The following is a 287,430-nucleotide window of genomic DNA, read 5'->3' on the forward strand; positions in this document are numbered from 1 at the left end:
TTTCATCTATTCGCTCTTTTGTATTCCTGTGGTGTGGCTCAGGAGAAGGCCTTGATCTCGGCCGAATGGTACAAATCTTACAATCTCTCACACAACATGGCATATCTCTGTTTGTTGCACTGCACATATCACCTGCTTTCAAGCCTAGTCAACTTTATTTACATAGCGCTTTTACAATGGCTTGTTGTTTTTTTTTGTTTTGTTTTTTTCAAAGCAGCTTCACGTTGTTAAACAGGAAATATTGCAACAAAATTTGATTTGGCTGTACAGTCGCTCTGGAGAAAACGGTGATGTCATCTAGGATTGGGGCGGTTACCGTTTTACCGCAATACCGCGGTCACGTGATGACTACCGCGGGTCTGAGATCGTCACCGCCATCACAGCAAAAAAAAAAAAGTTTTACATGTTCACTTTATCGTGATTTATTTTTTTATTTGTATAAAAAGATATAAGTTACTATAGGCTACTCTGTATTTTATCTCTTTACATAAATATATTTTCTACCTAAAAACTACATTTTGTTATTTTACTAACCCCGAATAAGGACTCATCCGGTCCGCTAGTTTGCACGTGAGGGGAAAAATGTGCTTGCTTTCACTTAGGAGGAGTTGTGCATTTTTCATTTTAATATCTCCTTTCATAGGCTACTATTTTCTGCTTAACTATAATTTCGAACTATAATATTGACCTAGTGTTTTTTGTATGCGAACGCGGTTTTACGTGATTTTTGCCACAGGGGTGAAGCACAAAGCTTTTAAGGGAAATAGATTTGCAGATGTAACATAGCAGCCATGAAAACAGGCTCTAGACTCGCCGAATGAGAGAGGGAGGCTTAGCCCAATTTAAGATTTGGCAGCTTTTTAATTCTGTTTTGCAATCTGGTCATCCGATGTTTCGATTTCCGTGAATTTTAACAATAGGCCTAACGTTAGTCCATTTTATCCCATGGGATATCTCGTTTCTTTTCCCAAATCTTCACTCGCGGTGCATTTATTTTTGCAGGGAATTGAACCTTTCTTCCTTTCGTTTGCTTTCGTTTTTTGTCTATTACACCCGTTCACATCTTTTACTGTGGTAAAGTAGAAAAACACTGTAGGACGAAATATTATTTAACACAGTTTGTGCTTGTTATTAGACTTGAGGCGCGTCAAGTTTATTTGTATAGCGCAGTTCACACGCAGCGGTTTTACTTTCGTTTTCTCTAGCAGTGCATAATCAAACCTAAATGTCTTGAACCTGTGGAAGATAAAATTCTCTCTTCAGACGTTTTACAACAAGTGTTGCTTTGCAGCATCAGGAAAAAACATGAAGACGAAGATATTCGAGCAGGAGTCTATCCAGCTCGTGTCCTACATTCAGACACATTCATGCAGACCGGCATGACGCATCTTTGCGGGGCAATAGGCTATAAAACAAATATTTTTTAAACAAAAATTTATTTTCTTATATTCTTAAGATTACCATTATTTACTTATAATCATTTAAATGTTTTACAGGCTGTAGCCTAAGTGTTGTTTCACTGACGGAAAATAAACTCACATGCTTATGAAATGGATGTTTGAGCGTTTATTATTGTAAAATATAGGCTATATATATATGTGTGCGTATATATATATACTTATGTGGAATACAGTACAGTATTTAAAATAGCATATATGCATTAGTTATACTCTCAATTTAATTTACAGAGCAAACTATACAAAAAGATTAATGTGTGTGGCACTCACAACAAGCGCAAGAGGGGCCGCGGCGCCACACCTGTTTCACGTCTTTTTTTCCCTTTTTTTTTATATCATGGGTTTAAAAGCGGTTTATCGCCCAACCGCGGGAATTTCGTGCTTTTTAACCACGCTAAAAAAAAATCCATACCGTCCCAGCCCTAATGTCATCAGCTCTTTTCAATTTATCATACAGCGACAATGTTGGCAGATCAGTGATATAGTTGATACAGTTAATTTAGTAATTCATTTTATTTGTATATTTAGTTAAATAACTTGGATCATAATTTTAGTGTCCCCAACTGAGCAAGCCAAGCCAAAGGTGACGGTAGCAAGGAACCAAAACTCCGTCAGGGCATGATGGAGAAAAATAAAGCTTGGGAGAAACCAGACTCAGTCGGGGTCCAGTTCTCCTCTTGCCTATTATCAAACAGTGTCTGATTATTATTCTGGCAACCTTACAGGTCAGAAATCATATTAGATCGGAATATTCGAAAGTTCGAGGTATCACGCAAAAGACAAGTTTATTGAGGATGACGTGTCAATTAAACAAATATGTAAATATTTGAAAACAATTCAGGTTTATTGAGGATGATGTGTTGGTGAGGCAAATTCAGAGGAGACACAAATTGACACATCTCTGCAGACACTTCAGGGATGCGTTGGTCATGTCTGGGCGCAGGTCCACCATCTGATCTGGATACGGCCCGGATACGGCATTCATCATAATCTTAAACTTAACTCAATGTGACATATCTGTGATCTCAAGAAAATGTTTAAAGTGAGTTCTTTTTTAATGTGAAGTAATTCTCAGCCAATTTTACTGGTTTAAATGATGGTGTGAATGACACGTATTACTACATGACCTGCTCACAAACAAATGTGCTCCATGACAGTCAGTGTCTATGAGTCTTACAAACTATATCTTTCTCTCCTCTCTCTCAGTGTCTAAGGAAATGGGGCTTCAGGCGATGTGAAGACATTTGTTGGATCAAGACCAACAAAAACAATCCTGGCAAGACCAAAACGCTGGACCCTAAAGCAGTGTTCCAGAGAACTAAGGTAAGAGACACTATCCTGATTGGTTAAAGCTGTGGCAAGCCACAACATTGTTGGCACAAATAATTGTTTCCAATTAGGAATGCCTTTTTTCTTTCTTGATGTCACACAGGAACACTGTCTGATGGGTATCAAAGGCACAGTTAGACGCAGCACAGATGGCGATTTCATTCATGCTAATGTGGATATAGACCTGATCATTACAGAAGAGCCAGAGATGGGCAATATTGAGAAGCCAGTGGAGATTTTCCACATCATTGAACATTTCTGCTTGGGCCGTCGACGGCTGCACCTGTTTGGCAGGGACAGCACCATCAGGCCAGGTTAGATATTAGCCTATAGTTCACCCAAAATCCTTTTTTCCTCACCCTCATATTGTTGTTATATGGGTACATTGGTGCAGGAACACAAAAGCAGAATGTAAGTACATTTATGTTAAAAAGTGATTAAAATTATTTTTGGTTGTCTTTGTTTTTCTTATGTTACCTGCCTAGGGACTGCAGATGAAAAGTGGTTATTTTTACTAATTCTGGCATATTTACATGGTGTATTTTTATACAACAATGTTTATGAATATGCATGGTCCCTATCAAATCAAATAAACTAATAAAAAAAGTAAAGTGACAATACAGAATGTCTGGATGGGCATTTCTTATTATATTATCATAAACTACTGTTAAAAAGTTTGAGGTTGGTAAGATTTTTAAGATGTTTTTGATAGAGGTCAATTTGTCTAGTCTATGCTCACCAATACTCCATTTATTTGATAAAAAAGGTAATAAAATGAAATACTACAATTTAAAAGAACTGTTTTCTATTTGAATATATTTTAAAAATGTAATATTAAAGTGTCACTGGATCCTTCAGAAATCATTCTAATATGCTGATTTGTTGCTCACCTAAGAGACATTTCCTTTTATTGTTTATTGCATTTGAGTTTTCCTAATTAATGTTTGAGTTTTTTAGGAAAAGAACAGTATTTCTTTGAAATAGAAACCACTTTTGATCAATTGAATGTAACCTTGTTTAATAAAAGTATTGTTTGTAGTTTGTACAAAAAATATCTTACTTACCCCAAACTTTTTTATCTAATGTTCTTAATTTTTTTCAGGTTGGCTGACTGTGGGCCCGACCCTGACCAATAGCAACTTCAATGTAGAAGCCTACTCCACCCACTTCAGTGAGCCCAACTCTTACTTGTCTGGTTGTACTGAAGAAATTGAGAGACTCCGCCCCAAATCCCCACCTCCTAAATCTATGGCAGAGAGAGGTGGGGGAGCACCACGAGGAGGACGGGGTGGTCCTTCTGCGGGACGAGGGGATCGAGGTCGAGAGAGAAACCGCCCAAACTTCCGTGGAGATAGAGGGGGATTTAGAGGCCGCGGTGGCCCACATCGGGGATTCCCTCCCCGATAGTGCATGACATGCCAACTTTGAGACTGAAAACAGAACATGTGATGTATGATATTTTTGTACCGGAAATTTGATGTTCCCCTTTGTATTGTTTTGTTAGTGTATTATGTAAGGGGTTAAGAGAAGGAATGAATTTTAATGACATACAAAATCAATTCTGAATGACTTCTGTCACACATTTGTAAGAATTTTATTCAGCCTTTGAATTAAACACATTACTTGAATCATCTTATGTGTGTTTTGTGCATCTCTCATCTGAAAAGACGTCTCCTTCTGCCATCTGCACACTTCCTGTGTGTCCTGTGGAGGGCAGCAAGGCTAAGTTTTATGAAGCTTATTGATTGTCAGTAGTGACATGTAGAATTACAGAAATTTGTCTTGAAATTTAAAGGTGTTTTTTAAAAGTTTTTTTTCTATTGAGACACCAATTGGGCATGACAGGTGAATTGAATAACACTGATTTTCTCTTCATCACAGCATCTGTTAGTGGGTGGGATATATTAGGCAGCAAGTGAACTTTTTCCTTAAAGTTGATGTGTTAGAAGCAGGAAAAATGGGCAAACGTATGGATTTGAGCGAGTTTGAAAAGGGCCAAATTGTGATGGCGAGACTGGGTAAGAGCATCTCAAAAACTGCAGCACTTATGAGGTGTTTCCGGTCTGCAGTGTTCAGTCTCTTTTAAAAGTGGTCCAAGGAAGGAACGGTGCACTGTAAAAAAAAAAAATGTTGGTTTAACCTAAAAAAGTAAGTAACCTGGTTGCCTTAAAGCTACACTGTGATATTTTCCCCCATCTAGTGGTGTAAAGGTATATGACCATCCAGTGAATATTAGTTTCTGTTCCTCTCAATTCTGATTTTGTTTTAACTCTTACGGTGGCCGATTTAGTCCAAGATTAACATGGCAATCCCCCTCTTCACATTCGACACGGTGCCATTGAGTGTTAAAACGCGAAAGGCGAAGCTTGAATTTATGGGTATGTCCCTCTTTGGCTAATGTACTTTCAAGATGGAGGGGCAACATGGTGACCGGCATTCGAACCCCTCACCCGTATGTATTTTCAATGACATATTATAAACTTACGAGAATACTTTATAACTTGAAAGAAGTAAATATACATTAATGAGCAGATATATTTTTGAAAGAACTAAGTGATTTTAGCTAAGAATAAACTAAAAAAGTTACACAGTGTAGCTTTAAAAGTTTGAGTTTATTGAAATTAAAAATGAGTTGATACAATGAAGGAAATTTGTTTAATACGTAAATAGAAACTCAAAATATTATTGTATCTGAACCACATAAAAAAATGGATAAATCATGAAAATAGCACTATTTAGCATGTTTCACTGCGTCATCAGAAATAAAACACAATATGCTTACAAAATTTTAATAAAGGTTGTCAAATCTCAAAAATGTTCATTGTATTAACTCAAAATTTAAATTTCAATGAACTAAAAATTTTAAGGCAACCAGGTAACTTTTTTTCTAAATAATTTTTTACATTGTGAAGAACCGGTGACAGGGTCATGGGCGGCCAAGGCTCATTGATGCACGTGGGGAGTGAAGGCTGGCTCGTTTGGCCCGATCAAACAGACAAGCTGATGTAGCTCAAATTGCTCAAGAAGTTAATGCTGGTTCTGATCCAAAGGTGTCAATAAACAGTGTATCACAAATTGTTGCGTATGGGGCTGCATAGCCACAGACCAGTCAGGGTGCCCATGCTGACTCCTGTCCACCCCCAGGGAATGATCGGATCTTTGTTGTTTGCTTTTGGTGCAATCTCATGTGAGCAACAGGTCCGCTCTCCTTCCCAAAAATGTAATTAGAAGAGAAGAGATGTCACTGCAAGTTGAAGGGGAAGTCATTTTTATTAAAGATTATGAGGGCAGATGAATAAATAAATAAAAAGAAAGAAATTATGTGCATTAGTCATTTATAAGAACTATGGCAATATTTCTTTTCTTTTTCTTTTTTATACATTTTTGATTTCATTGTGACTTTAAAAAATTTGAAGATTCAAAATGTAAGGCAATATTCTTCTTAATGAACAAAATAAATCTAATTAGTTAGAATAGTGGTTCTCAACCAGGGGTGCCAGACCCAATAGGGGATGATTTAATATAAGACAAATCAAGCATTACTTCAAGGGAAAACTGCTAAAAGTTAAGGTATATCATATTTTAATTCACCCCCTCAACAATTTCGTTTTTTCTTTGAAGAACCAGGGTCCCTAGATAGATTTAAATTTATATTTAATACATTTTTTTTATAAATGTGTGGTGTGTAACCTTTTAACTAAAACTAAAGGATCACCTAAAGGATTATTAGGAGCACCATACTATTACTGTTTGACCCCCTTTCACCTTCAGAACTGTCTTAATTCTACGTGGCATTGATTCAACAAGGTGCTGAAAGCATTCTTTAGAAATGTTGGCCCATATTGATAGGATAGCATCTTGCAGTTGATGGAGATTTGTGGGATCCACATCCAGGGCACGAAGCTCCTGTTCCTCTATTGGGTTGAGATCTGGTGACTGTGGGGGCCATTTTAGTACAGTGAACTCATTGTCATGTCCAAGAAACCAATTTGAAATGATTCGAGCTTTGTGTCATGGTGCATTATCCTGCTGGAAGTAGCCATCAGAGGATGGGTACATGGTGGTCATAAAGGGATAGATATGGTTTATAAAAGTGTGCCAAGAAAACATCCCCACACCATTACACCACCACCACGACAAGCCTGCACATTGGTAACAAGGCATGATGGATCCATGTTCTCATTCTGTTTACTGCAAATTCTGACTTTACCATCTGAATGTCTCAACAAAATTTGAGACTCATCAGAGCAGGTAACATTTTTCCAGTCTTCCACTGTCCAATTTTGGTGAGCTTGTGCAAATTGTAGCTTCTTTTTCCTATTTGTAGTGGAGATGAGTGGTTCCCGGTGGGGACTTCTGATGTTGTCCATCCACTTCAAAGTTGTGCGTGTTGTGGCTTCACAAATGCTTTGCTGCATACCTCGGTTGTAACGAGTGGTTATTTCAGTCAAAGTTGCTCTTCTATCAGCTTGAATCAGTCGGCTCATTCTCCTCTGACCTCTAGCATCAACAAGGCATTTTCACCCACAGGACTGCCATATACTGGATGTTTTTCCCTTTTCTCACCATCCTTTGTAAACCCTAGAAATGGTGGTGCGTGAAAATCCCAGTAACTGAGCAGATTGTGAATTACTCAGACCGACCCGTCTGGCACCAACAACCATGCCACGCTCAAAATTGCTTAAATCCCCTTTCTTTTTCATTCTGACATTCAGTTTGGAGTTCAGGAGATTGTCTTGACCAGGACTACACCCCTAAATGCATTGAAGCAACTGCCATGTGATTGGTTGATTAGATAATTGCATTAATGGGAAATTGAACAGGTGTTTTAATAATTCTTTAGGTGAGTGTACATTTTTCTTGTTGTGCCTAAAATATTTTATTGGGTAGAAATGGTAAATTTACCATTTAAAAAAAATCCTTATCCAGTAAATCATAAACAATTAAAAAATGATGGATTCTTTGAATATTGTTGTGTACAATGTCTTGTCCCTTGGCATGGTTTAAATCAGTTTGGCAATGAGTTTGAATTTTGAAGAGCTCTGAGTATTTAAAACTACTGTGATGTCTTCATTTAGTAACACCATATGTTCACAAACAGTGGCAGATATACAATCGATCAAATAATAACCAGTAATCTTAGATATCTGGCCTGATTTAGTAGCAATGATTTACATGCATGAATGTAACAGCATCTTCTAGGTCAGCATAAATGTGGGTCAGGTGCATGTTCTTATGTAATTAGCACGTGAAGAATATTCAGCATACATTTGTCATAACTGTGTGCATGAAAGGTAGATTATATGGTATTCCACAATCATGCATGTGTCTCTCTTCTTTGAACAAACCCGTAATTGTACGTATTTAATTTTGCAGGTAACTTTCCCGTGCATTTGTTCTATGGTAACGAGTGATGCATTAATTTGTGCAACTACAACCACATATAGCCATGAATTGGCAACCACCCATAACATCCCAATATCGCTGGCTTCAAAGCTAAAAACAAAATGTTACAATTATTCCTGTTCTCCCCTTCTGTTTAGTCACTAAAACCTAATGTAATCTGCAGAAAAAACGCCAATTATCTTATTTCTGCATTAATTGCAATTTATTAAACTCAGTTTGTTTCACACTAGAAAATATATTGCCATCACACAACCTACATTCACACTGATCAGATTAGCTATGAGAGACAAATCCTGTTGAAGAAATCTTGACAATGACAGAACACGGTTGGAACTGAAAAAGCAGTGAAGCTGACGACCTGTAGTGTCACTGGACACTGATCTGACCCAAAGGCATTGAGATGTGGGTTAATGAGGAAAAAGAACCTTTGTATTTCTTTGCATTACTAATTCAACACGCAGACACCCATGGAAGTGTACACACCCTGCACACAGCATTATTAATTAAGCAGTCGTACTCCGTTTGTTCCACTAATCTGAAGTTAAAGCAACAAAGGATTATTTTCAATGAGTTTGATTGACAGATCTCATCACTAATTAAAATTAAACTCACCAATCAGCTGCTGCATGGGTGGGGCTTAATTAAACTCAGCAGCTGATTGGCTGTCGACGTTTGGACTAAAACCAGCAGATCGTCAAAAAGGGACCGGAAAACTTCTGACTAAGAGCTAGAAGACAGAGGTCGTTTGTTTCGGTGCGGTTCTAATATGGGTGTAACTAAGGGAGACTGGGTTTAAAACGTATTTGAGACCAAAGCAATGAATCATTCAGCATGATGAATGCAAACGTCAGGCTAATTGTGCCTCACTGGAGCCGACGTGCGTCAGGCATGAGGGGGTTTCAAATGAGCTGAAATTAAGCGCTACTCTGGAGTCTGTTTACCCTTAAAGCCAGCAGTTCTTTAACTAAACTCCAGTCAATAACAGCATCCCACATCTCGTGTAAAGATGTGGCTACAACAAACACTATTCCAAATGAACAAATGATATGCTATCTATCTTACAGACCTTTTTCTTATCTCAAACTTATTCTACTATTCAGGTGTTTTTGTGTGTGTGTGTGTGTGTGTGTGTGTGAGAGAGAGAGAGAGAGAGAGAGAGAGAGAGAGAGAGAGAGAGAGAGAGAGAGAGAGAGAGAGAGAGAGAGAGAGAGAGAGAGAGAGAGACAGAGAGAGAGAGAGAGAGAGAAGACAGACAGACAGACAGACAGACAGACAGACAGACAGACAGACAGACAGAGACTGTATGTGAGACCAGAGAGAGAGAGAGAGAGAGAGAGAGAGAGAGAGAGAGAAGACAGACAGACAGACAGACAGACAGAGACTGTATGTGAGACCAGGGAGACAGACAGAGAGGGCTCGCATACTCATACCTGTTGCCAAGCTGACTGTCCATTATGAGAGGTAGGCTACGTATTCAAATTTAATTTTGAATAATTAGATTTTGAGTGTGTATTCAGTAGGGTTCAAAAGTCCACGTTGAAAGGGATTTCATTTGTAATTTAAAACTGTTAATAAGCAGAAAGTAACAGGATTTTAAAAAGTAAATCAAAGGAAATGTGTGTCAAATAAATACGAAATATTTAAGATTCTGCACTATTTCTAGGTCACAGGTACTAGTGGTCCCAGGCTTTTGGAGGCAACTTACTATTCACACTTCTTCAGGGTTAGTAAGATTTCTGAATGTTGTTTTGTGTGTGTGTGTGGGGGGGGGGGGGGGGGAATTAGTCATATTCTCACTAAGGTTGCATTTATTTGATCAAAAATACATTAAACACGGTGTTACTATTAAATACATTTATAATTTAAAATAACTGTTTTCTGTTTTATTCTATTTTAAAATGTAATTTATTTCCTTGCTGAATAAAATCTTTCAGAAGAAAAAAAAAAGTCTCATTGACCACACTGAAAATTGAAAATCTGTTTAAATTCTCTTGAAATTCCACCAAAATTCTGATTATAATCTAGGCAATAAAAAGAAAAAAGATTATGACTTAAAATTAATAAGAAATATTGAAGATGTTCTTTGAAGATTTACGAGTGAAAACACTACAAAAGGGCGTCAAATATATGATTATCCCTATTGTATCATGTATGTAAAGACCGCATTATACTGTGTGAAATTAGCATGGGATGTTGGTTACAAAGTTAAATAACTGGCTTTTCTATTGTCATTGTACTGACCCTGTCTGAATACCCCAGGATTAAATAATGTTTGTGAAATAATAATGATGATACTCAATAATTCAGTATTTATTCACAGAACTTGGCTCTATCGGAATGGTTACACTGGACTCAGATCTGCCTGATGTCACATCACTGAAATTACTGGATCAAGAATCAACTCCCAAGAACAAAGCACTCACTCCGGTGTCTCCAAAGGACCCTATGAGAAAAGTATGTGTTCAGTCCCTTAAAAAGAGGGTCACTGCAGTTTCTGCTGAAAGGATCAGAGTCCGGATGGAGAGAGAGGACACACCTCTGGGATTCCCAGACTCTGTGTACTTTCATGCTGCAGCTATTTTCCAGAAAACCCATGTGGAGAAAGACCTCGCACACAGACTCATTCGCTACAGGCACATCAGTCCCAGTGGTGATGATGATGATGATGATGATTCTGAGATTGTCAATGACGGTGATGCCAACACCAAGCAGAATGAGCACTGGGCATATGAGCTGGCGTTTAACACCCTAAAATGTAAGTGAAAAATAAAACCTGGCCTAAAAAACAGAATTACTTTTCCTTTAAAATATCATATTTTCAATATTATTATCAAGCTTAAAACTGGGCTTTACCTGCCTGATCTTATGAGAAACACCACAAAGAAGGCAAATAATTATTTGGTAATGTAAATATCATAAAGTGGTGAGATTTTTAGCACAAGAATCAAATGTGTCCATCTTGATTGTTTTTGCAGTGTGCAGTTAATGTCCCCGTGGTCACTGATGTCATACTATTTGTGGCCCACAAATCTTTAACATCAATTATTCAGTTCCTCAGATACAGGACTCAAAGGTGCAGTTGGAAACAGATGAAGAGTCATAAACATATAATAATAGTACCCAGATTCCCCCAGATTTTTTTATTTCCTGTCCAACAGTACTACAGTGGAGAGTTTTTAGTTTTTCTAATGTTGTAGAAGAAATGAGGTTGGTTGTCACACTTTATATTCTTTGGTTTCCATATGAAACTTTAAGTTATTTGTTAGTGCTAAATTTGTTCAAAATATTGTGCATTTTCTTAATTTATATTGACCTTAAATGTATTACTTTTAACCAGAGCGTTGGGTGTAAGTAGTTAATATGTAATTCGTTACTGTTATTTTATTATTTTCTCCTTGAAAAAGTAAGATAAGGGATTACTCTTTATTATTTCTGTAATCTAATTACAGTTATTTCTAGTGTAATTGAACTAAATGCTGTCTGTAGACCATTTATGTATAATACAATAGTGGAATTATAAACATAAAATATGGACATTGTTATTCTAGAAAAGTAACTGTATTATTTTGTTATATTATTATTATTATTATTATTATTAATAATAATTTGTTTAATAGACTGACGTTCAGGGTGTGGTTCAGTGCCTAAAAAAGAATTTATCTTCTCCTCTAACCTCTTCTTTCCATTAATTTTTTTTTTTTTTTTTTTTTTTGTAGGTTTATGGACAAGAACATTTTATTTTTACAAATGGGTAAATGTATATATATACCCAACATATATATGTGTTTATATATACAACCCCAAATCAGAAAAAGTTGGGACAGTTTGGAAAACGCAAATAAAAAAAGAAAGTAGTGATTTCTAAATTTGCTTTGACTTGTATTTCATTGCAGACAATATGAACACGAAATATTTCATGTTTTGTCTGGTCAACTTCATGTCATTTGAAAATATGCATCCTTTCCTGTCATTCAGACCTGCAACACATTTCAAAAAAAGTTGGGACAGGAGCAATTTATGGCTAGTAATTAGGTAAAAGGGTTAAATAATGATGTGATTTGAAACAGGTGATGTCAACAGGTTATTGAAATTATGATTTGGTACAAAAGCAGCATCCAAGAAAGATCTAATCCTTTAGGAGCAAAGATGGGACGAGGATCGCCAGTTTGCCAACAAATACGTGAGAAAATTATTGAAATGTTTAAAAACAATGTTCCTCAAAGAAAGATAGGAAGAGATTTGGATATGTCACATTCAACAGTGCATAACATAATTACAAGATTCAAGGAATCTGGAGGAATTTCAGTGCGTAAAGGATAAGGCCGCAAGCCTAAGCTGAACAACCGTGATCTCCGATCACTCAGGCGGCACTGCATCAAGAATCGTCATTCATCTATAAGCGATATCACCACATGGGCCCAGGACTACTTTGGCAAACCTTTGTCAAGTATCACAATACGTAGTTACATCCACAAATGCCAGTTAAAACTGTACTGTGCCAAAAGGAAGCCTTATGTTAACAGTGTCCAGAAGCGCCGTCGACTTCTCTGGGCTCGGAGGCATCTGGGATGGACCATCACACAGTGGAAATGTGTACTGTGGTCAGATGAATCAGTATTTCAGGTATTTTTTGGGAGGAATGGACGCCGTGTGCTCCGGACCAAAGAAGAAAAGGATCATCCAGACTGTTACCAGCAACAAGTCCAAAAGCCAGGGTCTGTCATGGTATGGGGTTGTGTCAGTGCCCTTGGCAAAGGTAACTTGCACTTCTGTGAAGGCACCATTAATGCTGAAAAGTACATAGGGATTTTGGAGCATAATATTCTGCCTTCAAGAAGATATCTTTTCCAGGGACGTCCATGCATATTTCAACAAGACAATGCAAAACCACATTTTGCACACATTACAAAGTCCTGGCTGCGGAGGAAGAGGGTACGGGTACTTGACTGGCCTGCCTGCAGTCCCGACCTGTCTCCAATAGAGAATGTGTGGCGCATTTTGAAGCGCAAAATGCGACAACGAAGACCCCGTACTGTTGCCCACCTTAAGACTTGTTTGCAGGAAGAATGGGACAAAATTACACCTGAAACACTTAATCACTTGGTGTCTTCAGTCCCTAAACGTCTTTTAAGTGTTGTGAAAAGGAATGGCAACATTACATTCCAAGTGGTAAATGCTTTACTGTCCCAACTTTTTTTGAAATGTGTTGCAGGTCTGAATGACAGGAAAGGATGCATATTTACAAATGACATGAAGTTGACCAGACAAAACATGAAATATTTTGTGTTCACATTGTCTGTACATACAAGTCAAAGTAATTTTAGAAATCACATCTTTTTTATTTTATTTGCACATTCCATACTGTCCCAACTTTCAATTTGAAAGTTTCAAAAGTTTCAAAGCCCCGTTTCAATTTGAATATAATAGACTGACTTTCAGGGTGTGGTTCAGTGCCTAAAAAAAGTAAAGTAATTTATCTTCTCCTCTGACCTCATCTTTCCATGCCTTCCCTCTCTTCTTTCCATTACTGACATCCTGAATCAATAATTTGGGAATGTCTGATCACATTCTGGTTGAGTCTCTCCTTGCAGCTTATCTTCCCTACACACGTCTCTGACTCATTCCTCTCTCTCTCTCTCTCTCTCTCTCTCTCTCTCTCTCTCTCTCTCTCTCTCTCTCTCTCTCTCTCTCTCTCTCTCTCTCTCTCTCTCTCTCTCTCTCTCTCTCTCTCTCTCTCTCTCTCTCTCTCTCTCTCTCTCTCTCTCTCTCTCTCTCTCTCTCTCTCTCTCTATGCTTTGCCTTCACTTTCACTTTCTCAAACTTTTTGCTTAGGGGAAGCTTTTTTTTTAAGGACATCTTTTTGCTTTTAGTGTAGTCAGGTCAGACACGAGTCCACTGACTGCTGTAACACTTTAATGGCCGTGCTGAGCTGTGAGCATGAGGTCAGTTCATATGCACAGTCAGTTCTATCATCCAGAAACACAAATACAACAAATGATTTAGATTTATACACAATTCAAATTATTAGACATAAGCGTATCAGTCTAGTTTATTATTTAATATGTTAAAAGGAGCAAAAGGTACATTTTTATTAAAAAAAAAATTATATATTTTTTGCTCTGATCTATTTTTTCTTTAGATATGCTTAAAATGAGAAAAAAATAATTATAATTTTCCTTCATTTTATTTAAAAAAAGAAAAGACAGATTTTTTTATTTTAAAATCAGTTCACATTAATATAAAGATAAAAATCAGTAAGCCATTCTGTTGGAATACAGCTATTTTTAAATTCATTTTTCAGCTAAACTGATGCAACTCACACAACAGTTTTGCTGTTGGGTATTTTAGGATCTCTGGAGTATATTGCTGAGTTTTTTGTTCCCCAGTACAACTGCAACTTCATATTTTGCTGTTGAATTACAACTACTGTAGTATAGCAGCAATATCATTGCATAATGTTGCTCTATCTCTTATTTTACAGCTAAATATCACAAACTCTCTCCACAGACCTAGATCTACTAGAGGATATCCTAACTGACAGCCACTTTTACCGTTCTCAGCGAATGGTGGGTCTGTTATGACTGACATCTGCCATTTTGTGTTGATATCAGGATTGACTTTGATGTATTTGATGTGTGAGTTTGTGTTTCTGTATAGCCAGATGACCTTATGGCTCTTGTGGTGGTTGTACTCTATGACCTCCTGGACAGGAAGTTTCAGCCCAGAGAGCCAATGAACAGAGTAGAGGAAGGACTTATAAAGGAAGTGAGACAGGTGGAGGACAGCCTTTATAGGTCAGTATGAGCAAATCTGCCCTGTGAAAATACATACATCCTTTATTAAGTTAGACTAATTGATGTTCTGTGAATCCAATTGAATGAAACATCTAAAGGGTCTCCTCAGTCTCTTCCTCTGGCCACAAGTCTTTAAAGACAATGGACCTTAGAAATTATGTTTGTATAATTGTGTGTATCAGGTTCAAGACCAAACTGGAAGCCTCACTGGCTCAGTGCAGAATAAAGCAGAATTTGCTGACAATTGACAGTTACCTGCCACCAACTGTGAGGGCTAAACAACAAAGGTCACAAACTGTACCACTCTATGCCTGGGTCAACACCCTCAAAGCCAGGTAGTGTGTGTCTGTGTGTATGTACACAAATGTATTCTTCTCCTTTAATATATACACACCTATTGTATTGTGTTTGTATACCAATTCATCTAGTGTTGAAAACGTGTGTGAGACTCTGAGGACATCGGGCTTCACTCAGGTCGATTCACACATACACCTGGTGGGAAATGTGTTCTGTAAGGACAAACACTGTTCTAATGTCCTAATGTTTCCCAGAAGGCTCATAAAACAACTGGAGAAATTCCAACTAGTGACAGAACACACGCTCATAATACAGGTAATAAATACACACAAGCATCATTCTATGGAAGAATCATTCTATATCATCGTTCTATAAAAAAAAAAAAAAATAAATAAAAAAAACATAATTACAACTTTTTATTACCTCACAATTCCGACTTTATAACCAGCGAGTTTATATCTCACAACTTTATTTCTCGTAATTACAAGTTTATAACTCTGTCTTCTTTTTCCTCAGAATTGTGATATACAGGTGCTAGTCATATAATTAGAATCAAACTTTGATTTATTTCACTCATTCTATTCAAAAAGTGACTAATATTTTCTTTAAATTCTATTTTGATGATTCTAACTGACAACTAAAGAAAATCCCAAATTCAGTATCTCAGAAAATGAGAATGTTGTGAAAAGAAAAAAAGAAAGAAAAAAAAAAAGTAAATTTTGCATTTCCTTTGAAAATCAGGGTCCCAGATTCTGGAGGAAGAGAGGAGATGCACACAATTCAAAACTCAATCTCACCTAGGGCAACCAAAGAGCTAGAACCGGCCCTACCATGGTCCTTAAACCAGGTACTGGTTGCTTTGGCGCTGTGTGCAGGTGCCAAGTACTGTTGGAAAATGAAATCTGCATCTCCATAAAGTTGGTCATCAGCAGGAAGCATGAAGTGTTCTAAAACTTCCTGGTAAACTGCTGCGTTGACCTTGGACCTCAGAAAACACAGCGGATCAACACCAGATTACATGGCAACCCAAACCATCACTGACTGTGGAAACTTTACACTGGACATCAAACAACGTGGATTGTGTGCCTCTCCACTCTTCCTCTCTGTCTGTGTGTAATGAATAAATATAATATAAATGTTTCACTTTTTGAATGGAATTAGTGAAATAAATCAACTTTTTGATGATATTCTAATTTTATGACCAGCACCTGTAAACTCACAGTTGAAGTTAAAATCCGAACTAGCCTTTGGCTATAAACACTATAATACATGGGATTGCTTCGAGAAGATAATCTAGGTTCACTGTATCTGTCCCTACCAAATTAGCCCAAGGAATGGTGGAAACAAGCTTCCATATCATTCTGATGGTGCAATCACATACAGGATTAATGTGTGTGTATGAATTCAGGATAAATCTCGCAGTCTGGCTGCATGTGTGGTTCGCCCGCTGTTGGTGGAGGGTGGTGACGTTCTGATGGTGGGGTCTTTCTCTGCTTTGACTGTGGCTCATGTGGCTCTCCAGGCCACTGCCTGTTCTGGCTGTGTACATGTATGTGGGATCCATAATGTCTCCAAGTTCAACAAGGAATTACAAACTATCCTCACCTCTACTGCCTGCAAAAGTAAGTGTTGCTCTGCCTAACCTGATGTCTACATATCATAGTAAAGTGCTGTCCTGTGTTTAGTTTCTATTGCAGTATTGATACTCAGGTGTTTGCTGTCTTTTTGCATAGATGTAAAACTGATGTCTGAGAACTTTAAGGAGCTTAATGAATGGGATTTGCGTATTCAGAAGGTTCGGGTGATTGTGTTACTCCCACAGTGTTCTGCCTCAGCACTCTGTAACCCTGTGGAGTTTATCCTCAATGAGAATGGAGGTACAGCAACAAATATGCAGGGTCTTACATTTGAAATATTCTCTTTTTCATTGTGGCCAGTTTAGAGGTCAAAATATAACAAAGTGAAACAACATATCAACATGTACTGCTCTTCATCAGACAGAGGGCTGTTGCATGGCCTATCTAAAGGAACCATCTCTGACAGTAAACTCGAGGCACTAGTTACTGAGCAGAAACAATACCTCAGCCATGCACTAACCTGTGAGTCAAACACACACACATTGGGTTTTCATGTTTTATGCAGACTTTCCATAGACATAATGATTTTTATACTGTAAAACCTGTATATTCTATCCCCCTAACCATATCCCTAAACACAACCACTACAATGCAACTTTTTACATTCTTAGTGTGAATAAAAAGCCATTTTTCTCATGGGACCAAAAATGTCAAAATTTGTGGAATTGCCATCTTTGTTGTGACATTTTGTCTGCAGTATTACTGTTTTTTTTCTTCAATTTTTGATCAAATAAATATGACTCCTGAATTTTTTGTCGTGTTTGTATTAATCATACATTGACTAAATCACATCATCTGAGTTAACTTGACTTTTAAACTGCAGTTCCTAAAGTGAAAGGCGTGGTGTACTGCACATGCTCAGTATATCCAGAGGAGAATGAACAACTTGTCAAGAGAGCACTTGAAAACGCAGACAGCAAAGCAAAAGCTCTGCCCTTCAGGTAACACACACACACACACACACACACACACACACACACACACACAGTCCGGGCATTAAGTCCTTCCTGTCACACGCCACTAACTGTAACGGATTTAAAGTTGCTGTATCCATGGAAACAGCAGTTAATCCATGGAAAAGCTAGTGGGGAAGGATTATGTGAATGTTTGCGTTATGAGAAAATGGATATAAGTTGGATTGAATTTACTGAATTTACAACACAAAACATCTCTCTTTCTTTCTTCATGTCTCTCTTAGGCTGGTCAGTGCAGGATGGGATGATGAGGAAGAGAAGTTTTTCAGAACTGAAGCATCTGACGTCACAAATGGCTGTTTCCTCTGTGTGATGAAAAGAGAGGTGAGAAAGAAGGAAAGAGAGAGAACTAGACAACTAACAGATGTTTTAACATATATAAAGGGATTTTACAGCCGTAACGATGCGCTTTGATTCATTCCATGTGTTGAAATGTGTGTGTGTGAGTAGAGATGGTGAGAGAGCTCACAGACACACACACCACTTTCATCCAGAGCTTGATGCATTGCTGTCCTAAATACTGGCAGTGAAGCTCTGGTTTGCACTAAATAATGAACACTTGTGTCTGATCACATTAGCATCCATACAAGACCACACACAGCAAGAGAAACAAGCCTGTAGGTGTGTGTATGTGTGAAAGCTTGAATTTGCCCTACAGTATATAGACTGGGGCTAGTTGTCATTTTTGTACTGCAATGAATATTTTTCGGGGTAGGTTTTATTTTTTTTAATTGAACATTGCCCCAAAAGTTGCAGTTATGGGAATCTGCCATTAATCATAGCAAAACATTGTGAAACAAAACAATATGAAAATATTGAAACTATATTATTGGATGGATGGATGGATGGATGGATGGATGGATGGATGGATGGATGGATGGCTCAGAAAAAAGGTAAAAAAGCTGTCACTAGGGCGGTACCTTTACAAAAGTTTTTTTTTAACTAAAAGGAACATATTAGTACATAAAATGTGAATAATAATACCTAAAATTAACAAAACTGTACCTTTTGAAAAGGTACTACACCAGTGACAGTGTGTACCTTTTTTTCTGAGAGGGATGGATGGATGAAATGTAAAATTCAAAAGTTTGGGGTTAATAATTATTCCTCAAGGATGCATTACATTTATGAAAAGTGACAGTAAAGAGATTTATAATATATGTAAGATTTCAATTATTTATGTTTAAAGAAATTGTGTATTCAGCAAATTAATCAAAGTGATGTTTAAGACTTCAAAGATGTTTAAGACTTCTATTTCAAATAACTACTGTTCTTTTTTTAAATATATATTCTTTCCATATTAAGCAGCACTGTTTTAACATTGATAAATAATAATCATATTATTATAATTATTATATTAATTATTATAATAAAAAATGTTTCTTGAGTACAAAATCCAAATTTTTTTCTGAAGGATCATGTGATTCTGAAAACTAGAGTAATGGCTGCTGAAAATGTAGCTTTTCCATCACAATAGCCTTCATTACCTTAACTAAAATATATTTAGATAGAAAATTGTTATTTTAAATTGTAATAATATGTAACAATATATATATATATATATATATATATATATATATATATATATATATATATATATATATATATGTGTGTGTGTGTGTGTGTGTGTGTGTGTGTGTAAAATCTTACCAATCCCAAACTTTTGAACAATAGTGTATGTAGAATAAATGTTATTAAATTTGATTAAAACGCATGACAACTTCCCCCAACCTAACATAAACCCTTGTCCCAAGAATGTGGTTCAACAACCTTTTGGTTCAAATCCACCTTCATTTTAAAGTAGACTGAAGTTGTTTAAAGTCAGTCAGATGAGAGTTTCTCTGTACTTTCCAGGTTTGTGAGCACAATGCATCAGACAGGCGGTGAATGAACTGTCCACAGACCTTGGATACCGTCTGTGGCTGAGAGACTGCGATTACGCCCTTATGACATGCAGGTCTCCCTATAATAATATGTTGCACTGTGTGTGTGTGTTTTTTCTTTCTAACAGCAGGACCCAGCAGAGGCAGAAACCGTGCAGGACATTTTGGCACGAGCTGCTGCTAAAGGTTTGTTGGGGGGGCTGATGCCTCCTGACACCTTGAATAGAGAAAAACCAAAAAAGAGCAAAAAACAAAAGCGCTTGACGTCAATTCTTCCGCCTTCCTCTCTGATTGAGCCTCCTGCATCAGTGATGATGATCAGTCTGAGTCCTCCAGCTGACCGTGTGCTCGCCGCTACCGCCAGTCAGACAGCAGCCGCTTCAAAACACACTTATGGAGCCCTGAGTGACAGTTCCACAATCCTAGATCATACTCCGGTCACTAAAAGTCAAACTTCCACATTTATGGATGCCACATTTAGCACTACACACCATTTTAGTGTTCTAGACCCATCAGACAACGATAAAGACAAGTCTTCTGTTGCGCGAAAGAAGCGAACGAAAGGTCATAAGCCTCAAGCTAAAGTTGCTAAGCAGTCCAGGAGAAAAAAGAGGTCTAAATCCCACACTCGTAAAGAACGTCAGAGCAGGTCTCGCCCTCCACGCAAGAGACTCCCCCACCTTCAGCCATCTCAACACGCTACCGTTAACTCCTTTAAACCATCTCCACCTCAGACAAAACCTGCCGCCATCAGAACCCCAGTGACACCGTATAGATCCAAACATCTGCACAGCAGAGCCGCGTCTCAACGAGAATCTGTTAAACCAAAAAAAGAAATGGCCTCAAGAGAGCTCAGTCTCCCCCCCGTTTATCCGATCAGTCCTTCACATCTCTCTTCACCCCCGTATCGACTGTACTCTTCTAGCTTTTCTGATTTGTCCAGCAGTCTTTCCTCTTCCAGCAGCATTGCCAAAGGCAGAGACTCCATCCTTTTACGTTCCCAGACATGGCGCTGAGTTACAACCTTTTGTACATGCATATCCTGTGTGCTTCCATTGTGATAAAAAATGTGTGCAGAAAAATATATTACCAGTGAAGGCAAGGTACTGATATTCTGACTAAAACAGTCTAGCTGACCTATTGTTGATAATGCTGTTCGGTGGCATTACTGTAAGTGTTTGAATCATGTCAAAAAATATTTTCTTTGTGATTTGTAACCTAAAGAGGAAGGTCCTAATTGTACTGTGTGTTCGACTACAAATACACTCACCTAAAGGATTATTAGAACACCTGTTCAATTTCTCATTAATGCAATTATCTAATCAACCAATCACATGGCAGTTGCTTCAATGCATTTAGGGGTGTAGTCCTGGTCAAGACAATCTCCTGAACTCAAAACTGAATGTCAGAATGGGAAAGAAAGGTAATTTAAGCAATTTTGAGCGCGGCATGGTTGTTGGTGCCAGACGGGCCGGTCTGGGTAATTCACAATCTGCTCAGTTACTGGGATTTTCACGCACAACCATTTCTAGGGTTTACAAAGAATGGTGAGAAAAGGGAAAAACATCCAGTATGCAGCAGTCCTATGGGTAAAAATGCTGATATAAGAGCAACTTTGACGGAAATAACCATTTGATACAACAGAGGTATGCAGCAAAGCATTTGTGAAATCAGCAGAAGACCCCACCGGGTACCACTCATCTCCACTACAAATAGGAACAAGAGGCTACAATTTGCACAAGCTCACCAAAATTGGACAGTTGAAGACTGTGAAATGTTGTCTGGTCTGACAAGTCTCGATTTCTGTTGAGATATTCAGATGGTAGTTAGAATTTGGCGTAAACAGAATGAGAACATTGATCCATTACCACTGTGCATACTGGTGGTGGTGGTGTAATGGTGTGGGGGATGTTTTCTTGGCACACTTTAGACCTCTTAGTGCCAACTGGGCATTGTTTAAATGCCACGGTCTACCTGAGCATTGTTTCTGACCATGTCTCTCCCTTTATGACCACCATGTACCCATCCTCTGATGGCTACTTCCAGCAGGATAATGCACCATGTCACAAAAGCTCCAATCATTTCAAATTGGTTTCTTGAACATGACAATGAGTTCACTGTACTAAAATGGCCCCCACAGTCACCAGATCTCAACCCAATAGAGCATCTTTGGGATGTGGTGGAACGGGAGCTTCGTGCCCTGGATGTGCATCCCACAAATCTCCATCAACTGCAAGATGCTATCCTATCAATATGGGCCAACATTTCTAAAGAATGCTTTCAGCACCTTGTTGAATCAATGCCACGTAGAATTAAAGCAGTTCTGAAGGCGAAAGGGGGTCAAACCCTGTATTAGTATGGTGTTCCTAACAATCCTTTAGGTGAGTGTAAATGGGAATAAGAGAAAACCATGAGATGGTTTGGTATCAAAAATCTATGGTGGTCATATATTACTTTTAAATTAAACCACATTTTATATCTTATTTAATTTAAACAGTACTTTGTGTCTCATTTAATTATGCATTCAAATTAATTTAAACACTTGTATCTCATTTAATTATTAATTTCATTTAAACCAGATTTATAATATCACTATAAAATGTTTGCATTATCATATTTATTTTGCCCACTATTATTTTATTCACCATATTTTCTGTACTGTTTTAGTAGTGCAAGTAAATGCTAAAGGCAGCATGTTTTATTTTAAAACATGTTTTGACCTCAAAATGTCATAATTTAATAACTGATGAAGACCCAAGCACCCCACCCTATATTTTTTTACTTTTCTGATAATCTCCGTTGTTTAGTTTCACCGGATGTACATCACAATAACTATAAAAGAAAATCTGTTTCACTGTGATTTTATAATTATGCCACTAAAGCTTTATTAAACCTTATTTTATAAAATATGAAAATAAATATCCGGTTACCCTTTATTTTGATAGTCCACTTTAGACACTCTACTATCTATAAGTAACTTTGCAACTACGTGTCAATTAATTAATAAATAAATACTTTAGGGTTAAGGTTAGTAGAATAAGTTGACATGTAGTACTTACAGTATAGTCAGTAGAATGTCTGTTAGAGGAACAAAACCAAAAAGAGTTAGTATTAAACAGACAGTCCACTAATACTCTGAGTGTATACTCTGAGAGTGTTAGTTGACATGTAATTGCTAAGTTATTTGTAGTTAGTAAAATTTCTAAAGTGTCACCGAATATCAAACCCAATCTCATAAGACAACAACTATTTTACGAGAGGGAAATTTCATATGAATGCGTACAATTTAGGGGGCGTTTACATAAAACCCTTTTCAACTAAAAATGGGAAACTTTTTGGATGTTGGTTTACACAGCAACAGTTTTAGGGGCCTGAAAATGTAAACTTTTGAAAACTATACTATTATTGACTGTATAAACTACAAAAATACAAATTTGTGAAAACTTTGAGGTCATTTCAATTGTGAGGACATTGTTTTGTACAGTGTTTACAGTTTTCATTGTTTTGTACAGTTTTGTACAATGTACAGTTTTTTGTACATTGTTGTTTAAACTTATCCTTAAAGGGATAGTTTACCCAAAAATGAAAATGTGATGTGTATCTGCACACCCCCAGGGCTTTCAAGATGTAGGTGTGTTTGATTCTTCAGTAGAACACAAATGAAGATTTTGAAATCCAAACGTTGCAGTCTGTCAGTCGTATAATGCATGTGAATGGTAACAAATGGGAGTAAAAAAACTCTAAAAAGACAAATTAATATTAAACCCTGCGGCTTGTGACGACATTGATGTCTTAAGACACAAACCGATCGGTTTGTATGAGAAGCCGAACAATATTTATATAATTTTTTACCTCAAATACAACACTATGCCCAACAGCCTTCAGTGTGCGATCACTTCGGGTGAGTGAGGTAAATGGAGACGGTCTGCACAAGAGATCACTTCCGCCGCTTACACCAGATCTTTTACATTGTACACTGACCTCACTCACCGGAAGTGATCACAATTGGAAGGCTGTTGGACATAGTGTTGTAATTGAGGTTAAAAATGATATAAATACTGTTCAAAATTTTCTTTGTGTTCTACAGAAGAAACGGTCACCTATAACTTGGATGCCCTGGGGGTAAGCAGATAAACATCACATTTTCATTTTTGGGTGAACTATTCCTTTAATTGGTACGAAAACGTATGATTTTTAAAGTCCTCCTGTATTCAATAATTGTATCCCTTAAAACCTTGAAATGTAACTTTACCCTTGCTTAATTTATTATACGCGGAACTATAAATATGTAAATTAGCTGCGCCTCCAGCTCAGAGGCCCACTTGGTCAACTTTTACACAAGTATAGTAAACACTGCATAAAGGTATTGCTTTTTTGACACATCTGACACATAACTGTATCACATTAATATGATTAGCCTTTTCTAAAGCCCGCCAACACAATGACACGATTGGTTACAAGTTTGTGACGTCAGAAACACAGGCTAATTCAAAATGCGTTTTTTGAGACTGTCTTTGTTTCACTGCAGATTTAAGCAGAAAATACTCTGCAATGATGTTGACGAATTTGCGCATGGTTTGTATGAATGCATATTACATGACATAAACACAACATAGACATAAACAACATTAAAAAATAGAGACATGCTAAGCATGAAGCTCCACCCATAAACTTAAGGTGGACCATAAGCGGAGACTGTGAAAACATGAACATTTACCAAAACCTACAACATTTACAATATCTACGAGTGTGTTAAAATATCATTAGGACAATTCTTTCTACAAAAAATAGACAATATGTATGAGATCAATTAACAGCCAGAAACATTTTGATGTATTTTGTGATATGCCATTTATTTTCACAACAGTTTACATTTATATGGTGTACAAATTAGTGTAGCGCAGAGAAAGCCAATGTTTCCACAATAGCGTGTTTGAGTTTACGTCACCAGTAGTGTTCATTCTTAGCATGTTAATTCTTGTGATGGGATTTCCCCTGATAGTTGTCAATCAGAGTGTTTCACCATGCAAGAACACTAGAGTCAATCAAACACACTACTCTTGGCTAACATGAGAATGATGATTCTATGCTGAATTATTGTACTGGACTACATTACCCATAATCCCCCTACCTCTCACTCGTAACAGCCGACTGGTTGCCAACGAATTCATTTCTAAACAAAGTGTGATTGATTCTTATCCAAAAGAAAACATTGCATTGTATGAGACCCAACATCACAGAGAGAAATTCACGTGAAAGAAAAGAACAAAAACCAAAATGCACATCTTCAAAACTGCATAAGAAGGGGATACTGAAGGGGTGCAGTACACAGGCAGATTGACACGTCTATACAGACAACGCTTACTTCATCTCATACTCTGATTATCTGCAGGGTGAAAGCAGAATACGATGGGCCTTGTGTGGTCAAGATACGAGAGTTATAGTGGAGCTAGCTGAACATCTACATACTGCCCGTACAAATGCGTTCTAATTTTGGTCATTGTGAAAAATTGGATTGTGACAATCTTTACAAATGTGTCTGTTGACGAAATAGTTTGAATTAACATTTTAGAACATACACTAAATGACCAAAATGATTATCCTCATTATTAGGGCGCTAGACCTAACAGCTATCACTGCTTCCTATTGTGTCAATTGCCTTCCATTGCTCCCCTTTTTAATAGTTTTTCTGTTTGAATAGCAAAATGCATTATTAGAAGGACCTCTTTTACCATTTTCAGTGTCTTGCACATGGGCGCCACATTTTTAAAGCTCACCATTAAAACTTACATAAAAAGTGACCATGAAATCAAAACTGACCGTTCATATTGTTTTAAGGAATATTGCAGTGTTTATTATCATTTAAAAAAAATGTTATGTGCCCTCGTAATCTCTGATGACATGAGAGCGGGACAACCTCTCCTTCACATCTGAGAAGCTGTTTCGGACACAGCGTTTGTTGCCAGTTTCCTGCTCTGCTTCTCAAATTGTCACAGAAAGCGTTTTGTTGGAATGGCCCAAAATGTGACTGTTTGGCTGTATGATTGATTTTGTGCCTGTTATTATCTGTTGCAGCTAAAATAGCCACTTGTTAGGTTAAATGTACTTTTGGTCATATAGGGCCAGATTTACTAACAGTTTGACCCAGCTTTTGGTGTTAAAGGGGTGGTAAAACACATTCTTTCGAAGGCCTGATTGTGTTTGAAGGGTGCACTGTAAAAACGGTCTGATTGTTTCCGGGTTCTATGAAGCTGGTCCTTCAAAAATACGCAATGTATTCTGATTTGCTAACCGCCTAGCACAGTCCAGTCTACTCCTCTCCACAGCAATAAAAATGGCCTTGCCTCCCTTATATTCTCGGAGGAGGGGTTTATGTAAATATTGGAGCTGCTGATGTCAGCTACCCTGGAGGAAAAGGCTGTAGTTCCCTACTGGCCGTTTACTGTAGTCCTTAGAAATTGATTTCTTGAAAAGCAAATATCTCCCTTTGCTTTAAACTTTGAGCGTTGTAACTTTGCAGATGTTGTTTATGCTCAAACAGAAACATTACACACTAGCTAAAGTTAGAAAAGTGAAATTGTGTTTTACCACCCCTTTAAAAACCTACTGTCATATAGACTGAGTGAAAAATGTGCTGCAAAGGCGCGGACGGGGTTATTTTTGAAGCAGACGCTGACTGTGTTGCATATGCATTTGTAGGAGTTTCTCTTTCAGGAACCACATTTATGGGAGGAGCATATATAAATGAATCATGGAAATTGATTTACTAAGGTTTGCGCTGGTATTTGCGCCATTATTTACCGCCCAAGAAACCTATGTCTAAAACCAGATGCTAATTGGTAGATTGCATTGGTCATAATGTACATGATCCGGCTGCGTAAGTTTTCTTTAATTTGCGCGTCATCAGCAGATCACACACAGAACTTTCCACTCCCATCGTTGCTCTTTCTGATGCTAATTTGCTGTTTAATAAATCTGGCCCTTAGTGTATTCCTATTTCGGACATATGGGTGTAGAGCGCAAAGGTCCTACAAGGCCTTTCAAATGGTATGTTACCATGGCAGGCAGCATCTGAGCCGTTTTGGATTGACATTTCTTGTGTGATTTGTAGTCCGAGACAGGGTAAAGAATGTCTAAGCATATGATACATCACAATAAAACCAGTATATACCGATATAAAATAGAATAAATAAAATAAAAAATATCATTTCTGTTCAGTACGGTTTTTCTTCTTAAATTGTCCCAGGACATGCAAAGCAATGTGTCTTTTTCTCTCTCTCAAATCTTCCTCAGAGCTAAAAGAATGCATAGATAGACACTTACAGTTTACATCTCCTCCCCTAGAGCTAGCTCTCCTAAAAAGGACCATAAAATAAATTCATATTCACAATCTCTACCATCATTTAATCTTCCTTCTTTTCTTTGTTTTGTCGGTTGGTTTATCTACAACACATAGATGACTTTTTGTTTAAATGATGGCCAGAACGAAAGAGATCACAAGACATGCCAAGGCAAGTACGACAAAAAAAACAAAAAAACATGACAAAATAAAAGTATCTGAAATTTGAAAAATAAAGCATTATGATATGATGTTTGCTATATATAGATACTGTATGTACACACATAAGTGACTCGTCAAAACCCTTGTGAAAGAAAGGGTAAGTTTAGGAATACAGGTGGCACGCCAGAGCACAGCAAGACCACGTGGGTGCGTGCGGGTCAAAAAAACATTTGTGAAGCGTAACCAGGACATGTAAAGCCACTGACGGCATGTGCTGCAGGTAGTTCCAATTATTTTTGACTTTCAGTCACTGGAGAGCCTCTCGAGGAAGTAAGCACTATGCTGGGGTTCAAAGCAGAAGTGACACCAATTGAACTGTTTGGCTCTAAGCAAAGTTCTTCCCGCCTCCTGTATTTCACTCCACGAGTAATTCAGTTCTCTTCTGCAACATTCTCTCTTTCAAAAGAAAAAAGAAAAAGGCAATTTCACTTTGGAAATATAAAAAGCACATTCATACTTTACATCTACACACTGAACGGAACAGGTCATGTCCTTCCACCTGTATTAATGCAGGGAAAGTCTATGGGATGTTTGATTCATCAACGTTCGTTATATATATTCGCATCTTTTACAAGCCTCCTCATCAACTTCCGGTGAAGACAAGTGTGTCAGCAGAGCTTCTTGAAAAAAAAAATAATCATTTGGTGAAAGCGTTGGTGTGTTTTGACATTAATGTTGTGTTTTGCTCAATTTCCAACTTCCTACTTGGAAAAGTGCAAAGGAACTTCACTTGAAGTCCAACTTCCAACTTGAGTAGAGTCGTTTATACTCTGCAGTTTGGTTGGTATAAGTTTTCATTGTTGACACTGAACAAAAGTAATGCTGAGTTAGCACTGTTTTCTTGTCTTAAGGTGCAGTCACATTCACTGTTTTAAGCCATTTCAATAGGAATCCGTGTGACTCGTATTTCTCCACTCAGATTTCGGGCTCATGCAAGTTAGTCATGCAAATCGTTGCATTGACCAACAGAAATCTGCTTGGTTTGAAAGTGACTTTTGTGTGAAATGTGCTTCATACATCACAACACTTTTGACAATGGACATTTTTGCCAGCAAAATTTCACTAAAGATTTACACATTGGAGCACCTTGGTCAGAAGATATCAAGTAGGAATATTCAACATCCGACTTTAAATGGAACAGAGTGCAGTCCTTCACAATCTTCTGAGTTTTATGACATTACTTCCTCTCATCTATCCATCCTTCTTCTGTGTTCGTCAGGATAACAAAAAAATGCGACAAAAATAGCTTGTTTTTATGACACTTGTGAACATCCTTTAGCAAAAGAAACAGCATCAAGCTCTTCTACACACCTGCACACACATATGGACATGCAACAGCTATGAACTGTGACGATATGAAGAAGCTCTGGTGTGTGAAAGAGCCATATTTGTACAAACGTTCTTCGGATTAAGTTCTCTCTTTCAGCAGGCTTTGTCCAGATGGAGCGGTGTTTACAAGATGGGAAGAGCCTGTTGGTTGTCATCATGCTGGAGAGGCGTGGCTTCCCATGCAGATATACTCATGACTGACATATGGGTGTCGGAAGAGAGAGGCTTGATCAGGTGTATGTGTGTTTGTGAGTGTATTTTCTTGGCATCAGCTCATTTCATAATGACAGTTTTCGTCCTCGAGTTCCTCTTCATCTCTATCATGTGACTGGACAGGTATGTACAGGACATTCTGATAGTTATAAGCATGCAGAGAGTGACGGTGAGTATGCGTGCTTGTTTGTCAGATCACTGGGGTAGCTCAGTGACTGGTCTCTTCTGTTTGAGCGTGTCGATGAGGGACAGAACTCCACGTTTGACGCTGGTGGAGACGCGGCGTGTGACTGAATCAGCAGGGGGCGCCTGTGAGCAGGCTTTCTGAGATGGAGGGCGTGCCACCAGACACTTCTGATACCTCAACTGCAGAGACAAAGAAAACAAGAAAGAGTAAGTGGATGCATTAATGTGCTGAATGCAATGCAACAGGCTGGGCTGGGAAAAATCTTTTAACTTTAATCTTGTTAAATTATGAAAAGTTTGGGTGGTAGTCTGGACACTACACCTGCATTTGATAGAGTCTATGGTGTTCACTAAGCATAGGCAATTTATCACATTTCTATTTTAACCATTTGTTATTAGAAGGAACCATTAGGAAGCTACAATTTCGCTTATCTTAGCCTAATTTGAACGATCTAAGTGCATGGTCTGGAGCGCATGCCACAGGTGAACTTCGTGTCCGAATCCACTTTTGCTAGTTTAAAAAAAAAAAAGGTTGGTGCACCAGACGCATGGTCTAAAAAGGTTGTACCTAGCCTCTTAAAGAGTGATGGGTGTTTTGGGTGTAACGTTTAATAAACCAATCTCCCATTCATTTTAAAAGGCAGTTGCGCTTACCCCATGGCAAATTTCTTAATTACATGGCAGAATTTGCAAGCGGAAATACTGAACGCTTCTCCAGGGAGGAATCCTTTTATTTTTAATATTTAAAAATGTCTGTGTGCTGCTGCGCGTCCCTGTGTGTGTAATAAGCATGCTTTACCCACCTATATGCACATCGCAGAGTGGTGTGTGAAATACAGACTGAACGGAACGTCAAAACATCTCAAACCGCTGTATGGCCAGATTATACGCAAACTACATTTCTCGACTGGATAAAGCATACCAGCCAGTAAAGTTCTGATGGATGAGGATTGCAATTAAGGTAAAGACGATTGAGGTGACATGCAAAGTAAGCATGCACGAATCCGTTATATTGATGCGCAAACAAACCGTGAATGTGCGTTCTCGATTCACTTTACTCACATATCACACATTTCATTTACAGAAACAACGCCTGACATTTGAGACTCATGTGGATGCTGTGTGTAAGAAAGCCCACCACCGTATGTATTTTTTATGGAAGCTTCGTGGTTTTAATGTGGACAGTACTTTTATGAAAATGTTTTATTCTTGTTTAATTGAATCTGTTATAACTTTTTAATTTGTGTGCTTGTTTGGGTCACTTAATCTTAAAAAACAGAAATAGATAACAGGGGATTGTTGTAGTGTGTGGTAAGTTTGTTGGCACAACTTTGAATGGTTTGAATAATTTGTATAAAGCTAAGACTCTGAGGAAGGCTGAGTTAATTATGAGAGATTTCAGCCACCCCTTACAGAATGTTTTTAAGTTGCTTCCTTACACTCGTAGATATTATCTGCCATTTTGTCAGGCTAATAGATTTAAAAATGATTTTGTAGCAGCTACCAATAGTTTTTTAATGATTCTAGGTAAATTATTCATGGAAATCTTTTTTTTCTGTTGTGTGGTATTTGTTGATTGTATGGTTTACTGTTGGCTGTGAAACAAATTGCCCCTTGGGGACAATAAAGTTAACCTTAACCAGCTCTGGTCTTGACATTGATTTAGTTATACGTAAAGCTTTGCTTTAGTGCCCATAGTTGTAAGTTTGCTGCAGTTTTTAACGCATTTGACAAGGTGTATAACCGTTATTATGGTGTTATTACTTACCATGCACGCTGCTTGAACAGCCTCTGACACACTGCCAGCATTGGGATCACACCAAAAAACATGGCACTCAAAGTGCTGGTTCCCAGAGTCCATGATGAATGCGAATGAATGCACATTTTTTCCTACTCCCATGAAGGACAGGAAACGCACACGACACTCCACTAGGACCTCCTCTTCCTCCTAATATTGGTTATGACACCAAGAATCATACAAGAGTCAACATTTCCAAGATAATAAGCACACCTGTGTTAGTTGTTCTTTAGCAAAACACACAACTATTTTAGCAATGATGTTATTGGGTTTAACAAATGAAAAGGTCTGCAATTGCCTTCTCTTTGATGACTGTGACTGTTGCATCAGCTACATTCAACATCACTGGGATCCAGTCTTCTCGGACGGACGATGTCATCAAACTGTCTATTGCACCATTGAGAATGTCCATGCCTAGAAAACAGGAACATATTGTAATAGCATGTACAGTTCCAGGAACAAAAATATGAGAGGCTTTATCTGAATTTCCATGTAAATCCGTCGCAGCAATAGACAAATGCAGTCTGCCTTAATAACAAACAATGATGCGTTCCTCATGTCTTTATTAAACACACTAAGCAGGGTGAAAACTTTTTCTTCAAAAGCTAACTGGAGTCAGGAGTCATCTAACCTGGAGTCTAATCAATAAGATGAGAGATTGGAGGTCAGAGTCACCCTGAACTATAAAACAACACTCACTAAGTTTGATATTCACAAGGCACATTGTCTGAAGTGAACCATCGAACAAAAAGAGATCTCAGAACACCCAAGGTGAAGAATTGTTGACTTGCATAAAGATGGAAAGAGTTACAAAAGCATGACCTCAAAAAGTGATGCACACCAGACATCTCAAAAGTGAACTGAAAAAGTTTTGTTAGTAAGAAAAGTGCCAGATAGGTGTGCATGGCTGATTGGTAGGAAGATCAACAACCTATTAAATAAGGATTTACATACTTTTTCCACACTGCACTGCTGCACTGTAAATATTTACATTTACATTATTTACAATATTGTTTTCAATGAGCACATGAAAAAAAGTGATCTGCTGTAAAGGATTAGTTTCACCAATTAATTTACATTTCTGCATCTAAAGCGACTTACCTACATTGAAAGTATAAATTTGATCAGTTCAGAGCTACAGCAATTTATCCAAAAAATATATTATGTATTAGGGAAAAAAGCAGAAAGTGTATGTGATAAAAATAGAGAGCATGAGAGCCATGAGTGCAAGACTACGAGTGAGAGTGATTCCTCACCTATAGGTCTGGCAACCGGCATCATGCCAACGTATAACACCTGGAATTTCTGCACCAGTTCAGTCTTTGGTGTGGGGAACTCTGCTGAGGTTAACACACAAATTACACATTAACATTAACCTATTCAACATGCACATACACTACCATTCAAAAGCTTGGAATAATTGCCTTGGTGTGCAATGCATAAGAGACTTCTTTCAAAAACATCAGTAGTGTATAACCACGTTGTGTTACCTTGTAGTGGGACATCAAGCCCAGCATGTGTTCTATCCTGTAGGGATCCTCCAGCCATAGCTTTGGCATTTTTGCGCTCTGCCATGATCTATTACACAGAAATCGAACTCATTAGACTCGCTGCCCTAAATCAGAAGCCTAAACAGAACGTGAAGCCGGTTTCTTCCTTCTCAGCTGTGTTCTATCCTTTCGAAGAGACTTGAGACTGTCGGGTTGTTTTCTCTGCAGTTTTTGTGTTTAACTCTTTTGAATGGGCCATTGAGGATAAGCTGGTGTTGGATGATGTTTGTGTAGTGTGTAGTTCTCACCCTGGAGCAGATTTCGTGCAGACTGGTGGCGATGGCTTTGGCAGGGGTGTCACAGCGGAACACATGACATTTTAATATCCTGGTGTCCTTATCTCGTGCTACATATGCAAAATCCCTGTTTGTATAAAGATTACACATATGTAAACAGCTGTTTAAAGTCAACATAAAACACATTTACACATTTCACCACCAATTTAAATCACATACTCTGTCGTCCAAACAGGGGTCACTTTATTTTACCCATAGGAAAATGATTGGGTCAGAAAGATTTAAAATAATATATATTTTTACAAAATAATTACAAAGAAAAATATTTTATTTGGAGTAAAGTGCACATCAAGACCAAGTCCATGTCCACCTCATGTTAAAAAACAACCATTTTGATCAACAAACATGAATCAATAACTAATGCAGAAGAACAGACACTTGGTTTTTAACAACAAGAGTTGTGAATTTGAGTTTGTGTGTATGTGTGTGTGTTTGTGCATATGCTAAGAACTGCCTTTAAAGACTGATGGATGATGTGCCCTTTAGATGTAGACAATCAATTTAAAAACAGTTACTTAAAAGAAACATACACCCCCATTTCAAGCAGACATAAAATATGGTGTAAAATATAACCGTGGAGAAAAAACACACACCTCATCTACTATATGCAGGTGCACGTGGATGTCTAAGATGAATGAGTGTCTCTATACTTACACCTCCAGCTGTATCACACACAGTATCATTCTTTAACATTTCAGCTAAAAATAAACTATTATGAACAAAATGACCAGCCGGGCAATGGGAAGAATACAAATACCAAAAGAGTAAATCAATTTACCTCTCTCTGAATCCCGGAAAGCAGTCGAATAAAAGATTTTAAAAAAAGATGATGAGAAAATACACAAATAAGAAAGATTTCTGCATAAAACATTCCCAAACCTTTCTAACAATGGTCACATTCAATTCAATGCAACAACATGTGAATTATGAAGGATTTACACGGAAACACTTCTTTAGTTTCACAAATGAGTTCCAATGTGGTCAGGTATTTCAATGCATTCATTACAAATAGACCATAAAAAATTGCTTAGACAGGATGCATATCTTAACAACTGCTAAAACTTGCTGTGGGAATAATATATACTAAATTTTAAGAAAATATCAATTTCTAGCAATTTTTCAAGAGAAAGAGAGACACCAGCAGGTGTGACAAGAAAATGTAGACATTCATCAAGATGTATGTGACACCTCAAAACATGAGGATCTCTGTGTGCAGCCAGTAGAAGACATGAATATGTAACAGTGTGGTAATTAGAGATTTAACAGACAGAGAGAGAGAGAATAAAACCAGATGAACTGAATGCACTCAATAATGTCCAGAATGAACCTTAGGCTGGTAAGCCTGTTCAAACTGTTATGTTACAGCACCTCAGCAGGATTTGACAGAAAAATGTGCTGGAGGGTCAAGGAGAATCTACAAGGAGGGAACAACGCAAATGGACCGAGAAGAGAACCCTGAGGTTTCCCTGAGGAATTTGAAACAAAGGCATGTGTTCCAGTTTGCGTGGATGTGTGGGATGGTATCAGCGGGAAGGCCTGATCTGAGGGAACGCACAAGGAAGTTGCAGTCTCTTTCAAATGTGAACATCTTGCCGTGACCTAATTTAATAACAGCACACACAGTACTCCACAATACTATGCTCACCACAGTAAATGACAACAACGCGTAGAGTACATCCATAATTCTCTACTGAAATCTACACCTCCTCAATCACACCATCTGAAGCAATTCCACCCACTCCACCTTCTAACTGCCCTACTATTCCTCCATTCTCACTCCAGTACATACTTCCACTGAAAACAACTTGCAGAAAAAAAGCATTACATCTATTCATGCTATTGTCTCAAGTTTTAAAATTAAGTGATAGAAAGAAAGAAAAATACTCACATCTTGCTACAGCCTTGTCATAGCCCCTTTCTACAGATTTTCACCTCCTCGTCTCATCCCGCTCTATTAAAAACATGCAGCTCACCTCTCTATGCTCGATCTCTCTCTTCTTTTACCCCCTTCTCATTTTCGCTCTCTCTCCTTCCATCCAATCCCAGCGTTCCTTCTACCCTCCCCCTCCTGTTTCGCTTGTCGCTACGGTAACCTCCTCCGAGGTCTTGAGAGGAAAATGTTACTGATGGGCTTAGTGGAGTATTAGCATAGGAGGACACAATGATCACACACAAGCACATACTTACACACGCAGACTACACAATAAATCTGAAAAAGCCCAGCCTAAAGCATGATTCCTGTTGAGTGAACATATGAAGAGCGCCATCTGCTGGTCAGAGTATGCTACTGCTAACACTCAGTGAGGCAAAACTGTGATTCAGCATCCCTGATGAAGTATGCTGCATTCCACCCCTGCATCATTCACACACACACACACACACACACACACACTCTCACACACACACACACACACACACACACACACACACACACACACACACACACACACACACACACACACACACACACACACACACACACACACACACACACACACACACACACACACACACACACACACACACACATCAATCAGCTCTTCTGGGACTAAAGCAGGAAAAGTAACAATTCTTCAGACTGAGTATGTAAGAGATTCATTTAGAACATTTAAATGAACTCTCAGACACTCACAGCTACACATACGGGCAGCCCCTATAACACTGGATTAAACTTTCATTAGTCTCTCAATCATCAATCTTTTATTTCTGTCCTCCTTTCACTGGGGTGACTTCTTCAATCCAAAATCACTATAATGACCTTTAAGACTGTGAAGGGGCTGGAGGAGTGTCTCGATATCAGAATACATTAACACAGACACATTAAGTGAATCTCTTGCAGAGTGTTATAGATAATGAACACATGTGGAAAGTCACAGGTGCAGAGATGCTGACGTTTGCGGATCTAAAATCACTAATTAAAGTGAAATGTGAAGAATTTACAGCACATGCACCATCCACTAGAACTAGGCATTAGCCTATATTGAATAGTCACAATATGTTTATTATAATTTTGATAGATATCAAATTAACAATATTCTGTGAATGAGACAAACTGTCAGTTTCAAGTCTTTGTGCCGTCATTACAATATTTCATAAAAGAACATTAAAAAAAGTATATATATCTATATCTATATCTATATCTATATCTATATATATATATATATATAAATTATTTTAATTATTTTTCATCATATAGTATTTCCTTTTAATAGTGAAATGTACATTTACTTCACCTCCATTCAATAGCTTTTGTAGGTCACTTTATAGCGATTTAAATAGGCAGAAACTCGAAAAGACTGAGCCAACATTCAGTGGGTTACAGAGATTAAACATTATCGGTGTTGGTAGATGACCAGTCAGCCGAACAAGTGCAGCAAACTAGAAAATTAGCTCCTCGTAAATAAGACCCTGATGTCTGTGGCAGCTGTAACGTTTAATCTGATATCAAATCCCTTTTTGCCCCATCTGTGCCATTTCAAAAACTCTGAGATTTATGAACTAAGAGAATTTTAGAAACAGCATCTCCCATATTTTCATTAAGAGTTATTAAACATTCAGTTTCGTTCAGTTTAGCTCTGTCATTTATTAAACATTTCATAAACACTTCATCATTTAACATGTTCTCCTTAACTAAACCATAAAACCATGGCAACCGGCGTTTACCTTCCATTATCTCGGCCGACGCCCCACACACGGATGCTTGCGATTGGCTGAGAGTGTAGAACGCTACGATCCATCGGGTCAACCAGATTCAGCATGTTATTCTCCAGAATGAGGTACATATCTTTCCCCTGGATACACACGCACAATGCAAGAGAACAAGATGAGAGTTCAGTTTTAAAACCTAGTGAGCTTTCTTGCTGTCTAAGGCAGCTGCCTTCTAAGGCGTCGTACAAGTAGCACTCCTCTTATAAAATGTACACTAGGCTCTGCTTTGGTGTTAGCACATTTCTAAGTAAAAAACATGATGCTATAATGTTAAGCATAAAATGTATAACATACGCAAGTAATGGGTACAAAAAGTCGATTTTTAAATCTGAACCATTTTTTTTTTAACTATGCATTTGGTATTGAAATGTAAGCATATTGTAATCCATGTAATTTCAGACAGAACACACAGTAGCTCCATGTAGCTAAGATTAACTTAATTAATATTTTTTTTTTATTAATTTTAAATTAAATTGAAAAATTATTTAACTGATTTTTTTATACTTTGCTTTTTGGTATTGAATGAAATGTAAGTATATTATAATCCATTTCATTTCATACAAATAGCACAGGTTGAGTTGTTGCTAAATTAAAACTTGATACTCTTTAATGCATAACAGAAACAATAGGTACAATTTTCAGCTTATTTGTCAAACTGTTTAAATGTAATTTTCAAATTATAAAAGCTTTTTTTAGTATTAAATATTTATCAACCAATGTTTCTCCCGCTTCACTTTTTCACCCAATTTTACCGCAAAGAATACAATACCAAAACAAAGGTGTCTGAAACCGTCTACATTCTGGAACACCCTTTGAGTCTGAAGTGCACCTATGACGCCTTGAAATACTGGCCACGTAGGTATGGCCAGTATTTCAGACTAGATTTTAGAATCGATGTCACAAGCTACTATAAGGTCTAAGGATGCAAGTGCTTGTATGCACGTTGGAAGTAATGAATAAATGATCAGACCAGAAAATAAAAGGCAGAAGGAGAACAGAGGCTCTCTTCCTGTGTCCTGTCACAACACATTAAACTCTCTTTCTTACTCTTTCTTTTCTATGCGCTTGCTTTTTTTCCTGCATGACATTTTCAGCTTTCCCTCTTTTCATAACTTCTATTCTTTCTTGCATTGTCTCATTTTGTCCCTCTCTTTTTTAAATGTTACAAACAAGACACATATTTAGAAAAATTGTGTGTATTTTTGAATGAATATGTGTGTGCCCAGCTAAAAAAAAGACCATATAAATCTTAGGGTGCTTTCACACCTGAGCGTATATATCAGAACCTGGTGTATTTTTTCCCTTGGATCAGTTCGTTTAGGCAAATGTGAACACGGCAATTGCTCTCGGATCCGCACCAAAACAATCGCTCCAAGAATGAGGTGGTCTTGGCCCGAATGCAAACAAACTCTGGGGCGATTCGGTTGAGGTGTGAAAGCAATCCGACCCAAAGGACCAACGAACCAAATGTTATTATAATTCATAATGGGAAATATGCTATTTAAAAAGCAAAAGTGTCTGATTCTGTGTGTGAGCACAGTTAAAACAATTGCGCTTCTCTGTGCAAGAATGCTGTCCCGATGAAGCCTTGATTCCTGCTTTAGCTGCATTATAATATTTGTATAGTATTTATGTGTCTTGACCTAAGAGCTGACCTCTAGACAGCGCTGGAAAATCCAGAGAGAGCGCGTTTGAATTTGCTGCAGTATTAATATGAATGTAGTAGCCTATATATAGCCTATATATAGCCCATGGATGTTGTTTCCCGCTATAATTTAACAGCAGGAATGACAGCAACATTCATATAGTGTTTGTGTGTGTCTCAACAGTTACAAATAAAGTTACGATAAGCCCATAGAAAAAACCAGTCAATCATCTTCATAGATGATGCAGAGAAAACTCAATATGACCAATAAGAGGACAGTTACTCACATATGACTTGGTATGCTTTGAAACGTTGCCTTGTGAAAGTGAACCGAAACAAGAAAAAAAATGCAACATTGTAACAAATTGAGTGCTGTTTCGGAACAAAACAATTCTTGTTAGTTATGCATTTGTGAGTGTGTGTGTGTGTGTGAGAGAGAGAGAGAGAGAGAGAGAGAGAGAGTGTGTGTGTGTGTGTGTGTGTGTGTGTGTGTGTGTGTGTGTGTGTGTGTGTGTGTGTGTGTGTTTTTTGTGAAATATGAGGACACAAATGTGTATAATGACATGGGTATGACATAGGTATTACAAAGAGAAGGTGAAATATGAGACATTGGCTTTGTCCCCACTTTTCAAAATGCAGGATGACTTTTTTTTAGAGAGTAAAAATGCAGAATGTTTCCTATGATGGGTAGGTTTTGGGGTAGGGGGATAGAAAATACGGTTTGTACAGTATAAAAACCATTATGCCTATGGCATGTCCCCACATTTCACAAAAACAAACGTGTGTGTGTGTGTGTATCTCACCTCTCCCCAGATGCCCACAGTGTCTCGTATGTCATTCTTGCAGTAGGAGAGTTGACGGATGCAGTTATTCACAGCGACACTGCTTTTACCTGGAGCCAAGTCCTCTTCTGCCATCTCTACCCAGCCGAGAGAACGCACAGCAAAACACTGTAATAAACACAAAACCACTGATTAAGCACAAACACTGTAATATACAACTACAGTGCTACAACGACACACTTTATACAAATGAAAAGTAAAGCAAATATATGACTTAAGATTTAACAACCAAATTATTCACATGAACAAGTCCAGTTATATAGTATATTGTTATATACCTTTTGACCTTTTGCCACATTTCAGGCTTCAAACATAGAGATATAAAACTGTAATGTTTTGTGAAGAATCAACAAGTGGGGCATAATCATGAAGTGGAATGAAATTTATTGGATATTTCCAACTTTTTTAACAAATCAAAAACTGAAAAATTGGGCGTTCAAAATTATTCGGCCCCTTTACTTTCAGTGCAGCAAACTCTCTCCAGAAGTTCAGTGAGGATCTCTGAATGATCCAATGTTGACCTAAATGACTAATGATGATAAATAGAATCCACCTGTGTGTAATCACGTCTCCGTATAAATGCACCTGCACTGTGATAGTCTCAGAGGTCCGTTTAAAGCGCAGAGAGCATCATGAAGAACGAGGAACACACCAGGCAGGTCCGAGATACTGTTGTGGAGACGTTTAAAGCCGGATTTGGATACAAACAGATTTCCCAAGCTTTAAACATCCCAAGGAGCACTGTGCAAGTGATAATATTGAAATGGACCAAGACCTGGCTGTCTCTCTAAACTTTCAGCTCATACAAGGAGAAGACTGATCAGAAATGAAGGCAAGAGGCCCATGATCACTCTGGATGAACTGCAGAGATCTACAGCTGAGGTGGGAGACTCTGTCCAAAGGACAACAATCAGTCGTATACTGCACAAATCTGACCTTTATGGAAGAGTGGCAAGAAGAAAGCCAAGTCACCTGGGAGACACACCAAACATGTGGAAGAAGGTGCTCTGGTCAGATGAAACCACAATTGAACTTTTTGGCAACAATGCAAAACGTTATGTTTGGCGTAAATGCAACACAGCTCATCACCCTGAACACACCATCCCCACTGTCAAACATGGTGGTCGCAGCCTCATGGTTTGGGCCTGCTTTTCTTCAGCAGGGACAGGGAAGATGGTTAAAATTGATGGGAAGATGGATGGAGCCAAATACAGGACCATTCTGGAAGAAAACCTGATGGAGTCTGCAAAAGACCTGAGACTGGGACGGAGTTTTGTCTTCCAACAAGATAATGATCCAAAACATAAAGCAAAATCTACAATGGAATGGTTCAAAAATGTCAAAGTCCAGACCTGAATCCAATCGAGAATCTGTGGAAAGAACTCAAAACTGCTGTTCACAAACGCTCACCATCCAACCTCCATCCAAGGAGGAATGGGCAAAAAGTTCAGTCTCTCGATGTGCCAAACTGATAGAGACACACCCCAAGCGACTTACAGCTGTAATCGCAGCAAAAGGTGGTGCTACAAAGTATTAACTTAAGGGGGCTGAATAATTTTGTACGCCCAATTTTTCAGTTATTGATTTGTTAAAAAAGTTTGAAATATCCAATAAATTTCGTTCCACTTCATGATTGTGTCCCACTTTTTGGGACATCACATCATTATGTTTGAAACCTGAAATGTGGCAAAAGGTCGCAAAGTTCAAGGGGGGCGAATACTTTCGCAAGGCATACATATATAAACACATTTCGCTTCATATCCAAAATTCTCTGTAGTGAGAGAGATTAAACTGAGGAAATGCCTCTTTAAATTTTCACATGGTATCTTCTAAGAATAGCTGCTGTTAAAACATGTGCGAAAGAGAGAGAGTATGCGTACACATACACGATCATTTACACACACACACACACACACACACACACACACACACACACACACACACACACACACACACACACACACACACACACACACACACACACACACACACACACACACACACACACACACAGAGAGATCAAACAAGACCCTTTTTACTGGAAGATCTTTTCTTTCATCTTCCTCATGTTCCCCTCCTCCTTTCTCACCCGTATCTCATTCCCAACACCCCAAGAGCAGAATCATCTATCATTCAGTCTCTCCTCTTTTCTGACACTTTGTGATGAGGCTCCTCCATTAAGAAAGTGTTTGTGTGTGAGCGAGATTAATAATAGGCAGAATGTTGTCGTGCTCTTTAAATTTGATTTTAACTGCTGCTGAAAGAACAGATCCTCAAGAGCAAGATTGTGAGACACACAGATAGTGAGAAAGAAAGGGAGCAGGAGAGAGAGAGAGAGAGTGAGAGAGAGAGAGTGAGAGAGAGAGAGAGAGAAAGAGAGAGAGAGAGGGGGGGGGTATCCAACTTAGGGGGTGGATAACAGCATGAATGGCAGATGAACTCTCATCTTCTAACTCAAAACTGATCCAGTAACAGTTAAAAATTAAGATACAGTTAGATGCTGTATAGTTGCAATGCATAGAGCTGTATTCTTCATCTGTCTGTACAAGTATACACTACCATTGGAATAATTTAATATTCTGCAAGGGCACATTACATTGATCAAAAGTGACAATAAGACATGTATAATGTTGCAAACGATTTCTATTTCAAATAAATCATAAAAATTCTTATATTAAACATATATTAAGCAGCACAACTGTTTTTGAAGAAGAAGAAGAAGAAGAAGAAGAAGAAGAAGAAGAAGAAGAAGAAATTACTTTATTATGAAATCAGCATATTGGATATTAATTACTGAATGATTATGACACTAACACATGAGTAGGTCTATCACAATCATAAATCTTGTGCTGATGAATAAATTATGATACAAATAATTGATTAATGATTTAATTCTGTTTTTTTTCATGTCACTTACAGTGTAAGCCTAATAATAAGTTTTACTTGGAATTACTTGAAATTGTATATAATATAATAATAACTATGCTAATAAAATATGCCATATGATAAACTGTAATGCCTACATGAGCATATTAGAATGATTTCTGAAGGATCATGTGACACTCATGGACACTTTCATTGCAAAGTAAAAAGCAATGTGGACATCACATTATATATGTTACACAAATGTATTTGTATTTAACGTTTATAAACGCATGTGTATTTAAAGCTACACTGTGTAGCTTTTTTAGTTTATTCTTAGCTAAAATCACTTAGTTCTTTCAAAAATACATGTGCTCATTAATGTATATTTACTTCTTTCAAGTAATAAAGTATTCTCGTAAGTTTATAATATGCCATTGACAATACATACGGGTGAGGGGTTGGAATGCTGGTCGCCATGATGCCCCTCCTTGAAAGTACATTAGCCAAAGAGGGACATACCCGTAAATTCAAGCTTCGCTTTTCGCGTTTTAACACTCGATGGCAGTCATGAACGAGGCCGAACTGGAAGCCATGTTAATCTTGGACTAAATCGGCCACCGTAGGAGTTAAAACGAAATCGGAATTGAGAGGAACAGAAACTAATATTCACTGGATGATCATATACCTTTTCACCGCTAGATGGGGAAAATATCACACAGTGTAGCTTTAAAGCAAAGAAGTAAGCATCTGAGAATAAACTATTTTTTTTAAGAATAAACTAAAAAAGTTACAGTGTAGCTTTAAGGCATAATTTGATAAAGAAGTGATATTTGTGCTTTATATTAACAGCAAGGCTCATAATTGCTCCACTGATGATTTAACTTACTCTTATATAAAAAAATATTACAGTTACAAATTAGTCCTTGTACTCAATAATCCAGGCACCCATGCATGTGCATTTCTTTGAGCGGCCAGCAGATGGCACTCTATATCTAGAATTGCATAGGAGGTTAAACTCTCCTGACAGCAATACCAATTTCCCCTTATGTACTTTATGAAAGACATCATTAAATAATGTACCTGAAATCATTTGTTCCAAAAAAACATACATTTATCATGCAAACAAGCTCACTAATACCAATTACACAGTCATGTTACAGTAAAAGAGAACTCTACAGCATTCTTTAACAGGGCCAACAATTATATTTTTATTTTTAGGTATATTTGTTTTACATATAAAAATGCATATATTGTTGTTCCTTCAACATCTTTATTTATGTCCCTATTAACTAGCAGTTTTGTCATTGCATTTCTATCAAGACAATTCTCAGAAGAGATTACCAAGGTAATGGATACAAATATATGAATGCATTTGTGCTTTGCAGAATAGATCTTGTACAGAGACTTGCTACTGCCAATACATACACAAGTATACTGCTGCTGTACAAAATAGCATACATGAAACGTATCCGTATCAGATCTATACAGATGTCGCTAGGGAAGGTGGAGAGTTTCAGATGAACTCTGAAAGCACACTGCGAACTGCTACAGCAAACAATGACCAAAATAATTAAATGTTGAGCAGCAAGCTCATTGGCTGCAGATGCAACAGGAACCAATCAGCTTGTGCCTTGTAGTTAATGTAATTGTCAGCAGGTTGCGTTAAGGACCAATTAGCCTGTGCCATCTAGAGTTTCATGATAGAACTTAGTATATGTGTTAGCCTGAATGCCAGCCGAACTCACAACATTTGAGCTTGGGCAGTTCGGTCTGGACTTGATCCATAGAGGAGTAATTACACCTAAACAGAAACTGTTCGGACCAATCAAATTGTCAAGATGGACGATGACGGACAGATGATCAACAGTATAGTAATAATCCACGTCAACAAAGGCGCTTGGGTTGAATTTGTTCTAATCCTAAACAGAGAACTTGTACGTATATGCATTCACCTTCACTATTCTCCTTAAATTATTTAAGGACTTTTTTTTTTTTTTACAACACCGGCAACGATCGTTTACATTCATCTTTTTTTTCTAACGTTACTTATTCCAGCGTGCATGCAGACAGGGTTGCTACGTTTTTACATAACTTAGGGGGTAAAATGTCTGTCATTTTGGCACGGTTGTCTGCTAAAATTCGCATTCCTGGGTCTATATATCACATAATTGAGGTCGCTTAGACCCACTGACATGGAAAACTCCGGGAAAACCACAGACTTGGCGAGTTCTGTTGACATTTGACAACTATGCGTCGCTCCGTTGTTCTGATTGGTTGTAGGTCTATCTAATTGAGGTCTTTCCTGGTTCGGTTAAAACACGCCCCATAATCACAGCCCAATGGAGCAGTTTCAGACTCATATTCTGACTAGAATTGAGTGTGACAACGTCAGGCTTGATATTTCATATCACTCAAATAATCCTACTTGAAATATTGCATCGGTCAAAATATAAAATGTACATTTTGGTGGCTTAATGCAAAGAACATAACACATTTGAGTCTAATAATTACATTTCCGTTTAAGAGAAAAGGTCTTATTTGATATGACAGTAGCACAAGAGGTTTTCTTTAGTAAATGTTCATGTCTTGATTCATGTTTGTCTCCTACAATAGCAAGTCTGACTCTCATTCTTACAGTATGGCTTAAACCATATAATGTTGCAGTTCATAAAACAAACACCAGGCAATTGGTAACACCAGCTTCATTATACAGGATATTATACACATTTACTTCAAAGCTTGGTGAGTGTTCATTTGGATCCTGTTCTCAAGGCTAAAATAAGTTCTCTCTTTGAATAGCTGCAGTATGTGCAGAACAAACTCATGTGCTCTCACCTTGGCTTCAGGGTCACTGTTAATGCTGCTGGAATCTTCATCTTCCACAGGAGCTGGGTTTCTAAACACAGACACACAGTCAGAAGAGGAGTATGCATTTTAAATCTCACTTTACCCTCATTTTATTCTCAATCGTATTAATTTATTTTCTTTTCCACACCGTAGCTTGAGGGAGGCGTAGCGGAGAGTTGCGCCTTCAAACTCTTTCAGACTGGGGTCAGGGTTTATAGTGGCCGCCTGTAGATCCTGAAGCAGAGATAAAGCGGAGGTGCTTAAACACATGAACACAAACATACAGCCAAGCCACAAATATACAGCTTTTAGCCAGTGGGTTGAGTGTCGAGATCTGTGTTGATGTGGAGATCACGCAAAATAAAATAAGGCCTGTGCCATATAGTTCCTGTGATGAGTGATTAAACAAACTCAACTGAAAATGATTAACCAGTTTTAAAACAGACAGGTTGAACTCTGCACATTTAAAAAAATAAATATATATTATAAGGGTGAGGAGAAATTAGTGATTGAGAGCAAAAAGCATTTAAACTTAACAATTGAAATATCTAAATGAATAAATAAATAGTGTAAAATAATTCGATTTATCTAAATATATTTTTTCTTATTTGAATAAACCTCATTAAAGTTTGCTGTATATATCCACATATACTTAAAACAAGATACATTTCCTTGCGAAGCTAAACAAAACTGCATAATATTTTCTAAAAATGTATATATATATTAGGGCCGGGACTCGATTAAAAAAAATTATCTAATTAATTAGAGGCTTTATAATTAATCAAAATGAATCGCATTTTAATTGCATATAAATATTTGACCTGAGAACAGTGAGAAGTAATTTTTCACATGGTGAATTGTAGTATACCATTGAATAATGACTGAATACATAAGCCTAATCAACAAAATATTGTATTTATTTCAGTCCAGCAGACAGTGCCATGTTTGCCATTAAGTGTAGTAAAAGCATATTTGTGATATTTAAGGGCTCGATGTGCTGTGGTGATACGCAAATTACTTGTTGTATAGCTTGCACACAACCATGCTCTTGTCGACGCTTCCATCCTTTCGTTTTTTTAAACAAAATATCCCATCCACGGGGCCAAGCAAAGCAGTCTCATCAGCTTCTTCGTTCATGTTCACTATGGTTTGTTGTTGTCGTGACCAGGTCGTGACTCGTGACTCGTGAACTATGCTCGTGAACGCTAGTTGGTGTTCCAGTATAATAGGTCCGTCGAAACTCATTCATTGAAAAACGTTCCACGGCGCAAAAATAATTGTGCTTAAAATTATGTTATTTATTTTTTGCGTAATTAATCTTAATTATATATATATATTATATATATATATTAGGGCCGGGACTTTAACGCGTTAATTAAGATTAATTAATTACGGGACTTTAACGCGCTAAAGTCCCGGCCCTAATATATATATATATATATATATATATATATATATATATATATATATATATAATTTTAAGGAAATATATCTGTAATTGAGTTTTTTCTTACCCCATCTGGCAATTTTTGTTTGTTTTAAGCATAATAACATAATTTAGTGAGGTTCACCTTAAATCAAGAAAAAAACTATTTTATTTTGCGATTAAACGATTTTTGCAGTGCAGGCAGACAAAAGACCAAAGCCATGCTCAGAAGAAAGGTTCAAGGTCAAACGTTCGGGTATAAAGGAAGGTATAAAGCAGTACAGGATCTCAGAGCACAACTACACCAGTAGAACATATCTACAGGTAGACACACTTGTTTTTGTTTTGTTTTAAAAAAATCTTTTGTTCAATTTCAAAATATGGGCTCAATTCACCTGCCATTGGCCAAAAGTGAAAAGCAGATTGACAGTAGTTCCCTGAGAATTCTGCTGTGTATTTGGCTCTGCAGTTCAATAAAAAAAAACTGCCTGGGGTACTAACCTTCCAGATCTCACTATCAATCTTTCCCACTGCAAAATCACTCCATGGCTGTTTCTGCACCATTATTCACACACAAATGTACAAACAAGGAGGACAAGGTTGAGGGATCAAGGGTGGGAGGGTGGAGAGAGACAAGACAGGGTTGTTAGATCACTCAACAAGCATGTGTGTGTGTGTGTGTGTGTGTGTGTGTGGGGGCATGTTTTGTGAAATATGAGGACACAAATGTGTATAATGACATAGGTATGACATAGGTATTACAAGGGGAGGGTGTAATATGAGGACATTGGCCTTGTCCCCACTTTTTAAAATGCTTATATATCATACAGGATGAGTTTTTTTTAGAAAGTAAAAATGCAGAATGTTTCCTGTGATGGTTAGGTTTATGGGTAGGGGCAGTGTAAGGGGATAGAAAATATGGTTTGTACAGTATAAAAACCATTATGCCTATAGAATGTCCCCATATGTCACAAAAACAAACGTGTGTGTGTGTACAGTATCTGGCTGTTGGGTGTTTGGTTGTGATTTGATTAGATGCAGTTGATATTGCACTCTCCGTTGGCAAGAATCAGATGAGATCAAAAAATTTATTTCCACTGCATTCTGAGAGTAAACGAGTAAACATTACCTTATCCTCTTCCCGATGGCGTGTCTCAGAGTGCCTGTCCTTTCCTGGCATTATCTGTAGGGATGAGGACCGAGGCTACACACACACAAACATACAATACACATAGTTTTAGCTTCATCAATGTACATTCATCAAGTATGACCAATATCCATATATTTCACAATATATTTATTTTTATCAATACAATATAGACTACAGGTCAAAAGTTTGGTCAATCAGATTTATAATGTTCTAATGTTTTTTTTATTATTATAATTTCGTATAAATGCTGTTTTGATACATTAAATACATTACGGTCATAACAACTTGAACTATATTAAGCATTTAACCAGCTCCATTTATCCATAGCAACTGAAGTACTGTCACATCTGTAATGGCATTGGAATTCTAATTATTTTCTGAACTATAATTTGTGTTAAGTTTAGGTCTCATCTATTTATTTTCCACAACCAAATCATACTCATTGTGAAAGCTAAACACCCAAAGAATGGCAGGATATTGTCCATACTGTATGGGACATTGATAAAAAGACTTACAAAGTAGCAGCTGTTGACGAATCCACAGGAAGGAACATTGCCGTCAGAGGATGAGGAAGAGTTTGAGGACAGGACAGGGGTAGGTTCCAGGCATGAAAAAGACGGGATAGGGGCTGGGTCAGATGAGCTGTCGGAAGTGGTGCTGCCTGAGCGACTTGACGCTCCGAAAAACACGTCGGCATGAGACATCGACTAGAAGAAACCAAAGAGATACATTGGTCAATGTGTATTTATCAACAGTTGGTTTGCTTTAACCAAGTAACACGTCCAGTTTGTGTACCTCACGTGATTTTAAAGTTTTACCTCGTGGTCTGGAGTGGGCGAAGGCGACAGGGAGCCCAGGGAGTGTTTGCGGCTGTCATGGCTGGGTCCAGTTGGCACCGGGTGGCATGGGGCGGGTCTCTCCCACTGTGTGGTGCCCGTTGGAATGTGCCAGTAATAAATACCAGCCATGTCTGTCATCATCTTCCATCCTGGAGGCAAATCAGGGTCTGTCTGAAATGACTGCTCCCCCCAGATATCTGTAAATGCAAATACACATGGTCAGGTGAGGTCCAAGACTCCTGCGACTGGGTGGTGCGACCAAAACCTTGTATTCAGGCACGAGTAATTTCATAACACGATATTTATCGCTATACAACTTGAAAAATGAGGAGGGGGGAGATGACAATGCACTTTTTAGCTACTACTGCTGCACAAAATCATGTCACTGAAGATGTACTACATTTTTTATATATTTTTTTTTCTAAATATTTGGAATTTGAAAAACAAAAGATAAGATTATTCATCATAAATTAATAATCTATAAATCTAATATTATTAACAATAGACTCTAAATTCAACTACACATTGTGCCTAACGAAACACATTCATTTATTTTCCGTACTATGCCTTGATTAGTTTGAGATATATAAATCTCGCATTGCTCCATGTTTCTTTTGTCGTTGTTATGTGTAAATAAATATTAGTGTGAAGTAGTCCTGACTTGCACAGATAAATACTTATGAAAATATCTACAATGATATAAACGGTACAGCAAAATCTTTATTGGTTTACACTTTTCTATTGTAGCATGGTATTATCATACTGCCCAGTCAGTCTCCCAAAATATGGGCGACATTTCAAGTGTCAACCAAAAAATTAAAAAAACAAAAGAATGAGTCTGTTCATTTCTGTATGTTTCTGTGGGAAATGAGTGCCCTGCAATACATTATTAATACGATTGTGTTTTAATTGTTAATTGTTAATGGCACAAAAAATTAAGAAATCTTAAACACTACAGTCTTCATGACAGAAACTTAATGAAGTTGTTGCAATCTCATGTGAGTAACAAGCTGTTGGTGGGGAGAGGATTTTTTTTTTTTTTTTTGATTAAAGAATATATATAACAATATTAAAGAATATGAGGACACGAGAATTAAAAATAAAATAATCAAGTGCAAAAATAAATCTTTATAATTAAAGGCATAGTATGTAAGTTTCGCCGCTAGAGGTCGCTTATTCAAAACAAAGGCATAGCTTGATGGCGCAGTGAATGAGTGTGGAATCATGGGAGTTGTAGTCTTAAATCTTCACCTCCACAGCTGATGGAAAGGAAAACAAAGAACTTGGGCAAAAATCATGTTCATGGATGAGCAAATGTCTTATAGTTTTATTAACGTTACGGTGGTATAAAGCAGGACGTGCCGAGAGCCATTGGGAGCGAATGCCAATGAGAAAAACCTGTGCAAAAGTCTTTTATTATGCTTATGCTGCAGTCAGCTGCTTCCACTCTTTTCGTTGAGTATGTGGAGTAATGCAGTGCTGTTTTACATGGTAAAAACAATCATACTAAATAGATTTGAGCTTGGGGGTTGAAAGTTATGTTATAACATTACTTTGTGCGTTCGCTAGGTGGCTGCTCTGAGATACTTGCACTTTTCAGTAATCTAGATCGATATTAGAATATCATATTAATAAAAACAGGATGTCTAAATGACTGATGCTACATGACATGCAATTCATTTTAATAAATAATGTATGGAGGAGAAAGCTCTCTCTGATTAGTCTTTGTTAGCCATTTGACAAAATAGTGTTGTCTCTGAGGCATGGTAAAACGTTACTTTTGGTGACTCAAGAAAACAAGCGATTCAAAGAATAAGACTAACCATGTTGTGCTGCATAATAATGATTCGTTAACTGTTGATAAATGTGTATCAGTCTAATAAAACACATACTATATAAAAGCGTCTTTGGTGTTTCCATGGTTTCTATGGAAATGAAAAGTACAGCAGATATGACGTCATTGACAGGCGATCCAAAGACATTGGTTACGTAACACTGGTTAAAATAGATTTCGCTGGTTTTAAATATTTTTGGAAACATTTGGCATAAAGTAGGTAAACAAGCCAACAAAATATATAACAGGGTCTAGAGGTTTTTGGATATTTAAATCTAAAAATCTTACATGTTGTGCTTTTAATATTGCAATATTCCATTCCAACACTGAAGACACTTACCCAAATCTAAAATAATTTTGTGTAATAATAGCGTGTTGCTACCAAGAATAAGCAACTGGGAGACTATCATACTGTAAAATCTTTCTCTCTCAAACATGAACTTGCTACTGTTCTGTTTGTCTTCGGTCAGCAGCTGGGAATGTTTGTTTCGCGTTTCAGATGTTAGTAAGAGCATTATTCACACAATGCAATCTTGGTGAGGAAAACCACACATACACACAGTAAACCACTGCAGTCTGCTACACATATGCTGAACAGATTCAAGCCAGGAAACACGTCCTCACCGAAACCATGAAGCTGTGACATTCAGTGTGTGTGTTTAAAACAACTTTAAGGAGATTCTCAAAGGGCATTTTGATCATTTCCTATGCAGTCCTGCCACAAGTATGCAAAAAGCAGTATGATGTCTGAATACTCAGAATGATACTAGACTGTAGGCTGGGCGATTTTTATTTCATATGATATCGATATATAACATTTACCACTAATGGGGAAGGAAATGCTTTCCACATATTTGTTATTCCTTAAGAATGTATGTAAACTTGTTTGTTCACAATTAAACTCCACAGACAAGCTACCTTTTAATTTAGGGCCCCATGAAATACATACAATTTTCCCCTAAATTCTATGTTTTCCATTTTATTTTTAGGGGATTCTGTGTTTTATGAATTAATACAAAGTTATATACACTTTAACAATGTAATCAATCTCTTAAAATGTAATCAGATGAAAATATAACAATTAATTTACAAAAAAAAATGTTGCACAACATAAGTGTATAAATGTAATGCATGGATGAGAAAAATATTTTGGTTGTATGATATACCTTAGAAATAATAATAGTATTATTATTACATTGAGAGGTACATTTTAGTATACAGTAGTGATGTATTTAAAACTATATATTGTCATAACTTCTTGAATTTAAACCAAACTTTTCGTTTTAGTTTCAGTTTTAGTTTCAGGGTGTATTTGATGGTACAGTCTTTCTTAAATTAAATTTTCCTCATTGGGCCAAACTGTTCTCATTGCTTAACCGTTCCATTCAGTGCCGGCCCAGCTGGTATGGATATGGTTTCATTCTCCAATGTGGGGATTATAACAGAGCTCTTTGGAATCTAATACAAATGCATTAGGAGGATGATCAAGTATTTCTTTTAATTTTATTATTAACTTGCGTTAACTTCAAAGTAGCACACTTATCCAGCCAGGCAACAGGTCATATTTAGCTAATGTGACCTTAAAAACGTGGGTAAAAATATTATGTAAAATATTATTAAATATTGTGATCTAGAACAGACCAATTCACCTCACAGGCTTCTTTAGACATCTTCATTTACAAGTTATATGACACAACTTATATAATAATATTAAGGTTTTTATTAGTATTTAAAATAGATTTTATTTAATGTTTTATATTTTCATTTTAGTTTAAGAGTTAGTATTTTTGTGTCATTTTAGGCTATTTGTTTTGTATGTTTATTTTTATTTCAGTTTTATTTTAGTCACTTTAGTAGCCTAAATTAAGTTAAATGAAATTAACCTTGATAGCTAAAATAAAATAAGTTTTTTTAATATTGTATTTCATTTTAGTTAACACTTTTTTTTCTCCCAAGTAACGAAAATGTTTTTATTTTATTTTATGGTTTTAGTTTGAATTAACTATAATAATAACCGTGTGAGTAATGTGAGAAGCATTTGAACAACAGGACGAGTTGAGTAGCCTCACTGTTGCTCTCAGGCATGTCTCACCTTATTGAGACTTAATAATTAACTAAGAGAACTGACTAACTGAGTGAAACAGCTATTAGCCAGCATGTATAGCTAATCTAATCTTCAAGCATGCTAAGTGAACATGAGTGCTTATCAGAAACGTCTCCTCTACCCAAGTTCCCTTTTAGTAGGACGATGAGGCACTGCAGTACAGTAGCTGTAGTGTTCTTTTAATACTGAGTATTATGCCACGGTGCATTACGGGACTTGTAGTCCCTGATATATAAGTGGGTCACTACAGCCGCCTAAAAACCTCATCGCAGTTCTCTGAGACAACAATACCTTCATGCAGATTCAAATACACAGAAATAGAGACAATAATCAGGTTGACATTTAATAATATTGTGTATTTTTCTGCAAAAAACCCCAGCTAATTCATTTTAAACACACACAAACAGTGTGCTAGCTTATACTGTAGTTATTTTCTTTAGCCTAGTTTTCTCTGTTAGATCTAAAATTCGACCCACTTTCGATAGTCTCTCTCTTCTGCATTCATGTGGCGGGCAGAGGGGGAGGGGAGGACAGCTGTAAAATCCGTGCACACACGCACACACGAACCGAAGTGCCATGAACATATGCACAAACTTTAGTATTCCTGACCACACAGCTTGTGACACCCTTCACTGCATCTTCCCTCCTTCCTTATCTCTCTTCTCAGCCTGCATTTATGAGCATGCAACGGAGACGCGTAGCTACATGCGCAGCACTGACTCACAACCAGACACACCGACACACAGTACCTACCCTCGTAATTCACTATAACAATGGCCAACATGTAGTCTTTACCCAGCATCATGACTGAGCAGCCGCAAGAAGAGAGGATGACATGAGAAGAGAGAGGAAAGCAGAGGTAGAGCCAGAGAGAGACAGAGGGGGCGAGCGACTGATGGAGAAAGGGAGAGGGAGAGACGGGGTGGGTGAGAATGCGAGAGCAACAGACTCTGTTTATTTGCCGTTTATTTTTTATCTAAATCTGGCAGGAAGAGAGATATCAGCTTCCTGTCGATCCCGGACACGCAATTGGTCACCCAGCCAATCGAACCCACCTCCTTCGGCAAACGTTCTGTCACCCCGGCAACCCCGAGATCATTTTTCCTGCAGTGTCACCCAACGCGTGTTCATGTGACCTTGGTATGACAAGACACAGAAACGGTGGGAGAGCAATGGATGTGCAAGAATTATGCATAACAGTCTGCTCCGGTGATGCCAGCTAACATCTGGGTGTAAAACCAGTTTGCAGCTGTCCATTACTCAGCATGCTGGCTAAACAGACCTGCCACACACCTGTGAGGTTTTCCTGTCTACTGAGAGAGATATTGACAGACCCTGTGTCAATGGGAGACTGGTTTGAGTGACAGTCAGGGGGCAGAGAGGAGACTCATTACCACAGGAACTGCCATTTTGACTCGCCACAGTAATACTACAAAAAATCCAAAGTCAAACTACATGGGTTGCATGTATAGTTCACCCAAAAATGATAGTTGTATAGTTCACACCAAAAACTCCACTTTTACATTACACAACATTTACCGCTCACACTCACTGGTAAAATGACGTTCGCTCAAATTTGCTCCGAGATGAAATTTCTACGTCTTTCTGTTTCTGTTTGTGTACTTACTCTCAATTACAGTTAGTAATTCTAAGTAATTACAGTAAGTAAATTACAGTAACTAATTTAGAAAACAGGATATTTGTGAAAATTCATTAAAAGCAATTTTATATGAAGTGGTATAAATTAACATGATGCGACTTCACTGGATGCAGAGCTACTGCAAACATATACACATAACTATGATCAGATGATTTCTTTACTGCTTTTTTCTCCCCACTGTAATTTTTGTTGTATGTTTATTTTGTCATTGAAAGGAAAGCGTGCAGCACATATTTACATAATGATATAAGCTACACTCTCATCAGCGTGGGCGGTGTTGGGTTGGATGTTGACAGTATAGCACTGCAAATGTATTTCAAACTTCTTTTTACCCCTAAGGAAAGAACAGGGGAAAAAAAGAAAAAAAAAACTTTGCTATATCACAACATTAATCTTTGCTAACTCAGGTTCTCCACACTCCCTTTCAATTTCTTCTTCTTAGTTCTTAACTTTTTTTAACTGTTTACTGTGCATTTATGTAGGTTCACAACTTCATTAAAACAATATTTGAACTTCATAACCAGTGTTGCCACAGTTACTTTAAAAAAGTAATCTAATTACTGATTGCTCCTTTAAAAAGTAACAGTTACTTTACAGATTACTTGATTTTAAAAGTAACTAAGTAAGATTACAAATTACTTTATTAGTTACATTCAGCAGTTGCCGACAACACCCCTGCCGCCTCAACATAGAAATGACAACCATTTTTGGCAACACACTTAATTGGAGGTGCATTTTTAACAGTAACGTCAACAATGTATCTCCTTTTAAATTGAAATTAAAAAATATTTCCTGAAAAAATACTCTCCCAGAGACACGAGAAAAATGCAAAAATACATTTTTAAATATTTTACTAAGAAAAATGACTCAAATAGTAACTCACAGTGACTTTGATACGTTACTTTAATCTGATTACTGGTTTGGAAATAGTAATGCGTTAGATTACCCGTTACTGGAAAAAAGTAGTCCGATTAGAGTGAGGTGTTACTAAGTAACGTTTTACTGGCATCACTGTTTTTAACCGTAGACCTATTGCTTATTTCACATATTCTAAAACAAACATATCACAAAGGGCATTCTGGGTTGAGCGAGCGGCCCTAAGCAGAATGAGTGAGCGGAACAGAATCTTCAGAAAAGCATTTTCCACTCCGGAGGAAATATCACCGCTCTGTTCACATGCTCAGTTCCAAACCTATGTGATTTTTCAAACCTGTGTAACACAATAGTGACTACTTTCATTAACGGAAAAAGCAGCATCAACATTCTTCAAAATAGAACATTTACATACAAAGTTATAATTCACGAGTTTGTGTGCCCATATAATCTTCTCAAATCTTCAAATCTGGTAAACAGATTTGGCTTGCTGTCTGCTATAGAGGGGCTGGGAGAGGATATTCTACCTGAGCTCTGATTGCCCCCCATAACAGGCAAAATTGAATGAGTGAAAGAATGAATGAATGAGCCATTTATATAGCGCGCTTTACACTCGTGTCATGGATCTCTCCTAAACCTGTACAAAAATTTTACAAAAGGAGGAGCAGGGGAGGAGGAGGGATGCTGCAGGTAAGACGCTGGTTTTATACCTTGGTATTAATTGAAAGATTAGATGGACGTACTCCTCCCGAAATTATGTTTAATAACTTCACTTTATAATAGCTGCACAGTCAAACTAACATCTGCCTATACAAGCACATGTGACAATATTCAACTGAATATTTTTTAAATTAAATACACGTCGCCTCGGCCACCTGTAGTGTGATTAACTTGTATACACGTTGAACAACGCCAAGTTACGATTGCATTATCTAAGTCTGTTAGTCCACTGCACAAAATAAAGTCTTTACATGACATTGTAAGATTAATTATTGTTTTGATCCAACTAAAATCAGCCACTTAACACTAACATGTGCTTGTCAAACTTCAAAAAGCATTTAAAATCCCTCACTGCAAATTTCAGATCTCACTTGTGAGTTTTTTTTTTTATTCTTTTACTTTTTTAAACTTGATAGTTAATGGTAACTGTCCACATGGAAAAGAGCAGCATAAAGATTCTGTTTCACTTATTTTGTGGTTCACATCTTACACGTGAGAGAGTAAATGAAAACACAATTTTAAGAAATGTACACAAAATAGTAAACATGCTTTTAACGAGCTTTCCTTCACAGCCTCAAACCAGACACACACTGTGCTGCGTTTACCTAGCTCACACTCTAGTGAAGTGAAAAGTACAAACACACAAAAACCTCTCTGCCAACACACTTCAATTAAACTGAAAACCACACATACCACATGAGTGCACCATATCCACTACACTAGTCCAAAACACACACATCAAACCACACAGAGGAGACCAGCAAGCTACACACATAACGCTTTGAATGTGTACTACTGACCGCTCTCTTCTGGTGAGCCCAGTGATGCACTGTCCTGTGACAATGTGGTCCAGCTGGACTCCTCGTCACTGTGTGGAAGGTTCTGGATGCGGTTTAGTGCCCGGTCTGTCTTGGCGCCCGTCCGTGGTCTGTCTTTTTTCGTCTCTGGTGAGGAGGAGGAAGATGAAGAGCCGACAGACAGGAGGGGCGTGTCCTCAGGGCTGTGTGGTTTCCGTGGCGACGAGGGGCAGGGATTCTTCTCTTTCTCCAGCAAAGGCTTGGTGACATCCTCATCCTGCACATCAGGCAGTTCATTTGACAGGTCATCCAGGCATGACTCCAGGTAACTCTTGGTCTTAAGGTGCTCGGAGGACTTCCTGTCTGAAACAATCTCAGTTTTCTCGGACAGAATGAGCCGGTCGTCACAATACTCCACACGATCCTCCTCATTAGCGTCATCATCGACCAACTCATTTACATCCTCGTCAATAAGCTCGTTGTTGGGATCAAAGTCATTGTGAACGTCATCAACAATAGACTCACTGTCGAGGCTTAATTCCTCAACGTTCCTCAACTCATCATTGATGCTGAGCTCTGATTCGCCATCCGTGTTTCCATCTTCATCTTCTTCTGTGGTGTTCTTGTTGTGATCCTGTCGTTCCGCAGCTTTACGTAACTGATTTGCACCATTTTTGGCCAGTTTAGGGTTGGCAGTAGTTACTGAAGATGACGACGGTGGCGTCACACCTTCGCCGAGTCCCATCGCACTCTGAATGCTTGTGAGCGCGTACTTCTTCCGGCACTTCGGGGGGGTGGCCTGGCCTTGTTTGATGACATCACCAGTTAGCAGTTGATTGTGTGAGGAACGAAGGCTGAGAGAAGTGGGTGGAGTTGCAGAGGGCCCGTTGCGGTTGGCTACGTCCACAGAGGGGGAGGAGTTGCGTGGTGAGGGCACGCAGACTGACATCATCGCTGAAGGGAGAATGATTGAAAAAGCAGTCAAAATCACACTTAAAACACTGCATTCAACAATAGAAAAAGTAAAAAAGAATACTAATATCCAAAATTCTGATTTTCTCAATCTGAGTAGATTTCGTCTAGCCTGGATGCCAGCACGAACTCAGCCCCGCCCACAACATTTGAGGACGGGCGGTTTGGTCTGGACTCGATCCATAGAGAAGTGATTATGCCCGAACAGAAATTTTTCGGACAGATGAAATCATCAGGGTGGGCTTTAGACGATGACGGACAGATGATATACAGTAACGTAATCATGCACGTCATCAAAGGGGCTTGGATTATATTTGTTCAAATCCTAAACGGAGAGCTTGTTTTAATGCATTCACCTTCACTATTTCTCTCTGAAATCATGATCTTGTTAGTAAGTACTCTGTGTATCTTTAAATTCTTTTCTTTTTTTACAACACCGGCAAAGGTCGTTTATTCCAGCGCGCGTGCAGACAGGGTTGCCAATTTTTACAACAAAACCCGCCAAGTACTAGCCCTAAACAATAGCTTCTCGGAGGGTTCTCCGGGAAAAAAATGGCGTTTTGGGGGGTAAAATGTGTTTTATTCTGGCAAGGCTGCCTGCTAAAATTTGCATTCATATGTCTATATATCACATAATAGTCGCTTCAACCGGCGGACATGGAAAACAACCCGCGGAGTAAAACGTGGACTTGTTGGCAACACAGTGCAGTTGAGCTCTGTTGACATTTGACAACTAACGTAATGCGTCACTTCGTTGCTCTGATTGGTTGTAGGTCTATCCAATTGAGGTCTTTCCTGGTTCAGTTGAAACACGCCCCATAATCACAGCCCAATAGCCTGAAGTGGTCATACTCAATTCTAGTCAGAATATGAGTCTGAAACCGCTCCATTGGGCTGTGATTATGAGGCGTGTTTCAACCGAACCAGGAAAGACATCAATTGGATAGACCTTTGTAGGTCAGCAACCTTGCCAAAATAACACACATTTTACCCCCCAAACACCATTTTTCCCTCGGAGAACCCCCCGAGAAGCTATTGTTTATGGCTAGTAGTTGGCGGGTTTTGTTGTAAAAACTTGGCAACCCTGTCTGCACAAGCGCTGGAATAAACAATCTTTGCCGGTGTTGTAAAAAAATAAAATAATTTAATGATACACAGAGTACTTACCCAACATGATCATCATCTTTGAAAGAAATTATGAAGGTGATGCAGATACAAAAAAGCTCTCCGTTTAGGATTCGAGTAAATATAATCCAAGCCCCTTTGATGACGTGATGATTACGTTACTTTTGATCATCTGTCCATCATCGTCTAAAGCCCTCCCTGATGATTTCATTGGTCCGAACAGTTTCTGTTTGGAGATAATTACTCCTCTATGGAGCAATGCCAGACCGAACTGCCCGACCTTAAAATGTTGTGGGCGGGGCTAAATTCGGCAGGCATCCAGGCTAACAGCCCAATGGAGCAGTTTCTGACTCATATTCTGACTAGAATTGACTATGACCACGTCAGGCTAGATATCGCCATACTTTTTAGGTATTTTTCAACTAAAGCTGCATTTTGGCAAAGTTTACAAGTCTTGTTTTTGTCCAATGGTTGAATGACAGATCAATAGGTGGCCCTTCGCTGTTGGTCAGAACGTGTAAAGACAGATTAGGTGTAATCAATGTCAAAGAAAATCACCCACAATTTTCTTTATTAAATATGAAGAAAAATATGAAGATTATAGTACTGCAGATGATTCTGCACTACAGTGACACCATGACTGAATCTGCAATGACGTTCATGAAAAGCTTATTTCGTCTTTGCTCAAGCAGCTCTGCAGACTGTGCTGCTTCTGTGCTACCAAACTGAATTACCACATTTAAAATCAACTTAATCTGGCGGGAATTGAATGTGATTATAGCTGATTTACAACTCAGTGCTTCAATACTATGATGTGATTGGGTGGAAAATTAAATCAGGTTCATGCCAAAAGATGAGCTGATTTTTACTAATGCTCAAAGAGCAGATTCAGAGGCAGTACATTTACTAGGAAAGAGGATGTAACCAATCACATGGTAATCTGACATATTGAAACACAGATGAACACAAACAGGGCTCCAGACTGTGACTAAAATTTTTGGTTTAATTTAAATTTAAAATATAGTCACCACTGGAAACAATAAGGAACTCTTTATATGCCTCCATTTTGATTTAATCAGATAACATCTTGTGATGAGTCAGGAATCATCCTCATTCAGTGAATCATTTAGAGCCGTTACAGAATTCAAAACTGATTTCCTCACTGAACTGCAAGTCATTTTAGGTTGTGACCAATATTAAATGAACTGAGAACTTGGTAGAGGACGTATAGGGATAGTTCACCCCAAAATGAAAATTACCCCATGAGTTACAAGCCCTCAAGCCATCCTAAGTGTATAATATTCTTCTTTCAAATTAATTTGAGTAATATAAAAAGACGTCCTGGCTCTTACAAGCATTATAATGGCAGCCTTAAATTTGAAGCCCAAAAAGTGCATCCATGCATTATAAAAGTAATCCATACAGCTCTGGTTGGTTAAAAAAAGCCTTCTAAAGCTAATTGGGTTTGTGTAAATATCCATATTTAACATGTTATAAAGTAAAATATCTAGCTTCCACCAGACCAACTTCCATATTCAACTTATGAAGAAAGTGTAACTGCCGCGACGATGACACCGGTAGTAGCAAGAGTTTTGAACAGCAAGAGGCATTACACTTTCTTCGTAAGTTGAATACGGAACGTGGTTTGGTGGAAGCTAGATATTTTACTTTATAAAGTTTTAAATATGGATATTTTTCTTACACTTTCTTAAATTGTATTCATCTGAAAGAAGAATGTCATATACACCTAGGATGGCTTGAGGTTGAGTAAATTATGGGAAAATTTTCATTTTTGGTTGACCTATCCCTTTTTTCTGACATGTTAATCTAACAACATGCTAAATTAAAAACTGCAACAGAAGATTTTTAGTTGTTTTCTAGCATAGTGAGTCCCAATTGTAAGGCTGAATTGATGTTGTTTTGGAATAACACTGATAGACGATGTTGGATCTATGCAACATTAGATTTTTAAACAGGCAAAAATATTCAACCATCTAGCGGTTCTGTAAAATGGCAGTTAACAAAAGCAATTAGTCTCCTAAAAGATACATTTTAATAGCAATTGGCTGCACAAATCATGACCTGACACAGAGGGGTGTCTGACCTTGTATAGGTTTTCTTGTTGAGCCAGAGAAGCTGCCAATGTAAATCTGCAACAACAACAAGAAAAAACGACCAATTAACTTCTTTTATCATCCACAGACCGTCCGTAAACACGCATGCATGCTACTGCAAAGGTAGCACAATATGAATTCAATATATCCTGTGACCTTTATGTATTTATTAACAATTGCAAATGTGCAGCTTCAACTTTTGCTTTGTAAAGCACAACGCTTATCTGTATAACATCAAAGGTTAATACAAACATTTAATGAGCAGGCAATCATACTCACCAGGGAGCTGAGGATTGTGGGTATTTCCACAGAGCCTCCTGGGCCATGGTGTAGAATCAGCGCATCATCAAGGTTTTGACCAATCAGCACCAGCTGAGAATATCACCATAGAAGCACTCAAGAAATGTGTTCTGAACGCAATAAAAACAAAATATGATGAGAAAATAGATAGCATATGGAAATTTTTACTTATTGCATTTTCACTACGCCCATCCCTTGGCTAAGGTTAGTGATGTGTGATTGAGTGAGTGTTTGTGTCTTCTGGGACATCTCCTACTGTGCGTATAAACAGCAAGGGGTGGAAATATGCATCTGGAGCACAATGACAAAAATAGCTGTCAGGGTGGAGACACAAACAGAAACACACACTCAGTCTCAAGGGGAATCAACTAACCGGTTGGTGAATATGTATGAAATTATTTTTCACTGCACAGATCAAAGGGCATACATGTCTAAACATTATAACCAAAAATAACCAGGACTGGGCGCTACATTAAGTATTTGTGATGATTTTGGTAAAATTACAGAGATTTTAAACAGATTTTGAAACAGATCTAGGCATGGGCAGGCCACCCAATCAGAATTTAGGCACAGATAGTGTTAATCTGTTTTTTACGATCTGAGCATTGATTAAAACAATCTGAGGTGGGCTGTATGTTGAGAAGTTTGATGAAGGGCTGTAGAATGCCCAAACCAATCAAAAAATAAAACCAGAAAATTACTGTATTTTTCTTTTATTAGCTAAAAGTCTGTAGCTACGGTGGCCGAGACAGCTCAACACGCAGCAAATGAATAAAGCACCAGCAAATAAAGAAAACATCTTCATCAGTTTGACAACACGCGTGCTGCAAAAGTTCACAGCGCATGCAAATACAAAAACGCGCTGCAAATCCTCACAACACATGCAAATTCAAAAACGCGCTGCAAAAGTTCACAACACATACAAATACAAAAACGTGCTGCAAATCCTCACAACACATACACAAACAAAAACGCGCTGCAAATAACACAGACCACAACGGAAATGTTTTAAGGGGACTCCTTTGAGTGACGAACCCCTACTGAGACCTGCTTATTGTTTACTCGCCTGTCACCACTGTGAGTTTTTTTGTTTTGTTTATTTAAACATCCTGAACGTATGATTGCATGGTCTTTTTTATACAGTGTAACAATATATTTAGGCCAACAATATCCAAACGACTAAGCAATTATACCATCATGATATAAAAGTAAACAAAAAAAACCCTCACCTTTCAGGTCAGTTTTTGAATTTGCATGTGTTGTAAACTTTTGCAGCGCGTTTTTAAATTTGCATGTGTTGTGAGGATTTGCTGCACGTTTTTAAATTTGCATGTGTTGTGAGGATTTGCTGCGCGTTTTTGTATTTGTATGTGTTGTGAGGATTTGCAGCGCGTTTTTGTATTTGTATGTGTTGTGAACTTTTGCAGTGCGTGTGTTGTCGTGTGTTTGCAGCGTGTTGAGCCGTCTCGGCCACCGTATGTAGCGGAAAAGCAGAGACTGACAATCATGTTTACATTGAAAAACAATGAAAGAGTAGCGAAGTGGAATGAAAGTGTTTTCTGTGAGAATAAGTTACGCTCATTCATTACGCATTATAGTAACAGTAGGCTTCTTAGGTGTTTTCATTCTGAAATGTCACTGGACAGTAGGGATAGGCCATACCACTTATTTTGTTTTCGGTATGATACTGATACTTTCAAGGCCAGTATCACAGATATCGATACTGATACGGTACTTTTAAACGGAACTTTTACATTATTAAATGTATTCAATTATTAAAATTACTATGAGTAAAATGGGTAAAGATACGAACATAACATTATATTTGAAAGGCATTTTATCATTCAATATGTTTTTACACATGGTTAAAATGTTTAGTTGTAGTGGTAACCAAGGACAAATACTATCAATCAATCAACTTTACTTATTTAGCGCTTTTATAATGACGATTGTTTTTAAAGCAGCTTCACAGTGTTAAACAGGACAATATTACAACAAAATTTGATTTGGTTGTACAGTCTTTCTGGAGAAAACAAACATAATTTTTTATTTTATTTATCATATAGCGACAATGAAGAATCCACTCAGATCCAATAGTAAGTTTGAGGCATTACTCAAATGTAGTCTCCGCATGCCATTTGGATTCAAATGTTTTAGCAAAAACGTGTAAAGAAATATTGCTATTTATTACGACATGTTTTAATGCTGCATTTACATTATTAAATATCATTCCTCTTTAATTCTTTAATGAAAAAAATATTGTATTAACTTTGTTGATATGGTTTCTCTGACAGAAAAAAACATGACATTTTAAGTAATTAACATGATTATTCAGATATACTGCTACTGAATATCATAAATCTGAAAACTATAAAGATATTTTTATATCATCCAGCTGTAAAATTTACAAGAGTGTTTGTTAATAAGGATTGGGAGAGGGTAAAACAGATACAGAAAGATAGATTTTGCTGAGATTTTGGTTTGCTTTGCCATTTTGCATTCATGCATAACCAATACCAGAACACAAACAGAAGTAGAGCAGTTCAGTGTGTGTGAGAGTGTGGTGAGCTTTAATTAGAGATGTCCAAGTGGTGGCTAACCTCGCTGAGATCCCGCTTTCATAATCATGAATCTCTCTCTCTCTCATTCAGGAGTCTGCCGCACTTATGACCTTAGTAGGGATGGGACGATACACTTAAACTCACGATACGATTCACCTCGATATGCCAGGGTTACGATACGATACGTCACGGTACGATATAAAAAAAAAAAGTCTTTCCAAATCTGTGATTTTTTTTTTTTTTTACCACCAAAGTAATGTACTAAAACGAAAGGTTCTTTCCGAAAATTCTTTCCGAAAACGAAAATTCTCTAGTCAACATAGGTATGGACAAATATGCATGCTTTATGCAAATGTACATTTATTATTAGTGAAACCATACTTATTCATTCAATAATAATCAATATAGCATGAAGACTAGACATATCAAAGGTCATAGATATGTTTATCTAAGAAATTGTTCATGTCTCTTAAGCCTAAACTTAAAAATAATGAGTAAGTACCGTATTTTCCCGACTATAAGTCGCTCCGGAGTATTAGTCGCATCAGTCAAAAAATGCGTCATGACGCGGAAAAAAACATATATAAGTCGCACTGGACTATAAGTCGCATTAGGGCAGAGCTGGAGCCGCGCGCATGCGAGCACGCGAGCACCCGCGCGCGCATGCGAGCACCTGCTCGCGTGCACTCGCTCGTGCCCGCTTCACTGCATAACCCGAGCAGAAGAAAGAAAGTTTGAAGTGAGTGAGAAACTTGTAAGGGACTGGCGAAAAGCAGAGGTTACTTTAATTGTGATGAAGAAGAAAAAGAAATCTACTTGCGGACTGTAAGCAAGATGGCCAGAGCTGAAGGAACGAGTCCACAGAGGCTTGAACTCTCTGCCGGGAGAGGCTCTGCCGCGCGAGACGAACGCTGTGAGAATTGTTCTCCGATGCATGTTTTACTACATGCTGTTTGTATTTTGCAGAATAAGATTTTCTTTATGGGAGCATTTTGTTTGTGTTCAGTCTTTCTAAGTTGTTGTCTATAAGTAAATATTAGGCTACAGGAGCAGCATAGAGCGCATTCTCGCGGCTATATGTTTATTCTTGTCAGTCAGTATGAATTAAATTTGATATATAAGTCGCACCTGACTATAAGTCGCAGGACCAGCCAAACTATGAAAAAAAGTGTGACTTATAGTCCGGAAAATACGGTAGTGATTTCTCTCATTTTAACAATATAAAGGGAGTTTTTACACTGGCAGTTTAATTCAGAACAGGGAAAAGTTTGTATGAAAAATTGTTAATGTGTACCAGTGAGCAAACCAGAACCACACCATACCTGGAGGAGGTCCATATTACACGAGGAGGAATATAGTGTGGCCCCTTTAAGAGATCCGCATTCCCTATTGAACTGCCGGTATTTTGCGTGTGCGCGCCGAACTGAGCCGTGATTCACGTGGACAGTGTGAAGAACACGGACGACTCGGGAGCGCGCTTGTTCAGGAAAGTAACCTGTGCATTAGTTTTAGCCGATTGTAATGTATTTAGCTCAATAAAACACGTGTTCTGTAAGGGGTTATGGTGTTAATGATTTACCTCAGACATGAGCGAGAGTGAGCTGCAGTGCATCGCGCTCAGACTGCAGAGAATGTGCTCAGTGAAAAAACACACTTTTCTTTCTGGAGTCTTATAAAAGTTAAACAGAAAATATGGTAGCTTATGTAGGCAATAACTGCATTTTTGGTTTAGAATATTAATGCTAATGTCAACCCTTTTCTTTCCCTATTAATGTTTGCTGTTGCATCGCGTCTGACTGCTCTCACTTTTTCCAACTATGCCTCAGATCAAACAGAAAATGCGCGCTGCGTTTTATGTCTGCCCCACACACACACACACACACATGTTTGTTTTTGTGAATTGTGGGGACATTCCATAGGCGTAATGGGTTTTATACTGTACAAACCGTATTGTCTATCCCCTTACACTGCCCCTATCCCTAAACCTACCCATCACAGGAAACATTCTGCATTTTTACTTTTTCAAAAAAACTCATCCTGTGTGATTTATAAGCATTTTGAAAAGTGGGGACATGGGGTAATGTCCTGATATGTCACCATTTTCTGTAATACCTGTGTCATACACATGTTATTATACACATTTTTGTCCTGATATGTCACAAAAACAAGCACACACACACACACACACACACACACACACACACACACACACACACACACACACAATACATTTGAATTATTTATATACTACGCAAATCATGCAGCAGTGCCATCTATCTTTATTTCGCGATCCATTTTTTTCGACCTCGATGCGTTTCGTCACGTTTTGTATCGCGAAATTTTGTCAAACGATATTTCGTCCCATCCCTAGACCTTAGAGGGATACTTCACCGCTTTTTCATATTAAACTATGTTATTCCCTTAACTAAAACGAGTTGATACATACCTCTCTCGTCTGAGTGCGTGCATTATAGTTCTCCTTTTTAATCTGCTTAGAAAAGCTCTAAGCTCTAAAAAATGTTTTTTTTATGTCATCATACTTCATCGTTCAAGTATTCATGTAACTGTCTTTAAATAAGGAAAACATGGAGGTGTTACTAGAGGTCGCTTCTAACTTGATCTCTGTTTGGTACCATAGTGAATGAACTGGGCTTAGTGGGCTAAGCTAAATGCTATCAGATCGTCACCGCGCGTCAGAGAGATTAAGTGCACGCACTCAGACGAGAGAGAGGTATGTATCAACTCATTTTAGTTAAGGGAATAACATAGTTTAATATGAAAAAGCAGTGAAGTATCCCTTTAAAAAAAGTGTGTGTTTGTGTGTGTGTGTGTGTGTGTGTGTGTGTGTGTGTGTGTGTGTGTGTGTGTGTGTGTGTGTGTGTGTGTGTGTGTGTGTGTGTGTGTGTGTGTGTGTGTGTGTGTGGCCTGGTAATCCCTACGTTATGGGGACAAAATGTCCCCACAAAGATGGCAATATCCGAAATCCTTGTCCTTGTGGGGACATTTTTAGGTCCCCATGAGGAAAACATCTTATAAATCACACACAAGGAGTTTTTTTTGAGAAAGTAAAAATGCAGAATGTTTCCTGTGATGGTAGGTTTAGGGGCAGGGGCAGTGTAGGGGGATAGGATGTACAGTTTGTACAGTATGAAATCCATTACGCCTATGGAAAGTCCCCATAAACATGGAAACACGACATGTGTGTGTGTGTGTGTGTGTGTGTGTGCGTGTATGTTTGAGTACAAAAATTGAACCCGACCACAGTAATTGACCCTTCGCTAAGCTCTGCGCTCCTTGGGTACTGTTGTTCGCTGCAGGCAAGCTTTAAAGAACTACCCATAAGAATGAAGTGAAGCCTTCTGTAAACACTGACTCTCAGAAAAATACACTCATAAATCATTTGGGCTGGAATGAAGTGTGGCACATTGCAGAGCGATTTTTATCTGCTTATATGTTTACATCTGTAACACTTTTGAATATCCTCCCATCACTTTTGTCCCTCAAATGAAAGTCCACGTGACTAAAAATGTCACATATCAAAGAGATGTGAATTGAGCAGTTGAATCAAAATCTGCATGCTAAAGACACTTTATTCAGGCTATGAGTCAGATAAAAGCATTGATCGATGCACATACATAGAGCTTATGCAATACTTTTTTGTACTTTTTGTGTGAAAGCTTAGGTTGCATTAACTTTCTATGGATTGAATATTCAAAACATCTGTTTCTCACACAAAGCAATTGAATGGCTTTAGAAGACTGGGAACACAGCAAATGAGTCATGTTGATTACATTTTATGATAGGCCTACTTTCAGAGAGCTTTTTTGTCTTTTTAGAAGTTAGCATAAATAAATCACCACACTTTTTTCCTATGGAAAAGATCGGCTCTGGCATTTTGCTTATTTTGCTGGTACTTTGCTTGACGTGTGGATTATGACAATTTAAATTCACCCTAACCCTATCACAACAATAATGCAATTCACAATCTATAAAATAAAACCTTTCAAAGCTCTATTGTTTGGAAAATTGTTCCGCTATTGTTGCCTGGAATGTGCGATACGAAATATTATTGCTGCAACTGACACTTCAGAGAGGACTTCATCTACACAGAGCTGCAGCCAGATTACACACACACAAAACAACAGAATGAAATACACTTTATAGCTCAGCTCTTTTCCACTTCTAACTTCACTTAAAGAAATGAATTCTGCAGCACTTAGAACAGACAGAGTTTGGCGTCTGGACACAACAGCTATAATCATAACACACACACACACACACACACACACACACACCCTCAAATCCACTGGAGTTTTATACGAGGAGTTAAAAAAAAGTAGGAATGTGAGGGAAAATTGAAGAATTCTTGGCATGTCATTTTCAGAAGTCTTTAATTAACCATTTGAGAAAAACACATCACACCCCTTCTCTCTTACACACACACACACACACACACACACACACACACACACACACACACACACACACACACACACACACACACGTCTGGTTTACTATCTTTGTGGGGACTCTCCATAGGCGTAATGGTTTTTATACTGTACAAACCGTATTTTCTATCCCCCTACACTGCCCCTGCCCCTACAGGAAACGTTCTGCATTTTTACTTTCTCTAGAAAACTCATCCTGTATGATTTATAAGCCTTTTGAAAAGTGGGGACTGCTGGCTGGTTCCCACAATGTAGGTGATCTCAGGTTTTACTATCCTTATGGGGACATTTGGTCCCCACAATGTAATATAAACAAGGGCACGCAGGCACGCACGCACACACACACACACACACACACACACACACACAAGCACATACCTGTATCTATGCAGGTAGAGAAGCTTTTCACATTCAGATGAGGTTCCTACCTGCAAAACAGAAAAAAAGAGGGCCAGATTTACTAATAGCTTGTGCCAGTGCAAACCCTCTTTTGGCGTTAAAAGCCAACTGTCAGGATTTAATAAAGTCACACAGAAAAATTTGCGCTGAAAAGGTGTGGACTGTTATTTTTTGCAGCTCGTCTTAAATCAGACGCTAATTTGCACTGTTCTTGGTAGATTGTGTTGGTCTTTATGGAAATTATCCGGCTGTTGTGAGCAGCGTCAGTAGATCACAGGAATTTATGGGATTGCTCTCTCATGCTAATGGGTTTGTGAATTAACGGTCTGTGCGACTCACATTAAGCCTATAGAAATAATATTAGACAGAAATACCAAACAAAACATCAAGAATCATTTCAACATCCTAAATGCATAACACAAAACACTGACTGACAGTTTTAGCAGCTGAAAATAAAATGTTAAACAAACCACATAAAGCAGAAGTAAATATGACCTGCTAAATAATCCAACTGTGCAAATCAAAAACAGAAAGCACAGTTCTGTGAAGCACATCCCGCTGAGGGCGAGAGAAAGCGCGAGAGACGCTTGTGCTCACATACAGGCAGACGGGTTAGATTAAAGGACGTTTATTTAGCTGCAGAAACAGGGAGGAACACGTATAGTCGGAGTTAACTGCTGCTCATAACTGCACATCTCTCTGCCCTGCCATAAAAGTGCATCCAATCAGTGTTATGGAAAAAACAAGCAAACATAAAACACCATTAAAACGCACAAAAACATATACACACAAACACAAAGATGAATGCTGGGAAAGAGGCAAGTCGAGATCACATTTCAGAGAGGAGAAATCACACACACACACACACACACACACACACACACACACACACACACACACACACACACACACACACACACACACACACACACACACACACACACACACACACACACACACACACACACACACACACACACACACACACACACACACACACACACACACACACACACACACACACACACACGCACAGGCTTCATATCAAAGACTTGCTTTCCAGTACATTGCACTGTAAAAACAGATGCCAAATGACAGAGATGAAAAGAGGGAGGAAAAGAGAGGAAGATAGTGAAAACGAGTGCAAAAGGCACAGAGAGGAAAAGAAGAAAGAGAAAATTTCCATCAACATCTGTATAAACAATCTGTGTGCACACTAGAAGCTTTGAGACGCACTTATTAGTTGCAGTTTGTACTTCCTGTCACACATCACGTACATGTTTACGTGTGTTTTGTTTTTTCTCCCATGTACCCTGAAGTTCACTGAGGGTTTTTTGGAAATGAGGTGCTGCATCAATGTAAAATATGTGAAAAATTATGTATATAGCAAGCATGATAACCTATTCTAGCAGGCCCTAAAAACAAGACTTTGTAAAAGGGCATAATCGGTCATCTTGAAGATGACTACAAGATATGTTGTAGAAGGAAAGTTTCAGAAATTTGTCTACAATAGTTGTTAGGTCATAAACGCACACACAGCACTTTAGCTAATAGTCTATCTTTTGTGCTGCCGCTGATCAGAGAAGAAAGTGCTGACATACATCAAACCCAGCTGAGATGAAGGCTGTTTCTTCTGATGCAGTCTGCTCTGATACTGCTTGTATGAAGAGTGACAAGTACAGAGATTAAATCATTTCCTAATAACCACCATAAGATTAAACATGATGAAACACCATAAATCAATGCTGTCACGCCAGACAAACAGAGCTACAGCTTACAGGTTATGTGAGAATAAGATAAGGAATATTCCTGACTGACTTTATGGTAAATTCAGAGTAAATGTTTACAAAACATATTAGCAAATTTGTTTAAAGGAAAAGTTTACCTAAAATAATAGTAATACTGATAATAACAATAATAATAATAATAACAATTCATAATTTACTCGCCCACAAGGCCACAACAAAATGTTGTAAGGTTTTTTTTTTAAAGAACATTTACCTATGGTTATACAAAGTCATACAAAAGTAATGCAAAGGTTATACAAAGGTATATAAAGGTTATATGAGTCATGATTATTTCTATGATACTTTTTGTACAGCTTTTACTTAGAACTAAATAAAAAATAGCAACCAGCATTCTTTACAACAATAATTTAAACAATAAGACAATCCTTTAAATAATAATCAATTTTCATTTTTGGGTGAACTATCCTTTTAAGGTGTATGAGAAATGATTTAGGGCAAAAAAGCAATGCAGAAGATATAAGGCAAGTGGACTGGCTCAGAAACACACGGAGAAGCATTCTTGTCCCTCTCACAGACAAACACACAACCACAGTGTGTTGTGTGAGAGCCAGAGGCACAGCACAGGATCTGAAAAGAGCCCAAAACCCATTTCCTGTTCCCGCAGCAGACGAGAATTGGGGGATGGAGATGGTGGGCGTCACAAAAACCAGTCCATCCTCCAGTCCATGATCACTAATGCCAAACATCTGGAGTGGGCTTTCTCTTTCTCTCTATCTCTATCTCTCTCTCTCTCACACACACACACACACACACACACACACACACACACACACACACACACACACACACACACACACACACACACACACACACACACACACAAACAAAGAGCATGAAGATATGCAACTAGTACAGCCCCGCACCACATTGGATAATGTTTCAGTGATGTCATCATGGTGGTGACATTCCACAGCTCTCGTTCAGTGATGCCAAAATCTTTGTAAGTCACATTCAAAGCCACCTCACATTCAATAGACACTCAATATCTCAAAGTGTCACTTCTACCTCTGTATCCTCTATGTGTGGGAATCGGTGGGAACTCACTCACTGGCTCAAGCTAAAGCAGGGAATTTTTCATTCGCCACCATAAGAACATTTTACATTTTTAGTAACAATATACATGTATATAAAAATAAATAATATATTTTATTTTAGTGATATTTAAAGCAGTGGAATCCACGACAATGTTTCATAAATCTCCTAAAACCAGCTTTTGAAATTCTGCTATCAATTTGGGTGGGTGAGGATTGAACTCATCTGGCAGCAGACGTAAACTGAAGGCTTGGCTGAGTATTGACTTGGCCACCATACTCTTTTAATTATACTCAGGCAGAGACTGAGGTGTCCAAAAGGACTTTACTCCAACAAAGGACAGTAGCTTTGTAATATTTTGCTTCATCTTACAAGGAGTTTTCACTAAAACCATATGGCATAGCTGAGTGTTTGACATATGGACATATGGCGTGACAGATCAAACCTGGTTGCTATAGGTTCAATATACCATTTCAAAGATTTTTTTAAATAAGTCTCTTATGATCAAAAACAGTAAAAATAGTAATATTGTGAAAAAATATTACGGTTCAAAATGTACATTATCCTGTGATGCCAAAGCTATATTTTCAGCATCCTCATTCCAGTCTTCAGTCACATGAACCTTCATAAATCATTCTAATATGCTTATTTGGTGATCAAGAAACACAATTATCAATTTTTAAAACAGTTGTACTGCTTGATATTTATGTGGAAACTGTGATAATTTTTTTCAAGATTCTTTGATGAATAGAAATAAAGTTAAATAAAAAAAGTTACAAAAAGTTTCTATTTCTATGTATTTCACTGTCACTTTTGACCAATTTAATTGTTTCTTGGTTAATAAAACACATTTCTTTCATAAAAAAGACTGAACCCCAACTGTTAAAAGTTTGTAAGTATGTATATATAAAATAACATATATTTCTCTCACTATGCATAATAACAAAGTAAAATGTACTGCATTTAAAGATTGAAACAATGTATTTTAAAACCTAGTGCACTTTCAAAAATATAAGTCCAGAATTCCTGTGACCTCAACATAGACCCCAGAACAATGAATAGAGCGGATGGGCCACAATAAACATGATTTAGAAGCCAGGACAGCTCAACACACACACACACACACACACAACAAGGAAGTTGAAAGGAACTTCAGCTAGACACAACAAAGGTTGGCCTGAAACATTGGCTGTTATGTATAGAAATAAGCATTCTATAAAAGCCAGCAGGATGAGTCCATTGTTCCCAGTATTGCCTCTAAAAAACAGATCAACTAAATGGAAAATGTGTGTATTGACCTGTGGACATACATTTTAAACTAAGCATTAACAAATTGCAGCAAAGTTTCAATATTACATAAAACAGCTTATACAGGGCTTATCTCTCCCTCTCTCTCTATTTCATTTCTGTGAAACTCTGTAACTCCTGATCAGATTGTGCAGCAATATATTTGCACTAATACCTATTAACACCAGCAATGTGCAATTTAACAGGCCTTTGACGAACAAACTAGTTATTCAAAGAAGTGTTGTACAATACATGATTCAACTACGCAGAGGCATGTTTCCCAAAAGCATTGTTAGCCAACTATATGGTCGCAAGTTCTGTCGATAGCTAGCTACATAGTTTAACGATTCAGTATTTCCCGATACCATAGTTCCAATGAGCGTTTGTAAACAACCCTTTTGTGTTGTTTACAAACAAAACAAAGTGCAAACCCTCAAACTAAAACAAATTTGTTTAGTTTAACCTGTAGTTAGAAGCAGAGAAAAATTAGGAAAAACATGCAAGCTAACATGCAGTAAAATCTATTGTTTTCTATCTTTTACTTTTATGCAGTACAATCTATCTTTTATTTCATTAAATCATCATATCTTTCATTCACACACTGTAAATAATTATTTAGAAAAAAAGTTACCTGGTTGCCTTAAAAATTTTAGTTCATTGAAATTAAAATTTTGAGTTAATACAATGAACATTTTTTTGAGATTCGACAACCTTTATTAAAATATTATTAAAAGATTTTGTAAGCATATAAGGTAATTGTGTGTGTTTTATTTGTGATGACGCAGTGAAACATATCATATAGTGCTATTTTCATGATTTATCAAATTTTTTGTGGTTCAAATACAATAATATTTTGAGTTTCTATTTATTAAACAAATTTCCTTCATTACATCAACTCAAATTTTTAATTTCAATAAACAAAATTTTAAGGCAACCAGGTTACTTACTTTAAAGATCAAAATTAGCCTTATAGGCCAAAACCATAATTTGTACCAAGCTGTAAACATGTTTTTTTCTGCTGTAAAGTTGAGAATTTTAACATGGGGCTCAATGAGATTCTGCTCCCTTCTGGAGCCAGTCCCTAGTGGCCAGTTGATGAATTGCAGTTTACATTACTTTCATATTGGCCCAAGAGAGATCGCGGGTGTTTGCGGCTCGGTTCTGACACGTTTAACTCTGAGTTCTTGTCATATTTTATTAGTATTTTCTAAACTATAGCAAATAAACTGTGATAATGTGAGAAAATGTTGAAGGTGTCTGAATAAATTTAGGTTTGACTGTATATACACATACATTTCAAGTTATCCAAAACAGAGAACAAAAATAGCGAAGCAGTTCTTCACTTGTCATGTTTGTTATTTACAGCAATAATCTGACATTCATTCAATCCTGAGCTATATTTGCAGAAGTTATTATACTGTGAACAATATTTTCCAAAGTTGTAAATAAAAAAAAGATTACTGGACTACATTTGACAAGAAAATACTATTTCAGTCTTTTTACTTTAAAATCTTACTTTTAAATCAATGTTTCTTTGTTACTTGTCAATTTCTGAGTGAAAACTATATCAAAGTAAATTGTACAACGCATTTTTGTTCCGTGAACTCTACCACCTTCACATAATTAACAACACTAATGAAACAATACGGTTCCAACTAGAGCCCGACTTTATCGTTCAGCTGATTTATCAGCTGATATGAAACCGTCGCCACAGATATGCCACCAGCGCTCCCACTTGTCTCACAGCCCGATCAAGTGCATCTTGTCAAGTATCATTGTCAATCAATCAATCAACTTTATTTATATAGCGCTTTTACAATCACGATTGTGTCAAAGCAGCTTCACAGTGTCAAACAGGATAATAATCATATTTTACAAATGATTAATATTTCTGTACCTGAAAAACATGAAATAACTTGTATTAAGGCTAATGTATGAATATGCATTACAGAACTAGTCAAAAGTTCGGACACACCAGTGGGAAAGTGTGTCCAAACTTTTGACTGGTACTATAATATGCACAAAGAGTAACGGCCAATATATCAATATCTGACTTTTTTACTCTCTAACCGGTATCGGTCAGGCTCTGGTTCAAACGTTGGATGTGTAACATAGTTATTGATTTGAGAAACATTCGTGACTTGCTAGTTAATTTCTGCACTATGGTAGTTACTGCACGTCACATTGCATAGTCATTAATCCAATGTTAAATCAACATTGAATGTTAAACTGAAACTAATTATATATTTCTCAATACTACTGGTTAGGGAATTGAACAATCCCTGTTTTAACCTTTCAATGTAGGATATTTTGACTGAAGTTACCACCTACAGAACAAACTTGATAGTATAGCGTCACCCAGACAACCACCCAGAACACTCTGGCATTAATAAAACATCTTGATAATTCAGTGATCCTCTTGCTTTGGGCTTGTGATGGGTGAATATGAATTTACAACAGCAGACATGACCAATGAGAAACACACAGGCACATTCACTCATACCTTTGGACCTGTCAGGTTTGAGAGTGCATTGCTTTGAGGCATGAAAATTAGCATAAAAATTACCATCTGTTTCTGACAGCCTTGACAAAACATACACAGACACACGCACTCACATGCAGCTAAAAAATATTGGAAATGCAGATTTGCTTTCATGTGCCTATGTAACCTGCATCTCACCTCATCACTGTCAAAAAAAAGAAACAAGATGGACGGTAGAAGATTGACTAAGCAGAGGAACTTTCTAGAAGGTTGATGTAAAGCGCCTGCGTTTGTGCTAGACATGCCTGACACAATTTCATTTCAGTGCAGCACAGAAAGAAGGTTGAGCAAGGAGAGGCAGACAGAATAATATACAAATTCATTCCAAAAACAGAATAAATATGTTTGCATTTCTCAGAAAAGCATGAAGAAACATAAGCATGGCCGGCTCTCCACAGACATGCCAATACACAATCACTCTGAACAAACACAAAGAGGAATGTGAGTGTGTGTACTCAGGCTCTGTGAAAACATCCACAGGAAATAGGAAGTGATGTCAGGCTTGTCAATAATTGTGACCTTTCATTTCAAGGATGCAGTGAATTGAATTATTAGGTAAATCAGGGTTTTTCGGTTTAATGTCAAGCAAATAATGCAACCCAACCCAAATGAACATACAATCTTAGTGCAAATGGTGAAGAAGATCCTTATATTTTCACCCACGTGAATCAGTCATCATCTTTCTTTATGAAAACAGGCCACATGGCTGTCTGCTTTCAACAGCAACAGAGAGGAAGAAAAAAAGGGAGAGAGAGAGATGGAGAGAACGGGGAGTGAGAAATAACAATACAAGCCTCCTATTGTTAGACCGGGATAGAAAAGAGGCATCAGGATACACATGCACACACAGCGCGAATGAAACAGCACTTTCATAATTCTGAGTCAAGCCCAAGGCAACTGTTGGTCAGATGAGAGGAGTGTGATAATATTACACACACACATACACGACATTGGGATTGCAGCATTATTTTTCACCCCTTTCTGTGGAACGCAGGACTGATTAGGATGAATGATGAGTCTGGCCGCTCCCTCCTCCGTTCTCTAAAGTTAGTCTAAGGCCAATGTCCCACTAGACAGTTTTAAGCCGATTTTCCGTCGTAAGCTTTATTTACAAAGTCATTTGAGAATCAGAGCGATTCGTTGGACGCAGCCGCATCTCTCGGATGCAATCCAAACTTTTATTCAGCAAATGCAAAGCCACATATGGCAAACATTTTGATTGCCTAGAAGGGACAAATACACAACCACACACATTATTAAAAGGGTAATTGTAGGCAAGGCAAGTTTATTTTGTACACCATGTACACCATGTATGCATTATAATTCGGTCAATACTCTTTTTATTTCCCTGACCTTCACGTTGATTTGACGCTAAATTAGGCAACTGAAATATCTGACAACCTGCAGGCCTGGAATGGGTGTAAAATTATTTTAAAAAATATATAAATGTGTGACAGTAATTACAGTAACAGTAATTTTAGACAGATGGAACAGAAGGAAAACAGTTGTGCACATTAGTGATGATGGAACGGTATGCACATTTCATATCACGATTATAGTGACCCAACTTATCACGATTATCAATATTATCACAGTTAGGGTTGGGCATCGAGAACCGGTTCTCACTTGGAACCGTTTAAAAACTAACGATTCCATTGGAATCGTTTAGAAATTTTATTTTCGGTTCCGATCTTCGGTTCCAAGCGCGCAAATTTTGGTTTCCATGGCCACCTGATTTCCGGTGCTTGCGCGCCCGCTTGTTCTTTTAGTCATGGAAGCCCGGTAAGCGGCTCTGAAGTGTGGATTTATTTCACTTTTAAAAGCCTGGGTCGGCACAGTGCAACTAGTGTTGTCAAAAATATCGATACTGAAATATCTGAAAAGATACGATAGCCTGCTCAGCCTACACAATCGATCCCAGCTGCTCTGCTCTCCTCTCCTCTCCTCTCCTCTCCTCTCCTCTCCTCTCCTCTCCTCTCCTCTCCTCTCCTCTCTGACCGTCAGCGAGTTGACACGCAGCCGCATATTCTCATTCAGCCAGTTAACCTCTGAACACGACGGACGCGCGTTCTGCTGGACTTTTCCTTACGACAGCGTGTTAGTGTTAGTGTGTGTGATCGGTCTGAATTTTGCGCGGGATTGCACATAATTCTACGAATCCCCGCAGATTTCAAGCTCACATCTGAAGCGCACACACACACACATAGCCTACCGTAATAAAGCCGCCCCTGACATACAAGTGTAGGCCTACATACATTTGTTATTCAAAGTCAAACTACAAAAAGACAAACGATCACACTGCTCTTGACTGATCAACTTGTCTAACTTTAATGGTTTTATATGAAACTATTTAATTTTTTGCAAAAACATTATCCAATGTTATTTTAAATTTATTTAGCCACTTTGCGTTTTTTATTCAGTTTCTTACCTGAATGTTAGACCTACCTGAAAAAATAAAGCAGTCTATTTCATTTATATCTTTTATTCTATTGTATTTATTTGTGCTATTTTTTGTAATATGTATCTTTGTTTATTCAATTTACCATTCAAAATTAAGCTTACTTGTGCTGTGTGTAAGCTATTGCAACACAATTACCCCGTTGTAAAAAATACATTGAGTTAACAAATATTTGTGAGATCATTTTAATAGTAATTGATCAATGTTTATATATGAGAAAAAGCTTAAAAGCTTTATCATATAAAGTGATCTCTTCAGAAGAAATGTTTGATTGCCTAGACTTTCAAAAAAAAAAAATTATATAAAAAATATCTAATTGACAGTATATGCAGCGTTTTTCCCCCGTTGTATTGAAAATAGCATTGAATATCGATGTGACATGTTTTGACTCCACCCCTCAAAGAATCGGAATCGAGAATCGTAAAGAACCGGAATCGAAAGTAAGAATCGGAATCGGAATCAGAATCGTTCAAATCAAAACGATGCCCAACCCTAATCACAGTTTTGTTTTGTTTGACATGAAAGTGTTCAAAACGAACATGGGCGGTGGGATCGCACTCACAGCTCAGCTTGCAGCTGCGGGCATTCATGTAAACGAAGCTATGCTGAGCAATGTAAGTGTTTTAACTTCTCAAACTAATGAAAGTTAAGCTTCCAAAGGCATGAACTGAAAATGCGCCAGACTGAATGTGTTGTGAATGTATGCCGCGAGTACAGTCGCAATTACCCCCAGCTCTCATCACGAGAGCTCATCAACTCGTTCATCACGGTGAATGTAATCTGACTCCTGCAGTTAGTGCTCAGTGCTGTGACACTCGCGCGGTGACTCACTCATTATATTGAACAGACACGTTCAGTAATTGTAGTGTCTTCTCCAACTCAGTCAAAGTAATCCAGTAGCAGTGGCTTTGGAATGGCCTCATAGGGCAGCAAAGCATTCTGGGAATTGTTGTCTTTCATCCCCATGAAACAAAAATAAATTTTCTGTCTTTTCTCAGTCTAGAAGGCACCAAATTCAAAAATAATTTCACATTTCTACTACTACCCAGTTTAAATACAGATTCACCTCCCCAGCGCTGAAGTACCCCTTTAAATGTCACCCTTAATAGTCTTGTCTGAACTTGTTCGTTTGTCTTTGGCACAAAGCCACTTGCTGCAAACCTTTCTTTCACGGAACCTTAACGTTAATTTCAAGTGTGTGAGATTAAATATTTCAACTCAAAACCTTATGTCTCTATCTACCATAGAGAGATTCGAAAATTCTGATTCGAATGTGTAAATCCTTAGTCAGGGACACCCCTAGTAAACTGTAAACTTTTCTCAGACAGTAATTTTAATTTTGGGTGAACTATACACAATATATATTGTCACTCACCACAATATTGTTGCATTTTTGTATTGCAATATATTGTTACACGAGAACCTCCAAAATAGGCTGACATAATCTAAATAAACAGACAGTTTATAAAAACCACAAATAAAAAAACTAAACAGAAAACAGTATCACTACAATAATGGCATCAAATGAGACATAGACCTCTTCTGAAGTCTGAACAACATATTTATCAAACTATTATGTACCTATGTAGCTAAAAAAATTAGTTGGCTGTTAAATGTTTCATTTGGGCAAAATTAAGTTGTTTTGATGTATCCTGTGGCTACTTTAGCTTCACAAAAACAATGTACCCTGCAAACTTATTTAAAGGGGTACTTCAGCACTGGGTAGATGAATCTGTATTTAAACTGGGTCCTCAATGTAGTAGAAATGTGAAATTATTTTTGAATTTGGTGCCTTATAGACTGAGAAAAGACAGAAAATGTATTTTTGTCTCATGGGGATGAAAGATTACAATTCCCAGAATGCTTCGTTGCCCTATGAGGCCATTCCCAAAGCCACCAACTTGATAACTGTGTGACTGAGTTGGAGAAGACACTACAATTAAAAACTGAACATGTCTGTTCAATATAATGAGTGAGTCACCGCACGAGTATCACAACACTGAGCACTAACTGCAGGAGTCAGATAAATGAGCTGAATGACCTCTCATGATGAGAGCGAGTTCAGTCTGGCACATTTCAGTTCATGCCTTTGCAAGCTTAACTTTCATAGAAACTAATTTGAGAAGTTAAAAGACTTACATTGCTCACCATAGCTCCGTTTAAATGAGTGCCTGCAGCTGAGGTGAGCTGTGAGTGTGATCTCCCATCCCCCATGTGCGGGTTCAAAACATGCGGAAATGGTTCCCTCTGCTGGCTGTAGTCTTTAGCCAAACATTCCTCCTATGATGCAAACTGACGATATTTGCATCATAGGAGGAATGTTTCCAGAAATAAAATGCATAAATCTCTTGTCTCAGGGGGATATGAGGGGGGGAAAGCACAATCATTTGAATATACTGTAGGGCTTCTACTGATACAAAGCCATATGCTAATCGCTGAAGTAACCCTTTAAGTTTACAACCTTCATTCATGCCAGGCTGCAGCTCAATGCCTACAGTAAAAGTACTATCCTGTAAAACAATATAACAGAGCAATACCCAAAAGTGTAGATGTACCCCTGTACTACATTCACCCCCCTCTCTCAGCCATCAGCTGCAGTCCCTCCACAGCACCTCCCTCTTGGCCCCCTTCTCTCACTCTCTCTCTTTCCCTATCCCCCTCTGACTCACATTTTCCTCAGTCAGCAAGTCCAGACCCTTAAAGAGGGAGACAGAGACATAGTGCAGCAGCCTGCTGGAATATAAACCAACACATACACACACACACACAGAGTATGCCCAGAGGACGCTGCTATTAGCAGTGACATCACATCGCTTACCTAAAAAACCCACACAGGCTGCAACAAGGATACCAGATCCTGTAGTTACCACACTGACAAACTCCAGTCTGATGCTAAAGATGTGTGTGTCTGTGTGTAAAAAAGAAAGACAGAGAAAGAAAGAGAGCAATGGAATAAGAGAGGATGTGGATAAATATAAAAGGGTGAAAAGTAGGATATTTGTCATATACGTTATCGACATAGAACGCAAATAAAATGGTGCTGCCCATTGTCCAAATATATAATGGATATATTATAATTATTTTTTTAAATGACGTATATCTTTCATGGGTTTTCTACTCCATATTTCAGTAAGAGACATCATTTATGTTATATTAAGAAAAATTATTTTTGAAATCAGGCTCATGTACATGTCAGGAAACACGATTCCTGGCTGCATGTCAATATTCATGGATTACTGGATGTTGGGTAAGTTGTAAGGAACATTATATGGAGTCCAAACTTTAGTCTAAACAGATAAATCTTTTTTTCTTTTACTTTTTCTTTTTTTTTTCGTTTTCTGTTTCCCAAATTAAATCCAGTCATACAGCAGGCTCTTTTGACACTTAGTCCGGCTGACGGTGGCGTGTGAAAATCACATTTACAATCATGCTGATATTCAGGGAAACAGCAGCACTCTGTATATCATGTTATAAATTAAAACAAGAACTCATACACTGACATTTTTGCCCCGAATATCTTGCAGATTTTTAGAGCACAAGTAAGAGGGGTAAAACATAGCAAAGACCACTACTACAGCTGAACATTGACACTAGTAACACAGACTACCGCAGCTAGCCTAAAGTACAGTAAACAGTCAAACTATTGGCACTACAAACCAGTGTTCATGATTATGATAAATTAAAATAATATGATATGTACCCGTTTGCAATAATAACTCGGAATGGATGATACTGGCAGCCTTACACATTTAGTTTACATCTGAACATTTTCTGTAGACATAGCAATTTTCTGTAATAAACTGAATGTTGTTGAGATTACAAGGATTTAAACATAGGTAGGCGACTCACAAAACATGCCAGTCAAAACTGAATTGTAAGAAAGTCTTGAAAGCATTAGTTAAAAAGCATAAACAAATTAAACAACTATTACACATTTAAAGTTTAGTTATAATGGAGTTAATGGCATTGTAATTTCCAGCTATTAAGTCATTAAAACAAGCCAATTAAAACCCTTTCCCTGGCACATATAACAAATATTTCTAAAAATAAATTATGGTGGGGCAAGTGAAAATATTGGCAGGGTAAATAAAATAAAAAATGTTGCAATCAAAAAATTTAAAGATGGATGCATTTTCATGTTGCAATATGTCTGCAAAATTGCAGACAGAGCAGTATGAAAATGAAAGCAGCAGCTGCATCATATGAAGCAATATTCCAGGTTTAACACAAGTTAAGCTCCATCTGTGCCAACATTAAAAAACATTTGCCCCTCAGTTTGCAAAATGGTCAAAAATCATAATTACAGTAATGCACTTACAATGGGAGCTGCAAAAGCTTTGAAACTGGAACAGACTAATCTGTTGTTACAAAATCAGCAGGCCTTATTTCTGAAAGTCTGGGAAAGAGTAATAATGGTCAAATATCATGATTTGGTAATAGTCAGCACTACTATAGTCTACTCAGTTAAGTGAGACATGCAGTGATTTGTAGCATTTATCTAGCACTAAATATATTTCACTTTACACACATTATACATTTTAAATGTATGTAAAAAATCTTGGGTAATTAGAAATTGTGCACCAAGAGATGAATGAAAAGTTAATCACTACATCCAAAATGTTATTAGTACACAATTACCATTGCACAACTGTTGGTAATAGACAAGTGCATGGGAGGAAGGTTAACCATATCCAAAAATACAATAACATAAATTATTGTACATAAATTACACACACTATATCAATCCTTGCAAAAAAATCTAAAACTTTTTTAGCAACATCCAAAATGTAAAATGGGTCATACTGCCATGACAAACCTTGGGGGTTTCAAATACAAAAATTGTATTTGACAATTTTAGGCAATATCATTAGCCTAGAAATCTAGACGCACCCTAGTGGCAGCAAATCTACCGCAAATCTGCCGCGAGTGTCATTGAGCAACTCTCAATACAGTTCTGAGCTGTAAAAACCAAACTCTGGTCAGGCCAATCACATCGTGTATAGAGTCGATGGGCGGGGCTTAAGATAATGATGGCAGAGTTGCGCTTGCGTGCTACTAGTAAACACAGAAGCTGGCAAACGGCGGTCTTTCGAATCGGCTTTGATCGCAACTCTGGAAGACTTGAAGTTAAGCTTTTCTCTGAGAAAAGAACAAAGAACGGCACTGAAGTCATTCTTAAAAAGGGAAGATGTGCTCTGAGTTTTGCCGAACGGATACGGCGCTATCCTATTGCATGCAGAGGGAGTTTGAAAGACAACCTTTTATCCCGCCCCTCGAATTGAGCCCTGTCAATGGTGAGTTTCCAGACAAAACATCTTGATGTGGGTCTGGCTTGCCAGGCTACAATATCATATTACCACAAAATGTTAGTTAATGCATGTCCAATGACGTAGTCACAAAATACCCCTAACATATCACTACCTAGAAAAATGACCTACCACCATTCTAAAATATCCTGTGATACCAAGCACATTTACAAAAACAAAACAAAATTCATGTTGTATATGGTGGCATAGCATTGTGCCAGCATCTCACCAAAATATAACCCATGATGAGTGTTATAACAAACATTGCATCATTCAAAAATTCTTGAGGAGCACAAGCTCTGGAAATAAGACTTTATGACCACAACAGCCCTCAGCAAAACATTCCAGAAGACTCTCATTCCTCAAGCAGCGACCTTACCCCAACCAGAGCACATGGAAATTTGAATCCTTAACAAGGATACTATTTTCACTATAGCCGACTGAACTGAGCTGCCGTTGCACAACAAACAGACAAGGGGTGAAGGGATAAGAGTCAAGTTTAGCAGATCAAGAAGAAGAGAAAGAGGCTTTAAAAAAGACAGAGCCACTGAAAAAGACTGGTTTACACTGAAATTTCCTGCATTATGTATACTGAATGTGTGCTTACAGTTTTTAATCAGTATCTGCTTTCTTAGATCTAAAATAGTCTGTATATTATTATTTTATAGGGGAAAAAAACAAAGATTCTACACTATATTATAAGTCACTAATTAATATAAAATTTTAAATCATGTGAATTCCTTGGTACAAAATGTAACATTTTCTTGCTTCAATTTAAATTTAAAAGATGCTCTTTAGTGTTAGCTCTAGTTATTAAGCATGGTATCAATTTCACTAAACATCTTTATAAACAGTACTATCATCCCTTTGAATCAATAAAGGTTTATTGAAACTTGTCGACATGCAGCTAGACTAAAAACGCATCTCTTTACTATGGCATACACATAGAATATTATCAATTTCTAGTATTCAAATTGGTTAAATGATTGTTAGGTGGCATAAACTAGGTCAGCCAGAACCGGGCACACTTCCCATAACACCTGATGTACTCGTTACATCATAAGAAGAATGGCATCTAATATTAGTCTCTCTGTTTATCCCGAGGTTTACTGTAGTCATACGGACCCAGGCCTTTCCAGATCAGATGGTGGAGAGAAACAACCACAACGCATCCCTGAAGTGTCAACAGAGATTGTATCATCTCTCTCCCTTGTGAAGGCCTCATCGACACGACGGCCAGTGGCACAGATCCTAAACAAATTCGTCTCTTCAACCAGATGGAACAGGATAAATATTCTGAATGTTTCAATCTGACTCCTGACATGTAATGTTGCCTTAATCATAATGACACACTGAAACCTGGTTTCTCCCTGAGCCTTTTTTCTCCATTCTGTCACCTGATGGAGTTTGGGTTCTTTGCCACTGTCGCATTTGGCTTTAACTGAACTGAACAGTTCAGAACTGATCAGATCAGAAAGCTAAGATCACTCAATATGATCGCCATTCAAAAATGCATGTAGTACCTGAGCTGAGAAGGGTCTGACTGCAGAGCCACAGAGGCACAGTTTTACCCCAACCACAGTTTTATTACAGGAGTTCTGACCGTGCATGAGCATTGCATCATTATGTCTTCGAGATGCATGTTACGGCACCGGACAGGAATAAAACTACAATTTTATTTATTTATTTAGGCTATTGTTATTAGTTAGTGATCAACTGTAATGGTAAAAAAATGAAATGTTTAAAATGTAAATGTAATAAATAAATGTAAATTACATTTGTTTCTTGGTTATGTCATGTCTCCAACAAATTAATAATATGCTCACACTTTAAGCCTGTTTAAAAGTATGTTTTATTTGTGTTCAAGTCTATGCATTTACCCCAGGCAGAATTAATCAACTTGAGAAATTAGTTATCTTGACTTTAGACTAATAATTGTATAATTATAGAAACCTTTGAAATATCTATATTCGAAAGATCGTTTTTTTATACCAGGCATTGAAAATACATGGTGTCTATTATACCAGGCTGTTTGTTTATGAAAAGAAAAAAAAGAAAGAAAAAAAACACCTAATTGAAATTTTTAATTATATATGTGTTAAATAAATATGTGTTTATGACAGCATTGTTTTATATCAGTAAAGGAGCCTGAATGACTCTGGGCAACAGCAGATGCAAAAAAATAACAGCAGGAGCAACAATAATCAATAGATAGTTTAAAGACAGAATTAAGATTTCAAAATCAAATGTATCAGTGTGCCGTGAAACCGCTGTAGTGAAACTGCGCATGCGCCGGCAAAACCGCAGCTGGGCTCTGCAGACAGATATTATTGCCTGAGCTTGCAATTGACTCCTCCCATTAAAACATTATTAAACCTTATTTTATTTTTAGGCTTTTAATTACGTTTTTATTGTCAATTGAAGTGACTCTGTGAGTTAAAAAAAACATCCAACCAGTAACTTACCAAATAATTGAGTTTATCATATAGGCAAAATCAGAAATTATCACATTAATTCTCGATGCCAAGAAGCTTGAAATATGATGATCCCCTTGCAAGGGACCACCTTTCTAAAATTCAATTGCAACTAGCTATATATTTTTATTTATAGACTATTGTGGAAAAAAAAATAAAGTGTGACTGAGAAAACATGCTGTTTCCAAATTGAAACAACTGGCTTTAATGTTGTCATCATAGTACTAAAGCCAAAAATATGAATAAAAACAAGTTTGAAAACCCCTCAACATTCATAAAATCTACATTTGAATAACTTTTTCAATAATTCACCCAAAACTGGAAGTTCTGTCATCACAATCACACTGATCCAAACACTTTTGTTTATTTTAGAAACACAAACGAAGATATTTTTATTATTCTCTCATCATTTTTGGTTATCCATTAAAAACCTAGAATCAACATTGTTAAGTTTTAAAAAGCAAAGTTTTTATTCTTAGATGGACTATCCCTTTATATTAAAATACATTTTCACTGGTGGTCTCAGACTTTTGGGCCTTATTAAACTCATAGCATAATTGCCCAGATCATACTGGCCAAAAAATGACTTCGGCAATTATGCTATGAGGCTAACGATACACTATATACACTCACCTAAAGGATTATAGGAACACCATACTATTACTGTGTTTGAATCCCTTTCACCTTCAGAACTTCCTTAATTCTACGTGGCATTGATTCAACAAGTTGCTGAAAGCATTCTTTAGAAATGTTGGCCCATATTGATAGGATAGCATCTTGCAGTTGATGGAGATTTGTGGGATGCACATCCAGGGCACGAAGCTCCTGTTCCACCACATCCCAAAGATGCTCTATTGGGTTGAGATCTGGTGACTGTGGGGGCCATTTTAGTACAGTGAACTCTTTGTCATGTTCAAGAAACCAATTTGAAATTATTTGAGCTTTGTGACATGGTGCATTATCCTGCTGGAAGTAGCCATCAGAGGATGGGTACATGTTGGTCATAAAGGGAAGGACATGGTCAGAAACAATGCTCAGGTAGGCCGCTTATATGTGGCATTTAAGCGATGCCCAGTTGGCACTAAGGGGTCTAAAGTGTGCCAAGAAAACATCCCCACACCATTACACCACCACCAGAAGCCTGCACAGTGGTAACAAGGCATGATGGATCCATATTCTCATTCTGTTTACACCAAATTCTGACTCTACCATCTGAATGTCTCAACAGAAAACAAGACTCGTCAGACCAGGCAAAATTTGTCCAGTCTTCGACTGTCCAATTTTTGTGAACTTGTGCAAATTGTAGTCTCTTTTTCCTATTTGTAGTGGAGATGAGTGGTACCCAGTGGGGACTTCTGCTGTAGTAGCCCATCTGCCTCAAGGCTGTGCGTGTTGTGGCTTCACAAATGCTTTGCTGCATAGCTCGGTTGTAACGAGTGGTTATTTCAGTCAAAGTTGCTCTTCTATCAGCTTGAATCAGTCGGTCCATTCTCCTCTGACCTCTAGCATCAACAAGGCATTTTCGCCCACAGGACTGCTGCATACTGGATGTTTTTCACTTTTCACACCATTTTTTGTAAACCCTAGAAATGGCTGTGCGTGAAAATCCAAGTAACTGAGCAGATTAGGAAATACTCAGACCGGCCCGTCTGGCACCATCAACCATGCCACGCTCAAAATTGCTTAAATCACCTTTCTTTCCCATTCTGACATTCAGTTTGGAGTTCAGGAGATTGTCTTGACCAGGACCACACCCCTAATGCATTGAAGCACCTGCCATGTGATTGGTTAATAAGATAATTGCATTAATGAGAAATTGAACAGGTGTTCCTAATAATCCTTTAGGTAAATGTTTATTTATATGTTGTTTTGACTTTCATTTATTCTCAGGCTATGAATTCTTGATATCGACAATTTAATTTTCACTAGTTAAAATGCTAATTCTCGATATTAGTAATTATATTTTCACAAGTTAAATGTCACCATAGGCTGCCATTTAAATTAAATTGTTGATATCATTAATTCAATTCCTGAAATCAATAATTTCAGATATCTTTAATGGCTTTCTTACTAGTAACATTGTCACTATTAGCAATTAAATTGCTAATATCAAGAACTGAATTTAAATGGCAGGCTAAGGTGACATTTCACTAGTGAAAATATAATTACTGATATCCAGAATTAGAGTTTTTACTAGTGAAAATTGAATTGTTGATATCAAGAATTCATATCCTGTGAATGAATAAAAGTCCAAACTGCTTGCCATAATTAGGCCTGTCGCAATAATCAATATATCGATATATAGCACAATATATGTACATGTATATGTACATGACCTAACTAATTTTTTTGTGATGCAATTTATTGCCCATAATTGTTTACATGATAATGAATGTCACCAACATTTTACTCGATTGTGTGGTCATGTTGTTTTCCGTGACGGAGGTGTAAGTGGTTCTCAGTTCCTTTATACACAGAGCTATTATCAGCAGGAGAAAAACAGGCACCATTTGAGACGTTAAAGTGTTTTCTTGACAAGTACTGACAGTTCAGAAGAATAAGCCAAAATGGACTCGATTTCAAACCCGAAATCCCCTGTTCCGGTGCACATATAAATGTCAATGCAGAATGACAGGTGTTAAAGCCGTTTCAAAAGGGAAAATGTTTATTTACTATTTATTTAAAAATATATATATTTTATTTAGGATAATATATTTTTTACACTTAATTTCCATGATCTGAAGAATTAAAAGGTTGTCATTTTGAAAGTGTGTAGGTCTACTTTCATTATTATGCTGTTATATTAGGATTATATATTCAGTGGCATATAATTGTCTTAAAATTACAATAATATAGTTTATCGCAATTATTTTGGGGACGATATATCATGAAACAAAAAGTAGTTATTGTGACAGGCCTAGCCATAATCACACCACACATCTCTGATGGATAAGACGGCCCAGAGATGCAACAGACCTCTTGTAATTTACAAACACATCTGCAAGATCACAAACAAACAGGCAGAATATTGACAACCACCATTACCATTTCAACTGGCAAAACACTGCTTTCCAGAAATATAGCAACAATTCCCAGAGCTGCTCTCAATGTTACCTTGGCTAGCAACCCAATTTATACGACAGCTCGCAAAGGCCTTACTGTGGGAGATGCTATGTTGCTGACTGGTGTATATAATTGGCTATTGTACTTCTATAAAAGGACCTGAGAATGTGAAATGGTCTTCAGAGAACATGTCTGCTCTTGGAGCTGCCTGTGCCTGCCGCAGAACGGGCGTCATGAAACAGGACCAGAGTCTCGCCACTGCGACGCGCACCTACAGCAGAGTACGCACACACGGGCCTACGGGCGCGCTCTTGTGCATGCGCTCGCCTCATACTAATGATTCTTTCAAACACACATGTTGGTGCTTTAACTTAAACAAAAAAGCGTGTTTGCCTCAGTCCCGCGTGATACGCTATGGATTCCCGCTGCTTTGACTTTTCCATTGGCCTGGCCTTGAACATGGGGCTGCTGGAGCCTGCCATGGACCTGAGAGGGGAGAGGCGAGGCACGTAAAAATAACCGTCGCGAAATAAACAGACCAAATGGCACTTATTTAAAAATATAACGTTACAGCCTAATGTTTAAGTGATATATCTTGTAAAAGTGAAGGATCAAAAGGGAAACACAAAGTGACCCGTTAAGTCAAGCGAAATTCAGCAGGGCTGTGACCACACTACTGACCCCGTTTACACATTTCATCGCAACTAAAACGTACAGGATATAACAACATCAAAGACGCGTCACACCCGTTACAATATATCAAGCGACAACTTGCTTGTTATTGTAGCAACGATAATATTTGAAACCGTTGGTCAGGCGCCTGTCTTCTGCTATCGCAGTTTGGGCGAAGCACGTCCACAAAAATATGTCCAGCCTTTCACACTTATAACCAACAAAATTGGAAAACGGAAAGAATGAAATGTTCTCAAATCATAAATCCAGTTGCTCGAATGTCCAGGTTAAGTATTTAGGAATAGTACATCACTCACCTCAGATGTCAGCACCCTCTCCCGTTCTCCTCCTTTTTTTCTGGTTTACCTCTCGTCTATTCTCCTCCTCTCCTCTAAGCAATGTCCGATTCGGGATTCGATAGTCGTTCGTTTGAGTCGGATCTTTTTCATGTATTGGTGGAACCGATTCCCAAAACCATTCTGAACGACTCGTTCTGAAAATCAGTCCGTGCGGTTCTCGAGTCAACAAACGACAAATTTACATTTTACATTTATGCCTTTAGCAGACGCTTTTATACAAAGCGGCTTACAACTGAGGTGTACATGAAGCGATCTCTCATGAAGAGACAAAGAAACGCGAAAAAGTGCCCCAAATATATGGAAGCAGAAACCAGAAAAGGGAGGGAAAAGAGAAAACGGGGAGTTGAAAACCAATGAGTGAATATTTTATTGAATAAATTGCTGTTTTTAATGTACATTTTATGAAGATTCAAACTTATACTTTATTAACAAAACAAAAAACTGCAATTAACAAAACTGGGTCAGATGATAACAACTTAAATATATTCCTTTTTGTTACAACAAAGATTACAACATTTACAAGCAAAACATATAGATTAGGCTATACGAGGCTATAATCATGACATCTGAAATGAGCTAAAATAGCCTATTTTATATTATATAATTTTTTTTACATCATAGAATATTAAAATATAATGAATCGATTTTGTAGGGTTTCTATATATATATATATATTAATTAAATTTGTATTTACATTCATGATTGTAAAGTTGTGAAAGGAAGAATAATACAATAATTGCAAACTTCATATGTTATTTAAACAGCCACCAGAACATTTTAATAGGCTACAGATTTTTGGGGATAAATTCCTTTAATTAAATTAGAAAAATCGAAAGTCATTGCAATAAAAATAATTCCAAAATATGTGGGTTCTAAGCAATGGCAAAATAAGCAATTATGAAATACTGTCATTACACTTTATATTACTGGAAGCAATATATGTGGCATTGCTCATTTGTAGTCCATATGTCCTGGGATGGCTGTACTAAATGTCGTAACAGAACCTCGAATCGTTTGTGCACCTTTTGAAAGAACCGATTCGCATAAATGAGTCGAACTTCCCATCACCACTCTCCTCCCTTCCAGATGTCGAGCGCAATCCAATCCGCGTCTCCCCGGAAGGCAACGGACCAATCAGCCAGCGGACCACAGGAAACACATTCCCGGAGAGAAGAGAGAGCGTGACGGAAAGTTTGGAAAATGGGAGAGAGAACCTCACAATATTTAAACTGGAGCAAATGTACCGCTGAGAACAGAAACTGTCAGATAATCCAGTAATAATCCAGTTCTCTGATAATAAATATCGTGTCAACATGCAAGAACGACTTTTCTTTTAGTTTTATAGTGCATTTTAGAGCTCGAACAGCGGGTCTACATATAGGCTCTACATATATGTAAATTAAGCTGCAACAAAATAATGATCATATAACGTTGAAACTGTTGAAATTAATTTATAGAGCTACTTTGTCGTTGGTCTAACTAATTAATGAATGATTTTCTGCAAAGATCCATTTGAATGCGTTTGCATGACATGAGCTTTAAAGCAGCTGTCCAGTGTCTAGACTGCTATATTAGCTATTCTGTTACATCATCTTCTTCGGGAGAAGAAGGCACAGGAGGAGATCGAGAAACTTGTAGCTATGCATGTTAAACAAGATAGCCATTAACCATCTGTGCTCTTAAATGTCTTTGGCTCTGTGTGTGTGTGGTGGGATAGGGGGAGGGTGCAGACTTTTTAGTGTGAACTTTGACCTGACAGACTGTGGCAGGCAGTTCATTTGACACTGCAGGGTAAATTGAATTCCTGAGGCCTCCTCTGTCTGAACTAGTGTGTGTGTGTGTTGTTTTTTTACACGCAAAGAAAATTATTGTTTTCTGATGTTATGAAACATTTAAACGAGCATAGCTTTGTTGTGTTGTAGTGAACAGGTAGGCAAAGGAATTTTTATTGATTCAACCCATGCAATGTAAGATAATTATTTGAAGTAGAAGCTGCAGAAACAACAAAAGGCATGTGTCCTGAAAGCACACGCTCAGACATGCTGTCCCAAGTGACCCAGAGGTCAAACTCCACTCCTCAAAGTAGCACTCATGCCAAGAACAGAGGCAGAGCAGAGTTGTTTGTGATCTAAAGAGTAGTCATTTCAGTCAATCGTAAACCTCTATGCGTGCAGATTCACTTTTATGCTTCATTTCACAAAGTACCTATGACTTGTGCACAATATGAAACTTAGTAGGCTATTATTATTATCTTAAACATACACAACCATTCAAAAATCTACTGCCTATTAAGATTGTTTTAGGTTTTTGAAAGAAGTATCTTTAGCTCACTATAGCTGCATTTATTTGATCAAAAATACAGAATAATATTGTGAAAATGTATTGCAATTTAAAATAGGTTTTCAATTTTAATATACATTTAGCTAAATGATTATTAGGAACACCATACTAATACTGTGGTTGTGCGTTAAAATCCCAGTAACTGAGCAGATTGTGAAATACTCAGACCGGCCCGTCTGGCACCATCAACCATGCCACGCTCAAAATGGCTTAAATCCCCTTTCTTTCCCATTCTGACATTCAGTTTGGAGTTCAGGAGATTGTCTTAACCAGAACCACACCCCTAATGCATTGAAGCAACTGCCATGTGATTGGTTGATTAGATAATTGCAATAATGAGAAATTGAACAGGTGCTCCTAATAATCCTTTAGGTGAGTGTACTTTAAAGTGTAATTTATTACTGTGGTAGCCAAGCTGAATTTAGCCAGTTAATTCAGTTCTTTAGAAATCAATATGCTGATTTGGTGCTTAAGAAACAATTGTTGAAAACAGTAGTGCAGCTTAATATTTTTGGGGGAAACGGTGAAACTTTTGTTCAGGATTCTTCAAAGAATAGAAAGTTCAAAATAACAGCATTTATATAAATCTTATACATTATAAATATATGTCCACTTTTGATTATAAAATGCATCATTGCTGAATAAAAGAAGTCTTCCTGACCCTAAACATTTAAACAGTATATTTTATTTTATTACAGTATATTATCATCATATAATAATCCTATTATTCATTTTTTTAATAATATTTTGTCATGTGTAGGCTTACAATAAATATACTCAGCACCAGTGTTGGGAAGGTTACTTTGGAAATGTAACAGGTTACAGAATACAAGTTACCCTTTTTAAAATGTAATAAGTTGTGTAAATATTTCAATTCCTTCATTAAAGTAATGTAACTGTTTACTTCTGATTACTTACATTTCTAATTTCCATTGATGTAATTGGCAGACGTGATGCCCTACAAATTTAATCAAGAACCAATCAAAAGCATCAGAATAGCATCGCTTCAACTAAATTATGTTTTTATTAAACAAGGTTCGGGAGGAGCATGTTCAGATAATTGACACAGGTGGAGAGTACTCGGATAATCAACAAAAAGCTGATTAGTTTGCTCTTTTTTAGTTCTAAACCACTTGCATACATACTCTGGGTTCGGGCCAGCGTCCGAGCTCGAAGCCCACCCCCCGGACAGCACGCCAAATACGCATTTAAACGTACTCTCTATAAATGATATGTAAGTGTGATCTCATGAAACTGCCTTTAGATGGCAGAAGGCATCATGCACATCAAAGACAGGCAAAGCAACAATTAATTATAATTCAACATCCTAGCTTTTTACAGAAAATATTCTGATGCACCCCTTAGTAATCATTCATATTTTCATAAGTAACTAATTTAACTACACATTTCTTTCTCTGTAACTGACTACATTTATTTTGTAATTAAATTACGTAGCGCCATAACATGTAACTAGTTACTTCCCAACACTGCTCTGCACAGTGCAAACCTCCAGAGTGGTGTATCAGATAAAATTATAGATCAATGAAGATCCATGCTATTTTTCTGGATCTTTTCCACACACTGCCACAAGTTAAAGTGTTAGAAGAGTTGGGAAAACACATAAAATAGGAGAAAAAAGGAAACGCATTTTGACTTGATTAGAATTTTTGATTTATTGAATTTTCTGTTGAATACTGTAGTCACAATGACATCATATTTTTCAATGACTGGTTTAGCTCCTTTAGGTATCATCAGATCATTTTCTTATAAACTGTAAATGCTGGACATCATGACAGGGATTTCTGTGCGACTGAAGGTTTATTTTAAAGGGATCAAACTAGAAACATTGTCTGTTTTTTCCTGTTCTTTGTGCATTCTGACATATCCACTGTAAGCTCAAAGCGGCATGTTGGGTCAGGTGTGTCGATGTGAGTGTGTGATTTCTGATCACTACTGCCAATCACTTGAGTGCTAAGCGACAGCCAACTCTCTAAAGGACGCTTTAGGATTCCCTTTAGGAGTCAATGACATCAACAAGACTGTAAATGCAGCGAGGAACTTGTGAATAGCCTTTTTTAGATGTCAACCTGCAGGATGAACTTAAAGTGATATGAATAAACCATCACATATAGGTTAAGTCTCATCCTTTAAGCCTTGTCACACATCTTGGCACGTTAAGCGTTTGCTGGTAGCAGATGGGTACAAGGATACAATTAACTATAGCGACCCCTAGTGGCGCTACAGAGAACGCATTTTGAACTGACACTGTAGGTGTAAAATTAGAGGCAATTTTCTTTACCTCTTATGTTTTTGCAGAAAGCAGAAAAGATCACAAAGAACCTGACAGCCACACTCACAGGAAACTAGTTGTGAAGCATCGCTGTATGTCGACAATGAATATTTTAAACCAGAGGTGAAATCTTTGGTGTTTATGTTGCTTACAGTGACTGACAAATTCTTAAACTCCAATATCCTCATAAAACATGTGCAAATAAATTACCGCTGATTCATGATGAACGTTCATCTCTTATAAGCCCTCGATTGATTTTTTTTTTACAGAGTTCTCTCCTAAGTCTAAGAGACTAACATATAATAAGCCCTGGGGAAGTTGTGTAAACACTTTCTTTTTGTTTTACTCTTAAGAGCATTAATATTATAATCATTATTGTTGTCACATTGAAGCACAATATAATTATCTTTAAGGCATCTGCACAGACAATAATGTGCAATAAAATAATAAACCAGTAGAAAACAAAAAAATCACTATGTACATTGAGTCAGATCAAGTGCTACTCCATTTGTGGTCCACAGAGCAAGAGGGAGTGTGTGTGTGTGTGTGTGTGTGTGTGTGTGTGTGTGTGTGTGTGTGTGTGTGTGTGTGTGTGTGTGTGTGTGTGTGTGTGTGTGTGTGTGTGTGTGTGTGTGTGTGTGTGTGTGTGTGTGTGTGTGTGTGTGTGTGTGTGTGTGTGTGTGAGAGAGAGAGAGAGAGTGTGTGTGTGTGCATCTGTGTGTGCTAGGCCGTCTCGCCTATCTCGCTTTCTCGACTGAAGTAATAGCGCACTGGGGGACCAGGAAGATCTTCGTCACCATCCACCTCAGGGGCAAATGATACGGTAAGGTCAACATACTTCCTGCCTGCTGACGGTTTGATCAGTTTATGCATTCTGTAAGGAGGAAAGAAATAGGGATATTGTTATGAAAATGCACAAGAGAACCACAAATAATTTTATCTTGAGCTGAAGCATTCATCATTTTTGCAATTGATGAGTCGTTGCACAGAAATTAAACACATAAGCTAAAACACAGAACATTTTACAGGATAAGATTCACTTTATAATCAAAGTAAAATAGGCTTTTTTACAGTTGGGCCTTACGTCAGTTTGAGTCTTTTGTTATGGCCCGGCATAACTGGCACATACAGCATCTTTACTCCGTGAACAACCATAGTGGGCTCAATTCCGTACTTCTCCTGAAACAAAGCATAAAGTCTGTTCCTATGCACTAAGCAATAATTCATTAATTCTTAATTAAAAAAGAAATACAGCCTATTAACCCACATTGACATCAGTAATTCTTACATATTTAAAATATGGATTGTAAGGAAATCACTGGTTTAAAAAAATATTTTATGTATATGTTTTATATTCAGTGAGGCTGCATTTATTTGATCAAAACAATACTAATATATATATATATATATAACTTATCTTTAGTCCCAGCTGAAAAATCCTCCGTCACATCGCCCCCTCCCTCTTTTTTTCAGGCGGGACTTTTTACTGCGCCGAGTCGAAGTACTCTCAGAAGGGCTATTCCACCCTACATTATAGTTATCCTTTTTAATCAGCACCACGTTTTATTTTGTGTCACCATACTTGATCGTTCAACTATTTGTTTAACTGTATTTAAATAGGGGAAACGTGGAGGTGTTACTAGAGGTCGCTTTTAACTTGATCTGTTTGGTACCATAGTGAATGAACTGGGCTTAGTGGGCTAAGTTAAATGCTATCAGATCATCACCGTGAGTCAGAGAAATTAAGTGCATGCACTGAGACGAGAGAGGTATGTATCAACTCGTTTTAGTTAAGGGAGTAACATAGTTTAATATGAAAAAGCAGTGAAGTATCCCTTTAAAGGTGAAGTAGCCTACCTAATTCTACTTACATATTTTTCGGTTATTTAACGGGAGCTACCGGGACAGTGAAAAAGATCTACCAGTCAATCGAGATCGACAGGTTGGTGACCACTGGATTAGAGTATTATCTACTTTCAAAAAGTAATTTTTGGTACATTTGGTCTCTGAAGATTAAAGCTACACTGTGTGATATTTTCCCCCATCTAGCGGTGTAAAGGTGTATGACCATGCAGTGAATATTAGTTTCTGTTCCTATCAATTCTGATTTCGTTAACTCCTACAGTGGCCGATTTAGTCCAAGATTAGCATGGCAATTCTCCTCTTCACATTTGACACGGTGCCATCGAGTGTTAAAACGCGAAAGTCGAAGCTTGAATTTACGGGTATGTCCCTCTTTGGCTAATGTACTTTCAAGATGGAGGGGCAACATGGCGACCAGCATTCAAACCCCTCGCCCGTATGTTTTTTCAATGGCATATTATAAACTTACGAGAATACTTTTATTACTTGAAAGTAAATATACATTAATGAGCAGATATATTTTTGAAAGAACTAAGTGTTTTTAGCTAAGAATAAACTAAAAAAGTTACACAGCGAAGCTTTAAAGCACCCTTGACATTATTGATCTTTAGGCTCAAATGATACTCACCCTTACTGCGCTGATGAAATCAGACAAGGTAAAGTCCCTGTGACCGAAAATAGCCCAACGGTCCCAGATAGAGAAGGAGATATCATCTCTGGTCAAAACAATAAGATCAAATTATATGAAGATAACACACACATCAGTACAATTATTTTAGTTTTTTTTACCAATGTGCCAATCTGCGCATGAGTGTTGCTGTTACCTGATCTGGGTTCTCTTGACAGGAGCGGTTTCTGTGAGCACCATAACTGGAATTGCCAGGTTGAAGAAACAGTTTTTAAACAACTCAAATCCATAACCACCAGCAACTTTTACCAACTCCACTGACACCTACAAAGAATGAATAATAGCACAATCATAAATACACAAAGCAAAGGACTTAACTATTTCCCTTCAAAATAGTTTTTTTCTCACCAGTCCCGCGACGGCAGCTGTAGATGTGGCGATAGCAGGGATGATTTTCCCGGCAATTCGTTTGGTTTGTAATCTGTCAGCGGCCTCAATGGCGTACATATGAGCTCGCAGAGCCGACGCAGATGCTACAAAATCCATGTGTCCGTTTGAGTCATCATCCTTTTCAAAGAACTGTGGAGTCATGTGTAGCCTCTCTAAAGACAAAAGAAGAAAGGAGACAAAGTAAGAGGGAAAAGTGCATGGACAAGTTGGGTATCATGGTTTAGCTCATACAGCTGTTGTTTACGAGTGTATGTGGATGAGTATCAACAAACCAGGTGTTATAAAGTTGGAGTTGATGGCCTCCTGTAGCTGTGAGATCGCTTCTCTCTCCTCTTCACTGCTCACTGTCATTTTCAAATGATCAGGTTTCTTAACACTCTCATCTGTCTCTATATGCTGATACAAATACAGATGCTTAGTTATTTTTTGTTTAAGGAGAAAGGCCATTTCTACACCACTTGTGGTGTTTCTGTCTAGCCATGTGTTTAGTTGTTTGTCTATTAATATATGCATTCAATTAATGTCTTTGTCGGTTGCATTTTTGCACCATAAGTGATGCTTATTTTATGATGCCATGTCAAGTGTAAGAGGAAAAAATCAGCAGAGACCTGATATGATTTAAAAATAATAGTTAGGTCACATGCAGAGACTTCCAAATATTTTTTATTTGACCTAAAATATATTTACTTGAAGTACCTCCTGACATTTTTATTTAATTTTGACAACACATTTGCATTTGCACAGATCTCAAATGACAGTTAATGGTCACATAGCATGAAGATAAACAAATAATTATTTATTTTGAATGTTTTATTTTCATTGTATTCACTTAAAATGACTTATTTTAATTTTCTTTTTTATTATCTAATTTTTAGCTTTTTCATCAACCCCACTTACGGAAATGCATTTAGTACATAACTATTCACAAAACTGTGGGGTCTGTAGGATTTTAATTTTTTATTATTTTCATTTATGTTTATAAAAAAAGTATCATATGCTTACAAAGGCTCCATTTATTTAATCAAAATGTCAATAAAAACAGACATTACATTTTAAAATAACAGTTTTCAATGGTGGTTGAATTGTAAAATTACATAAATAATTAGTGAAAGATCATACCTTTTCAGCTGGTTTGTATTCAGGAACCTCCACTGCAGCTAAAACACTTTGAACAGCCTCATAGGAAAGTTTCTATGAATTATTCAACAACACATAAGAAAAAATCACCTTCAAAACATTAAAGAAATGAATTCAAGAATTCTATTCAGGTACCACACAAGAAAAAAAAAGATGAAAAGAAAGACCCAGATTGAGATGTTGAAAATGTAAAAAAAAGTGTTACCTCTTCTGAATATGGAATTTTATAAATTCCAGCAAAAAGGCGAGCTGCGCTGACAACAAAACCAAAATGCCTGATGTAGGAGAAAGACATTTTTTCATGAACTTACACACATCAGATCTTTTAATTTTATTTAATCTCATTTCTTTCTATCACCGCAAGTAACAGTCTACACACAGAATATTTACTCAGATACTCACAGCGGGTCACTGAGGTCAAACTCTATAGGAGAAGGCGGACGTTTGGGAGACTGCCAGAACAGACCTGAAAAGAAGAGGAAAAACACTTTTCGTGACTCTGTTCGTGGCTTTTAATACAGCTTTTCTGCATGGGTGAGCAAAGCATGTGACTTACTGCCGTCTTTTAGCCGTGTGTCTAGTGGAAATGAGTGCAGTAGTTGTAATGCCTGAAATATTAAAGTAAAAATTGGATGTTGTAAACACATTCCACGTACACGCTTTGAGATAAGAAATGTAAGCATTTAAAATCATTATAACTATTAAATAAATAGCTTTACATGCTGAAAATATTAGTGAGCAATACAAGATAAATGCTATTAAAAAATAATTTCTGCAGGACAGTTGAGGTACCTTTCTTTTGAAGTACTTGTCGAATTTGAGCCGAGCAAGAGTTAGACAGTGATCCCATTGAGTGGGTCTCCGACTCAACAACTTGATAACCTGAAATGATCCTTCCATACTTTCCCCAGCCATCATTCTCTGCACACACACGCAAAGAAATTAAACTACACCAACAAGGCTAAATGAATGTGTTTAGGTAAGCATGTAGTATATATCCTCACCTGCAACACATCCTGAGGTGATGAATGACTCTGCCAGAACATGTTGTAAATGGAGGGTTTGTGGGAGAAAGAACTCTCAAACTATAGAAAACGAAAACAAGACCACAACTCAGAACACTCACAGCATTTCCAAGTACTATTCAGAGTTCAAAGGAAATCCGGTCAAACTTTTTGTTTTGTTACTTTGACCTTTTTAAATGTAATCTGAAAAAACAAAATATGGATTTAATGAGTCAAAAGCCCTATTTGCACGGGACTAGTATTATCTAGGGACCTCTGGTGATTTGTAATAATTGCAGAGAATTCTGAGAAATTTCTGTGATCTTAATCCCGTGCGAATTGGCCATGTCTGTAAGTTGTAAAGTAAAAATTACCCCGCAAATTGCCTACCATATTTCGACGAACACCGAGGTCCTGTGATGATAGTAGTCCCGTGTGAATCGGCATCTCTGTGATTTGGCCAGGATTAGGGGATCGTATATAAATTTTGCAAGGTTTTTTTTTTCCTGTGAGCATTTCTATCTTTATCTTTCACGAAGAATGAAGGCTGCCTTTATAATGCGATATAATATGAATTCTCGTGCACCTGTACGGATTATACTTTCACTTTAGAATGAGTATCAATTTGGGAATAAACTGATTGAATGGTGTGTTTAATATTAACCTCAATACAGTTCTTAATGAAAAACAGAACAGAACAGTACAGTAAATGACAAGCTCGTTTCAATAGGCGCTTTTACATTTAGCTTTGAAACTGAATCTTCCGCCGTGTGTCAGCTTCTCACTCAATAAATTAAATCTGACTCCTGCGGCTGGTCTGTGCTCAGTTCATGGCGTCTGTTCTCTAACTGAACGAAATTATGTTTATTTATTACTATAAAATAATCAAAACGAAATTGATGCCCGTTTATGATTTTTCATACTATATCTATAACGAAGTCTTGACATCATATCCGGGAGAAGTCAGTAAATTCGAGTTAAATCACAGGCTTTGCTTATCTCGTGCGAATGCGCCATGCAAAACTTAGATGTGGGGGAGTCATTTCTAAATCACAGAGGTCCCGAGATAATACTAATCCCGTGCGAATAGTGCTAGTTATCAGAAGCGCTTTGGATGGCCATAGGGTCTGTTGAAAGCGCTATATAAATGCAGTCCATTTACCATTTACCATCATAAAAGTCGCACCTTGGCTGTTTGTGGCGAAAACTGACCAACCATTTGAAATGAATGAAAAATACGCCAAAACAGAGCAATTGTTTTTAATGTGTTGATAAAATCACACAGAAATGAAGGAGTGAGCAATCAAGAATTCAAATGATTCACAGAATACAGTAAATGAGGGTTTCTTTAATTAGGGGTCCTTTTGACGTCTTGAAAATGAAACTTCTTTAAACATTAAAACATTTATAGTATGTCCTAGAAAAAAAATCTGATTATGTCCCTGATCAGCCTTCAAGTGTATTTTGGTATTGGTGATTATAATGACATTTTTCACTTTTTGTAGAAAAAGTTGGATAAGCCTTGGCATACTCAAACAACAAGTCATCTAACAGTCAATTAACAATACAACAGCTGCAAACCTATGAAGAAATCAATGGTTTCTGAATGAATTCTTAAATATTAACCGGTTGGTGAAAACAAAAAGTTACTCGCAAATCATTTAAACAAATTAAAATACCGTTATACACTCACCTAAAGGATTATTAGGAACACCATACTAATACTGTGTTTGACCCCCTTTCGCTTTGATTCAACAAGGTGCTGAAAGCATTCTTTAGAAATGTTGGCCCATATTGATAGGATAGCATCTTGCAGTTGATGGAGATTTGTGGGATGCACATCCAGGGCACGAAGCTCCCGTTCCACCACATCCCAAAGATGCTCTATTGGGTTGAGATCTGGTGACTGTGGGGGCCATTTTATGTTACACTGAACATATTGTCATGTTCAAGAAACCAATTTGAAATGATTTGAGCTTTGTGACATGGTGCATTATCCTGCTGGAAGTAGCCATCAGAGGATGGGTACATGTTGGTCATAAAGGGATGGACATGGTCAGAAACAATGCTCAGGTAGGCCGTGGCATTTAAACAATGCCCAATTGGCACTAAGGGGCCTAAAGTGCATAAGGCTGAAAAAACTAGCAGATGCCGAAATGTCTAATCAAGGAACAAGGACTCTGAGAAAATAGAGGAAATTAGCATCTGAACTCATTTATACAGTTAGTGTCTCCGTCGTTGACGACATCCCACTGAGCGAACCATCTACGAATGAAACTAATTTACATGCCTTTTCTTTCACATGAAGCTTCCCCCAAACTCCTTGGTGTATAGTGGGTGTGGCTTTCAGCCAATTGGCTTCTCGTCCGTATAAGTCTATAGGACTTGATTAATGCAAATTCCCATTGTGAACTCGTGTTTACATTTGAAAGAGTTTGTGCACGTGCCCTGGGTATTTAAAGAAATCTTGCAAAGAGCTCAGGGCTCGATTCTGTAGTCAGATCAGCTATTTCAAGATAGCCAGCATTATGTAATTTTCAGAGGTCAGGTATATTTTTCATTCTTTACTTCAGAGTATTTGATATTATATGGATTAGGCTAACTTTGAATTGATTATGTAATTGGCATCATACATTTACCTGATTGTTAATAAATTGTTACACTTTAATTGATTCTGACTTGCTCTGGAATTATTCAGGTTACGAACAGGCATTATTTCAACAAATGGTTAAACAGAATAATTAAATGTGTAGTTAAACTATTAAATATATGACCAAATAGCATTCTAATCTAAATTCTAAATTATGATTAAATGGAGTCAGATAATGAGTAATTGGAATAAAATCCCTATTCCCAGCTGAAAAGATCAAGCGCGCCGCAACCTTCACCCACCAATTGTTAGCCTCCATTGGGACAATTTGGGCAATTTTGTTCCAAGAAAACATCCCCTACACCATTACACCACCACCATCGTGCACAGTGGTAACAAGGCATGATGGATCCATGTTCTCATTCTGTTCACGCCAAATGCTGACAGAAATGGTAACAAATGGTTATTTCAGTCAAAGTTGCTCTTCTATCAGCTTGAATCAGTCGGTCCATTCTCCTCTGACCTCTAGCATCAACAAAGCATTTTTGCCCACAGGACTGCCGCATAGTGCATGTTTTTCCCTTTTCGCACCATTCTTTGTAAACCCTGGATGGAAATGGTTGTGCGTGAAAATCCCAGTAACTGAGCAGATTGTGAAATACTCAGACCGGCCCGCCTGGCACCAACAACCATGCCACGCCCAAAATGGCTTAAATCACCTTTCTTTCCCATTCTGACATTCGGTTTGGCGTTCAGGAGATTGTCTTGACCAGAACCACACCCCTAAATGCATTGAAGCAACTGACATGTGATTGGTTGATTAGATAATTGCATTCATGAGAAATTGAACAGGTGAGTGTATATCTTTTCTTCAAAATCTAACACTGCAATTACTTGGACTCTTGGCCTCACTTCTAATGTCAATGATAATCAAATATACAGGACACTTAAAAGAAAAATCGAACTGTTCAACAAAATGCATGCCACGATGATAATTATTGTAGTAATGGGAACAGTGATTCTTTGTTGTACAAAAAAAAAAACAATTTAAATAAATAAACATTAAAGTACACACACCAAATTTATTTACATTTATTTTAGGAAAATAGGTAAAATAGAGATTCCTATATGAAAATTTATTAGAGGAAGCTTAAAATAAAATAAAAAAAACAAATAAAGAATATTTAGAATATTTGCTTTTAGAATATTTTAAAGTGCCCTTTATTATGCTATTTTTTAAATATTCCTACTTTGTTTTGAAAGGCCTCCTACAATATGTTTTACATGTATCCAAGCAGGGCTTGGCATTAAAACCCACCCAAATTAATGCAGGTGGATTTCAGCAGTGTTGTGTAACACAGTCACTCCTACTAGCCAATTTGGCAGCTTGAAATAATAAACTAGAATTAAAGGTCTCATGTCATGGATTCTTTTGTTATTTTATAATGTGTCTTGGGGTGTACTTATATTGTTAGTTTGGTTTTTACATCAAAAAATGTCATAATTTAAAAATAAAAGGCATTTTTTCTATACTGATATTAGCCCTCTATCTGGAATGCTCTGTTACAAGGGGCGTGTCTGCTGTAAGTCTTCAGTGAAAACACCCACTGTTGTGATTGGCTGACATCTTTGCATTTGAAATAAGATTACGTGCAGAGGGGGCGTGGTTTAGTCAGGCGCGAGCATCAGCACTCACTGCCTGCCAGTCGAGAGAGAGAGAGATGGAGCTGGGGAAAGATTGCTAAGAAAGTGTTATTGTACCGAGTTTTTGAGAGCGCACGTTTATTTTGTTTGTATCTGAGAGCTCTGAATAAACACAATTGAACTTTGCAACGTTATTTCTCTCACAAAATGCTTTCACCACAGCTAACAGCAAACACGACATCCATCTGAATACAGTAAGAGCTTCTGTTAACAGCATCATTCAAATGGCAGTTTGGACAAGTGTGCACTGCAGATAAACGTGTGATTGACAGATCCGAACATTATAAAGAGTGTTCTTTGATTGCTCTTTGTAGTTTAATAATTAAAATTATTAACAGATTTGTTTCATACTGCTAACAGAAAAAACGGCAAGTTGATCGTTTTAGTCGCTGGCTTAATTCACTGATGCATCAAGACGTCCAGCAGCAGGACTGAAATATTAAATGATTTAAAAAGAAAGTCTGTGTGAACTTGAATGATGGGCTACAGATCAGAACTCACTGATCCCAGATCAGGCATTAATGAACACTGTTACTCACTGTTTGTGGCGGTGCTGTCGAATCCATATAGTAAAGCCTGTACTAACATCGCGACTGATAAACTGAATCTATTCTCTACTAATTCTCTGGCCGGGCAAAGAAGAGGAAGGGGAGGAAACATTTCCTGGTATGACGTCATAACAGCAGAATTCAAGATCAGCTCATGTGGGCTCTCATTTTCTCAAAGGCAGAGAAAGACAGCAAGAACTCGGTTTATACTCGGTTAAATGCAATGCAGTGGTCAAAATACTGATTTGTCGATACATATTGATACTGAAACGCTTCCAATACTAATTTTCCGCAGAACATGCACACGATACCTAGTCTCACGCATCCAGACCTTCAGACCGACCAATCACAGTTAGTTTTGTTCCAGGTCATGTTTAGAGGCGTCAAAATGTAAAGTTGATGTCCCTACAATAACAGACCAGCGTGCATCTACAAATTATTCATTCATGAGCGTTTTTTACGTTTACTGCTCAATTGAGCCGCGAACTTCACATACTTTTGAAAATCCAGCGTTTAGTTGATCCTGGTAAGCGCTCATTGTCAGTTGTAAACACAATGACTTTCTTGTTCCACAAGGGAGTTTAGAGTCACAGCATTTGTTTTCAGGTGGACCGTTAAATACCGTCTTGCGGACATCCTGTCTAATTCAAACCAATCAGATGACAACTTCAATTTGTGTAAGAGTTGTGTGTGTTACTGACCTTGTCTCTTGCCCATTGTATGGTGTGTTCAATGACAGCAGGAAAAGACTTTAGAGTGCAAAACGGAATCTCCTCCTCTGGAGGGTCTCTCTAAAAAATGCAATCACAATTGAGAAAAAAACATGGGCAATGGATACATAAACTGGATCACAGCCTATATAAACACATATGCAAACTCACATGGCTGTTGTACGACTCTGTGAGGTTTGGGATGATGATTTCAGTGTGCCCTTTCGTTCCCATGGTACCCGAGTCTAACAGAGCTTTCTGATTAGATACACTCCGACTGCAAGTTCACAAAATAACCATTAAAGAATGTGCAATGTAGCACACATTATAAACAGGAAAAAATATTTCTGCTGTTAATCATGGATTACCTATCCACATATCTCCGAGCCTCCACATTGTCCAGTGCGGTGACCACCACGTTGAGGTGGGAGAAGAAAGCATCACTATAAATGTCTTCTGTAGCAGGATACACTTTATTCAGATGAGCATCTATTTGCAGCTCTGGGTTTATTTCTAATGTAGCTGATGCTGCTGTAGTGCTCTTTGGCTTCTACATCGAGAGAGGGATAGGGACAAAAAAATTAGACAAGTAATTCATGAATAAAGAGTGAAACTATCAAAATAACAAGATACCTGTATATGTTGTGGTCTGAAGAGAAACTGTCGGTTGAGGTTGGATTTCTCAATCAAATCTGGATCAGTAACGCAAATCTAGGAATGAAAAAAACATTCTAAGAATTGTACCAACTTTGTATTACTCATGAAAAATGAGTTCTGTCAGATGTACATCCCCACCTCTCCTGAGCATCTGTTCAATCCCACACCCAAAAGTGCAAAATTCTTCAGCATCTCACAGCCAATCGCACCACAGCCCACCATAAAGACTCGAAAATGGTGCAGTTTCAAACACAGTGACTCGCCGATACACGCCCTCAACGCATCGTACCGATCACCCCTACAAGAACATGTCAAAAACAACTTTTAGTGATCCTCAAACATTTCGACTCCAAGGTCCTCATTAGCCAAGCTTCCACTGTCAGGCCAAAAGCAGGCATGTTAGTACGTGCCAGTCGTGTTTCCACTGTCACTTCGGGGCTTAATCGGCCCCGTCGGGGTTTCCTTGGGATTAAAGGAAGTGTATGTAAGATTGTGGCCAAAACTGGTACTGCAATCACTTTCAAATTACTGTAGAGCGGTGCATCCCCTCTCCCCCTCCCCCTGACTCGAGGTTGCCAGATAGGCTGCAGGGTCCAGCAGGAGCGTTTGTAGCTGCAGCTGTGGTAACTAGAGCAGAGCTGGCAACCCGGATGCCAAAAGGGTGGAGGGCGGAGCTTCAGGGCCAAAACATGTCAACATCAACATCGGTTGAGGGCTGCAACAACAACTTTTAAATGACAATATCCTGGCCCGACTACTGTTGGTTGTCAGTGATATAAGTATTTGAAAATAACATGATTTCTTAAAGGAATAGTTCACTTTAAAATGAAAATTCTGTCATCCTTTATTCACAATGTCAGTAACCAAACAGTTAACTGGAGCCATTGACATCCATAGTAGGAAAAAAAAATACTATGAAAGTCAACGGCTCCAGTTAACTGTTATGTTACTGACATTCTTCAAAATATCTTCCCTTGTGTTCAGCTGAAGAAAGAAATTCATACAGGTTTGAAACAGCTTGAGGGTGAGTAAAGGATGACAGAATTTACATTTTAAAGTGAACTATCCCTTTAATGTCTAGTGACATATCAGGGCCATTTTATGATTCATTGAAATACATTTCTTACATACAGGTCCTTTAAAGTCTTTAAAATAATTTCAGCTTAAAACTCACTTTCAGACAGCAGCGAGTGTCAGAAATAACTTCTGTTTATAATCGACGTGGATTCTGATCACTGTATAAGGCAGAAATAATGATACAAAAGACTAAATTTGCGCTAACCATTACCATAGTAAACATGGTAAATACAACTGCTTGAAGTAATCAGACAAGTCATATAGGCTATCTAATTCATGAATTTATTTCATCTGTCAGTAGGTCTCGTCTCTTTATACCAGACTTGCATGCAAACCCTACTATGTCATAAAATAAAGTAAGTCCAGTTTTCGGGAGCTTCCTCTCTTTTTCTGACTGAAAATATAACTATTGGGACTGTCTCTGGAGAGTGATAAAGCTCCTCAGGTTGTATTTTTGCTGGTAAATGCGTATAAATGATTGTTCATTCTAAATGTGATGTAATTAGGCACTGTCCTGGGACTACAAATAGCTAAACAGAAACGGACGTGTCATCTTTCTTTAGTGAAATAACGGTAAATACCACTTTATTTCTGTGTGACTCAGCACAAATTAATTCATTCATGATCAATATATCACTTATTGTTGTAAAACTGTGGTAAAACCTTGATGCTTGGGTTTTGAATCTTTAAGTAAACAACAAAAATGCCAACAAACGGCCGTTTTTATTATGTTGGTTTGGCAATCTCCGTAGTTTCCAGGGATTTCTCTATGATTAGTTTTCTGATCAAATTTCCATTTGTCGGTGAAATGATGAGTATGTGTTCCACAGAAGCGTGTTACGGGCGGGTTTTACCAGTGTGGGTTTTGGGCTACAGGTCCGAGGATATTAGCCCAGCACGGCCTGTTGAAAGCCCTGGCTCGCACTGGCCTGACAGTGGATATGCGGGTATTGTCCACAACAATATTTAAAGGCCTCATGATTTTTCAGCTTTTCGAGATTTACTTGACAAAGGTTAAGGATACGTTATTTAAAAATATTGTTTACTCTATTTCTACCTGAAAAATATATAAATACAAAAAATTTTTTTGCATATTGTGATAAAGTTCATTATTAAAAAATGTAACTTTCATATATTTTAGATTCATTGCACTCCCAACTGAAATATTTCAGGTCTTTTATTGTTTTAATACTGATGATTTTGGCATACAGATCATGAAAACCCAAAATTCCTATCTCAAAAAATTTGCCTATCATTAAAAGGTTCTCTAAACAAGCTATTAACCTAATCAGCTGAATCAACTAATTAACTCTAAACACCTGCAAAAGATTCCTGAGGCTTTTAAAAACTCCCAGCCTGGTTCATTACTCAAAACCGCAATCATGGGTAAGACTGCTGACCCGACCCTGTCCAGAAGGCCATCATTGACACCCTTAAGCGAGAGGGTAAGTAACAGAAAGAAATTTCTGAACGAACAGGCTTTTCCCAGAGTGCTGTATCAAAGCACCTCAGTGGGAAGTCTGTGGGAAGGAAAAAGTGTGGCAAAAAACGCTGCACAACGAGAAGAGGTGACCGGACCCTGAGGAAGATTGTAGAGAAGGATCGATTCCAGACCTTGGGGGACCTGCGGAAGCAGTGGACTGAGTCTGGAGTAGAAACATCCAGAGCCACCGTGCACAGGCGTGTGCAGGAAATAGGCTACAGGTGCCGCATTCCCCAGGTCAAGCCACTTTTGGGCTACAGAGAAGCAGCGCTGGACTGTTGCTCAGTGGTCCAAAGCACTTTTTTCAGATGAAAGCAAATTTTGCATGTCATTTGGAAATCAAGGTGCCAGAGTCTGGAGGAAGACTGGGGAGAAGGAAATGCCAAAATGCCTGAAGTCCAGTGTCAAGTACCCACAGTCAGTGATGGTCTGGGGTGCCATGTCAGCTGCTGGTGTTGGTCCACTGTGTTTTCTCAAGGGCAGGGTCAATGCAGCTAGCTATCAGGAGATTTTGGAGCACTTCATGCTTCCATCTGCTGAAAAGCTTTATGGAGATGAAGATTTGGTTTTTCAGCACGACCTGGCACCTGCTCACAGTGCCAAAACCACTGGTAAATGGTTTACTGACCATGGTATTACTGTGCTCAATTGGCCTGCCAACTCTCCTGACCTGAACCCCATAGAGAATCTGTGGGATATTGTGAAGAGAACGTTGAGAGACACAAGACCCAACACTCTGGATGAGCTTAAGGCCGCTATCGAAGCATCCTGGGCCTCCATAACACCTCAGCAGTGCCACAGGCTGATCGCCTCCATGCCACGCCGCATTGAAGCAGTCATTTCTGCAAAAGGATTCCCGACCAAGTATTAAGTGCATAACTGAACATAATTATTTGAAGGTTGACTTTTTTTGTATTAAAAACACTTTTCTTTTATTGGTGGGAGGAAATATGCTAATTTTTTGAGAATTTGGGGTATTCATGAGCTGTATGCCAAAATCATCAGTATTAAAACAATAAAAGACCTGAAATATTTCAGTTGGTGTGCAATGAATATAAAATATATGAAAGTTTAATTTTTATCATTACATTATGGGAAATAATAAACTTTATCACAATATGCTAATTGTTTGAGAATGACCTGTAAATATAAAAATGCCCATGGATGTAAAAGATTTTATTAATTAAAAATGTAGGTCTAGACATAACATAAAATAAAGCTACCTCATATTTCCTATGAGAGCCATGGATGTTCAATGACAAAAAAATAAAAGTTTCTGTCTTTTTGAGGCCTCTTGTAAGTTTGCTGAGGCCGCCTGGTTGAGAACCACATTTAAAAGAATGACCACAATGAGTAAATGATGACAGAATTAGCATTTTTGGGTGAACTATTCTTTTAAAGCAATTTATAAATTAAAATGAAATGTTTGTAGGTCAAAAAGAACAAAAGCATGTTAAGAAACATTCGTATTCTCAAAATGCTGTAGAAAAAAATGAACTAACAAAACAAGATAGTGGAGCTCAATATTTGGCGTCACGCTTACCTTGGGGCAAATTCCTCAGCAGGAAGAGATTGGAGGGGCTGAACCACCTCAAATGCATCGAGATAAAACTGTATACACATATAAAAAAAAGAATAAATACCATCTCTTCATATCAATGCGAATGTACACTACCATTCAAAAATTTTGAAAGAAAGGAATAATTCATCAAGGATGTATTAAACTGATCAAAATTGAAAGTAAAGAATTTATTTCAAATAAATTATTTTGACCTTTCTATTCATCAAAAATCTTAAGAAAATGTATTATCACTGTTTCCACTAAAATATTAAGCAGCATGATGGTTTTCAATATTGATAATAATAAATACCTTTCTTGAGAAACAAATCAGCATACTAGAGTTACTTTGTAGTTTTATATTGTAGTGTAGTTTATATTAGTTTTAAAAAATTAAAAAAATTAAAAAAAAAAAATTATAGTTTTTTCTGTATTTTTGTTCAAATAAATGCAGCCTTGGTGAGAAGAACTCAAACTTTTGAAAGACAAAAGAACATCTGATCTTTGACTTACCCATTGTTGAAGAGGGGAAAACTTTCCAGTGAGAGCCTTTAAAACCTCCTGACTAGCGATACCACCCACCGCTGCCGCTAGAGGAGAGAGACATCCCCTAGCGCAGCGCGACACACACCTCACCAGATCCTGGTTTATGCATATCTGACAACACACAATTTAAATTAAAAGACGAAAGTGTGAAGATGTGCAAAACAGGATGTGACTGAGTGCTTGTAAATAACTGACTTTGTTTTTAAGCGTTTTGCTGATCTCCTCTGTGAACTTCAGGAGCAGTTCAGCATCCTCCAAACAACTACACACAGAAGAGAAAAATAATCCATTACAACATTAATTATCCAAGTCAATCACAATAGAAAGACAAAAAGAGAGAAATTAAACAAGCAATTTCTCTTTCCACATTGAAGGAGAAACGACACAAAAGATTTGATGTTTAATGAGGGGGATGAGACTTACGCCTGTTTCACACCACAAGCGTGAGCAGCGCGTGAGCAGCACTTCAGCGTAACTAAACCTTTACTGCAGCTGCAGACGCGCGAGAGTATTCACACTGGAAGCGTTGGTGCAGCGTCACAGCAGCGGCTCCCACAATGATAGAGCCTATAGCTGTCTGAGTATTAAATACTAAACTAAAATAAATTATTATATTTTCTGGCTAGTTTACTTTACTTTTTATAATACTTTCACCCAAACTGAATAATTAAAACAAGTTTAAATGGGTAAATCTTAAACAGATGATTTTTATTCTTCGTTTTCTTTAATTACATACTCCAGTTATTGTTAAAACACACCACATGTGCTTTGTGTGTGCATTTTGAGCGCTTTTGTGATATTATATTTATTTTGTCCATCAAAAGTGTGCTTTCGCTTTACACCGTGACTGCAGCTGCAGACCGAGAGCCTTTACCTGTCTGAGTATTAAATACTAAACTAAACGAAAGTTTGTTATATTTTCTGGCTAGTTTACTTTATTTTTTATAATCATAACCATACTTTCACCCAAACTGAATAATCAAAACAAGTTTAAATTGCTAAAATCTTCCACAGATATTTTTTATTCTTCGTTTTCTTTTCTGACATACTCCAGTTATTGTTCAAATACACTACACGTGCTTCCTGTGTGCATTTTAGGCACTTTTTGTGTAAAATCATATTTATTTTGTCCTTTACAAGTGTGCTTTCACTTTAGTTGAGCGTCATTAGCGTCAGCAGCGCAGCAAAAATAGGCTCGCAGCCGAAACCCCCGCTTCACTGCTGCTCACGCGCCGCTCACACTTGCTGTGTGAAACAGCCGTTATTCAGCATAACGTTGAATAAATAGAAACTAGTGACGCAGCCATGACCCGTCGAGGTGTGGACTCCACTTGAAGGTGTGCTGTGGTATCTGGCAGATGTTAGCAGCAGATCCTTTAAGTCCTGTAAGCTGCAAGGTGGGACCTCCATGGATTGGACTAGTTTGTTCAGCACATCCTACAGATGCTCGATTAGATTGAGATCTGGGAAATTTGGAAGCCAAGTCAACACCTCAAACTCGTGCTCCTCAAACCATTACTGAACCATTTTCGCTTTGTGGCAGGGTGCTAATTCCTGCTGAAAGAGTCCACAGCTACCAGGGAAGGCCGTTTCCAAATATCTGCAACAATGCTTAGGAAAGGTGGTACGTGTCAAAGTAACCACATGGATGGCAGGACCCAAGGTTTCCCAGCAGAACATTGCCCAAAGCATCACACTGGCTCCGCAAGCTTGCACACGTGATACACGCACCCGGCCATCCACGTGATGTAAAAGAAAATATGATTCATCTCGTTTGATTCATTCTTCTTCCATTGCTCCGTGGTGCAGTTTTAATGCTCATGTGCCCACTATAGGTGCTATCGGTGATGGACAGGGGTATGTCAGAGTATGGGCACACTGACTGGTCTGCAGCTATGCAGCCCCATACATATTCTTGAGCAATTTGAGCCACAGTAGCTTGTCTGTTTGATCGGACCACACAGGCCAGCCTTCACTCCCCATCTGCATCAATGAGCCTTGGCCGCCCATGACCCTGTCACCTATTAACCACTGTTCCTTCCCTGGGCCACTTTTGATAGATACTGACCACTGCAGACCGGGAACACTCCACAAGAGTTTTGGAGATGCTCTATTCCAGTCGTCTAGCGATTTCGATTTGGCCCTCGTCAAACTCGCTCAAATCTTTACACTTGCCCATTTTTCTCATTTCAAGATCAAAGACCACAATAGAAGCAAGAACAAACTAAACACTAGTGAAATCATTTAGTCTCAGTTTTATTGAAGATGATAGTGTTTTTGAGCATCTAAGACTTATTTTTAGTTCCACTACGGCCGTTTGTGCGTTAGCTTGCTTTACTAATTTGTGGCAAGGCGTGTTGCAGTAGTGCCGTCATATCTGGCTACAACATGTCATATAGCCTAAATTTTTAAAACACGCTCTCACATGTTTATGTTTTAACAACCAGATGCATTTACACTTGTCCGGTTTTGTCTGAAATGCTTTCAGACCACCTTCTGAATTGGTTTGTTTGAGTGATCGGATTTAAATCCATCTCGATAGAATTTCAGAAGTTCATCCTGACTGGTCTGCAGTCTCATACGCATTCATGAGCAATTCGAGCTATGGTAGCTTGTCCGTTTGATGGGACCACAATATATGGAACAAAAATAAAATAGATTTCATTGGGCCCAGTATATTCAAAGTCAAAATGGATTTTCGGAAAAATGTTTTGTTCAGCAATTTTGGCCCTTCCAAAACAATTTTGCTTGTTGAAATTTTGTGCATCACTAATATAAATCAAACATTCTCGCTCAGAACACAGCATGAAAGAGGAAAACATTTATTTACCCAATGCTGGGGAGTCTAGCATGGTGTTCCAGGAAAGCATCCAAAGCTATCATGATAGTATGCAGCTGCAGAGGGACCTGATTGGATAGGGCACATTTATTAAAGCAAAAAGTGACTGATTCTCATGTCAATAAAAAAATGAACTCCATTCTCTCATTGTTTCCCTTTGCTTCTGACCTCAGGTTTACTGAAGTCTGGAGTAAGGAGCCGAGGATCAGATAACTGCTGCTCCATCGTCTCCTAAACAGACCATAAATAGACAAAACAGTTATTCATTATACTTTACCACTATTAAACAGACCAGAAGAGAACAGAAATTGGTCTAAACATACAAAGCTGAAGGTTTTGGGAATCTTGACTAGGCGGAAGATTCCTCCATGAGCATATGGCTGGAATGATGAGGTATCTCCAATTGCAAAACTGTAGGGAGACAGAACTAAACACACATAGACAAGCATGTTAAGTATATCAGTAGAGTACATCATTGAGCATGATGAAGGTAGAGTTTGGCTTCATACCTGTAACTTGGTGTGTGGAACCATTGAGTTCACACATGCCATTGATCTCTTTAAAACACACACTCTGCCCTGTCTGGAGGCCGTGTGTTCGGCTGTCCATACACGTCACAACACCAGGGCTCCCCTATCATTGGATGTCAAGCAGGACATTAATAAGCGACCCATATCACAGAACTGAGCATTTCGGTTTAAGTTCAGCATTCAGGCTAAGCATGTGTTCACACTTGGTAGACTTGATTAGATTACAATAATCTCTAGTGCAATGGACTACTTGCACAACTACTTCCATGTTTTTATAGGGTTTATTTCTATGGGGTTATCTCCATCCATTTATATAGCGCTGCATTTATATAGCGCTTTTAACAGACCCTATGGCCATCCAAACCGCTTTACATTTTTGCCTCACATTCACCCATTCACACAGACGGTGATGTCAGCCATGTAAGGCGCCATCCAGCTCGTCGGGAGCAGCTGGGGGTTAGGTGTCTTGCTCATGGACACCTCGACATTTGGTCAGGTGGAAACGGCGATCGAACCACCAACCTTTTGGTTTGTAGACAACCTACATGAACCACTGAGCCACTGCCGCCCACTAGAATTGATGATACCATGTATCTGAACAAGATGTCCAAGACCTCCAGCAAAAAAATAGGCCCACAACATTAAAGATCCAGTATATTTAACCGTGGGCATGGGGTACATATTCCTGTGTGCACCAAACAACCTGGGTGCTCTGTTTTAGTGCGTTTCATTTGAATAAACGTGAACACTGCCATCCAAACCAGTGTTCGATGAAAGACAACAATTCCCAGAATGTTTCGCTGTCCTACGAGACCACTCCCAAAGCCACCGCTACTAGATTACTGGATCATTTGCCCACTGCGTTTATTTTCATAAAATTAGTTCAGTTAGAGAACAGACACTTCAATTAAAAACTGAACATGTCTGTTCAATTTAATGAATGAGTTGCCGAGCGAGTGTCACAGCACATTTTGCATTTCTGTTGTAATTTCCGTTGATTTTGTTTGTTTTACACTGCAGATCGATCAAACCTGTCTTCATGTAGGCTATTAATTGTAATAGTGTTGTCAAAAATATCGATATTTCGATATGTAGCGATACTGGAATATCTGAAACGATACGATTCTCAGTTTTTACAGTATCGATACCAGCTGCGCTCTCCTCTCCCACCGAAAGCGAGTTGACACACACCGGCATATTCTCACTCAGCCCAGTTAACCTCTGAGCACGGCGAACGCGCGTTCTACTGGACTTTTTCCTCATGACAGTGTGTTAGTGTTAGTGTGTGATCGGTCTGAATTTCGCGCGGGATTGCACATAAATTAATTCTACACATCCCTGCAGATTTCGTGCTCACATCTGAAGCACACACACACATAGCCTACCGTAATAAAGCCGCCTCTGACATGATACAAGTGCAAACATTTGCTTCTTTTTTCCAGCTTATTATTGGTCAAATACACTCAAAGAATTAATTCAGTTTCTTATCTATATGTTAGACCGACCTGAAAAAATAAAGCAGTCTATTTAATTTGTATCTTCTATTCTATTGCATTTATTTGTGCTATTGTTTGTAATCTGTTTATTTGTTCTTATTTTATTACTGTTTACTCATCTTTTTAAATTCAATTTACCATTCGAAATCAAGCTTTCTTGTGCTGTATGTAAGCTATTGCAACACAATTACCCCATTGTAAAAAATACATTGAGATAGCAAAAATGTGTGAGATCATTTTAATAGTAATTGATCAATAATTTCTCAAATCAAAATGATGCCCAACCCTAAGGAACATGCTGGCCACATGAATTTTTTAGTAAAAAATAACAATGTATAATAACAAGTTCTGTTGTCATATTAAGCATCTTATCTTTTTTTTTTTACTGTGGTATCGATTTAGTATCGATATATCGATATTTTAGTCTGGTATCGTATCGAAGTCATAATTTTGGTATCGTGACAACACTAAATTGTAAGACTTGCTTTGTGAAGTCTTCAAGTTATTTATGAGAGGCAGTTCACCTGTTTTTGTGCGTATGCCTGGGTCAGAGCTTGCACGAAGGACCGCACATTTTCCCGTCAATTTAGATTTTTTTATAAATACCAATTATTGCGTAGAGAGCGGCATACGCCCTATTTTGTGCATACGCAACGTTTATAAATGAGGCCCCAGGACTAAATGTATCTTTTTTTTTTGTGGTCTGGACCAAAAGAACCAAGAGAAACGAACTACAAGTATGAACACACCCTAAATGTGCCAAAAGAAAGGAGGTGAGAAGGTGAAACAGTGAGGTGCTTTCATTACCTGGCTGATGTTTTGAATGAAGACTTCTTTTGGTTCTTCTCCGGTAGGATCAGACACCTCAAACATCTCCCCAAAATCACAGAACACTCGTGTGCAGATCCCAAAAATATCACAGGCAATGAACTGGACCACAAAAAAAAAGCATTTTAAACCATCCGAACAGACAGATAGCTATGTGCAAGTATGACTGAGAATATCTGTACCTTAATAGGAGGCTGCTGAGAGTGGCAGAAATGGTTAATTCGTTTCTGTAAGCTCAGCTTTGTTTCTGTTAGTACTACACACTAAAGAAACAAATACAAGAATAGACACATTAAGTGTGATACGAACATGAAGAACAATCTAAATAATAATCTAATTAAAATAATGGCAAATAATGTCAAATGTTTGTTGCACTTTGAGCTGTTTTCGTGGAGACCGACCTGGTATCTCTTCAGGAAGTTGAGGTCAGTGCTTTCATCCAGGACATCAGTGGAAACACTGACCTGAACATATGGGTTTAACTCGGCAACTCGTGAATGAACTGCCTCCACCCTTAGAGAGAGAGAAAGAAATTCATTGTGGTCACTACACAGCAGGGGGGATTGGATCACTTTTACTCAGGACATGCTAGCTGGCAACATATGATTCCATTCATTATGCTAAGCTAGCGGCGACCCTGCCAAACTAAAACAATGTCTCATGCACAGAGACAAAAAAGCATTTGCCCATATATCTTAGGAAAGAAGTTGAATAAACCCTATTTCTAAAAACAGTGGCGTGTTACTTTAAGGTTTATTGCATGGTGTAACTGATATTAATGGGGTGATGAATTGAAAAATCAACTTTCTCTTGAGCTTTTGATATATAAAAGGTCATGGTAACATAAGATTATCCTCAGAGCTGAAAACGTCCTTGTTAGTCAAAGACAAGCTTTTATACAAGATAGCTTTTTTTTTTAGACACCAGGCCCGGAAAACTATCGAAATAGTGTAGAAAAGTGTAGAAGTGTAGAAAATAGCCTATTACTTATATATTACTAAGTATGATGTTTTTGAATGTAAAAAACACACAAACGTCATTAGTTGACCTCATACAACAGTATAAAAAAATGTAAAAGCCAGTTCATTACACGGCGATGATCAGTTCACGTGCGCCCCTCGCTGCCGCTTCGTTTAAGCTGAACTGCACACTACTGTGTTCTATCGTACCACGTCAAACAGCGTGGGAAAAATTTTTATTGTTTAAAATTTCGTAATAAAATGGATGTATTTTGAGATTTGTTTTTGTTTTTGTATTTTGAAACATTATTGTGATTTATTTGGATAAGCTCTACAAAGTTACGTTCATTCATCAACTGAAACCAGGATAAACAAATTGATTCTTGGATTTTAGAATCAATACCGGTTCATAAAAATGAGAAACGGTTAAAATCAAGAAATCCAGCCCTAATATAATTTTTTAATTTATTCAACAATTTAGTAATTTTTTTCAGGAAATTCAAAAAAAGAGATTGAATTAGGTCTGCTTGTAACAAAAAACTATAGTGCACCTTTGTTTCTGGTTATGCACATCCTCCTCTCTGATGAAGAAGTTGGTGCCCAGATCCCAAACTTCACATCGCTTACTGTCATGAAGGGTGACTGCCTACAAACACATGAGCAAATCTCATAACAGTCATAACACGAATGAAATGCAACCACTCAGCACATAGACCAAGTATCCTATAACAGTAAAAAGTGAGTACACAATTTACTATCGATATAGGTGTTCAAAATTAATACTGATCACTATACACTACTGTTCAAAAGTTTGGGGTTATTTTTCTGAAATGATTACTTTTATTCAGCAACGATACATTCATTTAAAAAAATATATATACATCAAAGTTTACATAGTAATATTAAGCAGAACAGAGAACAAAATCAGCCTATTAGAATAATTTCTGAAAGATCATTCGACATTGAACAATGGAGCAATGAGCATAAAATAAAAGCAGCATTAGTAAGCATAAGAGACTTTTTCAAAAACAATTAAATTGAACAGTAGTGTATTACAATAAAAAAAACTATTTAACCATGATGTTTGTAAGCCAAGAAATCTCAAACATTATTTCCATAAAAGTGTATATAGGAAAGAAAATTAAATCTAGACATTTATCTTACCTTCACTCCTGCCAGAACAATGTTTTTTGCTGTATAAGATAAGAGATGTTTGATTAGGATTTAAAGGATGTGAATTACAGCACTAGACACAACAAATTATGAAAAAAGACTGTAGATGATGTACATGGTATGGAATTTACAACTCATAGGATAAGGAAGCGAGGAGCTTATTGGAGGAAAGACTGAAGAAAATACATATTCAAGAATCCTTGGCATCTCAGATCATGATATACTAGAAACTAGACAATTTCAACACCCTTGTACTAATTATAGCCATTTACAATTTCTAGAGATTTTAAAGTCACACCGTTTGTACTAGACTGCACCAAATGTCTTTTTGGTCTTGTCATATTTACATTTAAAGCTTCTATTGAGGTGTTAGAATGAGGCTTTATATGTCTGACGTAATATTTTATGACGACATCACCCTAAAAAAAATCTAACTATATGGATTAAATGAAGCACCGAGTGCGAAGTGAACGCAGATAGGTCTACATATTACAATTTTTTTTTGTAATATATAAATCTGTAAGTGGCACTAGACCAAACCCTGTGTGTGGCTCGCTTTGTGTGTGGCAAGCGGGAGAGTTACAATGTTGATTTTGAAAGTCTAAATGCCAACAAATGGATTGAAGAAGAATATTTTGTTAGATAAAAACCTTGTGAATTTTGGAAATTATTCGATATTTTTTTTTTCCAATACATTGTGACTTTTGGACTTTACAACATACTGGAATCATTGGAAATGTTTGGACAATCCTATGCAGCCACCAGCATCACAAGGCTCTGAAGCAAGGCTAAAACATCTGCGGCAGTCAATCTCTTTCTTGCTGAGATTTCAAAGGTAAATAGGTTTAGCTTAGCAATAGCATATAAAAACAACTAGAACGTTTCTAGGCAACAGAATCTTCACTGGCGGGGGGAACTACCAAACACTGAAAGCATTACATTGCAAAATTTAAAAACGGTCAAAATGACCACCTTGGTTCCAGTTCTAGTGTTAAAAGCATGCAAAAATGAAAAAAATGAACTACAAATAGGGAAAAAAAGTACTGGATTGGTGTGGATGGACATTGGCATCACTCACCTATTTCCACTCCAAGAGCTCCCATTCCACTGACAAGCACAGCAGACTGGGCCATCTGCTGCATCGCACTGTCCCCCAGCACATAGCGCTGCCGACTGCACACACACACACGATTAGGAACAGCAAACTCAGATTGAATCTGATTCTTAACTAATCAGATTTTCTACATGACAGAAAGCAAAGCCTGTCTCAGCTAATCGATCGGATCTCATGTATACAGTGGAGACACGTTCCCGTTTACACCTGGTGTTTTAATCAGTCTCCTTTGTCCGTTTTCAACCAGTGGCGTAGGCAGAAAGTGGATGATGGGTGGGCCAGCCACCAGAATAATTTGCATTACCCCTTAATTAGGAAGAAAATCCGAACATAGCAACACAACTAAAAGTATTCCTCATATGTTGGACCTATTATTGTCTATTGTCTTTTAATATAGTCTACTTTTACATGTTGATGCCTACAGGTTCCTTTATTGTTTAAATTCTGCTAGACGCTACTAGTGTCCCGGAAGCGAAATACTGTAAGCACTAAGCTCAGCGCGATCAATTGCGAGCGGATGCCATGTGAATTTTTTTTTAAACAAAAACAAAGCAGCAGAGAGATACAACCCGAGTCCTGATAACTATATCATGAAGAGAAATCACAATGTCTGAATCCTGTAACAACAACCTGTCATAGCTAATACAGTAATGTAACTTATGTACATTTCAGAAAACCACCTGCTCAAAAATATTACATGCAAATACTGCATAGCCATGCCACTGCGGGCCAGACAAAAAACCTCCCATAGCTTACCTCGTATGGGTTATGTCTCTTCTAAACAAGTCGGAGTTAGCTGGGTTTTGAATTGAAGATGTGGATAATATCATCATATTCAGTTATTTCACTTTCAAATGACAAATGTTTTGTTTCATTGATTTATTTATATTTCCCTGGATCTGACAGGATTGGCAAGCTTCTGTCCTGATTTCTTCAAGGGGAGGGTCTATGGGTGGGCATTCGATTTTCAGATCTTTTGATCTAATGGACAAAATAAGCTTGCATAATTTGGCACAATACCATGCTGAACACTGTGAGAAAACATGTGCTTGGTAGGTTTCTCATCTTCAAACCAGACTTTGGTCCTCAGCCTACAAAGTTTAAATCTCGTCTAGCTAGCGTGCTTCTTAAAATGTTTATGCAATAGGTCAGTAGATGGAAAATAGGCTCTCTTTTCTGATTTGAAGCACATTCGGTAACATGATAATTTACTATACAAAAGCAATCCAGGTGAATGCGTTTCAACTACCTCTGAAAGTGGTTGTAAGTGGACAAGCTCAAAAAGTTTTAGACCCCATTTAGACGTGTATTTAGTGTTGTCCACTAGTGAGCCGATGGGCCGAAACGCATATTAATACCAGGTGTAAACAGGGCCAGAGTGTTTCAGCTTCAGTATTTACAGTGTACCTGTACAGAGAATCATCTATATCCATGGAGTCAGCCATAGTGGGAAGGGGAGAGGGGGGTGTCCAGGTGTTCCTCTGTAAGGTTCTGTCGGAGAGATAAAGAGATTCTATTCACTGCTGATAACTGGAGACATGAGAAACACGATCTGAGATTATACTCATTACTTAAAGGGTTAATTCACCAAAAAATGAAACTTCTGCCATTAACTACTCACCCTCATGTTGTTCCAAACCCATAAGACCTTTGTTCATCTGAACACAAATTAAGACATTTTTGATGAAATCCAAGAGCTCTGAAACCTCCATAGACAGCAATTTAGTTAACACTTTCATGGGCGAGAAAGGTTTTAAAACATTGTTTAAATCATCCACGTGACTCCAGTGGTTCAAGCTTAATTTTATGTAGCGACGTGAATACTTTTTGTGCGGGAAAAAAAACGACTTTATTCAACAATTTCTTCTAGGCTGTGTCAGAATCTTACGCTTCTGACAGTGTAAACACAGTGCAGTTTTTGGAGCGTTCTGGAAGTGTTGCACTATTTACACTACGTCAACAGTGCAAGAGTCTGACACAGGCTAGAAGAAATTGTTGAATAGAGTTGTTATTTTTGTTTTTTGCGCACAAAAAGTATTCGCGTTGCTTCTTAAAATTAAGTTTGAACCACTAGTCACATGGACTATTTTAACAAATTTTACTGCTATTTTTACTACCTTACTGGACCTTGAAAGTGTTAATAAAATTGCTGTCTATGGAAGGGACAGAGAGTTCTCAGATTTCATCAGAAATATATTAATTTGTGTTACGAAGATGAATGAAGGTCTTATAGGTTTGAAATGACATAAGGGTGAGTAGTTAATTTTAATTGTTGGGTGAACTAACCCTTTAAGAATTCAGTTCAGAATGTTCCAAAGATCATGTCACGCATGTTACTTTTTATACCCTTTTGACAGACATCTACAGTGACTACATCAACCTGACCTCCTCATGAGCACCTCAAGATTGGCATTTAAATTGGTCTTCAACCCAATCTGTAAACAGGTTCGACTGATTCATTCAAAAGAACCGACTCAAAAGAATGACAAATCTCTGGCTTGAACCATTATAGAAAAAAATATAGTGACAACAGAAACCATGACTTTTAAAACTCTATTCATTTCCATAACTTTTATCAGGCTTTAGATACCACAATTTTAAAATCCCCTGATATGTCCAGGTTTTCCTTGAGCATTTTAGCTCTGGATGACTTGACAATTAATCCTGCATGCAATGCCAGGTCGGTTTTATGCATTGTCATGTTTCAGATATATACTTATCAAATAATCAACACATTATGACTTTCTAAAAATAAAAAAAAAGCTATCTGAGCACTAACTCACGAAATCACACTTATAACGTGTATAATATCCTCCATAAAGACGACAGGCTCTAAATTAAGATCTAAAACACATTATAAATCACATCATCACAAAAACATTTTGTATTTAATCTGAGATCGTTAATCATGTTATAAAATCATTAATTTATCATATTGCTTACTCATTAGCACATCGGCTAACTGGGATGCTCACAAAATTAGCCTATCGTTTAACTATAAAAAGAGCAATCAAATCTACAGGCACGACTCTGCGCAATGCGCCTTCGCGGCTGTGATGGCTTGATTTCAATGAGTCGTGGTATAAAGTATTGTCTGTAGCATATAAAGAGAGCTGTGGATTAGCTACCTGTCAATGTGCGCGAGGAACGGGAGCAGCACACTTCTACTTCTGCGCGTGTGCGGTGGGGTTTCGTGATGGGAAACTGTCGACCGCCATCTAGAGGAATGACTGAGTTACTCAGAATCAGATAGTGACAAGCATACCGTACACACAAAATAATTTGTCTAAGCTTCCAGTGCACAGAAACAACAACACACAGTTACATGGGTTATTAGTTTACCCAAAACAATTTATGAAGCAAGAATACACACACACACGTTTCCATGTTTTATGGGGGGGCTGCAGGCCTGATGGTTTTTATACTGTATAAACTGTATTTTATCCCACTACACTGCCCCTACCCCTAAACCTACCCATCATCACAGGAAACATTCTGCATTTTTACATTTTCAAAAAACATCACTTAGTGTGATTTATAAGATGCTTTCCTCATGGGGACCATAAATGTCCCCACAAGGACAATTAAGGATTTCAGATATTGCCATCTTTGTGGGGACATTTTGTCCCCATAATGTAGGGTTTACCGCGACACACACACACACACACACAATTTGAACTCACAGTTGCATAGAAGTGGAGCAGCATTTTAACTGCTACCTCAGCTAATTATAATGATTTTTTTTTAAAATAAACACAGTCCAAACACACCTTAAGACAACAGCTACTACTCCATGAGTTTGTTTTCTTTCTCATTTGTCATTTTTGATGGATCAGGGTCACAAACAAATGATGTAAGCTAATAAATTAAAAGTATAATGAATGTTACAATACTCACTTTTCAATTTGGCCTAGGTCTATATATATATATATTTTTTTTTCATATGATCTATTTGGTTAAAGTATAACATTCATTGCTTTTCATAGCCTACATTAGCCTACATTATTTGCTTGCGACCCTGATTAATGATTGACTGAAACAAAATCAATAGCCTACCATTGATACCAGAAATTGAGACACTTGTGGTACTTTGGAATGTAAAAGAAATAAACAAACAAAAACAAAAAACATATTTATCTTACATATTTGCTCTCTTTCTAATGTTGTGTGGAGAGAGAGAGAGAGACACACCACCCATCGTTTCCTCCCCCTAAACTGTCCACACACTGCACTTGCTGCCGCTTTCAGATTCTGTCATCCTGTACCGAAGAAAGATCCCGGCATTGATTGATATTGCTCGCGATGTGGTGCACTAGAACAGCCCTCGGGAGACTACAGAATATCGCTCCGTGTACCGTCAACGGACTTCATCGCGCGATGTCCATGTTACCCAAAGTTTATGTGACGCGTAAAGTGCCGCCGGACGGACTGGATATTCTCCGCAAATCCGGACAGTAGGTTGAAGGAAGCAGTCACCACATAACACTAATTCGCTTCATAAAATCTGTTTTCATTCCACGCGGATTAGTTGCTTAAAATGTTGATAGCCTTTTGTTTTACATTTTAAATAGCCTATTGATTGAGCAACACAACGTACATTTTTTTTGTCAAATTGCTGATTAAAATGGGTAACACTTCACAATATGATTTCAAAGTAGTATGAGATACTATCTGTTAAAGGGATAGTTCACCCCAAAATTTAAATGTAGGCCTAATGTTTATCTGCTCACCCCCAAGGCATCTAAAATATTATTGTCTGTGTGACTGTTTCTTCAGTAGAACACAAATTAAGATTTTTAACCACTTAAACTCCGAGGACCCTGTACAGGGTCGGAAATGACATCGTCATGTATTTACTTTCCATTTTAAATGTCTGTGGAGGAGCTATGATGTCATATGTGGTACCATTTGGAAGCTTATAGAGTGTCTACTTTCTGGAGATATGCATCACTTTGGCATTTGTTTTACACAAAGTAATCTATTTACATTAAATTACTCTGATGTCATTTCCGCCTGGATTTGGCCTACCCAAATTGAAAAGCCTCCCATACACACATACAGCGGTCTAGGTTCAAAATGTTATGTATTACAGCTTAGACAACATATACTTACATGTTTATCACTTTAAGCAGTGTTTTATTTAACTTTAAAGGGTTTCCTGTAAAATGACACCAACATTTTGAACCTAGACCACTGTATGTGTGAATGGGAAGCTTTTCAATTTGGGTAGGCCAAATCCAGGCGGAAATCCCAAAAAATGGCCCTGAGTGTAAGAACCTTTGCAATATGCCAAACAATATAATGCATGTCAATGGGGTGCAATTCTATGAGAGTAAAAAAAACATGCACAAACAACTTCAAATTAAACCCTGTGGCTCGTGATGACACATTGATGTCTTAAGACACAAAATGATTGGTTTGTATGAGAAACCGAACAGTAGTTATTATTTTTTACCTCAAATACAACATTATGCCGCGAGCACATCATCACTTCCGCTGGGTGAGGTCAATGCACACGAATGTGTTCTACTGAAGAAACAAAGACACCTACATCGTAGATGCCCTGGTAAAAATCAGATAAAAGCAGATAAAAATCAAAACAAACTTCTTCTTTTTTATGGGAGTTTTTAACTAACTTTTAACTAACATTACCAAAAGATAATAAATGATATAAAAATATCGCTCATTCCTAGTTAGGCCTATGTTATAACAACAAATTATGGTTGAAATCGAGTCATTCGCCGATTTGGTTCAAGTTGATCCAAAAGAAATACGTTTGTTTTAAAAGTTACTTTTGTGTGAGCTGTGCTTCACATATAAACTATTGTCTATAGACGATGGGCCTTTCCCCCCTTGAAGTCGCATCTTAAAGTCCCAGTGAACCAGAAGTAGCAAGTGAGTTTTCTTCAGTGCTGTGACCAGTGTTGGGGAAAGTTACTTTGAAAAGTAATGCGTTTTAATATTGCGTTACTCCCTTAAAAAGTAACTAATTGCATTACTTAGTTACTTTTTAAGAAAAGTAATGCGTTACATAAATTTTGCGTTACTTTTTTCACCTGGGCTGGGCTTGTTTTTTTATATAACAAAAAATATATATATTTTTGAGCAAATGTAAAGACCCTCTCAAACCAAAAGTAGATAATCCTCAGGTAACACTTACTTCTATAATAAAAACACAAAATCTAAAGTCTTTTTTGCGTAGGGTTTACCTCAATCATTAAAGGTCAGCAGCAAGACATTGGTTAATAAAGTGAGATTAAATACATACAAATATTTGATTTATTAAACTTATTGGAGGTTTGCATAGTATTCTGATTTTGCATTTCACAGATTTTATTCATTGTTTTGTTTTTTGTGCAAATGAGATTAGTAAATGCACGTTAGAACTACAATAACCATCATGTTTACACACAACGACTCCACACTTACGATTTATCTCAACATGGGGACAGGAGAGCTGTCAGTCAATAAATGGGAAAACAAAGTAACTTGTGTTATTTATTTAAAAAAGTAACTCAGATATTGTGTTGGTAATTTTAAAAGTAATGCATTACTTTACTACTTACTTGAAAAAGTAATCTGATTACGTAACTCAAGTTACTTGTAATGAGTTACCCTCAACACTGGCTGTGACGTATTTCAGTGAAACGGAATATTGAACATAGGGCAGGTTTTTACCTCAGTGCTCCTCCTCTCAATCTCCCGCTCATAACAGACTAACGGTTGGATCGGTGTGGTTAAACCTAAGCCGTCAAACTCATAGACAGTAAAAGAAATGGACACAGCGACCCCATAGACTTCAACGACGAATCGTGAAGTCAATTAGAAGCACTCACATCCTGATGGCTGAGTGTACTGCGCAGGCTCAGACTGAGCTTGACGACGTAAATGTGACGTGAGCAACCTGTCTGACAGTAAGTCTTCTAGTAGTTGTGGAAAGTGAAGTGATGACGCAATCGTTAGCCTCTTTTTACAAAAACAGCTTCTACGGGGCGATAGTGTAAGATACAAGGTAATGGAGCCTTTTATACATTGTCGTGTTTCTTTAGAAATAATCAATGGACAAATTTAGTCTTTAAACGCCTCAGATGTAAAGTTATACACTGTCAAAGTGACGCAAAAATGAATGGGAATCATAGTGCTAGATGAGACTAGTGCTAGATACCTCCTTGGTCGAACTGCTGTCATCTGAGAAGGAACGCCGTTTCCAGACCTGAAGTTACTTTTCAGATTTTGATTAAAGACTACCACAACAAATAATGTTTTTCTGTGTATTAACTTGCACAGATTAATTGTTCACCCTAAGACCTTTAATATGTGCTAACAAGGTAAATAGGGTCAATTTTGATTTCATGAGGACTTTTGTGTGGATTTGTGGATTTGTGTGGCCTTTTTAACCTCAGAGGATCTTTGACCCCAACAAGAAAATACTATTCTTTCACTTATTCAGAGTTACTGAAAAACTGCTGATCATCTTGAACAAAACATTATACCCTAATAATTGAATTCATTCTGCATGCATATGTAATATGGAAACTGCCATGTTTATCCCACTGAAGCAGTAATAAGTTATAACTTACATATTTTCATGTTTACATATTTTCCAAACCAAAGACTCGTTCAACATGTACAAACTACAGTAGAACCTCTGCTGAGTTGAAGATAACCAAGGGAGAGAAAGTTAATAACAAACTTTTGACCAACTGGCTGAGCATTCTCATTGTGAACATTAGTCATTTGGGACTCATTATACAGATTTTAAAACAATGAATTTTTTGGAGTCAAGAAAACAAATAAAAGTGTTTTTTGACAATCTGTAATTTTCGTCTGTTTAACTTTGTTTTGAGAATTTGTTGGCAGCTACAATGATATTACATGTTTTGAGCCATTTATGTTACATATTAGCCAAATTTATTTCAGCTAAATATGCAAGTCTTTGAACTGCTTTCTTCTCTAAATTCTACCCACACCATTCCAGGGTGCAGTTTGAGATGTGGGACTCTGATGACCCTGTGCCCCGAGTGGAGCTGCTGAAAAAGGTCAAAGGTTGCGATGGAATACTGTGTGTACTCACAGAGAAGATTGATGCTCAGCTATTGGACGCTGCAGGTTAGCTTACAATACTTGACTATTAGGTTGAAACAAAAGCGAACAAATTCAGTGACGTGTGCGTCTCAAAAATGCAGGTCCAAATCTAAAAGTCCTCAGCACCATGTCAGTGGGCTTTGATCATCTTTCCCTGGATGAACTCAAGAAAAGGTCAGTTGTAAAATTTCGATATGTATTTCTTAAAGTGTGCATTGTTTACACGGGCTTGTGTGTTTCCAGGGGAATCCGTGTAGGATATACTCCGGATGTACTGACTGACGCTGTGGCTGAACTGACTGTTGCCCTGTTACTCACTACATCCAGAAGACTCATTGAGGCAACACATGAGGCTAAAACGTACCAAAACTAACAGCACACACACATTTTCTCGTTAATCGTACACTTGATCCATACTGATTTATGCTTTTGTATAGGGGTGGTTGGGGAACTTGGAGAACGTTATGGCTGTGCGGTCATGAACTAGCAAACAGCACAGTTGGCATATTGGGACTTGGGAGGATTGGTAAGCAATAGAGTGGCCTTATGATTCTATATGATTTTTGATTTATTAGTTCTGGGTGTTGGTTAAATGATCTGGTGTTTATGTGTGTAGGTGTGGCTATCGCCGAGCGTTTGAAACCGTTTAAGGTGAAGAAGTTCATCTACACAGATGTGGAGCCGAGACCTGAACTCGCAAATATGATAGAGGCAGAATATGGTGGGAAGATCTCAGAACCTTCCTGAGAGTTTGGGTTACAAGGTAGCAAACAAATTAACTGTGTGTGTGTGTGTGTGTGTGTGTGTGTGTGTGTGTGTGTGTGTGTGTGTGTGTGTGTGTGTGTGTGTGTGTGTGTGTGTGTGTGTGTGTGTGTGTGTGTGTGTGTGATCAGTCTCTTTAGATGAGCTGGCCAAGGAGTCTGATTTCCTGGCCATATGCTGTGCTCTAACTCCAGAGACTCATGGGATCTGCAATTGGAATCTCTTCTCCAAGATGAAGAAAAACGCCATCCTTATCAACACAAGCAGGTAATGCTAATACATTCTTTCAAGAATATAATTGTATTATCTATATACTATGATGCTATGCAAAGTTCCCCTGTAGTCAATAATTTTGTCCCTTAAAAATCCCATGTCTTAAACCCATGTCTTAAAATAGCATCAATATCAACACTATTGCCTCATTTAGTATACGCAGACTCATGAATATGCAAATTAGCCCAGCCTCCAGCTCTGAGATCCACTCTGTCAACTTTTACTCAAGTTACTGTAGTATAACACTGCATAAAGGTATCGCTCTTTACAACATCTGACACATAATTGTAATTATCAAGTCATTATCAAGCCTTTTGCTTGACTACATTATCAAACAGGTAATAATGTGTTTCTAATGTTACATGAACCATGTTCCCGTTCGTCATCTCAGAGTCAGATTCTAAAAATCAGCATCCTTAGAAACTTTTTGAACAAATTAGAACGTCAGTGTAGAAAGCCATATAGTTCATCATAACATCATAATATGCATCATATACATAATTCAACCACTATATTACAAAATTTGTATGGTTTTTCTTATCAACAGAAAAATATACCAGGATATATACTCTTGAGACTCCCCTGCTTCAAAGCATCCTAAAGCATGTTGACGTGATTGGTTACAAGGTAGTTTGTGACGTAAAAAAAACACCAGTGATTTAAAACCGAGTTTTTGAGACTGTCTTTGGTTTACTGGACATTTAAAGAGAAAATACTCAGCAATGGTGTTGACACAATCAAAATGAAAAAATCTTTTTTTTAAAGGACTATTACAGTAGCCTGCTTATGGTCCTGTTGCACAAAGCTGGTTTCAGTTGTTATCCAGTTAAGTTCGCGATAAGTTTGAGCAAACTCAGTTTTTTCGGGCTCAAGAACGTAAATTGGTTTTTATCAGTGTTCATCACCATGGTAACTGACACTACACAGCTAACCTGCTCTATAGCAGGTTTTATTTTTGGTTTGAGATCGCAAACCCAAATTGGATCAATCAGCTGCAAGTAAAGATACAATAAAACCACACCCCATGTATGTCTCGTTCCAAATTTAAGCAGTTTATAGTGAAAAAAACTTTGAAATAAAATTGTGCATCTTTTGGTGCTAATTATTTATTATATTTATATATGAATTATTATCACTTTGAATTCATATATGTTTATATAACTATTATATAAACTGACAAGTAGCCAAATAGTAATATAAATATAATACATGCATTCATAATTCTTTTAAACAACGTGTACTCATTTAAACTCTTTGTGAACCTATAATTATTAGGAATATTTCTTTGATTCACCTTAGGCATTGATACAGTCAGATCATCTTTCAGCTGCCTTCTCAATCTTTCGCTGCAGCAGCAGCAGTGTTTATTCCTGCCTTGTAAACACATTTAATTTCATAATAATTTTCAAAGCGATCACTCAATCTTCAGAAGAGAAGTGAATCAAACGGACGCTGTGATTGGCTGTTTGCCGCACATGTCACACTTTCAGGTGCACGTGCTTGAGAGTTGATCGCTAACTCTGGATTAAACCTGAGTTGACAGAGAACGTTTATACCGAGCTTTGAGAAATGGTTGAACTTGATCTAAACCAGGTTGGATTTATCTAGACGTATCAACTCTAAACCTACTCTGAAACTCAGAGTTTGTTCAGCTTGCTTCAAGCAACAGGCCTCTGGTTTCACAGAGAGGGTTTAGATTAAGCCAGGATTAGGCCTTAGTTCAATTGTGATATTTAAGTAGCTTTTATAAACGTGCCTTAGAAAAAAAGTTAAATTAGTTCAAACATGCATTTTAGTCTGGAACCAGTTCAAGCCTTGTTTTTGAAAGTGAAACTGGGGGATAATTGATGATGTGTCTAATAGCATGAGGGCGGGACAACCTGTCACTCACATGAGATCACAGCAATAGCAAGCAGTCCAACGATACAATTAATTCCAGATGGACAAAATCAAGTCCTGTAAATCAAGTCCCCAAATCCGATATTCCACTCAGATATTATACGATATACAATAAAGTAAGCAATCTGAAGGGTGCAGGACATATGTGCATCTTTAACCCTATATAAAAACATACATCACTGTTACTTTTGGAATACTAGCCTCGGAGGGAAAAGTATCAGAATTCCTTTTTATAGAAATTTTGAGCATTTACTTCAAAGTAACACCAGTGACTCTCAGCAATATCTTCTGAAAAAGGCCCTTGGCTGCATGACTGATTGTGTTGTTATTATAAAGAGGGGGAGCGGTCAATCAGGAGGATCTGTATGAAGCCCTGTCCACCGGTCTGATCGCTGGAGCCGGGCTGGATGTCACCACACCTGAACCGCTGCCCACACACCATCCTCTTTTTACACTCAAAAACTGTGGTAAGCATGCATGTGTGTATTTTATTGAAGTATTTGATGCAGGTCTTCTCTGAAAACATTTGCGTATTCTGTGTTTATGTTTGCATTTGCAGTGATTCTCCCCCACATTGCCAGTGCTTCCTATACGACACGAAACGCCATGTCTGCTCTTGCTGCTAATAACCTGCTGGCTGGACTAAGGGGCGAATCCATGCCTAAAGAACTTAAACTGTAGAACGAGACGCCATAGAACCAGTAAAGAGAATAGTTCTTGCCAGAATCAAATACTGTCTATTTACTTGCCTTCCTGTTGTTCCAAAACTGTATGCGGTCGATATTCCATGACACGGAAAAGGAGAATATTTGAAAAATCTTCACACAGCTCTTTTCTGTATAAGTGACCACAGCGCCAAAAAAGGACAAATTAATTACTTTCATATTAAGTAGATCAAGTGCCTATATATTCTGTATTATTTTGTGTAAGTAAATTTTGTTAAAAATAAAACACTAACAATTTCAATGAATTATGTTAAATGCTAGAGTGAATTTTTGGCATCACAACATCAATATACACTACGGAAAAAAGAGACTTGCTGAAGACTAGATTTTAAAGTGTTATTGAACACTAGTGTTTTTAAAGATTAACTTTAAGTGTTGATCTACTGTGTTAAGAGGGCAAAGGTATCCTAAATGCAAAAATGTAGGAAATGAACATCATAATTAAATATAAAATATTTACCTTAAGAGTCTGTCTGTCTGTCTGTGTGTGTGTGTGTGTGTGTGTGTGTGTGTGTGTGTGGTTGACGTGACATGGCATTTTCACCGTCACACAAGATAAAAATGAATATAATTAGTACTGTCATCATTTAAATGCAGTGAATGGTTAAACATTTCTTACATGGACCTGTTATAAAAACTGCTTTGTCTTTAGATTTAAAAACAAATTTGAGCCAAATCTCAAAATCGGGAGTGACTGTCTCAAGCATGGTTCAATAAATAACAACTTTAATAAATTAAAAGGAATACAAATGTTAATAAATACAAATGTCTAATTTAGTAAATGACAATCCTTTTTTTTATCCATACATTTCTAAAAGCGTAGGAACTTGATATATTTTGTCACTGAAAACCAAATCCTCCGGTGTGACACCAGTCCCAGTTCCAATGACAAGTTTAAGTAGTTGAAGGACCCCATTCAATTTAACTTTTTTGGAAACACTATAAAAGTTCATTTCTGTTGTCCTTTGGTGTGACTCCCTTATATTCTTAACTGTTGCAATGTCACACCATAAGATACATTTCAGTAAAAAAATTCAAAAAAGTGACAAAGGTAGACCTCTTATATTTTCTTAAACAAAAGACTTCACACTACATAATAATAATAATAAGTATTTTTTTTCTTCAAAAGTGCATATATATATATATATATATATATATATATATATATATATATATATATATATATATATATATATATATATATATATATATATATATATATAAATCCCAATTGTCATTTTGGGTGAAATATTCCTTTAAAAGAAGAACAATGCTAAACCCACGTTTGTGTTCTAACATCAAAACACCAGTGTTTGCGAAGTACACAGACAAGGGTCACAGTCTGAGATCAATGATCTACAAAAAGCAAACTCGGCATAGACCACCAAGGTCCTTAAAGGGATAGTTCATCCAAAAGTCAGCCCATGAATTACTCACCCTCAAGTTACCCTATGTGTATATTCTTCTTTTTAGATTAATAAAATCTGAGTTATATTAAAAAAGGTCCTGGCCAGTCCAAGCTTTCTAATGGTAGTGATTGTTGCTCTGTTTGTCCAAGTCCATAAAAAAAAGTATCTGTCCATCATTTAACTGCTCCGGGGGTTAATAAAGGCCTTCTGAAGCAAATCGATGTGTTTGTGAAATAAAAATATCCATATCTAAAAAATAAAGTTCCACCCGATCACCTTCAGTATTCAACTAATAGAAAAAGTGTTGAAAGTGCCTATGCAGTTAAAAATGCTTGCGCTAACGGTTATGCTCGTCGCTACAATCACTGCTATTATAACACTTGGATTGGCCAGGACTTTTTTATATAAATTGTATTTGTCTGAAAGAAGAATGTCATATACACCTAAGATGGCTTGAGGGTGAGTAAATCATGGGCTAATTTTTGGGTGAACAATCCCTTTAAACATGTTGCTAGTTTAGGACAACACATTAATGAAAAAGCCTTCGTCATGATTTCATTTATTTAAGTTTTTTTTTTTTTACCAGTAGAAAAAAGGAGTGCTCTAATAATGCATGATTAGCCATTACATAACTCACATTAATTCCTTCACTTTTGGCATCTCTAGATATGGGAAAAAGAAAAGAAAAGAAAAGAAAAGAAAAGAAAAGAAAAGAAAAGAAAAGAAAAGAAAAGAAAAATCACATAAGGCAGTTTTTTACTTCACTTGTGATTCAATTAATTTAAAGAAACAGTCTTCTATGACTACTGTAACAGTTAACACATGATATGTACATACATTTAAGGTCATCTGCTTCGTGGTGATAAATGTGTAAATTGAGTTTAAAAAGATTATGAATTTGATATCCTCAGTGTATTTTGTTGATTATACTTGAAAATATGTAACAGAACTGTTTCATAAACACTCATGGTTTAACATTCATGTAAAAAAAAAAAAAAGTAAATAAAGTACAATAATTTATAGATAGATTAATGTGCAGCCTTCGATTTTCCATATTCAGAACTTTTGAGTTCATCCAATCAAACTAGATTATATATAGGGGCAATATTTACCGAATATTAGTCAAATAAAAGATGGCATAAATAAAATGCACAAATCTACAATAAGATAGCTTATTTACAGGTTGGAATGTGTTTATAAAAGCAGCTTTTAAATCTTGACGTTTATACTTAGTTTGAGTATTTAAGGACTCCTCTCAGTACATCATCAAACACATGACAAGAGACAACACTTCTCACAAAATACTTGGACAAGACCGTAATATAATATTAACTCTAACAGTACCCATAAACAACCACTAATACAATGACTGAACATCTATTTTTTAATTTACAGCAAATTATGGATCATTTTTAAAAGTCTATAGGATAACTTGCTCCACAAACCATGAAACATTAAAGCCTTAAAAGACTAAAGGTGCAATTTGTACATAAAAGTTCATTTTCATTCACTAACATTCTCTCTGTGCACTGGAAGGTCAGAAGAAGCACATGAATGTATTAACACCCTTTTCTAAAGTGACAACCTGATTGACTAATAGCTACCACTTGATTTTGCTCAAATTCTTCATTATGAACTTAATCACCAAGCATGTGCTTGAGCTAATATGGAAAATGTGTACCCATAAGCATTGTAGTCTTCTATTCTCTCAGTACAAATAGCAGTTTCAGCCGCAGAGGCAATGTAAACTTTACCAATGCAAAACAGACTGAAAGTCCATTTATGCAATGCTTTGTTTATGCTTTCTCTCTGCCTTTATACATAAGAACACGACAGAAAAAGGCACAAAAACACAGTGCTAGAAGTCAAAATGTCCCTATATGCTTCCCCTGTGGAAACAGCCTTCATTTTTAAACATTTTCCTATTTAATTTTTTAAAGATACAACATCATGACTGCGGCCCAAACACCAGACTGAGTTTAATCATTAGGTGTTAGTAGTTTATGGACATTTGGGCAACAAAAGGCATTGTATTTTACCTTTTAACAGTAAAAGTGTACCAGTAGTGAGTCTGGTAGGCTACACGTCTCAAACCATTTGCTACATATTAGTGGTATTCCAAAACCTAGCAAGCTTACAACCTAAAGAATTAAAAGTTTCTCAAATTGAAGGCTGACAATTCTGGCCAAATTTGAAGGAGAATCACATGTATCCCACACAACGAAGGCATTAGCTGCATGCATAGCTCAATGGGGAGAAAATGCATCCAAAAAAATTGTTTCTCAAAATGTTTAAAGGTGCAGTGTGTGAATTTTAGCGGCATTAAGTGGTGAATTGCAATCACACAAAGCTCACCTCTCTCTTTCGAAGCACATAGAGAAGCTAGGGAGGCCATCAAAGGACAAAACGTTTGTTGTCTGAGACAGCAGAGAATAGCTAGCGCTCTGTAGAGAAGTTTGTCCATTTAGGGCTACTAGAAACGCCTTAGCATCACAAAATGGCGACTTCACCGTAAGGGGATCCGCGGTGTATGTAGATAGAAATGGCTTATTCTAAGGTAATAAAGCATATCGGTTCATTAAGGAAGGTCTTCATACACAACTAAAACCTTGTTATGTTTATTCTATCGCATTTAGATCGTCATAAATGTTACACACTGCACCTTTAAAATACTGATACAAATATTTGAAACCATTTAGCAACATTCTAACATCAAACCAAGATGATGCACTCACATTCTTATGAAAGTGCAATGCAAAATAGGATGGAAAAAGTCCTGTCCTTCTAAATAAAAGAGCCAATCGGCAATCAGACAGCACAAGCCAGTGCCACTTGGACCAAGAGAACTGGTAGTAAGAAACAAGATTTGGACAGCTCGTAACAGATTCTGTGGCTGATTTGAATTATTTTACTACAATACGAGAGGGGCAAGCAGTTTTTGAGATTTCAGGATTTCAGTCGATAGGATTTGGTCTTGGATAATACCGGAAACTGGAAATACATCGAACTCCACTGGGATTGGCTAAGTTATACAAAGACCCTTAAGGAACTCTATATGGGGGGGAAATGAAATGGGAGGGGAAATTATATTTCAGTGCTTTTGTGTAGGTCGCTTGCATTCTCTTGCAAAAGGCTTCTGTTCGCCCAAGAATCTTTGCATTAGTGGCTACAGAAGGACTGAAATTAAAGTTTGCAAGCAAATGCAAAATGTATCAGGGGAAACTGCCTATGGTCCAGTGTGAGGCTCAATCTCAGTTAGGATGCTGCCATAGAAGGCAGTGGACAGCCAGACAGCTTGCTTGGTTTTGGAACAGAGCTTAAAAGCAGTGGTTCTCATCTTCTCTTTTGACCATTTTTTAAAGGACCACCTATCTAAACGTCTACAGTAATAAATAAGTTAAAAATATGAATTTAGCATTTAAAGGTGCATGCAACTTTCTGTCGACTAGAGGGCGCCTATTCTAAACAAAGGCGTAGTTTGAGTGCAGTATCTTGGGACATGTGGTCTTCACCTCACAGCCGGTGGAAAATAGGACACAGGCAGAAATCATGTTCATGGATGCGGTTATTAACGTTACTGTAGTGTGAAGGACAGAGTGTTGTGGAGCTGAGCACAGCCGCTGGAGCGATTGTTACACAAACACACCGGCGCTTTTACTATGGCGGGACACAGTCGCTGGGGGCCTGCACTATTTCCGCTTTTCCGGTCATGAGTATAAGGTAAAGCAGCTCTGTTTATCATATTAAGCCCCGTTTCCACCACAGGAACTTTTCCCAGGAACCAGGAACTTTGGGTGGTACTTTGTGTGTTTAGACCGCAGGAACCAGGGTCTAAATGAAGTTCCGGGTAAATATTTCCCCCTCCAAACGGCCCTGCTCGCGAGGTAGTACTTTTTCAAAGTTCAGGAACTTTCGAGGGCGGGACTTGGGCGCTGAACATGCTGATTGGTTTAGCTCACGCAGCATTTTAGTTCAACGGGCATTTTTAAAAGTCTTTTGCGAGGTTCGGTCTCGTTCAGTAAATATCAGTCTTGCTCTCTGTCTGATGGCGTGCGTTCGTCTCAGCCATCTCACGTGCAATGTCCGTAATAGCTGATAATAATATACATTGTCATTTTAAATCTAGCTTTACAAGCTTTCTGAATATGCTGCATGCTGCTGAACCTGCATATTAGTGCTCTTTTTTTGGGGTAAACTTTTTATTTCGTAAGTAATGAAGATAATGTTGGAGAAATGACACAGCGTATATTGCCCCATGCAGTTTTTACTTTAACTGCGCCTGACAGAAGATTTTTTTTCCTGAGATGATTATTACACTTTACAACAAATAAATAGCTATAAATAATACTGTATTAGTCCTGGTGGCCGTTAAGAGTTGCTATGGCTACAGTAAACAGACTCCAGCTGCTGGAGAAAACAGCGTTGACATTTTTGATGCGGCAGACAAACTGCATGTGACAAAATGATTGCGATTGAAAGTCATCACATGTAAACACCAGATCGGTTTAGATAACGTCTCAGGTAAACAGTCCACTAAACCTTTCAATCGGTACACACAAAAATGATTTCTGTCCTTCACTGATTTGGAGGAGCAGTCGCGCGCAGTCCTACATCACCGGACTAATCTGCCTTATCTTCTCGGAACTTTAGATCGCGGTCGAAACGCAGACAGTTGCAGGTCTGGGGGGGAGAAAAGTTCCTGTAAAAAAGTTCCTGGTACAAATTGTTCCGGGTAATTTTGGTGGAAACGGGGCTTTAGATACATTTAAGTGTTTAAGTGTTTAAAATGATGTTATGACGTTACTCTGTGCGTTCGCTCTGCACTGCTGTGACGTTCACACTGCTAAGAGAAAAGCGCTTCTGCAGAATAAAAACGAGATATGACGCAATTGACAGGCGACTCCCTCAAACGCTATGCTGACACGTCCCGGGTCCTTGGTTAAAATAGCAATTTTCTCACAATTTACAAATGGTTGGAAACATTTGGGATATTCGAAGTACTCAACTGAACAAAATATATAACACTGGCCTGATGGTTTTTGGATATTTTACTGCAAAAATACTACATAGTGCACCTTTAAGTCGAGATTGTAGTCAGTACAACTCAATTTAAATTATTTTAAAACTTTGGGTTCAATGGAAGTTTGCAAATTCACCTAATGGGCAGAGGTTGAGAATCAATGGCCTAAAGGTATACAGAAGCAAAAATACTTTTTCACAGTGAAACCTAAAGGGATAGTACACACAAAAACCAATCTGCTGTTACAAATCTGTATGACTTTCTTTCTTCTACCGAACACAAAAGATATTTGAAGAACGATTCAACTGTAAATGGCCATAAAATTTAAACATTAAGACATTGACCAAAAAGAAAAACATACATGTTACTTTAAAAAAAAAGAAAATCTGTGTTCTGCAGAAGAAAGTTCTTGGGTGAGCTATCCATTTAATTTGTACCATCAATGGCATGTTAATTGGAAGCATGTTAAAAACTTGAAAACAGTGTTGAAACACTTAAGATACTAAAGCTACTATAATGGTGGATGAGAGTTATGGTGTGCCCATACAGTAGAGAAACTGGTGGCTGGTCATCCTTGTACGGCGTCTTTGGAGTTCCTGCGAATGTGATGAATTAGAGGAGGGCATTCGACATATCACTGCTCTGCCATCGTAAGCAGGTTGTTTTCGAGTGCTTGTACAAGTGACTGGACTGACTAAAGCGTTTGCCGCATTTCAGACAGGCGTACGGGCGCTCCCCCGTATGAACTCGGATGTGTTTCTTGCAGTCCGTCAGAGTGAGGAACGTCTTACAGCAGATCTTGCAGGCGTACTTCCTGGCGCCTTCCACCACTAGCACGTTATGCTCGGAAAGTGCCTTTTTACACTTTGACAGAACATCTGCAGAGGCTCTTGTCAACTGGGGTAGAGGGTTCAAGTTGGAGTTGCCACCGTTTTGACCTACAGTGACAGAACCCTCAAAGTTTACTCCATTGAGAAGCATTGAGGAAGAGGATGAGGAAGCAACGTCAAGTTGCTGAGGGCCATCTGCAAGACTTGAAGCACCTCCTGGCGGAACTTTGGGAGCGATGCGCCGGTATGAGTGGCACCCTGCAGAGCCACCCCTAGATGAACGAGGGTAGGTCTGTAATCCCAAAATGTTACGCTGGAACTCGAGCGCAAGCTGGTCCACCGATCCGCCACGAGATGTCGTAAATGAAGAGGATGATGCTATTCCATCATGCATTGGCCGTAGAAGGAGGGACTCTGGCTGCAAGTCAGAGCAGACCTGCGCCTCGCCTGGAAGGAGGTGCAGAGAGGAAGATGCAGAGTTGATGGCATCAGTAGGGAGGAAGTAGCGAGCAGAATCATGGTCAGCTTGAAACTCTCCGGTTGTAGTGTTGGGAACATTGTCAACACTATGGGTAAGGTTAGATGACGCTCCTCTGCCAACAAAGGTCTTTGTGCTGAGGAAACTGGTGATGTGTAATCCAGAGGAGGACTCCAGAGCCTCACTGCAGGAGAGCCCCTCTCCTCTTCCTCTGTCTTCTGACGCTCCTAATCCTTTGTTTCCTTTAATCAGTAGCTGAGAGCTGGGCTGAGGATCGGAGAAACTGCGCTCACTGCCCTCCGGACTCAGCTCCAGCTTTTCTCCAACTGGCTCCACCTGAAGAAACATCACATTATTACAAAGTACTAAAAACGGACTAATACAAAGAATTTACAAAGCAAGTACTAGTACATATACTAAATATTTACAAAGTCCATCTTGGTGGTACCCCCTGGCAACTATTTTCTACATACGCAATAAGCATAGAAGCTCCATCTAATAGAATATGTATTAACTCAATGACAATAATTGTTTCAATAATATATTTTTAAAGCAGCAATAAAACAGAAGAAGTGTTTAAAGGTGCACTATGCAGCTTTTGTCCACTGGAGGGCGCCTATGCAAAACAAATGCGTAATTTGATGACGCAAAGTGTGAGTGCAGCATCTTGGGAGATGTGGTCTTCTCAACACAGCCGGTGAAAAATAGGACTCGGGCAGAAATCACGTTCATGCATGCGGTTATTAACGTTACTGTAGTCTAAAGCAGAGCAAGACCGAGTGTTATGGACCTGAGCAAAGCTGCTGGAGCGATTGTTAAACAAATACCCGCCTTGCGAATACCGGGACTTTTATTATGACGGGACGGGACTCATTTGCCGGGCGTCTGCACAGATCCGCTCTTCCTGTTATGAGTTTGAGGTAATGGAGCTCTGTTTATCATATTAGATACATTTAAGTGTGTTTAAAACGATGTTATGACGTTACTCCGTGCGTTCAGTTGTTCACACTGCTAAGAATAAAGCGCTCCTGCCAAATAAAAGCCGAAACCGAGGGTAACGCAGATATGACGCAATTGACAGGCGACTCTCTCAAATGCAATGCTGCAACGTCCCTGTCCTTAGTTAATTGTCCTTAGCAATTTTTTCACAATTTACAAATAGTTGGAAACATCTGGGATATTGTGGGTACTCAACTGAACAAAATATATAACACTGGCCTAGTGGTTTTTGGATATTTTACTGCAAAAATACTACATAGTTCACCTTTAATTTAGCTTCTTTTGTTCAAAATCTGAGAAAAAGAAAAGAAAATCTGATAACAAATGTATTGTAAATTTTGTTCTTTTGCAAACATAAATACACACACTTATCTCTTATGCTCACCGAGACTTTTTATGTATGTGATAAAAAAAGGGTCAAAAACAGTAATATAATTTGTAAACTACTTGTATTAGTAGGGATGCACCGAAATTTCGGCCAAAAAAATAGCATTTTCGGTTTTTGACTGAAAAAAGGCCACAAATATGACCTGAAAATTAATAACCGTTTTCTATTTGAACTCTTTCCCCAAGTTGCCAGCCACCGCCAGGGTTTTTGACGATTTTGACCAAAATTGTAATAGCCCACAGAATATTTTGTTTTATGAATACCGGAGCATGCAATACATAAAAAGAAAGAGCTGACCCTATTCATTTAAACAAAAAAATAATATGGGTAAGTTTAATTTAAAAAAGCAACATTTTGAACAAAAGCTGAGAAAAACAAATTTGTCAAAAACTGCTTTCAGATCAGATTCAGAGCGATGATTAAAAACAAAAGTAGTAGATTGAGTCCATAAACACCTCTAATGCTTGCAGTCCTGTTGCTCGTCCTGGGTCCACATTTCATTCAGTTACATTAGATCATTTTGATTCATATGATGTTAATGTTGATGATCACGTTATTTTTCAAATGCATATGATTACATACGATCGCTTCTTTTACTCCGTCTTCTCGCATATGTTTTTTTTCATCTGGAGATTCAGTACTCATTCAGAAGATGCATAACAGCGCCCCCTAGCATCTGACAGTGAAAACACAGAAACCTGGAAAATTCCGTTTTTGGCAGGGAAGCATAACGGAAAATCCCATGTTTGGCGGGGAAAGAGTAAATATATTTTTTTTAAATGCTGCTCCAGTCTTCAGTATCACATGATTTTTCAGAAATCTAATAATCTCATATGCAGATTTTTTGCTCAAAAAACATTTATTATCAACGTTGAAAACAGGTTCTGGTTAATTTGTGGAAACTGTCCTTCAATTTAGATCAATTTAATGTTTTTTACTGATCAAATTTTTCACAAAAAAAATCTTCCTGAACCCGAACTTTGGAATGGTAGTGTATATATATTTTTCAGGAACAATATATGAAGAAAATCATTAAATGACAGTATTTCCTTTTGAAAATGGTTAGAAATCTAAAATAAATATTACTTTTCTATAATCGAAAGGCATGCAGTTTGTTTCAAAGGGAAATTCAGGAACCAAAATACTAAGACACAAATCATGTGCACCTAAAATCTAGTAATAAAAATATGTTTCAGTCCCACTAGCTTAATATCAAAAACAATTACCTGGTCGCTCCCTTCTGCCTGAGAGGTAACATCGCTAGTCTCATCAACAGCCTCGGGAGAACTCAGTGGCTCACTCTTCACCACGACCTGCATGTGCTGCTGCTCCTCTTCTTCCTCACCTCCATTCTTTATCTTCATCCCCTCGCTGTGGTGATGGCTCGCATCGGGGTATTCCTCTTTACGTGGCAGCAGCAATGTTTTTTCCGGCCCTGCTCCCCTGCCTCCATCTGACTGGCTGGGAAGTTGCATGTCTTCATGGGTCAGTCCCCTTCGGTACTCATCTTGCTCTAGTAAACCACCATCATCCCCCTGAATGACCCCAGCAACGACCTCATCCACCATCTTACTGTGGGAATCTGGAGAGAGAAGCTCCTCTCCAGCCTCTCGGCCCTCCGATTCCCCCACAATCCCCTCCACCTGTGAGGAGAGGCGCGGCCTCCCCCGCTCTGGAGCGATCAGGGTCATGGGCTGTTTGCGCTTCAGGAAACGGCGTGTCGGGTGAGAACCATGCTGATCCACCAACCCACTAACGCACCCTGGTCCCGTTCTCCTCCCGGTCCCCGTTCCCCCATCTTCAGCCCCATTCAAGGCGGAACTGACCAGGCTCAAACCGAGCTGCTGCAGCAGGAATGAGCGCTGGAGATGAGAGTTTGCAGCCGCTGCTGCTTGCTGCTGCTCAGCGTGATGCTGACCTCCACGGTCTGCCGGAGGAGACATGGGCAGAGTGCGAGTCGTAAGATAATGCTTACAGGCTTTTACCACAGCATTCAGATGCAGATGAGAAGCAGCCAATAAGACATCCATAACGTTACTCTCTCCTAGCATCAGCGTGGATGTGTACATCATGTCCATGAGAGCAGCAAAGGCTTCAGCGGTCACAACCTCTGAGTCCAGGTGGATCATCCTCGTGCTGGCGTCTCCCTCAGCAGCAGTAAACAGTGCTCGGAAATGCGTACTGCAGGCGGAAAGCACAGCACGGTGGGCCTTGAAGTGACGGCTGCCTACCATGATCACACAGTCACACAGCTGTCCGTGCAGCCGCTGGTAGTTCAACTGCTGGAAGATCTGCTCGAAGTGCCCTGGGAAATCCATGACCTGAGAACAAATAAGGAATAGATATGCAAGATGAACGTTAAGTTGAGGAACTATTTAATGCTCAATCAGTACAGACTACACTGCAAATACATTTTTACAGTTACATTTCTGAAATTGTAATTAAAACAGGATTATTGCAGTACTGTGTGTTTCACAAGAAAGTACCATTTTAGACTTTTTACGTCAAAATTTCATGCTATATGCAACGTGTTACTTGCCATTTCTTTGTAATTATTTGTAAAAAATTTACAAACAATTTGAGGGGAAATTGCTCCTAACTACACTACAATTTTTCAGTGCAGACATAATCATCATAGTGTAGGCTATACAGAATCAGACTTCTAAGGGTTACAAAAAGAAACGTTAACAGCATATCTTTTTGATTTGATTTATTCATATTGGTTTATTATTGGTTTCTATAGACATAAGATATAAAAGTAAACAGTAAAAAAAATCCAGATAAATACTTAGATTTATTATCAATATAGTAAAAAAAACAACATTAGACAATAAATCAAAGAATCTTGATTTATCTGTACATTTTATACACACAATAAACACCAACTAATTTTCTGTCCTGTGATAGCACAACACCCTACATCTGGCAAAACCACATCATACAGTTAATAGCGAATGACTCAAAACAATCAATGGTTTACTGCAAAATGATTCAGTTTAACTAACCACACCCCTCATCCCACCTTCTGATGCAGAAAATTCATTCAAGTTTTGAAAATCATAAATCAACACTTCAGGCAGCAGTCTCAATAATGCAATAATAATGTAATTTGTCACAACTACTAATTGTGAGACTGTCTAAACTGACTGTCTGTGCTTTTGGTTATTTATTTTTCTGACACACCAAAGGGTGTATTTTAAAATAAAGGAATGCTAAAGACATGCAATAATAATAATAATAATTCAATAATTATTAGGGCCTAAGTAAAGAAGGTGCAAAGGCACTGTATACATTAGTGATCCATTATTCTTCCTCCCGACCTGCTCATGAAGTCTATTGCTGCCAATAGAAGCACATGCAGGAAAATTATGAAATTTGGCACACAGATAGAGGAAAGTCGTATTATTAACCATGTGCAGCAAATAAGGAGTCTCTAATACTGGCATTGCCAGTATTTTGAAGCTTTAGTATTGCAATACTACTGTAGTACCGCTATACTGTTCAACCCTACTCTCAACCATTTTTAATCTCTTTTAATAGGCTGCTATCAACCTAGTAATCATTATCAGTAAAATCCACTATCGGTCCACCTCTAATGAAGACCATTTATTCAGGAATTACACATACCTTTTGGTCAAAACTTACTGAAATTACAATATCACGATACCCTGCAGTATTGTGTTAATTCATAATTTTACAAAACGGACCAAATTTTCACAGATAGATGTAAATGAAAACCACTAGTCTATATTTTCCTCTGAATAATTATGAGAGTAAACAACTGGCTATTGTTACCATTCAAATGAAATCAGTGTAAACAAAATCCATCTTAATAAGTGGCATTTAGATGTATAAAGTTTAATGCTATTTAGAGGTATTATTACTGCATTTTTTACACTGCAATTACAACTGCATAAATAATGTTGTAAGAATAAAAATGAATACAAAATTTTGAATATAGATTAGAATAATAGGCTACTTTTAAATGGGAAACTAAACCCTCAAGTAGAGCTTCCCTTTGACAAAAAATACACCGGACAGTGCATGGACGGCCGAAATATACTTGGTAAATGGACTGCATTTATATAGCGCTTTTAACAAACCCTATGGCCATCCAAAGCACTTAATTACTTTGTCATATTAATGATATTACAAGTAATTGTATTTGTAATATTTGTTGCCGTTGCAAAGCTCCCAGCCATACTTGCATAAAGTGTGCCTTTTTGTGCTTGGCCCCTTAATTGCTGCTTAAAGCTATATTTGCTGTTATTGTTATGGTTTTAATATTTATTATCATCATTACTCGTCTGAATGTGCTATAGCTTTAATAATTAAATTAAAAAACAGTAATGTTCCATAAAAAAAAAACATGTAACTGTTACAATGGTACAACAGTTTACATCAAAAATACCACTTTGGCTACAACCCCTAACCTATTTTACATTATCTTATAATGGGACCATTATTATCACATCAACAAACAATGTACGAAAAATTTTTAAACGGTCTGCTATCTTGTAATCTTCGATGTTTTAATTATAACAGTGTTGGCTACTACCAGTGGTAGTAAGAATAACTTTACAGCGGAACGGAAGTCATGGTTACCATGGTGAATTCTGTTCGTGGTAAAGTTATCTGAACATCGTTGATCATCATCTGTAGTTTCCGTTCAGCTAAATCAGAGTATATCAAAATATGCGTCAAAAAAATGTAATTTACATCCTTTTTAAGCTAAGTCACCAGTAAATAATAAATCTGCACGTACCGCAAAATAAGACAAAGAACGAATTTTATGTCTGGATGTCCTATTAAGAAAAATAATGCTAACAATAAAAAAAGGAAAACGACCCATATGTAGACATGCGATCAGACTGATAACAGCTCGTAGTTTAAAGGTGCAATTAATAAATACAGCAAGAATGTATGTTGGAGGATAGATGCTACTCTGTTAGCTGCTAGCTCAGTTATCTCACATTATCCTGAAACACACTTACTTTTGACGTTTATTTCATGCGTCTTCAGAGAGTCCGGGTTTGTCCTCTGTTAACATCCAAAAATACAATGCGAAAGCTTCCCATGATAGTTAGGCGAGGCACTGGCCTATGGAGTAAGACATACAATAAAGACGGGTCATAGGAGACCGCATCAGCTGCCCAGGCGCGTCTACATATCTGGGAGCAATACGTGAACACGAATCTCATTCCGCCACCTACTGTCCTGGAGAGTGTATGGTGGGTTATACAAAACGACAATTCTGTCATCATGTAATTCCTGTATGACTTTCAGCAAGCAGATTTGGAAAAAAATTGGTAACGCTTTGGTTACAATTGACTTCAGTTGTATAGGCGTTGGCATAGCCTACACAAAAACATTTAAAATACCAAAGAAACATTTACTGAAGTGCATGTGTTCATTCAGTCAAAAACTCCTTATTCAATTATTTATAAATTATGTTGATATTTCAAATGTGTGTATTTTATTATCGTAAAAATGTATTGATTAGGCCTAAATAAGTAGAAGCATATGATTAGGAACTGGTATCAAGCTAAACTTTACCGGTTACACATCCATAAGTAATATCCATGACATCTCAAAGCTGCTCTATTGGACTGAGATCTGGTGACTTTGGAGGCCGTTTGAGTATAGTGAACTCATTTTCAAGGTAAAGTCTACTACAAGGTAAAGTCGACCAATGGTCTGTTGGACGCCTGGCTCAATGATACAACTCGGGCCCTCGAGCGTAAATGGAAGAAGGACAGGCTGCATGTGTCACTGGAGAGGTTTAGAGACAGTATGGCCACCTATCAGAGAGCACTGAAGGAAGCTAAAGGGCAGTACCTTTCCTATCTCATCAACAGCAATAGCCACCGCCCTGGAATTTTATTTAATACTATTAATTCTGTCATAAATCCAGTGTCTGTTGCCATGAATGATGTTTCTGAAAATACATGGAATGCATTCAAACAGTATTTTTTGGACAAGGTTTTGCCATTACACAAGCTACTACTTTTGCTATGCCTTCTCATGCGACGCAACGTGTGTTAGAGAACTTTGATTCAGTTACTCTTGTGGACCTCAAAAAAGCTGCCCTCGAGTTGAAGTCTACCATCTGCCCTCTAGACCCTGTTCCCGCAAGGATTTTGAAGGAGGCTGTTGACGTCATAGGTCCCTGTCTTGTCTCCTTCATAAACAGCTGTCTTAGTTTGGGTACTGTTCCTACTGCTCTCAGACACGCCATTATTAGACCATTGCTCAAGAAACCCAACCTTGATCCCTCCATACTGTCCAACTTCCGCCCTATTTCTCACCTGTCATTTCTGTCTAAGTTGATGGAGAAGCTTGTTTTCGCCCAGCTCCAGGCTCATCTTCAACTGCACGTCATTGGTGATACATTTCAGTCAGGTTTCAAGTCTAGACATAGCACCGAATCAGCGTTACTGAGTGTCCATAATGACATTCTTGGTGCCCTGGATAGTAAAAGCTCAGTTGTTTTGGTGTTACTGGACCTTACAACTTTTGACACTGTGGATCATGCTATACTCATCTCTCGTCTTCAACATGTTGCTGGTCTGCAGGGTGCAGTGCTAAATTGGTTCTCCTCATACCTCACTAACAGAACTTTTTCAGTAATGCTTAATGACTTTTCCTCCTCGGTTTCCCCTATGTCATCTGGTGTGCCTCAAGGTTCCATTCTCGGTCCTATTCAGTTCTAACTTTATATGCTGCCACTTGGTCAACTCATCTCCAATCACAACGTTCAATTTCATTTCTATGCAGACGACCTCCAGATCTATCTACCTGTGATTCTGAGTAATCGTTCTGCAATGGACCCTCTCCATAATTGCCCACAGGACATCAAACAGTGTCTTTCCCAGAATTTCCTTCATTTGAATGAAGAAAAGACAAAGTGCATCCTGTTCAGCCCAGATTCATCTACCAGATCTTTTAGTTTTGGTCCTGACTCATCTCAGTTTGCTCCCACTGTGCGTAACCTGGGTGTTATCTTTGACAAAAATTTGCAGTACGATAAACAGATTGGTGCAGTAGTGAAGGCGAGCTTTTACCAGCTTAGACTGCTCAGTAAGGTCAAATCATTCTTGTCCCAAGCTGACCTTGAAAAAGCAATTCATGCTGCAATGCCCTCTACACTGGACTAAATCTATCACTCCTCAGTCGGCTTCAGTTGGTACAAAACGCGGCAGCACGTCTTCTATCCAACACCACCCAGGCATTCACACATCCCCTGTACTCCGCTCGCTTCACTGGCTCCAGGTGCGGCTTAGGGTGGAGTATAAGGTCTTGCTGTTCGTGTTCAAGGCCATCCATGGTCTGGCCCCGGCCTACCTCGCTGAATTATTAACGGTCTACCAGCCAGCCAGAACTCTCCGCTCCTCTGAAAATACCTCTCTGGTTATTCCCAAGTTCAATTATAAAAAGTTTGGAGGCCGGTCATTTGCCGTCCAGGGACCAAAGCTGTGGAATGCACTTCCAGCACACCTACGAAACATCACTGTGTTGAGTGTTTTTAAATCGCAGCTTAAAACACTTATTTATACAGTACAAGTTTTTAACATGTAGCCTCGGACTTGACTGCTATTTTATGTACAATTATGTTGTTGCTTTCTGTTGTCCTTTGCTGTTTTTACTGAAAAGTGCCTTGTGCTCCTTTTGGTTGTTGTAAGGCGCTATATAAATAAAATTTGATTGATTGATTGATTGATTTTCATGTTCAAGAAACCAGTTTGAGAAGATTTGAGCATTTGTGACATTATCTTGCTGGAAGTAGCCATTAGAATACTTTGGTCATAAACAATACTCAATTAGGTGATGCTCAACTTTAAACAACGCTCAATTCCGTTATAAAGTGTCCCAAAGTGTGTCAAGACAATATCACACACCATTACACCACCAGCAGCCTGGACTGTTGATACAAGGCATGTATCTATGCTTTCAGTTGTGCACACCAAATGCTGACCCTATCATCTGAATGATGAATATTTCAATTTTGGTGAGCCGTGCAAATCGTAGCCTCAGTTTCTTGTTCTTGTATATACTGTGTGTATACACATTTCATAATTTTGTAGTGATGGGGCCTAACCCATTTATCTCTAGAAAAAAAAAGAAAAAAAAACATTAGAAAGGGGATTATATCCCTCACAAAAAAGTAATGTTGCATTACCATAGTGCATTATATCATATGGTGATACCATGGTACATAAAGCTTGATACTGGAATTCACATATCATGATATATTACATGGCATTCTGGGTAATGTCCACACTTTGTTGTATACAGTGTAAAGTGTGAAGAGTGTAGGAGAGGTGAGTCTATTTTTGGTTACAATCAAGGGCACCCTAGTGAATTCGAGGTCACTTGGGGTGCTAAATCCTCCCAGTACTCATTCAAGTAGGTCTCCCTATAACCCCAGGGTATGCACATGAAGCCAAGTACCCATGAAACAGGCAATCATGAAGATATGCTCCATGTTTATAGCCATCTAAAAATGCAGTGCACAAGAGTTTAAATAGCTTAATAATAATAATAATAATAATAATAATAATAATAAAATGTGTCTAGGCTGGAATAACAGATTAAAGTGTGATTGAAATCTATAGATAAAGATGCAACTAAAATTAAGTGCAATAAAAGACACAAATGCATATTTTGGATGTTTTCTTTTCACTAGTCTGAAAATAGATATGTTATGGAAACAAAATATGCCATTATCTAAAAACTGTAGTCTAACAACATTGTCTAGTGAATGAAATATGATTAGTGCACAAGTGGAGTTAACAAGAAAAATTCATTGACTTAAAGGGTTAGTTCACCCAAAAATGAAATTGATGTAATTAATGACTCGCCCGAATGAAGTTCCACACCCGTAAGACCTCTGTTCATCTTCAGAACACAGTTTAAGATACTTTAGATTTAATTTGAGAGTGTATCCAAGTGTATGCACAATATACTGTCGATGTCCAGAAAGGGAATAAAAACGTCATCAAAGTAGTCCATATGTGACATCAGTTGGTTAAGTATAATCTCTTGAAGCATCGAAAATACATTTTGGTCCAAAAATAACAAAAACTACGACTTAATTCAGCATTGTCTTTTCTTCCTTGTTTGTGTTCAATCGACAAATAAAGATTCAAACGGTTGTGAATCAGCGTATTGATTCATGATTCAGATCGCGTGCAAAACTGCTGAAATCACGTTACACTGGCAATCTGAATCATTGATCGATTCACTGATTCATAACTGTTTGAATCTTTATTTGAGGATTGAACACAAACGCGGAAGAGAAGACAATGCTGAATAAAGACAAGTCTTAGTTTTTGTTATTTTTGGACCAAAATGTATTTTCAAAGCTTCTGATGATGTTTTTATTCCCTTTCTGGACATGGACAGTATCGTGTGCATACGCTCTCAGATTACATCTAAAGTATCTTAAACTGTGTTCCGAAGATGAACGGAGGTCTTACTGGTGTGGAAGTTCATTAGGGCGAGTCATTAATGACATCAATTTCATTTTTGGGTGAACAAACCCTTTAAAAGATACAAAATAAAAACTGATCAAAACAAAATCAAGAAAACTTAAACACCTCTATATAATTCAATAGGGTGCTATCATACCCAATATCAACCTGGCCCATGCAAAAGATAAATAACTACAAAATGCTAATTCCTGGCAATTTTTTTATTCACTAATTCAGTTCTTAGCAACATCCAATTGTCACAGACAAAATACTCACATTCAACCTGAAGTATAAACACCATGCAACGGACCAAAAGTAAAACAAGAGACTACTAAAAGTGGCAAAACCTTAGTGTTCAAAGTTCTAACCTCAACAAAAACATTATAAAAAAGCAAGACAAATTTACATTTACTTTCAGTACAGAAATTCACAAGACTTTTGCACATGTAAAAGATGCCTCTTTTAATCCAAAATGTATTTTTTAAGTGTATTCTCACTAAAGAGATAAGCACACTGCATTTTTGATGATCGAACCCATTAATTCAGATCATACCACTTTTAAATCTTTTATTTGAGGTAGAGTATTTTGTGAAAATATAAAAAATAATATTTTTTCTCTAGCTCTTTAGTGGAACAATAAACAACAACAAAAAAGTATTGTGTCACAATTTATATTGGGGTTCAACTGCTGTGACATTTATGTCTTTCAGTGCAACACACTGAGAGGAATATAAAGCATTCGCAACGACAGACATAATAGTGTGCATGTGCTTTAGTAAGCCTTTGACACAATAATAGCACCAGATTAATACTGCAATTCACAATCTGTGGATCTGTCCAGTAATTAACATCAACACAATTTAATACCACACCTAGTCGTCGACTCTTTCCATTATGTAAACATTCTCTCATCTTTCAGAGATTGAAGCACACACACAGTTTCCGGAGAATATGGACTATGAAAAATTCTTCAATTGCAGATTAAACGAAACGTACGATCACACTGGGGTAGAAAACTGATTGATCTGATCAAATTCCAACATAAGGAACTAAGCGCTGCTGTGACTTACATTGTCAAAATTATTCAGGACAAAATGGATGCTTTAAAATTTCAGGCATTCATTTAAAATGTCCTTTTATGGTTTCAGAGTTGTGTGTTTGTGCCAGTTGGTTGGAATTTAAGGGTTTAAAGGGGCAGTTCACCCAAAACCTGAAAATCCTGCAATTTTATATACACCCTCATGTTGGCCAAAACCTATATGATTGACTGACTAACTTTTTGTAAAACAAAAAAGGCAAGATTTTTGTGGCATTGTCCTGGCTGTTCCTTTCCAGATGATGATCTATTAGGACTGTGAAGCTCTAAAATTACAGTTCAGAAAATGAGTCTTGACTTTATAAGACAGAATAATACGTGTATGGACCACATATTTTTTTTTTATTTCACTGCAGTCCCCATCTTATTTCACTTTTAATATATGGAAAAGAAGAGTTTTCCTTCAAAAAGAAAAAAGTAAGTCAGACAAAATTGGAATGACATGGGGTCAAGTAAATTGGCAGAATTTTTATTTTTGGGTGAACTCTTTTTTCCAAGATCAGCCATGTCTCAGGAATGCTACAATGGCTCCTGGTGTAAATTAATGTGATTAACAGAAATATTATGCATTTTATAGTTCTGTTCTCATCCTTATAGGGATAGTGTACCAAAAATAGAAATTCTATCACTATTTACTCACTTGCATTTTGTTCCAAACTTGTATGACTTACTTTCTTCTGCTGAACACAAAAGAAGATATATTGAATAGCACTGATAGATAACCAAACAGTTTTGGTTTCTATTGACTTTCATTGTACTTTAAAATATCTTCTTTTATGTATTTTTACAGAAATGCATACAGGATTGACATTATCTGAAAGTGAGAAAATAACTAATTGTTATAAATAAATAACTGACTATTCGTTTACTTAATTACACTATTGTGCATTCAGCCATTATAGTACGGAAGGATCAAATATATTGATGCGTGTCCGTATTCTTGCTCTTAGTGATGATTTCCATCAATAATATTTGTGGTATCCAGTCTTCCTTTTCATATAAGACTTGGAAAGACATGAGATAAAACATGAAGAGCATCAACATCCCAGTGTGGTGCCCGATTCAGTCTATAGATAAATAGTTAGATGCACACTCATACGTACACACACAGACTGTCAGCTGGACAAACAAGGCATTCTGATTGGTATATTAAGGCCGGGTGTAGGCTCCGAATGGTTGTCGAGCACAGTGCATCTTGATTGGTTTGGTCATCTGATAATGATCAGATCCTCACTGGTCCATGCAGAACAGGAACACATTCTGATTGGTCCTTTATGTGAAAGAAATCTTGCTTGGTTTATTTAAAGGAGGATCTGAGACACGAAGGGTGAGTGTGTGCTGGCCACTGCTGCAAGTAATGGAATGTCACTGGACTCAATCCTGAGGGGAGAAAAATACTTATATTTGACTATATGCAATTTTATACTTATACTGTGTGCATTTAGAATACCATAATACATGATTTAAGTGTAGAATTAGGTTTATTTGCCATGTCGTAATTACCATCATCTCCATATGACAACACATGATGTTCTATTCGGAGCTGTTCACGTCCTCGGATTGGGAAATGTGTTTGTTTGGCAACATGATCAATGCCTAAATGAATCTGCAGCACTCAGGTGGTACAAATACGAGCTCTACGAGGTTTACCAGATGAAAATGATAGTAATTAAGACATGGTGTGAATGTACCTCATAAACTAGGTAAGTGTGATCTTACCCCAATGCCAGTCCTAGTTCTTTTACATGGACTCTGGTTTGTCCTCTCAGATATTCTGCTAAGGATCGACTCTTAAAATACACCTCCTGTAACCGGTCCTCCAGATGCATCACACACTGAGATGTTTGCACAAACACACAAAAAAAAAAATCTGAATATACACTACTGATCAAAAGTTTGGGTTCTGTGAATGTTTTTACAAAAATAATTATCTTATGCTCACGAAGCATTCATTTCGAAACGAAGCATTCATTTCGTTGCAAAACTTTAATATTTATTAATTATTATTATAATTTAAATTATAATTTATTCAGTGTCACATAATCCTTCAAAAATCATTATAATATTTTTATTTAGTGCTCAAGAAACATTTCTCATTACCCAAGTTGAAAAAGGTTGCACAGCTTAATATTTTTTAGGTGAAAACTGGTATATTTTTTCAGGATTCTTTGATTATAAAGTTCAAAAGAACAGCATTACTTAAAACATTATGAATAAGTGTTAAAACGACTTTAGATAAATTTAATACATCTTTGCTGAATTAAAGTATTAATTTCTTTCCTTTTTTTAAATCCTACAAACCCCAAACATTTGAACAGCAGTGTAGATAAACATACTGAACACTGCATGTACATTTTTTAAAATATGTTTGTATGGGTGTGTGTTAAGGAGACTTACAAAATCGGTTGCGATGTTCAACGCATATAGCTGCAGAACTGATGTGACGAGCGTGTGTATGAGGTTAGACACCATCACGTCCCTGCCCATCCGCCCGCCCTCACACACACGCCTTTGACTCGTCACCACCTGCACACTCAGTCGGTCTGTATCTGCCACAATGCACAGAGCCTCGGCCACTGGTTCATCCAGGGCTGGATGCTGCACATACACAAAGGTACACACTTTATCCTAATGTACGGTTACAATAATAAGAAGTTCTAAAAATCGTTCTCAATATAAAAGAATAGCAGCCCACACCACAACCATAATGATAACAGCAGATTTTTTTTTTACAGACAAGGCTTAAACTAGACTAAAATGCATGTTTTAACTGAAAGAAACTTGCACTGACATATCACACCAGTAATGTTTTTTCTAAGGCATGTTTTAAAAAAGCTACTTAAATGCCCTAATTGAACTAAGTTTTAATCCTGCCTTAGTCTAAGCCATGTCTGTTAAACCAGGCTTAAAACGAACAGGCATAAAACACTGGAACAAAAACTGTCATTTGATTGATTATGACACTAAGCATACAATAATCATTAACTGCATGCAGTAATAACTGTGAATGTAACTGTACTTACAAGAACAGTGTGTTCCAGGTCAGCCATAAGGCACTGTTTGAGCCTGAGATCAGAACTGATGCCATGCAAGGCAAAGTCCGGCATATACTGAGGACAGTAACCACCCAGCAAAGAACGCCCAAAATGATTAACACTGGCACGACTCTCTGCCTGATAACTATAGAGAAACAAACACAAATGGTTATTGCAGCATTCCTTGCAGATGTGCCAAAACTTTTTACTATGAAGAGCCAAAGGTCCAACTTTATTGAGCTATGGGGCAAGAATAACTATTTTAGATAGTTAACATTTACAAAAAAAAAAAAATATATATATATTATATATATATATATATATATATATATATATATATATATCTTTTCAATATAAAATAAAAATAAAATAAAATGTTCAAAGATAAATTATGACCCCAAAGGAAATATGGTTTAGATCTTACAATTATGATTTCAGGGGGAGTTAGAACCAGAATGTGGTGATAATATTTTTAAATAAAAACATTTCCCTTTAGTTTTAAAGGTCCCGTTCTTCGCGTGTTTTCAAAGCTTTGATTATGTTTATTTTGCTTTGAGTTCATGTTTGCGTGTAAAAAAACTGTATTTTTCACACAATTGACTTATCTGTACAGCGCTGTTTCCTCTATCCTAAAAACGGCCTGATGATTTCCTTGTTCTATGAAGTCCCTCCTTCAGAAATACGTAACGAGTTCTGATTGGGCCAGCGCTTCCCGTGTTGTGATTGGACAGCAGCTTAGCGCACTTTGCCCGGAAAGGTCCCGCCTCTTCCCATAATGGGGAGATGCAAGCGCTGAATGCGCGCTCTTCTCCACGTGGGAGAGCAACAAGACCACGCCCCCTATTTTGCGAGTTCTTGTGGGCGGAGGGTTAGTCAACAAACGGTTAGACGAACTAGTGACGTCATTACATCCCTGCACTTCCTGCTGTAGTCCAAACTGGCCGTTCACTGTAGGCTTTGAAAGGGAACTTCTGTTAAATAAAATATCTCGCTTGGCATTGAACTTTGAGCTTTATAATTTTACAGGTATTATTTATGCTCTAACAGCAACATTACACACTAACTAAAGTTTGAAAGATGGAATCGCGAAGAAAGGGACCTTTAAAGAGGTATTTAACTTAATTTTTATTTAGACTAAAAATGTTGCGTTTCTGACAACAGTCAAAAACACAAGGTTGTTAGTACAAACCCAATTCTAATAAAGTTGGGACTGTACAAATTGTGAAATAAACTTACATTTTATTCACATTAGAATATAGATAATACATCAAATGTTGAAAGTGAGACATTTTGAAATGTCATGCCAAATATTGTGAGCTATAAGAGCTACACATTCCAAAAAGTTGGGACAGGTAGCATAAGAGGCCGGAAAAGTTAAGTGTACATATAAGGAACAGCTGCAGCACCAATTTGCTTATTAGGTCAATTGGCAACATGATTGGGTATAAAAAGAGCCTCTCAGAGTGGCAGTGTCTCTCAGAAGTCAAGATGGGCAGAGGATCACCAATTCCCACAATGCTGCAGTGAAAAATAGTGGAGCGATTTCAGAAAGGAGTTTCTCAGAGAAAAATTGCAAAGAGTTGAAGTTATCATCATCTACAGTGCATGTCATCCAAAGATTCAGAGAATCCGGACCAATCTCTGTGTGTAAGGGTCAAGGCCGGAAAACCATACTGGATGCCCGTGATCTTTGGGCCCTTAGACGGCACTGCATTACATACAGGAATGCTACTGTTATCGAAATCACAATATGGGCTCAGGAATACTTCCAGAAAACGTTATCGGTGAACACAATCTACCATGCCATTCGCTGCTGGCTAAAACTCTATAGGTCAAAAAAAGAAGCCTAAAGAAGGTCTAAACATGATATAGAAGCGCAGGCGTTTTCTCTGGGCCAAGGCTCATTTAAAATGGACTGTGGAAAAGTGGAAAACTGTTCTGTGGTCAGATTAAATCAAAATTTGAAGTTCTTTTTAGAAAACTTGGACACCATGTCATCCGGACTAAAGAGGACAAGGACAACCCAAGTTGTTATCAGCGCTCAGTTCAGAAGCCTGCATCTCTGATGGTATTGGGTTGCATGAGTACATGTGACATTGGCAGCTTACACATCTGGAAAGGTTGCCATCAATGCTGAAAGGTATATCCAAGTTCTAAAACAACATATGCTCCCATCCAGACCCCGGATCTTTCAGGGAAGACATTGCATTTTCCAACATGAGAATGCCAGACCACATACTGCATCAATTACAACATCATGGCTGCGTAGAAGAAGAATCCGGGTACTGAAATGGCCAGCCTGCAGTCCAGATCTTTCACCCATAGAAAACAATTGTTGCATCATAAAGAGGAAGATGCGACAAAGAAGACCTAAGACAGTTAAGTAACTAGAAGCCTGTATTACTCAAGAATGGGACAACATTCCTATGCCTAAACTTGAGCAACTTGTCTCCTCAGTCCCCAGACGTTTGCAGACTGTTATAAAAAGAAGAGGGGATGCCACACAGTGATAAACATGGCCTTGTCCCAACTTTTTTTAGATGTGTTGATGCCATGAAATGTTGATATTCTGAAAAACATTTTCTCAGTTTAAACATTTTGTCATCTATGTTGTATTCTGAATAAAATAATGAAATTTGAAACATCCTCATAATTACATTTTTCTTCTTTCTTAAAGATTTTTATGTCAAAGCCCTTTTTGTGTGTAAAACGATACAGTGCTGTGCAACTACGAGCTGTGGGTTTCCAGTCAGGTCCAGTACAGATTTTAACTGAAATGTGTCTGAAATGTGTCACACAAACTATTAAGATCAGATTGAACTAATTGAACTAAGGACTTTGTTGATAAAACTTAAGATGCATGTATTCTTGTTGGTATTCTTCAGAAGTATATGCAAAGCTGCAGGTGCTACATTATCACTAGTTTTAATAATAGTTATCCATTCTTGTAATAATATTGATTATTGTGTCTGAACACTGAATTGGCAAAGCTGACATGTAGATGTGAACTGTCATGTGTTTTTATCTGTCTGACATCAAAAAGGTTTGCAAAAAACATTACAATAACTGTTCATAGTACAACGACTGTCAAAAGGTCTAATACAATTGTATAATTGATAAGACCCCTTTAAATAAAAAGAGTGAAATTAATTTGCACTTACTTTGGCAGTGATAACTCATACTCATTTTGTTCTGTAGACATGTACAGTTCTTGTTGTGATGTTTCCTCATCATCACTGTCACCTAGAGCACTATCTGAGCTCTCATTCCTTCGTATGTCACTCAAAATCCTTTGATGCAACTTCCTGTCCAATCCCCGCCCATACCCTGCCCCAGTAAGACCGCTGGCTTGTCCGTCATTCTCTGCCTCCCTGGGACTGCCAATGTGAAACTGCACCCTATGCAGAAGAGGACTCTGATTTGCCAAAATGTGCTCTAAACCACCACCAACAGAGTCACTGTCTTCTCCAAAACATTCCTGCCCCATTTCTGTACATTCAGGCCTGACAGTGGTCGATTCCATACTGGGGGATGATGGATTAGTGAATTTTGAATCAGTCAAAAGTGTCTCATCATTTTGTTCTATAAAGGTGCCTGGAATAGCATTGCCCAAGCCAGAGTTGAGGTCTTTTTCACTGGTTACAATAACACTAAGAGAGGGCTTTAATTGGTCTGGTTTCGGTGTAAATGTTCTTTCATTGATCCTTTCACTCTCACAGGTGGGATCAGGGGTTTGAGAGGTGCAAGGATTGGCTGGATTATTCATCTGTCCTTGAGGTTGTACATGCTCCTGCAGGTCTGAGCAGCGAATGAAGTAGGACAGAACATACAAGACTCGCTGTACCAGTTCCCTCCTGCGTCCCACGACCACCGTTCGACACACTCTCACTGGAGAGCCCAAAGCACCATACAGATCACCTAAACAACAAAACAATACAAGTATATACCAAACTGGTTAATAGTTGCATATGAACACAAATGCAGGAATAGCTAATTTACTTTTTACCACTTTCAAGGTCCAGAAAGGTAGCAAATACATTATTAAAATAGTACATGTGACTTCAGTGGTTAAACCTTAAATGTTATGAAGCGAGAATACTTTTTGTGTGCAAAAAACAAACAAAAATAACAACTTTATTGAAGAATTTCTTCTCTTTTGTGTCAGTCTCCTACACTGCTGACATAGTAAACAGCCCGCAGTTCTTCCGGGTTCTATGCAAGTTGGTCGTTACACTGCGGTCTATGGAGGGTCAGAAAGCTCTGGGATTTCATCAAAAAGATATTCATTCATGTTCAGAAGATGAATGAAGGTCTTGCGGGTTTGGAACAAAATGAGGGCGAGTTGATGGTGAACAGATCAAAACACTGACAGAATCCATGGATGGCAGGCTTTTGAGTGTCCTTGCAAAGAAAGGTGGCTATATTGGTCACTGATTTGTTTTTGTTTGGTTTTTGAATGTCAGAAATGTATATTTGTGGATGTTGAGATGTTATATTGGTTTCACTGGTAAAAATAAATAATTGAAATGGGTATACATTTGTTTTTTGTTAAGTTGCCTAATAATTATGCACAGTAATAGTCACCTGCACACACAGATATCCCCCTAAAATAGCTAAAACTAAAAACTAAAACTTCCAAAAATATTCAGCTTTGATATTAATGAGTTTGTGTTCATTGAGAACATGGTTGTTGTTCAATAATAAAATTAATCCTCAAAAATACAACTTGCCTAATAATTCTGCACTCCCTGTAAATTATATACAATTATACAGAATTCAATTGATGTACAGAGACATATGTTGAAATTACATCCAATTGGAAACATCCAATCAGAATTGCTATAAATCAGTTTGATAATATTTTTCATTGTTTGAATATTTTTATTTGAGAATTTGAGTTTACTTGCCTTAGTAAAGTTTTCAATTCACTCAATGCAACAAAAACCACATGGTCATATAATGCCTTTTTTGATTTATAGAGTACACTAGAATAGGCTTTTGTGCTTGAATGTTAAAAGCCCCACAATTTCACACAATATATTGCCAAAAGTTTTGTGATGCCTGCCTTTACATGCACATGAATTTTAATAATCCCATTCTTAATCCGTAGGGTTTTCACAGCTTCAACTCTTCTAGGAATGTTTTCCACAAGATTTAGGAGTGTTTTTATGGGAATTTTTGACCATTCTTCTAGAAGCTCATTTGTGAAGTCAGGCACTGATGTTGGATGAGAAGGCCTCCGCTCTAATTCACCCCAAAGGTGTTCTAATGGATTGAGGTCGGGACTTTGTGCAGGCCAGTCAAGTTCCTCCACACCAAACTCACTCATCCATATCATTATGAACCTTGCTTTGGAGTGACTTTGGGCTTTGTAACTTTGTGGACCTTTTTCATACTCAAACAGAAACATGACACACTAAAGAAAGTTGAAAAGATAACAAAAAACATAATATTTCCACTTAAATTTATATATAAAAAAGTATTTTGTGCATTTTTACCTAATTGAGCCCACAGTGGGTTGTATGGGTGAGATTTTGCCAACAGATCCACAGTCTGCGAAGCAGGTTTCTGGCAGGCAGGTTTAGTGGGCGGCAGGCTGCTGGGCATCACCGTTGGTACCCAGGCTAAGTGATGTGTAAGAACAGCAGTAAGGAGAGCTGAGAGAAACCTAAACAAAAATGAAAGGAATAGTTCACAAAAGGTCCCACCAGACCAAAAAAATAACGCAATCAAGAGGAAATCTCTCATGACTGACTGCTACACAGACACACCTTGCCAATTGTGTTTCCTGACACGCTTAGGATCAGTGATGGTGATGGAAACAAAATAATTGACTTTCCAAATATCCCTTTGATTACACAGTACTAGTAAAAGAACAGGGTTAAAGATTTGAAGTAATATGTTTAGTTGGAAGTTTAAAGATCACTGACTGGCTCTTGGCTCCATGTTCCATCAGCAAACTCATCTCCTTCAGGAAGCGCTGACACAGTAGGTTTCGCTCGGTACTTTGGGATATCATGGAAAGCCAGACTGGCTCGCTGATGCGGGGAGCCATGTACAGGTTCCACACAGTCATCCTACAAACCAATAATGAGAACAAGATGAGTCCAACACAAATCAATGTTCAAATTGGTCTCAAACGTGTGGGGCTTCTGTAACAATATCCTATGTAGCAAGTAGGTCATGAAATAAAGGATGTTTATTAATGTAGGGGAGCATCAAGATTTAAAAGGGGCATTCACTTTGTTCTGTAATTTTAAAGAGGTAGAACAAGAAGCCTGAAAATACATTAAAACATTACAATAATTCAAGTGCCATGATCACCGCCCTTGCTGAATGCTTAAAGGAACATTTTGTTATTATAGTCACTGCTACGAAAATATTACGTAGTATATGAACTAAAGTGTGATTATATCAGCACCAGATCCCTCTCACTTTCACCTGAATTCTCCCAGTGCTTCCATCACTCGACACAAATAGACCTGCACTCGCTGACTGGACTCCGCTATCCTTCTGCACACGATCATTGCCTGAAAAACAATCACAAACAGTTTTAACTTTGATACTATATACAGTATATAACAGTTTGAACTTTGATACTATATACAGTATATAATATACAGTGGCGTGCACAAGGGGAAAGTGCCCTTTTTGATCACACGACAGCGATCCCTTTCCCCCCAGAACACGATTTCTACCAAGGGGGATAATTAACTCGCATGTATAACAAATAACTCACCTGCACTATGACACTTACCCTCTCGATGGCAGTCTTGAGTTTGTTCATGTGAGACTCAAACAGAGGAAAGTGGGAGAAAAAAAACTCCTGAAAATTGTGGTTTTCCTCTTCTCTCTCTGGCAGGGTTATAATGATGCTGATGGCAATCTTCTTCCTCCGGACCATCGCAGGGTTAGAGCTGCAGCTCTCATCAGACAGGTTGAACATTTCTTCAGTGCTCCTGATGCAAAGATGTACACAAATACAGCTAATTTACTGCCATCTCTATCTTCTGATATCTTACTCGTGGAACATAAATTTAGACTTACCAGCGAGGCATGGGACCATGCTGAAGACTAGTGGCCTGACTACGGAGCCATCGCCGCTGGTAACTGCTGGCACAGCCACTGCTGAAGGAGGAGCCAGGTGAGGGTAGGGGAGTGGCCAATAAACTGCTCAGAGAAGCTGCAGAATGGGAATTCTGATTTATTAAGTCCATACATTTTTTTCTTGTTTTACTCAGATATGTGTTACAATATGGTAATAACGGAGTATTACAACTTCTGTTTTTATGTGAACTTTAATGATAGCACATAAAATCTACACTAAATGACTTAAAGCCAAAGCAATTACTTTCATGTTATGATGGATAACTCATATATGGCATTAACAACAATATTAACATCATATGCAATTTTTGTCTAAATAACTTAACTACTAAAACTAAAAATAGTAAATAACTAAAAAAAAAACACTAAAAACTAAAAGCAATCATTTTTAAAGGGATAGTTCACACAAAAAATGTAAATTTGATGTTTATCTGCTTACCCCCAGGGCATCCAAGAAGTAGGTGTGTTTGTTTCTTCAGTAGAACACAAATGAAGATTTTTAACTCCAACCATTGCTCGTATAATGAGCCACAATAACCCTATTCGGATGGGATTAGTATTATCTAGGGACCTCTGGTGATTTGTAATAATTGCAGAGAATGTCAATGATCTTAATCCCGTGCGAATTGGCCATGTCTGTAATTTGTAAAGTAAAAATTCCCCCGCAAATGACCTACCACATTTCGCCGAACGCCGAGGTACTGTGGTAATAAAAGTAGTCTCGTTTGAATCGGCATCTCTGTGATTTGGCCAGGATTAGGCGAATCATATATAATGCCAGGTTTTTGTTTCCCGTGCGCATTTCTACCTTTATCTTTTACTATGAATGGAGGCTGCATTCATAATGCGCACCGTTATGAATTCCCATGCGGCCGCACACTTTCGAATGAGTACCAATATAGGAGCAAATTGCTTGAATAGTATGTTTAATATTAATAGCACTACTATTCTTAATGAAAAAACAGAACAGAACAGTACAATGACAAGCTCGCTTAAAGGGGCGCTTTACATTTAGCTTTGTAACTGAATCTTTCACTGTATATTGTCAGCTCACTCATAATAAATGAAATCTGACTCCTGCTGCTGATCTGTGAATCATTGTGTCTGTTTGATAAAGACGTACTTGAATCAGTCCGGTTGCCACTTTCAAAACAACCCTTCCCTCATTTGAACTGAACTGACAGGGGCATGGATATGACAGGAGCTGAAGCTCATTAAATATGCAAATCTTATCCAATCCTTGCCGTGGGCGTTTACTTCCAAGTCTCCAGTGCGTCATGCCCATCAAAACCCAGCGTTTTGGAGAGAGCCTCAAAACCAGTGTAGGAAATAGGCTATTACTTATTAGTTATGATGTTTTTGAATGTAAAAACCACACAAACATTATTAGTTGACCTCAGACAACAGTATACATTTTTTTTAAACGACAGTTCATGACACCTTTAAGACACGATACGATCGGTTTCTGCAAGAAATAATTATTTATTTAATTATTTTTACCTCATATCAGACGAATCTCATCCAGTATTCCCAATGCCATTACTTCAGATGGAGAATGTCAAAATAATGGCGCAATCATAGATATGTGTATATAGATGCCTCATTCAACCGATCCACACAGGTAAAACAAAAAAATACTGTTCGGTTTCTCACAGAAACCAATCGTTTTGTCTTTTGTGACATCAATGTGTTGCCACGAGCCGCAGGGTTTAATATGGATTCGTATGTCTGTGTGTTTTTTACTCTCATAGTGACTCTCATAGAGAAACACCCCACTGACATGCATTATATGAGCAACGTTTGGAGTTTAAAAAAAACAATTTTCAGTTGTGTTCTACTGAAGAAACAAAGACACCTACATTTTTAATGCACTGTGGGTAAGCAGATTAACATCATATTTTCATTTTTGGGTGAACTATGCCTTTAAATGTTACAAATGTAGACAACACAACATTATATTGTACAGTATATTCATTTTGAAATTGGGTAAGGAAATTACATTTAACTTTAACATTAAATTAGTTTATTACATCATTTAGAACATTTATTTAAAAAGTTAACACTATTAATAAATATTAAAATATAATCAAAATGTAAAAGTAGAGAAAATGAGCATGCACAAATAAATATCCACCATCAACATAATAAATAAAGAATATATGTCTAACATTGGCCGATAACTGGTGTGATGCATAGATATTGTGCATCCCTAAGTCAACATGTTTAAAGCCAACCAACTGAATAACACATCTGGTTTAATAGCATAAACATTTTGAGTAGTGAGGTTTTTATACAACCCAAATGTAAGAACGCACAAATAGTACACTACCATTCAAAAGTCTGGGGCCAGTAAGATTTTATATATTTTTGATTTTGAGTCTCATATGCTCAACAAGGCTGCATATTTCATTAACAGAATGCTTCCAAAGAAAAGTATCCCCCTGAATTAATTTCTTAAAAAAGAAAAATCTTACTGACCCCAAACTAAATTGGACCATTTGCTTGCAATGCTTTGGCCAATTCAAGACTGCATTAAAGATCTTGACTTCATAGAACCTTATAAATGTGCGCATACCTGAGCGAGCAATGCCACTGTCTCCATCCTCACTGTGTCCTCTGCTTGGCATGTCCACTGGATTACTGTGGGCTAGAAAAAGAGAGTCATTACACATTCCCTCACATTTAGCAGCATTCTGAAGAATGTAAAGAAGTGTGTCCACACTGCTTCACATTGTGGGTGATTTGGTGGAGGTTTTGAGTTCCCAAGCCCGTTTTTAGAGAGCATGCAGGTTAGTTACGCACATACACACACACAAACACACACACACAAAACACTTGCAAAAGTGTGGACCCGTCTGAAAGCGTGTAAACCCCTGTAATCTAGAAACAGTGCAGTCTCATCTGTAACAATGCCGCTGACCCACAATGACTCTGTTCACACTTGGTATTTACATCCATTTGTCTACAGCGCTAAATACAGATGTAAACAGGGTAAAATATATTTTGTGATCTGATCACAAACCACATTGTGGTCACAGGAGAGGCATATTAGTATCAGTTGTAAATAGCATTCCGTATCAGCTGTTGTGATCGCATCACCCAAGTATGTTAATACCAGGTGTAACACAGGGCCAAAGGCAGAGGAAGTGCACAGGGGCCTAAAATCAATCAAAGGCTAAATAGTCAGAGAGAGCACACAGTAGAAAATGAAACATAGCTAAAGGGGGTGTGCATGTACGATCAACACATGCTCACGCTGCTTCAGCATTCCACACAAACCTGCAAAGAAAGATGCGCTCCGAGCCAGGCAGAGCAGAGGAGCGCTAGGTACACGGCAAACTCCTAAAAAGAGGAGTGGTATATGGCCATGTTGAGAAACAGTATGTTTGGGTGAAAATAAGAGAAAGATTTCAGAAAAATATTTAAGAAAATAAACAGAAGAAAGTGCTGTTCCAAAACCACGAGGTGGCATGCTGCCTACATATGCGAATTCAAATAAGTTCAAATAATGCAGACTGGTTGCTTATTCAAAAGTACATATCATTGATTGTTACACGGTCATACTGATTGGTCAATCACACCATCCAGCAATATGTCTATCCCACGATAACAACCAGCAAAAGCAGAATACACAGGCTCATCTGGGTATCCAGTAAGCGACATACAATATACTATACACTTGCTAGGGATTTTTGCATTTAGTGAGCTAATAAAACATTACAACTCAATTAAATAACTGGACACAAAATATTGCTTTACGTCATCTGGTATTGCGGACTCCCTCTTTTCAAACAAATGCAGCTGCTGATATTTCACAATGATTGCTTTGTACACTATAATGGATTATTAAAAGATAACAAACTTTACTGGGATTGCTTGTCCCATAATGATTTATATGGTGAAAAACTGTGTAATAAGTGGCATGACTGTACAGTATACCTTAAATATCCTTCTAGTTTGAACACTAGCAACTGCTTTCTTCATGGGTCATTTCTTCAGCTTTGCGTTTAACCACTTCAGCTCTGTGCCCACCCCCGCCGACCCACCCGTGAGTCCAAAATTGCATCATCATAATCATTTTTTAAAAATCTATAAGTTGAGCAGCACAAAACTAGACATATATGGTATCATTTGAAAGATTAGAACCTCAGCTTTCTTGAGAAGATACAATAGAATATATGCAATAGTCCACCACTGTGTTAAAATGTAGAGTGTTTTCTGTAAAATGAGACCTTTTTATCAATTTAAATTCAGATATGCCTAATTCTCTAAAAAATGGCAATCAAAGTCAATATTGTGTGTCCGCGTCCCATCGGGATTTATTCTGCGTTAACAATCGTCTAGATGTACATTATGCCTTACTTATTAAAAAGTCTGTAGCTCAAAGTATGTCTGTTTTTGAAGGTTTAAGTATTGTTAAAATAAAGTTGAAAATGGGCTTAACACCCCACCCTACTATAGACTTTGATATTAGAAAGCCAACTGCTAAATACAAGCATTAAAATGCATAAAATAGATACATTTTGGGTAATTATATTCCTTGTTAATTACACTGAACAAAATACAATTTAATGATGTCAACCTTTCATTCTCATCCGCTATCTTGGTCGTTTTTTTGTTTTTGTTTTTTATCGAGCTTGGTGCAGTGTATTCTGTGACGGTCTTCACAGTGAAGGGTACATGGAATGATGCCTTAAAACTTCAGGCAACAGCATAAATAAGATACATACCTTTTGGAACAGCTTTTGTGAGAGGAGCGAATATATAAATTGCTGCCTATGTAGGCACTCGGTAGCGCAATAGGTTTTGGAACAGAGTGTGACAAAAAAAAAAAAAGATAGAAGAAGGGTTATCTTACCTATGCTGCCGGTGTGACTAGGAAAAGTTTGGCTCATTGACTCAAAACTGTCATGCAGCCTTTAAAAAAAAACGTAGACAGTGAGTGATTGAAAGCAGACTTGTGCATTAGCAGAACACAGGTGAGAGAAAAGAGACGTACGTATTTGTACTTCCAGAGGTGCTGCTGCCAAACCGGGTAGAAAAAACCTTACTGACCATCAGCTGTGGTGGAGACCTGTCACATACACAGTAATAGAGAGTGTTATCACATACACATTACTAAGGCACTGATTCCAGTGAAATATATTACGTTTACATAAAATACTCACCGTATGTGGTGAATTTTAAGAGTTGAACCCTTATAGCTCATAGAAACTGAGCCAAACATCATCTCTCCAAGCATGTTCACGTCTGAAGCCGGTCTGGTATACTTAACATACACATACAAGTATTCTATGTAGCCATGCATACAGTATACAAACTTGAAATTGTCCTTAACTAATCACATTATGTTTGAATGTTATGATTAGAATGTATAACAACTTTTGATTCATGGATTTCGTCATCATGTTTTTCTACACAAACCTGATATGTAGGAGGCTTGTCTTTCTCACTTGCTTGGCCTCCGATATGGCAAGCACCACTCCGATTGGGAGGAGTTTTGGTTTCATCAGCACTCTGTAAGATGAACAAAACAATCGGCAACATCACACTGTACCTCTCAATCTTTAAGGTCATCACAGAATCAATGGGATTTTTGCAAAAAAAGGGGTAATATGCTTCCATAATGACTACGCATGTCAAATGTCTAATGTCAAAATCATTCAAAAGTTCAGGGTCAAAAATCTAAATGTATTTTTCATTCAGCAAGGATGCATTAAATTGATCAAAAGCAATTGTTTTTACATTACAAAAAAAACACTCCATGAGTCCTGAAACAAAAAGAATCAGTTTCCACTACGCTATTAAGCAGCACAGCAGTTTAACCTACTTTTAGGTTACTGTACTTTAGTTTTAATTTACTGTAAAATTACATTTTACAGTAATTTCTTATTACTGAAAGTAATAAGAAATGTGTTTGAGCATCAAATCGTCATATTAGAATTGTTTCTGAAAGATCATGTGACACTGAAGACTGAAGAGTAATGACTTGCTGAAAAATCCACTCGAGGAAATTTACATTTTAAAATACATTAAAAAAAGAAAATAGTAATTTAAAATGTAATATTTCACAATTGATCACATAAATGCAGCTTTATTGAGCATAAGAGATTTATTCGGCTATAAGTGACTATTAAAGGTCCCATTCTTCACATGCTTTCGAAGCTTTGATTATGTTTACAGTGTGCAATATAACATGAGTTCATGTTTCGATGTGTAAAAAAACAGTATTTTTCACACAATTGACTTATCTGTACAGCGCTGTTTCCTCTGTCCTAAAAACGGCCTGATGATTTCCTTGTTCTATGAAGTCCCTCCTTCAGAAATACGCAGAGGTGGAAAGTAACGAATTACATTTACTAGCGTTACTGTAATTGAGTAGTTTTTCTGTGTACTTCTACTTTTTTAAGTAGTTTTAAAAATCTGTAATTTTACTTTTACTTAAGTACATTTTGATTAAAGTATTGTACTTCGCTACATTTTAAACCACATCCGTTACTGAGTAAAAATAAATCATTATTGCAAAGAGGGGAGGAAAAAAAAACGCGATCCGGAAATGACTAATATTGAATAGAGGGCGCGGGAGAGAACAAGCGCGCAAATATCAGATGGAGACGAACTAGACAGACGTCAGTGACGCAGACCCAGGTGAAAGCAAAACGCCGTCATGAACCCCTGGCTAGTATGGAAATACTTTGGATATAGAAAAAAATAATGTGGTGTTGTCCTGGAGGATATCAAATTTGCACAAAATGTGGATGCAAATGAAGAAACACATAGAACATGTTCGGGCACACATCCCTCTGTGCAAATAAAGGTATGTTTTACTTAGGCCGATTGATTTCTGTGACGCAGAGGGAATCCCGGAATCCAGTCATGAACATTAACTTATAACGTAGAATTGGCGTAATACACGCAAACTGGTGGATGAACGAAAAACTCAAATGTAGAGCTGTAGGCCTTAGAAATAAATCAAATCGCGACATGGTCTGTGAACATTAAAGCACAAAACATTGCTATATGAATATATGATCTGCTTGTTCTCTCTCTGTGAATGAGCTGCTCCGTCTACTACATATGGACTCTATTATTCTTAAACATTTTTACAAATTAATGATAAAAATAAGTTGTTAATTGAATTCATAATAATTTATTGAATTTAGTTTATTAGACATGTTTTATTGAAATTTTAATAAACAAAATAAACAAATGGTTTTAAGTTTGTTATAGAAAAGCATTTGTTCAACCAAATAAAATAAAAAAACAATCTTCTTTATTCATTTAACATAATTTTAACTAGTGATAATAACCATCATTTAATAATAGGTACAGTAAAAGTTTAATTGATGTTTTCTGAGACAGTTGTCATATTGTGAAAATCTCATTCTATCACAACCCTACAGGGGAGAGTCCCACCCCCACTGTTAAAAAAGTAACTAAGTAACTTTTACTCTGAGTACATTTTAAATGAGCTACTTTTTACTTTTACTTGAGTAAATTTTTAGACCAGTAATTTTACTTGTACTTAAGTAAAATTTCATTGAAGTAACAGTACTTTTACTTGAGTAGAATATTTTGTTACTCTTTCCACCTCTGGAAATACGTAACAAGTTCTGATTGGGCCAGTGCTTCCCGTGTTGTGATTGGATAGCAGCTTAGCGCACTTTGCCTGGAAAGGTCCCGCCTCTCACCATAATGGGGAGATGCAAGCGCTGAATGCGCGCTCTTCTCCACGTGGGAGAGCAACAAGACCACGCCCCCTATTTTGCGAGTTCTTGTGGGCGTAGGGTTAGTCAACAAACGGTTCTAGTGACGTCATTACATCCCTGCACTTCCTGCTGTAGTCCAAACCGGCCGTTCGCTTTAGGCTTTGAAAGGGAACTTCTGTTAAATAAAATATCTCGCTTGGCATTGAACTTTGAGCTTTATAATTTTACAGGTATTATTTATGCTCTAACAGCAACATTACACACTAACTAAAGTTTGAAAGATGGAATCGTGAAGAATGGGACCTTTAAAGAGCCTCTATTATGGTTTTACAAATATTCCCTTTCATGGATTGTGTAATATAGGTGTTTGTGAATGTAATCATTCTGCAAAGTCAAAAGTGCACTACAAATAAAGTTATTGTCTCCCTAAAGAAAGAATCGACTCTTGTATTTCAAATCCTACTGCGAAACGGTTATTAGTCACTAGAAAATAAATATACCCACGAACAACTTGACCAAATGCTTCTCAAATCCCGGAGTTCAACGTGGGATATGCTAAATATTTGCTTTGGAAAGATGGGTAAGTACCCAGTTTATTTGAACCAGCTTGCTCCTTAGAATCACAATCTGTAAGTATGAATAATTATTGATGTACTGTATATATTTTATACCGGGTCTTCAAAATACATATTTTTGTGTTTTATATTGTGTAAGTTTTCAGCTAACCGGCTAACTCAAGTTATTACTGTCTTATTGAAGTACTTCTGATAATCAGCTGTGGGCCACTGTACCTTAAACTCTATTAATTCAGATTGTTTGTCTTTCTTACTATAAGCAAAGCTAAAGGATGGAGCAAGATTTGTTTTTCAAATGTTTGTAACATCAGTCATTCACATTAGTGAACTATTGACATAACGTATGTGCTGTTATTGATACAGTTCCCGCATGTGCACTGCAATAAATTAGAATCATACACATCAGTTTGTTGATGGACAAACTCTTGTTAATGCTGATGTTGAGGAATTACAGTTACAACATTTCAATGTACCTCAAACTGAATAGCGCATGACTGAGAACGTCCTGCTCAAGTAGTCCTTGCGATGGAGGGTCAGGTTGAAAATTGCTGAGCTTTAGGAAGCTTTCAGATTGAGCTGAAGTACAGTTATGGGAATGGGCGTTTAGCTACCAAAACACATGCTGTATTGGTAGACCAATCACAACAGACTTGGCAATCTGGCCAATCAGAGAAGAGCAGGCTCACAGAAAAGAGGGATTAAGAGACTGATTCATCCGTCGAGCCATTGGAGAATCATTGAAAAATGTGGTGATGTGGAATGTATTATGATATGAGAAAATTTGACCTTTGGTGCATGTAAACCTGTTATAGGAGACCTCCAAAAAAATCAGGAGTCTTAAAAATAGCATAATAGGGGCACTTTAAACCTTTGACAGTGGAACATTCAGACGTTTTTACTTTAGATGTACACACCGATATCTACTGGTAGCAATCTAAAAGATTGAATCAATTACATCGTTCCCCCAGTAGGTGGAGACAGGTGTTTGTTAAAAATGTATTTATCACTGAATTATTCTTTCAAGAGATTTGTTCAAAATGTTGATTCGCCAGTGATGAAATAAGAGAAGTCTTGAATCATTAATTCTAAACTATTTAAAAAAATTGTAATCCAACTTAATTAAAAAAAAACTTTTATAGACTGCACAAATTAAAATTTGTCAGAACCTCAAGTAAATTATGTTATTTTGTTTAGCTTGTTCTATTTAAAATCATGGGAGAACTGTGATTTTAAATTAAAAAAAGATTCCATTTATCCAATCAATCAAGCAACTTTATTTATATAGCGCTTTTACAATTACGATTGTAATTGGACAATATTGCAACAAAATTTGATTTGGCTGAACAGTCATTCCAGAGAATTCATTCTAGAGATTATTTTGGCAAACTTACCGGTCAGAAATCATATTAGATCGAAATATTCAAAATTTCAGGCAGGGTATCACGCAAGAGACAGGTTTATTCAGGATGGTGCGTCGATTACACAAGAGTATGAATACTTGAAAGATCGGAGTTATTGCGATTATTATCCAGAATCATGTAGCTCTATTAGAAAATGTCTCACAGAGATCATGTTGTGCAATGATGTGGAAATAAAAGGGGGGTGGGGGGGGTGAATGATACGGAAGTTTCTGCAATCCCAATATCCACCATAAGAGATAATTCAATGGCAACACACACACACACACACACACACACACACACACACACACACACACACACACACACACACACACACACACACACACACACACACACACACACACACACACACACACACACACACACACACACACACAGTTATGTCTCCCTCTCTCTGTGACAAAAGCTGAAGAGCTGAATAAACAGACCAAACATGTGACAACTTACTGACAATAAATCACATTCTGTTCAGAGCGTCAGAGACATTCAATAACAACCGTCTAAATGCATGAATATAGATGGGTTGACATAAAAAATACAGCTTTGATTTAAGACTGTCAAGACTATGTATAAGCAATAGTAAGAAATGCATTTCTGACCATTTTCTTTGCATGTGAAATAAGAAAATTTTCCTTCCTCTTTGCAGGAAGTTGAATGTAATGTGTTGTAACTCCACATTACATTGAGCACTTTTCTGCACAGATAGTTTTAGAACAGTGATACAGAGCAACATTGATGTAATCAAGGACATTTCAGTGTTTTACTTTCAAGTATTGAGTATATCATTATTTATTTTATTATTTTCGTCATTACTTACATTTAATATTTCTTAAATTAATTTATGTTCCTTTCTTTATTGTTGTTTTTTCCCCTCTTACCCTGTATGCATCATAAAAATTATAAATATATTATAAAAAACGTTATTTCCTAATGATAGGATCATTCAGAAGTACATGCAGAGAGGCAGATGCTACACAGTCAAGAATATTTCAAAGTTTCCCCACATTTTATTCTTATGGTAAATTATGGTATGGTAAAGAATTTTCCTCTGTTCTAAGTTCTTCCTTATTATCTCAGAACACTGAACAGGCACTGACTTCTTGATTTCTCACAACATGACCCCCTGAAAACATCATTGATGATGCTTGATGATTATTTATAATAATATATATATATAAACTTCATTTTAAATCAAAAGTCAGTGAACAATAATATTAATCCATGATACAACCCATACACTCACTCTCTCATGAGTATTAAACGCTTTGACCCAGTTAGCTGAGTAGTCACACCTGTCATGAGATCCAAGCAAGCTGGATTACAGAGCATGTGACTCCTCCCAAAACAGTGCTCATGGACACAAACACACAGACGCACACACACAAAATATATAAGCAACTTACCGGCTCGGATGTGTCCAGTTTATGTATTGCTTTGGAGTCAAAGAGAACCTGCCGTCCTCTTCTCTCACAGTCTTGATACACTATCAACCTGATCTGAGCTAGATCAAACTCTGCAGATGCCCAACTGAAAAAGACAAAAACAGAGGCCATTGTGGTCAAAACATTTGAAAACAAAAAAGAATACTTACTGTACAACTTCTACTATATAGCAAAAGCCAAAACCTTTTCAAAATGACAACTTCAATGTCAATTCTTTAACAAATAACTGGAAATATTAAACTAGAATACAGTTCACTTGAAATAAACATACTTTTATTGTTAATTCACACAGTTCTGGTGGATTTTAGGTGAATTACAACTAACACTAATGTTCAAAGGTATGGGGTCATTAGAATGTATTCCTATTAGAAGTCCCATTAGTTAATTATTTTAAAAAAATACAGCAAAAACAGTAACATTATAAAATGTTATATAATATTTTATTGCAGTAAACGTATATTAAAATGTAGATTATTCCTGTTATGCAAAGCTGAATTCACAGCAGCCATTACTTCAGTCTTCTGAATCACATGATCATTCTAATATGCTGATTTGGTGCTCAAGAAACATTTCTTATTATTATTATCAATGTTCAACAGCTGTACCAGCCAATATGTTTGTGGAAACAGTGCTAAAAATATACTAAATCCTTTGATTAAAAGTTCATTTTCGTAACAATACAAACGTTTTTACCGTCACTACTGATCAATTTAATGCATCCTAAATAAAAGTATTAATTTATTTTTTATAAACATTGCACTGATCCAAAACTTTTGAACGGTAGTGAACATTTTGGTCCTCACACAAAGCAATTGTCCTTTTTTTAATCTTACACTGTACGCTGAATCAGTCACTGAATTCACATAATAAAAGAGAAGCATGAACATTCTTCAGAATTGCACCTTTTTTGTTTCTCAGTAAACACAAAGTAAATAATTACAACTTTAATTTTTGGGTGAACCATTCCTTTTATTTAAAACATAAAACTGCAAGAACTTTCAATAAAGCATTTAATTGCACCATACCTAAATGAGCAAAAAATTAATTATCTTCTCACAAATACAGAGACCCTACCTGCTTTCCATCCTGGTGTATTATAAGTGATCAGACACTCATTTCAGCCTCCAAGCACTACATATACATCCAAAATAGACATGAATAACAACCACAAGATGCCCGAAACTGGCCAAGAGAGCAGCTGAAGGCACGCAAAGTGGACCATTCACACAGTTGCATGTTTCTTCTATTAAACCTCAGAAGATCACCACAGTCTAATAACGGAAAACACAGGCAAACCGTCTCCATCTCCGCTTGTCCGGGCTCTGAGTGCACAAGTCACACGAAACCACACACACACACGCACACACACGCGCATGGTGTCGGCAGCGCCCCTTCTCTCTGGCTGCGTAGATGATGCAGTGTGTTTGTTATATCAGTGTCCATGTGTGAGTTGGCAATCACTATGTGTCTCTTTGCATTGAGCTTACGGACTTTGTATATGGACTGCTTAGTGTTAATGTGAGTGTGTATGTGTGTGTGTGTGTGCGTGTTAGACGATCCATCGCTCAGTCCTTTCTAACCCAGCTGCTGAACAATACACTGCTATGCACAGGCCCCCTTTATCCTTCACACACACTTACACACACAGAGGGCACAGGCTCTCTTTATCCTCTCCTATTGAGACTTTGCCTGAGTGTGTGTGCCAGTATATAAGAGAGAGACAGAGGGATGGAGGAAACGAGAGAGAGAGAAAAACACTTGCTTTGGGATGGTACTGCCACTACACATTCACACAAACAGACCCTAGAAGTTATATTAGTTACACTCAAAAATACAAAAGGTTTTCAAAATAAGATAATACCATGTCCTAAAACTAACTCTAACCGAAACTGGTTTACATTATTAGATTCAAAGCAAAAACTATTTATGATATATTCAACACACAAACATCTAACCGACAGTGATTCACTTCTAAAAAGCAGAAGAATGCTCAAAATAAATTAGCCTTGACGCATCCTTTTTGGGATTTTCCTGATACTTCAGATCACATGATCAGCAGCTGCTCGCTGTGTCACATGATCACTGCAAATACACACACTGAGATCTCACTGATTGACAGCTAGAACCATTTCCTATTGGCTGACTGAAATCTGTCTGTGCGCAGAAAGCTGAACTGGAAAAATCATTCACAAATTCTATATATCCGCGACCCCTTGCGTGTTTGTTGATTTAATATTTTGACTAATTTGACCATGCTTTCACCTAGCACTAACAGTCTAGTATTCTTAACTGCATTTCACACATTTACCATGTTCATATTGCTACCCAAAAAAGTCCAACAAGCCTCATGCACTCAAAGCAAAGTTCACAATACATCAAGCAGCTTCAGCAGCAATGAATAAAGCACTAAGAGACACCTGTCCGCTAACACACAGATTACAATACATATACAATTAACATTTAATGTGTTAACATTACTGCTTCAAGATCAAGCATAAAAGAAAGATTAATACAAGACATCTCATGTGGCATATATACCACAAAAGATCAATTTACACAGGCTATTTAATGCTGCACAGAGGTAGCATTAGAAATACAAGATATTACAGTTCAAAAAGACCTTCATTAAATTAATGTTTTAAATGTGAATTAATGAATTTAGATATATCAACAACTACTACAAATCAGTCTATGAATAAATAAACATGAAAATAAAATGACTGTTTAATCTATATTATTTATACATGTTTAAATGAAAAATTATGTATACATTTGAATGCAAATAATTAAATATATACTACTATGCATGTACTTTTTAGTTTAAGGCTGCTCTGATGCTACATTTCATTCAGACAGAATCAACGCAACACCATAACAGATATTAGAGGCTGAGGTGCTGCATATTACTTTTTTTTAATGGTTTTTGTTTGTTTTTAACATAGAAGTTGAGAAGTCACAGAGTCTGTTTAAAACAGCCTTAAGTCGGCTGTGTAACAATGCCTTAAGAATGGCAATTCACACATGCATATCCAAGCAACATACTGGCCAGGTGCCAACTAAAGCATACTTTTTTTTTGGACCAGATATTTTTCATATGCAAAGTTGCAAAAAACATTTTTATTGTATAGTGGCCGACGAAGACGAAAAATGTTTTTTTTTTTTTTTTTAAATAATTTAAACACACACACACACACAGACACACAGACACACACACTAGAGTACCTCTTCTGTGAAGCATCCTCTGGAATTAACCACCTTGTGGTGGTTTTCTTGAGACCCTTAATCTTCATCTTCAAAGGTATTCCACTTGTTTCTCTACAGAGAGTGTGTACATGCATGTATACACTCATCCGGTTCTCCTAAAAAAAATTGTTCTTACTTTGTCTAGAACCAAGTTCTCCAAATCAAACGCCATTTATGAAATTAAAAAAGAAGATGAATTCAAATAATGGGAAGATTCAAATGGAAAGACAAAGAAAAGAGGGAGAGGGTGTTTTGGGGCAGCATTTGTTCAGAGACAGGGGTTTCTACTCTTATCTATCTGATGACAGACTGAATACTGCTCTAATGTCACATGACTGTCATACACACATTCACACACCCTCTCACAAAGCATGTGATTCAAACACAGTCATAGGACGCGCTCACTGGCCAAAGTTGCAAACCTCAGCAAACAAACTAACATGTACTCTTTGCTAGCACTAAGAATGCATGTTGCAACACATACAGTCAGTCATATCCTCTCCCACACAAAAAGAGTGAACATTTTCAAAAAAAGTAAAGGTTCACTATAGAGTTTTCACACACAAAAAAAGACAATATAAGTAGTCCATTAAATAAAAAAATGTTTGCATGGAGTGGGTCTCCTCATGGGGGCAGACATTTTGAAATCACATGACCAGCAGAAAAATAATTTATCCAATAAAAGAACATTATTAAAAAACTTTAAAGGTGTCATGAACTGGCTTGGAAGTAAACACCCATGGCTAGGATTGGATAAGATTTGCATATTTAATGAGCTTCGGCTCCCCTGTCAGTTCAGCGACAACCAAAATAATTCTCTCACATGGCTCGCCAAACGTCTTTAATCAAACAAACACAATGATTTATCTCTCATCCACCCACGATTGGCTGGAATATTATTTTTGTATTACTTGATCCACCCGATTGGAGGATATAAGTGCGAACCCCACACACACATGCATCTGCACTTCAAATATCAAGTCAAGAGAGTGAACAAAGCAGATCAGTAAAGGAATGTTATTTCACTATTTAAAATTCATTGGCCTGCAGATTTTGGTAGCCCGTCTGGAAAACACATAGCCCCAGGGCTATACAGGGACCAATTTCTTTTTTGTACTCTTCAAAAAATGAATACAAAAGCAATAAAATAATACTAATTATATTTTAGTAAGTATTGTAAATATATAAGGCCTACATACAAACGAAGGCTCTTTCTTTTAAATAAACACCCGTTACATCATCTATGTTTACACTATTCTATGTAGCTATACAAGGTAAGCTATGGGTAGGTTTTTAGTCTGGTAATTAATAAATTCTAAATTGTATTTTGGATTATGTGTAATTTGTGTTGGGGGAAAAAATCCTTAAAATATAAGAATTACTGTAGTTTTAGAGGAAAAATTGGATTGCGATATAATTATTAATAATTGCAACAAAATATTTATTAACTAGTTAATAATTGTAACTATTTAAAATGAGAAAATGTACATTTTACAGATGAAATGCAGTTTTTTTCTTCTTCTGTTATAACATCTGTGCACTGAAATGTCTTATATTTTTCTATTTGATAATGTTATTGTATTTAAATTTGCCAGTCATTGCATGATTTGCATGTTCTGTACATTATATAACATTTTGGCATAGTTATCTGTATATCCTTTTTTATTATTATAAATGAGATCTCTAATTGTAGTCTTTGAAAAACATATTTTGAATTGAAAAAAAATAATTATTGGAATTTAATTTTACATTATCTCTATGAACAATGAAAAATTCTCAATTAACACTTTAAACTTTTTTTTTAATTACAAACTTGAATGACTTCGTTAGACTTTAATGTTAATATTCTTTATTCACCATTCACTTTCGTTTTTTTTTTTAAAAAGTAAATGGTGAATAAGGATTCGGAATATTATTATGCTTCATCTTGACTTTTTAGTGTTTCAGTAAAAGGAAATATAAAAGGAATAAAAAATAATAAATTAAATTAAAGACAAATCCATATTTCATATCTGGAAGCCGAGCTAAGTGAGCAGACCCTGTTACTGCACTCCTGACATGTTAGGGGTGTGTGATGCCTCAAAAATCCAAACACACACCTTGTTTCTATCAAGTGTTTAGTGACACATCACACATCCCTAGGCCAGACCCTCAGTCACTCCCCAGAGACCAAATATACACTTTAGAAAACAAGAAACATAAAGAAAAATCATAACTGGAAAGAATCATTATAATAATATAGGAAAATAAATATTGATTAAGGTTTTGATAATGAATTTAATTAGGATATATCTGTGTGTGTGTGTGCACCAAATATTTTCATTTGTGTTCCGAAGATGAAAAAAACGTCTTACGTGTGTCGAACGACATGATGGTAATTAATGAATTTAATTGAATACTGCAGTATTTAATTTAATTAATAAGAATTTTCCTTTTTAGGTGAATTAATCCTTTAATTATATTGAATGTAATGTATATTGAAAAGTCCAAAAGGAATATAAAAATAATTTGTATCAAAATTAAAAGACGGTCATACAATTGGAAAATCATACGAATAAACATTTCTACTTTCTACCCCCCTCCACACTGAGTCCACCCACTCTGACTAATAACAAGAAAACACACAGCAGAAGCCATAAATGCAAAACAGATGGGAGAAGTGTGCAAGCAAAAATGCACCGGACGAATTACATAACGCGTGGATTGGGAATCAGCTGACTGGACGCGCTACGCAGAACTCGTGTGTGACAACGTTGACACATAGATCAAGTAACACGGCATGCAAGATATGGCGCAAAACGCTGATCATAAATTCGTACATATTTGCACAAAACCCTACAGATTTTGTTTCCCGCAGAGAGGTGTCGCATAATAAAGCGCTCAGACTGGAACGCGCTACTTTACATGCACAGACTAGCTCGTGCAGGTGTGAAGAGCGCGTGACTGTGTATCTATAGGTGTAGTATCAGCGCTTGTTATTAATGGTCTTACCACTGCTCCGCTCCCCTCGAGCAGTCCCGGGCGCTGCCGTTACCGACGGCTTTCTTGCTGAAGAGCTTCTGCAGCAGCGTCGGCATGCTCGCGCTCTATTTTTCACAAACACACACTCTGGGATTCCCGTTTCTCCATCATGCTGGAGTCATGTGACATATGCACCAGCTCAGCTACAACGCTAAAGACTGTCAATAACCCACGGGCGCTCTCTGCTGAGTGGACACGGATTTACAAGCGGCACGTGCAGAACGTGCATAACGTGCTGTCCGGGCAAGTAACAAATTATGTTAATGATCATTTTGGAGCTAAAAATAGAACTATTTGTAAAATATTTTTTTTAGCATATATCATTTCTATAAGGTGTCCAGAACAACATACTAAAAGCCCTAATAAATCATAGTCAAGGAAATGTTAAATTCTCATCAATGTGTGCATGTGGCCAGACAATGCAGCTAACAATTTTGGTTCCCAGTGTTCATGGGATACACCCGGCCCAATGGGGCAATTTTTTTCTTTACTCCTCAAAATAAGACGTTATACGAAAGTTTGGTATTACAATTAAGTTTCTTTGAAAATTAATTTGAATATTCAAATGAGCTAATCGAATATGCCCAAAATATACCTTAATTTTGAAATGTTCCTATTATATTAATTATAAAAAAAGAATAAAAAAATATACATTTGTATCAAAGCAAAAGACGACGACGACCACTTAGTTTTATCCAATTATGTTCTGGTTGATTTTTTTTAAATAAATTCATTCAAAAATTCATAAATTAATTTTGCAATTCTGTAAAAATATGGAAATAATCATGACCATTTCATTGTGCACTGGCCTCACTGTTTTAATTGTTCCAGCTATCCAGCCGCTAAACACTTCCACAATAAAGTCCACGAAGGCACTTTTCATGATTAAACTTCATAAAATGCACCTTCGTGGAGTTTATTATGGAAGTGTTTAGCGGCTGGATAGCTGGAACAATTAAAACAGTGAGGCCAGTGACACATCGTATGAAGAATCTTGAACAGCGGAACACAAAACTAATGTAATAAATGAACGGAACAAAAATACCGTCGAACCGATTCAGTCCGTCCCTTAAACCTTTCCCCCCGAACGTCACACGTGTGAACGATAGACATATATCAGCCAACATGGTAAGGGTTTTGTTAAAACCTTTGTTTAATTAAGAATTATCTTTGAATTGTGTGTTTAACAATTAGTATTCACATTTCAGCCGAAGGCAGCGAAAGGTAAGGGACAGGTGGAGAAGGTTATTCACCCATACAGCAGGAAAGCTGCATATATGGCGAGAGCTGCAATCAAACAAGAAAGGAAAGAAAAGTACGTGTATTTACTTTAAGGGGAAATAAAATATATATTTTATGTCGCCGCGGTTATCTTTTATACTGTTATACATGTAGATGTATTATTTGTTTAATCACTTCTAGGTCAAAGGGTGAGAAGGCACATCGTCTAAATTTAATTGGTTAGTAGGTGTGTGTGTGTGTGTGTGTGTGTTATTGTTTACTGCCCACTGCCCGTGGCAGCGTACCAATTTTATACTTCAGCTAGCATAAGTGTTCTGAGAACGTTTAACAAAAAGTTTTATTAGTCAACGGGCATGTGAACGCCAGAGAAAACGTAATTCTGCTAACATTATGGAAGCGTACTTTTGAATGTTCGGTCACTGAACTACTAAATTTAAAGTTACGTGGCCTTAACTACTAAATTTTTGTGCTAATGTTTAGAGAATGTTATTACAAACCAGATAACTTTGAACGGATGTTCTGTAATGTTACTAAAAGAATGTTTAATAACTTTGCCAGAAAGTTCTGTGAGCGTTCCCTGTTAGCCGCTTACATATCATTATTCGTTTTCTGCAGGTGAAAAACTGTTGTGGTTCCAAAGCCAGCTGGACCCTGACAAGTCAGAATACACCAAAAATGATGCTTGTGAAATGATTGAGAGGTACAGCAATATATGCAGTTATACTTCTGCAAAACAACACTGTCTTTGTTTTAGAAACGTTAGCTGACATTGAGAATGATCTTGGTTTGCATAAGATGTCTTCCTCCTCAGGTACCTTCACCGGTTTGATGGAGAGCTGGAGCAGATTCAGCTAGCGAACAGTATCAAAGGACGACAGGGTCGTCAGCATGGATCTAGAGAAGCTATCATCAATCAAACAATCGAGCGAGAGAGAGCTCAGTATGAAGGGAACGGCTTTGGTAAGTTGTATACATTCTCATGAAATTTTGGGAAGGTCTCACTCTCTTTTATCTTTGTTTCTTGCCTTGCAAGACTTATGAGAGTAGTGTTAAAACTGCTTGAATAAAATGGTTTCTTGCATTAGCTGGACACTATTTCCCCAAAAAAACAAGAGTTTCATATATTTAGTATAAAATAATTAATTTACAAATATTATGCTATGGTCAGTACTTCAGAGCAACAATGTGCATCCACCTCAAGCCAAGCATAAAAAATACTTTCATTTGTTTATTCAAAATCAAACCTTCATTTAAGATGGACGATGTTAGGGTGGGACTTGATTTAGAGCCTGTAAACAAATCATCAGAGAAGAGATGTTACTGCAAGAGGGAAGGGACGTTTTAATTCAAGATTATGAGGGCACATGAATAAAATAAAAAGATCTGCATGGATAAATCAGAATTAAAAATTAGAATTGTGTATGTTGATTTTATGGTGACTAACCTTTATTGCCATCCTGTATGCATCTTGTGCTTATAAAGTAAAAAAAAGTCTTTATTAACCTATGGCAACATCATGCTCTAGTCTGAAGGGTTAAAAGTTTTCTTTCTTTTTTCCCTTTACAGAAATCCCTGACATTATCAACTCTAAGCATCTCAAAATATTCAGGTAATTATTACATAAAACATCCTTTTTATGAAATACTTTTATAGTAGGACAACAAATTTAAATAATTCATGGCACAAAGCCATCTATGTTCAACCCAAACAGTAACCGTTTCAAATTTGTCTAACTTTGAGCCACATGTGTTTAACAGAGAGTGGAATGGTGACCTCAAGAAACTCCCCAACATTAAGATGAGAACGGTTTCAGGCAAAGGCTCTGACATCACATCGTCTGCAGTTTCACAAGAAAAACACATGGAGGAAGAGAATGAGGAAGATGCATCTCTGGATTCTGATACTGACCTATAGTAATGTGAAATCCTGCAGCTCTATTACAGTACATAATACTGTAGAGAGTAATGGACAACAAGCTGTGTGTAAGGACTTAAAATAAGACCTTGAGTTCTTTGCTGCTAGTGCTTTTTACTAGTAGCCATAGTATTACTGGGTCTCTTGCAAAAATGTCTTGTTGTGAGGAAGGGAGGTACTCAAGTAGCACATTATAAATAATACATAAATAAACAGGGACTTTGAAACCGTTTGATACATTCACTGGTTTATTGCATTGACTGATTTTTGCATGTTTCTTTTATAATATGCATTTGAGTCACCAAATCTCACTTGATCCTGACATGCCCCTTGGGGTGTTTAATTACATATATTTTTATTTTGATATAAAGATCATCACTGCAGAAAATCACAAAATACAAAAATGTAAAATTTGCTGAATTCTTTTTGAATAACACTCAAAACATGATGCCTCCAAACCTGCATATTAACAAATCTCTGCCTTACAAATAAATTAACACTTCACTTTCATGCGCTTCAAAACATACCTTCCCAAAAGCTGCATAAGTTTTTAAAAAGAACAAAAGTTTAAAAAGAAACAAACAATATAGATCACCAAGTCCTTAATGCTAGGCTCTCAGTAAAGGATGCATGGAGGAAAACAAATCCCAGTTACCATAAGTAACCATTACTTTCTCCTAGACTGTGCTGTTTTTGACAGAAAAACGATAAAAATTGCACACAATTACTTTTTTTTGGCAAGTCAGATAAAGCAAGAATGGGTAACGCTTTAATTTTCAGTGTCCTTGTTACATGTACTTACTATAGTAACAGTTAATTATTAGTAATTACATGCAACTAACACTAAACCCCACTCTTAAGCCTAGCCCTATAGTTAGTTAATCTTTCTTGAATGACACTGTAACAATAAAATAACCTATTATATGAAATAACTAATGTGTAACCCAATAATTTTTGTCTCCTCATTTTGTCTTTGAATTGCTTGTATTCACTACATTTTTAGGATAGCTTATTGTATTCAGTTGACTGCAGTAAAATACATTTCTTTTTTTTTCTTTCTTTTTTTCATTTCATTTATTTAGAAGAAGATTTAAAAAGTACAATAATTTGCTTTCTATAATTAAAACTGTATCTTTATTTTACCCATAGAAAGGAAACTATGTTTACCAGGATATGAATGGACGGTGCCTCCCAAACTAGAAACAAAAATAAATGTATCTAGAAAAAAAATACATGTCATAGAATCAGTCAAAAAGTTACAATTGGTCCTTACACAGATGACTGAAAACTAAGTAAATGTGATGAAAGAATACAAGTAATGTATCAATGCATGTCTGTTCACTAGTTTGCAACATTTATATCTTTGGTTCATTTAGGTTTTTTCAAGACATTCAATTAATTTAAGTCTGTAAGGTGACTCCCTGATCCGAGAGTTCAACAGATGGAGGAAAGACAACTGAGGTGAGAGCCAAAGTTACAGAGGATTAAGACGGGTTCCTAGACTTGAATAATCGCTGCTGTAACTGCCAAGTTCACCTCTGGTTTCCTCTCACATTCAGAGGTCACAGAGTACTCGCTAATCTACGTGCAGGAGAGAATAGGTAATCCACAAGGTATGAGAGCTGTCATTTTTGTATTGTAAAGATATTTTACAAAAGGAAACTTTTTTAGGTTGAAGGGGGAAAACCTTTGTTGGTGTTATGGAAGTGCCTTTTTTGGAAGAATATTTGTAACAAAGCAGATCTCGGCAGCCATTGACTACCATAGTATTTTTTTCCCACTATGGTAGTTAATGGCTGCCAAGATCTGCTTGGTTACAAACATTTATCTATATAGCTTCCTTTGTGTTCAGCAGAACAAAGAAATGTATACATGTTTGGAACAACTTAAGGGTGACTAAATTGACAGAATTTTCCTTTTTGGGTGATCTATCCCTTTAAGAGTGTTTTGGTAGTGCATTTTGAATGTGAAATGAATTTCTGTGCAAAGCTGAAAGTTGGTTAGGAGAACTATGTGAGGAGTTTTGACAAACTGACAGAAGTATTGAAAAATGTGTCCTAGCGTTAAAAAAAAAACAATTGTAATGACATGACTGCAGACTCACAAAAAATGAGGGTTGTTCAAGCGTGAATGGCTTAGATGGTAGGAAAATCCCTTTAATTATGGAGGTATGACTATATGTGATGTTTTTACACCTTGTCATAAAAAATGGCATAATAAATTGCACATAATTAATGTTTTAATTTTATAGATGTCTATGAAAGACCTACACGGTTATCTGCCATCAGATAAACCTACTGGGGAAATAAAAAGTGCTTTTGTTTTATGTAAATCACACCACTTTGGTCAAATACGCCTAGAGGAGCCCTTTACTAGACCTTTTTCTGCGGTTCAGAGCACCAAGCATCCGTGGTCAAACAGGAGTCAGCTCCACACTTCCTGTGTTTGTTTGTGTCTGAGGTACGGGAACCTCCACCGCCCCGTGCGTGCCGTTGATCTGGGTGACCGGGGGCGGCCTGTTCTCTCCGTTGCGGACGGTGTCGGGGCAGTTCTGTACAAAGATGATCCTGTTGAAAGCCTTCAGCCTCCTCCAGAGCTGCAGGTAGACTTTGCACTGAATGTACATGAAGATGAGTCCTCCAGTAAAGCCGATCGCCACCACGATCAGCTTAGTCCAGAATGGCCACTCCAGCACCCCTACGGCATTGAGAGGGGACAAACGCACCAACGCTGTGTGTGCAATGAGAGTATGGCATTACAGCACTATATCATTTTATTACCATCGAGCTACTTTAAAGTAGAATCACACTGCTACACTAGGACTTCCCCTGACGCATTACAGCACTTTATCGTTATATTACCATCGAGCTACTTTAAAGTAGAATCACACTGCTACACTGGGACTTCCCCTGACGCATTACAGCACTATCATTGCATTAACAGGAACACTAAGTCATTTGGGGCCAGATTTACTACACAAGGCAAATTAGCGTGAGCGTGAGTCCTAAAAACTGGATGGGAGTGGAAATTTCTGTGTGTGATCTACTGACGATGACATGCAAATGAATGAACAGATGCAGCCGGATCATTTCCATAATGACCAGGGCAATCTACCAATTAGGTTCTGGTTTAAGACCGGCTTTTTCTGGGGGGCAGTAAATAATGGTGCAAATACCAGTAAATTGACGAGCGCAATCCTTTGTAAATCGCCTTCATTGAAATACTCTCCTCCCATATGTTTTGCGTTTGAAAGGGGAAACTCCTACAAATGCATATGCAATAATCTCAGCCATAAAAATAACCGTCCACGCCTTTTCAGGGCTATTTTGTTTAGTCAGTCTTTAGTAAATCTTGATAGTAGTTTTTAATGCCAAAAGGTAATGCCCTTGGTGCTTTATGATTCCTTGGCTCTTAGTTGCCCTAGTTGTTTTGACCTTTATGCAGAGACTTTGTCCCAGATTAAATAATTTTTTGTTTATATCACTGCTGCTTTTTTTTTGTTTATGAGACTTATCCAGCTTTTTCCTAACGTGCCTATTGTGTTTTAGATTATGGGAGGCATTTCCGGTTTGAGGACGTTCAACACAAAAATAATAAAATAATTTCAAATCATAAGGTTGATGTACAAATATCTCCTTATCCGTCAGTTTGACTGAATGAGCTGTACAATTTCCTAATACAATAACGCATCACTTGGTATTTTAATGGGATGTGGTATAACAAGAATATCTAAGTTCTTTTCCCTCTGGTTATTTTATTTTTTCCTTTGTATTTTACTGTAACAGTATGAAAAAGGACACCATATACTGCACATTTGTGGATTGCTCTCATGATTTCATTTTCAATGTATACCATGAATAATACACTAAGAATTTCTACATTTTTCTCTCCCAATCCTCATGTCTCTTTCCAGTTGTGTTTTCACATGTATGCTTTAAAATGTAATGGTCTCCCCTTTTCACTTCTAATCCATACAGCAGTGTTTACTGGAATGTTTCTAAAGCAGGTAAACAATATTTATTGTTTGTCAATATAACGGAAAGCACTGAAATATTATAACTCAATTAACAAAGAAACATTTTTGATTAAGGCAATGTTACATAATACAAACATATATTACTACAGCAATATTTAGTTTGACCATTATATTGATGAAGAAATAATCAGGGGTTATTCATGGTCTGTGGTAGACTGGGTAAACCCAGCATGATGTGCCGGTGATTTAATTTCACCCTGCAACTCTGGAAACCTGTTCATTCATACTGCTTCTTTTACACTTTTGCGGGAACCAATTACAGACTGGCTTATTTACATGATGACGGATAGAGAAGGATGGATCGATGTCTGTTGATCACGCCTCTTGTGGTCTGATTGGTTGACCATCTAATTGCGTACAGGGTGATTTGAATAATGCTTGTTTATCACGCCTCTCGTGCAGTAGAAAATGCATAGCAGACTACCCAGAACAATGTTCAATCTTAAATTGAGCTTGGTCTGATGATAACCAGACAAGGTCTGTGGTAGTAATTTGTTAAAGTCCCTGTAAAGGCAATTCTATGAAAAAATTCTAAACACATTATAAATGTTAGAAATGTATTGTGAACTGTGAAGTACTAAATTGTGGCGTTAGACCGTTAAACAGTTTTTCACCATTGCTGTCCTCCGGATTTTCTAGGCGGGGCTAAAACGGTGGCTCGATGATGCACTGGAGCCTCTTATCCTGGCCCTGCCCCAACTGTCGATGACGCACTGGAGGCTCTGAGGCTCATAACTAGAGCACATTCGCATCAGTTTGCCGCTCAATCGCGAGTGCTATTAGTTACTATAGCCTACAGTTTGCTAGCTAGCTATGCCTTCGTCGTGGAAATGCGTTACGTGGATGTAGTCACTTACAAAACAGATCGGTGTCCTAATTTAAATATCCGAAAAACGATCATATCAAGAAGAGGTGGATTCATTTTATGAAGAGCCACTTTGATGGAGAGCTGAGGATCACCACCAACAACCGCCTCTGTATAGTGATCGATTTATGATGGGAAGCATTTATGCTGTAAAAGCGACCGTTTTCCCCTCTGTCCCAAAAACACATGCATATAACATGTTGTATTGGTAGTTTACATGATAAAAGTAACCTTAATATGCCTCTGGGTTTAATAATTTGTGTGATTATTAACAGTGAGTATTATTAGTAAACGGTGTGAATGCTCTAATCTGTTAACATGGCCGCCGAAGAAAACGCGCTGGTTACGCCCAACTAATGCGTGCAGTGTGAAACCGGCCTTAGTTTGTTTCTGACTCTGGAGCATAGACCGTAAAAAAATACTGGAGGCTCAGACATGTATGGCATTTGAGTGAGGCGGAGGTAGCTTTCCCGCGAGTGGGGGTGGTTTCGGTGCAGCCAGCGGACACGCCCCCAGCGTTTGAGAGCAGAGCAGAATACTATTTTTTTCAAGATTTTGATCTCTTATTTTATTTACTTTGTGACTTTTATTATCATTCAAATTTAGCTGGGTGGTTAACAACATATTTTTCTGTGGTGTGACAAACTCAGATCACATACTTAATTTTGACTTTACAGGGTCTTTAATGCTTTTACACGTTTAAATGTTTGAAGGTAAAGGGCGAGTTGAATAATGCCATCTCACTGCACCTAGTTTTTGAAAATGCTTATTACTACATTCATAAAGCAAACCTATTACATTTTAATGGAAGCTACTCCCAGAATTTGCATAATTGACATTTAGTCCGAATGACATTTTCGCTATTTTGGTGTTCTAGAAAGATGATATACAAATTAGCATGTTATCATTATAGTAGTATTCCAGGTTAAATAGATTAAGCTCAGATCATGGTTATTAATATTATAGTTAACAAAAACTATAAAAAAAGATTCTGTTACTTGAAACTAAATATCTAAATAGTGTCATTTTTACCATGGTTATTTTTTTCAATTTCAATTACTGAAAACATTTAACAATATGTTTTTCCTAATTTCATGTGGGTATACATCATTTTAAACCTATTTTGTCAAAAGTACGGATCATTCTTTATTAGTTAATTAAAAATTTACATAGAATTAGCTAAATAAAAGCTACTTTACAACACTGCATTTCACCAATATATAATCACTAATAAAATGATGCGGATTGTTCAATACATTCCAGCTGTACTAAACTAAATTACACAGTAACCTGATTAGCACTGTATTGCACCACATGTCCTCTTGCAAACATTTATACCTCTGCATACCAATATTGTGCATTTTTATAAACGTTGTCACTGTCATTCTGTCTGTGCTGTGAAAGCTTCTGTCACCAAGACAGATTCCTAGTATGTGTAAACATACTTTGCAATAAAGCTCATTCTGATTCTATTGTGTAAGTTCTGCATGTGTCTGTGTTTACCATTGTTCTTGCCTTGGCGCATCTCTTCAGCCGTGCGGTCAATCAGAACGTAGAGTGACCAGATGACACACACCACAGCCGCCAGATGAAAGGTCACAGAGCAGAAGATCTTCCTTCGCTCGCTCGTAGACATCTGTAGCTTCTCCCACTAACAGAGAACAAAGCATCACTTCTATGAACGTTATTATTCTTTCCTTCCTGTAATTATTTTTTAGCCACAATGTGGCAGCACTATAGGACGTGTGCTCTGACCTTTACAATATTTCCACATTCAGACAAATCTGCACCCTTGAGTTTATTCTGTTAGCGGTGCTTGCAAAGGCCAGCGTCACTATTATTACTGCTCGTTCTAAGGGATTTTTTAACAACCCCCTAACCATTAAACTAAGTTTGCATTTTAAGCCTGGTCTACAATAACATATTACGCTTAATTTATATTAAGTAATTTATATTAAATTATGATATAATTTATTTATTATGATGCTTACAATTGCAATACAATGCACAGTGCATTAACTAATGCTAAAAAAAATGTGTTAAAAATAATGTATTAGTAAATGTTGAAATTAATAAATGCTTTAGAAGTGCAGTTCATTATTAGCATGGATGCCAGCCGAATTTAGCCCCGCCCAAGTTCGGTCTGGACTTGATCCGTTGTGGAACAAATATGCTCGATAAGCGGCAATCTCCACCAGTTTCTGTTGAAGCCCATACGGAAGTAACTTAAACTGCAATTCCTCGACTGGCCACTAGGGACAGAAACTCATTGAGTCCCATGTTAAAATGCCCAAATTTACAGCAGAAAAAAACATGTTTACAGTCTGGTACAAAATTGTGGTTTTGGCCTATTCGGCTAACTCTGCCCTTCATGACAATTGTGAGGAGGGTGAATTTTTTAACTAATTTGTTTACATTATATAAAGCCAGTTCTGCATAATTAAGGGTGTGGCCACTTTGATTGACAGGTTGATAGCCATTTACCCGCTGTCTGTTGGCTCCGTCTATGTCCCACCTCTTTGCCCATTTTCTGTTATTCGGGCGTGATGCGCTGGCAAGATGGCAATGGAAAGCTCGTCTCTACATAACGCTTCAGAAATGCTCTTCGGAAACCTATGAGTTTTGATTTTCATTCCAGTATTCATTTCTTTAAAAAATTGTTTTACTAACTTTTAAACGTTAGTGTATTTTAACGTGAATTTTGCTTAACTTTAGGTTTGGTTAAAGTTAATATTATGAATTTAATTCTTAAAAATACAGTATTTCATCCTTTCAAAAGAATAAAGCAAAAATCATAGAAGAAGCCGGGCTTCTCTATTTGATGATTGGATGATCTCTTAAAGGGGAGGGACTAAGCAAGGCAATAATTGAAAATCAAAGCCAGTCACACAGCTAATCAAAATAAGATAGTCTTGTTTCTTTTATATTGTAATTTGTAAATATATAAAAAAGTAAGATTTTGAACAATTAATTGCACTGTTTAGAAGTAATCTCTCTCTCTCTCTCTCTCTCTCTCTCTCTCTCTCTCTCTCTCTCTCTCTCTCTCTCTCTCTCTCTCTCTCTCTCTCTCTCTCTCTCTCTCTCTCTCTCTCTCTCTCTGTGTGTGTGTGTGTGTATGTGTGTTACCTTGCGTAAAGGTTTGAGATGTGTCTCCATGATGAAGTCATATTTGCACAGCTCACAGCAGCGTGTATCGGAGCTCTTGATCCACTGGTGCAGGCAGGACTGGTGCACAAAACGCAAACTTCCTGTGCAGTGGCAGGGGGTGATGAGCGGACACTCCTCATCACCTTCACAGTGACAGATCCTGCACAAACAAAAACAGATCAACTTCCTCCTCTTTTAAATCCATCCCAAATTAATTTTCAATTTTTCACTTTAAAGATACTTGACTGGCATTGTGTTTACCTACAATATTGCCAAAGCAAAAACATCACACACAGCACAAGTAATGACAAGAAAAAAAATACACAGCAATAATAAATACCAGAATTATGATCCTTCTTTTTGTATAAAGGGCAAAAGGCCCCAGATTATACTATGTGTGATCTTATTACACCAACAAGCCTCTAGATCATGTGATGTTATTTTTATTTGTCCCTTGTTTTCAGTGTAAATCAAAAGGTGATCGAGCCTTCTCTGTAGTGGCCCCAATACTCAAGAACATCAGGGCCTCTCCATCACTGGATGCTTTAAAATCCAATATAAAGGGTTATTTTTACTCTCTAGCGTTCGAGTAATGCTGTGCATGTACTTTATACTAGCTGGTGATCTATGTTATGTATTGTATGAATATACATTTTGATACTTGATTTCTGTTTCTTTTTAGTTCATTTTTTCCCCTACTCCTTTTCTCTTTTACCTGTTTTTATTGATTAATTTTATTGTATTGTAAAGCACTTTGGCTCAACTGCGGTTGTGGTAAACTTATGCTCTTTAAATAAAACTTGATTGAACGACTTGATAAGTATAGTATTAAAATAAGGTGCCAAGTAGGGTTGTGCTAGCCTAGAAATCTAGACGCACCCTAGCGGCAACAAATCTAATTTGCCGCGAGTGTCGTCTAGCAACTCTCAATACACTTCTGAGATGTAAATGCCAAACTCTCGTAGGACCAATCACATCGTGTATAGAGTCGGAGGGAGGGGCGTAACATAGTGACGGCAGGGTTGCGCTTGCGTGCTTCTAGTAAACACAGAGGCTGGCGAACGGCGGTCTTTCGAATCAGCTTTGACCGCGACTTTGGAAGACTTGGAGTTAAAGGGTTAGTTCACCCAAAAATGAAAATTATCTCATTATTACTCACCCTCATGTCGTTAGACACCCGTAAGACCTTCGTTCATCTTCGGAACACAAATGAAGATATTTTAGTTGAAAGCTGATGGCTGAGAAAGGCTTCAATAGGCCTTCATTGACATTCAGTACATTTTTCCTCACTCGACCCATAGAGGCTCTAAAAACGTCGCTGTAGAGTTATGTTACTAAGCGACGAGGATAGTTTTTGTGCGCAAAAAAAAAAATCGAAATAACTACTTTATCCACTACTTTATTATCAGTTATTGTCTTCCGCGTATGCCTCCGACGTGAACTCTCGAAGCACCACGACGCATCCGTGAGAATATGACGCAGTCCGCCGTTCGGACATGTGACCCAGAAGCGGGGAAGTTTGTTTACAAGCAGAGAAAGGGAAGACGCCGTATCTAAGCTGTTGAATTCTACACTGATCGTGCTTTACATCATTCGTAAATATGTCAGATGATTTCTACGAAGAGGAGGATTTGCAATTTTTTGTTCATCCGTACTTATTTGAACCGGAGTATACAGATAATGAACTAGAAGAGATGGAAGCGGCTGCAACACAAACACAGCAACACGCTAACGTTACTGTAAAACTGAGAGTAATGGACAAGTGGTGGTGTAAATGTGGTCAATGCCAAGCCATGCCTACCGAACAGGAGAATGTGTGCTGTGTCACCACACAATTTCAACTGCTTGATGTATCGAAGCGGTAAACCAACATCCCGATGGACAGCCAGTAGCCATAGCTTCATGCGTTCAGTATCATTCCATGGGAAATAGTGAAATATGAGCCGTTCATTTCGCGGATTTGATAAAGCACTTTTACGTTTACTTGGTCGATTCTCACGGTTCGGGCATCCAGGAAATGCACACTTTAGCCGCCCCATTTTGACCACTAAGCCAAGAACTAAAGCACGATCAGTGTAGAATTCAACAGCTTAGATACAGCGTCTTGTATCTAAAATGTACTAAATGTCAATGAAGGCCTATCTGAAAACTTTCTCAGCCATCAGCTTTCAACTAAAATATCTTAATTTGTGTTCCGAAGATGAACGAAGGTCTTACGGGTGTCTAACGACATGAGGGTGAGTAATTAACTTAATGAGATAATTTTCATTTTTGGGTGAACTAACCCTTTAAGCTTTTCTCTGAGAAAAGCACAAAGAACGGCACTGAAGTCATTCTTAAGAAGGGGAAATGTGTTCTGAGTTTTGCCGACCAGATATGGCGAAAGTTTAATCTATCAACAAGCTCTGCTTCACCTTGGTTGCTCTGGTTGTCAATGGTGAGTTTCCAGACCAAACAGCTTGATGTGGGTCTGGCTTGTCAAGTAATTAATAAATATAAGATAAAACACCCTGATATGGTCATCCTCATGCGAGGCACTCCATCCAAAAAATGTAAAATGGATCAATTTTTGAAACACTGAAAAATGTATATAATGAATCTAATATGTGTTTCTATTAAGTTACATTATTATATATTTTTTATTCTCAATATAGTAATTTACTGTTAAAAGTATTATTTTATTTGTTTATTTCATTTTATTATTTAATGTTTTGTATTCATGTAATGAATAGATTAATAACTATTTGTTTTTGTTTTTTTCCCTGGACTGTGTTTCCCAAAAGCATCGTAAGCCTAAATTGATTGGTCTCTACAATGCTTAGGCTTACGATGCTTTTGGGAAACGCGAACATGGAATTTTCCATGGACCCCCTGTCACTCCCTTGTGTCCCCCTGGGGGTCCATTGACCCCAATTTGAAAACCCCTGCTGTAATACATGTACATGAATGGTCTTTGATTATATTGATCAAGGCAGTAATTGGTTTCTGAGGGTGTGCAGCTCTCTCTCGCTTGCTCTTTCTCACCTGCACACCTCTAGTTCATCATCAGTGCATGCTTGTTGCGTGGCGCCATTTTGATTGGTAGGATAAGTGCATTTACAGAGGGATGGGACAGACATATCTGGCTCCCCTGAACCTCTCTCCTCATATGTCTTTGTAATAGGTTCCTCCTCCTCATTTCCACTCCTACTAGTACCATGCTCACTCCCTTTCCCGTGATTGGCTCCCTGACTCTGGCCCCCATGCTCCTCCCTTTTTGATGACAACTTTTTGTGGGCCTTAGCGCTGGGGCCCTTGCACAGTGGCGGCTGGTTCTCTTTCTGTCCCTCGTCAGAGTTGACAGACATGAGCTCAGTGCCGTCCCGTTCCTCACGGGAATGCGCTTGCGTGTGTCGGCTACCACTGCGTCTCCGTCTCGCTTTCTCGCGGCTCCAAGAGCGAGCTTCTTTCCAGCGTCGCTCGTCTTCTGAGGATGAGTCAGAGTGTGTGTGCACTTGCTTATGCGATCGTGAATGTCTCGTCTGGTCCACGCACTCCTTGGCGCACCCAACAATCCCGGTGCTCTCCCGTCGGCGTCGAATGCGACGCTTGACTTGACGCTTCGTGGCGGGGGCGGTATCAGAGGCCGGGTTTATGGGCATGATGGGTGTAGTCTGATCTGAGCCATCTAGTTTAGCGTAACCACTAGAGCTGCACAACACACACACACACATATACACAAACACACATACATACATACATACATACATACAAATAAAAATAAAAGGGATGAAAAAGACACACAAGAGCATGAAATGATTGATGAGTGAAAAACATAATGGACAAATAAAAAGTGAATTTCTTTTGAACTGTGGATTTTGTTCCACTCATTGGCCTAATTTCTCCATGTAATACACTATTCAACAATTATTTTTAATACAGAACCACAGAAATAAAATGTGGCTTTCAAAACACAATGTCATTTCTTTATTCATACATAAAAAGTCTGAGACTATACACTTTAAGCTTTAATTTAAAGAAATTTTTAATTTATTTGAATACAAAAATGTCATTATTTATATTTTTTATTTTGCATTCTCAATGTAATTCAGTACAAAATGCTTTGTGCTTTTGTATTCTTAATTTAATTTACTTCATGACTTTATAATTTAACAAAATGTTTCATAAATTTTATTATATTTTGCATTTAAACATCATAATTTAAAACCAAAATATTTCGTAAATTATATGTATTATATTTTGCATTCAAACTCCATAATTAAATAAACAATGTTTCATAAATTATTTTATATTTTGCATTCAAACTTCATAATTTAATACAAAATGTTTCATAAATTATATGATTATATTTTGCATTCAAACTTCATAATTTAATACAAAAATGTTTCATAAATTATATTATTATATTTTGCATTTAAACTTCATAATTGAATACAAAATGTTTAATAAACTATATTATTATATGTTGCATTCAAACTTCACAGTTTAATACAAAATGTTTCATAAGTAATATTATAATTTTGCATTCAAACTTTATAATTTAATACAAAATGTTTAATAAATTATATTATTCTATTTTGCATTTATAACTTAATCACAGACATTCATAATTGCATTTAATAAAAACAATTTTTATAAATTATATGTTTAATTTAATTAATTAACCTCATCTTAATATTAAAAAATAAAACATAAACCCTCACTCTGTATCTTGTGCTGAGTAACTTTTAACACTCTTTGCGTTTCTTCACCTTTTCATGACAGATTGCTTCCTGTATTCCTCAGATGTAAGTCGCTTTAGATAAAAGCCTCTGCTAAATGCATTATAAATGTAAATTTATAAATAATGAAATTATGATATTTTATTACAAATTATATTATCAACAGAAATCATTTGCTTACAAATTTGATTGTTGATCAATAAAGTGCAGAACGCTAAATATTAGTCATTGCCAAAACTTGTTTGCCTATTTTATGGTTTAAATAGAAATAAGATCAATTGCAAACGTGTGGTCTCAGACTTTTGGACTACGCTGCATATACATCCAAACACACTGACATTCCAGAACTTCATAAAAACGCATGATGTGCAAACATGTAGATGAGCAAAGCACCAATCATAAACATGGTCAGCCCTGTGTCTATGACCACACTCACCTGCATATGTCCTGGGAGGAGGGTGTAACTGATGTTTGAGAGGCGCTGTTTAGCACGACTCCTTGGGTTGAACTGCTGGCCTGAAACAGCAGGTCACAAAAGAGTGAAATTATATACACTTACTTTGTTGTCAATGGGGTTGCTTTGAATAAAGATGGTGTGGGTGTGGGTGTTACCTTAGATAAATTGCTGGATCTGCTACCTGATCGCCCAGGTGCCTTCTCACCCTGAAGGAAACAAAGAGGATTAATCGTATGCGCTCTCTCTTTCTTATCCACATTGAGGTTATACCATTATAGTCGTACTACAAAATACTTTTTCTTATCTCAACTTAAAGTGAACAACTTAAAAATGAACTATGACCCCGGGGCACTTTCACATTTATATTATTCATTTAACAGATGCCTTTATACACAACTTACAAAACAAGTCATGAAAACTTTGCTGTGTTTTTCTGGGAATGCTGCCACAACAACACAGATTCAACCAATGGTGTGAGTTTGTCTGTTGGTCTGTGTGGCCAATGGCAGACAGGGGGAGTATGTGCAAAATCGGTTTAGTACTTTTACAATTAAGCACTCTCACACGTCACACAAATAAAGAAAAGTTGGCTTTTGGAAAAGTTGGCAGGGTTTCTGTCACATGTTTGAGCAGATCGTTTAATGGGACTGCAGCTTTAAGAAGGACCAATCCTATTACTAAAAATAACAGCAGCTTCTTAAGCATTTGAGTGCAAATATGTGTATGTGGTCATGGCAACTAATAAACAAAAAGACTATTTTTAGGATTATTACAGTTTTTCCACAATTTCGAAGACATTTCTTGAAACATTTACCCATTTTCTTATGCAACTTCAAACACAAAACTAAATCTTTAAACTATATTCACAAAACCCCTGACTCTTCTGGCAAAATAAAAAAATCTCCTCAAAAGCATTTCACTTGTTCTGAAAATCAAACAAAGCTTTGACACCATGTGACATCCAGAGCATGCATATTATATAAAATGTTACATGTAAAAAATTCAACTATGTAATAAAGTATTGTAATCACACAGGAAATATTATTGTATACTGTATGCGTACTGTATATACTACAGTTTTTTCCAACTGCTTACACACAAAATCCTTACTTGTCACACAATTTTTGAAACCTGACACTCGAACCACACACCAAATCTGCAAAACCATACACTAATTATCAGCATGCGACTCAATGTTGATTCATTGATTCAATTTGATAAAACACTTCTTGCAAAACACAACACACAATTCTCTATGTAATACAAACCTAAGAGGAAGTATCTTGATTTCCTTTTCCAAACACAACCAATCAAAATGACACTAATTTATCAGTGACTTACACTAACTCCTCACATGTGCAAACCCAACCAATCATGGCTTTAGAACAGGCCAATGATCAAGTTATAGGTTTTGAACAATGGATGCAAGAAATGCAGATGCAAGCAATAAGGGGAGTTGGAGACGAGCACACACGTTTGTTTTTGTGACATATGGGGGCATTCCTTAGTCCTAATGGTTTTTATACCGTACAAACTGTATTTTATATCCCCCTACACTGCCACTGCCCCTAAACCTACCCATCACAGAAAAAATGTTCTGCATTTATACTTTCTAAAAAATCCTGTATGATAATAAGCATTTTGAAAAGTGGGGACATGGCCAGTATCCTCATATTTCACCCTCTCCTTGTAATACCTGTGTCATAACCATGTCATTATACACATTTGTGTCCTCATATGTCACAAAAACATGCCCACACACACACACACACACACACACACACGCACGCCTGTGTTCTTTACTGTATTCTGGTTCACATATGTTTATGGTTTTGTTGTATGCTACAGTAATGTTTGGCCTAATAGATATTTTCTGTTTCTACACAGCATTGGCGTTTACAGTGTACTTGTTACCCCTCTCAGCAGATTACTTTCACAGAACATTGTATTGAAATATAGATATCAAGACCAAAGAGATTTAGATTCAAAACAGTGTTTACATGGTATTTCCAAAAATATACAATTATGAAAGTGTTTGCCATTTGATGCAAATTCTTCATTCTTATGTGTTTATGGCATTTTAAATGCAGTGTTACATTTTGAAGGAGATGTGAGGCATTTTGCATTGTGTGTGCAGTTTAAAGGAATTGTGTGTAGAGTTTTGAAAAAAAGGAGGTTTGGTTTGATCAGAATCAGATCAAGTGTTGAATCTGTAAATGATGACAACTGTGTTGTAGCTGTTTAACTTTTGCCGCTTGTGTTTACTGTTTTGCATCACAGTGCAAAATGTGTTTTAATGAGTTTTAGAGTTTTGCAAAAAGGTTGCAAATGATATTTTATCTCCCTGAACTTGTACAAGGTTATGCAGAAAGAGTGATTTATTCGGCAAATGACTTTAGAGCTTTGCGAATTTGGTTCTGAGAATGTAGTATAGTGTGATAGCAATAGAGAAAAAGAGAGGGGGAATCATTCAGCTCTTCATTTATTGAACAGTCAACATGAACATCTATTTACTTTCTTAACGCACATTCCTCACAGCAAATTCCCCAGTGTTGAATTAACACCGCTCAGTATTCCTATGGGAACCACCAGCAGGGTGTTAAAGTAAAGCTGAAAAAGTGTTTGAGTGAATTATTAGATACTTGAGGGATTAATTGAATGATGATTGTTTGATTATTGAAGACACATGATGATAACGACAAGCAGAATCACACTGCCCAACTAAAAAATACTGATCACCATAATGGTGACCAAATATTTTCAATGAACCATCAACATCAAAACTTGGTAATTCTCAAAGATAACTGTAGACAAATGACTGCTAAATGAAAGGAGAGATTTTCAGTTAATTACATCTAAGACTGTGGCTGGAAATCAGTTGTAGATCTTGAGTTTCTCTTTCCTTTAGTTATTCTGCTTGTTATCATCAGGTGTCTTCAATAATCAAACAATCATCCCTCAATTAATCTAATGAACTCTAACACGGCTTCAGTGTTATTTTAACTGGTGGTTCCCAGATGAACACAGGGTGGTGTTAATTTAACACGCCTGTTTGTGAACAATTAATCAGAGCATGTTATTCCAAAAAAAGGTTTTTGTAATCTTCAATCAAGTACAAGCTATTAGATTTATACCTATTGGATCAAGAATACAGACAAATAAATGTAAACTAAAATGTATTGAAAATAAAGTTATTGTAAAATATTACAATTTAAAATCGATTTTCAGTGTTGAAAACAGTTAATATTTTTGTGGCAATCGTGAAAAAAAATTCAGGATTCTTTGATGATTTAAGGCATCATTAAAAAACTAAAACTAATTTCTTTTTATGTTTTTTTTCAAACGTACTGACCCCAAACTTTTAAACAGTAGTGTATAAACAAATCCTTTTTTCTGCATAGTTCTGTTTTGTCTACAATAAGTTTAGAAGTCAATATAAAACAAAAATGGCACAAAGGGAATTTTTAACTTTTGATTTTTATTTTTAAAATGCTGAATGCTTTGTTTTGTCAGGCATGAAAACCAAGCTTTATTGGCATTTATTGGCTCCATGTGCCTCAGGCAGTGCTGATTCCTCCTGACTTTTGGTGGGTCCACCTTTGCCTTTGGTCCACACCTGGCCCACCATTAACTTAACTATTTTTTCTTCAAGTTAACATACATGAGCACACATACAACATTTGAGAACATAATGGATTTAAGTGCACACATGCATTTATTTAACATATCAGGCTTATACAGAAAAACAAGTCAGACTATCATGTTTGTAGCTTTGTTTTAATTTTTTTCTTTACAATAGACCTAGCTGATGAATATAATTAAGCAAAATGTTCCAATATGCAGCTCTCTTTTTGAAGAAAATGCCTTTGTTGTTTAGCTGATGTTAGTAAGCTCTGTTCTCGCTCTCTTGAGCGACACTATATATGGCTGAATTATTGATGTGAAAGTCGACAGTCACCAACATCTGATCAGCTCCTAAATATTTCATACACCCGCAGTGTATCTTTTAGAGTGTGTGCAGGTGCAACTGCATCCTTTGAGAGACAATTAGATTATTATACAATTGTGTGACATGATGACCATGTTTGCATTCACACCTGAACTACAGAGGTTCCTGGACGCCTTCACTTACTGACCGTAGAAGTGAAAAATCACCATTGCTTTTTCTTTAATATCTTGATTGTTTTTTCTAAATGAGAATTGTGAGCAAATGGAAACTTCCATCTTAAACTTCGATCTTAAACAAAAACAAGGTGCACATTCATTTTATTGCTCTATATTGCTACTCTGTCTCTTATATTTCTCTGTTTTTATGTCTCTAGGTATTTTTTGGAGAACCATCTAAAATAAAGCTGACACTTGCATGAAACCAAACTAAAAACTCCATTACGCCCCCTGAGCTTTGAAAGAACAACATCAGAGCAAATATAATTACTCCTCTGGATGCTTTCCACAGGCTTTGTGTGCTGTAATGCACATAATGGATTCACTACATAAAAGCCTGAAGGATAGCACTGCTTCCTTGCTGGAAAAATAGTGCTCTTTCATCCAGTCTAGAATTTCTATGACCACACATGTAAAATGACCTTTATATTGATATTTTCTCCTCATCTATGCAGTCTGTTATATAATACACTAAAAATGCTGGGCAGTTTCAACTCACGTTTGGGTCAAATATGGACAAATCCAACTGTTTGTCCATAAATGTTAACAGTTGGGTTTGTCCATATTTGACCCAAACGTGGGTTGAAACAACCTAGGAGTGTATAGGATCAAAGTTTTTTCACAGTTAGAATTTACAAATGAATAGTTTTCTGTTGCATTCAGAATAGTATATATGGTTGCTTATTACAGTGGTCTATTTAAACAAATGTATCTTAATATCAATCTCACTGAGAGCTCTGCACTCTAAAAAATGCTGGGTTGTTTCAACCCATGTTTGGGTCAAACATGAACAATTTTTAAAAGGGGGGGGGGGTGAAACAGTTTCAGTCAATCTTGAGTACCTATAGAGTAGTATTGCATCCTTAATATCGCCGAAAAGTCTTTAGTTTTATTATATTTATAAAAGAAATATGGGCTGTACTGAGTCTTTCCGGAAAAAAACGAGCGCCTGGAGGCGTATCGTGTGGGCGGAGCTAAAGAATGACGATCGCAAACAAAGCGGTGACGTCCTCAAGCGCGGAGAAACCCATGGCTATCTCAGCTAATACAGATAATGATCCAGAATCACATTCGGAGGCTGAAATAAACTGAACAGGAGAAACAGCAACAGCAGGACGTCCGTCTCTGTGGTATGTACTGTATTTAGTGTCCTGTCAACATTTGTGTGTCTTTACTCGCAGTTTATGAGGACACGATTCGGTTTATGGACTATTGTATGTGACTAAACCTTAGCAGTAGCAAGCAAAACGGTTTTGCACGTCAGACTAGTGTAACGTTATACAAACAATGGAGTCCGTTAGCGCATTTGAATGACGAAGCACGCGGTCATGTCGTTTACTGATGTTTACTCACGCGCCGATAGCCAACAGCACAGACATTTGAAGCAGTTTTACTCACCGGCTGCTTCCAAAGCAGGACCGAACCTTTATCGCTGGGACTGCTCCGTCAAAAACACACTTCTTTGGTATGATTTGGTGAAGTCCTGACAGCAGTGACTTGCTGTGCTGAAGCGTTGAAGTCGCTTGATGTCACAGATAGGAATAAAGTGGAGAGCAGCGGGAGTGTATGGGCGTGCATTTCCTCTTTCGCTCTAGTCACGCGCGCGCGCACCCTTCCGGGAGAAGAGCCCGTACAAGGACCTTCCGCTCTTATTAACGTCAAGCCGATCCATACTCGAAAAGAACTCTCGGAAACTTGTGAGAAACCAGAAGGAGTATTTTTGACACAGAAATACTCCATCAAACGTCCAACATTAGTTTTTGAAACTTTGTCTATGTTTAGGATGGGAATCCAAGTCTTTAACAGTGTAAAAAGCTCAGTACGCATGAAACAGCATTTCATCCCCCCTTTAAACTTTCAACGGTACCCTAGAATGAAAAATTTAATTAACCTTGCCATGGTGAAATAATAAGAGTTCAGTACATGGACATCACATACTGTGAGTCTCAAACACCATTGCCTCCTTCTTCATATGTAAATCTCATGAATCAAAAACAACGCGGAAAAAGAAGTGCTTCTCAACATAAACCCAACCGTGACGCAAGCACTGGGGATCATTTATATGCATGCCCCCAACATTTGCATCTGTCCAAACGTGCATTGTCAGGCGGAACTGACAAAGCCGAATCATCAGGACTGCAGGGTAACTTGAGGATAGCAAAAACGGCTCTCATGGACAGACATGTCATGTTCAGGCTGTGTAGGGGACGTGAGGACTTTTCATATGTCAACAGTCATGGTTGAGATTTATTATAATCGGATAACACAACAATTTATTTCAAAATCGTTCATTTCTTCGGCCCATTTCAAGCAAGCTTTGCTCAGCGTCTTAAACTGAATAAAGGGGCAACTGTATTCCTGGAAGCAGTAAGTAGTGATTTGTCCACTTATTGACTGTTTAAACAATTTCTGATTAAATTGAAAGTTTCTTAGAGAGACAACATTGTCTAGATGACGCAAGATGCTAGTACAGTAACAAAAGGAAACTGCAAGTACCATACAAAACAAAATAGTGTGTCTACAGATCATTCCTTCTAGCAAACGTCACCTTTTCCACCATATAAGTTAAAACGACAGTCATTTGACTAGGCTATTTATTTTGTTATATATTTATATTTTTGAGAACTGAAGTAGGCCTATGATGTTTTTGCATGCTTGTATTTTTTAGAGTACATCACAGTCACTGCGTAGCCTACATTGTGACTAACGTTATATAAAGATGCAATATTGTTGACAAAAAAAGACAAGTCTAAAATGTAGACTGAATGACACTATAAGTAGAACATCTCAAATGGAGATTGCTGAAATGCAGCCTACTTGTTTATTGGTGATCATTTCAGATGATTTCAGATCATCCGCACGCGAGAGAGAGCTCGCGTGCATATGGTTGCCAGATTGGACATGTTTAGGTAAAACACCGGATAATATATGAGTTCTTTTCACAGAAAAGCTCTGTTTGGGGGATTGAAATGACTGATATCTGAAAAGCGGATGATCTGAAAACACCAAATAAACAAGTAGGCTGCATTTCAGCAATCCCCATTTGAGATGTTCTGCTTAAAGTGTCATTCAGTCGGTCTGTGTTCTGTCAGGACTCACGAGCTGAACAGCTGAACTGATGTGAGCTGCTGAAATAACCCAATCAGAGCAGAGCTCAACATTAATATTCATGACCCTTCCAAATAAGGCAAAAACAGAGCATTATATCCTAGGGACAATTTATAGGGTTGTCAAATGGACCTGTAAAACTGTATCTGGACCAATTTAATCAATTTAATTAAAATCATTCTAGGGCACCTTTAAACCCAAAGGTTGGGTTTGTCCATATTTGACCTTGAAACAACCTAGCATTTTTCAGAGTGTGACAAATGTGTTATATCATTGCTTAAACAAAACAACATAAAAAAAACAAAAAGTAATTTTGATTGTGCAAGATACAAGAAAATAGTGCTGACACTTTGTACAAATTTGTGTTCCATACATTTTGTTTTTTTGGTGAGTCTTTTTTAAGAAAGATGCACAAAATAGTTTCTTTTTTTATTGCAAGAAATAGATATTTTAAGTGATACACCCTTTGGGGTCAGTAAGACTAATTTTTTGGTCAAAGAAATTTATATTTTAGTGACTAAGTAAAGACTTTTATACTGTTACAAACATTTATATGTAAAATAAAGGCTCTTTTGAACTTTCATATGTTCAAACAAATGATTTTTTATACAAATATAATTTTTTTTATCACGGTTTCCACAAACATTAAGCAGCATAAACTACCAGCAGCCATTATTCCAGTCTTCAGCATCACATGATCTTTTATAAATTATTCTGATATGCTGATTTAGCGCTTAAGAAACATTTCTTATTATTCTCAATTAGTCGTGCTGACTGATATTTTTGTGTAAACCACAATAATTTTCTGGATTCTTTGATGTATAGAAAGTTCTAAAGAATAGCATTTCATTAAAACAGAAATAAATTGTAATATTATAAACATCTTTACTGTTTCTTTTAATTAATGTACTCTTGTTAAATAAAAGCATTCATTTCTTTTTTTTAAAAAAACACTAATCACCTTGTTTTATGTGAGTACATATGCAGATAGTTGGATGTACATTTATTAGTTGTCAAATTAAGTTATTTGTTTTCCGAAAATGTATATCCGGATTACAACATTTTTTGGTAACATCACATGACCTAAGCAGTTTAACTGAGAAGTTAATTTAAAAGCAATGTCATATATTTTAATCATTAGAGCCCTATAGTGCAAGCTAAAGACAAGTATAATAAGGTATATAATCTCCTTTGCTTGCACAATTATGAAACAATAATAGAGAATCATCAACAACCAGAAACATCCAAACTAACATTCACTTACCCATACATTTCCCCTGTATGTTCAATGAGCTACCAAACTGTCGATCACATCTGCTTTCTCCAGCTAAGAGCTCACACATGCATGTGTAAGTGCTATAGGCAGGGTTGGATTAGCGCGAGCTGCTTCTCTGAGGTATAATCTGTAAATGGTTGGTCTATCTCTGGTCGTGCGTTCATTTAGATACACACGTAAATAGGCTAACACGCGGTTTCACTGTTAGATCTACTAATAGTTTTTCTGATGTCCGAGGTAGTGTTTTATAGGTATGCCATCTAAAGTTATGCCTAGTTTTGGGTTCAGAACACCAGTTATTTTAGACAAACCTCAGTTTTGGATTATTTAGCCTATACTTATGTATGCAGGTGACCATCCCTTGTGATTTGTGTTTGTTTAAGAGGCAATGTGCCTAGAGCCAATCACCGACTAAGATTAAAGCTCTGGCTGCAGAAGCTAACTATAGAAACAGGTGCATTATGGGATCATGTGCTGATGAGATATCCTTGGTCACAAACCACTACTCGCACAGAATCAGAAGCACCTAACACGCAGATGCAATATTTTGCTGGGCCAGATACAAGAAGACCTCTTTAAATTCAAGTTAATGGAGCTGATGCCTCAGTGTGTTGAGTAAACTCTTTCTGTAGAAAGAGTTCCTCATCATAATAATAAACAACGAGGCTCTGATGATCAATACTAGGCTACCAACAAAACTTTCAATAATTCTGTTTAATTTGGAATTTGATATAACCTGCAACATGCAAAAGAACCAGATATGGCAAACTTAATGCAAAATGTATTAATAATTATCTTAATATCAATCAGCAAACTAAAAGCAATTTTGACACAATGTAAACAAAGGCACGACACCAAACTTTAAGACACTCCAATAGCATACATGTTCAAAGCCGGTTAACAACCATAATTACATTACACTACACATAACAACCACTATTAATTTGTTATGCATATACACACTGTACATGTCTGCAATAGCATCAGATACACATCTGATCAAAGTTAAATAATACTTCTCAAACACACACAAAACAATGACAGTGACAGACAGATAGATAGAAGGCAGATACAAAAACACAATGTTATCATGTTTTTACTCAGTGTTAACATTCACACTGCAAGGTGGGAAAATATGTGATTAATAACTGACAATTAAAATAAGGTATTTTCCACTATAAATATTTTTGGGGCACTAGTGTACATTACCAGTCAAAAGTTATTAATAATGATGATTTTTTTTTTAAATGTCTTTGTATCTTATGCTCACCAAGGACACTTTTATTTGATCAAAAATACAGTAAAAACATATAGTATTACAGTTTAATTTTACTTCAGCCTTCAAAACTTCAGGTTTCGAATTTGCTATTAGTATTCTGTTATATACATGTCTTTACTGTTACTTTTGATCAATGCATCTTTGCTGAATAAAAGTGACACTAAAGACTGAAGTAATGGCTGTTGAAAATTCTACTTTGAAAAACATTAGGTTAGAATACAATTTTTTTCAATTAAAACTTTAATGTTTCATAATATTACTGCTTTGAGCAGTAATCAAATGTATCATAACTAGTAGACACCATTTTGAAGGTGTCTTGAAATCTAGTTTTAAAGAGCAAAGATCAGGACAGGCCGCCAGAGGAGCCCATTTAGTGCCCATCATGGTGCCAAGAGAATGTGCTTATGTGTTTGTGTGTTAGTGAGTGATCACATGTGACAGCTCCTGCAGAGAGCACAGTGGATTAGACGCCTGCTAGAGAGAAAAAGCAGCTAATTCAGAGAAATGGAACACGTGTAATGCACTTCACACTCTTGGCTTCCACACAACACACGCACGCATACACCTACACCATATGGAAGGTCTGAGAGTCTCTATATTAGTAAAACCTTTATGAAGGAAATAACTAGTGTTTGCTTCAGTTCTTGGTATGTGATCATGCTTTCAAGAATTCAGATAGCCTGACCATTCTTACAGTACCTGCAAGGTGTAATTAATTCAGCCATCACTGTTACTTTCTCTAATGTTAAGGGTTAAGGATTTGCAAACTTACAGCATTAAAGGTGGGTTAAGCGATATCTGTTAACGGATGTTGATATTTTAAATCTCCAAAACAAACATGTCCTTACCCCAAAAGGGTCTTGGCCCTATTTTGATAGCTCCGCCCCACACATTCGTGCGCAACCCAGGCGACTATGGCAGAATCTGCTGTGCCACCCAGCTGAGGCTATGATGTCATCAAGAAGGGAAAACAGTGTGTTTTACTATGGTAATCCAGGTCGAGTATTCAATGAAAAAGTCATTGGACAAAATTTTTAAGTTAATACAATGAACTTTTTTGATAACCGACAACTATTTTACAAATATTATTAAAAGATTTTGTAAGTATGTTGGGTAATTGTGTGTGTTTTATTTGTGAAGACGCAGTGATTTATCCAATTTTTTATGTGGTTCAGATGCAATAATATTTTGAGTTTCTATTTATTGAACCAATTTCCTTCGGTGTATCAATTAAATTTTTTCATTTCAATAAACTCAAAATTTTAAGGCAACCAGGTTACTTATTTTAAGTTAAACCAGCAATATTTTTTACAGTGTAGGTGTATATGACATTCTTCTTTCAGACTAATACAATCGGAGTTATAATTAAAAAAAGGTCCTGGCTCTTCTAAGCATGGTAATGGCAGGCCAAAATTTGAAGACCAAAAAAAGTGCCTCCATCCATTATAAAAGTAATCCACACAGCTTCTGGCGGACTGCCTTCCATATTCAACTTATTCAACGTATTCAATGGAAAAAGTGTAATGCCTCTCGCCATTCAAAACGCTTAAGCTACGTCCGACATGCACCGTTGCACCAGTCACACTTTAAATTATGGGATAAGTTTCATTTTTGGGTAAACTATCCATTTAAATTTTGTCATATTTTAGGCATTCAAAAGCACTTTACATTGAAAGGGGTAATTTCCTCAACCACCACCAATGTGCAGCATCCACCTGGATGATGCGACGGCAGCCATATTGCACCAGAACACCCACCACACACCAGCTGATTGGTGAAGAGAAGACAGAGTGATGAATCAGTAAATGGGGATGATTAGGAGGCAATGATGGACAGGGGCCAATGGGCAAATTTGGCCAGGATGCCGAGGTACACCTCTACTCTTTTTCCAAAGGACATCGATGAATTGTAGTTAACATTACTTCCATATTGGCTTCAAGAGAGATCGCGTTAGGTTGCAGCTTGGTTAGGACCCACACAGACCACAGGGTGAGCGCCCCCTGCTGGCCTCACTAACACACAACCTATTTTCCCAGTTGGTCTCCCATCCAGGTACTGACCAGGCTCAGCCCTGCTTAGCTTCAGTGGGACACCAGTCTTGGGCTACAGGGTGATATGGCTGCTGGCTACATACACACACCATCAACAGACAAGGGTTCAAGTCAATAGGACAAGACCATCTTAAAGGGTTAGTTCACCCAAAAATGAAAATTATTTCATTAATTACTCACCCTCATGTCGTTGGACACCCGTAAAACCTTCGTTCATCTTCAGAACACAAATGAAGATATTTTTGTTGAAAGCTGATTCCTGAGAAAGGCTTCAGAAAGGCCTCCATTGGCGTTTAGTACATTTCCACTGACCCACTCATAAGACCCAAACAAGGCACTAAAGACTTCGTTACAAAGTCCATCTCACTACAGTGGCAGTACAATAATTACAGTGGCGAAAATAGTTTTTGTGTGCAAAGAAATCCAAATAATGACTTTATCCACCAAGTTATTGTCTTCCGTGTAGGTCTCTGTCTTGAACTCACCTGGAACTCACGCGATAGCCGGGTCATGTATTCGAACGGTGGAGCTGTGTCATATTCTCGTGCATGCGTTGAGTTCACACCAATAACTTAGTGGATAAAGTCGTTATTTTGATTTTCGTGCGCACAATAACTATTTTCGTTGCATTGTAAAATTATTGTACTGCCACTGTATTGAGATGGACTTTTGTAACGAAGTTTTTAGTGCCTTGTTTGGGTCTTGTGAGTGAGTCAGTGGAAATAATATACTGAATGCCAATGGAGGCCTTTCTGAAGCCTTTCTCAGCCATCAGCTTTCAACAAAAATATCTTCATTTGTGTTCCGAAGATGAACGAAGGTGTTACGGGTGTCCAACGACATGAGGGTGAGTAATTAATGATATGAATAATTTTCATTTTTGGCTGAACTAACCCTTTAAGCACATCTTAGATGGCGAAAGACCACTGGATGACCACATTTTTACACAGGATACAAACAAATGTGCATATGACTGTTCAACGAATGCATTTGCTAGGCCATCCAATAACATTCTGACTTTTCAGAAACCAACAAATCTGTCCAAAAAGTGTTTATTCAATCGCTAAACATACCAAAAATAGCTTTGCTTAGCCAGACATTTACACATAACGTGCGTGACCAAGTTTGCTTTACTTTTTTATGTTGTTTAGGGGACAGGTTTATCTGAAATAGTCGATATCACAAGAAAAGATCACTGTGTGAAAAAATCATTATAATAATTGAATAGAAGTGTCAATTAGGTGTGGAGAAAACAAAGAAATTCTAATAATATGTTTAATTTCAGTCTATCTAAAATTGATAAATACAGGTTATTTTACTGATATAGCATACAATTCTGCTTATTGACTAAGTATACTACTAAGTGTCTAAAACAAAACTCTTGAGAAGGATTTTGCTTGTGATTTTAGGCTGCACTTCCCATGTTTGTGTGCGAGTTCGATCAGATGATCAGCGAATGGCCTTTGGATGTGCCATCCGAGCATCATACATCTATTAAATGTCCTAGATATTTAAAACATTCACACAGCTGAAATGAATGCATACGTTCTGAAGCGATATGATGGAAAAGCATGTGTGATTTACAATATACTGGAAGAAATGTCAATGACCCTGAAAAATTTTGAAATATAAGTTACACGGTTCTATTTATAGCCATTTATTTTCCAAAACAACAGAGTCCATCTCCTGCTCTAGGCTATATTTCTGTTTACATAAGATTGAGTCATGTTTTTAACCTAACAGCTAAAAATTAAAGCAGAAGGATTTAATTGCTTTGGCACTTAAATCTCACAGATATTTGCAAACTTAATATCAGACAACACTCATAACGTGACCCCTATCTAAACAGCCACCCTAATGAAAATGTATTATTGTTTGACAGAATCCATCAGAAATACCAACTAGTATTTTCAGACTATAGTAACTACAGGAAAAAGAAAAGAAAAAAACCTGGACGGCTATGCCTCTACCTTTAACATAACTAACTGCAATTAAACAAAACTCCACATACATTACATATTCTTTATGTCAAATGTATTCACATGAAATGGGTACTTGCCTCATTCTCTTTACTCTTGTCTCTATTCCGGCTGGAGCTCTTGGCTTTCTCCTTACTAATGGGTACAACTGATATCTGATGCACAGGCATGCTAGCAGTGCTCAGGACTGCGGAATACCTCGCTTCCTTCAGTCCACCAAAGACAACGGACTCACATCATCCTGTGGGTCGGCATGGAAACTAAGACCCTCTCCAGAGCTTGCATACGCACTCCTACAGACACATGCATGAAGTCAGGTATCCTGTTTGAGATCTTATAGACTTCAGCTGCAATAGAGAGAAACATCCAGAGAGCTGGTCGTCACATCCCAAAAAGCTTAAGCCAACCTCTCGTGTTCTATCTGTGTAATATGTGACAGGGAGATATAGATAGTCAGAAAGAGCTCATTTAAATTCTACTCTACCTGAGAGCTGCAGTGATGCCTCAGTTTGTGGATGTGTGTCTGTGCGTCGGTTAACCTGACCTGTAAACATGCTGCTGAGAGGACTTAGGGGTTATTTTAGCTCCAAATCTCCTCCCTCCAGGAGCAGCATGGGATGGAGCAGCAAGCTAATCAGCTTACAACCCCGGGGGCTTCACACAACCTCGGCTACTATAACACACAAACATACATGCTCACACGAACATAGGAAGACACACTGGATCAAACAAATTTGCTGGTAACATTGGAACGGTTACATTTTTCATTTATACAAACAGTTAAGGAGAGCTTATATAGACTCATTATGCAGCAAAACTAAATTATACTGGAAGGACTAGTATATTAACAACAGACAACCAATCGTAAATTAAATGGTCTCCTCTGCCTCATTAAATATTCATGAGCTCCTTACAACTGCAGAAACTCACTAATACCAACATTTAACATTTTGACACCTACTCCTTCTCCTTAACAGATGAAAAATGCCATAAGTGTTTCACTTATGCAAATAAGAATATTAACCTATACGGTTTACAATTTGAAATCTCAGAACCTGACTACCTGAATAGTACTTGCCTAAAGCACAAACTGTGAAACTTAAACAAATAACCCATGATTATATATGTTAACCCAGGGTTAAAAGTTACCCTATTTTCAAACTCAAAAGCCCATGTGCATAACTGAACCTGGTTGTAAAATTATTATTTCACTACATATTACAAAAAATCTAAAAAAGGTTAGTATGGCTTGACGAGGGTAAGGAAACCATGGGATAATTAAAAATTTTGAGTGAACTATGTTCACATATGATAGATATATAAAAAAATCTCATAATCTCATAATTTTCATCCATAATGGTTCCCCTTTAAACCGGCAGGCTATGCAATTGCATATCATTACGGCTATCTGGCCCTTTCCCTTACCCCTACCACTCCAGCCAAAATAGAATCGAGACACCACTACCCCTTTATGTGCACGCACAAAGCAAAGGGGTTGGGGAAAGTGAAGGGCTAAGGGGTAGAAATGGGATTGGGCCTTAGTCCCTCAATCCCTATGGATTCACCGGGCTCCTCCTTCCTTCAAGCACCACCTCCGTCACCGCAGTCCTCAGGCACCTTGGCTTCACCTCCATCGCTTGTTGCAGTGGCTTCGCTGTGGTCTAAGCCATCAGTCATTTAGCCACTCCAGCTCTCCGTCTATTTTCTGGTCTACCCTGCCAATGGCTCCATCTCTGTCCATCATCACCATGGTCCCTTCAGCCAAGCCTCCAGCATGGCTCATCCCTCCACTGAATCCACTGTAGGTTGTCACCCTGGCTGGCCTCTGGATTCCAGTTTGGCTACTCCTCCTATCCACGGCATCTTGGATCGTTCCTGAATTGTGCCACCATTTGCTCCTCCCTGGTTCTTCTCGTCTGCCCTCCTGCCTATTTCAGTGCGTCACAAGCTCCTCGTCCTCCTCCAGAACCTCCGCCCCTGAGGTCAAATTGTTACGGCGCGAGGCTGCACCTTCCCATGGAGGGAGTGGGTGGTGTTTGGGTTCTATCATTTGTGTTTGGGGTCTCACTGTATTTGGTTTTCATTTTCAAGGACTTTTAGTTTACATTTTTCCTTTGTCCTTAGTTTTCTGCCATCATTAGTTTCCATGTGTAACAAGGTTAGAGACACAGGTGTTTGTAATTTGCTCTTGACCCACTTTCTCACCGCTATAGTCTCTCGGCTCGCTCTCCTGCAGACCTTGCTTAACCACGCCCTCCTCAACCGACTCAGGCCGTGGAACTGCAAATCTGCAACCAGAAGGGGAGAGAAAAATCAGAAGAATGTAATAGCGGCCCGCCACACAGGACAGCCTTTACTTGGGTGAAAGCCTGCTGATACTGCTTTGTCCACTGGACCAGTTCTGGTGCTTCCTTTTTAGTGGGATCAGTCAGTGGGCTGGTGAGGTCTGAATAATTAGATGACGTGTCATTGAATGCATGTCAAATTTCGACACAGCATTTAATTCATGATAATCCATATGGAACTGGACCGAGCTGTACGTTTTAGGCCCTAAAACCATTGGGCTCGCCCAATCACTGTTGGATTCTTCTATTACCCCCATATCGAGCATCGCCTCTAGATCGGTCTTAACCAGCTTTTTCTTGTGTTCAGGTAAATTATACAGCTGGCTGCACAACACCAAGCCCATCTCAGTCTCAGTTTGGTGCTGAATGAGGTTTTGTTCGACCAGGTAGGGGTGAGAACTTGAACCAGTGCAATGATTTCCCCCTGGAACAGTCTCAGGATGAGTCATTGAAACATGCTTTTGAACAGGTCCAAATCGACGCTCAACCTCTCCAGCCTGCTCGTCCCCTTTCCTATTCATATTTTGCAATTTTAAAAGATCAGTTGTATCAAGTGACACAACTACATTATGCTTTTGACCAAAATGTTTTATAATATCGGATATATATTTGTTATATATTTGTAGGCTATACACTGTAAAACCTAACAGTGAAATTCACTAAATGAAATAAGTTCATTTTACTTAATGTTACCAAAAAAGTTAATTCAACTTAACAAATATGTGTGATGTTAACTCAAAAATGTATTATTGAAAGCAAACCTCAATCTAAATAAGTTACTAAAACTTTTTAACTCTAATGGTTTAAGTTACAGATATTTATTTAATCTAGTATTTTACATCTATGGCCAATTAAATAACTAAAAGCTGATAAAATAAATAAATAAACAATAGTATATACATTAATCTACCTCATATTAAGCCTACAGTCTTACATTAAGCTCTTTTAAAGTCATTACATTTAGTCATGTCAAAGTATCATCCCAGTGAGTTTCCGAGGTAACAAAAACCGCGCCATTTTCCCTCCTTCAGTCCAGTCACAGCAGGACGGCTCGCGCTACAGTCAAGAAAAACAAAAGGTAAGCGTTTCAAACTTATTTATTCATATTTCGCTCATGTTTGAACGTTTTCAGTGTTATTTTCGTACCTCTTTTATGTTTATCCGAAGATTAACCAGCTCAGTGTTGTGTGTAAAGTTAGCCAGCAAACAATCTAACATTAGGAGCAAATGCGCTATTGCACCAGTGTTACCAACGGTAATGTACACGTTTGGAGTTAATTATGCTGTTTTACACTGCAGTTTGTCAGCGGGGAATTAAAAAATATATGTTTGTGCTTTCTCACAGTCGGACAGATAAACGCTGGCTTTAGAGACAGCTAGCCATCTTTCCACGTCTCTCGTGCCACAGTGACGGTAACTATGTTAAAGCAAAAGGTAACTGCAAACTCACGCATTCCTTATATTACAACCGTTTTAAATGTATTGTTAATCGAATTCGAGTTTCCTCTATCATATGTGATGCTAGTTAATTTGACTAAAGCAGCTGAAGCTCCGGGGTGAACAAAGTGACTTGAGGAGCATTTTAGATCCTGTTTTGCTACGTTAGATAAAATTTTAAACTGTTATTTGTTTCTCATGACGTTTTCTCATTTGAAACTCACACTAACACATTGTTTTAAATCTTTTCAGAGCAAAGACGAAGGTGCAATGGCAGCAACGTGGCTACAATTCTATGAGTAAGTAAGTTAGAATTAACATTGAACAAATCAATGGAATTTTGTAACGTTACTGTGCAAAATGCAAATGATAACGTTATGAACAGTTACATAATGTTCATACAAATATAAGTTTGTTCTTCAATTTTAATTTTTGAATGAATTGCTATTTTTGCAAACGTAATTATGACCATAAATGTCTTTTAGCACAACTTGTAAGTCTTCTGAAGCAATATGATTTTTTTAAAAGGCTTAAAGTCCAAAGTCCAGTCTGTCTATCATTCAAAGTCATGTTGTATTGCTTCAGGAGAATACTGGTCAAGTCTTGAAAGTTGTTGTTATAGTCGGCTTTCCTAATATAAACAGAAACATTTCGTGTGTTATATTTTCACTGGCAGTTATCCTGAAGTTGCCTTGGGTTTGTAAAGGTGTAAGGTAATTGGCAATGCTAGATTTGCAGTGGTTGAAAGAAGTCTTGTCATGAATCATAAAAAAAACTACGATCCTGGCAGGTCTGTTACTATTTAAAAGGAAGAGTTAGGAGATGTTTTCAAGACACAAGGTAGGACACATGTCAAAACTACATTACATTTATTTAGCAACATGTTAACCTTTCAGCTGCCACCAGGATAAATGCATGGTGTGGTTACAGTGACTGATAGTTGATCATTCAAGTTGTCTTAAATGTATAGTCCACTTGCCAATACAAATTCAGTCATGATTCATAAATTACCAACCCTCATATTGTTCCAAACACATAAGAATTTTATTAATCTGTCCATTGAAAATCTAGTCTTCAAAACGTTTAATTTAGGCTTTCATTAGCATATACATTGAGCACAGCAAAAGCTTATTTGACACATAATAAACCAATCTCAGCTCAAGCTTAAAGGAATCGTTCACCCTGATTTACTCCCCCCCTCAAGTCCTCCTTGGTGTAAATGACATTCTTCTTTCAGACGAATACAATCAGAGTTATATTAATACGTGTCCTGGCTCGTCCAAGCTTTATAATGGCAGTGAATGGCAGCCCAAAATTTGTAGCCCAAAAAAGTGCATCCATCCATTTTAAAAGTGCTCCACACGGCTCCGGGGGAATAATAAAGGCCTTCTGAATTAAATCGATGGGTTTGTGTAAGAAAAATATCCTCTCGTGATTCAAAACGCTTGTGCAACGCCCGACATCATCGTCACATCATTTATGTTTTTTACGCTGCGTCCGCCGTCAACGCCGTGGCTGTTATGCTTTTTTACGCTATATCCGACGTCATCGTTGCGCCGGAAACTAGTTATTTTCTTATTTTATAACGAGTTAAATATGGATATTTTTCTCATATAAACCCATCGATTCACTTCGGAAGTACTTTATTAACCCTCCAGAGTCATGTGGATTACTTTTATAATGAATAGATGCACTTTTTTGGCTTCAAATTTTGGACAGCCATTTACTGCCATTATAATGCTTGGATTAACCAGGACATTTATTAATACCGCTCTGATTATATTAATCTGAAAGAAGAACGTAATTTACACCAAGGATGTCTTGCCATTATCCATTTAAAATTTTATAATCAAATCTGTCTTGTTTCACCTTGTCTACACCGGATGTGAGCAGCGCGACAGGACAAAAGAGCCCCTTATAGTCCGTTATGTTGTCTACACTGGATGCGGCGTGATGTGAGCGACAAATCTTTGACAGTAAACTGTTGCCTCTTTCTATTTATGACATACTGACATGAAAAACAAATGTTTTGCAATGTGTGCATTATCGCTTGAATTCAATTCAATTCAATTCGTCATTCAATTCAAGGTCTAGAACATTCGGCTGATACACCCCTGAAAATGTTTTTCCCCCAATTAAACCTTGCTGACAAACAACTTAACATCTTTACAAAATTGAACTACAGGGTTTTAAATAAGCACACGCCCAATTAAATCAACAATAATCCGTTCCTTATAACAACGTTTTTTTTATTTATGAAAATTGAAATATGGTGTCTGCCCTGACAAGGGTTATTTTTATATGTGGTGTCATACAAACTTTTTTTCCAATGCATATAGAAAAAGGAGCTTGACCAGGTGCAGAAGCCAACAGTCACCATCCTTACTGTCGAGGAGGAAGAGGGAACGTTACCTTTAAACCCACTGGATGCTTTGATTGTCTTTAAAGATGAGGTGGTGATGTCTGCCAAGTCTTCGGTCAGTGCAATACACTTAGAGTACATTAAAGATCATACAGTGCTTTTGCTTTTTGAGGAAACGTACCTTTTTACATAATTTTTTTATTTTATATGTTTTGTTATTTAAATGTTATGACTTTTTTAAACATGTTTGTGCTGTTTTATTTGGTGAAAAAGTCTAATATTTTTTGTCTAGTTATATTTGTGAACATATGGCATACTGTATTTATGATGTAAATGTTATATTTCAATAAATTACTTAAAAATACCCTCCTGTTCTGTCTTCATTTTGTACCAATGTTAGCTTGTGCTTAGTCTTATGTAACTTAATCACTTTGAGTTTGATGAACTTAAACCATTTGCCGCAATCTGTTTCCTAAAACCATTTAAGTAACCATGTAGTTGTTAAGACTTAGTTAGATTTGTTACCTGAATTCAAACTGAATTAATAAAATTAACTTAAAATCTTTAAGTTCAGTTTACTCTTAATAATTGATCAACACAACACTAAAATATAAGTTTTAACACTTAAACAACACTAAAATATGAGTTAATTTAACTCAATGTATATGAGTTTTCAGTACTCATACTTAATGGTTTTAAAACTTAATTGGTTTGAAGCAATCGGTTTCCTCAAATGGTTTGAGTTACCGTAACTTGTTGGGTTTTACAGTGTATATCAGTTTCTTCTCAAATGTGTTTTTTAAACATTTAAATTGTTGATGTACAAGGTTAATATATTTATTTGGATATACAGAATACAGAAAACTATTCATCTATGAGGTAATTGTCATTGGATGACTTTTCTGAGGTAAAATTGCTCTAAAGCTTTCTTAGTTTGATTGATTACACGAGAAGTTACATCATATAATATACTGTATCTTTAAAACTTCCCTCTTCCCTCTCAGTGTTTATTTGGTGGTCAGTAGTAACAAGGAAGAAATAACTGCCTCATGAGCAGCTTGAACTGAGCCGCAATCAGTCAGGCTGCATTAAATTCAAGTTAAAATTATATTTATTGTTAGATTTCATAAAAAAACAGACAGAATTTCAACATTCTAACAAAGAAGTAAGCTTATTGTGATAACAGATGCACTACAATATTCTGTACATTCATCAACTGAAAATTATTTTGACAAAAAAAAATAGATTCTTCGGATTTAGGAATTGATAAGGCTTTATAAAGGAATCAATCACAAATAATAAACAGATATTTTACCCAGCCTAGTTTGAATTATGTACTGTATATGGGTCAAGCAAAACAAAAACAAAGAATGGATCAATTATTATATTTACTATAATCAGCATAGATTTAATAAACTGATGATGATTTATCTGTGCTTAATTTAGCCACTAGGTAGCATAACTGAGGAAACTGGATTTTGAAGCTACACATATAGGAAAAGGATAGTAGAGAAGAGTGGGGAATAGAAGTTTTTATTATTTAGAAAATGTGTAATTTAATATGGATAAGGATTAATAAGGATTATATTTAAACTGTGTGCTGACTCTGTGAATGAACTTTCTAAAGCTGTAAACGCCAAGAGGCCTACAGGAGACAAAGAGTCTATAAAAGACTTATAATGTGTTGTCCTGGTATCACATGTAAAACGAGCTTAGAAAAAACAACCAAAAAATATATCCATACCATTTTGGAAAAGCAGCTACAGTATATTAGCCTGATAAGTCAGACCCACATCAAGATGTTTGGTCTGGAAACTCACCATTGACAGGGCTCAATCCGAGGGGTGGGATAAACGGTTGTCTTTCAAACTCCCTCTGCACGCGATAGGATAGCGCTACACCAACCAGAGCAACGAAGGTGAAGAGGGGCTAGTTGACAGATTAAACTTTCGATGTATCAAGTCGGCAAAAATTTGAACTAATTTTCCCTTTTTAAGAATGACTTCAGTGCCGTTCTTTGTTCTTTTCTCAGAGAAAATCTTAACTCCAAGTCTTCCAGAGTCGCTGATTCGAAAGACCTCTGTTCGACAGCCTCTGTGTTTACTAAAAAAACAAACAATGGAATGCTAGCGCATTTGAATGAAGAAGCGTTCACACAAAGCACGCTTCTTCATTCAAATGCGCTAGCATTCCATTGTTTTTCTGTGTAAACGTAACGTACTAGTCTGACGTGCAAAACCGTTCCCTTTGCTACTGCTAACGATAAAAGGGTTAGTTCACCCAAAAAATTATGTCAATAATTACTTATTGACACAAAAACTATTCTTGTCGCTTCTCGCTTCATAAAATGATTGTAGAACCACTGTAGTGACACGGGCTTTGTAATGACGTCTTCAGTGCCTTTTATGGGTCTTAATGACAATGAAGGCTTGTATGAGCCATCGGATTTCAACAAAAATATCTTCATTTGTGTTCCAAAGTAATTAATTACAGAATTTTCTTTTTTGGTTGAACTAAGCCTTTAATAGTCCATAAACCAAATCATGTCATCATAAACCATTAGTAAACACACACAAATGTTGTAAAACTCACACATGACTAAGGTGTTCTTAAAACGCTGCACTAAAGTTATAATAATTTCAACTTTTAAAAAACTAACTTTGAGATCTTGCGTTTTTCCCCATTCAACATTACACAAGCCGCTAAGCAAATATACTGTATGCTTATCACAGAAATCCTGCTGTAGTCGTTGTTGTTGCTGCTCCGCTTCAATTTCTGCCTCTGGATCTTATTCTGGATCACATATGTTTGTTTTACAATGATGATTGCGATTGTTTTACAATGGCGCTTTTACAATGACGATTGTTTCAAAGCAGCTTCACAGTGTTAAACAGGACAATATTGCAACAAAATTTGATTTGGCTGTACAGTCGTTCTGGAGAAAACAGTGATGTTATTAGCTTATTTTAATTTATCATATAGCGACAATGTTGGCAGATCAGTATTAGTTTATAAAATTAAATGAGACCTAATTTATTAATTTTATTAATTTTTATTAAATTATTTATTTTAATTTTATTATTTTATTAATTTTATTTGTATATTTAGTTGAATAACTTGGATCATAATTTTAGCGTCCCCAACTGAGCAAGCCAAGCCAAAGGCGACAGTGGCAAGGAACCAAAACTCCATCAGGGCATGATGGAGAAAAATAAACCTTGGGAGAAACCAGACTCAGTCGGGGTGCCAGTTCTCCTCTGGCCTATTAACAAACAGTGTATGATTATTATTCTGGCAACCTTACAGGTCAGAAATCATATTAGATCGGAATATTCAAAATTTCTGGGTATCACGCAAGAGACAGGTTTATTTAGGATGGTGCGTCGATTACATAAGAGTATGAATATTTGAAAGAGTCATCGCGCCGGAAACAGGTTTTTTGAGGGTGACATGTCGGTAAGGCAAATTCAGAAGAGACATCAATTGACACAGGCTCAGCAGACACTCCAGGATGAGTTGGTCATGTCCAGGCGCAGGTCCACTATCCGATCCGGACACAGCCCGAATCCTGCCAACTGCAGTAAACCTCGGGATAAACAGAGAGACTAACATTAGTGTAGATGCCACTCTTTTTATGATGTAACGAGTACATCAGGTGTTATGGGAAGTTTTCCCGGTTCCGGCTGACCTAATGTAGCCTAACAATCAGGCAATTGAAATGAATAATGTAAGCAAAAATTTTTTATATGTGTATGCCATAGTAAAGAGATGTGTTTTTAGTCTAGATTTAAAGGGTGTCTGCTTCCCGAACCATGCTAGGAAGACTGTTCCAAGTACTGGGGAGCTAAACCATTTAGTGCTTTGTAAGTAATAAGCAAAAAATTTAAAATGTATGCAATGTTTAATATGAAGCCAGTGCAGTGTTCACAGAACTGGGTTAATATGATTATACTTCCTGGTTCTAGTAAGAACTCGAGCTGCTGCGTTTTGGACCAGTGGGAGTTTGTTTATTAAGCGAGCAGGGACACCACCCAGTAGAGCATTACAATAATCTAGCCTTGAGCTCATGAACACATGAACTAACTGTTCAGCATTTTGCATTGAAAGCATGTGGCGTAATTTAGATATATTTTTAAGATGGTAGAATACAGTTTTACAGAAGCTAGAGATGTGGCTTTCAAATGAAAGATTGGTATTAAAGAGCACACCCAGGTTCCTCACTGACGACGAGGACTTGACAGAGCAGTCATCAAGTGTTAGACAGTATTCTAGGTTACTACTTGTGGAGCTTTTCTGTTCAATAATAAAAATTAAAAAATCAGTTTTATATGAATTAAGTTGCAGGAAACCACTATTCATCCAATTTTTTATATTAGCTATGCATTCCGCTAATCTTGTGAATTGGTAAGTTTTGCCAGGGCGTGAAGAAATATAGAGTATATTCAGCATAACAATCAAACCAACGCCATGCTTCCTAATGATATCTCCCAGTGGTAGCATACACAGAATCAAAAGCAACGGTCCTAACACTGAGCCTTGCGGTACTCCATACTGAACGATCGGTGTGACATCTCTTCATTTACTGCTACAAACTGATAACGGTCAGATTAGTACGATTTAAACCATGCCAATGCAATTCCACTAATGCCAACATAATTTGTGAGTCTATTCAAAAGATAGCCATCATTTATAGGACAACGTTTCCCCCCCAAGTTTTCAAAAGGATGTCACAGCTTTCAAACAGTCATTCTCAAAGCAATATCTGCGCACGCACCTGGCACTTTAGCTCCACCCACACGACACACCTCCAGCCGCTCGGTTTTATCCAGAAAGACTCGGTACAGCGTATCAGTATTTTATAATTATGATAAAAACTAATGACTTTACTACTCTATTGGTACTCAAGATTGACATGAGATTGACAGAATCTGTGTTTGAGAGTGAGAATACAGATATCAGATATGGAACATTGAATCATTTATGAAAAGTGGGGATTAGTAGGCAAGACTAGCCAGCATAAACCAGCATTAAGCAACAAAAATATCTGGTATTCTCACCAAGGAAATATTTGTTTGCTCAAATGAATTAGTCAAGTATATTTAAAGGAGACAATTGGCCTGGGCTACATTGTTTGTACAACAGAACAATAAGGTGATTAAAGATTTGTTGAATTATACATACTCCATTAAGTGATGGCTAAATTACTCGTCTTAAAAGAACAAAAGCGCATAAAGACATGGTTGCAATATTCATTCATTCATCCAAACTATGCAAACACAGGACCGTCTCAGACTATTTACTATATTTCAATAAATGACAGGCAGGCTGGGATTTGCATGATCATGACAGAATTTAACTTCAACTTTCATTTGTATCTGGTAGAACCTTAGTTAGTTGATCTCACCATGCAATATGAGCCACTCATTGTGGTTACCCCCTCATCGTATTACAGTATTGACTGTATACAATCAATTGCACACGCACAACTTAATATAAAACAATGTACGTGCCAGCGACTTCAAAGTGGATGCCTGTTTGTGCGGCATGTAAGTAAGGAGGTTTATAACTAAATATGTGTGTTTTGCATCCCTAGTCATGAGTTCTGTCATAATCTGAATTTTGCTGGCATGTTTTGATTATGGCAGTGTTGCTTATTGTGCAGTTTAAGCTCATATGAACAAACTGATATGATGATATGTCAGTGATGTTGCTATAGTATTTCTGCCACAGTGGTGCTGAGGTATCAGTGATGCCCTGAGTTTGCAATGAGTTTGTGTTTGCTCTTTTAGCCGAAGCAGATGGCCTCTCCCTTCACTGAGATGGAATGCTATGCTATTCTCTTCTCTCTGGTAGCGTTCAGTCTTTTCACCCTGCATGGCCTAATACAAGAGAGATGCGTGCACACTACAGGTATGAACAATACAAATAATAAACAATACTATTACATCTGTTTCATAATTAATCCTAATGTTGTGTTAAAAAATTGGGCACAACTTTTGTGTTGTGGCTCAAATAGACCTGCATTGATTTCCATGCAATTTGGCAAAAATACTGACTCTTTTAGACTATGAAAAACACTAAAGACAGAAAACCTCTCTTGTAGCTGGGAGACAAAAAAATATAAACTATGTGAGGAATTTATTAATAATTACCAACTATTTATTTATATTGTGTTGTTTGTTATTGTGTTAGGGGTATTATATTTATGTTTAAAATCATCTGCTCAGACAAAACATTTTCACATTGAGAATAAAGTATAAAGATACTGCTAAGTATAAATAAGTTTATACACTAGTAAGTATAAATAGTATCTAACATTATTTGTACTAAGGGAAAGTAGTATTATTGCTATTTGTACTAATAAAAATAGCCTCTGCCTTATATCTGGTTCTCAAACCTTTGTGAGGGTAGAATGGTTTTCTCTTTAAGTGAAATCTCTTTTTTGGTGAAATCATAAACCCTTGCTATTAACATAAACACTGCCCCACATGTGACTTCTGCCCGTAATGGTAAGGGGTGTGGTGTTTCCGGACAACCTGTCCTTGGCACTTAAGCCAATAAAAATACATGAAACTACATTTGGGGATTTTTTTTTAAAACGCAGGAGGAAAAACTCTGGTTATAAACACGTGTCCGTGTGGACTAGGCCTTAGTTGGTCTGTGTTGTGTCAGGACCATAGACCGTAAAAAAATATGGACGACTCGACATCATCCGTTTCCGCTTGCCATATTTGAAGCTTTCAGGCGGCCTGCATGGCGCTGACATCTTGGGACCGAGTCTGCGCAGTAGCGATTTCGGGACCGGAGTTACGCAGTAGAGCGCAGGAAGTAGAGCAGGAAGTACAGCTGCGATATCAAAAGCCCGCCCACACTCTCGCAGATGCAGAACAATTAATTATGTTGGTGTGAAATAAACAGTGATGGAAATGTAGAAATTAAAGCTAAAGCTCCAATCTGCCCCCAAAAATCCGGAAAAAAGTCTGTTAGTGCCTCAGTGACAACTTCACTCAGAGAAGACGTTGATCTCAGCTGTCAATCATGACGTAACACCCCCCGTTTTTAAAGCATCAAATAACTAACTAAAACTAAGCTTATTTTAAAAACGAACACTTGAAATGAAATCATCGTGATGATAACTGCCTTCAATGACATAAACTGACTTTGGGGAAAAAATATTTGAAGTGTAATTTTATTGTTTAGTTTGCCTTGCGTCCATTAGAAAACACAGAGGGGCGGCTACTAGGACTGGTCTTCGGGGGGCGATCGAGGCGCGAAAGCTTCAGTATCTGAGAGGGAGACTGCAGGCTTGGTCAGGACGGTCAGGACTCACAAGCCGCTTCACTGAACTGCTGTGAGCTGTGAGCTGCTGAAATAAGCCAATCAGAGCAGAGCTCAACATTAATATTCATGACTCTTCCAAAAAAGGCAAAAACAGACCATTACAACCTAGGGACAATTTATAGGGTTGTAAATGGACCTGTAAAACTGTATCTGGACATTTTTTTCCCCTTAAATAAGCCACATACGTGGGGGAGAGGACGCTGGCGTTGTCTGTTCGCCGCTTCTCCACCCACAAATCATGTTAATGTACTATTAGATTTAGATTTTATTTTATTTCCTTATGTTTGTGACTAGTCTAACAGTCAGAGCTACAATTGGGGCTGTTGCTGATTGCTGGCAGCCACTGAGAGGACGTTGTTCGTCGTTTCGCCGTTTTCCACCGCTTCTCTAATGTTTATGTTTGAATTGCTGCGGTTGGTTCTGGTTTGGAGGACATTTGATGTTTCTCGCTGCGACTGCTCACTGGTGGTCTCCCTTGGGCTTAAGCTGCATGGTGGCTGAAGTTTGCACCGGGCTAGCGTCATCTGGGCCATCGTAATCAGCATCCGGCATGATGTTGGGATGTTCCGCTTCTCGGCTGCGCCGCTGTTCCGTCCTGCATTGCGGCCGTGGAGCGCCTTGGACTTCTGCGCCGACCCCGGTGTGTCCACAGAAGTGCCCTGAAAAATGTTCTGCCTCCTGCATGGTGCTTCGGCGATCCCCATCGTTTCAATCGTCATGAAGACCCATCATCTGGTCTTCAGTTGTCGTGCCTCAGCGATGTCATCAGGACACACTACCGCTGGGAGAAATTTTAAACATGGAGTGGACCACAGTGTGCTGCGGAGCTAACAGAGACTTCCACCATCAGCTGTTTTCTGTTCACCATCAGCTCTGTTTCTGTTCACCATCAGCTCTGTTTCTGTTCACCATCAGCTCTGTTTCTGTTCTGTTTTCTGTGTTGGTTGATTGTTTGTAGTATTCTATATTTTTACTTGTTATTCATTTTTTGTGTTATCCCCCCCCCCCCTCCCTTTGTTGCACTTTGAGATTCTTCGGAATGAAAAGTGCATTATAAATAAAATCTATTATTATTATTATTATTATTATTATTATTATTATTATTATTATTATATATAATTAAAAACTGAACGTGTCTGTTCAATATAGTCAGTGAGTCACCGCGCGAGTATCACAGCACTGAGCACTAACTGCAGTCAGATAAATGAGCTGATGAGCTCTTGTGATGAGAGCTGAGGTAATCGCGACTACACTCGCGACATACATTCACAACGCAAGTTCAGTTCATGCTTTTGCAATTTAACTTTCATAGAAATTAATTTGAGAAGTTAAAAGACTTACATTGCTCAGCATAGGTCCGTTTAAATGAGTGCCTGTAGCTGTGAGTGTGATCTCCCATCCCCCATGCATGTGCGGGTTCAAAACATGCGGAAATGGCTCCCTCTGCTGGCTGTAGTCTTTAGCCTTTGGCCAAACATTCCTCCTATGATGCAAATATCATCAATTTGCATCATAGGAGGAATTTTTCCAGAAATAAAATGCATAAATCTCTTGTCTCAGGGGGATATGAGGGGGGAAAGCACAATCATTTGAATATACTCCAGGGTTTCTACTGATACAAAGCCATATGCTATTCGCTGAAGTAACCCTTTAACCAAGATGTTATCTGCATCTTATTTCTGCAATGTTTTGAATGAAAAACACTGCAGCGCCAAATCTAGTCGGTTAATCGGGATAGGCTAACAAAAACACAACAACTCTTAATTCACAACAACATTATTCGCCACTAATAAGGCTGCCTAAAGCACATCTAAAATTCGAATGTGCATTTTTGCATTTGAATGTGGATTTTTATTTTAAATTCAACAAATATACAAAATTTGAATTTGTCGAATTTGAATTTGACTGACATTATGTCAGTAGCTGACGCTATTGGGGTTGTAAGTAATGGAGGCCAGCTAGTAGTCAATGTGCAAGTAAAACCTCACTTCTCTGTCATCAAGAGATGTTCTGGCAACTGACACTAGAGGTTGCAGCCTTTAGTCTCCTTGTTAGAGCGTCCAAATCATGCCGGCAGACCCAGGTTCGACTCTGATGGGAGTGAGGTTTAGGGGGGTGAGTGACTTGCTGTGCAAGTAAACCTCACTCCTCTGTCTTTAAAGCCCCTTTCACACTGCGATTCCGGCAAATACACGGATAATGCGACCCGGCATTTGTTCCCGGGCCGCTAGATTTGGTCCATTCATACTGCCAGCGAAATACCGTAATATGTGCGCTTTCACACACAACCCGTAACGGTCCCGGATCGAGCTGACATGAGACATCCGGATGTGACGTATAATGGCGAGCGATCTCTGCTTCAGTGCGGATAGTAAGGAGCTCCGTGGTCTCGACTTGTGTCCAGTTTGCGCACTTTTCTGTTTGTTTAATTTTAGTTGCTTTTGTATACGAACACTCTCTGCGTTTAAAACACAGACTAGCTCTTCTGGCACTGCAGGGTTGTATTATTGAAAAAACAAGCTCTAGGAGTCGCACGATAACTACGTACACGTTGCGGCATTAGTTTTGGGTTTTGTTCACACAGCGCTCGTTCCGGGTCGAATACCGCAATGTTACTAGGTCCCCGACCTGGGTTGAATTCGGTAATCAATTCCGGGACGTGGTTGCTTTCACACAGAAGGCGACCCGGCAATGTTCCGGGAATATTGCGGGTCCGACGTGCAGTGTGAAAGGGGCTTCAGAGACACTCTAGCAACTGATGCTAGAGGTTGTAGCCTTTTGCCTCCATGTTTGAGCGTCTAACTTTAATGCCGGCGGACCTGTGTTGGACCCAGCTTGGAGGGGGGGAGGTTTGAACAGGAGGGGTTACATATAAAATCACGCTGTAGTTAGAGTTTGGAGTCAACAGATAATTGCCTGAACACTATGAGTACGACACAATAGCCCCAAGCTAATGCACTATGTTGTTAACAGTCATCTGTTAACAACATAGCTGAGTTTTTCCAACGCTGCAGGAGAAGGGCCATACTGAAGCCAAGTGAAATGTCATGGGTGCTCTGCTCCCCACAGCAGAACACACTAATAATAAGCATGAAGGTTTCAGGAGCAACACACAAGCAATGGTTAATTCTCTTAAGAATATACTCTGGTGAACAGAACAAAGGTGGTTGCCAGCGACTTCCCTAGCTGGAATCAGCAACAGCATAAGCATAACACTGTGAAGAACAGTTACCACAGCATCAGCCCGAAGCCAGAGCCAGCAATGCCTGAACTGCTTTAAGCGTTCAAAGTATAATGCTTGAACTGGACAAAGAGAAAAAGCACACGTCAGCTGACTTTAGTGACTCAAAGGGGTAACCCGCCAAAGCTCTCAAGATTCATCTGCCTTGCCCATCTCAGGAACCTTATCACCGAATCACATTTACCTACTCATGATGCACCAGGCTGGGAAGACCTTCCATTTACTTGCTTAGATATGTAAATGGCCTTCTACTGCTTTTGTGTTAACGAGAAGTGCTCAGTGAATGCCTCCACCATGTTGCTAAACTGACCCTCCTGGACACATCGGTGCGTTGAGGAGTGCCACTTTGTCAAAGTCTTTCAGGTCAAATGATTCTATTTCCAATGTGTTTTCGCTTCGGTGTATATAGCCAACCACAGACATGTTTGTTGATTTCTTGAATGCAATGGCCAAACACTAGCCTGACGTGGTCATACTCAATTCTAGTCAGAATATGAGTCTGAAACTGCTCCATTGGGCTGTGATTATGGGGCGTGTTTCAACCGAACCAGGAAAGACCTCAATTGGATAGACCTACAACCAACCAGAGCAACAAAGCGATGCAAATGTCAACAGAGCTCAACTGCACTGTGTTGCCAAGTCCACGTTTTTTTCCCGCGGGTTGTTTTCTATGTCCGCGGGTTGATGCGACTATTATGTGATATATAGACCCATGAGTGCGAAAATTTTAGCAGGCAACCTTGCCAAAATAACACACATTTTACCCCCCAAACGCCATTTTTCCCCCAGTAGAACCCCCTGAGAAGCTATTGTTTAGGGCTAGTTGGCAGGTTTTGTTGTAAAAACTTGGCAACCCTGTCTGCACGTGCGCTGGTATCAGGCTGGAATACAATCTTTGGCAGTGTTGTAAAAAAAATAACACAATTTAATGATACACAGAGTACTTACCCAACATATCATCATTTCTGAAAGAAATTGTGATGGTGAATGCATACAAACAAGCTCTCCGTTTAGGATTCGAAAAAATATAATCCAATATATATACATCTGTGTATATATATTGGATTATATTTTTTTGTAATTAATTTGTAATCCAGCGGGAAAGTGACGTCGGTGCATAACAATTACCGCCATAGCGGACACACACGACGCGCCCCACCCTCTGAACAGGTTTTTTTTCTACCTGTCTACCGTATTGTAGGCTCAATATGAAAAATTGACCAAAATTACCATCCCTAAGTTAACAAGTCTTGCAAATATTTGCCTATAGCATTTGTGTTTACTAAGTCTAACAAAAACGGGTTTTGCTGGTTTCAAATGTGACGTGGCATTATTTGTTTGTTCTCTTCTTATAAAAAAGACAGTGAAAATGTCAAAGAAAGACTTGAGGAGTCACTCATCGTCTGAGTCCTTCTGCGTGCCTCTCAAGACTGATTTCATGCAACGCGGTCTATCCAGGATCAAACATGAGTGCTGTGCACATAACCTGGCCTGTATGCTGCTAACGTTACCTTTACTGCCCGTGAAACCTCATCGCCTGGACTGGATCCGGTTGCAAACTCAGGTAAACAATAAAAACGGCACGTGTATGTCTGTAGTAGGTACCTTAAGTATTAAGTGGGTTTAACGTTGACATGGTTTATAGCCAGCAGTAAGGAAGCAGGAAGAAGTGGACTTTGATTGCTCTGTTTGACTAGCTTGTAAAAGTCTCTAAAGCACAATTTTGATACACTGTGTGTGGCATAAATGGAATGAGGTGCTATTGATGGATTAAATCCTGTTGAAAGCAATCAAAACAAGGTATTTATATCAATTTTCTCTCTGTACACAACGTTAAGGCCCTATAAAAGTAAATGCTGACTTAAAATGAATACGTTTTGCATTATATTATGTAATATCCAATTATAAAAACTCTATGCAATGGACGTTTTTGATGATGATACCAGTTGTAGTAGTAATATTATATCATTGAGATATTGTTACAATTATTTTTTTTTTGTTATTATTTAATTTTATTTATTTTAATACATCACGTTAAAGGTTTACCTTGGTAACTGCTAGATGAAACACACACACACACACACACACACACACACACACACACACACACACACACACACACACACACACACACACACACCCACACATATATATGTAATATGGTTATATAATTTAGATTTTACTTTATATTATAGTAAGGTGTAAGTATTTTTTTTTAATTAAAAAATGGTTTCAGTTAATAACCCTTGTAATTAAAATTTGTAGCTATCCAAAATTTATGATCTTCATCTTATATTTTTCCCCAAAGTTGGACCTTGCTACATTAACGGTCATTATCTCATATATAGTGTTGCATTAATTAGTAGTTTTTTAGCTGTATCTTTAAGGCTTTTGTACAGTCTTCTGCTTTTTTCATAAATACAACGGCACATATGAATGTATTTATTGATTCGGAGTCTCTCTGCTCAATTTTCAGTGCCCTGCATATTGCATCTGCTTTAGTCTTTCACACTTCTTGTTTTCTTGCATTTACTTTTAAAACCTTTTTAAGAAAAATAATTAACTGTTTAATGATCTGTAATCATATTTAATTAATATAATACCTTTGCCTCTCTCTATGTGTGTGTGTGTGTGTGTGTGTGTGTGTGTGTGTGTGTGTGTGTGTGTAGGTGTTTGTGTAGGTGTTTGTGTGTGTGTGTTTGATATGGATCTTCTGTTTTCAGGGTTTGAGTTGGTATTCATCGTCATTGCTTTTACTATCATGTGCTTATTTGGCCTGGCTGCAGTCTACACACATAATACAGATCATCAAGGTAAGCGACCTTTCTTTATCCACTCACCAAAACACTGAATTGATGACTAAATCAAAAAGTCACTTAAAGTTTATACGTGTGTCCCATAGATGACTACATTCAGACAGAACAGAAGACAACACGACAAAAGAACTCACTCAAATAATAAGAGTTGTCACCAAAACCAAACAAGATATACCATGAACACATTTAATAGAAATACAGAATTTCTCTGTTGATGCGCATTGGATAAATAGGGCACTATTTGAAAGGACAGCCATTTGTAGTGTACGTTCATAAGTTCATAACTATGGTTCGAACCATAGTGGACGTTTTGATTTACTCCTTCAAGTGAACTGCATTAGTGGACTAAAGTAGGGAATAGTAATATAGGGTTTAGTGGGCGATTTGGGATTCAGCCTATGATCGCATGACGTAATTAGCCAGAGAAGAACGGTTAAGAGGATTTATTGAAATTGAAACCCCACCCCTTTCCCCACTTAAATCTGCTTAACATTTCTAATGTAATGATTTACAGTGATTTTTTTTTTACACACACTAACACACGCATGTTTGTTTTTGTGAAATGTGGAGACATTTCATAGGAGTAATGGTTTTTATACCATACAAAGCATATTTTCTATCCCCCTACACTGCCCCTAAACCTACCCATCACAGGAAACATTCTGCATTTTTACTTTCTCAAAAAAACTAATTCTGTATGATTTTAAGCCTTTTGAAAAGTAGGTACATGGGTAATGTCCTCATATTTCACCCTCTTCTTGTAATACCTATGTCATACCTATGTCATTATACATATTTATGTCCTGATATTTCACAAAAACAAGCACGCACACACACACACACGCATATATATAGTATGGTTTGGGGCAAACTGCATTTCAGGTCTCTGGGTGGTAGACTATGGCAGTAAAAATTGGAAAATGTATTTATGAATGTATTTTGTGAATATTTATTATATAATACTTGTAATTTATGACTTTTAATTGTAATTTATTTATTTATTTTTCCACAAATGTTTTATTTAAAAATAAAAATGAGAATATTGTCACACGCATGTTGGAATTCCATGTGTTATAGTGACTATCTATAGATATTATGTGCAAACTGTATATTCTATACCCTAACCATAAAAAAACTAACAGAAAACTCATGGGGACCAAAATTATGATAATTTGTATTGCTCCCTGTAGAACATTTATAATATATTTAATTGAACATAGTGAAAATATAAGTTCCAAACAAAATGTATTTTATGTAGTCAACCATGCTTTTAGCAATTTATATTTACTCCATGTTTCAAATATAGTCAGTAATAAATATCTGAAAATTGTTGGTTCAGTTAATATGACCATTATTGTGCCCTTAAGCAAGGCAGTTAACACCTCTGTGCTGCAGGACAACTACCCCTGTAATTAGTCTTGTGTAAGTCACTTTGGATATAAAGATATGCTAACTAACTGCTAACTCTGGACTATGGCCATGGAAGTATCTTGAAAATGACAGTACAGTCCTTTAGATGCACTTAGTACATTCCTATATGCACTTCATCTTAAAATGTTTGCATGACATTAAAATCCATTTATCTAGATTGCATTGTCTCAAATGATAGGACAGTGTGGACAGTGAGGTCACCTTTCTTTATTAGTGCTTCATACAATACAGATTGTTTCAATGGAAAATGCCTTTTGACTGTTGTTCAGTTCAGTGGCAGTCAGTTCAGTGTTGATTCAGAGCTGTTGTAAAGATCATCAATTATTCAATTTGTTACTTTCATCTATAAAGTAGTTCTGCAAAAAATGGTTACCATCCAGCTCAGTTCTCATTCAACACCATACGTACAGTCAGATCAATATTATTGTTGAATATTAAGTGTCCCAAACTAAGCAAGCCAGAGGCGACAGTAGCAAGGAACGCAAGTTCCATCAGGTGACAGAATGAAGAAATAAACCTTGGGAGAAACCAGGCTTATGACACCAACACAGTGTCATTAGTGTCCAGTTTCATGACCATGTGTGCTTCGTTACTACAGCTACTCAAGACGCTGTAGGTCAATTCCAAGTGCAACACTTGAGAACCGTTAGAATGGAAATACATTTTGCAATATATGATTGTATATAATTCTCCCATTTAAATCATACTGTTGTGTTCCATACAGTTTATTAACCTTTATTGCACATTGCATAAAGCATAACTTTCATTGTCTTTTCAGTTGTGAATATGGTAACAGAACACAGGGCGCCCTCTAATGGTAAAAAAATGAAATAAAATATAATTCTCTGAACATTGACTATTTACTTGAATAAAACAACCATGCATGCACTAATTATCCAGCCTTTCTTACAAATTCATTCCATTCTTACTTTTCCTTAATAGTGACATTCCTTCATACAGCAAAATAAAGATATTCTCTAAGAAAAAATTTAAGAAAAAACATGAAGAAGGCCTACAACCTAGTTTCCAAAAAAAAATATTTTCTTCTTTTCTTCTGGTCTACAGCTTTTTAAAGTGTTTTTATTTGTAAAAAGGGATGTATAGGTGTCTGTATAATTATTTGTTGTATATATAAAATATGAGAAAGCTACATGGGTATGTTGGAGGAAGGGAGTATGTTGGGGGAGTAGTTTGGGTATGCGCTTCCTGGCAGTAACTACTTGGAGTTGTAAACTGCAGAAGGGGGTATTGTCTCTTGGTGCGTGTGTGTGTGTGTTGTAAAGGGAGGGTAGTAATCTAGTTGTGGAGGAAGAAAGGTTATGGGGAATGCCACTCTTATCTGCTATTGCAACAGTCAACAAAGCTACACGCTGATAACACTTCCTGTTACACTGACCCAATCATATACAAACGCACTTGGCACAAACAATCACACTCTCACTTTGAACTCAGCGCTGGGCTAAACAATAAAATAAAAGTTCTATTCAGTTAAATAATCTTAACTACTTTTGAAGTGTCCGGATTATAATGTAATAATATAATACATTTATAAGTATAATTAGACACATTGACACCATAAAATTGCTCCAAAAATAAATAAATAAAATGTATATATATATATATTTAGATCTTTTTTTGGTGTACATCCTACTCCAAAGTTCTAGCAGATAAACAAGTACCAAATTTGATTAGTTCTAATAGGCTTGCTTTTTTTTCGATTTTGTTCATGCTTTAATTTTTTTTTAAATACCCAAATCGAATTTTGGAAGACCTTTTGTATGTGTGTGTCTATCTGCTGATTGACACATATGTGCTCTTGCTCCTGAAAGATGGACTCGACCTCTGCCTGCTAGGACAGGGGTGTTTTTAAGGTCAGTGTGTGTCTGCTTGTGTGTGTGTGTGTGTGTAAAGATCAAGCAGCATGCTTCATATAAGAATTCTTCCTCTGTTCTGCAGAGATTCAACAGTTAACATTAAAAGGTTTACAGGTAGCATGCCTCTACTTTTGTACCACATCTTGTTGCTTTGGCTTTGATTTATAGAACACTTAAACAGTTGCACCAAAATAACACATTTTTTAAGTTACACTTTAAGGCATCTAAATTTCTTCCTTGTGTGTGTGTCAGTACAGCGGGTGGAGTCAGTAACACACAATTCTAATCAGAGGGATTATTTGAGCTGGCAGGTTAATCCAAGTAATGACATCTAATCCCCAATAAAGCAAACGTTACGACACACACAGTCACAGACATACACCCACCCAGACCATGCTGCGTCTGTGATTTCATTACGAGTCAATGAGCAAACTCACCCCACATCTTCGCTGAGCCAGTGTTTTCATGCATGCATTTTAGTCTATAGGTATCAGTCTCCATGGATGCCAGGTGGCTCCGAATAAGAATGCAAAATCATTAGCATATTCAAACTGAGAGAGTACGGTGTAGGGGCAATGTGAATCACCAGGGGGAATTAGAAGACCTACACACAGAATTCATTGCACTGATGAGGAACATTTTTGCAAATATAAAGCAATAAATAAGAGTATCTGCACATGCACACACATTTGCATGGGGTCAAAAGCTAGTCTTTGGACTCAGGTGACGGGCTGTTGGTCCGTCCACCTCGTCCATTAGTTACATGCTGGGTTCTAATCCTAATTGACATGGAAGAAAAAAAAAACTCACAGGATGTGTAGTCACACACACACACACACAGTTGGCACAAATGAATAGACAGCATCTATGACAGCTGCACTATATCAGACCAACTTAAAACTCGACAGGTCCAGTATATCAAAGAAGAATTGAGATAAATGGTCACACTCATGAGAAAGGTCAAAGAGTGGACACATATGGCTCACACACTTGGTTTGCACACATATGCACTTCATTATGGACACAAACACACACTTACACTCCAAGAGGTCAACTAAGGCACACTCAAACACACATCCTATCCCTAAATCTTGCTAGACACTTTAAGTGACTTTGTAGTATTATGTATTTACTATTGTAGTTTTAGCTGTATTTTACATTTTAGTAAAAAAATAATAATAATAATATATATAGTTATAATTATAATATTAGTTGACCTTTAGTTCTTTCATCTAATATTTATATTTTATTTCAGCTTTATTTCAATTAGCAAAAATGTTTTTGTTAACGATAATAACCCTGCTTCAATCACATAAATACTCCCACAAATGATCTGATATTTACTGTCATTTGTTTGCTTGATGGACCTGCTAAGTTATTTGCATATTGTACTAGTAGGCTCCGGTTCATTATAACACACATGCGCACCGAGACACATGGGGTATCTGCAAATCTAATAACATTACCATATTGGACCCATAACACACTAGGGTATCTGTCCAGTTTAGTATCACATCACTAAACAATAGCATGCACACAAAGAAAAGCCATTCTGAGCTAAAACTCACTCTTTCTGTCCATCAGACAGTGATTCTTCCATTATTCAGTCTGTTTTGGGGTAAACAGTCTTTGCAAACGTTGTCTCCAGCAACAAAAAAATCATTTTTAACACACTAACTCAAGGGAGCATATGTAGACATCATTCATTCAATTAAGTGTTTATATGCAAATGATACATAGGGGTGTAATTAACACTGACTCCATTTAAATCCTAGCTTATCCCCTAATTTATAGGCTATTACATTTATCTTTTTTGTGATAAATTATTATTCTAATGCTCTGCCATTATGAGTTGTCTTTTTGCTTCATTCCTTGGTTATTTCCATGGTGATTTACTAGCATTTTATGGCTGCAAAAACTTAAGCCGATGAGTGTTAGACCGTGTAAATCCATACTTTTGATGAAATGGGTGGACATTAGCTCTAACAGACTTTGGCCAGTATGTAAGTGTGTGTCAGGCTGGCTCTCCTGTTGTGAGGTTTTGTTCTAGGTAGTGAAGTACAATAGTAGCTCATTAGTAAAGAGAGAGCTCATAGATCCAACTGCTACGCTATAATCAGCACTTCACAGCTCGTTCACACACGCACGCACGCACGCACACACGCACCTAACTGACCAGGCCAGCCAATAATTCATACACCTCTTTGACCAATGTTAATCTCTAACCAAAAACAGACACACTCAGCTGCAGATATATAATCACCACATATATATATATATATATATATATATATATATATATATATATATATATATATATATATATATATATATATATATATATATATATATATATATATACACACACATACATACATACATACATACATACATAAACAGGCCAAAACTTTGGACAAATTACTATTTGTAATGTTTTTGAAAGAAGTTTCTTCTGCTCATCAAGCCTGCATTTATTTGATCAAAAATACAGATTTTTTAAAAAATATTGTGATACATTATTACAATTTAAAATATTTGGTTTTCAATGTATTATACTTTAAATTATCATTTATTTATGTGATGCAAAGCTGAATTTTCAGGATCGTTACTCCAGTCTTCAGTGTCACATGTGCTATCCAGTCTATGATCCTTCAGAAATCATTCTAATATTCTGATTTATTATAAGTGTTGGAATCAATTCTGCTGCCTAATATATTTGATGAATAAAATGTTCAAAAGAACTGCATTTATTCAAAATAAAAACATATTTTCAAATAATATAAATTTCCTTTACTATCAATTTTTATCAATTTAACACATCCTTGCTGAATAAAATTATTAATTTATTTCAAAAAAGAAAAAAATGTAAATGACTGACCCCAAATTACTGTAATCTGTTGTTACAAAATATTTCTATTTTTAAAATATTTGCTTTTTTTATTTTTATTTTATTCATCAAAGTATTATAAAAAAGTGGCACATGTTATGAAAAAATATTAAGCAGCAGAACTGTTTCCAACTTTGAAAATGTCATCATATTAGAATGATTTCTGAAGGATCATGTGACACTGAAGACTGGAGTAACAATCCTGAAAATTCAGCTTTCCATCACAGAAATAAATGATAATTTAAAGTATAATAAATTGAAAACCAGTTATTTTAAATTGTAATAATATATCACAATATATAAATAAAAAAATCTGTAGTTTTGATCAAATAAATGCAGACGAGCATGATGATGAGCAGAAGAAACTTCTTTCAAAAACATTACATATATATATATATATATATATATATATATATATATATATATATATATATATATATATATATATATATATATATATATATATATATATATATATAGTATGTTCTGTTCTGACAGTTTGTGCACTTATTTGTACTTCAGTATGTTGTGTGATAATATTTGAAAATGTAATGTTAGCATTGTTTTCTTTACTTTCTTTACTGAATTTGTTTAAATGTGTAGAAAATAATGCAAACAATGCTTTAACAATTATAAATATGATTAAAAATAAAATAAAACATTTATTTAGTTATTTAATAATGAAATTATCTATCTATCTATCTATCTATCTATCTATCTATCTATCTATCTATCTATCTATCTATCTATCTATCTATCTATCTATCTATCTATCTATCTATCTATCTATATCTAGATAAGATTTTTTTAAATGCATCTACATTTTAATAATTATAAAATGAGCAAAGAAGCAATTTGACTAGTAGACTGAGACTTGTGGACTCAAAAGTAAATTCTTCACACACAAAGTTTACAAACACTTATTTTAAACTTGTGTTTTGGGGGGTCTTTTCAGCTGCCAGCTTTCTTACCTAGGAGTCAATATGTGCAACGCAAAGCGCGCGCGCGCGTGTGTGTGAGAGAGCGATGTCCCATGATGACCCCACCCAGTTTTAGGTCTTCCATACCCCTCCTTCTGTTGTGCCCTCTCCTCCCCATTTCTCTTGTCTGTATAAAGAGGGGGTGAAGCTACATTGTCTCGACTGGACATTCCCACTCATCAGGTCATCTATAGCCTATCCATCCCTGAGGAGAGAGAAGAAAGTGAATATCGCTATCTGAAACTTTGGGAAAGTTGGAGAGCGTGGAAACTGACTGCAGCTCATCCACTATAAAACTGCATCTTATGCGAGATCAGAGAGAGAGAAAAATACTGAGACCGAAAGACAGGATTTCTACAGTGCGTTATACTCACAAAATTTGCCCTCGGAGGTACGGGAAACTCCTGAGGACACTCGGGTCTGCGCAGCGGACCAAACCTCACACAGCATCACCATGAGATTCTTCCATCCTCTCTATCTCCTTCTGCTGCTGCTGCTGACAATCCTGGTCATCGCCAGCGCCGAGAAAAAAGGTAAAACCACAAGACCTCGTTTTAGGGGTAAGAATGTATGAATTAGTCAAGTTAAAATATTTTAACAGGCTATCGACTGTTGTGTGTTATGGCAACACTTGCAACAAATCCCTATAAATTAAGGGGAAATACCTAAAAAAGTGTATGGCTTTTTTTTTTAACTAATAGGATTTTTGCTCAAAATATCTTTCTATAAAAAGTGATAACTTAATATATACATAATTTCAGATTTTTTTTTTTTTTAGGAGTGAATCACTGATTCTGTTGCATCGGTTTGATGCACCTACTAATTGAAATTTGAAACCAAGCTCTAAATTGTGTGAATGAATTTGAATCACCGCACCTAAAGCAAAATAATAATAAAAAAATTACATAAACCCTGTGCTTGTTGTCTGAATTGAATGCTATAAGATAAATAAAAATGTGGCTATATAAAAATAGTGGCGAGAAAATTATTAAGTTTTGGACAGCAAGCAAAAAAGAAAAATCTGTGATTCACAGATTCAAGAGAAAATTACTCTTTTGAACAGGTTATTTTAATGGTTATCAGTCTGACGAATTGCTTCGTCAACTCAGCGATTACTGAATCAACATCTGATTTGCTAGGTCTATTAACGTCTCGAAATAAAGTTTTATGTAGGCTACTGTCGTTAAATAAATAGGCCTACCGTAACTGGTTGTTCATGGGGAGTAGGCTATCTAGATAGGCTACATGACTTTTTCTAATACATTTTAATCTAAGCAGCTATAGGTAACTTTTTGAATAACATTCAGGTCAGGTAGGCTATCTACCCTCAAGTTTGTGCAGGATTAATCCCCACGAACGGTTTATCCACCTCTGCTGAGTCACTTTGGATGAACGTCACCTCATTAGTAAACTAAGAGCTTGTTGGCATATTTAGGTCTGGCCTGGTTAGTGGTCTGTGCGCAGTCATGGCTGATTTAGGGTCAGTGCTTTGAGTGGATTTTAAGTGGCGCTTGACGCTTCTGGAAAGTTCAGTCTTAACTCCAGGTTTCACTAAGACCCCACTTGACCCTTGACTTGGAGATACATGTTTTTTTTGTTGCAATTCTATATTAAATAGGCCTATATGAACTTTACACTTATAAAGCAAAGTTGGACACAGGCTAACCCGCAATTACGCGCGAGACCGAGTTATTTTTTAAACACTATTTACGAAGTTTGCGTTTATCTAAACGCTGAGATATATAGTCTATTCGTATACTGTAACTAAATGTAATTTAGCCTACGTGTATACACTCTAATCTCCCGCTGCTGTGGCGGCTATGCGCAATTAATCTGGTGCCCGTGGGCGATCAAGCACCGGCGTTCATTGTTAGTCATGATGTTGAGCACAATAGGTATAATGCATTAGCATAGGGTTACTGCGGTGAAAGAGAGAAAGAGAGGGAGGTACATGGAGTTCGCATAGTTTTAGTCAAAGGCAGATATAAAAGCGCCCGGTTCTCCTCCCGTGCGCACCGTGCCATTGTCCCTGCGCCTCTGGGAGAGGATCTAATGGCTGCTGCTTATGGAGGGAAGTGACATGAGCGTTATCACAAGAACCTCTGATTGTTATATTGCCTTCCAGATTGTTTGTTACCAACTGGGGAGACCATTGATTTTGATTTTATTTCAGGTAACACCCTAGTCTGGGGAGAGGGGGTGGGGGGAGACCCCCCCCCCCCATATCAAATTGTTTAAAAAAATTCAACATAACATCAACATTGAAGTAACCCAGCCAACAAATAAAATATTTTAAGGCTTTGTTTTTTTGTCATGTGAACCTTAAGAGAACATTCCATGCAAACATTATGGGACTGTTACTTTTTAATATTTACTCAACATTCTGAAACAAACAGTAGCCTAACACTAAACAATGTTAGATGAACATCAAACTAATATGTTAATATGTTTTTCAGAAATGAAAAAAAGAAAAAAAAAACAGTTCATGAATGATAGATAATGTTTTGTGCTAACGTTTTAAGAATGTTATTAAAGACCAGATAACTTTGAACAAATGTTTTATTCATTTTGAGAGAATCTTAACAGACCGTTTCTGCGATTGTTCTCTGTTAGCTGGGAAATTGAGCTGAATGTAGCTCAATAGTGAAAAACACTATTGTTTTTTTAGAACTGGTTTGCAGCTAAAATTGTATTTATTTCAAAATTTTAGAACCTTGCAATGTTAATACTGTTATTTTCTTGTTTATTACCCTGAGGATAAATTGAAACAGTCTGTATATAGCCCTGTATAAATAAATGTGACTTGACATGAGAGTAGATCATAGCTCTGACAAGTGTTTTATTTTTTACCATTTTCTAGATTTTCTCAACCTGAGGCGGAAATATCGCAGACACAACTGTCTAAAGAAGCGCTGTCTACCTCTTCACTCCAGAGTACCATTCCCTTGAGGTGAGACTTTAGTTCACATGCAGGCTATTTATTCCCTTTTATTACTCTGAGGAATGGGCAAATATTGAAAAAGAGTTATCAAAGGGGAGCATCATTAGCAAATCCAAATTCTTACATTCCTTGCAAGTATTTGCCGACAAATAATCGTGAAATACCTCAAATTACATTTGTGACTCCTTGACAACACAAACTGATTCTTGACTAACAAGTGCGTGCACTTCATTTAAGAATGGTGTTTACCACTCCATTGTGATCTGTGGGTTTGTGTTCTGGAGAAAAGACAACCAGATTAACCGCCTGTTGGATCTCTAGCGGCCCTAAGCCAGAACAGAAACAGACGGAGATACTTTGGGTTAAATACCCTGTACTAAATGAGCTGGGAAATTATTGGATCTTTATAGCTGTGTGACTTTCTCTCGGACCGAGAGTAAACACAAACACTCCACACCCACCCACACACACACAAAAGACTGGAAACCTACATAGCCCAAGCAGAGACACACAGACAGACGAGAAAAGCCCTACCCCCATATATTCGACCCATTTTAACTATCTGCCACACACACTGTAAAACTTGGGTGGGACGCCTAGTAATGCCAGTCCTCAGAAACACCTGGTGGACATTTCAGTTAAGGGAATACAGTTATGAAATGTTTTACCAATAGAATTTAAAAGGCTAAATAAAAACTAAATAAAACTAAATAATAGCTATTAAAAAAAAACTAAATGCTTCTTGTATTTCTAGGTTTTTAGTAAAAGCCTAACCAGGGACATATGCTAATTATTGCAAATTAGATATCAGGTAGCAGCATAGAGCAGAGCTACTGTGAAGTGCTGTTATGCTGTATTGTCCCTGTCATATGAAACATAACATAAAATGATAAAATACAATTAATCAGACTAAAGAAAAAATACTAAACAATGATTATCAAACGCACACATACCACAGAAGGTGTTAGAGGTGAATGAAGTGTGTGTGTGTGTGTGTGATTCGTAAATTGTATTGTAAAGCGACCTAGGGTTCCAGAAAGGCGCTATAAAAAATAAACATATTATTATTATTATTATTATTATTATTATTATTATTCTGGTATAGCCTACGTTATGGGGAAAAATGCTCCCACAAAGACAGCAATATCCGAAATCCTTTTCCTTGTGGGGACATTTTTTTGGTCCCCTTGAGGAAAACAGCCGATAAATAAAAGTAAGTGAGGCTTTTTTTGAAAATGTAAAAAAGATTTATGTGATGGGTTTAGGGGTAGGTTAGGCTTGGGGTATATAATATACAGTTTGTACAGTATAAAAATCATCTATTATAGAAAGTCTGCATAAAACAGAAACCCAATGTGTTTTGGCTGCCAAATGCCTTTTTGTAAATTAAAGAGCAAAACTCAAAGGTACCAAGTCATAAATTAGATGTCAAGTGCAGCTTAGAGCCGGCACTTTCATAAAAGAAAAAAATTATGTGATCCCTCAAAATAATTGATAAATAAACCAATTATTACTAATTTCCTTTACTAATACTTGCAACAAAATCTTATCTTGATATTACATTGAACAGTTAATTTCTTCATTGAATGGTTTATTACTTTCACCATCATAAACTATTTAGAATAACTTCATAAAATAATACACTTTTTATGACTTTTTGACCTTTTTAAATGACCTCTTACACCACACAAGCAACACCCACATCATTAAATGTAAACTTTTGTTGAACATGGAATAAAAGTTTTCCAAAACCATTTGTAACCAACATAAACACAAAGAGTACATAGGAACTTGGCTACATTTTTATTTAGTACATTATATTGTAGCCTATTATAATATAAGGTTTATTGAGCATATATTAGTTTTCTTAATTTTGACACGATCATTGAACCATAAGCACATGGTGTTAATGTTGAAATGTGTGTGTGATGTGACAGTATCTCCGGGGACACACATTCACTGTGACAGCCTGCCGGAGCCGCCTACTGTTTTCAGACACTCTGAAGAGGTTGTCACCTTTAACCTTTACTCTGTGACCCCCACACAATGAGTCAGAGCTAGTCTGGAGTTAACAAAACACACACACACACACACACACACACACACACACACACACACACACACACACACACACATATATAGAATCAATGTCTAAAAGAAAAGCCGCACAAAGATCACATCAAGAACACTAAAATCCATTCCAAAGCCATGAATTGTTAATTGAAACTATTTGTTTTCTTCTCCATCAGGTTTTACAACTCTAGAGGAACTGCTACGCAACTATCCTTACGATGCTTCATAAAGCATTAGGAAAACCAAAGACCAGCAATGGATGGAAAACGTTCAGACATCAGACTCCCCAAGGACTGTTCATTCGCCCATATATTGTAACCAAGCCATGTTAGTCGCTTCTGTATAGAGGGAATGTATTGTTTTGTGAATATTAGTGAACAAGCTATGGGGAGGTCCGCTGCAAACGAACACGCTAAAACTCATCGCTCAATCAGTTTGAGTTTGCCAGAATCACTGTATATAGTATGGACTGAATGAAATGTTTATATGTAAGTTATGCACTTCAAATGTTTTATTATTATCCTGATTAAATAAAAAGTGTATTGTCTTTTCACCTGGGCTCAACGTGTCTTATACAGAAAGTCTAATTCACATGCCGCTACTGTATTAAAAGAGGAAAAATAGTAATACTCCGATCACTAGACTGCCTGGTTTGCTATTATTCCATTTTTGATTGACAGCTTCCAAAACAAAAAGCCCCCAATCAGAAAGGTCTACATTCTTAATCACATAGTGATTTATTTTAATCTCCTATAAAATGGACGATTTCCAATTACGATTCTTAAAAACAGATTTTCATTTGCTCAGTAACAATTAGTTGAACACTGTTATCCCAAGTTTCATGTCACCAAAATTGACTGTATGTCAAGATCATTAAGCCTTTTAAATGATCAGATTTAACCTGTTCTTTATACGGTAAAATGTCATGTGCAACCTGTCAAAAATGATCCATAATTACGTTAGTATTTATAACTTTTTACTAATACTTATATTTTTTAGTTGGTTACACCACACGTCATTAAATGTAAACTTTTACTGAACATGATGTAAGTGTTCCAAAACCATTTGCAACCAACACAAATAAAAACAGTTAATTTCTAAGTTTTAAACTACATTTTCTATCTAGTATTATCTTATCAAACTATGAATGAGCACATTACCTATTTGACAAAGTATAGAAAAAGTTTCAATCAATTTTATTCACATTGTTACATAAAAAGTCAGTAGCTCAAAACATTTGACATTAAACATCAGTACTAAAAAGGTCTGTATGTAACACACACACACACACACATCCGTCCAACACAATTCTTACACACAAAGGCAGCTCTGACCCACAAAGCCAAAATACAAATGATGCACTAAAGAAGCCAAATTAAGTACTCAATTAACTATCACCCTACCCTTGTTTGTGATCTCCCATACATGCACAGAGAAACATGAGTCACACATTAAAGCTTTTGGTTTGATAAGAACACGCTATCCCACAAACTCAAAATGAACACCTTTAGTGCAGCAGGTTTTTGACTTCCTAATTGCGGCCATTGTCTACTCAGACTTGTCGTCGTGGAAACATGAGAGCGTCGTTAGAGAGGTTACCAAGGTTCGTTTCCCACCAAAAGTCTTCTGATCAGTGAGCCATGGCTGCCGATGCCAGTCAAGATAGACGCGCACACACAAACTCGCACGCAACGCTTCAGACCCCATCATAAGCACAAACAGTCCTGAGTCACTCTCTCTGTTTGCATGTGTCAGGCTCTGATCTGCTGGCCGCTGAGCGTGAGGATCCTCCTGCTCAGAACGCTGTTGTGCTGTTTGAGATAATCAATCAGATCCGCCTGCTTTTCCACCACATCCTCCAGACTGGAGCCGTCCCTGTGAAATAAACCACAGAACACATGTGCACCTGTTTGACCTGTCCACACACATGGGCTTGAAATGTGTTTGTGTCTATGAAAACACTAGTCACACAAATATCCCAAAAAATAGGGATGCCTCAATTTGTGACTTGAATTTATGCCTTTCAATGACAACACTATCAATCCTGAAATTAACCTTCAGTGCTCTTTAAGTTGTTTACGTTCATTATTATTGTAATGTAAAGTGCTTTGAGACATGAGTTATTTTAATGGCATCTCTTATGACGCTTTTGTTTGCTCCTTGATGTGTGGTTCATGTGTTTTGATAGGGGGGTGGCTTTGGAGACGAAGGGACAGTGGGATCTGTGGCTTTCAAAGCAGCAAAATTACATTAAATATGAAGTTTAAAAAGTCTAAAAGTCTTTATTGTGCCCTTGCTGAATATATATATCTATATACACACACACAGTACTGTGCAAAAGTCTTAGGCACGTCGTTAGTATTTTCACCCTTCAAAATGTTTTTAAGCCACTTCATTTTTCAATACTGTGTCAGTAGGTAATATAAGTTTAAATGTTCAAACATTTATTTTACAATTAATTGTAATAATCCATTCCAGTGAGATTTTTGTATGCAGGAGTCTGACAACAGCTGTTGATCCACACGATCTCATCTCACCATCATCGAGTCCATCTGTGATTACATGAAGCAACTGAAAAACTGAGACAAAATCCACAAGAACTGGGACAACTTCTCTAAGATGCTTGAAGAAACCTTCCTGCAAAGCTACACTACTGTAAACAGTTTTAGACACTTGTGTTAGTTGTGACCGCTCTTTGCGTTTTAGACAGCTTTTGTCGTGGTACACTTGCTCATAGTTTTTCAGGGAGCTTTGCAGGAAGGTTTCTTCAAGTGTCTTGGAGAAGTTGTCGCAGTTCTTGTGGATTTTGTCTCAGTTTTTTCAGTTTCTTCATGTAATCACAGAAGAACTTAATGATGGTGAGATTAGATCTCCGTGTGGATCAAACAGCTGTTGTCAGACTCCTTCTGCATACAAAAAAATCTCACTGGAATGGATTATTACAATTAATGGCAAAATAAATGTTTGAAATTGTAAACTGTATTACCTACTGACACACTATTGAAAAATAAATAAATAACTGGCTTAAAAACATTTTTTGGGGGGGGGGGGTGAAAATACTAACGTGCCTAAGACTTTTGCACAGTACTGTATATTACAATGGGTTAAGAACTTTCATTTTGGTTATAAAATGAGCAGTTTCCACTGTACAATAAGTAAATAGGCTAGTAATTATTTCCATTATTAATTTTATAATGAACTAATTACATGAATCAGTGTTACTGAAGTTTTACTTACTAGACCAATATCATTAAAAAATGAAATTTAATAAAAAAATATTCTTTCAATTATTTTGATCATTTACCAAGTACAGTCTTTATGTATACCACTGGTCGAACTATACAGTTTGTCCTATGCCCAATATGGCGATGCAAATGCTAAATTAAATACTTATTTACTAAATATTAATCGAAATACAATGGACAAAACTTCACATTATCCACTTACAAAGGCTGTTGGTTTACTTTGACTAATACTTCTGCTAAAAGGTTTCTCAAGATGGTCAAATATAAGCTGATTATTGTGTCTGGTTAATATATATTGGAGTTTTACCTGAAGCCAGTCTCAGTATGAGCATCACTGGAGCAGCCATGAGATCGCTCCTGTTCAGCCACATCTGGATATGGCCTCTTGCTATTAAACTTCACCACATGCACTGAAACACAGAGAGTACAAAGATATAAATGTACAAAAACAACACATGTGAAATTATCTGTTTTCTCCAACCACCTCTCATCCTTTTTTCCTTTCAATACGACTGAATATACAGTGGGCTCCAAAAGTCTAAGACAACAATGGCTCTTCCTTTAATATGATAAACAGGGAAAGTATTTACCATTACAAAAATTAGACAAGGAAAATTGAGCCAGACAGAAATGTTGATAGCTGTAGTGTGCGTCTGACGGCGCAAATGTAAGCTAGGTGTGTGAAGACACACGCTCAGTGTGTGAGAAGGAGTCACGTTCAGCGTGGATGTTCTTCACCACAAGGTGTGCTAGTAGACGCGTGGCTAGTGTGTGTTTTGGGAGCGTGAGAACGCAGGGCAACTGTGGGATTTCACACATCACTTCCCTCCTCTCTCACACCTTTAATGTGCCTCTCAATCAGCAAACTGGGAAGAGTTCAAGCAGATTCCTACACTGGGAAGAGTTCAAGCAGATTCCTACACTGGGAAGAGTTCAAGCAGATTCCTACACTGGGAAGAGTTCAAGCAGATTCCTACACTGGGAAGAGTTCAAGCAGATTCCTACACTGGGAAGAGTTCAAGCAGGATCAGAATCCGAGCCAAATAATCTAGAGTTCACAATATGTGCATGACGTCAAAAGAGAGCAGACTGGGAAAGTCTGGAAAAACTGGGGGGAAAAAAACATAGTGAGTAAAACTAAAATATACTGACAATTATTTGGATTGCTGGAAACTAAATAACCGTTAAAACGTTTGGGTTCAGCAATTTTCTTAAAAAATTTAATTAACACTTTTATTAGCATTCATCACCTCAAATAAAGATTCAAACGGTTATGAATCAGCGTATTGATTCATGATTCGGATCGCCAATGTCATGTGATTGCAGCAGTTTGACATGTGATCCGAATCATGAATCAATACGCTGATTCATGACCGTTTGAATCTTTATTTGAGGTTTGAAAACAAACACGGAAGAGAAGACGATGCTGAATAAAGTCGTAGTTTTTGTGATTTTTGGACCAACATTTATTTTCGATGCTTCAATATAACTGATGTCACATATGGACTACTTTGATGATGTTTTTATTCCCTTTCTGGATATGGACAGTATAGTGTGCCTACACTTAGATACGCTGTCGGACTAAATATAAAATATCTTAAACTGTGTTCCAAAGATGAACGGAGGTCTAACGGGTGTGGAACAACATTAGGGTGAGTCATAAATTACATCAATTTTATTTTTGGGTGAACTAACCCTTTAAGCAGAAGAAAATATAAGAATGATATCTGAAGGATCATGTGACACTGAAGACTGGAATAATGGCATAATGTAGATTTGTAAATCACATTTTAAAATATATATAAATAGAAAAGTTTAATTGTATTCATATTTTACAATATTACAGTTTTTACTCTTTTTTTTAAACTAAATACAGCAATGGTGAGCTTCTTTCAAATATTTTTTTAAAACATATTACCAACACCAAACTTTTGAGCGGTGGTGTAACTATTATCGGCAGTGAAGTACGACAAGATAAAGGATTGTTTCCAAATTCTCTTTAAGGTGGGTCGAACTGTTCAGTGGCCATCTTGCCGACATCCCCAGGCAACCATTTTCTATTGACGCACAGAAGATAAAGTTGCCATTGGTCCGTCAAAACGGGAACTATATTAATACCACTTGCGGTTTACAACACATAGACAAAACGCACAGAAGACCTTCTAGTGATCCACAGCAGATGCCTTATATCTCGAGCGGCAATGTGTCAGACAGTTCTAGGTGATGACAGAATGACCAGAGCAACTTTTGAAATGTTACATGATACTTTGTGATATTTGTCTCTGCATTATAATATCGAAATAGCAACATACTTCACCTTTCAGATGAATAGGATTAGCATTAGAGGTTGTGCTACAGGATCAAACATATCTTTCTATAGATAATCTACAAATCAAAGTGGAAAATATCTCAGGGTCTCTGAATACACTCTAATTACACCATAATCACCTAAAACATTAACACACACATACACAAACCTCAGCGCTGTTCCTGATCCACACCTGGCCAACCCATCACAAACACACCAATCAGATAAAACTGCTCTTTCTTCAATCACCTGCAGGAAATGGGGGCCAACAGGCCATTGAGTTGGGCAGGAAGGAGATCAGGGATTCCCTCTTTAGAGTTAATGCACACCTTTTCTCTCGCTCTGAAGTGTTATACAAGTGTAAAATATATGAGTAAATGGATCTTAAGAATTTATTTGAGACCAATACAGTGTGTATGCGAGTTTAGATATGTAATGTTGGAAGGTTATTAAGGGTAATTTGTCAGATATGTCAACACACATCAAGAATAGCTTTTAAAGAATGTTTTTAAAGAGAAAGAGTGACAGTCTTTCTAATATACGTGTCACATTCCTTATATCTTTGCTAAACAGTAGTGCTTCCCTCCACAAAAGACACCGTAAAATTAAACACCATTACAATAAACCAAACCTAACGGTCAATAATTTGTGACATTTGCATTCTAACACAATGTTGCACAGAAGTCCAATCCACAGAAAAATGTTAGCACGTTTGTGCAATATGCACATGCTCTTAGAACCGAGAAGCATTTCATTCTGGAGCTCATGACGGAAACTAATGTGTCTGCTCTGAATGAATATGCACCCTCAAGCATCATTTTTCTCCATTTCATTCCAATGGCATCCTTGAGCACATTTGAACATAACAGGGGCCGAGCACATGTTCTCCGTGCATCGCGGCAAAACAATGCCGGTCCCAATCACCTCCCTCGCCCTCTTTGAAGGGCCCTAAAGTTCCTTTGAAGTGCAGAGGCGGCATACGGCCCATACAGAATGCTGCATTCATGTTGAAATGAAGAGAGAGAGGCAGAGATATAACATCACAGAGGACACTTCAAAGACCCTGGAGCATGACTCTGACCTAACTGCACCTTCCTTTAGGAAAGGGACAGAGAGATGGGTATATGGATAGGAGAAGATAAACGGTGGTTAAATGGATAGAGATCACTCGTTAGCACAATAAATGTGCAGAAAAGAAAGGGTTTTTGATCGAGACTTGCGTTCGTTTTTTTGGAATCCTCTCATGTGCAACATCTGTGTAATAGCTACAGCTGCTTTTTTATTTTCTTTATTGAATATATAGTATTTTTTAAATATTATTATCAGCATAACAGTTAGAGAGAAAAGTTAAAACAATGAATAGGAATTTCACATTTTCAGCAGCACTCAAGCTTTATGAAATCCGGTTTGTGCAAACCTGACGATCATGTTATCTTAAAAATTCTCCAAAGAGCATCTTGTGCTTCAATGGAAACAGAAATAGAAATGGTACAGAATCTTAAATATTTCATATAAATTTTACATCAGAATTTGAAAAATTTAAATAAAACAAACATTTGTGAAAATGTTATTTACAGATTCTGAATTAAAAATGTTTTTGAACCTATATTCATTATCATTAAAAATTGGGGCTGATAATGTTTCCGACTCACTTATACTCACAAAGACTACATTTATTTAAACAAAATACAGTAAAACTGTAATATTGCAGAATATTATTACAATTAAAAAAAAACTTGTAAATAATACAAATGTAAATGTAATGAATACAATTTATTCCGGTGATGGCAAAGCTCAATTTTAGAAGCCATTAATCCAGTCTTCAGTGTCACATGATCCTTCAGAAATCATTCTTATATGCGGAGTTTGTGCTTAAGAAGCCTTTATTTATTTTTATACTATCAATATTGAAATTGTTGTGCTTAATATATTTGTGGAAATGGGATTCTTTGATGAATGTAAAGTTTAAAAGAACAGTGTTCATTTGAAACCGAAATCACTTGTATCATTATGTCTTCACTGTCACTTTAGACCAATTTAATGCACTCTTGCAAAATAAAAGTATACATTTCTTTTAAAAAATCTACTTTACTGACCTTAAACTTTTAAAATGTACGAATAAATTTCAAAAAATTTCTCTCGCCACATGAATACTTCATAGAGTGATATATGATACATTGGGTGATATCTGCTGATAGACCTCATTGAGAATAAAGTGAGCGAGTGAGGGTGTGTCTCTATAGATAACATGTGGTCAAGCTTCACTTCACTAATCATCTCTGGAATCCAGGCACTGATACGAGAATGTGTGTAAGTGTGTGTGTGTCAACAGTGAAGACAATGCCATGGTGTATTAGGGTGGGGTGGATTCAGGTTGCCTTTGGCAAAGATGAGCAATGTGTCCATAACAAGCCTCCCCCCCACATATGGTCTTTCTCTTTTACATTCTCTCAAATCTTCTCCGTCCCTTACCACTGGTGAGCAAAGAGTTGTTTGTTTTGTATTATAAGGAGCACAAAATGTGAGAAAAAGAGGCTGAGAAGGACAACAGCCTGGTTTGCTTCTAAAGGGGATGAGGGCAGAAGCTAGGTATTGTAATGCATGCTGGGGGAGGTGTGTGTGTGTGTACAGTCCTTGTGGCAACTACTACTCGCAATTAGCCACCAAAACAAGCGTATTTTTAGAAGCAGTAGTGTTGCTAGAGAATAGCTAATATACTGTATGATGATGTGAGCTAGACAATGACCAAAGTTTTCAGCAGAGAAATGAAAACTTACATAATTCTACTGTCAGAAGGACAACAAATTGTGCAAAAAATACAGCTTTATAGCCAGTAAGATATTGCTATTGGCAGGTGTGGCAAAAAAAATACATTTTGGACCCTGTGTGTGGGAAAAATATAGGAGGTTTGCTGTAGGATTATGTATTAGAAAGAACTGTAAAGAAATGTTGTGTGCAAATGTAACCGGTGTGAGGGATTACCTGTGTATCGAAGCAAGAATATAAGTGACAGCAGTAGTTCCAGACAGATAATGGACAAAAGAAGATATACAGACAGTTTCTTCACACGTGCATCCAGCAGAGAGGATGGAGCAATTACAGTCAGGACCAATGCATTGCCTACATAAGAGAGAGAAAAAAGAAAGCAGTTCTGCATTACATCTGCCACAAATATGTGTATCAGCCATTAAAAAATAAAAAAATAAAAAATAAATAAATAAAAAAATCACTGGTTAGAAGTGTAAATAATTGATTTTGTCTTATTTACGAAATAATACACTGCATAAAATCTGTGATTTAGTCTTGCGTCAGTTCAAATCAATTGGATTAATCTGGTATGATTCACTATTATTTGCCCAAAACATACACTACTGTTTAAAACAATTGTTTTATGTTTTTGAAAATACATGTGTCCAGTGATCAAAAATACAACAAAATTGTGAAATTTTATTACAATTCAAAATAACTATTTTCTATTTTAATATTAAAATGTAATTTATTCCTGTGATAGCTAAGCTGAATTTTCATCAGTCATTACTCCACGTCACATGATATTTCAGAAATCATTCAAATATAATGATTTGTGTGGCAAGAAATATGTATTATTAATAATGTTGAAAACAGTGTTGATGTTGATGTTGTGCTGCTTTATATACTTATTACATTTTTGTGGAAAATGTTGTACTTTTTTACCAGGATACTGGCCAGAATAGAACTTTTATAAGAACAGCATTTATTTAAAAAAAATTCTAACAATTTAAAAGCCTTTAGTTTTGATCAATTTAATGTATCCTTACTAAATAAAAGTGTTTATATTTTATTTTATTTAGTGTAGTGTAAATGTTATCATATTAGAATACTGACACACACACACACAAAAATACACCAAAGGTCGATACCATAAAGCGGTTTAGCCAGGTATATTTCAGTTTAGTTTTCTTCAGCCCTAGGTTTTAGGCACCATGAAAGTGGTTTTAGCGGTGTTCATCACCATAGTAACTTTCTCTCCACGGCTAACCTACCAATCAGCTGAGAGCAAAGTGACAATCCTCTGACGCATTAAAGTCACTCCCTAGTTTCTCTTTCTCCAAAATAAAGGTCACTACATTGTAAAATTTAAATCCTTTTATTTAAAACTATGGATTTTAAATACTAAATTATCTAGCTTTAAGTAAAACTAAAGCTAAATAAATTATTTATTATAATTATTTAAATGATTTATACAATTATTAACCCTTTAATCAATTACACGAGCAATTTTAGTTGAACAATTATTAAACATTTAGTTTAAATAAACAACTATATGACTGCCTGTGAGCTTACATATCTGAGTCTCTGTAAACCAATAAATATTATCAACTATATAAACTAACTACACAACTCTCAATTCCACTGATATAGCAACATATTTTCTTCTTGCTGTGTAAATGCGTTATGTACTTTATATTCTTCAATCTCTTAATCTTCAGAATTCTCATGTGAATTGAATAACAGTTTTTCTAGGTTTCAAGACATGATGATTTACTGTTCGCTACTGATGTCACACATTCATCTGCATAGACACTCCATGAACTCAGGATTAAATCCTGAACTGACAGAGAAAGTTGATGATCAGTGTCATGTTCAAACAAAGCCTGAATAAATTGGTTTGGTTTTGTACACTTTAAACCAATCCTGTAACCCTGACTTTGTTCAACTACCATTGTGGTATAGGCCCCAGGATTTAGATGTGCTGCCATCTAGTGGTCATTTGCGAACTCTAACACTGGTATTTGGACAAAGTACTTCAATTAGCATTAGCAAGTTATTTATGGAGATTCACTTTATGAGGTGGCAAAGAAACAGAGGGGGGAAATGTGACATTAACATGAAATATCTTTTCACCTGCAGAGTGAATGAGCAGAGGAAGGCTTTTTATTCCTCGGGTCAACCTGTAGAAGTCCAGGTAACCTCTCCGTCTCACAGCACCATGGTGATGCTGGACAAATCTGTCATATATAAAGACTATCACCCAGAGTGCAACTTTTCCCAGTAACACCACAGTCTTGGAGTCGATCCCCTGCAATGCCGCATTGCACTCAGGAGTGTGCTCATCTGATATCCAGCAAAATACTGTGATGGCAATACACACCGCCACATAACACACCTGCAAAACACAAAGAGAGAAACAACTCAAATAGTACATACCGGTAGTGATTCTCATGTAGTGTGTGTGCAACCGTTGTATTATTATAACTGCAAGTGGTCTGGAACAACATGAACATAAGTTAATGACAGCTTTGTCATAGTTTAAGTAACTTTTCTGAGTTGGGCAACATTTAAAACTGTTTTTACAATGGTCTGTTTGTATACTCACGTGTAAAAACGAGAGGACACTCACTGCCCAATGAGTGGGTAATTTCTGAAACTCTCTCTTGATTACTGACTCAAGTGCATCTTGGGATACAAGTGGTCCATCAACGAGAGGGTCATCGTCAGTGCTTTGTGTAAAATCTACATTTGAGTTATTCTAGCCAGAAAAAAAAGAAACACAGGTTAGATCGTGCGTCGTAATAGTCGTAGCATCCACACACCACAGAAAGTAGCTGAAAGCTGCTTTGCAGGACATGTTACTTTTAAGTATTAAGTATTATCAGGGCTGTATTAGGGTCCAATAATGACTCGCTATCACACAGAGAGAGGAAAAATAATCTGTCACCAGTAACAGTTACGTTAAACGAGCTGGAGATAGCGCCATTATCAAAACATTTGGTGACACGAAGAGCAGCCTCATTATAAATAGAGACCAAAGAGCCACCTCTCAGGAGGCTTAACTCCTATAAATATAGCGTATATTCTTCTACTAAGTTATACGTCACATACACACATAAACGAACAGACAACCAAAACAACCTCACAGATAAACACGTTACATAAACATACATAAATCATACACATCAAAGCAAAGCTGTCATATCAAGGCCATTTGTATTGCATTACAGCTGTCGAGATCCTGTTTTCATACGTTTTACTACAAGTAGGAATAACAGCAAACGAAATAAAATGTGTATACGCACGCCATAAACCGATGTGCGCTGTGACTCCATGCCCGATCATCGCACGAAAAGCCAAAAACTGAAGATTTAAGCAAAAATCCGACAAACATTTCTAAATTTAACTTCCGGGTGGCGTAACTACCAATTGTACTATGAGAAAGGCTTGGTATATGAATATTAATTCCCTCCCGTGTGATTGGTTAAGAGCAGGACGTTTGTAGGCGGGCCCGCAAAGCTAAAATGACACTGGATAAATGTATACAATACATTTTATTATTTTAATGGCAAAATGGTATAACTTATTGAGTCAGTCCGATATTCTATGAAGTAAAAATCAGTTAAAACGTAGAAAATTAGAAAATGTTTGAATATAAATGATTTCAAATGAATGTTGTGAAGATAATCAGATGTCCATGCTCAACCAGATCCGTTGAAAGAGTTTTCAAACTTCAATCTTTGAGCATTTGAAAAACCATTCTAAAAATATGGAATCAATAATACAATGTTACAATTATTTATGATAACATATCCTACCTTTTTTACACTAATTAACCTACACCCACCTTTAGTTGTTTTATTTAGTTGTTTTAAGTTTTGACAAAAGTTGCTGTACTTTTTTTTTTTTTTTTTTTTTTTTTACCTATCGGTATATATATATACATGTGAAGAAATTTGTAAATGTGAATATTTGGAGTTAGTAAACCTTGTATACATTTTTGTTACAAAACATTTCTGTGACAGAGACCACACTGTATTATATTTATCTGATTCATTTTCAAGGACTCCCTATCAACTGTTTCCCCTTAACCTTTAAATCTTCTTCAGTGTTCAGCAGAAAAAAAAATAATTCATACAAATTAGAAACAACTTGTGGGTGCGTAAATAATGACAGAATTTTCATTTTTGGGTGAACTATCTCTTTAAGAAATCGGATGGGTAGATAGCATTTACCATCATCATACGAGCTTCTTTAACCGCTGGATGTCGCTGTTTGAGCAGATACGCGTCTGAACTTCAGCCGAGGAAACTGCGATAATGGCGCCGACCTGTAAGTGGAAATCATGCGAAGAAACGGACAAGGACGCGTATATTGGTAACGTTTTAATATCCGAAACAGCACATACGTACTTAAATACATGTTTGGCATTATTTGTTGAATCTAATGTATTCATATTACACTTAGTTTTTGTGTTTAACGAACCCACGTGGAAAAACACAATGTTCGTGTCCAAATCAAACAATGCATACTCTCAGTCAAATAGATTGGCTCAAATTGTCTTAAATCGTTGCCAGATATTTGTTGTTAAGTCGTTTTCATATGTTTAAGTCACAGTCTTGTCATTGTAGTTAAATTCTCCAATGGACTCGTGAAAAATACAGAACAGCTGGACGTCAAACTCTTCAAACACGAAGATGAGGTCAACCCCAGAAAGAAAAACAGACGAATTGTGGTAAACTACCTTTGCAGATTGAAACCATTTTATTTTAGGATTTGATACTGGCTAAATCTGGCGTGTGTGCTGTTCACATCTATTTTCTGTGTTCTCGATAGGTTGCAGAATCAAGCAGGCTTCCCTATGTTGGGACCAACTTTGGGTCTGGATCATTGCAGTGTAATAATCTGTGCAGGTGAGTTCATCGGTGTGAAGACTGATTCGTTGAACCGTAATTGTTTCTCTAAATAATGGGATTGTAATGGTCGTTAACAGGTACTTTGTAGGAGTTCTGGACAAGAGCACTATGCAAATGAAGGTTCACAATGCTCAGCTGTTCAATATGCTGCCTCTTATACCAGGTGAATATGGTACATTTGTAAAATATTTGAAACATTTTAAAAAATAGTTGTTTTCAGGGATTACAGTAATTGATTGTGAATATTATTTGTTTGCAGTATAATGTATAATATTATTGTATTATAGTTATTTATGATGAATACTCTGAACATATTTTTTGCCAGTGCTCCACACTAAAGTATTTTATCAACTTGACATCATGTATTTTTATTATCACGGCTCCTTTGTAATCCTTTAACGTTCAAGTGTTGTTGTCTACAATAGAGACAGGAGCCATGTGCATTATGATGTTTTTATGTCAGTGTAAGATAAGTTAATTGTTGTGTGTGTGTCTTCAGGTGAAGCAGTAGTAGATGACAATATAAAGCAAGCTGAGACATACAGAGAGAAGGTGAGTAACTGATCAAAGATCAATCAAATGTACAGGCCATATTTTTTTGTTTTGTTTTGTTTTTATTTAATCATGTGCCTAGTTTTTGAAAATGTATTTTTGTGTTCACATGGTTTTGAAAAACTAATATATACCATATAACTTTTCTTTATTTTTTACAAATATGAATTTATTTATAAATCTTATGCTTTTGTGGAGTCACAGTTTACAGCAATGAAACATTGCCTTGTTACAAAAGCAAGGGCGTAGATTTGGTTGGAAGATTGGGGGGGGGGGGTTGAACGTTGGTTTGCTGCATGTTTTTTTTATATATATATATATATATATATATATATATATATATAATATAATATAATATATTATTTGTATTGTTGTTGGATAATTTCTATCTATCTTCATATATATATTAGCCCAATTTTACAAATCTGCTGTTTTTCTTTACCTGATCACCTGCTCCTCCTCTCCCTCTGCTGACTTTTCTACCCTGCTGGTATATTTACCTCGATTCTGTTATAAAAACATGTTAAGAGATTATATACCTTATAATCATATGAAATTTGTGTATAATCACTCATAAAATTCTAACATAGTAGAGATTATAAAAAGAAAGAAATTAGGTATTGAAACCGCCAGTAGGGGGCAGTAGATTCAATGTTTTAATGAGTGAGCCACTTAAATCGTTCAAAAGTCAGATGTATTTAGGAAGAAAACAAACACGGATGTGAATACTTTTGTCAGTGACAATTACAGACACTATTGAAAAATTAACTAGCAAAACAGACAGCTGCTTTGGTAACTTTTACTGATAGTTATAGGGCATATAAATACATTGCAATGGATTAGCTTGCTAAATATTTTGTCATGTGTACTTGGCTATTACACAATATTCTCATACCTCATTCTCAGTACATGCTTTATTTTTTTGCATCCCTCTCTGACCAGCAGTTAAATATAGTCCGCTGTCCAGTGTACAGCACTTCTCTTCATTTTTGGCGCTAACCCGTGTCTCTCCCATTCATAGACCGTAAAAACACCACTCGCGTTGTTTCGGTGAAAGTGTGACTCGCTGGTTGGGCGTTACCAATCGATTCAATGGAGGGGGAGTATTTTTTTGTCTGATTTATTATGACACAGTCATATTTGATTAGGAACAAAATTATTGTTACAAAATAAATGAATTCTACATATTTTTCATTTGATCTACTGTGATTTTCATGTTGAAATATTGGGGGGTTGTAACTGATGGACTTGAGTATTGGGGGGGGGGGGGTTACCTCCCCCCCATCCCCCCCATAAACTACGCCCCTGTACAAAAGTATCTGAAATATTAAGTTGGCATGAAACGTAAGTAAACGTAAATTTTTTTGTGATACATCTGAGTGAAATGGCTTTTCAAGTGAGGAAAAAAAATTACTTGTCCATAAGGAATTGATGGTATTGTTGGATGGTAATAGTGTTGTCAAAAATATCGATATTTCGATATGTATCGATACTGGAATATCTGAAACGATACGATTCTCAGTTTTTACAGTATCGATACCAGCTGCGCTCTCCTTCTCTGACCGTCAGCGAGTTGACACACACCGGCATATTCTCACTCAGCCCGGTTAACCTCTGAGCACGGCAAACTCGCGTTCTACTGGACTTTTTCCTCATGACAGTGTGTTAGTGTTAGTGTGTGATCGGTCTGAATTTCACGCGGGATTGCACAAAAATTAATTCTACTAAATCCCCGCAGATTTCGTGCTCACATCTGAAGCGCACACACACATAGCCTACCGTAATAAAGCCGCCTCTGATATGATACAAGTGCAAACATTTGCTTCTTTTTCCAGCTTATTATTGGTCAAATACACTCAAAGAATTATCAGTGCACATCTGGAAGAGTATTAACGTAAACACAGTCGCAAACAGTTCAGGAAGAACGAGTAACAGGAACAGTGTTTACTTTAGGATCCATGCGTCCGTTAGTCTTAAAGGGACCGCATTCATTTGTTATTCAAACTACAAAAAGACAAACGATCACACTGCTCTTGACTGATCAACTTGTGTAACTTTAATAGTTTCATCTGTAGGCTATTGAATTTTTTACAAAGAATATTTTCCAATGTTGTTTTAAATGTAATTACTATGCATTTTTTTTATTCAGTTTCTTATCTGAATGTTAGACCTACCTGAAAAAATAAAGCAGTCTATTTAATTTGTATATTTTATTCTATTGTATTTATTTGTGCTATTGTTTGTAATCTGTTTATTAGTTCTTATTTTATTACCGTTTACTCGTCTTTTTAAATTCAATTTACCATTCGAAATCAAGCTTTCTTGTGCTGTGTGTAAGCTATTGCAAAACAATTACCCCGTTGTAAAAAATACATTGAGTTAGCAAAAATTTGTGAGAGAATTTTAATAGTAATTGATCAATAATTGTTCACATCAAAACGATGCCCAACCCTAAGGAATATGCTGGCCACATGAATTTTTAGTAAAAAATAACAATGAATAATAACAAGTTCTGTTGTCATATTAAGCATCTTATCTTTTTTTTTTTCTTACTGTGGTATTGATTTAGTATCGATATTTTAGTCTGGTATCGTATCGAAGTCATAATTTTGGTATCGTGACAACACTAAATGGTATCATTGTTGTCCCGCCTTCGGGCCAGTGTTTATGTCATCAGCTCCTTTAAAAATGTATTGCTGTTTATTTAAAATTACGAGGAAGCATTTTTTTTTTTTTTTTTTTTAAGAAACAGTTTTTTGGACAGATAAATTATTTATAATAAACACTGCAACATTCCATACAAAAATAAGTATTGTTTATTCTGATTTCATGGTGACTTTAATCGACTTGTTCACCTTAACACTGAATTTTGAAGGTCTCCAGAGATTTTCCTGGCAATGCTTGCCCCACATGACTTTTTTTCAGACATGAGTTTTCAAGTATTAAATAGATAACTGAATATTTTTATTTTATAAGAACTAGCTTACACTTTATTTTAAGGTGTCATTGTTAGAGTTGCAGTGTAAAATAGTGTTATTGAAAACTATATATGGGTAAAGATTTTTTTTTTTTTACTCCATTTTGATATGGGACAGTTAAATCACCTTTAGACACTTGTCTTTGAGCCCTCCAAAAATATAAAAATGTACTTCAACATGTGCATCATTGAAGAAGTCATATGTGTGAATTTCATTTTTAATGCATTTTTGAATTAATCATGTCTTTTTCTTTTTCTGGGCACAGGTGGATGCTCTCATTGAAGCATTTGGGACAACTAAACAGAAGCGTGCTCTAACCTCCAGGAGACTCAATGAGGTCGGAAACGAAACGCTTCAGAAGGCTGTGGCACAGGCTGCCAGCAATGTCATAGTTCGGAAAGGAGTGAAAGGTAAGTAGCAGTATGGGTTTTCACAATTCAGATGACTGAACTGCGCATTAAAGAGGATTAATAGCAATGGCTCTTCAAATCTGTCTCTAAGCTCTGCGTAAAGAAGTGGTTGAAACTGAGGCTCAGACAGAGACTCCCCTCTGCCTCCCGTGCAACACTGCAGCAGAGAAACCAGAAGATGTATACCCCTTTGACCAATGTATCCTTTTTAGGTCTATGTATGCTTCTCCATGTTTTTCTGTGTCAAGATCCTTAACTTTGTTCTAGTATTGTCTCCAACTGAGTTTGATGCACTGAAGGATGTTGGAATGAAGATGTCAGCACTGACCCCTGGAGAGCTGCAGAAGATGAGAGATGAGGGCAGGTAAGGAGAACATCATGCCTTTTGATAAGTGCTTTTGATGATAACACGCACATATTCCCACCAAGGCCAGATTTATTTTGATCAAAAATACAGTAAAAATTAGCCTGATGTGTTCATACTCAATTCTAGTTAGAATATGAGTCTGATACTGCTCTATTGGGCTTTGATTATGGGGGCGTATTTCAACCGACAAAGGAAAGACCTCAATTGGATAGACCTACAACCAATCAGAGCAACAGAGTAAGTGACGTATGTTAAGCGATGCATAGCTGTCAACAGAACTCAACTGCACACATGCTGGAACTAGGAGAAGATGAGTGTAAACAATCTTTGCCGGTCTTGTAAAAATAATTTAAGTATACACAGAGTACTTGCCAACACAAGCTTAATTTTTGAAAGAAGTATTAAATGTAAATGCATATTATGATCAAATTCTCCGTTTAGGATTAAAATGAGACAATACAGTAAACAAATCATTGCGCCCCATCTTCTTAGCGATCATCAGGGCCAGCTGATAAATCAAACTTTTTCCAAATCCCGTAGGAAGGTCGGCAAAGTAGAAGTTTCTGATTGTGATGTATAATATTCCTCTTGTTCCAAGCATGCTTAATTCACTCATCATTTCGGCTGTAAAAGTCCACTTAATGTCACGGTGATGGATTTATACGTCTTTGCAGATTTGCATTTCGACTCGAGTTAACTCACATAATAACTTTGTTTGCCCTTTTGGACTAATGATTGCTCGTTGGGTCCAATGGCCGCTGCTCCGTGAGGACTTCTACGGCAAAACATCTTTCCCATCGACAAATGCCTTGATCGCGGCCCTCTGTTCCGCTTTTAAAATGAATGCGCTGTCGATGCGATGGCGGAATCTACTCATGTTCTTTAACAACAGGCATCATTGTTGTAAACTAATTCAACCCAAGCGCTCTTTGATGATGTGACTGATTGCGTTTCTGGTGATAATCTGTCAGTCATCGCCCTGACAATGTGATTGGTCCGAACAGTTTCTGTTCGGGCATAATAACTCCTCTACAGATCGAGTCCAGACCGAACTTCCTGACCTAAAAATGTTGTGGGCGGGGCTAAGTTCGGCTGGCATCCAGGCTAAGTAAAAATAGTAAAGTTGCGAAATGTTAATATTCTCTATTGAAAATGTAAATCTTAGTCACAATGTGTAAGGTCTTTGGACTAAAATATGCAAAAACCTCTAGAACAATGTTATATATTTTGTTGACTTGTGTATGTGCATTATACCAAATATTTCCAATAATGTTTAAATCCAGAGTAAACCACCTTACCCTCAATTTCCGGTTTTACTTCTGTAGAAAATATGTAAACACCAAAGACGCTTTATAATTGTGTTTTATTAGACAGGTGAGTACCGTAACTGTTTGGATACTTTTTAGCTAGCTAGCTAGCTAGCTAGTTAGTCTTATTGTTGGAATCTCGTTTTCTTGATTTACCAAGAGTAACATGTTTGTACCTTTTGTCAAGTGGTTAAGATAGCATAATCAGAAAGCGCTTTAATACAGCATTTTCTCCACTAAATAATACAAGTCATCCATCTTTTATTAATATGCTATTTTAATATTGATATGGCTTATTGCAAAGTGCAACAAGTGTCTCAGCAGCCACTGAGCCAACGCAGAGAGTAACGTTAACATAACTTTTAACACACTCAAATGTATTTTTGTATGATAGTTTTGACCAAGTAAAACAGGGCTGTGTTACCCAAGCATTTAAATTAATCATATAAAGTTACCTGTATGATAGGAATTCAGCACTATTTCATTAGAATAAGATAAGATAAAATAACGTGAATTTAAGTGATCAAACGTAACTGTAAATGTGGCAAATAAGCATAATACCACATGCATCTGCTTCATACCACAGTAATGTTAATAAGAATGTAATACATTATTTCACCTATGAACATGTTTTCTGCTTAAGTACTGTCATTTTGCTTTTCATCAGGTGTGGCGGTGAAGATGGTAACTCATGATTCCACACTCAGTCACAGTGTCAAGCTGTGTTTTTGTTATTGTTTTGAAGAAGCGACCCCTAGGGGTGAAACTTGCGTACTGTGCCTTTAATGTATTTTAAATAGAAATTATTCCTGTGATCAAAGCTGATTTTTCAGCATCCTTACTCCAGTCTTCATTGTCAAATGATCCTTCAGAAATCACTCCAATATGCTGATTTACTGCTTAAGAAACTTTTCTTATTAGTGTCGAAACTAGAGGTTATATTTTTGTAGAAATGCTGACTTTTTTTGTATCAGTATAAAAACCTGCTGCTTTTGATCAATTTAATGCATCATTGCTAGATAAAACAATTAATTTCTTTAAAGAAATGACAGACCCAAACTGAATTTTTAATAATCTTAAGTATCAGAGAATAAAATTGTGATTCCAGCACTGCAAAAGTTTTGAATAATTTAATTAAAAAATCTTGGAAATGGCTGATGAATGGGAAACCTGCTGGATGGCATTTTTGCAACAACAAAAACATTGTTCCAGATTAATTATAGAAATTAGTTTTTATTCATGCAAATGTATTCTCTAGTCCACAGACTGTTCTTAGATTTCTTGAATCACTTCCCAGCGAGGATGCAGCTCGTGACAGGCTGTCTCGTTGTGCATGGTACCTGTCCTTCCTCATCAAAATCTCACTACAGAAACGTAGTGTATCCTACAAATGTGAGTGTTAAAGAAACAAAAGTTGAATTCTTTAGTGTGTCTGTGCCTGTAGATGATAAGGTAATTGATTCTAAGCATTCTGGTTGTACATTTTGGTTTGTTTTTACCTTTAAATAACTTGATTATTTTCACTCTTTTTTTCAAGTTGGTACTGAGAATGAGTGTCCCAAAATCATCCTCAGCAAAGTGCTGAAGAATTTCACAGTGGAGAGTTTCAACAACAGCCGGTGTGTGTTTATCCTAACAAAGCACAGTCCTGCAACCAGTCCAGTCCTGAGGTCATTTTTGCCTTTCTCTAATCAAAACCAATGACCATTAAATGCAAGTTATGTTTCTCTCTACAGACTCAGAAACATGGTGACGACGTCCATGCGTATGAAACTGGTTTCTCACTGTTTGGCTTTACTGCTGCACATGGGTGGTCAGACGGCTAATCTCACACTCTTACACAGAGACATGGACATCAGAGATAACAAGTCAGTTCCATTTATTATTTTACACATTATGCCAGTATATCAGTGTTATTCTTTCACTTTTTATATAGTGCGCTCAACTGATGTGCACTATATAGGGATTAGCAAATCACTAAACAAGTGACTGATTTCAGACACCTCAACAGTGTAGACAACAAGTTTCCTGTGCTGGAGTTGACCCAGACTCTTAAAAATCATATAATATGAAAAAAAAAAATATATATAAAAAAATATTTGTATTTAAAAAAAAAAGTATTTGGCCCCAGCTTTTGACAAAATTTGCACATTCTTTTTTTTTTTTATTAATTAATTTTTTTGAGTATCATGTTTGGTACTTTAAGCTTTTATGGCTCATATAGTATGATATACTGTATGAGAATATATACTCAAATATAATAATGCTATCTGGTGCAGTTGCTGATATTTATATGATATTTACAAAAACTAAGATATAATTCTAATAATTTTAATGTTAATCAGTAAATCTTTATAACATTATAGCAGACTACATGCATAAAATGCTTATCTGTATCAGGGTTTCAGTTGTCTCTCTGTATCTCACAATAATCCATATTTTTGTGGTCAAACCGTGTGTGTGTCTGTGTGTGACAAAGCAATGCAATACAACGATGTTTGAGCAACTTTCCTCAATAACCTGACGTATCATATTTGAGACTTGGGTTTTAAAGGGAATACTTCACCCAAAAATGAAAATTGTCATTAATTACCCACCCTCATGCTGTTCCAAACACAAATTAAGATCTTTGTGATTAAATCTGAGCTTTCTGTCCCTTTATTGGCACCTGACAGATATGACGCTGACACTTTGAAGCTTCAAAAAGTTAATAAAGAGATTGTAAAACCAATCCATATGAATTGAGCAGTTTAGTCCAAATTTTCTGAAGCGACTCAATCACTTTATATGATGATTTTATTGTTGTTGTCTCAAACGTGCTGCATAACATAAGAAAGAACCTCATTGGTTCTCGCACACCAAGTGAAAATGCTTATGCTTCTTTTTACAACTGGTGTGGTGTGAGTTGATTAATGTTCATCATATAAAGTGATCATGTCTCAGAAATTTAGACTAAAATGCTCAATTTGGATTAGTTTTATGACCTCTTTATGAACTTTTTGAAACTTCAAAGTGGTAGTTGTATAGCTGGAGGAATGAAAAGATCAGATTCATCAAAAATGGCTTGAGTTGTGTTTTGAAGACGAACGGAAGTCTTATGGGTTTGGAACAGCATGTGGGTGAGTAATTAATGATAGAAATTTCATTTTTGAGTAAACTAACACATACATCTTGGGAGTGAATGCAAAGTTTCTCGGGGAACACAGTTTTTTAAAAGTTTTTTTTCATCACCATGTCTCTTTTAGAAGCTCTGTATGATCATGCTGAGCAATTTTTAAGACCGTAGAAATTCATGTAAAGTAGGGTTTGTTTATTGTAAAATGCACAATTAGTGTTTTCTTTCTTGTGATGGTTTAAAACAGAGAAGCAGGGCCCACTAGGTGTCCTCAGCAAACTTCAAGGGGCGCCCCAACAAATCTTAAAATTATTATATTTCAGTTTCAGGTATTCATTCTCAAGTAATCTCAGTTATAATGCTAAACTCAAAGTAAATATTTACAACATTAAACTGACATTATATGCAGTATTCTTTATGACAACAGAAGCACCAGAGGTAAATATCCATTTGAAAAGGAGAGCCTTTGAATGTTGTCTTGTACAAAGAGGTAGCCTGACGTGGTCATACTCAATTCTAGTCAGAATATGAGTCTGAAACTGCACCATTGGGCTGTGATTATGGAGCACGTTTCAACCGAATCAGGAAAGACCTCGATTGGATAGACCTATAACCAATCAGAGTAACGAAGCGACGTCAACAGAGCTCAACTGCACTGTGTTGCCAAGTCCGCGTTTTTTTCCCGCGGATTGTTTTCTATGTCCGCGGGCTGAAGCGACCATTATGGGATATATAGACCCATGAGTGTGAATTTTAGCAGGCAACCTTGCCAAAATAACACACATTTTACCCCCCAAACACCATTTTTTCCCCGGAGAACCCCCCCGAGAAGCTATTGTTTAGGGCTAGTAGTTTGTTGGTTTTGTTGTAAAAACTTGGCAACCCTGTCTGCACGTGCGCTGGTATCAGGCTGGAATAAACGATCTTTGCCGGTGTTGTAAAAAAATAAAAGAATTTAATGAGACACAGAGTACTTACCCAACATGATCATCATTTTTGAGAGAAATTGTGAAGGTGAATGCATATACAAACAAGCTCTCCGTTTAGGATTTGACAAATATAATCCAAGCCCCTTTGATGGCACGCATGATTATGTTACTGTTGATCATCTGTCGGTCATCGTCTAAAGCCCGCCCTGATGATTTCATTGGTCCGAACAGTTTCTGTTCAGGGATAATTACTCCTCTATGGAGCAAGGCCAGACCCAACTGCCTGACCTAAAAAAAAATGTGGGCGGGGCTAGGTTCGGCTGGCATCCAGGCTAACAAAGAGGGGTATTGGATTCAAAAAATGCTATTTTACTATCCTTATTTTGACAAGGTTTCAAATATTTGTGTGCAGAATGTTGGAGTTGGCCAAGGCCATGGGACTGACCCTGTCCCGTCAGACTGTCTCCAGTGGAGAGGAAGGAGTACAGGATGAGCACAGGATAGCCTCGCTGGTGCTTCCACTGGTACATTATGAACGACGGATGGAACGCAGGAAACGCAAGAAGATGAACTGAGCTGTGGACAGTAGTGTTTCTAAGCTGCGTAGGAACAGGCTATAACTGAACTATAATTTCATTTAGAAGTTTCACAAATGTGCTCAATTTAGTGTTAGATTGAAATTGGAAAATAAAAGAATATACAGTTAATGGAAATTTGGAATTGTGTTCTGATTAGTTTTACAACAACCTGCTCAAAATCAATCCAGATTGAGTTCACAGTAATTTGCGTGTCGTATACTTGAAATGACTGTAATTACACCCATGTGTTGTAAATGTCTGGCTTGGGAGCACAATGATTGTTTTTTATGTGAAATTGAAGGAGTCAAATCCATATCTATGCAGTATGCAACTAAAGACAAAAATGACAGAAATTTGTCTGTTTTCAATGATAGCGATTATTTATACTGCTGCACATTAAGTATAAAAACATTACTGTAAAAATAGGCACATTTTAGTAGATACATATTGCACTTAACAAATCAAACCAGCATTTGGTATGAAAACATTACTAAAATAATAACAGCCTGCTGTAAATCTAACCTAAGATGGCTACCTTTCGATTAAAAAGGTCTAGCGTTCTGGAACGAAATCCCATTACAAGACCCCTTATTTTAGTTATGGACTATGTTCAAAACAGCATACTTCCATATTATTCCTGCAGTATTTATACTGTACACAGTGTGCAAAGTTTCAGGATACCCAACCATCTACCACGTTTTACAAGCTATTCAATGACCGTGAAGTTTACCTCCATTTCCAGTATGATGAATGAACCCAAATTACTGCTAAAATGCCTTCAAGGCATTATTTGACCAGACTGCCAAAGGTAAAGGTAAAGACATTTTTACACAAAAAATAATTTTTAAATGGCAAGTTGACAATTGGATGCCACTCACAAGCAATGAGGTCATGTGATGTTTACATGGATTCAGAATAACCTACTGTTTTTTTATACAGTATATGCTGCAGAGTTTTCAAAAAAAAATAGTAAGCTAGGATTCCACTCTGAACATAGCCATGGTCTCTGAGACCCTGTGACTACTTTAGGAAAACTACCTGAAGATTGATTAAAAGGGACAGATAGTCCATCCAAAAATTTAAATTCTGTCATTTGCTTATAGGTTTAAAACTATGAGTGTATGACATTCTATCTGCAGCCGAACAAAAGAATATATTTTAATAATAATGTTGGAAAGGAAACCATTTTTCCATATTTTTTTGTCTATAGTATACAAATCATTGGGGACAAAACCGTTTTTTTTTTTTTACCAACATTGTTTAAAATATCATCTTTTGTGTCCATTTTATTTTTGGGTGGACTGTCACTTTAAATTACAATGCATAATTTCTTTTTATTTCCATACCTTTTAAGGATTCTGACATCACAATGTTTTAAAAGGGGTTTTGTATGATTCTAATATTTAACTGGAGCAACATATGATAATCTTGCTTGCAGTCTCCAAAATAGAAAAACATCTATCAGCAGATTTGCATATCCCAATATTTTGTACAATTCTTCACTGCTATTCTTTTTTAAATAAATGATTAATTAATAGGCTAATGAATCAGTGCTTGTGGGATCTTTAAATGGTATTTCTTCTGATAAGTTATTGTAAATTCTCCAAGGGTTGCCAGGTCACTTGAGAACTAAACCCTTCAGTAATGTGCACGGGTACATGGTTTAATGGGAAAGTTAAATATTGCCACCTGACTGGCCGCATCTCGGTACCCAGTGCGTGCATTTTTTTTTTTTTTTGTCCATTAGAGAATATTAGCAGAAGCCAGCAGGACTACAATTCCCAAGATGCACTAAAATTATGTATCCTCTATTTTAAGCACTGGTTCAGAGAAAGCCACGTGCCACGTCTCTCTCATAATCTCTTCTTTCCCTTGAGTCCTTTTCTCTCTCCTGACTTTGTGTGAATGGCTGAAATGATAACAACAGGCTGTAGGTTAACAGGACAATACAATTCGTGTCTTACAGGATTTCTTTTTAAATAAAAACATTGCTATCTTGATTAGCCTTAACAATAAGAAGAAGAAAAAAAGAGCTTTCCAACACACATGTATTCTGTATTGGATGGGGTGGCAGGTGTCAGCTGGATTTCTAGCCAATCTGAATTAAGGTATAAGATAAAATACTCCAGTCCAGTAAGTTGCTAGTGTAAACTGATCCCAGACCAGCTTCAGTGTTTTGTTGTTTTTGTTTTTAAATGATCAAAAGGGGTCTTAAAGGGTTAGTTCCACCAAATATGAAAATTCTGTCATTCATTACTCATCCTCATGTCGTTCCAAACCCATAAGAGTTTCAGAACACAAATTATCTTTTTGATTAAATCAGAGATTTCTTTGACAGCCTACACAAATACCACTTTCAAGCCAAAAAAGTAGTAAAGACATCATTAAAGTAATCCATGTGATCCACATGGGTAATAGTAATCCACTTTATTTTCATTAATTTCCAATGTGCATTCACGTAACAATGTCCACTCTTTGTCCACGGTTCTCTCGTGAACGTGTGTTGGAGATTAATATTTTAGAAATAAAGAGGTAAATTGTCTTTTTTCGCAAACAAAGCACATGGAGTAGTTAATGCTGTCTTTACAACCTTTCTGAGGATTGAAAGTGGTAGTTTGGTAGCTGTCAATGAATGAACAGAGAGCTCTCAGATTTCATCAAAAAGGTATTATGTGTTCCAAAGGTGAATGAAAGTCTTACGGGTTTGGAACGACATGAGGGTGAGAAATTAATGACAGAATTTTCATTTTTGGTTGAACTAACCCTTTAATCCTTCATTGCTTGATCACCAGACTACTAAACAAGCTACCACTGCTTTTAATAGCATTTGAATGTCAAGTTGGTTGAGGCTGAATCCAAACGTCCATAATCCAACCCAGAATGCTGAAGCAGCGCCTTGGCCTCCTCTATGTTCTTCATGTTGAGAGGGAAAATTGTTATGGATTTCCATCTGATCCATTGTTGAGCCATAAAGCCGAGAATTATGTACCTCATAAAATTGAGCAAAAGATGCTGCCGTTGTTATGACAACCGCTTTCTACAGAGGCAGTGATTCTGTTTGTCATGGTGATGGCAAGGTGAGCAGGGAGTGTGGCAGGGGTCACACTAGAGGGGTTACTATTGTGGGGACGAGGAGGTGGATTTTCCAGGGCCCAAAGGGCTTGTGATCTAAGACAAAGAGGGGTAGAGGTCAAATATATTATGCCATATATTGTTATTGAAGCACTGATTTTTTAGCAACCATTCAATTAGTTTTCAACTTTGGCTGAGACAGGGCCGAAATGATTTACTGAAATGGTGACATTCAAATGGCGCTTCTCCGATGGTGCATTTGACTGTTGCAGCATCTTTTTTATACGCACAATGTGGAGAAGCTACAACAGGTAAACGTGTAGATGATATAGGGCTGAGTATATATTTTTAGTCTATGCTATTTTCAGTTTATACGTGAACTAAACTAAACTAAAACAAAGCATTATTTGTTGAGCATACCGTCCACTAATTTGTCTATGCTTTCAAATTTTGTAAATTTTATAACAAAATTCAATTATAAATGTCAATTTAATTCTCTTTAATGTGACGGATCACTTTAGCCACCTCCCTCCGTTCAACTGATCATCTCTTCCTCTTTACTACTAGTAACAGCTCATGGAAAGATGTCAGTAAAACAGCTTGAAAACTATGTTGTGTAAAGTTAAATTTACCTCAGTAAAAGCTATCCAATGTGCATAGCTCATTTGTCAGCTAGAGAGGAGCATTTTAAATATATGAACTACATTACATATTTATTATTATATATTTTTACTTAAGCTGTGTTCTTCATTATTGAATATATGTCAGTCATGAAAATAAGTTACCATTACAGCCACCATTTAAATTTTTATATTTAAACAACAACTTAGAGTAGAAAGATTATTGTTATCAATAAAAAATTGATATACTACTGCTTTGTGCAATTTAAGCATGTATATAAAAGTGTTGGGTGTTGATTATTAAATGCATTTGATTAATTCACTGATTATGAAATAAACTATTTACGGTTTCAGCTTTCAGCATAATTACTTTTTATTTTTCTGTTTTTTTGTGGAACATCACTATATTATGATTGTCTATTGTAGACATGTGAAACTTGCCTATTTCTGTACTTCTTATACACTACATATATAGAGTTTTGTGTATGTCACATGAGCGTGTCTAACCTGGGTCTGAGCAGAGAGTTGTTAAGTACAACGCACTCCATGTTCTGTGTGTTTGTCCGGATGGGGGTTTTGGTACTCGTAGGGTGGCCCTGATAAACCAGGTTTTCCTGAATCACACCTCGGACCCGCTCCTTAACAGAAATCCCATAACCCCTCAACGGCTGAACGCGATTGCGCAATACCTGCAGAACAAATATCAAATATCAGCATCTGATAGCAGGAGCCTTTTCAGTACTTCAGATCAAACAGTACATGGGCAGTGTCGGAAACCTAAGGATTCCCTACACAGCCAATGCTTTTGTATAAATGTAGGCTTTAGTGATAACAATATAAGTATTTAATGACTAGCTTATTTCTCATTAATACAAAACCTTTATAAAAATGGGGGGGGGGGGGGCATTTATCATTAAGTTTATCTCTTCCAACTGCTTCATCTGACATTCTTTCAACTAACCACCAATTCAAGTGCTCAGGATTGTGGGATATACTATGCAGTAAGAGATATGATGACTTATGTATATTTGAAATAATGATATTTTATAAAATGTTTTTTTATAATTTTTTTAAATTTTGAATTCTTAAGTTAGAAATTATTGAGAAATAGCAAGAACTTTTAAAGGCTAATTATGATTTAAATTAGCCTGGATGCCAGCCGAACTTAGCCCCGCCCACGAAATGTTTAGGTCAGGCGGTTCGTATTCTGACTAGAATTGAGTATGTATGACCACGTCAGGCTAGATTTAAATAACAATAACGATGATAATAATAAATGTATTAATATTATTGATATGAATAAATATGTATTATAATAAATAATTATTAGACAACAATAAAAGTGTATATAGTTAGAACATGACATTATTATAATATTAATAATAAGTTATATCCATATTTTCTATTGTAGTCTAATAACTATTTCAGTTTTATTATTGTTGCCAAAAGTAGAAATACAATGATTAAAAATCAGTTCAGAAAATATTTTTCTTAGGAAAAATCTTAGGAAAAACTCTTTTCAGATGTTGTAACATTCAGTGTCAGAACACTTATTAAAAAAGTATCAGTATCAATATTGGCCATAAAAAATTGTATCTGTTGTTCTCTGATGCAAACACTATATATTTCTGTATATTCCTTGTGAAGACAGGATATTTTAGGTTTTAAACACAGCCTCTGTATTATTTTACTTTCTCAACCATGTGACAGAGATTGAAGCAAACTCACTTTAACATCTGCATTGTCCATCACTCGTATTCCAACAGCATTATTTCCAACCACATCATTTTCCACAATGATCCCATCACCTCGGAAGCAGACACCGTGACAGTCATTGCCGTAAACCCCATTGCCTCGCAGCTCTACTCGACACTCTCTGTCCACGGACACTCCTGTCCAGCCATTACAGAGGACACAGTTTCCAACCAAACGTGTCAGCTGAGCACTCTGAATGATGGATATGCCGGCAGCTCTGTTATTGTTTATCATGTTGGCCACCACGTTCAGAGGCTCACTGCTCTTCACATACACTCCGACAGCTGGAGAAAGAGGGAAGAGAAGAAGAATGAACACAGAAGTGAGTGAGATGTCAGTCTTATCTGAATTTGTATGACAGGGATACTCAGGTGATATATGCATTAGCAAATCTTAACTGCCTGATCTTTTAATTAATTGCAAAATGTAATTATATTATTGCCAAGATCTTTATATAAAGTTGGATATATAAGTGTTCAACTTTATCCGTATACATACAGTACACTCACGTAGGACAATAAATACTATATAGCAAATCTCAATTGCTTGATTACTTGCATACTATTATAGCAAATTGTAAACTATATTATCATTCAGCTGTAATCTTCTAAATGTGACTATAAATCAGGAAGATATTACAAACATTAACATTCTGATATTTTGTTAAGCAAAATAAACAAATACATTTACTTGACTTGATCCCCTTTTGAAGGACTCCATTACTAAAATATGAAGGCAATTCTATATTTTCATGTATAAAGCATGATTATTAAGCATGACATTGTAAAAACTTCCAAAATTTCCACAATTAAATAATTTGTTTATTATTAAAGTATTATCAGAAACACTTAAAGTTAACTTGTTTCATTCATTTTTATGTAGAGTTATGTAACTAAAGAAAATTATTTTTTCCCCAAATTTAAATATACTACACTTTCCACACTAAATATCATTCTAAAACAGCTTCAGAGACTATTGCCTTACAAAGGTCACGAAAACTCAAAGTTGCATGGAAACTCTGTAGAAAGAATCAAATAATTATGATTTTCAACTAGACTTCAGAAAGCAGAATTAACATAATCATCATGGGAATCAGATGAAAAATAGCCTTTTTTACTCATGTTTGTTCATGTGTTTTTATGAAATTGCATTGTCCCCTTACAAATAAAGAAAAACGTAATCTTAATCAAATTAATTTGTCAATAATAGAGAAGAGAATTTAAAATTAACATTGTAAATATAAAGCATAAATGATAATCTATGGAGCCCTGCACATTATTGCCACAAATTAAGAATTAATTCTCACATTTGTATTAATTTCTTCCCTCATTTTAATTTGGTTAAATCATGGCCACGTTTTATCTGAGAATAGTGACAGACCACTCAAAGCATATTCAAAAATGTGCCAATTAGCAGATAAATTAAAACACACAAAAAATGTAACTTCTTAAAATAGCTGTGTAATTTGAATATCCCGATGTGAAAATATAGAAATTATATTTGACAGCAACTAACCTCCATTGTGGCTAATGCAGTTGTTTTCCACTAGGGCAACTGTGATTGGCCGCCGAGTGGAAAAGCGTTCATCTTCACTATCAACATCACTTTCCCATGCCATCAGTTCTCCTTCCTCATTGAAGTTCTCCGGCCCTCCTCGCTCCCTCTCTCCAACCCCGACTCCTCGCTCTCTGTCCTGTAAAGAGCGATAGCCCTCGCGGCTCACTGCAGACTCTGTGTCCTTTCGGCAGAACACAGCCAGCCCGTACATGCGGTTATGGGTAATATGGTTTCCAATGAGCTGAGGTAGACTAGATGACATAACCCATACCCCACAGCCTCTGTTGCCTACAAAACACCAGGGAAGCACACAATTATACAATGTCAGTATTATCAGTATTTGACCAAGGCTCATTGATGCACGTGGGGAGCGAAGACTGACCCGTGTGGTCCGATCAAAGAGACAAGCTACTGTAGCTGAAATTGCTCAAGAAGTTAATGCTGGTTCTGATAGAAAGATGAATACACAGTGCATTGTTTGTTGCGTATGGGGTTGCATTGCATATCTCATAATGTTATGCATTATTGATGTATTTGCAACAGAATGAACAAATTCTGGATAACATTTGCCAAATGCCTTAAATGCAAAAAGCTGAAATATTCACACCGTATATGTGGTTGCCTTCAATGAGACCCCTCCCTCTCTCTCCCACCACCACTCCGTCCGAGTAGCCATAACAGATGAAGTTATTGCGCAGGACTGGATCCCCTCCTCGACGGATATCAGCGCCACCCCACTGATTCTGTCTAATAACATTCTCTATCAGAGGTGAGAGAAGAGCATTTCAAAATGATTTAGCTGTTTCAAGAGCATGAGGAAACACTTGAAAAGAGCATGGTCTACAGTGCTTGAAGCACCTATAAACAATTAAATGGAAAATGGAAACAGACCAGAGATCAGTCCTCTCCCATTCTCATTGACAGCGACGCCTGCTGCAAGACCCTGGAAAATGTGATTTCCACTATCATGAAGACAGAAAGATACAGAAGTCAGATCTTTAGTCTTAATGGTTTCAGGATAACTAATGGGTCTTGTTCTTGTACTTGATTTGCATTAAAACACAAAGACCCCTGGGCCCTGGCCCGCACTGCATACCTGACAACAGGATTGCCATTAAAGAGAATATACACGCCAGCTTCCTTGTTGCCGTAGATCTGGTTGCTGCGAATGGAACCTCTCCCGTTGCCCAGGACAACGATCCCGGAACGCAAGCCACTGTGGATTCTATTACACTACATCCAGGAAAATAGAAGGGAAGGAAAAAATCTGTATGCACAGTATACACATAAAATGTATGGAATAGCAGAAAGTCTGGTAACAATTTACAACAAGGTTTCATTAATTACCACGACTTCTACAGCATTTATTAATCTAAATTAATGTTAATTTCAACATTTACTAATACATTATTGAAATCAAATGTTTGTTAACATTACTTAATGCACTGTGAATTTGTGAATTTGAATGCACATGAACAAACAATGACTGACTTTATATATTAACAAATATTAATAAATACCTTAGCAAATGTTTTGTTCATTGTTAGTTCATGTTAGTACATAAATTAAAGGGGTCCTATAATGCCTCTTTATACAAGATGTAAAATAATGATAAAATGATGTCCCAAGAGTGTGTATGTGAAGTTTTAGCTCATAATACCCCACAGATATTTTTAAAAACATTTTAAAATTGTAACTTTTTAAGGGGTGAGCAAAAACGCAGTTCTTGTGTCCCTTTAAATGTAAATGAGCTGCTGTTCCTGCCCTGTTCTAGAAGAGGGCGGAGCTTCAAGAGCTGGTGTTACCTGAGTTGAACAATGATGAAAAGACTCACTAAGAAATGACAATATGTAGAAGGCAACAGGATGTGTCAATGGCTACTTCATAAATTTATAACTGAAGTGGAGTTAACCATCTTCTTGATTAACATATTCTGTCATGAGTTTATAAATTACTTGTGTAGGAATGTAAAATGCCTTCAGATCCAGAGAATATATGCCACATGATGATAGAACAGGTATAACTAATGTTGTCGTCTTGCTTTTATGACATTTTATTGCATTTGTGTTACTTTCTGTATTGCAATAAATGTGAAGAGATGTAGTAGAGCAGACTCATGACTAAATGTATTCTGCTACAACTCTTCCTTTTCTCTAACGCAGCCCCACATGGCCTCACCCCCTTTGTTCCGTGTACCCAGGGGCACGGTTTGTGTACATTTTAGGGTCAGTGATGTCACTAACCTGTGAAAAAGCTTGTAGTCACTACCAGCCGTTTGTTGTAGTCCTTAAAAAGACATTTCTATAAAATAAAATATCTCCCTTTGCTTTGAACTGTGGGCATCATAACTTTGCAGATGTTGTTTCTGCTCAAACAGCCACATTACACACTAGTAGCTAAAGTAAAAAAAAGAAAAGAAATCATAATCAACCACCCCTTTAACTAATGTTAACTCATGAAACCTTATTGTAAAGTGTTAACGAAATTCCAAAATATCTCCTAGACTTATTTCCACTGCATTAGTTTTCATTTAATTACACAACACAAAATGTTTATCAGTATTTTTGCTTCCTAAAACAAATGTATCTAATTACAAGCACAATTGTGTAAAATATAATTATTTTTAACTGTATAAGAAGTTCATACAGTTTTTTTTACCCCACTGGCAAATTGTCATTTGGGCTGAGAAATAACTATTTGTGATTGGGGTAGGGAAAAACAGATGAACTAACTCTTATAATCTATTTCTTTTGTACAAAAAAAGTGTACCAGTATGATAGGATTAGCCCCTTTGCGGATGTCTAGTCCCGCTTCTCCATTGGAGTGAATGTTGTTGTCAGCAATGAGACCTTGAGCAGAGAGTCGCAGGAACACACCAGACGCCTTGCACCCACACACTTCATTACGCAACATCACCATCTAAACAGAAAAAAAGGAGACGCGGTATAAGAGAGAAAGGGAGAGAGATTCATGAAAGAGAACTAAAACATGAAAAGAAGATAAAAGAGGGAAGATGATCAGAAACTGCAATGTCATAATTAAATATTTTCTTTGATTGCAGATATTATTCAATCAGCTGGTTATAATAGTTGTGCTTCTTGCAAGCATGAAATGGAATGAAAAAATGCATTTCTTAAGAATTTTTTTTGCTGGTGCTTGGCTGTGCATAAGGCTCTGACATGACACTAGGGTGTTATGGATAGTTGTCATGAAGGTGTTATACTATTACTAAGGTGTTTTGAGTGGTTCCTGAGTATCACTATGCAGTTGCTAGGGTGTTCTAAGTGGTCACTTTTTTGTCGTTTTAACATCTGCCAAGTAAAAATTGTAACTCTGGTCACTGCTGCCCAACAACCTGCACAAACTGAGATATCATTCATATCTGTAGGAGATAAGGCTGTAATACACTACACAACCGAAGATCACACACTACCAGACTTTCAAGTCTTTTTCAAATACAACAAACTCACTCAACATGCTTGACAAATGAAATGTACGTGTTCTAAAACAGTTTCAAAATATCAAAGATGTTTGATATGTCTGCCTACCGGTTTCGGCAACTAGCGTCGACTCTAGACAAAGTCATGTAGTGTATTCCAGACTTTATTGCCTTAATACTTTTACACAAATGGCAAGTATAAGCTAATTATATAAAAATTCTGGCCAACAACAATAAGCTAATATTTTAATATTATGGCCTATAAACAATAAATGGTTGATTTTATAAATCTATACTACACTGCCTAAATAAATTAGAAAAAAAATACTAAAATAAAAAATATATGTATATAATTTTAAATGCTACAAGTGAACTTAGTTATCACAACATTATAAATGTACAGTATGAAAATGTATATGGATTTTGAGATGTGCGGAATTAGCGACAGATCTTTTCTTCTGTATTGTGATGTACATCCGAATGTAACAGATTATCGGGGAAAAATGTAGGAGACTTGGTTCATGCATCAGTTTGAGTCATGACCAGAGAGAAGTATGTTGCTTTCAAAGGACTAGTAATGACATTATGGCCCCACATATATTTAGTGTATTTAACTACTATGTACTAACATTTAAAGGCAGGGTAGGAAATTTGTTCCAGAATGTTTTTTTATGCTGGTCATTCACATCCTGATAGCTATCACTAAGTTAAGTGGACAATATATATATATATATATATATATATATATATATATATATATATATATATATATATATATATATATATATATATATATATATATATTGTCTGTGGAAGGCGTAAGATAAAAAAAAGTGTGTCCATTCATTGCATTCAGTTCAAATGGAATGGTACGATGCCCTACCTGCCTGTCAGTATGTGTATTTTCATATACCCCCCCCCCACCGCCCCCCCCCCATTGTACATTGTACTTATATTTTTTTTTAAATACTTGCATATAATTACAAGCTAATAATAGTAATTAATTTATGTAATTGTATCTATAATTGCACTGTTGATCCTTTCTTTACACCTTAACCCAGGGATCCTCCAGAAGGTTCTTAGGGGTCCCCAGAAAATGTCAGATAATTAAAAGACAAAGTAAAATGGATAAAGTTACAATCCAAACAATCTTAACTGTTCTAAAGTTGTCTCTTCTTGTTTGCTATATAAATACTTTTCAGAATGGTATGTTTGCTTTGCATCTGTCTATTGAGTTTTTCTCACTATAGTCCCCTTCATCTTGCTCACTGGGGTAGTAAGGCAGTATTCCTAATGCTGTGCGTGAACTGGTTACATACATTTATTATGAAATGCTTATTTGTGTCATTTTTAATTGAAAATGTTCTTGTTCAGGTTTATCCATCCAACATTAAGTATAGCCTACTTAAATTTAGAAACAATTTTGTCACTATTTATCTAACAGTTTAAATGTTTTTTCATACATTAAAATATAGATGGATTTTAGGGGGTCCCCCATAAAGGTTCATCATATTTGGGGTCCTTGGCATCATAAAGCTTGAAAACCCCTGCCTTAACCCACCCTTAAACACCTAACTATACCATAAAACCAGTTGCACCGCAGAGCTGCATTATTTATACTCTGAAGGGAAATCAGAAAAATAAAGGCTTACTGGTAACACTTTTTAATAATGGTCATTTTTTAACATGGTCATTATTTAACTAAATTAGTTAACATTAACTAATCATGAACTGCACTTATAAAGCATTTATTTATCTTAATTTCAACATTTACTAATGCATCATTAAAATCATGTTAACATTAGTTAATGCACCATGAACTAACATGAACAAACTATGAACAGCTGTATTTTTATTAACTAATTTGAACAAAGATGAACAAATACAGTAACAAATATACTGGTCATGGTAAGTTCATGTTAGTTAATACATTAACTAATGACCATTATTCTAAAGTGCTACCGGTTTACTTATAGTCATCTCTGCACATTAAACTTGGAGAAGGAATTTTAACGTTGACACAATAACACAGCTTTAAAAGGCATGAAGATGCATGTTTTACACACTTTGGCATTCTGGATGCAGCGCACTGCATAGTTGAGCCCCCTAAACACATTGGCCTCCAGTCGAGCTTGACCATGATTGCACAGATGCACACCGCCTTTTCCATCCCGCAGCAGACAGCGGCGCAGCAGGCAGCCTTGAACCAATGCGGCCAAATCCCGTGCCTCTGCATCCCTCTGCAGCTCTGCAGACAGACTCAACAGTGCAGGAAACGCAGAAGATTCAGGCATATCCGCTTTGGAGAGATGCGCTAATCCGTGCTGGTCGTATGAAAGCTTTAAACCTGTGCTTTTCTCGCCATCTAGCACATCATCTTCCTCACTTGACTCACTTGATGTTTCCATGCCATCCTCCTCAATCGTTGTACCATCCTGCCCTGGAAGAAGACCATCTCCACCTTTCTGTTTTGCCCAGTTTGTTTCCCAATCTACTTCCTGTTTACTCCAGTCCTTCATTGTGTTTACTCCTTCCAAGGGTGTTTCTCCATGACTACCAGCACCCATGCTGTCTTTTCCACCCTGGTTAGATATATCAGTTGACCCATTACTAGTCATCATAGTGAAGGTCTTGGCCAAGGCGACTAGGTGTTTGAAGGCCCAGTTTCGTTCAGAGACCGGAGCACCTTCCACAGTGACAGAGGCGGAATCGCCCCCTGAGAATTCACAGCTGTCCATTAAACTGATGGCCACTCCCAGAAAATGGGCAGAGCTGCCCTGGGCAAAAGAGCAGAAACGAGCCTGACACGTCCCTGGACCCCGGATATGCAGCTGACAGCCCTCGAAGTTGCAGTTGTCCAACTGGACATGACCAGAAGACGTCTACGCAAGAAACAAGAAAAAAATATGTAACTATAGCACTATAGGAAAACCGACAGTGTTTTCTGTGTAAAGCCTTTTACAGAGTGGAAGGGACAACCTTCAGATAAAAGAGATGATGACAAGCAATATGATTAAAGGAAGTGCATGTAAAATTGTGGCCAAAATTGGTACTGCAATCACCATCCCCTCTCCCCCTCCCCTCTGACTCGAGGTTGCCAGATATTCTGCAGGATCCAGCAGGAGCGTTTGTAGCTGCAGCTGTGGTAACTAGAGCAGAGCTGGCAACCCGGATGCAGAAACACTACTGACTTTGTGATTGTTCGAAAGGTGGAGGGCGGAGCTTCCAAAACACAACATGTCAACATCAACATCAGTTGAGGGCTGCAACAACAACTTTTAAATGACAATATTCTGGCCGGACTACTGTTGTCAGTGATATAAGTATTTGAAAATAACATGATTTCTTAATGTCTAGTGACATATCAGGGCCATGAAAAATGTATATCAGAGCTATTGAAATATATTTCTTACATACAGTTCCTTTAAAGGAATAAGCTTTTCTGTAGAGCGTGGTGCAAGCAACGTCAAGGTTATGGGTTCGATTCCCAGAGAAAGCAAGAACTGACAATAATGTAAAAATGTGTACATTTAAATGCAATGTAAGTCACTTTGGATAAAAGCATGTGCCAAATGCATAAATGTAAATGTAAATGTAAATGTAAATGAATAAATAGTTCACCCAAAAATGAAAATTCTGTCATAATTTTCCTCACCCTCAAGTTGTTCCAAACCTGTATAAATTTCTTTGTTCTTCTGAACACAAAATAGGATATTCTAAAGAATGTCTATATCCAGATTTTTTTTTCCTACTATGGAAGTCAATGGGGTCTATCAACTAATTCCCCATATTCTTCAAACTATATTTTTCTGTGTTCAGCAGACAGAAGAAAAAAAAATCATTCAAGTTTGGAACAACTTTAGGGTGAGTAAATGATGACAGAATTTTCATTTTTGGGTGAACTATCCCTTTAATGTTTAATAGACAGATGATAGACGGAGAAACAGATACAGGTCCTTCTAAAAAAATTAGCATATGTGATAAAAGTTCATTATTTTCCATAATGTAATGATAAAAATTAAACTTTCATATATTTTAGATTCATTGCACACCAACTGAAATATTTCAGGTCTTTTATTGTTTTAATACTGATGATTTTGGCATACAGCTCATGAAAAACCAAAATTCCTATCTCAAAATATTAGCATATTTCATCCGACCAATAAAATAAAAGTGTTTTTAATACAAAAAAGTCAACCTTCAAATAATTATGTTCAGTTATGCACTTAATACTTGGTCAGGAATCCTTTTGCAGAAATGACTGCTTCAATGCGGCGTGGCATGGAGGCAATCAGCCTGTGGCACTGCTGAGGTGTTATGGAGGCCCAGGATGCTTCGATAGCGGCCTTAAGCTCATCCAGAGTGTTGGGTCTTGCGTCTCTCAACTTTCTCTTCACAATATCCCACAGATTCTCTCTGGGGTTCAGCTCAGGAGAGTTGGCAGGCCAATTGAGCACAGTAATACCATGGTCAGTAAACCATTTACCAGTGGTTTTGGCACTGTGAGCAGGTGCCAGGTTGTGCTGAAAAACGAAATCTTCATCTCCATAAAGCTTTTCAGCAGATGGAAGCATGAAGTGCTCCAAAATCTCCTGATAGCTAGCTGCATTGACCCTGCCCTTGATAAAACACAGTGGACCAACACCAGCAGCTGACATGGCACCCCAGACCATCACTGACTGTGGGTACTTGACACTGGACTTCAGGCATTTTGGCATTTCCTTCTCCCCAGTCTTCCTCCAGACTCTGGCACCTTGATTTCCGAATGACATGCAAAATTTGCTTTCATCCGAAAAAAGTACTTTGGACCACTGAGCAACAGTCCAGTGCTGCTTCTCTGTAGCCCAAAGTGGCTTGACCTAGGGTCTAGGGAATGCGGCACCTGTAGCCCATTTCCTGCACACGCCTGTGCACGGTGGCTCTGGATGTTTCTACTCCAGACTCAGTCCACTGCTTCCGCAGGTCCCCCAAGGTCTGGAATCGGTCCTTCTCCACAATCTTCCTCAGGGTCCGGTCACCTCTTCTCGTTGTGCAGCGTTTTTTGCCACACTTCTTCCTTCCTACAGACCTCCCCACTGAGGTGCCTTGATACAGCACTCTGGGAACAGCCTATTCGTTCAGAAATTTCTTTCTGTGTCTTACCCTCTTGCTTGAGGGTGTCAATGATGGCCTTCAGGACAGGGTCAGGTCGGCAGTCTTACCCATGATTGCGATTTTGAGTAATGAACCAAGCTGGGAGATTTAAAAGCCTGAGGATTTTTTTGCAGGTGTTTAGAGTTAATTAGTTGATTCAGATGATTAGGTTAATAGCTCGTTTAGAGAACCTTTTCATGTTATGCTAATTTTTTGAGATGTTTGAGAATTTTGGGTTTTCATGAGCTGTATGCCAAAATCATCAGTATTAAAACAATAAAAAAAACTGAAATATTTCAGTTGGTGTGCAATGAATCTAAAATATATGAAAGTTTAATTTGTATCATTACATTATAGAAAATAATGAACTTTTATCACATTTGCTATTTTTTTGAGAAGGACCTGTAGATGGATAAATGATGGGCGGATACTTTTGAAGTGGCTGTGTGTGCTAGTGGAAGTATCAAGGCTTACCTTATAAACCACTGGTGAAAACCATGCAGGCATGAACACCAGATTGCACAGTCTTGCCGTCGGGCACTGTTGATCAAAGCTCACCAACAGTGATACGTCCCCCAACTTGCCCATTCCAACAATCTCCACAGGGACCTTGAGGGACACCTCCACCTGTTCCTCATATACACCTGCATGGAGCACCACCTTATCATATGGCCCTGCTGCAGCCAGCGCCCCCCTGAGAGTCTCATAGCCGCGCCCTGCCACCGTGCCGACATGCCAAACCCTGCGGTCTTTCCTCCGGCGGAAAAGGTGGAGGCAGGCAGACGAGTGGAGGTCCGAGCCGTTCTGGGTCCAGGTTCGGCTGGCAAGAGCATGCTGACGGAGAGCCTCTCTCCAGGACACCGGGGGCAGATGGGGGCGACGGGGCCAATTTGGGTGGCGACATTCAGGGCATCCTAGACAGAGCTGCCGCCAGCGTGTGCTGTCCAAGCTCAAAATGAGTTCCCGCCAGGCTCTGCACACCAGACAGCATCGACCCAGATCTGGCAGGGGCAGGTACGCTAGGATGAGGCGCCAAAGCTCGACAGGCAGACTTCCCACATCCATATCTGTCAGTACCAAGCTACCTCAACTGGGCAGATCACCTTAGTGTAAAAAGGGCAAATGCATTTGTTAAATAAAACTAATAACATTGTAATTACAGTTTTCTTTCTTGTATTGACATATTTCTTATTGAAACAAGCCTGGACAGGACATACTGAAGTAACTCTTTTTTTAATGTTTTAATTATTATTTAAAATAGGCTTTAGTAATGAAATATAAATTACTACATACAGTTATGGGATGCTTATGAAATACTCTAACAGATGATAGACGGACATGATGCATATGCACTACAGTTTTTGTAAATCCGTTCAAAAGTTTGGGGTTCTTAAGAGTTTGTAAGACATGTTTTTAATAGAAATCTCTTATGCTCACCAAGGGTGAATTTATTTGATCCCAAAATACAGTATATATTGATACAATTTTAAATACATCTTTTCTATTTTAATATGTTTTAAATGCAATGTATTCCAGTGATGGCAAAACTCCAGTCTTTAGTGTCACTTTATCCTTCAGAAATACATTTTGATATGCTGATTTGGTCCTCAAGACACTTCTTATTATCAATGTTGGAAAAAGTTGTGCAGCTTAAATAGGCGGAAACCACTGTGCATTTTTCAGGATATTTTGAACAGAAAGTTTAAAAGAACAGCATGTACAATGGCCAAGCCAAAAATGGCTAAATATTTTGTGGTCTTTTAAATGGTCTTAACCCTTTTAATCACAAATCACTGGTCAGGAAATTACCAAGAATTGCACAAATACTGTAGATAAAGTAACTTGGCACAGAATAGCCTTCCCCTTAGTTTTCTTTAAACATTTAAGCCGTGTGAGTAAACTTGCAGACAGCTTTTTACAGAAAGTCAGTGAGTCAGTGTTGTTTCACTCGATGTTGATGGCTTCTGCTTATGAGTAGTTGAAAAGTGTTTCCCAGTTTGTTTAAGTTTAATGTCACTCCAAATATTCACTACAGGATTCGAAACAAAAACATGAGCCTGATGGACTTCTTGGTTGTCTTTGCACTTTGGGCAGAAACATTGTCTTATTGGACGATAACTGATCATTCCTTCTGTAATTAACTTTTCATTTGTGGGAAGCAAGCCATTCTGTAATATTCTCCTGTACTCCAAAGCATTAAATTACTTTTCACAGTGAAGTCGCTCACCAATACCAGTATCTAAAAAGTTGCATACAATGACCCCTCTTCTTCCATGTTTCACTGTGGTACAGACGCATTTATTGTTATATTTTTTCACCAGATTTTCAAAAACACCACTCGTTTCATTGCGCCAAAAACTTTTATTCTGTCTTTGATGTTTTTCTGAGACAGCAATGGCTTTTTAAAGGTCCCATTCTTCGCGTGTTTTCGAAGCTTTGATTATGTTTACAGTGTGCAATATAACATGAGTTCATGTTTCGCATGTAAAAAAACAGTATTTTTCACACAACTTACTTGAACACTGCTGTTTTCTCTGTCCTAAAAACGGCCTGATGATTTCCTTGTTCTATGAAGTCCCTCCTTCAGAAAACGTAACGAGTTCTGATTGGGCTAGCGCTTCCTGTGTTGTGATTGGACAGCAGCTTAGCGCACTTTGCCCGGAAAGGTCCCGCCTCTTACCATAACGGGGAGATGCAAGCGCTGAATGCGCGCTCTTCTCCACGTGGGAGAGCAACAAAACCATGCCCCCTATTTTGCGTGTTCTTGTGGGCGGAGGGTTAGTCAACAAACTGTTCTAGTGACGTCATTCCTGCAGGAAGTGCAGGGGTGTAGTCCAAACCGGCCGTTCGCTGTAGGCTTTGAAAGGGAACTTCTGTTAAATAAAATATCTCGCTTGGCATTGAACTTTGAGCTTTATAATTTTACAGGTATTATTTATGCTCTAACAGCAACATTACACACTAACTAAAGTTTGAAAGATGGAATTGCGAAGAACGGGACCTTTAAAGGTGTCATGAACTGGCTTTTTAAAAAATATATACTGTTGTCTGAATGTCAACTAATGACGTTTGTGTGGTTTTTACATTCAAAAACATCATAACTAATAAGAAATAGGCTATTTCCTACACTGGTTTTGAGGCTCTCTCCTGAACGCTGGGTTTTGATGGGCGTGACGCACTGGAGACTTGGAAGTAAACGCCCACAGCTAGGATTGGATAAGATTTGCATATTTAATGAGCTTAAGCTCCCCTGTCAGTTCAGTGACAGAGGAGAGAATGAGGGAGAATCGGCAACCAAAATGATTATCTCAATCACAGGGCTCGCATCTTTATCAAACGAACACAATGTTTTATTTCTCATCGACCCACAACTGATTCCTATTATTTTTATATTACACATAGCCAGCAAGATCGGACGATATAAGAGCGAACCGCGTGCACACGCACACGTTCGGCGCATGCACCACCCTTCAGATGTCAACTTGAGAGAGACAAAAAGGGAATAGCAGAACAAGAATAGAATACTAACAGATTAATTGGCCTGCCGGGCTTTGCGAGCCCTGGCCCATACATGTCTGAGTCCAGTGTGCTAAAGTTATGTTCTTTTAGACACGTACACATAAGCAAAACGATCTATAACAATGAAGTACTATTGCATATAAAAACACGGTTTACTCTGTGTGTTGCACCATTCCTGTCAGATCCAAATCCAGCATCGACCGGAGATTTGTTTACAAACAATCCCGCAGTGAACTGAAGTGAACATGTCTTCCCCATGTGAGATGGAACTTCATTAAAAAATAAAGTTTGAAGCTTCGAAGGAAGCTTATGCAGCGACTGTGTTCTTCCAAAACCAGGAATAGTGCAATATCTTAATCTTCCTCTGTATATATGTTGACCAGCTTGCACAAGCCCTCCATGAGTCGGTGGGCGAGGCTACTGAACTACATACGCTCATTATTCTGTAGAGGCAGTGTTTCCTTGCGCACTGACGTCACCATAAAGCACAGGACCATTTGCTGAGCTTGGTGTCTATAAAAGCTTTTCTTTGACTAACAAGAAAGTTTTCAGCTCTGAAACATAAGAGGATATTCTTATATTACCATGACCTTTTATATATCAAAAGCTCATGAGAAAGTTGATTCCTCAATTCATCACCCCTTTAAGTAGTGCATTTGCTTAAATTATGCTAATTTCAAAATGCCAATTTGTGTAAAAGCTTAGTATTTGTTTAGCCATTTTGAGCTGGATCTATTTTTTTGCACAGGAGTGTATTTGTAATTTTACTGACCCAAACTTTTGAATGGTAATGTTTCGGCTAAAAGTTCATTTGGTTCAACCTTTAGGAAAAGCACAGCTATCACATAGCCTACCTCTAAATTTGAATCAATGGAACAGGAATTAGCTTTTAGTATTTTTTGCTGAAAGTTTATTTTACTATAAGATTATAGATAACATTAAAAATAGTGTTGGTAAGAGTGACCATATTTTGATTACTGAAAACCAGGACACTTGGCCTGCCAATGAAATACTCAAATGACACTCGAAATTTACGCAAATATTCCTTATTCCTTTTAATACATTTAAAGTATGCCCCATCATATGGATAGACAATTGTTATTGTTAGGGCCATATTTTGGCCACCCTAGTGCTGGTAGTTTGCTTTTAGTACTCTTTGCAATATTGTTTTGTTCCATGTCCCTGTCACCACATAACTAATTTTGAATATTTTTTGAATCAAACATAATTTATATAAAAAAAAAAAATAATAAAAAAAAAGATTTATAGGGCTGCATAACATGCTGAAAGGTTATTTCACTATAGGACATATATCGCTAAAAATTGATAATTTTATGGGGGGAAAATGGAAGTTTGCTTTTAGTATTTTTTGCTGAAAGGGTTGTTCACTATATGATTACAGATATAACAATAAAAATTGTGTTGGAAGTTTGCTTTTAGTATTTTTTGCAATATTATTTTTGTTTGTAATTCGTCCATGTTGTCAATACCTAAAAAGAACATTATTCATTACCGAAAACAGAAGAGTTCAAATGCAATCTAGAATATATTGATAAATTATGTGCAAATATTGTCTTTTTGCAATCAAATGTATACGCAATGCTAACATATTTTTGGCAAAGAGACAGTCCATCACAATGCCCTGACCTGCATGGAATAACAAAGCAACACAGGACGCAATAAGAGCGCACAAAAGAAAATTGTCTTGAATTCGACTTAAGCTCAAAGGAAAGAGGGGAAACGGCAAAGGAAAATAACATCCTTGGTTTCTGCAGCAACTCGTATCTGCGTGACAATGTAACGATGCTCCCATCTGATCAGCGCAATAAAAAAACAAAAAATGAGCCTACCTCTGACAATACTGTTTCCAGCAAGCATTTTATCAGGTGTATAGCTCATCGTGGTAGTTTTTCTGTTAGATTACGAGCAGAAACCAAACACCCATCCGGTGAAAATCTCGTATTTCTTGGCGTATTTTCCTTGTTTTTAAAGGCGTGGAAAACAGGACTCGCGTATGTTCATTCAGAAGGCGGGGGATGTTCTCTTACGAAGGACAACAACTTTTCCCTCCTGTCTGACACAGTTGTTAAGCAACATGGCTTTTACTGTGCAACAACAATACACGTGATATTTAGCTTTCGACCCCCTACTCCCTCTCTGCCTCTTCTGCACGCGCATCATGTTGGCAAAGCAGATGATCAAAATCACGCACCGCTTATGTTGTGGCAATTCGTGTCTTGTGACTAACCGTTAGACTAGCACACATACCACCCAATATGTGATTATTTATTAGCAAGCTACGTCCGTCTTGTAAGGGGTTTTTAGATGATTTGTGTAAAATATAGATTTTACTATATGCGTGACAACTCAAAAATCAAACCTTGACATACAGAAAAAAATCTTAATATCTCCAATTACTGCCTAACAGTTACACAGGAAATGACAAACGTTTGTCTTTCAAATTAAAAGTCTCTGTTAGTCCGCAGAGCTGCAGTAAAACCTCAATGAAAGTGTAGAAATGTAAACCAGAAAAACATACTCTGAGAAGGCATCTTGGAATAAATTTTAATAAACAAAAATTGTGATCAAATTTTATTTATTGGGTAGCTACAGAAGTGAAAAAAATGTTAGAAAAACCTTAACAAAACTGACACATATGCCAGCAGTGGAAAAACTCCCTTTTTATTTTGAGAACAAAAGCAGTGCTGTGAAACATCAGTTACAGTGTCTGTCGGAATTGCGTTTGTGTATAGCCTTACCCACAGTCCAAAATATCCCCACGCATTTAGCTAGCTGGCTGAAGTTCTCAGGAAGAATGTGGGAAGAATGGGGAAAACTCATGTCTTATACCCCCTCAAACCCCAGGGAATTTGTTAGATTCTCACCTCAATCTACATCACCTCTAATTAACCCTTGATGGCATTTCCACTTTATTCAAAAACAAAACTTTCAATCAACAAATAATGCTATACCCCATCCATAGACGTCGACATGGGGACAAGCAGGGGACAAACAGTATCATTGTTTAAAGGCACAATATGTAAAAGTTTTGGATCTAAAAAACACTAAAACTGTTATTGTTGACTTGTGCACCTGCAGTTAATGTTTTCAAGAATGTTTAAATCCAGAGAAGTTAGCAATTTTAACCAAGGGAGAGTTGGCAGGCCAATTGAGCACAGTAATACCATGGTCAGTAAACCATTTACCAGTGGTTTTGGCACTGTGAGCAGGTGCCAGGTCGTGCTGAAAAACGAAATCTTCATCTCCATAAAGCTTTTCAGCAGATGGAAGCATGAAGTGCTCCAAAATCTCCTGATAGCAAGCTGCATTGACCCTGCCCTTGAGAAAACACAGTGGACCAACACCAGCAGCTGACATGGCACCCCAGACCATCTGTGGGTACTTGACACTGGACTTCAGGCATTTTGGCATTTCCTTCTCCCCAGTCTTCCTCCAGACTCTGGCATCTTGATTTTCGAATGACATGCAAAATTTGAGCAACTGTCCAGTGCTGCTTCTCTGTAGCCTAGGTCAGGCACTTCTGCCACTGTTTCTGGTTCAAAAGTGGCTTGACCTGATGAATGCGGCACCTGTAGCCCATTTTCTGCACACGCCTGTGCACAGTGGCTCTGGATGTTTCTACTCCAGACTCAGTCCACTGCTTCTGCAGGTCCCCCAAGGTCTGGAATCGGTCCTTCTCCACAATCTTCCTCAGGGTCCGGTCACCTCTTCTCGTTGTGCAGCGTTTTTTGCCACACTTCTTCCTTCCTACAGACTTCCCACTGAGGTGCCTTGATACAGCACTCTGGGAACAGCCTATTCGTTCAGAAATTTCTTTCTGTGTCTTACCCTCTCGCTTGAGGGTGTCAATGATGGCCTTCTGGACAGCAGTCAGGTCGGCAGTCTTACCCATGATTGCGGTTTTGAGTAATGAACCAGGCTGGGAGTTTTTAAAAGCCTCAGGAATCTTTTGCAGGTGTTTAGAGTTAATTAGTTGATTCAGATGATTAGGTTAATAGCTCGTTTAGAGAACCTTTTAATGATATGCACATTTTTTGAGATAGGAACTTTGGGTTTTCATGAGCTGTATGCCAAAATCATCAGTATTAAAACAATAAAAGACCTGAAATATTTCAGTTGGTGTGCAATGAATCTAAAATATATGAAAGTTTAATTTTTATCATTACATTATAGAAAATAATGAACTTTTATCACATATGCTATTTTTTTGAGAAGGACCTGTATATATATTTTTGAGGTCCTTCTCAAAAAATTAGCATATGTGATATATATGTAATTTGTTACATTTATATAGAGCTTTTCTAGGCACTCAAACTTTACATATAGAAGGGGGAATCTCCTCAACCACCACCAATGTGCAGCATCCACCTGGATGATGCGATGGCAGCCATATAGCACCAGAACGCTCACCACACACCAGCTGATTGGTGGAGAGGAGAGAGAGTGATTAAGACAATCATTATATGGGGATTATTAGGATGCCATTATGGACAGGGGCCAAATGAGCAAATCTAAAAATTATATATATAGGTCTTGAAAATATTGAATTCTTTTTTGCTCTACAAAGTGTTAGCCTACTTCACTCAAATGAAAAATGACATTTAAAAAACAAAAGTGCATATTATCATTGATCTAGAGCAAGTGGAGTGACTCAAAACCATTTTTTGTTCTGAAGGGTCTTATATATATCCACTTGCGCTAGATGAATGATAATATGCATTTTTGTTTTTTAAATTTATTTTTTCTTTTGAGTGAAGTAGGCTAACACTTTGTAGAGCAAACAGAATTCAATATTTTCAAGACCTTGCCTTTTATTCCTGCCAAGAAGGTCAATTCGGACATGCAGATTGTCTGCAGCCAGGAAAGACAAAAACTAAAGCCTTTTACTCAATCTTTTTTACTCTAATTTCAATGGAGGGCCAATAACACAAAAACACAATAACAAACTCCTTAATTGGTGTTATCTGCAGTTGTCCCACCTTGAAGTTTTCCAAGAACTTGTTCAAGGCTACAGACAACGAACACACTAGTGAATCTATTGAGAAAAGTATCCAATTATCAAACAAAAATGTGTTTACTACAGAAAACTAGAATTCCCATTATATTGTATAAAAACATCTTATATGAGCTAAAAACGCCTTATATGGTTTGATATAGTTTATGTTCCAAATTTCCATTAGTGTTTAGTGTGCATCAATATAGGCTATATTTCCATAATTTACAAATTACAAATAATATATAATGTAAATCAGTGAGATTTTCATAACATTATTGCAGACTACCTGCAGACTATAGCAGTTGTCACTCTGTTTCTCCCAATTATATGTTTTATTAAAATACAACTTTTATGATCAAAGCTAATTTCTAGGAGTAAAACACAGAATGCAATGTTGATTGCGAGATCAAAAGGCTGTAACATTATTTTTTTCCTACAAAA

General features: G+C 37.3%; 13 protein-coding genes and 1 long non-coding RNA gene across 33 annotated transcripts in view; 7 read left to right on the forward strand and 7 right to left on the reverse strand.

Moving 5' to 3' along the window:
• Window positions 1-4,419, forward strand: part of mettl14 (methyltransferase 14, N6-adenosine-methyltransferase non-catalytic subunit) — a 9,471-nt gene extending 5,052 nt beyond the window's left edge. For both annotated transcript variants that reach the window (XM_067442765.1, XM_067442766.1), the window contains 4 exons: window positions 1-68; window positions 2,664-2,780; window positions 2,890-3,100; window positions 3,889-4,419. The exon at window positions 1-68 is cut by the window's left edge and continues 25 nt beyond it. In XM_067442765.1, coding sequence (XP_067298866.1) covers window positions 1-68; window positions 2,664-2,780; window positions 2,890-3,100; window positions 3,889-4,193 — 701 coding nt within the window. In that variant the 3' untranslated portion in view covers window positions 4,194-4,419. The remainder of the gene's footprint in view (window positions 69-2,663; window positions 2,781-2,889; window positions 3,101-3,888) is intronic.
• A 5,157-nt stretch (window positions 4,420-9,576) lies between these two features.
• LOC137073380 (putative methyltransferase NSUN7) lies at window positions 9,577-23,191 on the forward strand. 6 transcript variants are annotated; one of them, XM_067441783.1, is made up of 13 exons: window positions 9,578-9,653; window positions 9,856-9,915; window positions 10,513-10,947; window positions 14,700-14,758; window positions 14,850-14,986; window positions 15,169-15,321; window positions 15,415-15,598; window positions 16,692-16,905; window positions 17,017-17,160; window positions 17,281-17,382; window positions 17,744-17,861; window positions 18,119-18,218; window positions 19,906-23,190. In XM_067441783.1, exons 3-13 carry the CDS (start codon window positions 10,530-10,532, stop codon window positions 20,791-20,793), a joined length of 2,517 nt encoding a protein of 838 aa, XP_067297884.1. In that variant the 5' UTR covers window positions 9,578-9,653; window positions 9,856-9,915; window positions 10,513-10,529; the 3' UTR covers window positions 20,794-23,190. The 6 variants fall into 6 exon arrangements, with proteins under 6 accessions (XP_067297886.1, XP_067297883.1, XP_067297885.1 ...); XM_067441785.1 differs by having other exon boundaries at window positions 9,577-9,915; window positions 15,541-15,598; window positions 19,906-23,191; XM_067441782.1 differs by having other exon boundaries at window positions 9,577-9,915.
• Window positions 23,192-24,603: 1,412 nt separating this feature from the next.
• apbb2b (amyloid beta (A4) precursor protein-binding, family B, member 2b) lies at window positions 24,604-88,995 on the reverse strand. 5 transcript variants are annotated; one of them, XM_067441790.1, is made up of 19 exons: window positions 88,899-88,995; window positions 67,919-67,968; window positions 60,511-60,641; window positions 60,222-60,267; window positions 56,024-56,974; window positions 48,012-48,229; window positions 47,709-47,900; window positions 47,173-47,247; window positions 46,545-46,598; window positions 44,766-44,851; window positions 44,606-44,666; window positions 38,867-39,013; window positions 36,374-36,501; window positions 32,663-32,777; window positions 32,355-32,442; window positions 32,121-32,201; window positions 31,163-31,278; window positions 30,835-31,014; window positions 24,604-29,246 (listed from the first exon to the last, which is right to left on the reverse strand). In XM_067441790.1, exons 5-19 carry the CDS (start codon window positions 56,970-56,972, stop codon window positions 29,076-29,078), a joined length of 2,661 nt encoding a protein of 886 aa, XP_067297891.1. In that variant the 5' UTR covers window positions 56,973-56,974; window positions 60,222-60,267; window positions 60,511-60,641; window positions 67,919-67,968; window positions 88,899-88,995; the 3' UTR covers window positions 24,604-29,075. The 5 variants fall into 5 exon arrangements, with proteins under 5 accessions (XP_067297891.1, XP_067297889.1, XP_067297890.1 ...); XM_067441788.1 differs by having other exon boundaries at window positions 32,121-32,204; XM_067441789.1 differs by lacking the exon at window positions 88,899-88,995 and adding an exon at window positions 79,885-79,971 and having other exon boundaries at window positions 32,121-32,204.
• Window positions 88,996-92,934: 3,939 nt separating this feature from the next.
• On the reverse strand, window positions 92,935-121,679 carry uba6 (ubiquitin like modifier activating enzyme 6). The gene is made up of 32 exons (XM_067441794.1): window positions 121,593-121,679; window positions 119,872-119,955; window positions 118,429-118,523; window positions 117,342-117,370; window positions 116,729-116,823; window positions 115,620-115,731; window positions 115,401-115,481; window positions 115,198-115,320; window positions 112,874-112,997; window positions 112,688-112,791; window positions 112,533-112,595; window positions 112,356-112,432; window positions 109,721-109,787; window positions 109,493-109,636; window positions 108,965-109,032; window positions 105,000-105,159; window positions 104,838-104,915; window positions 104,573-104,754; window positions 104,376-104,481; window positions 104,196-104,285; window positions 98,653-98,733; window positions 98,441-98,569; window positions 98,205-98,256; window positions 98,051-98,114; window positions 97,854-97,923; window positions 97,631-97,702; window positions 96,784-96,907; window positions 96,470-96,663; window positions 96,258-96,385; window positions 96,062-96,149; window positions 94,655-94,749; window positions 92,935-94,444 (listed from the first exon to the last, which is right to left on the reverse strand). Exons 2-32 carry the CDS (start codon window positions 119,907-119,909, stop codon window positions 94,294-94,296), a joined length of 3,084 nt encoding a protein of 1,027 aa, XP_067297895.1. The 5' UTR covers window positions 119,910-119,955; window positions 121,593-121,679; the 3' UTR covers window positions 92,935-94,293.
• Window positions 121,680-122,632: 953 nt separating this feature from the next.
• On the forward strand, window positions 122,633-130,453 carry grhprb (glyoxylate reductase/hydroxypyruvate reductase b). 2 transcript variants are annotated; one of them, XM_067441796.1, is made up of 9 exons: window positions 122,635-122,918; window positions 126,443-126,573; window positions 126,651-126,723; window positions 126,793-126,909; window positions 126,987-127,075; window positions 127,166-127,270; window positions 127,443-127,578; window positions 129,820-129,950; window positions 130,043-130,453. In XM_067441796.1, exons 1-9 carry the CDS (start codon window positions 122,767-122,769, stop codon window positions 130,162-130,164), a joined length of 1,056 nt encoding a protein of 351 aa, XP_067297897.1. In that variant the 5' UTR covers window positions 122,635-122,766; the 3' UTR covers window positions 130,165-130,453. The 2 variants fall into 2 exon arrangements, with proteins under 2 accessions (XP_067297896.1, XP_067297897.1); XM_067441795.1 differs by having other exon boundaries at window positions 122,633-122,918; window positions 126,651-126,909.
• A 3,496-nt stretch (window positions 130,454-133,949) lies between these two features.
• On the reverse strand, window positions 133,950-144,514 carry LOC137073384 (zinc finger and BTB domain-containing protein 5). Its single transcript, XM_067441797.1, has 3 exons — window positions 144,327-144,514; window positions 140,559-141,653; window positions 133,950-138,281 (listed from the first exon to the last, which is right to left on the reverse strand). The coding sequence occupies exons 2-3, from the start codon at window positions 141,648-141,650 to the stop codon at window positions 137,250-137,252; spliced, it is 2,124 nt and encodes a 707-aa protein (XP_067297898.1). The 5' UTR covers window positions 141,651-141,653; window positions 144,327-144,514; the 3' UTR covers window positions 133,950-137,249.
• Window positions 144,515-149,011: 4,497 nt separating this feature from the next.
• Window positions 149,012-178,134, reverse strand: fnip2 (folliculin interacting protein 2). Of its 4 annotated transcripts, none has more exons than XM_067441799.1 (18): window positions 177,425-178,134; window positions 171,152-171,275; window positions 165,468-165,560; window positions 165,212-165,312; window positions 165,043-165,117; window positions 164,902-164,960; window positions 163,323-163,385; window positions 162,619-162,690; window positions 159,984-160,119; window positions 159,694-159,895; window positions 159,378-159,466; window positions 158,867-159,013; window positions 158,435-158,604; window positions 156,098-156,854; window positions 152,925-153,081; window positions 152,299-152,499; window positions 151,621-151,736; window positions 149,012-151,281 (listed from the first exon to the last, which is right to left on the reverse strand). In XM_067441799.1, exons 1-18 carry the CDS (start codon window positions 177,508-177,510, stop codon window positions 151,203-151,205), a joined length of 2,727 nt encoding a protein of 908 aa, XP_067297900.1. In that variant the 5' UTR covers window positions 177,511-178,134; the 3' UTR covers window positions 149,012-151,202. The 4 variants fall into 4 exon arrangements, with proteins under 4 accessions (XP_067297900.1, XP_067297899.1, XP_067297903.1 ...); XM_067441798.1 differs by lacking the exon at window positions 177,425-178,134 and adding an exon at window positions 174,413-174,555; XM_067441802.1 differs by lacking the exon at window positions 177,425-178,134 and adding an exon at window positions 172,265-172,726.
• Window positions 178,135-178,414: 280 nt separating this feature from the next.
• On the forward strand, window positions 178,415-180,853 carry tma16 (translation machinery associated 16 homolog). Its single transcript, XM_067441807.1, has 7 exons — window positions 178,415-178,582; window positions 178,663-178,769; window positions 178,877-178,914; window positions 179,312-179,396; window positions 179,508-179,656; window positions 180,263-180,305; window positions 180,454-180,853. Exons 1-7 carry the CDS (start codon window positions 178,481-178,483, stop codon window positions 180,608-180,610), a joined length of 681 nt encoding a protein of 226 aa, XP_067297908.1. The 5' UTR covers window positions 178,415-178,480; the 3' UTR covers window positions 180,611-180,853.
• A 141-nt stretch (window positions 180,854-180,994) lies between these two features.
• marchf1 (membrane-associated ring finger (C3HC4) 1) lies at window positions 180,995-208,604 on the reverse strand. 3 transcript variants are annotated; one of them, XM_067441805.1, is made up of 8 exons: window positions 208,238-208,604; window positions 207,774-208,114; window positions 193,992-194,042; window positions 193,816-193,895; window positions 191,683-192,348; window positions 188,638-188,818; window positions 187,015-187,162; window positions 180,995-183,307 (listed from the first exon to the last, which is right to left on the reverse strand). In XM_067441805.1, exons 2-8 carry the CDS (start codon window positions 207,861-207,863, stop codon window positions 183,024-183,026), a joined length of 1,500 nt encoding a protein of 499 aa, XP_067297906.1. In that variant the 5' UTR covers window positions 207,864-208,114; window positions 208,238-208,604; the 3' UTR covers window positions 180,995-183,023. The 3 variants fall into 3 exon arrangements, with proteins under 3 accessions (XP_067297906.1, XP_067297904.1, XP_067297905.1); XM_067441803.1 differs by having other exon boundaries at window positions 180,995-183,340; XM_067441804.1 differs by having other exon boundaries at window positions 180,995-183,340; window positions 207,774-207,986; window positions 208,178-208,249.
• Window positions 208,605-210,731: 2,127 nt separating this feature from the next.
• Window positions 210,732-214,221, forward strand: LOC137074071 (uncharacterized). 2 transcript variants are annotated; one of them, XR_010904890.1, is made up of 4 exons: window positions 210,732-211,116; window positions 211,384-211,472; window positions 211,728-212,315; window positions 213,815-214,221. It is a non-coding gene; the product is annotated as an uncharacterized lncRNA (long non-coding RNA). The 2 variants fall into 2 exon arrangements; XR_010904889.1 differs by having other exon boundaries at window positions 211,728-211,774.
• A 20,381-nt stretch (window positions 214,222-234,602) lies between these two features.
• apela (apelin receptor early endogenous ligand) lies at window positions 234,603-240,476 on the forward strand. The gene is made up of 3 exons (XM_067441808.1): window positions 234,603-234,940; window positions 237,268-237,357; window positions 239,598-240,476. The coding sequence occupies exons 1-2, from the start codon at window positions 234,862-234,864 to the stop codon at window positions 237,354-237,356; spliced, it is 168 nt and encodes a 55-aa protein (XP_067297909.1). The 5' UTR covers window positions 234,603-234,861; the 3' UTR covers window position 237,357; window positions 239,598-240,476.
• Window positions 240,477-240,599: 123 nt separating this feature from the next.
• Window positions 240,600-251,164, reverse strand: tmem192 (transmembrane protein 192). Its single transcript, XM_067441806.1, has 6 exons — window positions 251,031-251,164; window positions 250,331-250,483; window positions 249,859-250,120; window positions 247,957-248,094; window positions 242,974-243,076; window positions 240,600-241,296 (listed from the first exon to the last, which is right to left on the reverse strand). Exons 1-6 carry the CDS (start codon window positions 251,058-251,060, stop codon window positions 241,173-241,175), a joined length of 810 nt encoding a protein of 269 aa, XP_067297907.1. The 5' UTR covers window positions 251,061-251,164; the 3' UTR covers window positions 240,600-241,172.
• An 809-nt stretch (window positions 251,165-251,973) lies between these two features.
• polr1e (RNA polymerase I subunit E) lies at window positions 251,974-263,012 on the forward strand. Of its 2 annotated transcripts, none has more exons than XM_067441812.1 (12): window positions 251,974-252,102; window positions 252,357-252,460; window positions 252,562-252,638; window positions 252,719-252,804; window positions 253,141-253,193; window positions 256,437-256,581; window positions 256,673-256,780; window positions 256,849-256,945; window positions 259,514-259,647; window positions 259,793-259,874; window positions 259,992-260,123; window positions 262,712-263,012. In XM_067441812.1, exons 1-12 carry the CDS (start codon window positions 252,045-252,047, stop codon window positions 262,872-262,874), a joined length of 1,239 nt encoding a protein of 412 aa, XP_067297913.1. In that variant the 5' UTR covers window positions 251,974-252,044; the 3' UTR covers window positions 262,875-263,012. The 2 variants fall into 2 exon arrangements, with proteins under 2 accessions (XP_067297913.1, XP_067297914.1); XM_067441813.1 differs by having other exon boundaries at window positions 252,006-252,057.
• A 145-nt stretch (window positions 263,013-263,157) lies between these two features.
• On the reverse strand, window positions 263,158-284,219 carry fbxo10 (F-box protein 10). 2 transcript variants are annotated; one of them, XM_067441810.1, is made up of 11 exons: window positions 283,823-284,219; window positions 278,928-279,556; window positions 275,387-276,202; window positions 272,651-272,800; window positions 270,978-271,114; window positions 270,773-270,843; window positions 270,489-270,641; window positions 269,840-270,169; window positions 268,298-268,608; window positions 267,077-267,258; window positions 263,158-266,045 (listed from the first exon to the last, which is right to left on the reverse strand). In XM_067441810.1, exons 2-11 carry the CDS (start codon window positions 279,516-279,518, stop codon window positions 265,868-265,870), a joined length of 2,919 nt encoding a protein of 972 aa, XP_067297911.1. In that variant the 5' UTR covers window positions 279,519-279,556; window positions 283,823-284,219; the 3' UTR covers window positions 263,158-265,867. The 2 variants fall into 2 exon arrangements, with proteins under 2 accessions (XP_067297911.1, XP_067297912.1); XM_067441811.1 differs by lacking the exon at window positions 283,823-284,219 and adding an exon at window positions 280,969-282,559.
• Between the last annotated feature and the right edge of the window lie 3,211 nt (window positions 284,220-287,430).

Source organism: Pseudorasbora parva, chromosome 4 (genome assembly GCF_024679245.1).
Source record: "Pseudorasbora parva isolate DD20220531a chromosome 4, ASM2467924v1, whole genome shotgun sequence".
Taxonomy (NCBI): Eukaryota; Metazoa; Chordata; class Actinopteri; order Cypriniformes; family Gobionidae; genus Pseudorasbora; species Pseudorasbora parva.

Coding starts and splice junctions, on each gene's coding strand:
- tma16 (XM_067441807.1), top strand. CDS start 178,481: ATGAACGGAACAAAAATACCGTCGAACCGATTCAGTCCGTCCCTTAAA. Junction 178,583..178,662: donor GACATATATCAGCCAACATG/GTAAGGGTTTTG, acceptor TTCACATTTCAG/CCGAAGGCAGCGAAAGGTAA. Junction 179,397..179,507: donor GCTTGTGAAATGATTGAGAG/GTACAGCAATAT, acceptor CTTCCTCCTCAG/GTACCTTCACCGGTTTGATG.
- tmem192 (XM_067441806.1), bottom strand. CDS start 251,060: ATGGAGTCACAGCGCACATCGGTTTATGGC. Junction 250,484..251,030: donor AGCGCACATCGGTTTATGGC/GTGCGTATACAC, acceptor TTTTCTGGCTAG/AATAACTCAAATGTAGATTT. Junction 248,095..249,858: donor TCTGCTCATTCACTCTGCAG/GTGAAAAGATAT, acceptor TCTCTTATGTAG/GCAATGCATTGGTCCTGACT.
- fnip2 (XM_067441798.1), bottom strand. CDS start 174,540: ATGAGTGTATACATGCATGTACACACTCTCTGTAGAGAAACAAGTGGA. Junction 165,118..165,211: donor CTTAAAATTCACCACATACG/GTGAGTATTTTA, acceptor TGTATGTGACAG/GTCTCCACCACAGCTGATGG. Junction 151,282..151,620: donor GAACTAGGACTGGCATTGGG/GTAAGATCACAC, acceptor TTCTCCCCTCAG/GATTGAGTCCAGTGACATTC.
- apbb2b (XM_067441788.1), bottom strand. CDS start 56,972: ATGATGTCAGTCTGCGTGCCCTCACCACGCAACTCCTCCCCCTCTGTG. Junction 44,852..46,544: donor TTGATAGTGAGATCTGGAAG/GTTAGTACCCCA, acceptor TCTCTGCTTCAG/GATCTACAGGCGGCCACTAT. Junction 39,014..44,605: donor ACAGTGACCCTGAAGCCAAG/GTGAGAGCACAT, acceptor TGTTTATTACAG/TGTTTTGCTGTGCGTTCTCT.
- marchf1 (XM_067441803.1), bottom strand. CDS start 207,863: ATGCCTGTGCATCAGATATCAGTTGTACCCATTAGTAAGGAGAAAGCC. Junction 194,043..207,773: donor ACAAGAGTAAAGAGAATGAG/GCAAGTACCCAT, acceptor TGTTTCCTTCAG/GGTGAGAAGGCACCTGGGCG. Junction 193,896..193,991: donor GATCCAGCAATTTATCTAAG/GTAACACCCACA, acceptor CTGCTGTTTCAG/GCCAGCAGTTCAACCCAAGG.
- apela (XM_067441808.1), top strand. CDS start 234,862: ATGAGATTCTTCCATCCTCTCTATCTCCTTCTGCTGCTGCTGCTGACA. Junction 234,941..237,267: donor CGCCAGCGCCGAGAAAAAAG/GTAAAACCACAA, acceptor ACCATTTTCTAG/ATTTTCTCAACCTGAGGCGG.
- uba6 (XM_067441794.1), bottom strand. CDS start 119,909: ATGGCTGACTCCATGGATATAGATGATTCTCTGTACAG. Junction 115,321..115,400: donor CTCAGCAGCCTCCTATTAAG/GTACAGATATTC, acceptor TTTGTGGTCCAG/TTCATTGCCTGTGATATTTT. Junction 98,257..98,440: donor ACAAGTACTTCAAAAGAAAG/GTACCTCAACTG, acceptor TTAATATTTCAG/GCATTACAACTACTGCACTC.
- polr1e (XM_067441812.1), top strand. CDS start 252,045: ATGGCGCCGACCTGTAAGTGGAAATCATGCGAAGAAACGGACAAGGAC. Junction 256,781..256,848: donor TGTATACCCCTTTGACCAAT/GTATCCTTTTTA, acceptor ACTTTGTTCTAG/TATTGTCTCCAACTGAGTTT. Junction 256,946..259,513: donor AAGATGAGAGATGAGGGCAG/GTAAGGAGAACA, acceptor TGTATTCTCTAG/TCCACAGACTGTTCTTAGAT.
- grhprb (XM_067441795.1), top strand. CDS start 122,767: ATGTGGTGCACTAGAACAGCCCTCGGGAGACTACAGAATATCGCTCCG. Junction 126,574..126,650: donor TCAGCTATTGGACGCTGCAG/GTTAGCTTACAA, acceptor TCAAAAATGCAG/GTCCAAATCTAAAAGTCCTC. Junction 127,271..127,442: donor TATGATAGAGGCAGAATATG/GTGGGAAGATCT, acceptor GTGTGTGATCAG/TCTCTTTAGATGAGCTGGCC.
- LOC137073384 (XM_067441797.1), bottom strand. CDS start 141,650: ATGGATTTCCCAGGGCACTTCGAGCAGATCTTCCAGCAGTTGAACTAC. Junction 138,282..140,558: donor AGGCAGAAGGGAGCGACCAG/GTAATTGTTTTT, acceptor ATGTTTCTTCAG/GTGGAGCCAGTTGGAGAAAA.
- fbxo10 (XM_067441810.1), bottom strand. CDS start 279,518: ATGGATGTGGGAAGTCTGCCTGTCGAGCTTTGGCGCCTCATCCTAGCG. Junction 276,203..278,927: donor TTTCACCAGTGGTTTATAAG/GTAAGCCTTGAT, acceptor TTTCTTGCGTAG/ACGTCTTCTGGTCATGTCCA. Junction 270,844..270,977: donor AATGGCAATCCTGTTGTCAG/GTATGCAGTGCG, acceptor TCTTCATGATAG/TGGAAATCACATTTTCCAGG.
- LOC137073380 (XM_067441782.1), top strand. CDS start 10,530: ATGGTTACACTGGACTCAGATCTGCCTGATGTCACATCACTGAAATTA. Junction 15,599..16,691: donor AACACACGCTCATAATACAG/GTAATAAATACA, acceptor GTATGAATTCAG/GATAAATCTCGCAGTCTGGC. Junction 18,219..19,905: donor TCTGTGTGATGAAAAGAGAG/GTGAGAAAGAAG, acceptor TCTTTCTAACAG/CAGGACCCAGCAGAGGCAGA.